Source organism: Myotis yumanensis, unplaced genomic scaffold, assembly GCF_028538775.1.
Source record: "Myotis yumanensis isolate MYYU_CA2020_CCGP unplaced genomic scaffold, mMyoYum1.0.hap1 SCAF_1, whole genome shotgun sequence".
In the NCBI taxonomy this organism is placed as follows: domain Eukaryota; kingdom Metazoa; phylum Chordata; class Mammalia; order Chiroptera; family Vespertilionidae; genus Myotis; species Myotis yumanensis.
This window is the reverse complement of record NW_027223752.1, coordinates 8499166-8758782: the sequence shown is the minus strand read 5'-3', so window position 1 is coordinate 8758782 and position 259617 is coordinate 8499166. Positions and strand designations below refer to the sequence as shown.

Genomic DNA, 259617 nt, shown 5'->3' with positions numbered 1-259617 from the left:
TAAACGAACCAACCAGCAGGTGGGCCAGCCCTGGGCAGAGGCACACAGCAGACGGGGCCCTTCCCCCAGGCAAGGGAGCAAAGGGCGCCTCCTGTCAGTGTCTGGAGGCAAAGGCCACACACAGCCCTGTGCATCGAGCACCCAGGAGCGTGCACGGGCGTTTCAGGTGCTTACACGACCACATACGCATCCAGATCTCAGGCCGCGGAGTGGATGGGCTGAAATATACACTTGGTCCATTCCTCTCCATGGCAAACAATTTCCATTCCGAAGGCCCGTTCCCCTTGGAGGATATGGGATTTATGACAGGAGACTGGATTTATGGTTTCTCGTCGACTTAAATGATTTCTTATTAACTCAAACTCAGGAGAATTCAGGATGCCTTTACACTCACGTGGAATATTCCACCTGGAAATAAATCTCAGTGAATACATGGTTCCCTGGCGTCAGGCCAAGGTTCTGGGGGTCTGACCTGGTGCTGAGGACAGGATCTGTCCCAGGCTGTCTCCCAGCTACTCTGGCACCTGCTGGACTGTGTGTCTCCAGCTGGGCCAGTCCCTCTGGCCATTGTGGCTGGGCTGCCCCTCAGGGTTAACTCTAGCTCAGCCCCTCTCAGATCCTGTATCATGGTGGGGGTAGGAGAGAAGGGCGGAGAGGGTCTGTTCGATTCTCTTTGCCGTTTGGGGATTTTCCTCGGCAGTAAGAAGTTCTAGGGCTCCCTGGACTGCATCCCCGGGGTCCTGCTGCTTCTATGCGCTCCCCGCTGGAGGCAGGACACAGGTCCCTCTGCTCTCTGTCACAGACGCCTCCCCAGATTTGGCCTTCGGGAGGTGGTCCTCTGCCTTGCCTCTCCCTCCCAGTCCAGACAAACCTCTTAAAATCGAAAGAACTGGGGAAACCCACTCTCCCAATCCTGTTGATTTGTGCCTGGACTCAGCTTCTGCAAACCAAGAGCCCATATTGTGGGCGAAGGATCACAGGGAACACAGAGTGAGCTGGGGGTGGACAGCAGAGGTGGGGGCTGGCCAGGCACACTGTGACTAGTAAGTGACAACACCGTCCTGCTGCCTTCACAGCCTTCCCAGCAAGTGCTATCATCACCCCATTTCACAGATAAGGAAACTGAGGCTCAGAGAGGTTGGGGAGTGTATCCATAGCCCACAATGTACAAGTGATGGTGACACAAAACCAATGCTTTCTCTGCAACTCTGTCCCCTACGTAACGGGAAATCCAAAAATGTTGGGGCAGGACAAGGGGCCCCACAAGATACAAATACAAGTTGGTGACTAAATGCTTTTCCTTGGCCCTTACCTCGCCCAGCTGGGAGGCTTGATGCTGCAGGCGCAGGTCCACGGAGCCTTTAGCTAGGATAGGCTGGCCCCTCGGTTGACATCACAGGTTACTCACCTCCACAGTGAACAGGTTGGGCGAATTTGGCGGTTCCCAGCCCTGACTGTATATTAAAACACCTGCCTCTACCCAGAGATTCTGACTTCATTCATCTGGAGTCAAGGCCTGAACAATACTGACTATTTAAAACTTTTTATTGACAGAAAATATACCCCCACCCACAGAAAAGTGCACATATCTATGCGTACAGCTCAATCCGTTTTCACAGACTGAGCATGCCCAGCATCTAACTCTAACAAAATATTACCAGCACCACAGTACCCTCCCTATAGCTCCTGCCCTCGTCTCTACCCCACCACCCAGCACTTCCTGCCAGGGTGGTGGCTCTGAGCAACACAGGTTGTTCCGAACTTCATATGAATGGAACTGTACCTGTGTCTCCTTTCATTCGACAGCACATTGTGACATTCATGCGTACTGTTCCAAGTAGCTATGGAGTGCTCCTTCTCATTGCTGAGTCGTATTCCACGTCATTTATTCTACTGTTGGTGGGCATTTGGGTAGTTCCCAGTTTGGGCAATTGCGAACATTCAGTACATGTCTTCTGTTGGGTAAACACCTGAGACAGGCCTTGCTGGGGCATAGGACAGGTTTGCTCAACTTTAGTTAAACTGCTGGGCATTTTCCAAAGTTACCATAAACTTACATGCCCATCAGCCACGTGTAAGAGTTCCAGGTGCTCCATGTCCCACCAACACTTGGTGTCTTCCATCTTTTCTCCTATTGTCCATCCTGGGGGACATCAGTGGTAGCTCCCTAATGACATGTCCCGGATGACAAATTACGTCGAGCACCTGAGAAGCCCTGGCCTCAGTGATCTCTGGGGCCTTTCCGGGGTCCCCAACTTTGTACTGGCCCCGGAGGTAGTCCCGTGGAACAGGCCTCTAGGGAGGGTTTTTAGGGGGACAGACAAGGGTAAATGAGAGGTTGGTGCAGAGGCAGAAACCAAACAACTGGTCGACCTGCTAGGGAGCAAGAAGAACGATGTGACCCCCAAGGGAAAGCCCCCAGGATTCGCACGTGGCCCCAGGAGGGATCTCTCTCCCATCCTAATGGAACCTTCCCCACCCCCCCACTCTCTAGCCCCTTTACCTGTTACATATTTACCTGTCATGAGCTTATTGTCTGTGTCTCCCATCTGTGCACTGCTGTCTCTCCGTACCTACAACAGTGCCTGGCACATAGTAGGTGCTCATCAACTATCTGTTGGATGGATGTGTTCACATTCAAGCCACACAGATCCTGGGTCTGAGTTGGGAGGGCTGTGGCCCTGATTGCCAGCCTCAGCTTGGCTCCTGGCCACACACACACACACACACACACACACACACACACACACCAGGCTTCCCTTCAGGTTTAATTTCATATGAATTCCTACGAATAACGGTGTGTGTGTGTGCCTGTGTGTGTGTGCCTGTGTGTGTGTGTGTGTGTTTCTGCGCATGCGCTGGGAGGCAGTTCGCTGAGCCCCACACCTAGTAGGCCCAGAAAGGGAGCCAGACCCTGCACATTTTCCTCATGACAGTGACACCTTTTCCAGTGACAGGGGGTGGAGTGGGGTGGAGGGAGCTGGCATGGGGGCCAGTGCCAAGTGCCGGGACCTTTGTGACCCAGAAACGGAATATCACCTGCTAAAATAAGCCGGCCTGCAGCCTTGGCATCCTGGCCCCCATCCTTGGCTGCCTCTTGATATCAGTTTATTTTGGTCTCAAGAGATGAAGGGGAACAGACAAAATACTGATCCTCACGCTGGCAGTGTGGGGGAAGGACAGACGGTGGATGGTGGGGGTGGGGAGGGCAGTCAAAGGCCCCATCCCCCTTCCTTTCTTTAAAATGGGCCCTGTGCCTTTTGGGGTGTGGTCAACTGACATCGTCTTTCCTCTGGAACATTCAGAAACCACCCGCTCACCCTCCCAGCTCAGGGGCCACGGCAAATTCCAGAGAGAGGAGAATGTTTCCGTATCCAGAGAGCAGAGTGAGGGGTGGCCTTCACCCTCTGGTGGGAGAGGCAGGCCAGTCTCATGCCTTATGACACCCTAGGTGTGGGGTCACACCACTGGGATGAGGGGTCACCACCAGGGCCCCTGGGGACTGGCCAAGGCTCCCTGACCCTGGCCCCATTCTCTTAACACCCCACACGCCTGGAAAGGGGGGAACAGTGGATCTTATCAGGGTTTCCATCCTCATTAGCAGATCCAAGGTGCAAATTCCACCGTGGGACCTGGGCTCTTTGCAGCTGGCCGGGCCCTTCCTGGCTCGTGACTGACGCTTCAGACAAGAGTGGCCAGGACGGAGCAGCCGGACAGAAGGACATCGCCGAGCCTCAGCCAACATCTCAGTCTCATGCTCTAAATGCCACACCCCCTCGTGGGAATCTCCAACCATCCTTGACTGGCAGCGCTGAGATATCCCGCCCCAGGCACTGTCTGTCTGTGAGCCCCGAGTTTCTCCAACTAGGGTCTTGCCCATGGAGGTGTCCTGGGCCTGGTGGGGAGGTGCTGGGGACCAGCGCGTACAGACGACATCTTCCTTGCTGGGAGCTGCCACCCACAAGCATCAGTTAGCACCACCTCGTCCTGCTCCCAGCACGGGCACTGCCGTCAGATAACCCCAGTCGTGCCCTGCTTGTGGCGAACCCTGGCCATAGCCCTGCCCCCCTGAATCTCCGTTTCATCCTCTGAGATGGGGGAGTGACGTCTCTCCCATGGCTGTTAAGGGGTTCCATGAGACCCCAGGATTCCAACAGTCCACACAGGGCCCAGCACTCGGGAGACACACATCCGTAGGACCACTTCCTGCCCACCCACCCCCTCCAGGGGCCATAGAGCAGAGGCGGCACCTCCTGTGGGTCAGGCAGGTCAGGCGTCCAGTGGCCTGGGCTGACTGCTGGCTCTGGGGGCCGGCAGGCTCACTTGGCCCCTCTGTGGCTTGATCTTACCACACCTGAGTCACCCTTAGGGACATGAGAGCAAAGCTACACCCTGAGTGGCCCACATGCCCGCATTAGCTGCTGGGAGCAGGCTTTGCATGAACATAGACACGTTGAGAGCAGAGCTGTGGGAAGGTCCTCTCTCACGCAAGACCCACCCTCCTTCCCGGGGATCAGCCACCGGCCATGGGGATGCTGCGCATCTTGCCGGGAGCCCCTCGCCATCAGACAGAGCCGGGGGCAGGGGGAGAAGAAGGCAGAGGCCTCCCTCGGAAATGCAGTCCCGGGCCCAGCCACTCTGGAGACTGGGCGCCCGGAGAGCGAAGGCGCTGCTCCAGATACCCAGCTGTCACCCATTTGGCACCCGGGAGGCAGCTGCGCTGAAGGGCATCTGGCTGCTCTCAGGCTCCGGCTTCCACCTCGGCCTTGCTCCTCGGGGAATCCAAAGCAGCCAGTGGCGTGGCATGGCACAGGTGTCGGCCAGGCCTGGCACTCCGGCAAGGCCCTGGCTTGCTCTGGTGGGGAGGGCCAGGGTCTGGATGTGGGGCCGCGCTGGGCATGCAGGGGGTGGAGCAGGGGTCCTGACATCTGGGGTGGGAAGGGTGGGCAGACGCCTGGTTTACCAGCCCCCCTGGGCCCCGGGCACGTGCACGGCCACCCTGTGAGGGAGGCGTCCTCTCCTGGTGGAGGAGCCCAGGCCCTTCGGGGACCTGCCTGAACGCAGTGGCGGCCACACCTCCACCCACACAGCCTCTGTCCCACCCAGAACTGGAGGGGCCGAGAACAACGTCAGGCCTGGAAGGTCCCCGGGTCTTCTGCTCCAGCGAGCTGCTGCGGGAAGGGGAACGGAGCCCGGGCAGCTCGGCAAGGCTTCGCGGAGCCACGGCTTCCGGAAATCCAGTCGGTGCTTTTCCAAAGCCCCCGCCCAGCTTACAGTGTGATCTTAGTGGCTGATCATCACCTCATGCCCTAGCCTCTAAATCCCAACGTGTCTGGGCAGTTGGCAGGAACCCCACTGCAGCCCGGAAAGCAGGCTGGACTTCCTCATGGGCACGTTTAAGATGCCCGCTGCCCCTGGAGACTTCCAGAAATGCTTGGGGCTGGAGAGATTGTGGTTTGCAATAGGTCATCGCCCTAATGAACAGCTTGAGACTATAAGCCTGGGCATTTGGGAGTCAATGTCATCGTGCCTCCCCCATTCCGATAGGTTAAGCTGGGGTCACTCCCAGCACAGACTCGCTGGTAAGGTGACTGCCCCCAGATGTCCCTCCAGAGCCCAGTGGCTAAGAGCACAGACCGGAGTCATCGGCCAGCTCTACCACTTGATAGCTGTGTGGCCTTGGACAACTTACTTAACCTCTCTGAGCCTTGAGGTGCAGGGAAGAAATGACAGTACCCATGTCTCACAGGAAGCTTGCAATGATTAATGTATATTATATAAATACTAGAGGCCTGGTGCACTCGGGGGCAGTCCCTCAGCCCGGCCTGCACCCTCTCACAGTCCGGGACCCCTCGGGGGATGTCCAATGATGGCTTCGTACCGCTCAGCCTAAGCTGGCAGTCGCAGTTGGACATCCTTAGCGCTGCTGCGGAGGCTGGAGAGGCTCCCGCCACCACCGCTGCACTCACCAGCCATGAGTCCCGGCTTCTGGCTGAGCAGTGCTCCCGCTGTGGGACCGCACTGACCACCAGGGGGCAGCTCCTGCATTGAGAGTCTGCCCCCTGGTGGTCAGTGTGCGTCATAGCCACCAGTCGTTCCGCCATCCGGTCAATTTGCAGATTAGCCTTTTATATAGGATTAGTATATATATTAGAGTGAAGACTTATAAATGTTAGAGGTCGTTATTATCTTAAACTTCCTGATGGAGATGAAGGGGCTGGTGGCTGGTTGGAAACAATGATTCTTAACTGAGGACCATTTCCCCAGGAGACAGTTGACAATTCTTGGAGACATTTTTTCGATAGCCACACCTGAGGGCAGGGTAGTGCTCCTGGCATCTAGTAGGTAGAGGGCAGGGATGCTTCTAAATGTCCTTCGATACACAAGACACCCCCTCAACAAAGAATTAACGTCTAAATGTCCATGGTGCCACCGTGGAGAAAGCCTGGCTGGCGGGGTGGTATGCAGGGGGAGGAAGCCTGTGGGAGTAGAGGGAGGTCTGCACTGAGCAGAGGAAAGAAGGGGAAAGGGGGGGGAGGGGCGGAGCTCTCCTTCTATCCCAGAGGGTGGCTGTGGATTTCAGGAATAGCTGCTGTCCGGAGGGCCAGGTGTTAGGATTTCAATGCCTGTGACTGTTACAGGGATGGCTCATTGAACAGGGCTGGTAAACCAGCCCTGAAGGTCACAGGCAGAGGAAGAAACAGCCATGATTTGAGCAAAGCGGGGGAACAGCCTCGGTGGTCACCATGAAGGTTGGAATTTCTCCATTAAGCAGGAAAGGGGTGGGGGAGCCTGGTGGGTCTCAGCCCTGCTAGGGCCCAGCCCCTGCTGTAAGCTGGAGCATTCAGACCTGCACACGCGTGCATGTGCACACACACAGGCACACGCACACCGGTGATGCTCAGATCACATGCACTCTGAACGCGCATAGCTTACCTTCTTTAAGTAAGGAAAAGAGGGGATTATAATCTAACTAGAGGCCCAGTGCATGAAATTCGTGCATGGGGGCTGGGCTCACTCCAGCCTGCACCCTCTTGCAATCCGGGACCTTTCGGGGGATGTCCGACTGCAGGTTTAGGCCCGATCCCGCTCGCCTGCCTGCCTGAACACCCCTAACCTCTCTGCCTGCCTGCCTGATTTTGCCCCTAAAACTCAAGTTTCTTCTTTTTTTATTTTTAATATTTATATTTCTCCTTTGTTTTTTATTTTAAAATTCAAGCTTCTTGAGAACATGAGGTGTTTGACATTATTCCATATTCCTTACAGAGAGCTAAGCCTGGTAAACACAGCAAATACTTAATACTTATGGGCTTCTACACAAACACTTTCCAACCCGGGATGTTTTAATAGGCCGTCTCCAAGCACTTGAACTGGAAAACCTAAAAGCAGAGTGCTCACACTTCAGGCATCAGGAGCTATTAGCAGGAGTTCTGTCCCAATTAAACTCTAATTCTGAGCTCTCAACAGTCTGGATAAACTGCCCTTCACTGTCTCCAAAGTTTCTTATTCGTCACTATCCCATTTTCCTTCACTTCAAACCAAGGTAACAAACAAAACCTTTAATTCTGATCTTCTTCGCCCCAAGGGAACAGCAAACCTCAATCCGAATAATTTCCCGCCAGAAGTCACGTCCAAATACTGCGAGACTGAGGCCTATAGGGCTGACTATGTACATGCGCAATAACAGGCTCACGTTCTAGCGATGGGCGCCCAGGCGTCCTCCACAATCCCACAATCTTCTGGACGCCTACTTCGGTTTTTCTAGCTCCTTATGTGGTGTTTCCTTCAGTCACCTTGCAATGTCCATGGCCTCTAGCTGGAGAGGGTTTTTCTGTTCTTTGACGTTGATAGCTGTTTCCTATTTGGAATCAGTGAAGTTCCGGGAGTCCAGCCACTGCCGTGAACATGTCGGTCCCAATCACACTGATGAGACAACCACCCATTCAGTCCCCGGCTGGCGGTCCTGGTTCACAATGAGAAAGGTACTGTGCTGGGCCGTTTTCCAATCAGATCTTCCTCTTCCTTCCCCAGCACACTCCAAACCTACTCCGGCCGACCACCCCAGCCCCACAGACCCTTAAGAACGTCCCCCCTATTTCTTTGACTTTCCCCCATCAAACTTACACCCTATCGCATTGCCTAGGGGCGCCCCTAACCGCTCCCTGGGGGGCGGGGCCAGCCTGGGCAAGGGACCCAGTGTTCTAATCTCTGGTCATTCCGGTGTTACGGTGGCTGGCTTTTTATATATATAGACAGTTGGCAAATAAATGAGTTATAAAATATTAAGTAACTGTTGAAATCTAAAAAGGCCTCCATTTCTTTTTGGTGCATGTGTGTGCACATGTGGGGTGAGGGGCACCTGACACATTAACAAGAGCGTGGGCCTCGCCACCCAGATGCCTGCCTTGGCCCTTCTGGAAAGTTCTATGCAAATCGTTTCCCAAGAAGGAAGGGTCTGTGTTGTGGAGCTGTAAAGAATATAGACCCTCCATGCTCAGAGTCCCTCGGAAGCCAGACTGAGCAGCAATACATGGCTGCATCCACATATCTTGGTTCTCGGAGATTACAAACTCTAATTGTAAATCAACTGGAATTCAAAGCAAACCTACCTAAACATTTTCAAAACCAGAAATTTAAAAATGGGGTAATAATGATTTTGGAAGAGTGTCTGAATCCTGGTGTTCAACCTCCCATCACAGGTCATTTACAAGTAACGGGCTATTGGGCAGAATTCAGTTAACATGTGTTTACTGCTGATCTTGGTGCATGTGGACACTCTCACACATGCACACACGTGGCTTGTACAGCCGTGAGGCTGACCCTCTGGGAGCCCCTCGGGGACACCTGGTGCGAGGTGTCCCTGGGGCGAGGCAGGTGAGGGCATGTGGTGTCTCACACCCTCCTGAGGGCGGATGTGGCCACCTCTGTTTCACAGCTAAGGTGACGGAGGCTCAGAGATCATAAGATATATTTCCAAGTTCGATCTGTTAATACAGGGCTTAGATTTTACATTTCTCTCTCTCTCTCTCTCTCCCTCTCTGTCTCCTCTTTCCTTTCCTTCCTTCCTTCCCAATTTTTCTGGTGCCATCGAAGCTCACCGGCATCAGCTCCAAACTGCACTGTCATAGCGCCTGGCCTGGCCTGCCAAGCGTGTGACCCGGGCACACACAGGGCCTGCCAGCAGCCAGGGCTGTGCCTGGGGGTGGTGCCCTGCAGCTCTGGGCACTGCCAGCCCCTGGGCTCCTGGGATCAGAGATGACTTTTCTGGTTGATGTTGGTCTCTTTTATGGGCCTTCTTGGCTGGCCGGCTGGCCCCTCTGGGCCTATAATTAGCAGCAACGCCTGGCCCTGGCCCTGGCCCGGGGATCAGGTGTCTGTTGGTCCACAGGTCCCAGAGCAGGACTGTTGGGGCCTGGCGATTACCTCCGGGCTGCAGTGCCCAGTGGACTGGTTTCTGACCCAGGAAGTCTCTTGCCCGATGGGCGAGGGTATCTGTGTCCCCCTGGGAATACTGTGTTTTTCTTTCTAAATCTGCTACGCCCTGCAGGTCCCTGGAATGGTGCACGAATGTGTCCCCAGCCACCCCTGACTAGAGGACACGGTGGGTCTGAAGACACTATCAGGCGCCACACAGAGCTGGAGCAAGGCGCTGCTTTCTTCTCCTGTCAGGACAGCAGAGGCTTCCTGGGGACAGGGACACAGCCTGAAGATGAGATGAGATTGACTGAGACATCGCCCCAGTTGCCAGGCCCTGCCCAGTTTCGCTCAGTGCATAGAGCATCAGCCTGAGGACTGAAGGGTCCCAGGTTCGAGTCCAGTCAAGGGCACATGCCCACATTGCGGGCTCGATCCCCAGCGGGGGGCGTGCAGGAGGCAGCCAATCAATGATTCTCTCTCATCATTGATGTTTCTCTCTCTCTCCCTCTCCCTTCCTCTTTGAAATCAATAAACATGTGTTTTTTTTAAATAGTAATAATAAAAAATGCCCCCCAGGTCGTGGGCAGAGGCATCCCAGACCCCTGCTCTCATGCAAAGGCCTGGCTATTGGCAGGGATGTGGGAGGATCCTCAGCATCAACTTTGAGGTCCCATGAGGGGTGGGCAACCAGGACCAGGACGTTTGGAGAGAGGGCTTAGGAGGGCCTGGAGCCTCCTGCGAGCCGTGAACGGGGTTTGGAGTCAGATTGAATTCCTGTCTGCCGCCTCCTAGCCATGTGACTCTGGGCCTCGGCTTCTTCATCCATAAAACAGGAACAGTCATTCCTCTAGGGAGGTCTACAGTGAGATTAACAGGAGCTGCTCATGGACACAGACACCAAGGAACAGGGTCGGGACTGCCCTCCTCAGAGGCCCGGCCTCTTGCCTTCAGAATTAGCAAGGATCTGCTGCTGTGACAAATCTCAAAGCAGCAATGGCTCAAACACAGCCATTTCTTTCTCTCTCTTGAAAATGCACACACCGCCAGTATTCTTCACTGGCCAGTGGCTCTCCCCACAGTGATGGTTCAAGGACCCAGGCTGCTTCCGTGGGCGGCTCTGCCATCTTATAATTGTGCAGCTTCCGAGGTCACCGTGTCCATCTGCGTTGTGGTAGGAGAGGAAACAGCATGGACGGGGCACACGGAGGAGTCCTGTCGGCCAGGCTTGGAGGCAGTAGACATTCTGACTTCAGGCCGCGGAGCAGTGTCGCCCAGCTCTGCCTCAGAAAGCAGAGCCTTCTGCCTGGAAACAGCAGCACTCTGGAAGGTTCTGGAGGAGGCCCCAGGAGAAGGGAACTGTTGGGAGCCCAAAGAAATGAGGCCCTGATTCTTGGTTCGGGTTCCTGGCCCAGGAGCAGACGCTGAGACAAGGATGGGGGTGCCCGATGCGGGTTGGGGAGACCCCGCCATTCGTGGCAGAGGAGAAGGGCGGGGAGGCAGCAGAGGGAAGTCAGCTCACCAAGGGCGTTTCTCAGGCCAGCTACACGGGGGCAGCTGGAGCCTAAACCTCAGGGCCCTGGGAGCCAGGGTGGCATGGAGCCTCAGAGACATCCCGTGAAAGGAGTGGGGAGCTGGGTATTGTACCCCCATCTGTCGGTGGTTGAGGGCTGCTCCTGGGGGTGTTATTCCCTGGCCCTGTGGTCTCTCCTGTGGCAAAGGGAGCCTGGGCCGGACAAGCAGGTGCCAGCAGGTGGGAGCTGGAGTTGTGCTCCGAGTGGTCAGGGTGGGGGACCTGAGCAGGCACTCACAGTGTCTGCTACACGCAGCAAATGTGCAGGGACCTCAGTTCCCTCTCTCAGTTGGTCCCCTGAAGGGATAGGGTAGGGGTCCACTCCCAGCCTGCAGCCCTGAAGCAGGGTCACCGGCCTGGAGACAGCTGCACGGCCAGGGGTGGGCACTGGCTCGGAGTCCGCGGACCTGAGCTCAGGTCTGGAGCTTCTTGACTAGAGACCTTGAGCAAGAAAGCCATCTCCTCTCCCAGGCCCAGTCTACTCTCTGCTCGCTTAGCGCCACTCCCTGGGTGCCCACTAAATCCGTGGCCTGACACCGCGCTGGGCCCTGAGGGCACAGCTGAGATAGGATCACTGCCCAGCCCTCCCAGGGCCCCCGGGGAGGGACACTTGGTGCCAGGGCTGCTTTGTGGGAAAACAGGAGGGGCGGGTTCTGAAAATCAGAGAGGACTCCCCCCGACCCCCAGCCTCAGAAGGCAAAGTCAGTTCCCTCGTAGCTGTATTTACTGAGCATCTCACCAGGCCCCGTGCTGGTGCAGGAGCCTCTACCCTGGAGACCCCCCGGGTTCTTGTGTGTAAAGCGGGGATGCTCACTGGCCCCTGGAAAATAAGACCAAGATCGCCTGACAATGTGCGGGGCCCGGTGCGACATGAAAATACAAGCTCCTTGTTCAAATCAGCGAAGTTTCAGGACAGTAACAGCAGAGCATGGAAACAGGACGGGGTGTGCCTGCTCCCCCAGGAGATCCCACTGCAAACAGATTTGGTGAACTGCCAAGTGCAGGGTCCACGTGAGAGGTGGTGGCTAGCCAAGGGCGCAGGGAGTCCAGATGGGCCCAGGGGGGAATGGCACCCACTGGGGAAGCCAGGCCCCATGGAGAGGCACTCGGAGTCTTGACAGCTGTTGCACACCTTGGGAGTCAGACAGGCTGTCCTCAAAAAGGGACAGCCAGTCCCCTGACCTTGGCCGAGGCCAGACACCCTGCTCCCAGGTCAGAGGGCTTGGCAGCCTCAGGCACAGACTGGAAGCACAGACTGTACGTACATGAGAATTGACTCATGATGACACCCAGTACAGGGCAGCTGGTCAAGGTTACGGTCCCAGCTGCCCAGGCCCATGCCTCCCCCCACCCATGGCAAATGCTGCTCAGTGTGGGGTGCTGCCATGTAGCCAGGAGCTGCGGGTGCCTCAGCACGCTCAGCTGGGCCCACGGCTGGCCCTCCAAGGAAGCCCTTGGGATTTCATCTGGATGCAAACGTTCTCCTGGCTCTGGGATACTTGGACTTGGGACGGGTCTGTCAGCGGGAGGCACCTGAATCTCTGAAAACACTAGGTTTCTTCTTGGGGCCAATCTGAGGACTACAGCCCCAGAGCAGAGCTTCACGCGACCTGGCAGCCATGCTTGGCTTTGGGGAAGTGAGGGGCTTACGGAGGCCGAAGAGCGAGCAAAGGTACACGTGGTCCAGCAGAAGTTACCACAAGGAGGCATACCCTCCTTCCACGATTAACAGTTTTACATCAAATGGAAAAAACGTACAAGATAAGGTTGGGTCTGGAAACAATCAAGTGGCCTTGAACGTCTTTGAGATGCATTTGATCTGGATGAGGGAAGTGCAGGCCCCGTTTTCTGAAACCACTGACCTTTAGATGAGATGTTGTGGGTTGTACATATGTGAGCGTCCCCCACGGCTGCCTGAGGAGGAGGTGAGAGAGGCTCTCTCTTCTCCCCCGGTTACTGATTATTCAGAGGAGCCACGTGCCCTTACCTTTCCTCAGGCCCAATGATGCCCTTGAAATGCACATTGACCTGCTCCTCACGCCAACTGGGCCCCTAGAGCCCCACGATCCAGCTCCCAATTCTTAGCTCGTCTCGTAAGGTGCTTCCTGCCCCAGCCCAGGTGCTCCGTAGGTCAGGAGTCGGGGAGGGCTCAGCTGGCTTCTCTTCTCAGGGTCTCCTGAGGCTGAAGCCGGACCCGCCTCTCATCGGGAGCCTCCGGGAGCTTGTTCAGGTTGTTGGCGGAGGTCAGTTCCTGCAGCCGCAGGACGGAGGTCCCGTCTTCTTGCTGACTATTGGCCGGAAACCATTCTCAGAGATCTCTCCGGTCTTTGCCTCATGAGCCTCCACCCCAGCCTCCCTCACCTGAATCCCGCTCACACTCGAATCTCTCAGACTTGTTCTGCTACCGGCCAGAGAAGATGCTTTGCCTCCAGGGGTCCTGGGAGTAGATCAGACCACGTGGGAGGTCTCCGTGTCTCACCGTCCATGGATCGGAACCTTAATTACATCTGCAGAATCCCTTTTGCCCTGAGAGGTGGCATCCTCACAGGTATGATGCTACCCATAGTCACAGGCCTGGCAGGAGGCCTTGGGGCCGGGCTAGGAATTGGTCCACCCCTGACCCCGCTTCCTGGCTCTCAGGACACCACGCCCTCCTGGTTCTCTCCTTCCCTCACTGCTGCTTCTGCTGGTCCTTGGCTGCATTCACCCCCCAACTGCCAGCATTTTTTAAGAACGTCAGGACTCCCTAAACAAGTGATAATAAAGAGAGGACTGGGCCCAGGCCACCCAGGGAGCTGGCAGAAGTCACCCCAGCTGGGAACTCTCAGCCCCTGCTCCGGCAGCTAATGTCCCAGGGTTGGGGGCCTTGCCCACCAAGCTCAATGGATGAAGTTGTGGAGAGCAGCTACAGTGTTTGGACAGATTCAAGCCTCAGACTAATGAGAGGGCACGATCCTCTTGTGGCAAAGCCACGTGTAAATCCCTGCACAATTATAGCCAAAGGCTATCGTTGTAAGCTTGACCTTATGGTCCGAACCTGTGATCCCACGTGGCTGAGTGATGTGGGCTTGATAGAGCTCAGGTGCATGTAATTGAGTAAGATTCGAAACCCACCAGAACATTGTAAACATTTACCACGACCTTACTTTGCCTCGTGGAATCTGGCTATGAAATAAAGACTCGGCTTGCAGCCCGTGGCAATGTCTCTCCATCAGAGAGGGCAGCATCCCACCCAGCCCCAGCTTTATTCTCTTGTCTGTCTTTTCTAATCCTTCACTCCCTCCCCGCCTCAGGCTCACCCATGGCTGTGCTGGCGCAGCACATGAAGTGACCACCAGGGTCAGGTAATTCCCCAGGCAGTGGTCGGCAAACTGCGGCTCGGCAAACCATGGCTCACGAGCCACATGTGGCTCTTTGGCCCCTTGAGTGTGGCTCTCCCACAAAATACCGGCTCTTCCACAAAATACCGACTGCGCATGGGCCACGAAGTTTCAATCGCACTGTACATGCGTGCCCGCACGTAGTATTTTGTGGAAGAGCCACACTGAAGGGGCCACAGAGCCTCATGTGGCTCGCGAGCCGCGGTTTGCTGACCACGGCCCCAGAGACTTTGGAAAGTGCTGAGTTACCCTCTGAGCACTGGGGGTGAATGTGGGTTGGTGACCCAGACAGACTGGCCCTTTTTCCAGCTCGGCCTAAGGGTGTTCAAGACAGGGCCTGGCCTTGAAGAGAAACAACTGGGGACCCGAAAATGGCACAAAGGTTGGGCCCGGGAGTGGACCTGCACCAGGCAGAATAATAGGAATAATAGGAACTTTTTCAAGCACTTAAGATGAGGGAAGTGCCAGGTGCTAAGGGTATGTGTAAATATTAGCTAATTTAGTCCATGACTATTTATGAGGCAGGTACACTGTTAACCCCATTTCACAGAGCAAGAAACTGAGGCTCAGTGAGTGAGGTTAAGGGACTCACCCCAGGCCAGACAGCTCATGATGGGAGGAGCTGCTGAGGGAGGTTCCCTGCCTTCAGTATCGCTGCCATGCTGGAATATGACTCTATCCATCTAGCATGAATAAGGAGGTATACCAGCAAGAGGCTCCGTGTGGGGTAGCAGTTGAACTAGGACTAAAAGAGGAACACTACAAGGAGACATATGTGGACTCAACATAAGGAAGGGCAGATGTCCCAGCCGTCAGAGTGTCCAGGGGTGAGCAATGGCTGTCGTGGGAGGGAATGAGCTGCCTGTCGCTGAGTAGATGCAAGTTTGCTTTTTCTGGGGCCCTTAATAATAGACACTGTACTGAGCACTTACATATGTCATCTTTAGGTCCTTGATCACCTGGGCACTATTGTCCCCAGCTTACAGATGAGGAAACTGAGGCTCAAAGAGATTGACTTATTGGTGGTTATGCAGATGGTGAATGGGGGAGCCATGACTCAAACCCAAAGCTCTGCCTGTGTCCGTACATCTGCTGAGTGCCTGCTGTGTGTCCAGCAGGGACGGACCGTTTAGTCCCAGGCCTCCCCCTCATGGAGATCGATCCCAGTAGGAATGAGACAACCTGGAGGAATGAGTGCTGACATAGAATCGACCAGGACAGGTGAAACCAAGAGTAAGCTGGAGTCAGGGAGATCCGGGGTGGTCAGGGAGGCCACTCTGAGGTGGTGGCATCTGAGCTGAGACCTGGGGGGCGAGAAAGCTTGGAGAGCGTTATGAAGAGCTGGGAGAACAATGCTCTGAGCAGAGGGAACCACAGGTGCAAAGGCCCTGAGGTGGGGCAGGGGAAGACCAGTGTGGGAGGAAAGGCCAAGGTGGGGGCCAGATCATTCAAGGCCTGGTCAGCCAGGGTTTGGCCTTCATTTGAAATTATTGGAGGATTTTACACCAGCAGTGCACTGCAGACAACTCATACCAGCCCCTAAAAACCACCTCTTAAATCTTTGCAAGCAGGTTAACTATTAGTAGCTTGAAATCAGCCACAGTGGGAGCATTTACACCATGGAAAATGGCATGCGCCACAAATCATGGCTCTGTGCTCTGGGCAGTAAGGTGGTTATTTTTCTGCATTGCACTGGCTTTAGGCAGGGAAATGGGGAGATTGGGCTGCACTTTAAGGAGAACTCTGGCTGCTGGGTGGAGAATGGCGAGCAGGAGGGGAGGGTGTTGCCCTGGTGCATGCAGGAGAGATGGGGCTTTGGACCAGGGTGGGCCAGTGGATGGATTGGAGCGATTTTGGAAGCAGAACCAGTGGGCCTTGCTGAGGCTCTCCCTGGTGCAGAGCAGGGAGGAGGGTGTAGGAGCCCGGCTGGGGGTCTCACAGAAGGAGCAGCCACCGCACCGCATCCTGGGCCCTGGGACTTGCCTCCTCCTGCACCCAGGCTGGGAGGGAGCGGAAGGGACAGATCTCGGAGAGTCTGTCTCCATGGAGGGTTGAGGGGACCTAAGCATTGTCTGGTCTTAGCAAACTCCCAGCAGAATAAAGAGGCCATGCTTGTCTTCCCCGCACCCACTCGGCCCCCAGCCCCCAGCCCCCAGGCTGCACACACTCCCCACCCTTCCCCAAGCCGCCTTTGGCAGCCAACCCCAGCAACAGGGCTCCTGGGCTTCAGCCCCTCCCGCTGTCAGAACGCTCTCTCAGGAAAGGGTCCTTGCTAGCCGGTCACTGCCACGTGACCTTCTGGAGGGAGAGAGAAGGGAGGACAGAGAACAGAACGAAGGCTGACTGAGTGCCTGCTGCTCACCTCAAAGGGGTGCGATCATAGATGTTTCCCCTCATGCCCTGCCCCTAGGATAAGGCCTGCAAAGTTTACTCACCCCCTTCGAGACTGTCTTCTGCACACGCGCACTCATTAATTTCTTAAAATGAGGCGATGCTAAACGTTCCGTGTGGATCATCTCGTTTAATCCTGGGTGCTTTTACCTTGCCGTTGTCCTTTCAGAAACTGAGGCTCAGAGTGGTTGTGCACGTTCCCTAAGGTCACACAGCCAGCCGGCTTGCCTGGCTCCACAGACTCACTCTGCATCCTCAGCATCACTTACTGCTGGGGAAGGTTGGCCATGTCCTCGTGGGGGCATTTGGGGCTGCAGGGCAGTCGGGGTTGGAATTCTGGGCCGCGGGCCTGATCTGGCCCATCCTTCTGCTGTGCCGTGAGACTCAAGCTCTGGGGTCAAAAATTCCAGCCCCAGGAGTCCTTGTTAAGGCTTTAAAGAGGGTGGAGGGGGGATTCTACTGCCATGTGACTGGGGCTCTGCCCTTGAAGCGGGCTCCCAGCTCCCAGGGTTCCCAGCCGTCTGGAACGGATGGCCTTGCCTTGGGTCTCTCTCCCAAAGCCCAGGGGACAGAGCCAGGCTGGGAGGTCTGGGACCCGGGCCCCTCACCAGCTGTGTAACCTTGGCAGTTCCCGCCTCTCCCTCAGCCTTGGTCTTCTCTCTTCTGAGTTCCTTTGAGCTCCAGTGTAAGCCCCGAATTCTTCCCCTGGACAGGGAGGGTGGGGTCTGCAACTTGCTGGTGGAGGGGTGGGGAGGGGGTGGGGGGAGATAGAGTGGGGAGGGAGAGGAGGGGGAGGAGGAGGAAAGGGTGTGGGGAAGGGGAGGAGGGGGAGGTGGGGGAGGAGGAGGAAGAACCAGAGCATGAAGAGGGCTCTGAGGCAGGTAGTTAGGGAGGGAGTGGGTGTGGCTAAAGAACAGGTTCAGGAGTCCGTAGACCTGGGTTCAGAGCCCAGCACAGGACATGTGCAGGGCGCCTGTGCTCAGGACAGCCCGTATTTGGACTTATGTTCTGCTGTTGCTGACATGAAATCCTCAATTTTCTGAATGGGAACCCAGCATTTTCATGTTGCACTGGGCCAGCCCTGCGACCCGTTCATTAGCCACGTGTCCTTGTCAAGTTACTTCCCCTCCTGGACCCTCAGTTTTCTCACCTGCAAAATGGAGCAGGGCGTCCACCACCTTGAAGATTGTTTGGAGAAGTACATGGGCGACTTCAGGCAAAGGGCCAGGCAGGGTGAACCCATGATCCGTGTCAATCCCTGGTCATTGGACAGTCGCTCCTTAGGGCCTGACAGGGAGAACTCTCACAGGAGCAGCCGCAGTCCCTCTCCCAGCCTTGTCCCCTGCGCCCTGGACACTGCCCAGGACACCTCGGGCCAGAGATACAGTCCTTCCTGGGAAGCAGATCGCTCCACCATCCCTACACCCCCTGCCTGCGGTGGCGCCGTGTCAAGCGGTTTAGGGCCCTGCAACTCCACCTCCCAGGGGGTCCTGGAGTTCCGACAGAAGGGTTAACATCTCAGCTCAGTGCCCGGCCGCAGGGCTCAGTGGTTGAGCATCAACCTATGAACCAGGAGGTCACGGTTCGATTTCTGGTCAGGGCACATGCCCATGTTGTGGGCTCGATCGGCAGGAGGCAGCCAATCAATGATTCTCTCTCATTATTGATGTTCCTATCCTTCTCTCCCTCTCCCTTCCTCTCTGAAATCAATAATTTGTGCGTTACTGAACCTCAGGGGCCTCAGTCTCCCCACCTGTGAAGTGAGGGCTCTGCCAGGTGGTGTGTTGCATTAGGGTGAGCCCTGCGGGAAGGTGCTCAGCACTGTGCCCACAGAGGTCAGCCACCGCCACCGCGGGCCGCCTGCCTCGTGTCCACCCTGAGCGGGCGCACCCTCTGCAGCCAGGCTGACCAGGCCACGCCCTCAGCAGAAACCCTCCAGCTGCCGCTGCCTCCTCGCCTGGCTCATCTGAGCCTCCGTGTGCTGAGCTCAGCATCCCTTTCTCCTTCTCCAGCCCAAGGCTCAGAATTGCTCTGGGAAACCTGGTGTCCCCATTGTGACAGGACGGTCCACGGGTGGATCTGCAACAGGCAGGTCACAGCACAGAAGGCAGCAGTGTGACGTCATGGCCCACGGGCAGATCTGCAATAGGCAGGTCACAGGACAGAAGGCAGCATTGTGATGTCACAGCCCATGGGCGGACCTGCAACAGGCAGGTCACAGGACAGAAGGCAGCATTGTGACGTCACGGCCGGCTGTGGCTTGTGCTCCTGGATGGTGAGTCAGCAAGGCCGCTTCCTCCTCCCGAGCTCAGGTACGCATGTCTGATCTGAGGGTGGAGACGCTGAGCCTGTGGCCCCTCACCTCCTCTCCAGGCCCCTCCCCTGTGCGGGGGCTGGGCCAGGAGGCACCCAATGCATGGCGCCCCTGGGAGACTTTCTTCTCCTTTTGGTCATAACTGGGGGCCAGACTTAGGCGAGGGGCCCAGGAACTCTTTGCAAGGCGGGTGGAAGCTCCCTGGTAACTAGACCAGCTTCCCAGCCAACCACAAGCTTATTCAATGGTCTGTCTCCACTCCAACTCGGTCAGCTCTGTGTAAGCTCCGAGTTTGTGGTGTCGGCTGAGTGCGTGCCTGGGCGGAGGGATGGGCCGGGAGAGAGACGACAAAAGCGCCTCTCCCTCTGGGGCAGCTGCTGAGCCAGCCCAGCTCTGACCCTGGCCATCCTCGTGCCACGGAAACCAGCACCTGTTGGGAGTCTGGCATGTTGGTGCCCTCAGGACCTGGTGGTGATGGGGCCACCCAGTTATGGGGTGACAGGGCCATAGGCTGCTACAGAACGGCACGTTTGGTCCTTCCAGAGCTGGGGTGCAGCTCCAAGACCCCAGATTTTGGATGTAATGAACCCCGAGTCCAAATCCAGTCCTACTGTGTGTCCTTGAGCTGGTCACCTGACCCCCTCTGAGCCTGTTTCCCTTTCTGTGAAGTGGGAGTGTATCCTGGCCACCGAGGACTGTCGGGACCACCAGAGACCAAGGCTGCTGCCCTGCGTGTGGCCATCACCTTCCTGCCTGGCCCCCATGACCCTCGTCCTCCAGAGCGGCCTGGCGTGGTGAGGGGCAATGCCAGGGGCCATGGACACGGGCCAGGCGTCCGGCCCGAGCAGTACTGGCCATGACGACAAGGACAGATACCTGCAGGTGCTGTTACAGGAACTCTGCCAGCTCCAGGCCAAGTATGAGTTTTCCAGGCCCCGCCAGGCCCCCAACCTCATCCCCAGAGCCGCCTGCCGTGGGCTGAGTGGCTGGGACTGAGCTAAAATGCCAGGCCAGAAAATGGAGGAGCAGAGTGAGGCCTGGAAGTAAAGGGGAGGGGCAGCTGAGGCGAGGGGGGTGGAGGAGTTGGCTACATCCTTTGACCTGAGACCTTGGAAAAGTCTCAGCCCTCCACAGGCAGGGTCCCCCATCATGGAGGCAGGATCCCCATCATGGAGGCAGAGTCCCCCATCACGGAGGCAGGGTCCCCCATCACGGAGGCAGGATCCCCATCACGGAGGCAGGGACCCCCATCACGGAGGCAGGATCCCCATCACGGAGGCAGGGCCCCCATCACGGAGGCAGGATCCCCATCACGGAGGCAGGGACCCCCATCACGGAGGCAGGGCCCCCATCACGGAGGCAGGACCCCCATCATGGAGGCAGGGCCCCCATCACGGAGGCAGGGCCCCCATCACGGAGGCAGGGTCCCCATCATGGAGGCAGGGCTATGGGTGCCATCCTGTGCACCTGTTGGCCCAGCCCCTCTAAAATCAGCCTGCGAGGTTGCCGCCTGGCTCTGAGTGGAGACCCTGGGCCCTCGCCTCCCAGGGGGCCCTTGGATTTCAGGCCGCCCACAAAGGCCTGGATTAGAGGCAAATGGCTGTGTCTGAGCAATTTTTAGGGAAGAAAGGTCCAACCCCTTCATCAGGTTCTAGAAGGGCTTCCCGGCCCCAGGAGGTTTAGCACCGTGGCTCATAGGGCCCCGCGTGCTAGTTGCAGGAAAAGACAAATTTTTCCTGCATTTTCTAGGACTGTGTGGATGAGAACATGGGGCCTGAGAGGCAGAGAGGCCTGCCATGGATCACTCTACTGTCACTCAGAGATACTCCCCCCGCCCCCCGTCGGCTCAGCCCGCTGGCCGGGCAGGCCCTACTCTGCCCTCTGCCCTCTGCCCTTGACTGTTGACCTTGACTAGGCCCAGAGTGGAGACTCATCTTGCTTCGGGATCCCCTGAGAGTCAGACACAGCTGGGCGGCAGCGTGTGTCCCTCTCCCCTCCAGGGGGTGCTGGGTTCCTGACCTCAGACTGGGTGCTTATGAGGTGCTAGGATCCCCAGGCACAGTCCCGGCCAGCCTGTGGGGGAGGGTCTCTCACGACCCCATTGCAGGTGGGCACAGACAGGTATAACACCTGCCAGGTCTCCGGCTCATAGGGGCTTAAGCCACCCAGCACCTGCTCAGCCTCCCGGAGAGGCACCGTATACCCCCAAGCCGGAATATCCTGGCTTCGCTCCCCGGGGCCCTACCTCACCTACCTCAGGCGTCTCTCTGACCTCTTTGTGGCTCGGTTGGCCCAGCAGTAAAATGGAGTGGACAGACTGAAGTTAGTGGCCCACTGATGGGGGACGGGGGGAGTGCTCTGAGCAGGGGACCACAGAGGGTGGCCCTGCAAGGGGTCAGGATCTGCGAGCCTCCCAACCACAGCCTCCTGTCTGGCTCACACCGTCCCTGCAATGTCCCCACAGGCAGAGGAAGCTGAAGAGAAAGGTGGAGAAGTACAAGCTTTTTGAAGACTATCTCATTAAGGTCCTTGAGAAAATCCCCAAGGGTACGTATGTAGCTTCCTGTGTGTGGCCACTTCCTAGGCTCAGGAGTGGAGCACAGTGTGTGGCCTCACTGAGCCTCTAGCTCAGTGGTTCTCAACCTTCGGCCCTTGAAATACAGCTCCTCATGTTGTGACCCAACCATAGAATTATTTTCGTTGCTACTTCATAACGGTAATGTTGCTACTGTTATGAATCGTCATGTAAATATCTGATATGCAGGAGGGTCTCAGGCGACCCCTGTGAAAGGGTCATTCGACCGCCAAAGGGGTCGCGACCCACAGGTTGAGAACCGCTGCACGTCTAGCTCATCTCGGGAGAGTGATCCATGGAGACCGATGCCCCGGTGTTTGAGGAGGGCCCGGGTGCGGAGCCAGCCTGCCTGAGGGCCCAGGCCTGCCAGCACCGACCATGTGGCCGGTGGTAAGCTCTCAAGGTCTTGGTTTCGGAACCTGTCCGATGGGAACAGCAGCAGTTGTGTGGACTAGAGGAACACCTCTTTTCTAAGCATGTCCCCGGGGCCCGGCATTTAGCTAGCACCCAGTCAACGTGAGCTACTGTTCCTAGTCTTTTGTTTGTCTTTGGTTTGTGTTTGTGTTTTGCTATTATCAACTAAAATTACGCAGACAGCTGAATGGGTTTTTGTATCTTGTTTTGTTTTATCCTGATTTATACCAAAATCCACTGTTACGGTGCTGAAAACTTGTTAGGAAAGGCAAGGGAAGACAAACACGTTTTTGTTTTTATTTTTATTTTTTTCAGAGAAGAAGGGAGAGGGAGAGAGAGAGAGAGAGAGAGAGAGAAACATCAATGATGAGAGTCATGGATTGGCTGCCTCCTGCAGGCCCCCTATTGGGGATTGAGCCCAGCTGGAGTTCTGGGGCGGCAGCAGAAGCCCCATCTACCTTATTGGCATCGCCCACTGAAGGGGCGGGTGAGGGCCAGCTCTCCTGCCCACCCACCCCGCACAGCACTGTCTCCATAGGTTACAATGAAGGGCAGGAGACGGAGGAGGCCCAGGAGGAGGCCCTGGTGGAGGCCCTGGTGGAGCATTATGGGAAGCTCTTCACCGTCAGCCAGGACATCCAGCAGCACCTGGCGGCCTTCTCCAAGATGAGCCAGGCCGTCCACCAGAGCCTGGAGTCCCTGGAGGAAAGCCATCGAGCTCTTATTCCGGTAACAGCTGCCTGCAGCCTGGCCCGTCCCCACTGGCCCAGAGAGCGGGGGTCCTAGGGCCCCCTTCCCTCCCCACCCCGGAAGCAGGGGTGGGGCTGTCACTCCAGAGACCTGCTCTGTATCCCTTCCTCTGCCCTTCCGCTGGCTGGCTTGGGGTTTCTCCTGAGGCTCGGCTTATGCTCCCAAGGTGCTCTTTGTGGTAGAAAAGCCACAAGTTCTGGACTCAGACAGCCTGGGGTTCAAATCCCAGCTCAGCCTTTCTAGATGCGTGACCCTGGGCAAGTCTGCACCCACACTGAGCCTCAGTTCCTTCATCTGTCAAGTGGGGGCCATGCAACTTAGCCACTTCAGTGGTCGGCAAACTGCGGCTCGGCAAACCGCAGCTCGCAAGCCACATGCGGCTCTTTGGCCCCTTCAGTGTGGCTCTTCCACAAAATACCGACTTCTGCGCATGGGCCACGAAGTTTCAATTGCGCTGTACGTGCACGCCCGCACGTGGTATTTTGTGGAAGAGCCACACTGAAGGGGCCAAAGAGCCGCATGTGGCTCGTGAGCCGCGGTTTGCCGACCACAGCACTAGGTTGTTGAGAGACACCAAACTCAACCTGTCTCAAAGGAAGTGCCCCCAAGAAGTCCTCTCTCTGTGCGTTCTTCTTGGTTAGTCTTGCAATAAACAGAACTTCCGCCAGGAAGGATGGGCATTCCAGGCAGCAGGAACTGCCCGATCAAAGGCGGCTGCAGCCAGGGAGGGGAAGGGGACACCAGACGGAGAGGAAGGCTGACAGGTTGACTGCCTCTTGCAAAGGACCATTGGTGACGTTTGCAGCGAGTCCTCCCCCTGGTGGCAGCACTGAACACCTACACCACTTTGCACCTTCCTTCCTTCCTTTGGAGAACCAGGGCCCTTTATGGGTGGCGTCACCACAATCAGCGTTTTACATGCTTTATCTCCTTTAATCTCACCCAGCACCTCCAGGCAGGTGCTCTGTCCCAAGGGCTGAGCAAGGGCAGGTGAGTGAGAGGGAACCCAGCACTGCAGGGTGTTACTGCAGGGTTGGCTCCCATCTTTTTAAAAAATGGTAATATTTTGTTCATCATGAACTTTTTTGCATTAACTTTGATTTTTTTAAAATATATTTTTATTGATTTCAGAGAGGAAGGAAGAGGGGGAGAGAGAGAAACATCCATGATGAGAGAGAGTCATGGATCAGCTGCCTCCTGCACGCCCCACTGGGGATCAAGCCCACAACCCAGGCATGTGCCCTTGACTGGAATCGAACCTGGGACCCTTCAGTCCGCAGGCCAACGCTCTATCCACTGAGCCAAACCAGCCAGGGCATCTTTGATTTTTTTTTAATTGCATTAAAATATTTATCCTGTTTGTTTGCTGAGGGTTTTTTAATGCCCTCTTGAGTTTAACACCTTAGTTGCCGTCATGCTGTCCTTCCCATTTTCTAGGTGAGAAGTGAGGACACTGCGAGGTCCTGTGTCCTCCAAACTCAACGGGGCCTGGAGGCGGGACTGTGCTCAGCACGGCGCGGTGGCCGCAGCCTGGCTCCCCACTGTCCTCCCAGCAGCCCCTCGAGGCCAGGAGGGCACAGACCAATGGCTCTGGGTCTGACGGGGAAAACGGGGTTCTGGGGGCTGAGTGGGGATTCTGTCCCCAGGCGGCCTGGACGTGGCCTCTGCGGCATCTCCTGGTGCTTTCAGTGGCCCCCCCTCCCACCCCATCATCACTCAGACCGCCCTGGGCAGTGGGCTTCTCGGGCCTGGGCGGGCTCGCTGCCCCGAAGTGACCCAGCCCTTCTGCCCACAGACCCTCAAGATCCGGCTGTGCCAGCTGCAGAAGAGGTGTCACCGCAGGCAGGAGCAGTGGCAGTCGGGACATGGTGTCGCCTTCCAGAAAGACACGGGCAGCCATAATGTGAGTCCAGTCTGCTGGCCCAGGGGCAGGGCAGGGGCGAAGGCTGCTGTCTCCTCACCCCCAACACACACACACACACACACACACACACACACACACCACTTACCCACTTGCACCATGGTGACTGCTAGCTTTCGAAAGGCTTCTTTAAGATGGGGCATATGTCACTTTACCAGCGGGAAAAACTGCAGCCACAGACCCAGCTCTACCAAGAACCGGAGCTGGGATCCCCGGCCCAGGCCCAGGGCCCGGCATATGCTGGCTGCTTGATCAGTCCTTCTGTCATGCCTGTGATGAATAATAATGACATGGAAATGAGTGGTTGCTGTGCACTATCTTTGATCATTACCAGGGAGGGCTTAGCCCAAGGCCTGACCCAGAATAGGCACTCCGAACTATTGCTTGGTTTTACCCATACCCATTTCACAGATGAGAAAAGTGGTGCTCAGGAGAGCAAGTCATGGTCGAAGTTCATGACCAGGGCCAGGACTTCTGAGCTTAGGCTGTTGAGCTGCTTCTTATTGGCCTTCGGAATGTGAATTCCTGACCCCCGCCCCCAGTCCTCACCCACGAAAAATGCTCAGAACTGTGGCCTCCCAGCCTCAGGGGCTGGGCTGCTGGAAGGGCACAGGGATTGAGGCCTGGGGCACAGGGCTGCTCTGGGCACACTCCTCCTGGGCAGGGTGTGGTCATCGGAAGTAGGACCTTCCCAGGCCCCGTAGGACCCTAATTTGGAAGACATGAAAGTTGGGGTCTGTGGGCTGCTGGCCTCCAACCAAGGAGCTTGGAGAGGGAGTAGGCTGGCACAGGTAAGAGCCCCTTCTGGGTCTTTTTAAGGTGGGAAGCAAGGCTGCCGCAGCTGATCGCCACCCCGGAGGCCTGAAGTCCAGGACGCAGGCGCTGCCCGGAGTGAGGAGCGCTGGGTGCCTCCAGGCCCCTGCCCAGCCCCTGCCCCAGGTGTGGACCACCGACATCTCCAACCGGGAGGACCCTCAGACCCTGCGGGCGGGAGGGACTGGATAAAGCCTTTGGGGAGTGGGGCACAGACCAGGATGAGCAGGTGGCTCCTGGCCCCCGATCGCTTCTCTGACCTGAGAGAGCTGGGGCCAGGGGGCAGGGGGCCAGGGGGCCAGGGGGCCAGGGGGCCAGGGGGCAGGGGGCCAGGGGGCCAGGGGGCAGGGGGCAGGGGGCCAGGGGGTCAGGGAGTCAGGGGGCCAGAGGGCCAGGGGGCAGGGGGCCAGGGGGCCAGGGGGCCAGGGGGCCAGGGGATTCTGGGAAAGGGCTGAGCCGCTGCGTCCCCCTCCTCTTCCTGCTCCTCTGCAGAGCCAGCTGCTCAACTATATGCAAATGGCCATCGACAACATGGCCCAGCAGTGCTGCTCCTCTGACTGTGTGGAGCCCAAGAGCATGGGCCTCTTCTCCAAGCTCGACCTGATTCAGGTGAGACTCCATGCTTCCCAGGCTGGCCCAACCTCAGCCGATTCGGGGTACATTTGGTTAGCCCCCCATTAGCCCCTCCCTCCACGGCTGCATGGGCTCCTGGTGCCCATGAGGTCTCAGGGTCTCCATTCGTCTCTCAACAAAATTATGACGAGCACCTAAGAGGTGCAAGGTCAGAGGTGGGTGTCAAGGAACTCCTGCCCTGCTGGCCTTTATGTGAAGCCCCCCCGCCTGCCGGCACACCACACACACACACACACACACACACACTCACACACACGCTCACACACACACACCACACACACACACACACACTCACACACACGCTCACACACACACACCACACACACACACACACACGCTCACACACACACCACACACACACACACACACACTCACACACACACTCACACACACACACACACGCTCACACACACACACCACACACACACTCACACACACACGCATACACACACACACACACACACACCACACACACACACTCACACACTCACACACACTCACACACACACTCACACACACACTCACACACACCACACACACACACACTCACACACACACACACACCACACACACCACACACTCACACACACACCACACACACACACACTCACACACACACCACACACACCACACACTCACACACACACCACACACACACACACTCACACACACACACTCACACACTCACACACACACACGCCGTGTACACACTCATACAGACATTCACAGGTGCTCTCTGCACACCTAACATACACACGAAACACACACTGACACCTGCAAACACACACACCAAAGTGCACACACATGAGGTCCCACATTTACACGCGTGTATGCTGGGAGGGGCATTTCGGTGAGTAAGGGAGCTGTGTGACGAGACCTCAATTTAAACTTAAGACCCTCAGTCAAGTCCAGGGCAGTGTCCCTTCTCACTGCCCCGTAGGCCCAAACCCCCGTCATCATAACGCTGATGCTCAGTGACAGGGAACATGTGACCACATTGGCTTCCACTGACAGCAGAGCATATATATTTATTTTTTATTTTTAATCACAATATTGTTGTGATGTAATTCAGATATCATCACATTTCCCGTTTAAAGCGCCCACTTCAGTGTTTTCAGTATAGAATTGCCCGACCGTCATTAGTATCTAATTCCTGACCGTCTTCATCGCCCCCCACAATGCATGTTGCATCTGGCTTCTTGCACTTCACGTACTGTCCTCGAGTTTCATCCGTTCAGGAGCATGAATCAATACTTCCTTCCTTTAAGTGGCTGAAAATAGCCCATTGTTTGGCTAACCCTCAATTGGTTTAGCCATTCATCAGTTGGTGGGCATTTGGGATATTTCCATTTTTTTTTACTATTATAAATAATGCTGCTATCAACATTCATGAACATGTTTTCGTGTGGACATGTCTTTTCAATTACTTTGGGTATACACGCAGGAGTGGAATTTGAGTCATGTGGTGACTATGTTTGAGGAACTGCCATACTGTTTTGCAAAGTGGCTGCATAATTTTACAACCCTAGGGACCATGTATGCAGCTTCCACTTTCCCCATTTCCTCCGCAGCACTTGGTATTATCTGTCTTTTGCAACTTAGCGATCCTAGGGGACGTGAAGTGGTATCTCATTGTGGTTTTGATTTGCATTTTCTGGATGACTAAGATGAATGTTGAGCATCTTTTCATAAGGAGTTATTGGCTGTTTGTATATCTTCTTTGGAGAAATATCTATTCAGATCCTTTGCACATTTTTAAATTGGATTGTTTGTCTTTATTGTTGAGTTGTAAGAATTCCTTACCTCGTCTGGCTACAAGTCCCTTCTACAATATATGATTTGAAAACATTTTCTCTCATTCTATGGATTGTCTTTTCATGTCGATAGTATCCATTGAAGCACAAACGTTAATTTTTATGAATCCAATCTAGCTATTTTTTCTTTGGTTATTATGCTTTAGGCATCATATCTTAAAAAAGAAAGAAAGAAAGGGAGAAAGGAAGAAAGAAAAACATTGCCTACCTAATCCAAAGTTACAAAGATTTATACCTAAGTTTTTTGTAAGAAGTTTGTAGCTTTTGCTCTATTATCAGATTTATTATCCATTTTTAATTAATTTGTATATGATATAAGGATCCAATTTCACTCTTTTGCATAAGGATATTTATTTGTCCTGATACAATTTGTTGAAAAAATGATTCTTCCCCCATTGAATTGTCTCCTCGCCCTTGCCAAAAACCAATTGCCCATAAAGGAGAAGTGTTGCCCTAACCAGCCGTGGGCAAACTACGGCCCGTTTGAAATGAATAAAACTAAAAAAAAAAAAAGACCGTACCCTTTTATGTAATGATGTTTACTTTGAATTTATATTAGTTCACACAAACACTCCATCCATGCTTTTGTTCCGGCCCTCCGGTCCAGTTTAAGAACCCATTGTGGCCCTCGAGTCAAAAAGTTTGCCCACCCCTGCACTAGCCTGTCTGGCTCAGTGGATAGAGCGTCGGTCTGCAGACTGAAGGGTCGCAGGTTCGATTCCGGTCAAGGGCATGTACTTTGGTTGCGGGCACATACCCAGTAGGGGTGTGCAGGAGGCAGCTGATCAATGTTTCTCTCTCATCGATGTTTCTATCCCTCTCCCTTCCTCTCTGTAAAAAATCAATAAAATATTTTTTTTTAAAAAAAAGGAGAAGTGTTAGTTCTGGACCCCTTTCTATTCCATTGATCCATTTGTCTGCCCTTATGCCAGTACCACCCTGCCTTGACTCTGTAACTTTGTAGTAAGCTTTGAAATCCGTAGGTGTGAGTCACACAACCGCGTTCTTGGGTGAGGTTGTTGGACTCTTGTAACAGGCATGTCTCGCATCTCGAGCAGGTGTTTGGTGGCTGGGTTTCAGGCATGGTGTGACCAGAGGCCCAGTAGCACCATCCAGGACCTGGCCTTCCCACCCTCCCCTGTCTGCCACCTTCAGTACTGGCTTCATCCTAGCTCAGGACTTGCTTTCCTCACTTGAGGTAGGTTCAGTGGAGACATTCAAACAGGATCCTTCGCTTCTCTGGAACCCAGAGAGGCAAGTCCCTTCCCCGGTGTTGTCCAGTAGCAGCAGTCAGCGGTGAGCAAGCCTGCATCCTAGTCGAGAAGCACTTCTTTTAAGAACGTCACAGGCAGTAGCAGGGCCCCTCTGTGGCATCGCTCAGAGGCGCCATCCATGTTGAAGGCCACATAACTGGCATCCCCTGGGGCTTAACTCCTTCCGGTTGCAAAATGAATGACGTGATTTTGAAGAAGGGTACATTTGTCTAAATAGTTACGGTATATTCATTCCATCTTCCCCTAAAAAAGTAATGTCAAGGGGTCCCAGGGGTCGCCTGTACTAGTCACCCAACCTAGTTTTGAGACACACACCTGCATGTGCTCAGCTTTGTGCTAGGTAGAGCTGGGGGTCGGGGGAGATAAAGGGCTACCTGGTCCCCAAGAACTGAATGTCTCTCAGGGAGGGAGGCGAGGGCAGCCAGGGTATGTTTTATGGAGGAAGCAGTGGTAAGAGGCAGGCAACCACCTTCAAGAAGCCACACAAGATCTGGACTCTGAGTCCTCCAGCTCGGCCACCACTGGGCTGTGCAGCTTCAGGCCAGTCACTTAACCTCTCTGAACCTAGGTTTGCTCATTCACCAATCGTCACTGATACCACACCATTGCTAGGGTTCTTGTGAAAGCGAAAGGAGATGTAGGCAGATTTTAATGGTGCTTTGGTCCCTGGGGAATGGTGTCAAGAATAAAGAATGAGAGGTTTGTTTTTCCTCCTAGAAATTTATATTGGACAAAATGGAGACCGTGAAATTTATCGTACTGCTCATGGAACCCAGTGTGTGCTGGACAGGCGGTAGACACAAGGACCAGGGATTCAGAAGTCACCCCAGACCCTTCAGGAAATGTCCGACGAGGCAAGATATCATCCCAAGGGCCCCCGTTCCCACCACCGAGCCTTCAGAGTGCTCCTACCTGCGCTGACCCGCCGACGGCCACCCGGCCGGCCAGCATCACGACCATCTCCTGACCTGTTTGGCCTCCTTGTCTCACCACCAGCGCCCTTGAGTGGGTGGGAGCCAGCCTGGGGGCAGCGAGCGAATGGGTGGGGTCCTGGGGCCAGCTGGGAGGGGGCGCTGTTCTCTGTGATGGGGGGTTGACAGGGATCAAGATGAGGTCTGCCTGGGACCATGGGGAAGAGAGGGGGGTTCCTGAGTCAGAGGCAGCAGCCAGGTGGGAAGTCCCAGGCTGGAGACCAGCCGCCAGGAGCCAGGACTGCCTGTGTCACCGGTGGGTTCACCTGAGGCCCTGGAGCTCTGCCCGGCTGTCGGGATGCCTGAGTCACAGACACTCTTGTAAAGAGCCACCCAGGGCTGCAGGATGCAGGAGAGCCCGCCTTGCACACAGCAGCCTGGGGAGCACAGTAGACTGGGGTACTGAATTGGGGGGGCATTTCATTGCTGGTCCCAGAATCTGAATTCCAAGTCAGTGCCTTCTGCCCACCCCTGAGGGTCCCGGAGAGGCCAGAAAGGAGTGCTAGTCTTCGGGAGGCCTTGGCACGGCCAAGCCCCTCTCCGGCCGGTTTTCCCACCTGTCATATTGGGCGAGAGGGTTTCAGGGGGCCCCTCCCCAGATTCACGTTCTAGGTCAAGGCTGGAAAAGCTTGGTCTGCACGGAGGGCGCTCATTTGGTTTTATTGTGTCGCTGGGGTCAACTCATCCCAGCAACCAGCGTGGCTGTGAAAAGAATTCTCCGCTGGAGGTCTGCCTGCCGGTGAGAACTGGTGTAGGTAACAGTTGAAAGAGCATCCCTTGAGTGGCGAACTGGGGCGTTTCAGAAAAGATGCTGCTACTCCCTCCACAGATGCGGAGGGCTGCTGTATTCCAGGTGCTGCTGGGGGAGGGGGATGGGAGGCTGGGGGGGGGGGGGGGCGGGGGCGGGAGGACTTGGCCACCGAGGTCATTAGAGGAGCTAAACATGACGGGCGGCCGAGTGTGGTCAGGTCTGAAGAGCAGTTTAAACAGAGGGGGTGTGAGGAGGGAGCATCCTTTTGAGTTTCTGATCTCAGGGGCCTTTGGGGCTCAGAGAACCTCTCCGGTCGGGCTGGAGGCAGGTTTCAGGAGGAGGAGGTTGGGGGCGGGGGGGGGGGGGGGGGGGGCAGGGACTGAAGGAAGTGAAGGAAACACAGGGTGGGGACTTCCAGGTTGGCTACGGGTGGAGGAACGTCCGAGCAGGTGGGCTGGGAACCCGTCGTGGGCCCTGGGCCAGGCTGCGAACTCGGGCTTTGGTCCAGAGGTCACACGTGAGGATGTCTGGTCCATCCTGCCGCTGTAACAGAAGACCGTGGCCCGCGCGGCCTCACAGCAGACATTGGTTTCTCCCAGTTCTGGAGGCTGGGAGTCCAAGATGAAGGCAGCGGCAGGACTGCCCCGTTCACTGGACTGTCCTCTCGCTGTCCTCCCATCGCGGCCGGTGGGGCGGGCGGGGGGCGGGGCGCGGGGGAGTGGAGAGAAGGGAGCTCTCTGCGGCCCCTTTGTAAGGGCACTAATCCCATTCGTGAGAGAAGAGCCCTCACGACCTACTCACCTCCCAAGACCCCACAGTTACATGGGGGGTAGGATTTCACCATATGAATGGGAGTGGGGAGGCATGAACGCTCAGTCCATGGCAGGGACCCCCTCACGTTCATGCTCACAATTCCCTTTCTCTCCCCACAACCACTTTCCAGACCTGAAGCATCCCATTAACCTCCCTGTTATATGGGCACACGTTAGGTCAGTGATTCGCAGACATGCACACGCATCAGGAAGGCTTGTTACACAGGGCGTGGCCCCACCCAAGGGCTTCTGGCCCAGCAGGTCTGGGCTAGGGAGGCCTTAGAATTTGCATTTCTAACACGATGCCCGGTGATGCCGATGCTGGGGGTCCCAGGGCCACACTTTGAGAACCACTGCCTTAGAGTCATGGCCAATCCTAAATGCCTAAGCTGGGGTCTGACCCACCTGGAGCACATCCCCCCCTGCCAGGACTCTGGGTCCCCATCTGCATGATGGGGTGCACCTGGCATTCTGTGAGGGCCGCCCCCCACTCCATCTCACCTGCATGCCCTCCTGCCAGGTGCAGGACATAGCACCCCCTTATGGGCCCAGGCATGGCTGGCTGGCTTTGTAGCTTCGCCTGCCAGGGCTCTGCGGAGAGCTGGTCCCCGTCCTGTCCCTGCCGTCTGCCTGCTGTGCACCTGGTGTGCATTCATAGGTCAAGTTCAGATGCTTTGTCACACTCCTTGCGAAGCAGGATGATCAGAGCAGACACCTGGTGTGGCCGTGACCTGGCCATCAATCTACAATCTAGCAAGCCCCCAGGGCAGTGGTCGACAAACTGCGGCTCAGCAAACCACGGCTCGGGAGCCACATGCAGCTCTTTGGCCCCTTGAGTGTGGCTCTTCCACAAAATACTGACTTCTGCACATGGGCCACGAAGTTTCAATTGCACTGTACGTGCGCACCCACACGTGGTATTTTGTGGAAGAGCCACACTCAAGGGGCCAAAGAGCCGCATGTGGCTCTCGAGCCACGGTTTGCCGACCACGGCCCCAGGGGGTTCTGATGCAGACAGAGCTCCAAACACAGGCAAGAAATACTAGGTGTTGGAATGTCAAAAAGGAGAAAACTTGGTCCACATTAGCCTGGTCTTCAGCTGGGAAGGATGTTGGAAGCATGAAAGCAACAGAGTGACACCTGAAAATAATTTGATCACAAAAAAATTAAAAATACATCTACTGCCCGGCCAGCCTGGCTCCGTGGTTGAGCCTCAACCTCTAAACCAGGAGGTTACAGTTTGATTCCTGGTCAGGGCACATGCCTGGGTTTCGGGTTCGATCCCCAGTGTGAGGTATGCAGGAGGCAGCTGATCAATGATTCTCATCATTGATGTTTCTCTCTCCCTTCCTTTCTGAAATTAATAAAAATGTTTTTAAAAAACTACATCTACCTCAGAACACATCAAAATATTTAAAGACAAACTGGGGGGAAATGTTGAGAAAGGTGAAAAAGGAACAATTTTTGATATTTTAAAAACTCTTACGAAGAAAAAGATTGACACCAATTGTTCCTATTTAACAAATCACAGAATAGGTAAAAATGGCCTATAAACATGAAACATATTTCAGGTCACTAAAAATAAAAACCATATCATTTCTTCCCCCCTAAAATGCTTAAGCTAGTGCGCTACTGCTTGTAATTTAGGCTCACGGACACTGCGATGCTCTCTGCAGAATAAACTCTGGAAAGCAACTTGATAGGTCTCAAGAGGCTTAAAATGTTTATGTCCTTTGGCTCAGTAATTCTAGGTCAAGAAATTTAAAGTTAATAAAGCCAGAGCTAGTTGGTTCCAAATGGCAGCAAGTCCAACTCAACTGGGCTTAAGCCAAAAAGAGAATGTGTTGAATTTTAACATGGAAAGGCTAGGATTCCAGCGTGAGGCACAGGCTCATCAGGGGCTCGTTGTCCGCAGAATCCAGTCCGCCTTTGTCTCTGGCCTCTGCTCTCTGCATGTGGGCTTCATTCTCACGCCTGGAAGTCAGAGGAAAAGAGAGAATGTCTCTTCCCGCTAGGTCCGGGGGCAAGTCCCAGGTTCATTCTGATTGGATCACCTTGGGTCATGTGGCTCCCTTTAAACAAATTCCTGATTGGCCAGGCCTAGGCTACTGAGTCCATTCTAACCGATCTCTATAATTAGGGGGGATTCCATGCTCTGATTGTCCAGGCCTGGGTCAAATTTTTATTTGAGTTTTATGGAGGTGGCTAGAAGCTAGTCCCCTGGAGCTGGTGGTGGGTGCCGCATGACTGAAAGAAGGGGACAGGTGTGGTTCCCCAAAGGGAAATCAAGCTACTGTCATCAGAGGAGCCCACAAATGGGCAGCTGGCTGGGAAACTGGCCCATCCTGGACCCTCGAGGGGCTGTGGGTCTGGTTTCCACCGAAAAGTGAGCAGTGACATGGTGTAGCTGAGCCTTGTGAGATGATTTCTCTTCCAGCTTTTCTTGTCTCACATTTGAAAAGCTGGACCAGCCTGGCATGTGGAGGGACCTTCTCTGAGGGTACAAGAAATACCGCATTCCTTTTGGTTTCCCCGCTAACATTACCTCTCACTGCGTGTCCCATCTCCCTGGGCTGGTGGAAAATTAAAGCTTCATCATCTGGGGGCTCCCTCCCCGTCCTCCCTCACCCTGTTGGGGTGTGAGGCCCTGGGCAGCTGATCCAGGGAGAGCCCTGGAGGTTACGTCCTCACTGGACAGAAGCTGAGTGGGGGCAGCGGTGTTTGTCATTTTGTGCACAGATGTGCACGGTCAGTGCCCGTCACACGGCCATGTGCATAAGTCTCTGTCGAATGAGCCATCTTTGGTCCTGTCACTGCACCACTGTACACAGCAAGAGCAGCGTGGGCTTTTGGGGCAACGTGGGCAACCCAGTGTGGAGTCATGGTCAGCCACGACAGTCGTGTCAAGTGCTATGTCAAGACTGAGGTGATGGGGTGCAACGGGAACGCCCATAGGAGGGGTCCGGAAGGCCCCAAACCAGAAGTCTGGACTCTCAGATAAGGACTCCACTGAGCACCGACCTGAGTGGGACCTCCCCCACCCCCCTACCCCGGGGCTGTAAGAACTCGAGCTCCGACCACCTGAGGCTCGCGCTGGGCTGTACCCCGGGTCACACTCAGAGTCCAGCCGGGCTTCCACTCCCCTGGACTCGATCGCCACTGCAGGCACCTGGCTTGAGACCAATGCCTGTCTCTCCACCTACAGACGCCACCAGTGTCCCGCTCTGCTAGGCTCCCCCTCTGTGTGTAAGTGCATGTGCCTGGATTGGCTAATGGGGGAGTCTCCCTAATAAACCAGGCATTGTGGGAAGACACCTGAGAGTGACTCCTTCCGGACGCTCCCTCGCTCACGACAACCACTCACCCAAACATCCCCGTGGCTGGAAGGGAGGGGCAACGGGTCTTCCATGGGGCTAGGTGCTGACTTCCCTGGGGCAGCGCAGGCCTTTTTCCTCCTGGTCCTATGGTGCCTGGGGAGTGAGGAGAGAGCTGGGAGTGCCCCTGTCCCAGGACACCTGCTTTCACCCCTTCCCCAATTCCAGGAAGTTCTTCCTATTCAGCCAGACCCATCTCCCCTGTTCTCCAGTCCCCAAGTTCCATTGTTCTTCCCAGAAAGATCTTTTCTCAAAAATAAAAGCCTCTTTTGCAACCTTGCCCCTGTGGGGTGGGAGCCAGGGCAGCCCACCAGCCTCAGGGCTGGTTCCTAGCTCTGCTCCCTGAGGGCGTGCGTGTGTGTGTGTGTGTGTGTGTGTGTGTGTGCTAACAATAGCTCTGGTTCTTTCTGACCTTCCCCAGCAGTGAAGCAACACACAAATTTGTATCTCAAGGAGTTTCCAGCTCACAGTGGCAGGCTCTGATGGGAGGGGAAGGGAGGGGTGGCCAGCGCACAGGGTTCACTTGTGCACAGGGGAGGGTGCACTGGGTCCTGGTCTCCCTGCAGAGCACCTGCCTGCAGGCAGGGGAAGCCAAGTGCACAGAAAAGCACCGTGTAAAGATGCCAGGAAGATGGGCCTGTACTGAACAGCTCCTGCCGGTGGGGATGGCTGCCTGCGGTCCCTCCTGCAGAGCTTCATTCATGATCCAAGAAGAAGGCAGGTGACCTCCTTCCAGACGCTGATGCTAAAGTCCTCGGGGCTCCTCCTGCCGGGAGCAAATCCCTACCAGCGCCCTTTAGCGTTAGTCACACAAGGATGTCCACGGGTCAGGCCCCAATAACCACCATACAAGGCCCACTTACCGGACACCAAGTACAGCAGGGGCGGGAAAGGTCAGGGCAGTATGAGGCCCTCGAAACCATGTGGTCTGGCCCTGCCAAGGCATCAGGGGTGAGTTAATGAAATGTTTGACCACATACAGCAGGCTCATTCTTAAGGTGGTAATTTTGTATGGCCCTGGAATGAGGCTATAAATATCCAATGGCCCTGGGCAGGGAAAACGTTCCCCACCCCTTCTATCACATCCGCTCCCCCTCTCTGTGTGTAACCCGCGTGTGACTGTATTGGCCACTGAGTGTCAGTTGCCTTTCATGGTCATCTCAAGTAGCCTTCCCACCTGCCCTCTGTGATAGGCATGAATACCCCCACTTCACAGATGAGGAAGCTGAGGCCCAGAGAGGTCTGACTTGCTCAAGGAGAAATGCCATGGGAATCATGACACTGCCCATACTGGTAATTACCATGTTCTACTGCCCGCTCCGAATCACAGTTGCAAGGGGTCAGCATCAGAGAAGGACAGACAGGGGGTGGTGGAAACACGGAAGAATTCGTGACCAGCTCGGCAATCTGGGCAGGCGTCAGGGGGGAGGGGCCAGACCTTGAAGGCCGGGTGGGATCTGACATGTGGAGCCTGTGACGTGGGCATTTAGGAAGAGCAAATGCTCAGGGCGGGGAGAGCAAGGGGAAGGTTCGGAGCGCTTGAAGCCATCCTCTGAGGCTCATGTGCTGGGCACCTGGGGAAGTGAGGGGGAGAGGGGACGAGAAAGGTGGGTTGGGGCCACACTGTAGAGAGTGAGGTGGGGAAGGCCAGGCCATGGGCCCAGGGCCCAGCCCCGGGTGCTGGGGTGTCCTTTGCTGGAGGACAAGACTTACGGGGCGCGGTTACGGTGTTTTGGCCAGGTTCAAGCCTCGGACTAATGAAAGGACAGGGTCCTCTCATTGCCACGTGCAAGTCCCAGCTGGAGGGCAGGGCCCACCCAGCACAATTATAGCCAACGGCTGTGGTTGTAAGCTTGAATCTATGGTCCGAACACGTAGCCCCACGTGCCTTGTGCTAGAGTTCAGGTGCATGTAGTTGAGTGAGGTTGGAACTCACGAGAATGCTGTAAACAACGTGATCACGCCCCTACTTTGCCTCGTGGCATCTGCTATAAAATAAAGACACGGCTTGTGGGCGCTGTCTCCTCATCAGGGAGCAGGGCCCCACCGAGGCCCAGCTATTATTCTCTTGTCTGTCTTTCCTTAATCCTTTCACACACACATACCCGCCCCCCCCCCCCCGCCCCCGACTTGGGATCACCCTTGGTTGTGCTGGTGTGGCACAAAGACTCTCTTTTCCAAACCTGTGAGGCCATAGCAGCCATCCCCCGACCCCTCCCCCAGACGCCTGGACACCAGGTAAAACAGGTGCAGGGAGACAAAGCCAAGTCATTTCAGACAGAACTTGTTCACCCCCAGCTCTGAGGTGGCCCCCGAAAGGCCTGCTCACACTTTAACTAGGACCCAGCTTGAAAGCAGCTGGACTCTACACGTTTTCTCTTCTAATGGGGTTTTAGAGAAAGAGCTCAGGAAGGAGCCTGATTGGTAATAGATTAAAGAGATAACATGTCCCCTGCTTATTGGAGCTGGAGTTGAGGAAAGATTCCATTCCGAATACACTGAGGTTCTGGATAAGATTGTGTGTTGTTTAAAAGCTTCACTACTAAAAACGGTTTTTAAAAATCTTTTTTAAATCCCCCAGATGGTCCAGCCCTCTCATTGAGTGAGGAATCACAGGCCCAGAGATGGCTTGGAAGTCACTTGAGGCCACACAGCATAGAGTGACAGAGTCGATCCAGCCGGGGGCCCAGGGTTGCTGCAAACCAGCCCAGTGCCCTTCCACACCGCAAGGTTGACTCAGTTTGGAGCTGCCGTGGCTGGAGCAGGGAGGAGAGTGGGTCAGGGGCTCAGGGCTTAGTGCGATCCAACACGAGGGTTCCTAGAAGCCCCAGCTCACTCAGGGTCCTCCTCCTGGGGACCCCAAATGCCTTGGATGTGGGCTCAACCAGGGCTAAGCCTGAGACCAGTCCCCAGGCAATGGCCCCGCCAGCCCTTTCCTCCTCACCTGCACCCATGTGACCGCTCTGACTCAGTCATTCCTCCACTGAGTGAAGCCTAACAGCCTGGAATGAGCACCAGCTGAGGAGTCAGGAGTCTGCGGATCCAGCCCAGCCGGGCTTCTTCCTCGCTGAGCCCCATGGACTGCTCTGTCACCTCTCTGGCTTCCTAGGCTGTAAAAAACAAAGAGCAGAAACTCTCCAAAAATAGGGGCGAGGGGTGTGCAATGGCCCCCCTGCAGTCACATGCACGGTGCATTCAAAACCAGCTCTGGATTTGACTCAGGCTGCCTGGGATTGACTCCCCCTGCGTGCTGTGAGTTTACCTCCCTACGCTAGATGTCAGAAAGTTAAGAAAGATAATGAAGGCTGAGAGGTTAGGGCAGTGCCCGATACACAGTAAGTGCTCAGTAAAAATTAGCTCTTAGTGTGATTGCTGCCTGAGCTCCATTGACCCCCACACTCCCCACCTAGTCAACAGATGCACTCGGAAGACACAGACCTGTGTTTGCCCGGGAGCCACGCATGGTGCCCGAGACAGGGGCGTGGGAGGGGGGTGGGGAGTAGCTTACGGCCTGCTCCTGGAGGTGTTAATACCGGCAGAAAGGGCACATGCAGTGCACTGAGCCCCCTTCCCCACGCACATCTCCCCTGCCTAATGCACCTCCTCCAGGGGCCAAGGGCGGGTGACTACATCTTTGAATGAAACACAGTCCTGTTTGATGTTTAGTCATAATGAGCTTGTATGCCCGCTGAGTCACCAGCCCTGGTTCGCGCTCCCTGCCTCATCTGTGACCATACAATTCCCGAGGCCCAGACTCAACAATCCCGGAAGTTCATTTCTTCAACAAACATTAATGGTGCCTGGCAACCTACTGATTCGTGAGTTGGAAGGGGATGAAATATCACTTAGAAGCCACACAAGGGCAGGCAGTTGATGTGTTGGACACACGTTCCCTACGTGCCTGTTCTCTGATCTCAGTCAAGTGCACTTCTATGGCGCTGCTGATGAATGAATGGGGACCAGCTAATCTCCCAGAAGGCCTCGATTTGCAGTTCTGGTTACAAACGAAGCCTTTACAAAGGAAAACCTCTCTTTCCGGAGGGTGCGCCTTCCTTACTTAAAAGCTTTCTGTGTCTTTAAAAGGGGGCGGTACCCTGTCAGATGGACCCTAGCGCATAGGCTGAAGGCGCGTGAAGGCCCACCCACTTTCTGTGACGTTTTGTGCGCCGGCCTCTGATTGCCCGCCTCAGACGTCAATCGCGGGGCGTGTGTCTCGCTGGGACACAGCGTAGGTCTGGCCTCTGGTTTGCGGAGCGGTCGGGTGTATTCTCCTCCCTCTCCCCCCAGCCCTCGAGGCCCCTGCCGCCCGAACCAACGGCGTAGCCAGCCGGTGGCTCCGCGGCGCCCTCCCGCACCGATCGCTCCTCGCTGGGGCGGGACCTGGCCCGACAGCTCCGGTCACTATGGTCAGTGGTCGTGGGGGGAGGCGGGGGAGGGGGAGCGGGGAGTGGGCACGGGAGGCGGGGTCGCCGCCCTGGCGCATGTGCACTCGCGGGACTGGGGTCGGGGGCGAGGCTCAGGTCCCAGCGCGGACCCGTGGCGTTCGGACCCCGGGAGTACTGAGTCGGGGCGGGTGCTAGGGGCCCCCGTCCTTCCTCGGAAGGCCCTGCGGGGCCCGGGACGCACCCCGCCACCCCCCGCGGACGCACAGCGAAGGGGACCCAGCCTGGCCCCCATGGCCCCCGCCCAGGCGCGCTAGTCCCAGGTGTCCCCGAGGTAGGTGCCCTCACGGGAGCCAGGTTGGGCGGGGGGGCCTCCAGGGCTAAGCATTGCCGCCTCTTTGTTAAGTAACCCCAGTCGGCTGCTCAGCCATCGGACACCCCTCCCGAGGCCCACGCGTGGACCTGGGGGTGCGCGGTGGCCGGGCCACAGAATCCCGTCTGGGCCGCACATCAAGCGCAGGTGCTCGGAGTGAGGACTCGCACGGGGAGGAGGGAGGGCGAAGCCAAGACTGGAGGAGCCCCTGGTTCAGAGCCCCGTCTGAGCTGAGAAACCGGGGGCTTGAGCGCGTGGGGTAACGAGGCCCAGACAGGAAGGGGACTGGGACGGTTTGGGGGAGTCTGGACTTGAACCTGAGCCTCTGGACTCGCCCCAGTGCTCTTGTTACATCAGGGCACCTTCCTGGGTTGGGGAGGGGCCAGGCAGCCAGGGGGATGCTGTGCTGACGGCCTGAACCCTCCCCTGTGGGTCCCCTGTCTCCCACCCACCCCCCTGTCCTGTGGAGTGGAAAGGTGGGTGGCCCTGGGAGTCACAGCACTGCGTTCAAATCTCACCTCCACCCCTTGGGAAGCCCAGAGGCTTTGGCTGGCCCAGTCCCCTCCCTTGCACCGTTTTGCTCATCTGTAAAATGGGCTGCCGAGAGGACCACCTGAGGGGCGGGGGGGGGGGTGGGGGGGGGCTTTTCCTGTGATCAGAGTCCTGGCAATAGGTGTGCACAGGTGCCTGGTTCTTTTTGCTCGGTCTCCTTCCCCCATGTCTGGGCATGGAAATGGGTCACTACTGCCGGATCCTGCTGGGCAGGGTCAGGGGTCAAAGCCGGGTCATGGCCCGGCACGTTCTGGGTGTGGCGTGGGCAGCCAGGTCACCTGAGCCCCAGCGTCCTGGACAAACCAGCTCGCTGCTGAGGCGTGGCACCCGCTTCCTGCTTCTACCCAGGGCCCAAGGGCTTGCCTGGCTCTGCTGCCCTGAAAGGGGCCCCGGTGTTTGTGCGTCACCCACCAGGGAGCAGCCTGAGGTGGGGTAATAATGGGTTTAGCCAACCTGGAGCTGGAGGCTGGATGCCTCCTGGTCACCACTGGGTAGCTGAGAAACAGCAGGGACAGTGGGGCCTGGGACCTCAGCTTCCGCCCTTGGTGCTGTACAGTGAGACCTCTGACCCCGCCGCTCTGCCTGCCCTAGACTCATGAGACTGGAAGTTAGAGGGCAGGTGGGGTCAAAAGCATCACACCTTCACCTGGTCACCATCACTGGGAGGCTTGGGTGCCTCCAAGAGGAAGTGATCAACCCACTTGGACATCTCCAAGGCACCCAGCCTCCCTAATAATGAAGAGGGGGCGGGCGAAGAGAGAGACAGGCTACGTGGGTCTGTTCTCTTCTATTCACTCAGCATTTATTGAGCACCTGCTGTTTGCCAGGCACCGTGGTGGACCCTGGGCTGTGTGGTGTGAGTGGTGGTGAGTGTGCGTGGTGGGCAGAGGAGAATGTCTTTGGAAAATGCAGTGTCTTCTCTCCTTTCCCGTTTCAAAGTCATGGGCTGCGCTTGAGGAAGGTCCCAGCTAGAAGACACAGAACCCCGTGGGGAGACAGGGCAAGGATGAGGACCAGACCTGGGGCTGCCACGGGGGGGTGGGAGGGGCTGTAGATGGTGAGGGTCCCATGCTCACTCCAAGTGCATTTAACGTTGGGTGAATGCATGGGTGTCAGTAGTGAACAGAAAACCACAGGGCCCTTCTGTGACTTGGTGCTTTTACTTGTCAGACAAGACCCCAGTGGGCATTCTAGTCATGCTGGGCACTGAGGACAAAGGCCAGGGCCTGCCCGCTCTTAGTGCCTGTTGGTCAAGACCTAGCCGGACACAAGCACTTCCGGAGCCCCTGGTCCTGGCCTGAGGTCTGACCAGGGCTTTGGGAGCACAGCGGGAAGCCAGCACCCTCTGAGGGAGGGGGAGTGCTGGCAGGGCTTCACCAGGAGGGCTTGGCAACGGGGTGTTGAAGGATGTTCCTTCAGGAGGGATCATGGGAGGAATGCATCCCAGGCAGGAGGGCACAGTATGCTCGGGGGCCTGGAAATATGGTTAAGAATGGAATGTTCTAGGGAAAGATAGTGGTCGGTGTGGGTGCAGGGAGCTGGGGGGAGAGCTGAGTCTAGAAAAGTAGGTGGGGCTCGGCCGGTGTGGCTCAGTGGTTGAGCACCAACCTATGAACCAGAGGTCATGGTTTGACTCCCGGTCAGGGCACATGCCTGGGTTGCGGGCTTGATTCCCCAGTGTGGGGTGTGTAGGAGGCAGCCGATTAATGATTCTCTCTCTGTCTCCCTCTTCCTTCCTCTCTGAAATCAATAAAAATATGTTTTAAAAAAGAAAAGAAAAGCAGGCGGGGTCAGAACATGTTGCGCCGTGGGTTGGGTTTTACTCTGCTAGTGGGAAGAACCATAGCATATTTTTGAGCAGGAAGAGCTGGTTGACTTTGATGATCGCTCTGGCAGTGCAGTGGACACGGGGCTGGGAGTGGCCCGGCCGGAGTCTGAGACGGGCTCATCCACTCGCTGTCATCCACTCAGCATGCAGTTTTGGAGCATTTCTGGGTGCCAGGCACTGGGGCTCTAGTCCTGGAAGGCAGAGTCCTTGCTCTTATGGAGTTGACATCCTATTGGAGGGAGACAGTGTGCAAATAAACGAGGGAACCTGCATGTCAGAGGAATGAAATGAAACTGGGTGGTCCTGTCCCAGGCGGTGATGTCACCGAGTCACGTGAGGAGGCAGCAGAGCATTGCAGTCAGCAGGAACAGCAGGTGTGGATGCTCTGAGGTAGGAACCTGTGTGTCTTGCTGGAGGAACACCCTGAGTGTCACTGTGGCTGGGGCTCAGCCAGAGGGAGGGGAGCAAGGCCAGATGGTAGAGGGTGGGAGCTGTCCTCTCAGTCTTCTCCCAAGGGAGGGAAGCCATTGGGGTGTTGAGGAAGGACATGCCATCACCTGGTATACATGATGAGCCGCCAGCCCTGGGGGCTGCGTCGGATGGTCGGGATGGGGGTGGGGTTGGAAGCCAGGAGTCCATTAGGGACCCTGTTGCAGCCTCTTGGGGCTGGGGGAGATGGTGGCAGCTCAGGTTGGACCCAGGAGCAGGGTTGATGGGGGAGGAGAAGAGGCAAAGAGGACTCCTGGGTCTTCGGTGTGAGCTCTGCTGGCTGGAGGGGCTTTTAGGGGAGCTGGGGACACCTGAGAGGGGAGGCCGAGGTGGAGTGAGAGAGCAGGTAGGGGCACAGTGATTTGGGGGTGCTGGTCAGACATGCCAGTGGCTGGTGACTATTTGAGGCCAGATCTCCAGGAAGAGGTCAGAGCCGGAGACCAGTTCTGAGGATATTGTACAAGTTCAGGCATCAAATGAGAGGGGGGGCCAGTCTCTAGTTCCGGGTCTCTGCAAGGCCAGCCAATAACTGTGACCCAAGACATATGGGAGCCCAAGCACAGGGTCTTCCCTATTTGCTGAGCTAAACAGCAGAGAAGGGGCATTGGGATGGTGGGCTGAGTCATAGCCCCCCAACGACACCCACAGCCTAATCCCAGAACCCCTGAACAGATACCGCACACGGCAACAACAGGTGTGATGAAGGTGAGGCTCTCGAGAAGGGGAGATACCCTGAGTTACCAGGGGGGCCCATGTGTCATCGCAAGGGTCCTTAGAAGGGGGAAGGCAGGCGGGTCAGAGTGAGAAGGAGCCGGGAGGATGGAAGGAAGGGATCATGAGCAAGGAGTGCGGCAGCCGGTAGAAAAGGAAAAACCTAAGGAAATGGGTTCTCCCCTGAGCCTCCAGGAAACACAGGTAACGGTAAGTCCATGCTGTTTCAGTTCCCGAGTTTGTGCTACTTTGTGAGACAGCGATAGGAAACGCATTCAGGGCTCTAGGCCTTTCCTAAGTCTTTGGCCTCCAAGTATTTTTGATTACTCACCTGAGTAAAACTGTTTTGATCATTCCACATATTTGTATATTACACATCGCTCCTACAGTAGACATTTAAAAGGGCATTTCCTTACAGCCCCTGAGCCAGCCCACTCTGGAGACCTAGCCCCAGGCAGTCAAAACCAGGCTTGAGCCCCCGGGAGCCTCTGGAAGTGATGGTACCTTCTAGGAGGGAGGTGGACCAGGTTCTGGGCCTGCCCTGCTGCTGGGCGAGCCTGGAGGCTCTGGCCTCTAGGAGTCGGGAGCTGGAAGCTGTGGCCACGCCATGAGTTGTGGCTTCGGGGCGGCTGGGCCTGGTTAACAAGGCTGACTCAGCCCAGGATGGCCCTGCAGAGTGGCCTCTGAGGGAGGCTGGGCTGGCCGCTGGGGCCCAGGGTGGACCCATGAGAGGCCCACCAGCACCTCAGAGCCTGGCTGGAGGGTGCTCACAGATGCAGTAACGGGTAGTTGGCGGGGGTCCACAGGGCGGCAGGGGGTACAGGTAGAGGCGTGAGCCTGAGGCCTGGCTGTTCAGGAGCCGTGGGGTAGTAACGAAAGGCACCTGCAAGGACCAGGGGATTCTCTTCCTGGAGGGGAGAGGGTGCAGACAGGGGGGTGAAATCTATTCAACAAACATCTCATTCGTTCCTCTGTCCAAGGCCTGGGATGGGCCCTGGGAATCAGCCGGGTGAACAAAAGGTCTCAGAGGGTCTGACAAGCTGTCCTGTGCCAAGGAAGGCCCGTGTGGCTTGGGACACATTGACGGGTCGGGGCATCCAGGCCCCCCCCCCAAAATGCTTCTTAGTCGTAGCACCTCTCCTCTGCCCTGGATGCTGGGTACAGGAATCGGGGCTGAGAGGCCGCCCCAGAAAGGCTCATGTGGGTGGAGGCACTCGTCAAAAACAATGGCAATAAATTGATGGAAAACTGGCTTTCCGTTGACAAAACTCCCCATTAACGCCAACCTCTCAGCTGTGAACTGTTGCGTAAGAACTGTCCCCTTGGGTTGTGCTCAGGTACCAGGGCCACGGGTTTTAAACTGAACCCCCAGTGGCTTTAACACCAGATTCCCCTCACGTTATTTTTGTGCTGAAATCAGAGCTGTTCCCGGGTGCGTTGGAGGCAGGGGTGCCGCTCCCCACTCATCTGAGCCCTGAGTCTGGCAGGAAAAGCATAAGGCAGAGACCTGGCCTGAGGGGAGTGGCTGTTAGGACAGTCTCCTGCACTTTCCCTGGCACTGAGCTTCCCGCCGCCATCCCCTGCTCCCTGCCAGGTGACTTCTCAGCCACCCTGAGGCCCCAGGCAGGGACTCTGGGTCAGGAGGTTTCTCTCTGGGTTGGAATTGACGTGGACTCAGAGCTGGGCTGCAATATGAGCTCTCACCAGTAGGTGGTGCGTCCGGCCAGATGCTACCACCTCTGCATTTCTAGCACTACTTGGTGCTTGGTACCTCCAAGGGGGTAGAAATTAAGCCACCTGGTGTTTGGGAATTGTTGGATGACTGCAAGAAGGAATGAATGAGGGAGTGAGATGGGAAGGACAGAGGCAGCAAGGGAACATATCGTGCTCCAGCATGAAGGTTCGCTAGGTTTGAGGCATTATATTCTAGAAGATGAACCAGTCCGGCGGGTCCCAGATGGTACCTTCCATGGGGGGGCGACCTGACTCCCTCTGCAGGGAACAGGGCATGCAGGACCCTGGTAACGTCTCACACATGTCTTTTGGGGGAAGGTGACAGTCGCGATGTCAGGTAACTCGCAGTTCAGAGGCTTTGAACTTGGTGAGGGCCCATCAGTTGCTTTTGAAAGTGTCCCACTTTGCTTTTTTTGCTTTCAGACTGAAACATCTTTCCACCTAATATCAGAGAAATGTGACATTCTCTCAATTCTCCGGGATCATCCTGAAAACAGGATTTACCAGAGGAAAATCCAGGTGAGGCAGGGGGTCGGGGGAGAGGATCGTAGATGAGATGGATGGGAGTTGGGAGACTGAAGGGGCGGGCAGTCTGAGGGGAGGGAGCGTGTTCTTGGGGGAGGTCGGGCCCGCCCTGACAGCAGATGACAGCAGGGGTGTTGCTGCAGATGTCCACATTGCCCTGTCTCCCACAGGAACTCAGCAAAAGGTTCATCGCCATCCGCAAGACCAAGGGGGACGGGAACTGCTTCTACCGGGCTCTGGGCTATTCCTACCTGGAGTCGCTGCTGGGGAAGGGCAGAGAGGTCCTCAAGTGAGTGGGACGGGGTGGGCTCCTGCTACGTCGGTGCTGAATTTCATCGAGGGTTTTTCCTCGGCACAGCCCACTTAACCCAGGGAGGGAGCCGGAGGGCTGCCTGGCAGCGGCATTGATGTTCAGGGATGCCCAGCTGCCTGCTGTGTTGGAGGTGGGGGCAGCCAAGTGGCCGGGGATGGAGCCAAGGACCGAACAGTCACAGAGCACTCAGGGCTGACCTGTGGACCCCGGTGTCCGAACCCCTGGCTAAGCAGGCTTCTCAGTGGTGGCACTGCTGACATTTCGGGCAGGATCGCTCTGCTGTGGGGCTGGCCTCTGTCCCGTGCTCTGTGGGATGTTCATAGCATCCCTCGCCTCCACCCAATCCATGTCAGGAGCACCCTCCTCAAGCCAGGACAATCAAAAATGTCTCCAGACATTGCCAGTATCTCCTGGGGCGGAGTGGGGGGGGCGGGGGGCGGGTGTGGTAGGAGAGGCACCCTGGTTGAGAACTGCCAGGTTAAGGCCATCATCTCCTGTTCCAAAGATAGATCCTCTCCAAGGGGGTAGAAATTAAGCCACCTGGTCCTTCTTTTGAATGAGTCATTCATAGCATTGTGTTCCTACCATATGTACACAACCGACAGAGAACCTTAAGAGCATATAATAGTAAAATAATCAGAAAATGATGTTTTGAGTATTATCTTTATTTTTAGCATAACTTAATTATAAGTGCACATAACTTGATTTTTAAATAATGGCTGTGTTTAACACCTGATTGGCAAAATTCTTAAAAATTTAACAATTAGCTCTTGTGAATGAGAACAAACTGTCGCTAGCACACTACTGAGAAGAGCATCCCTGGCTGAGGGGACAGGGGGACTAAGGGGTGAGAGGTACATGGGGAATGGCTGTGGGACTGGATTAGAGATGAGGTTGGTGAACTAGGCCAGACACCGGTGCTGAGGGTGAAGGCTGTGGAGGTCACTCGGAGGTCCCTGTGGAGAAAGGGAGCAAAGAAAGGCCAGGCATGGCCCAGGCCAGAGATGGTGATGAACCCTGGGGACAGGAGGAGGGACGGAGCCAAGAGGCCTTTGTCTGGGAGCAGGTGGTGACTACCTCACCTTCCTCATCTGAGAAATGGGTATAATACCCACCTCCTTGGATTGTACACAGTGAGAACAGAACAAGTCAGTGTGTGGTCCATGAGGCAGTGCTCTGAGAGGCAGAGAGGTGCTTCACCTGTTAGTGACATGCCTTCTCATTGTATTGGGGGACAGCTGATGAGAGGGGATGACAGCTACAGTGACAGCAGCGCTCCCTGTACTTCCCTGTAAGCATCCATCTACCCCTTTAGGTTCAAAGAGCGTGTACTGCAGACCCCAAATGACCTTCTGACTGCCGGCTTTGAGGAGCACAAGTTCCGAAACTTCTTTAATGCTGTGAGTTAACCTGCGGCGACGCTGAGCACCGGGGCCTTCCACGCTGACCCAGCAGACAGGATGGGCTCCGGCCCGAGCCGCTTCCCAGCCCACGGCTCTGTGGTTGTGCCTCACTTGCTCCTCCCAGCTGGGAAGGCCTGAGGGGTGCTTCCTGCTGATGGGGATGTGGGGCGACAGGGAGCTCAGAGCCCTGCCCTCCCCCTGGGAGGAGGCACCTCATTAGAGTAGCTCTCAGACTGGAACCTCCCCCTCAATCTCTTCCCCCTACTTCCTCTCCACCCCACTCCCTGACCCCATTCCTGAAGGGGGGTGCTCAGTTCTGAATCTCTTAAGTAACAATCCCAGCGAGTGATGGAGGGAGACCCCCACTGCTGTGCGCTAGACCTGACTCCGGGCTGAGTCACTCATTACTTAGCTTTGGCGCGGTCTTGACTTGAGGATTTAAAAGTGAACATGTGGTGGCGGGCGTCCCGCGGGCGGAGGGCGGCGGGGCGGGTCTGGCTGTGCCACCTGACCCGCGGGCCCAGTTTTACAGTGTGGTGGAGCTGGTGGAGAAGGACGGCTCGGTGGCCAGCCTGCTGAAGGTGTTCAACGACCAGAGCGCCTCCGACAGAATCGTGCAGTTCCTGCGCCTGCTCACCTCCGCCTTCATCAGGAACCGCGCAGACTTCTTCCGGCACTTCATCGACGAGGAGATGGACATCAAAGACTTCTGCACTCACGTAGGTCCTCCGGGTCTCGGCTGTGGGGACGCATCCCCGGCCCTGGGCTCTGCTCTCCACCCTCCCTCCCAAGGGGACTTGAGCACCAGCCTCCCTGGTCAGCCAGCAGCATCCTCCGTGAGCTGCCTGAACTGTGTGGCTCTGGGCCTCAGACTTCCCATCTGAGAAATAGGGCTTCGGACTGGACTGTGGACATAATTAATTAAGGAATAGCAGCCCCGAAGTCACATTTGCCCCAAGTTGTGTTTTGTTTATGATGCATAGCATGAACCTGAAAGAGCTGCCAACATTTAAACACTGGGCAGTTTTCAGAGGCAAATCTGGATTTCTCCAGATGTAGCTCCTAGGCCTTACTCCTGCGTGGCCACAACCAGCAGGGGCTCAGCGAGCGGCAGGCACGCTCTGACCCAGGAACACAAGAGCCAGGCTTCCTTCCTAAATTGGGGTTTTCCGTTTTGGCCTTTGCAGGAAGTGGAGCCCATGGCCATGGAGTGTGACCACATCCAGATCACGGCCCTGTCCCAGGCGCTGAGCATTGCCCTGCAGGTGGAGTACGTGGACGAGATGGACACGGCCCTGAACCACCACGTGTTCCCCGAGGCTGCCATCCCTTCCGTTTACCTGCTCTATAAAACTTCCCACTACAACATCCTCTATGCAGCCGATAAACGTGATTAATTTTAGGCCATGAAGTGGAGCCTGTCACCTAACGGGACTGCCTTCTGAATGGAACATTATGGCTTTTCAATTTTTTAAGCGATTTAGACTGTAGTTAGAAAACAGAAAACACAGCCTTTTGGGCAAAGTCACTGGGAATGAGGCTTACCAATATGGGCTGTGGTAACTTGGCAATATTTTTAGTATTTATTTTCATGGAAAGTCAAATGCTTTTTAACTCAGGGCTAAGAAGCCAGGAGCCCTGGCTCTGCCCCAGTTCCCGAGACCTTGGGTAGGTCACCTCCTCTCTCTGGGCCTGGGCCTTCCTCTGGAGGCATTTCTGCCAGTGTCCACATTCCATTGTCTAACAGCCAGGGCCCTTGCTTTCTCTCCACCAGGGGCAGTGCCTCTCTGGTGGGGAGGAAGAGCTCAAGGCCAGCTGACTCCCAGTTCTGTACAAAAGGATCAAGTCCACTCAGCTGTCGGACTGGACTTGGGTGAATGACTTCAGGAAGCATGGGCCACTGAGGCCAATGTGAATGTGAGGCTTCATCCCAAACATTCATGATAGGAGTGTTTTCTTACCCCTAACTTAAGAAGGAAGCGGAGACTTTTATGCCAAAGTCTAGAAGGGGATCTTCAGCATGAAGTGCAAGTTGTCGGGGCCCCTCTACCTCTCTCAGGGCCGGGACTGCCTGCCTGGCCCGCCTGCCTGGCCCTTCTGGGTTCTGCCGCCAGCCCCACTTGGACCGCCGCTGGAGAAAAATTAGGGTCTGGGACCTGGAAGCTGTCTGTTTGTCCCCAACATATCCTGGAGGTAGACTCTAGCTACCCAGTCAGGTGGACACAGCACACGCAGCCGTGGACTCCAGCCGAGCAGAGCGGACAAGTTTTGTAAGGTTCTCTGTGTCCCTCCTTCGCTCGGTATATGGGCTGGCGAGAGGTGAGGTGGGGAAGAACAAGGCGAGCCAAAGGACTTGGCAGTGGGGAGACTTCTGTTTGGAAACTGCCTGAGAGACAAGAGCCCTGGTGGGCAGCCGCCTCCTCTTTCTACCTGGACATGCCCCTCAAGACCCTCACCTGCTGCCTCAGGACCTCGAAGAGCCCTGGCTGGCCAGGGCACTGCTAGCAAGTTCTAGTTCTCTTGCTCTGCGGGAGGAAATGGAGAACTCAGGGTGTGGAACTGCCCGAGTTACTTCCTTCTTCTCACAGGCTCCATTCTGCAGGGAGTTGTTAGAAACCACTGGTGCTGCAGTGTGAGTCGGCTGGTGTGACGACGCACAATGCACAGGGGCTGGAGCAGACTGCTCCCAGTCCTGGTACACAAGCGTCACACCTGACTCATCCATCTGCCTCGGCGAAGACAGACGTCAGGGTGCTTTCATTCCGGCAGGGACCACATTCCCATCAGCCGCTGGCTGGAATTTGAACCCAAGGGCTAAGTGATCATGCCACTGTCCACAGGAATATAAATCTTACCCTCATCTCTGAATTGGTTCAGTGTCTCACCCGGTTCTGGGTAGGAGTGCTGGGCTGGGAGTGCACTGGACAAGTGGGGGGACGTGTTACATGGTTTGTGAATGTCAGCATCCCGTGGCCACTCTGCGGGTGTGAGGTGGGTCCTGCGCCCCGGCCAGGCTCTCAAGCACGGCATCAGTAGCCCTGGCCGCCACTTTTCTGCCGCCGTGGCTTGTGTAGTGTCCACAACAGCAGTTTTCCCTTTGGCAGACCGGCTGGAGAAATGCCCTCTGAGACTTGCCCCATGGTGTGCTTCTAGGCCCCAGGGCCCGCCAGCGCTCACGGGGACAGCCTACCACTTTAGAATCAATGCCCGGGAGAGGCGGGCTGAGCTGCTTTCTCTAAGGGAAGCACTGTGGAGAGAAAGGAACGGCACTCTAAGTACAGATGCTACTCGGCTTAGGATGGGTTCCGTCCCCAAAAAACCATCATAATTTGAAAATATTTTAAGTCAAAAATGCAGTTACCACCTAACCTACCGGACATCAGAGTTTAGCCGCCCACCTTACATGTGCTCAGCCTCCAGTTGGGCATTTATCTTGAGTTTCATCTCAAGAATTGCCTTCCTCTTCTCACCAGAAGCAGGAGACATAGATGGGCGTTTGGTAGGCATGCTGGGATGAGAAGACAAACCAGTGCTGGGGGCAGTAAACTACAGAGCATCGGTGGTTTGCCCTCGTGCGCTCGTGGCTGACCTGGAGCTGCGGCCACCCAGCGTCAGCAGGGTATCCCACGTCAATTGGGAATCCCACCATGTGGCTAGCCTCGGAAAAGATCAAAATTCAAAGTGCCGTTTCTACGAAATGCATGTAGCACGTGTGCACTATCATACAGTCAAAAAGTCCTAAGCCGGGACAGAGTGTGATTTGCTCAGATCCAGTCGCGTGGTCTAGAGCACCCAGCCATGCTAACAGTCACTCTTCCTGGGCAATTCTCCACCCACCCCATACAGCCATCTCTTTCCAGACCAAAAGCTTTGAGTTTGCTTTATAATTGTATATTTATTACTTTCTTTCCAAAGGAAACTTTGTAAATCAATGGAAATATTTAGCAACAAAAAGAAGAGTATCCTTGCTTTGACCTAGCTCCTGTTTTAGGCACAAAGAGGCTCGGGAGGCAGCCTGGGTTTGAATCTCACTTTGTCACTGACTCCCTGTGACCTTGGTCAAAACACGTCCCCTCCCTGAGCCCTAACTCCCACCTTAGTGAGATGGAGACAGGACGACTCAAGTAGAATGCAATTGTGTGAAAACTACTACAAGGCTCAGCTATAGGGAGTGGTCTATGGATGGGGATGTTCTCAACTCCCCCTTCCCAGAGGCAGCAACAGGACATGCAGGATGGGGGAACGCTGTGACTTCCCAGACCATGGTCTAAGAACCAAACACACATTCCCACACTGGGTGGAAATGGGAGTGGGGGCCGGAGCTCTGGGTGGCTGTCCAGGGGCCCTAGGTCCCATGGGATGTGGGTCAGGCCTTACAACTTCCCGGGCAGTTGGTGAAAACATTTCCTACCATTAAAATGGTTTCCATAACAACTTTTGTCCTGGCTACTTAGTATTTGGTGCCCGTGGGGCTTAAGTGTGTGAGTGGATTTGGTGGTGGTTCAGGCTGCTTGCTCGGTGGAAGATCCAGACACTCAGGAAGTCCTGCCCTTGGGCTGGAGGCATCAATACGAACCAAAGGCCTCAGCAGAGCTTCCCCTCATGCGGTCAGAGAGCAGACCTGCCTGGGAGGCTGCCTCATCTTTTAAAACCTCCCTTACATGTTATCCCACCAAAATCCTATATAATAAAAGGCTAACATGCAAATTGTCCCCTCGACCAGGGGGTGGGGCTGGCCGCCCAAATGCCCACAGCCCCTCCCCCTGGCCGGCCCCATCCCTGATCACACCACCCCACCCTGATTGGGGGGCAGGGCCAGCTGGCCAACCTCCTGTGTCCAGCCATCACCACCCAGCTGGATTTGCCCATGGGTGGGCCTGCCGGACCGGACCCATGCACAAATTTGGGCACCGAGCCTCTAGTAAAAATAATTAAAAAAATGAATTTGCCATTAGGAGGTATGGGCAGGATGTCAGTGGACATTGGTGGCTCTGGTCTGTGACAAGTGGCCCCAGGCCTCTCATGGCTCAGGTGCTGCTAAGGGACCTTGAATCTCCATGTATCATTTGGACAGGGGTCACTCAGGCGCTCACGGACTACAGTGACACTGGGGAGACTCTATTTGGCAACACTGCCGTCTTTAACGCACTATGTTTAACCTGCTCTGAGCCCACAAGGAAATACCCAGGGTTCCAAACCCAGCTCCGCCACCTGCTGCTGTGTGAGCCTGAGCAAGGCTTAACCGGTCTTCTCCACTGCAAGAGGGACATAAGAATGTCTCAGGGACCTGACAAGTAATGGAGTAGCTAGCAGTGCCTACCAGTCCTGGTACTTGGTCCACACGCAATGACACCTGAGTCTGAGTTTAGACCAACTATCCTGTTGTAGTTATCCAAAGGGGCTGAGGAAATACTGCTGCCATCCTGCCAACCTTGCCAACCATGAGGCCGAGGGAAACTTGTTTAGAAGCCTAGCCTTAGCTGTACAGAAATTGGTGCGTCTCCTACAACTGCAGCAATATTGGCTCCTCATCCAGACTGACCGGAGAAAGCCGGGTGGCACAGGGAGGTCGCTGGTTACCTCCGCACATTTACACACCATCTGCAGCTGCAGAGGCCATAGGCAGCAGCCTCTGCTCTGAGGAGCTCAGCAAAGGTGATGTGAGTGGCAAGCACTGTGCAGAGGCCGGGCCTGGGTACTCGGGGGCCCACAGCAGGAGCACTTCACCCTTTTGGGGGCTCAGGGATCTAGAGACAGGAAGCAGGGCTCAAGGATGGGGAAGGCAATCAGGCCAAGGGAAAAGCATATGCAAAGGCTCAGGACAAAAGAAGGGGCGCATGGAATCATGGGAAGCAGCCAGTTCTGTCACAAAGGGGCTGGAGAGAGAGATGAGGAGAGAAACTGGCTAGGGCAGGTCTGAGTGCTCACACACTGGTCAGCGTACTAGTCTTGGCTTCCCCACAAGTGATCTGATGTTCAGGAAGCCTGTGTTGTCCTGGAGCCCAAGGACGGCGACCTCTTCCTACCTACACCTGGGCTGGCTCAGACCAAACTACAGCGGTGAGCAAAGCGAGTGGTAGGGCCCGAGCTAAGGGTTCTGCTGTGGGGAAAAGCGGGAACACGTGCTGAGGACCCAGACAGAAATGATTTCACATAGATCTGCAGAGCACTGGCCTCCTGCTCCATCCACACTGCCCAGTGGGGAGAGACACCCCCATGTGCATCCTACAGCCGAGGACTAGGACAGAACCCCCCATATTCTGGCTAAAAATACAGGATGACATGCTGGTTCTGTTGTTTTTAATTAAGGAAATCAAGTTGAACATACAAGCCTGTAAACACTGAAATACAGAAACATGTAAGCTGCTGCACAGAATTCTTACTTTAAAACAACACAATCTGAATGAGGTCCCTCCCGCTACGGGGCGGTGTGGGAGAGAGATTTCTGTAACCGGCTGACAGTGGAGTGAAAGGAAAGGTGTAAGTGTCCCACATAACCAGAGAGCACGGACCATGTGTGGTCACAGCAGGCTGCCTCAGGGCAGTTAATTTGCACTTGTGCTTGGCTGGGGCTCCTGCTGCTGCTGCTCTTTTGTTTTGGGCTTTGGCTTTCTCTTCTTCTGTTTGGAGAGGCAGCTCAAAGCGGACTCACCGTTCCTCGGAGCAGGCCTGAGCACGGGCGGCTGGCCAGACTGAGTGGGATACTTGGTTTTCAGGTCATCTTTAAACAGCGGTTGCGAGAGTAAATGGCGCAGCTCCTTCTTCAGGATCTTCATCTGCTTCTGTCTCCGTCGCTCTTCATGCTGGTCAGCTTTTCCTCCTTGAAACACAGTATGAAAAAGATCACATTTACCTGAAGACTTTCCCCTGATGGGGATGTCGTGAGGAGAAATGTTTTCTGGAGAGGCAGGCTCAGAAGTTCTCTGCAGAGGCTGGTGTTGTCTGACTTCTAACAGTTTAGGAGGGCCACTCAGGGCCACTCTGTCCTTTACCTGTCACAAAAACCCTCTAAGACAGAAATTATCTTAATTTTACAGTCCAGGAAATTCAGAGGTCACTTGCTGAAAGTCACAGAGCTAGCTGTCAAACAGATTAGAACCCAAATCTCCAGACGTGTTATCAGTTTTCTTTCTACACCCCCTACCCACTTGCAGCCCGGGGTTTGACAACTCAAAGCTACATACAAACCCCTCAGGAGACAGGACACGTCTATGCAGCCCAGCTCCCCTGCGTCTCCCCCGCAGCACTGTGACTACCCTGCAGGGGCGGGCACAGCCCAAGGGCTCACACCGGCCTGTCCTCGGGAAGGGAAGCAGAACCTCATGTATCTATAGCCCAGGCCCCAAGCCCGAGCTACCAGGAGGACTAGTTCACTGTCATCAAGCCCAGTGGTTTGGTTCCTGCTTCTATGCTGAGCACACAGTAGTATGTCTGCCTCTGACCCTTAGTTTTGGCACTGAGATGCCAACACCCCAGCTGAGCTACTCACTTGTGGGCTGGAAAGAGCAATGGGCCTAACTCGGTGTTGTTGGTTCCAGATATGGTTCTGCCACTCCCGAGACTCGGGAACTTTCTAGAGCAGGGACCACACAGACACATCTCTGAATCCTGAGCCTCGGGCCCAGGTTCGGAGTTAGGGGCTCAGGAAACACTTGGTGGTGGGGCTGTTTTCCTGCACAAATGACTTCTCTTCTGTTCCCTAGTTCCCTATTTACAGGGTAACTATCCTGCGGTTTATGTCAGGAGACCATGCAGATCAGGTGAGCTGATGACCAAGTGCTTCGTTAGCTTGGAAGACAGGCAGAGTAGTAATGACAATAACTCGAAATGTATCAAATACTTTCTGCTTGCCAGTCACTGTTGTAAGCACTCTAAATCCGTAAGTCAAGCCATCTTCCCAACAACCCCATGAGGTAGGTACTTTATAACCCGGATTTTATAAATGAGGACACCCAGGCACAGGGAGATTAAGATACCTGACCTGGTAACATCCAGTTAAGGGAATGGGGCAGCACTCAAACATGGGCAGTCTGGCCACAGGTGGGTAGTAATGGAAGGCCCCAGACAAAGAAGACAGAGGCAAGCAAGGCCGAGGGCTTTAGGCTCATCCGGGACAAGGGCCCGTCACAAAGAAGGAAAAGGCATCTTGCTGACAGTGACAGGACCCGTGGTAGTGGGGAGGTTCCAACAAAGCAAAGTTGAAGGGAAAACAAGCTGAACTCGCCCTTGCTCAAGGTCCGTCCAGCCCACTTACCCTTGTACATTTCCTCGTCCAGCTCAATCTCAAGGGCAGCAGCAGCCTGCTCAATCCAGGAGTTGTGCAGACAAGCCTGGAAGTTCCGATACTCGGCTTTCTCAACCTGCCGAGCTAACTGGACTCGCTCCTGGGGGAAAGGAACAGAAAGTGCTCATCTGACAAAGGGTTCAGGCCTCTGGGAAGCAAAGTCTGTTTAAGTTTGTTTAAAAATGCTCTTGAGCCCAGCTGGCATGGCTCAGTGGTTGAGCGTCGACCTATGAACCAGGTGGTCACGTTCAATTCCCGGTCAGGGCACATGCCCAGGATGCGGGCTCAATCCCGTGTGGGATGTGCAGGGGTAGCTGATCAATGATTCTCTCTCATCATTGATGTTTCTAGCTCTCTTTTCCTCTCCCTTCCTCTCTGAAATCAATAAAAATATATATATTTTTTAAATGCTCTTGCAATCAGTGGTTCCCAATGAAAAGGCAGAGGGCACGCGTGACATGTGGCACACACAGGACATCACAAGGGCCGGCATCCGAACGACCCTGAACTGCCCCCCTTGGAGCCTCCTCAGGCGGACTGCCAGCTACAGGCGTCCAAAGGACACCCTTCCCCAGGCACCACAGCTGCTTCCACGGCTGAGCTGAGACCCTGAAACACCCCAACAGCCCCGAGTTAGGGCCCAGCTCTCAACCGCAACAATAGCAAACTCACAGAACTGCCTTCCCTCTCTTTCAAGCTGTCCTTTGAGAAAAGCATTTCAAGTCTCCCTCTTATGGGTGTTGTGGTCAGACTGCAGTGACAGCGGAAGACGGAGAGATCTTGCGTGTGAGGGAAAGGAGTCACAAAAAGTCAGGGCGGCTCATATTCCCCCTTACTCAAGGTTATCCTCTGCGCCTCCACCTTCCATCTGCATCTCCACCTTCAACCTGCGTCTCCATCGTTCCATCTGCGCCTCCCATCAGACTTCCCCACATGGCTAACATGCCGTTTGAGCCAAAGGAGCCAACTGCTCTGCTCCCTCAGTTCCTGGAATTTCATCTCTTCACATCTCTATCTTTAGGAGGCTTGGAGAAAACCTCATCTCCTACCAATTCAACCACGTGCCCACTGGTACCACAGTGCTCCATCTGTCCTGAATTTTAGCACTTGGTCGGCCTCACAAGCCAGTGGACCTCCACAGAGAATGCACCCGCTTTGCTATTTGATGCACTCTGGCCCAGAGTAAGCAGTACCCACTCAGGGAATGCCTGCTAAGTTAAAATAAAACCCCAAATGTGGGAATTACTGGCATCTGTTTCAGGACTGTGACGAAGCCTGAGTGTCTGCCTCAGCAAGCCACGGACCTCCCTTCCCTGCAGCCACCCCAGGATATCCAGGCAGCAGGACTCACTGCGTCCAGAGGAGGTAGTGGAGGTTTCAGAGACAGACAGTGAAGGTTCATTTGTGGCCACTCAGTCTTTCGCCCTTATGCCAGGCACAGTGCCTCATTCCTTTTTTTTTTTTTTAAAGAGAGAGTGAAAGAAAGAGGCAAAGACAGAAACATCAATGTGAGAGGAACACATCAATTGGTTGCCTCCTGCAAGAGCCCTGACTGGGGCCAGGGCCGGGGAGGAGCCTGCAACCGAGGTACATGCCATTGACCAGGATCAAACCCGGGACCCTTCAGTCCGCAGCTCTATCCACTGAGCCAAACTGGCTAGAGCCTCGTTCCATTTTTTTTAATGAATCCCTTTGTTTAGCTCTTGGAAGAACCATTACTTAGTTTCCAAGGGTTATACTTCCAAGGTGAGGGAGCATCACCCTCCCCTCACTAGCGCTGGCTTTTCACTTTTTACCTTGACTGCGTCCATGTACTTTGTCTCCACAGGGAACAATGGGATGTCCTCATCTTTCTTGAGGGTTTTGTAAATCTTCTTAAAATTGATCACATCCTCAGGCCCAATCAGCATCAGGCTGAGGCCTTCGTTGGTGGCACGAGCAGTTCGACCACTTCGGTGGACATAAATTTCCGAGGTGCGAGGGACCTGCCAAGGGAGGAACTGGGAGGTCACCATGTGGCCAGCACCAAGCACTGCTCCTCCCCTCAGGACCAGCAGCCCAATGCTGGAGCCTCCTCCATCTCAGCCAGGCAGCACCGTGGACTGATCCAGCCCTTCCCAGCCCCACATTCAAACTGTCCCCAGGTTTACTACCCGTTCACTGTGCAGGCTCTGCCCTCCCATGCCCTGCCCTGGTTCAGGCCCTCAGACTATCAAGTGGAAAATGGCAATCACTCTTCACTTTCCTTTCCCAACATTCCTGCCTCTTCTCACTCAGCTAACTGCCCACTTCCCTGTGTTCTTTCCTACTTCCTTTCCTACCTCTACATGCTCACATCCTTTCTACCTTTACATGCCAAGCATCTTTTAGAAAGTACTTCAACCTCCCAAACTAGAAGCTACCTCTCCCTCCCATTATATTATCTATATATACATACATACATATGAGTATGTGTATATATATGTAAAACAGCATATCGGGACAACGCTCCAACCAACTGGGCCGCCCAGCCAGGGCTCTCTCCCATTATATTTTGAAACTTTCTAATATCCTCTGCCTTAAATTATGGCTGCAGTCACTTCATCTCTAGTGGATCTGCTACTTCTTAGGGGCTAGAACTGTATAATGTTCACCGGATATCTTTTACAAAGACCGACCCAGCCTCTTCCCCAAAAAGAAGATTTGCTGAATTGAACTGGCTCCCTAAATTTGTTTTTTAAAGCGTGAAGGACTAAAAAGGAGAAATGATGCCAGAATAGCTATCTTTTATTGAGCGCTTTCCCTGTGCTGGGTGCTTCATCAGCATTAGCTCATTTAATTTTAGTAATAACTCTATGGGGTAAGGAGCATTTAGTCCCAGTTTACAAACAATGACAGTGAAACCAGAGATGCTAAGTAACATGCCCCAAAGTAACCAATTATGAGGCAGCCAACACACATCAAACCGTGATATTCACTAGGGGTATACACAAATATTAACATCAGTATCAAGAGCTGCTAAAATTTAAGTGCTTATGCTGTGCTACATAGTCTTATAAGCTCTTCACATGTAATAACTTATTTTACCTTAAGAACTTAAGAATTAGATACTATAATAACTGCCACTTAACAAATGTAAAAACTGCGTACAAAGAGACTAAACACCTTGCTCAAGCTGGGATTTAAGTTCAAGCAGGTCTTAACTTACACACTTTTCTACTTCTCTACACCAGCGGTTCTCAACCTGTGGGTCGCCAACCTGTGGGTCGCGACCCCTTTGGGGGTTGAACGATCCTTTCACAGGGGTCGCCTAAGACCATCAGAAAACACATATATAATTACATATTGTTTTTGTGACTAATCACTATGCTTTCATTATGTTCAATTTGTAACAATGAAAATACATCCTGCATATCAGATATTAACATTACGATTCATAACAGTAGCAAAATTACAGTTATGAAGTAGCAACAAAAATAATTTTATGGTTGGAGGTCACCACCACATGAGGAATGTATTAAAGGGTCGTGGCATTAGGAAGGTTGAGAACCACTGCTCTACACCAAAGTAACCACTCTATATGCTAAACTGATTATCCCCACGTCGTGGAAGAAACTAAGACTTTAATCTCATGTAGCTTGCCCAAGTAAAAGAGAGGGGCTCTTTGTATCAGACAAAGACAAGAAGTTTGAGAATAAAGCTCACCACAGTGTTCCCACAGTGGCAACAGCTGTTGTTCACTAGGTGCCAGTGGTATTCTCTGTGGCATGAGGCCTTGGGACCAACAATTCCTCCTCCCTCTCCTTCTCTCCCAACCTTTGCTTTAAAAACTCCCCATTTGATACTGGGAACTACAAGTTCCCTGATGCCCCTACCTGGTAATGGATGACATGCTGGACTTTAGGAATATCCAGGCCCCGAGCTGCTACATCTGTTGCCAGGAGAACACAACTGTGGTAGAAAAAGGAAACTCATTAATAATACCTAATAGCTATCACTAATCAAATCTAAACACTATAAACCCTTACAAACACCCTATGAGATATTATGTACGTATCTCCTTTTCACAGATTCAGGAACTTAGGCTCAGAGAGATGAACTTCCCGAGGTACATACATGGCCGTAATCAACGAGCCACACTCTGCAATACCGAAGACCACCTCAAGTGACTTCCGTGAAGCCACACATATTCCAGGTTGGTGACCTCATCCCCTATCACCCTCCCGCCTACCTCCCTCCAGTCACATAGATGTCCTTGCTCTTCCTCAAACATGCCAAATATGTTTACTGTCAAGCCTTTGCACTTGCTATACCTAAGGTCCTAAAAGGTCTTCCTCAGATACTCACATTTCCTTACTTCTGCTCTGCTCAAACCTCACCTTATCAGAGAAGCCTCCCTGGCCACACACTCACACAGTCTGCACAACTCCCCACACAACTTGACTGTTTAGCACTTAGTACCACCTGACAAACCATATACTTACTTTTCTTCTTTTATTTATATACTTACTTTTCAACTTATTATTTCCTTCCACTGTAAACTCCAGGAGACTGCATTGTTCACTTTGCTATTACCAGCCCCTAGAACAGCACCTGGTTCATAGTAAGCACTTGATAATATGTGTGGAGTGATGTTTCTTAATATCTGTACAGTTCGAGGAAAGTCAAAAACACTTGAGGTCTTAAAAACAAGATTTTGGGCCCTTCAGGGTCCAAACTCCCTGTATCTCTGAGGTAGGGATGGGGAATATGATGCAAATTAAAGGCTGTCAAACATTAAACCATTGCCCTAAGTCAGTGATGGCAAACCTTTTGAGCTCGGCGTGTCAGCATTTTGAAAAACCCTACCTTAACTCTGGTGCCGTGTCACATATAGAAATTTTTTGATATTTGCAACCATAGTAAAACAAAGACTTATATTTTTGATATTTATTTTATATATTTAAATGCCATTTAACAAAGAAAAATCAACCAAAAAAAATGAGTTCGCGTGTCACCTCTGACACGTATGTCATAGGTTCGCCATCACTGCTCTAAGTCAAGGTCAACAAACTCTTTCTATAAAAGGCCAGGTAAGTAAATTATTTTTGGTTTTGTGGATGATAGTCTCTGTTGAAACTACTCAACTCTGCTGTTATGGTGCAAAAGCAGGCACAGAGAAACATAAATAAGCCTTGCTGTGTTCCAATAAAAAGTTACTAATAAAAACAGGCAGCCCTGGCCAGTGTGGCTCCGTGGTTGAGTAATGATCTATGAACCAGGAGGACACCAGTTCAATTCCTGGTCAGGGCACATGCCTGGGTTGTGGGCTTGATCCCCAGTAGGGGGCATGTAGGAGGCAGCCAATCAATGATTCTCTCTCATCAATGTTTCTCTCTCTCTCTCTCTCTCCCTCTCCCTTCCTCTCTGAAATCAATAAAAATATATATATTTTTTAAAAAGCAATGAAAACATATTTTAAAAAGTTAAAATAAAAACTGGCAGTGAGCCCTGACTGGATAGCTCAATTGGTTAGAGCATTGTCCCCATATGCTAAGGTTGCGAGTTCAATACCCGGTCAGGTCACATAAAAGAATCAAGCAATGAATACATAAATGAATGCATGAAAATGTGAAACAAGAAATTGGTATTTCTCTAAGAAAATCAATTAAAAAAACAAAACAAAAAAGCAGGCAGTAAGCCAGATTTGGCCTGTGGGCCAGTTTGCCAACTCCTGATCCAGTAAAGCAGTAACTCTACCTACCAACATTCAAAGGGAGTTAAACCAGACACTTGTTCTAGAAACTAATCACCCTGTAACCTGACAAAAAACACTGTGGGCAAATGCCAATTCAGAGTCAGCCTCAACCAGCCCAGGCCCTCAGCTTGATATCTCACCCTGCTGCCTGAGCATCCGTCTGGCCCTGAAGCAGATGGTCAATGACAAGATAGCACGTAAGGCACGGCATGAGCTCTGGGGGCTGACAGGCTGGCCGGAGGCCCAGCTCTGTCAGGCTGAGAAACCTCGGGCAAGCTAACTAGCTTTTCTAGACCTTACTGTTTCTCACCTATAAATGAGAATAACGGTAACAAATGATAGTAAAGCTAACATTTAGCAAGTATATACTACATGCCCGGCATTGTTCTAAACACTTTATATGCACAAATCTACTTAATCTTAACAGCCCTCTGAGGTGGCTTCTATTACTACACTAATTATGAGAAAACTGAAACAGAACTTGACCAGCTAGAAGGGTACAGCCAGGATTTGATATCAGGCCATCTGTTCCAATCTGTTCTCTTACCATCAGTCTATTCTGCTACTTCTCAAGAATGTTAGAAGTGAACGAATGTAGTAATGTATCTAAAATGCATCATAGTACTTACTCTATTCTTATGGTAGGTACTACTGTCACCACTGTTCATTATTAAGGAAGTTTCTGTTGGGCATTACCAGCAACCAAATGTACTAGACAGGGTAAGCCTGCCTCATACTGTTGAAAACAAGAGCACTTTATACTGATAAGGCCCCATAACAGAAGGTAGCTTCCCACCATCTCCCCACCATCCTGCAACCTTGATCCAATGGCTAGAGGCCGGGCTCTGGGGACAGGCCTGACTTACTCTTCCAGGCGAGCAAACTGCTCCAGGTTTCTGAGCCTCTGCTTCTGGTGCATGCAGGCGTGGAGGGTCAGCGGCATGATGTCTAAGACTTTGAGGAGTCCCGAGAGGCGTTTGATGCAGGAGATACTGTTGGCAAACACTAAGGTGCGGCCTGGATACTGCATCAGGAAGTAGTACAGATATAAGTCTTTCTCATCATTCTCACAATGGATCTTGGTCTCGGTCAGTGTCTCCACTGTGGCCTCATTTCTTGTGAGGTCAATGACCTTGGGCTTGCCCCTCATGCCAATCTTCTGCATGAGGATGTCCAGTTTGGCAGTTTTGTCAATTTTCTTGGTATGTTTCTTGTGAAGGACTCGAGCAGGAGCTTGATGTACCAGGGTCAGTGTGGCAGAAAAAACAAGTGTCTGTCTCTTTGGGTTGTATTGGGAGTCATTGAGCATCTCTAGCAGCTGTGAGAGCTCAGCAAAGTGGCCTTTCTCAACCATCCGGTCAGCCTCATCAATCACCAGGCACCTGCAGATCCAGACAGCCCCACATTCGCTGGTTAATAGCAGGTAAGAGGAATCGTCTAGAACATCCTACTACCACCCCACCCTCAAAACACACACACACACACACACACACACACACACATACCCCGCGAGGGCCTCAACAAATCTCCCTCATGCATGTTTGGTTTTCTGAAGGCCAAGGTTTAGCTGGTACCACATCAGGACACTTGTGACAGAGAGAAGGCACTGCACACACTACCAGGTCACTGCAGGCCCACTTCAGAACAGGGGGTGAGGGAGCTCCTGTCTCTCACCTGAGCTGCCGAAGGTTGCTCAAATGAGGGTGCTTTTCTTTAACGAGCTCCCACAGTCGGCCCGGAGTGGCGATCACAATCTCAGGCTGGCGGTTCAGCATTCTCTGCTGTTTCTGCGTGGACATTCCACCAACCAAAATAGCCGTTTTAATTCCTATGGTACACAAACATAAGGGACACCGTTATTCAGTCTAGTTGCTTTTCTTCCACAGCTGACACAGGCACCCCAGATTAGCAGAGGCAGTTACCAGCACAGCTCCTCTCTGCAGGGGGTGCTGAAAGAGCTGGCAAGGCCTGACTGCTGGTGCCACTCCTAGAAGCCTTTCCAAGTCTGGGATCTGGGCCTTGCCTACTTCCCCAACCTCCTTTCTTTCTACTCCCTTCTCTCCAACCACAACAGCTCCAGAAAAACTGAGCAATGCTGTACCACAACTGGGAATAATATTACCTGTGGCTGTGACACACCTCCCCTGGGAAGCCTGCCCATGCCCCTCAATTAGAATTCATCTGAATCTCCGCCAGTGCCTGGTATTCTCTCCTCCCTCGTGGAGGACTTCTCAAGGTATCCAGTGTGAAAGAAACACACAGAAGCAGGCAGTCAAAGCGCTCGGCAAAGTACCTCACACGCAGTGAGAGTTGGTAAGTAACTGTTGCTTTTACTATAAAATACACACTCCCACTGTGCACACCCCACCCCCACCCAAAAGGAATTCCATGAGAAAATTAAGTTCTAATGCCCTAAGGCAGAGATCGGCAAAGTTTTCCCTAAAGTGGCAATCATAAACATTTTTGGCTTCGTGGGCTAAATGATCTGTCACAACTACTGCCCAGCCAGTATTGCTCAGAGATTGAGCATTGACCCATGAACCAAGAGGTCATGGGTTCGATTTCCGGCCAGGGGACATGCCCAGGTTGTGGGCTCAATCCCCAGTACGGGGCGTGCAGGAGGCAGGTGATCTATGTTTCTCTCTCATCAATGTTTCTATCCCTCTCCCTTCTCTCTCTATAAAAATCAATAAAAACGTTTTTTAAAAAAACTACTACTAACTCTATTTCACTCTGCCTTGGTGGGCTGCACTTTATTTACAAAATCAGGTAGTTAGTCAAATCCTGCCCTAAGTATCCACTATATCCAACAAATTAATTTCCTGTGCATCTAGAATGGCATTAACTATGTCTTTCTTAGGACAACTGAGAAAGTAGCATTCAATTTTCTGTAGAGCGTAATTCTCTGGCAGACGAGAAGTTTCCCTAGAGGGCAATAGCCACAGCTCGCTCACCTCTGCTACGCCAGCACCTAGGACCCTCTCAGGAAATACTACATGGAACTAAACCTCACCTGTGAACCTGGCCACAGCATCGATGTGCTGTTTGACCTGGACAGCTAGCTCTCGAGTGGGAGTCAGAACCAGCCCAAGTAGAGGACGCTTTGGATGTGATTTACAGGTGACGGATTTGACATCAAACTCCTGTTGTAGCGTGCCAGTCTGTTCTTCATCAAGCTTTTCCTCTCTGTCCTCATCCTGTTTGGGGATGGACTTCTCCCTGATTAGGGAAGAAGGTCCTTCACCAGCATCATCATCCCAGAAGGGCAGCACCTGGTCTGAGACAGCAGCTCCAGTCTCACTGGGCAGTGCTTCACCCTCTATCCCCATCTCATCACACACGGATCCAGACTCAGTTCCAGCCTTGCTTGGTGACCCAGTCTCAGCTCCAGTCTCACCAGGTGGCGCTGCTGTGTTACTCAGAGCTGGGGTAGGCTTCTTCACCTGCCACTGCAGCACTGAATGAATCATTGGAATGGCAAAGGCCAGCGTTTTCCCACTGCCTTAGAAGTAAAGCAAACAGACAAAACAAGCAAAAACAGTGTGAATCAACAGATGCACATATTTTTGTCTGAGGTTCTTTCTTTACACAGAATAAGGAACCCTTGAAATAGCAAAGTACCACCCAGACCAACCCAAAAACCCCCCACCGTACATAGGCTCCCCTACAGCACTGCACCTATAATTAGGAGCCTGAGGAAAATCTGGCAAACTGACATTGCAATACGTCACCAATGATTAACTAAGGACAAATGTCCAAGCAATGAAACCCTAAAGAGATGGGCAAGCCGAAACCGGTTTGGCTCAGTGGATAGAGCGTCAGCCTGCGGACTAAAGGGTCCCGGGTTCGATTCCAGTCAAGGGCATGTACCTGGGTTGTGGGCACATCCCCAGTGGGGGACGTGCAGGAGGCAGCTGATCGATGTTTCTCTCTCATCGATGTTTCTGGCTCTCTATCTCTCTCCCTTCCTCTCTGTAAAAAATCAATAAAATATATTAAAAAAAAAAAGAGATGGGCAAGTTGTATGTGTGTTTTGTTGTTGTTGTTGTTATTGTTAAGGAAAAACACATGGGGGGGGGGGGGAATGGACATCTGTAATAGTTCTTTCCCAAAACCTTTCTTTGGTGAAGAAGGAGGAAGTAAGAAAAATAAAATCTTAGTTTCTGAGAAAATTTTAAATTGGCATACTCTTGTCTATGCTTAGACAAGAATGAATGGCCTCTGAATGTATATGGAGTCGCAATTCCTATCATGTGGGTGGTCAAAACAACCAAACAAAACACCTGGAGTTGAGAACTTAAAGTAGCTCCAAAGTCATAAAGCCCAAGCAGAAACAAGTAAATGAGCTGGGGATGAAGAAACCTTTATCATAGCCTCAAGAACTCTCCCAAATAATTTTCAGAGGAAAACGAACAGCTCTCAGTATTAAAAATGCACAAAGAACGAGGTGCTATAGCAGAAACAAGAAGAATAAAAGAGCAAAAAACAGACCCACAAAACTTCAAAGAAAAACAGCACTTTCCAACAGAAACAATGAAAGCTAGAAGACAGTGTAACAATATTTGTATTTGAAGATCTGAAAAAATAACTGAGAATCTACAACTCTACACACTCAGCAAAAATTTCTTTCAAAGCAAATACAAGATAAGGACTTTTTTAGGCATACAGAAGTTGAAACAATTTATCATCAGTAGAGCTGAACTAAAAAAAACATTAAAAGAAGTCTTTCATGCAGAAGAAAATCTGGATCAACAAAAGGAATGATGAGCACCAGAAATGGTAACATGAATCAATATAAAAGATGCCTTTTTTCTTATTTAAACTTCTCTTAAAAATAATTGACCATCTAAAGCAAAAATAACATAAATGTATTTGGGGATTCCTAACGCATTGTAAAGTATAAAATGAAAAGCACAAAGAAGAGGAAAAATGGAAATATAAGAGACTGCCTGGGGATGAAAAGGAGGGAGGCCAGGGAAGGAGATTACAAAGGGGTCCAAAGCATCTTGTGGGGTGGTGGGTATATTCATTATCTACATGGGCAGCAGTTGTCCACTGCCCCAAGCTTTTTGAATCTTGGACCTGCAGATTCACAACATGCCATGCGATGGCCTGATAGGAGCCGAGGTATAACTGCCAAAGTCAGGCTTTAGCCACAGTGGCTCACAGAACCTTGTCTACCTGCCTTCCAGAAACCCATTGCCACGCCTCTGCACATATCAAAGCAGTGTTGCCAAATGCGTAACAGCACAAAGATCCAGTCTAGAATCCAGGCACCCCAGATTTCAACTGTGCAGGTTTAGGGACTCCGTCTATCCTCTGTGATGCCAAGTTTCCACATCAATAAGATGGGAACAATGGAACTTACCTCAGGGTGGTTGTGAGAGCTTAACACAGGGCAAGACACATTTTAAATGCTAAGTAAATATTCTAACTCATTATTACCTTCATTCCCCTTTCTTGAGGTCTCCTCGCTCTTCCATCTACTACATGACTGTTCTACAGGAACTCATCCCAGGTTTCCTGACCACTTTCAGAAGGCACTAAGTGTCTACATGGTCTAGTCCTATCTGTACCACAGAGTACTCACTAAGGCTACTGAGCACTTAAAATGTGGTTACTCTAAATTGAGATGTGCTGCAAGTTCAAAATACACACAGATTTTTAAAAGTTAGTATAAAAAGGAATGCAAAGTAGCTCATTAACAATTCTACATATATTACATACTGACATGTTTTTTTATAAAATTGGTTAAATATATTGTTAAAATTAATTTCACCTCTTCTTTTTTACATTTTTAACATGGCTCCTTAGAAACTTGAAATTATATATGTGGCTCATATTTATTTACGTGTGTGTGTGTGTGTGTGTAATAAAAAAAAGGGGTGATATGCTAATTAGACCAGATGTCCTTTCAGACAAACTTCAGGATGAAGCCGGGGCTTCGGGGCCAAGGCAAGCCACCACAGTGGCAAGGGCTGAACCCCTTGCATGAATTTCATGCATCGGGCCTAGAGGCAATTGAGAAGCATGGATTCTGAGGCAACAAATATTTGCTAAGCAGCCTATAGAATACTAGGCCCGGCAAAGAAGTGAGGACACAAAGGTGTCTCTAACACTGATGCTCCCAGCTAGAGAACACCAAGGAAGGAAATACACCCATAAAGCAGGCAGTCTGGCTGCAACAGAGAGGACACAGAAGACAGAGCCAAGTATCCCAGATCCAATACTTACTGCTCATGAGCCCTTGGAAAGAAAGCCCTGCTTCATCCTCTCTGAACCTGTTTTCTCATATATACTAGAGGCCCGATGCACAAAATTTGTGCAAGGGGCATATATACAGGAGGCCCAATGCACGAATTTTGTGCAAGGGGCTTGGCCCCCCGGCCACCATGGCTTTGTCCAGAAGGTCTTCCAGAAGGATGTCCGGTCTAATTAGCATATTATGCTTTTATTATAGGTGTGTGTATGAGTGTAGAGGGTGTCCCCCAAAAAATGTATTCACACACACACACACACACACACACACACAACCAATGGTCTAGTTGGACTAACAGTTCCAGGAAGTATAAGCTCCTCCCCCCATGCAGTTTAGTCCACCCAGGGAAAGTCAACCTGTCATTGCTTCACAAAGTTGTAAGTGACTTGGGGAATGCGGGAACTTTAAACAATGCCTAGTCCCAACAGGCAGCTCATGCCAAATCTGCCTACAAAATCCACCTAATAAACATAAACCACACTCAGAACCACCAACTCCCAAAGCAGCACTTTTTATCTTTGGACAATTGAGAACTGGACACTCCTTCCTTACACGGATGAAGATCCACCTCTCCAGAGGGCTGATCCTAGCCCTGCTCTACTCCTCTGAGCCACTTAGAAAAGGCTCAGGAACAGGAAAAAACTACCATTTGCACATCACTTACAATGACTTCAATTTTACTTTACTGTGGCATTTACATTTCACCCACACACAAAAGAAATAGGCTGCTGTTATCCTCATTTTATAATGGGCATACACTGCTCAGGAGATCAGGCGACTTACTTAGGCTACTGATCAGGAACAGGCAGAGTACAACTCCGAGCTGGCGGACTTCTAAACACCTTCACTAACAGTGCTTTCATGGTTCTGTTCCCAACACCCCCTCTCTCCCGGTGACCCAGCCTTGGCAGCCAACGGCTCCGTCCAGATGAGGTGCCCTACCTGTCTCAGCCGCCCCGAGGATGTCCAGTTTGTCTCGGATGGCAGGAGCCAAGGTCAGAGCTTGGATTGGCGTGGGCGCAGAGAAGCCGAGAGCGCTGAGTGCGCGGAGAACTGGCCTGGGTACAAACAGATCCTTCCAAGCGGACACATCTGCCTTCTGGTCACGCACTTCAGGCAGCCATGTCTTGGCTTTTTTGGGCACCTGTGGAGTAGCTCCCTGGGAAGGCTCCGATTTTCTTTTCTCTTTCTTTTTCTTCTTTTTTGGAACAGTCAGGGCCGGGCTTCCTGGTGCCATCTCCCCTCCCTGTGGATCAGGACGGACTGCGCCATCTCCCTGGGGCTCTGGCTCTGCCTCTTTGACCTCACACTCTGTCTGAGCACTGGTTCCTTCAGGTTCCGCATCTTTGCTCTTCTTCAACTTCATCTTCTTCTTTGCAGAGCTACACTCTCCTTCCTCCTCGCCTTCTGGGACAGCGTGGGCCTTTCTCTTCTTGGGCTCCCCCTTTGAGAAGAGACTGGAGGAATTCTTGGCAGGGGAGACCAGCCGGTAATCCGTCAGTTCCTCAAAGCATACCAGGTCATCCATCTGTCCATCTGCAAACATGTTTGGGTCAATCTTCACCTGCTTCCACTTTCCCACAACCTTGATTCCCTTCCTCTGAAACTTGCCATGGCTTGGTGACTTTGGCCTTGAGTTTGTGTCCTTCAACTTCATGGTGGCTGAAAGGGAGAGAGGAACGTTCCATTACATTGGCAGCTGAGAAGCATGGCTTCTGAGGCAACGAACATTTTCTAAGCAGCCGACAGAATGTCAGGCCCTGCGAAGAAGTGAGGACGCAGAGGTGTCTCCAGCACGGACGCTCCCAGAGGACCCCACGGAAGGAAGGAAATGCACCCACGAAGCAGGCAGCCTGGCTGCGACGGAGGGGGAGCCAAGTACTCCAGACCCAATACTTACTGCTCGTGAGCCCTGGAAAGAAAGCCCTGCTCAATCCTCTCCCAACCTGTGCTCTCACCTTTTTACAAGGAAGAAGGGCCTAATCATGTTCAAGTCACAAAATGGAGGACGAAGCCAGCCACACTCAAGCCATTTTGAAGGCAGAAAATGGTGGGTTTTTTTAGGGGGGACTAAGAGGGGGGATAGCTGAAGGGGCCGGCTTCAATACAAGTGCAGGGCTTTGCCCTGGCTGGTTTGGCTCAGTGGATAGAGCATCGGCTGCGGACTGAAGGGTCCCGGGTTCCATTCCGGTCGGGGGCACATGCCCGGGTTGCGGGCTGGATCCCCAGTAGGGGGCGTGCAGGAGGCAGCCAATCAATGATTCTCTCTCATCACTGATGCTTCTCTCTCTCTTTCCCTCTCCCTTCCTCTCTGAAATCAATAAAAGTACATTTTTAAAAAAGTGTACAGCTTTCTTCCTTTTCAAGTCTTGCCCCGAGCGGGCAAATAAATGCCGTTCCCCGTGCTGGCCTTGGCCCAATGCCCCAAAGCATCCAGGCTTTTCCCCACCTGTGAGGTGGTTTAAGAACCATTAAACACCTATCGTCTGAGCGGAACTCGCTCCACGCTTTCCCTTTCAAGAAAGGCTAAGAAAAACACCCTGTCGACAAGACAAACGCGAGCCCCGGTGCCAAGCCGGACCACCACCGGCAGCTGAGTCCGGGCTGGACGTACGGGTGGCCTTCGGGGGCCTCCTTTTCCTCGTCAGGAAAACAGGGGTGCTGTGGCTATTCGTTCTACTGGGTCCTCAAACCCTCAACACAAAACGGTGACGCACGTCAAAAACCGCCCGGCATGGCGCCTCCGAGGGGCGCGCACCTGCCGCAGGACGGCCCGCCCGCCCACCGACGCTGCCCTCCAGGCCCACGAACACGGAGCCCCAGGACCCCAGGCGTGGGCGACGCTCACGCTCACACACAGGCGCGCAGACCGCGGCCGGCCGAGCAGGCGGGGCCCCTCCGCGCGGCGCCGGCCCCCTCATCCGCGCTCGCGCCTCGTCTCACGCACGAACCGCGGCACGAAGCGGAGACGCCGAGGCCGCCGGGCCCTGACGCCCACAGAAGGGGCACCGACGAGACCCGCAGGCTGCTTGGCGGCCGCCCCCTCTGCACCCAAGAATCGCCACCCGGAGAGACCCTCGAGGGGCGCCCGGGAGCGCACCCCCAGCTCCTCTCCCGCCCGCACGCACCGTGTGGACACGCCGCGCGGCTCCCTCAGACGCCACCGGCCCTCCGCCTCAGAAGACGCCGCGGGAAGCTGTGGCGCCGTCCGCAGTTCCGGGGCGGGGCTTACACTCACGCACGTGGGACCTCTGCGGCAGGAAGTCCCGCCCCCATGGAGGACGCCGCCGTTTGATTCGCTGCCGCACGTGCAGTGTGAGAGTGGAGAGCGTGGATTAATGCAGCAGCAGCTTGTCCTGTGTATTCTACTACTACCGAGGATCGGGGGCCACCACCAGCATTCCCAACCAGTGAAAGATTAGCAAATTGATTATATCAGCTCCCTCCCTTCCAGGGAGGGTTCCAGATTTGCTTTGGTTTATGTGGACATTGCTTCAGTGACAGATTAGCAAATTGATTATATTGCCTCCCTCCCTTCCAGGGAGGGTTCCAGATTTGCTTTGGTTTATGTGGACATTGCTCCTGATTTAAGACAAACTTTCCCCTGTTGCCCTGCAAACCAGGCAGCCACCACCAGGTGATTAGAGAAGCTGAGTATCAGGCCTGGGACACTGTGATGTGTTGGAATTAGATTATCCTGAGGACCAGCCCACACTCCCCACATCTTCTCATTAGCAAGGCAAAGGTTAGGTCTACCTGGCTCTAAGATAAGAATGAGTCATCTGGTTCATTTGTCTCGCGAGGTTTTAAGTCATCCAGGAAGGTGACTATATTTAGTCTGTGAGAGTCCTCAAAAGCCTCAGTACACACAGGACTTCCACCTCTGCTCTGCCTTCGCAGGCAATTACTTCCCAAGGTAGGCAGGGTCTGGGAAGTGGGGAAGAGGAGGGAGCAACAGGCTCTTTGCTGCCATCCAGGGCTGCTGTGGCTGTGCTCAGAGGTGACTGTGCTGGGAAGGGGTTTGAGCCCACATTTACCCTGAGACTTTGGGAGCAACTGGTCATGTTCCAATCCAGGTTACTCTCAAGCCCTAAGAATTAGACTGGGTAGGGGCAGTGGTTAGTGGACAATGATGAATAGAACCCTGGCGATCAGGGAGCCAGGCAAGGTCATTAACTTAAAAAGCTGAGGTCTGTGCAGATTTGAGGGATGTGCTGGAAGTGGCCCATAGACTGCAATAGAACAGAGGGCAGGGCTCAGGGCAATAGAGAGGTGCCCACATCCACACCCCAGTCCATTACAAGTCAGGCACAGCACTTGGGGTCTCACACTCTGTTTCTGTGCGACAGTAGGCTGTGCATCTTGTGTTCCCACACTGCAACCAAGATGTCAGATAAAGCCATAGAGAACGGAGAAGCGTTTGTGGCTGACGCCCTCCTGCAGGAGTCTCAGTGGGATGGTGAGTGCCCTGGGGAGGCTCTGGAGGGTGAGGTGACCCAGGGCTTGGGGTACATGGCCCAGAGCAGAGGGGGTGTGAGCAAGTCTCTTCCCTCCGGGGCCCCAGCCTGCCCCTCTGTGAAGTGAGAGACCTGCCAGCTCTCAGTTGGTGGCCAGGTCTCCCTCTTGTTACAGAAAACCGGAGAAGAACCAAGCAACACTTAGAGAGATGGAGTTCCATTTATTATTATTATTATTATTATTATTATTATTGTGCGTGGGCCCAGAGGAAAATGTCTCTCAAATTCTGGGCGAAATTACACAGGAAGTTTCCTGTATTTATACCATTTTACCCTCTTTGTCTCCCAAATATGGGGTTTTTCGGTCCCCTTTGCAAGTTCTTAAAGAGCCCCTACGTGCTGGGGCTTTGAGACCTCAACCAAAGGCTTGGCCTGGTGCCAGCACTGATGACTTCGTCTGGGGAAGGTTTAATGGCCTCTCTGGAATGGGAGTAGTCTTATTTTCCCTATTATTTAAGCCAGCAAGCATTACAGAAGCCAAAATGCAGGGTTAAAATGTCAAACAGCAGTTTTTATATAAGATGGATGCTTCACTCTGGCTCCTCCTTGGGCTCATCTCCAAGCATTCCCATCACCTGTCAGCACAGCTGCCACAGAGAACCCCTCCCCACATTGGAGTTGTTGGGAAATGGCGGAGGGTGCTGTGTGGGGTGTCTGGGCCTCATGCCCTCCTCGGGGGCCTGGGACAGCAGCCTTTGGTCCCACATCTGCCGCCTTCAGTTTGCTCTTTTTCTGCTTCTTTTCCAGAGGAGGAAGAGGAAGAACCCTCCCAGCCATCCTCTGCTGGTTCTACTCCTGGGGACCACCACCAGGACCCCCATCAGGACGCCCAGTGTGGCCCAGAACTGATTCCACAGACCAGCCCAAAAACAAAGAAAAGAATTTCTCTACGGCAGGTAACTGGTCCCTGGGCACTGAGGCCTCACTCCACCTCAGCTGTCAGCATTGAGGCCCACATCCCTGGTGGGAAGCTCTACTACACCCAGATTGCCAGAAAAGGGTCACAGTGTAGGTGGGCAATGAAGCCAGCGATGCTCTGGAGTCAGGAGGCCTGCACTGCAGGTCCTGGCTCTGTGACTGACTTGTTCCTTGACCCCAGGCCATATACATGCCGTCTGTAAACCTTGGTCAGTTTGTTTCTAAGTGCGGGGGTAGGATTTTGTCATTGGCTCGTCACAAAGGTCTGCTGCCCAGCTTCTAATCAGCCTGGTACATGCTCAGGCCTGGCTCTTTGCCGGTTAAAGTCCACTGCCAGTGGACCTATTGGTCCCACCACACCAGGGCCTGGGTAAGTTTCATTTCTCCTCTGTGCTCCTCCCTGAGTGTAACAGTTTTTCAGGTTCTTTTGTGCATTTGAAATTAAGGAGGGGATATAAGGAAGATTGAAGAAAGCCAGACAGGGATTGGGTTACAGGAAAGTTAACAGGATTATGTGCTCTCTTATGGATTAAAACCCCTTCCAGGGGTATTCTGGTATTTCAAAGGTGTTTTAACCTAGATGCACCACAACACTGGACAGGACTGGCATAAAACCTTTCACTAAAGAAGTTATAGGCCTGGGGTGCGACTGTCCACCATGACCTGCCCAGTTAGGAATGTATGTTCAGATCACCCTATGAGGTTACTTCCCATAGAACCCCTTTTATTCGTCCACAGTGGAATCATACAGTATTTGTCTTTTTGTGATTCACTTATTTCCCTTAGCATAATGTCCAAGGTTCATCCATGTGTCAGAATTTCCTTCTTTTCTAAGACTGAACAATATTCCATGGTATGTAGATACCACATTTTGTTTATCCATTCATCAACCTTTGGATATTTGGATTGCTTTCACCTCGTGGATATTGTAAATAACGCTGCTATGAACATGGGGTGCAGGTATCTCTTCTAGACCCTGTTTTCAGGTCCTTAGGCAAATACCCAGAAGTGGGACTGCTGGATCATATGGAATGCTATTTTAGTTGTTTGAGGAGCCTCCATACTGTTTTCCATAGGTGAGGGAAACATCGATTGGCGGCCTCTGTGCAGTGCCAGCACGGCCAAGGGTGAACCTGAGGAGGGGCGGTGAAGGATTAAAGAAGACAGACAAAGAGAATATAGCTGGGGCTTGGCGGATCTCCCATGCCTGGATGAGGACACAGAAAAGATCCAGCCGGCAAGCTGAGGTTTTATTTTATAGTCAGAGATAAACAAGGTAGTGGTCACCATAGTTACAATGTTCTTGTGAATTTCACTAGTTTTGGCAGCACTTGCTGCATCTCCCTCAGCCCATTAGCTACCTAGGAAGGATCTAGGGCAGTGATGGGGAACCTTTTGAGCTCAGTGTGTCAGCATTTTGAAAAACCCTAACTTAACTCTGGTGCTGTGTCACATATAGAAATTTTTTGATATTTGCAACCATAGTAAAACAAGGACTTATATTTTTGATATTTATTTTATATATTTAAATGTCATTTAACAAAAAAAAAATCAACCAAAAAAATGAGTTTGCGTGTCACCTCTGACACGCGTGTCATAAGTTCGCCATCACTGATCTAGGGAGCGCTATAAGGTCAAGCTTAATTATGCTAGGAGAGCTCTGCCCTCTAAGGTGGGACTTGTTTGTGGCTCTGCCACAGGTCAATCCGAGGCTTAACCCTATAGCCACTCCCTATAGGCCTCCCATATATGCCCCAACTGGGGATTGAACCCAAAATCTAGGTACATGCCCTGACCTGGAATCGAATCCGCAGGATGGTGTACAGGAGGACACTCAACCAGCTGAGCCACCCAGCTGGACTCTTTGCCTATTTTTTTTAATTAGGTTATTTGTGTATTTTGTTTTCATAGGAATTCATTATATATTCTGAATATGAACTCCTTATCAGATATATGATTTGGGAATATTTCCTCCCATTCTGTAGATTGCCTTTCCACTCTGTTGGTTGTGTGCTGTCATAGTCACTTAGGGCTGCTATAACAAAATGCCTCTGACTGCTGGCTCATAAACAACACAGACTTAGTTCTCACAGTTCTGGAGGGTGGGACGCCCAAGGTCAAGGTACCGGCAGATGAGTGTCTGGGGAGGGCCCACTTCCTAGACAACCAGATTTTGCTGTAACTTCACATGGAGAAAGGAATGGAGGGGCTCTCTGGGGCCTCTTCTATAAGGGACCCAACCATGAGGGCTCTGGGAGTAGGTCTGTGCTAGACATATCAATTTGTATGCCATCAGAATGCCAGTGGTCTTGAAAGGCATGGGCTGGGTGAGGCACCCAAGGGCTGGAGCCAAAGCAGAGAAGAGGTCTCAGGACTGAGCCCTGGACATGCCACTGTCAGAGATGAGGGAGAGGAGAGGGGAGGGGAAGGAAGGGGAGGCAGGTGTGGTAGGAAGAGAAGTGAGAAAGGATGATTCCTGAAGGCCAGGTGAGGAAATGCTCCTAGCCAATCATAAACACACCAAGTGGCTTAAAACAACAGAAATGTACTCTCCCATAGTTCTGGAGGCTGGAAGTCCCAAATCAGGGTGTCCACAGGGTCATGCTTCTTCTAAAGGCTCGAGGGGAGGACCTATCCCATGCCTCTTCTCGCTTCTGGTGGCTGCCAGAAATCCTGGATGCATCACCCCAGTTTGTCTCCATCTTCACATGGCCTTATGTCCAGGTGCCTAACACTGTGCAACTGCCTCCCTCTCAATGTAGAACATGATTTCAAGCAGCTTTGCTATAAGGAGTGCATCAAAGTGAGGTGGCAACTAGAAGATGTGGTACAGAGGGAGAGGATGCCTTTGTTTCTCAGGTGGCGGGTGGTAGAGCCTGGTTGGATGCTCTTGGGAATGGTCCTGGACAGAGGGAGACGCTGATGGTGCAGGAGCACGGGAGAACACTGTAGGAGCACGTCCTAGAATTGGAGAGAGCAGGGCCCAGGGCCCAGGTGGCCAGGAGCCTGCGCTGCTCAGCACAGAAGCAGGAGGGCAAGAGGAGTGAGGGGCAGACTTGGTGAAGGAAGGGAGTCTACGGAAACTCTCTTCTGGTTGCCTTTGTTTTCTGAGTTAAATAGGAAATAGGGAACCAGGCAATCTACAGGTTTGAAGATTGGGGAGAAGTTGTAAATTCTGGGTGTTCTCAGAGTGGGGCGAGTGAAGAGAACAGGAAACTTGGTGGAGTGCAGCCCAAGAGAGGAAGAGGAGGGGAGAGAGTTCAGGGTCTGCAAGGGGCACGTGTGATGGGTACGTGTGGAATCTACATGGGTGAGGAGGGCACGGAAGACATGGGATGAATGAGGGACAGCGATGGGGGTTATATTGTGTCCCTCCCAAGATCGGGTAGAGTCTTTTCAAGGTGTTGCCCTTCCTAGTCTGGAGCCCCTCAGAGCTCCGGGCATCCTCCCCCCTCCACATGCTCAGTAACTCCGACCTCTGTGGGAGCACAAACAGGGGCTGCTCTCTCCTCTGATCCCGGCTCCAGGGCCCCCTTCCCACTGTGGGCGGCAGCGGGAAGGGCAGGAGGAGGCCAGCGTGCTGCACTCACATGCATTTTTTTTGTTTCCGGTCAAGGTTGGTGGAGCCGTGGCTGGAGGAGGTGAGTCTGTCTGGGAAGGAGGTCAAGCCCCCTCTGGCCCTGGGCCTCTGGGAGCAACCTCCCGTGACCCAGCCCAGGGTGCCCTGGAGCCCCATGGTGTGGGTGGGCAAGGGTGAGTGGGCAGGGGACAGAGGTGGAGTACCAGAGGTGAACCTTAGAATGCAGGAACCAAAGGGAAGCCATGAACACACCCAAGTCCAAGCTCAGCTTCTCCCGGGTGTAAACCTGTGGTCCTGGGCGAGCCACTCCATCTGTCTGAGCCCAGGCTTCCTCCCAGAAGGCAGGGCTGTCGGGAATGTGGGAGCGGAGCTGGGTCTGGCTCCCAGGAGCTGCTTTGGGCACCCTGGTAGCTCCTCCAGTGAGCCCAGGGGTTAGCTATGCTGTAGAGCAGCGTCCTCCAATACAGTGGCCAGAATTAAAGAAAATAACGTTTGTCACACTTGCCACACCTCAATACTCAATAGCCATGTGGCTACAGTACTGGACGGAGCAGATACAGAACATGTTCATTGTTGAATGTTCTGTGACTGCACTGCTCTGGAGATATAAGACGGGGGGGGGGGGGGACACCCCCCACACTGCTGCAGGGCCCTGAGTGGCAGAGGGCAGGAGCCCCCACCCCATCACCTCTTCAGAAGAGCAGCTCTGATGTCATCTTCTGCTGACCCTGTGCTGGGGGGAGGGGCGGAGGGAGGAACACTTTTTCCTGCCAAAGGGGAAGCTTGAAGGCCACTGCTTATTTTGATTTAATTTAGTTTCCACAAGGACAACTCGGGCCCAGGAGGGCTGTGAGCCTCCCAGGTGTCACAGCGAAACAGAGGCCTAAGAGTCCTGGGATCCAGTCCACTAGCTGTGTCACACCTACAGCCTTCCCTTGTGTTGGGTCCCTGTCCCTGCCCTGTGACTCTCACAAGAGCAAAGCAGACCCCAAGGTCATGCCCCAGGAAGACGACAGGGAGACCTGAAGGAGCCTGTCCCATGGGGCCAACCTCAAACGCTTCTTCCCCGCAGTGTTGCTCGTGGGTGGTGCGCCCGTGGTGCTGGGCGCCATGGGCTTCACCAGCGCAGGCATCGCTGCCTCCTCCATAGCTGCCAAGATGATGTCAGCAGCTGCCATTGCCAATGGGGGCGGAGTTGCTGCCGGTGGCCTGGTGGCCACTCTACAGTCAGCGGGTAGGTGTCCTGAGCAAGAGTGAGGGATGAAGGGGAGGATCGGGGCCAGGATGGGATTCAGCCCAGGCCTAAGCCCGAGGGAGGGCCTGTCCTCTCCCTCCAGTTACCTTGTCCTCAGTCCCTGGTCCTATGTCTCCCCTCTGCTGTCCCCTCTTTTGGTTTGGGGTGGGTGGGTTCAGGGGTACAACCCAGCAGATATGCATTCCCACCCAACCCTACAAAACCTGGGCAGGTCCCCCCTCCCGCCCACCAACTTCTAGACTCCAGCCTCGTCTAGAAGGTGCGGTGCCTGCTGTTTCTCACAAGGTCTGCCCTGTCTGTCACTGGTGGACTCACCACCAGAGTTCATGCCTCCTCTTTGGGCAGCCGCTCCCCAGAGCAGACATCCTAAGGTTTTAGGAAGTAGAGGAGGGAGCAGGAGTGGGATGCTGGGGCCTCTGGCCACCCGAGGTTCCCTGGGATCTCTGACCCTCCTCCCTGGCTGCTAGGGCACCCTGTGCCCCTGTGGTTTCACCCTCTCTTCTTCCGCAGGGGCAGCTGGACTCTCCCTGTCATCCAACATCCTCCTGGGCTTGACTGGGTCATCTATTGGGGCCTGGCTGGGGTCTAAAAAAGAGGAACCCTCTTCCTCCGAGAATGGTTCAGATAAGGATGGGAAATAAAGAGGAGATGCTGTGACCTTCCCCTGGTGCCCATGCTGCGTTTCGTGGACAGGGTGGGGCGAGCTAGCGGGAACTCTGTAGGAATGAGCACCAATACCTCCGCCACTGGAAGCCAGGTCAGTACTGTCACTCACTTGTGAGCCTGAGCAGCTCAGGTCTCCCCTCTGAGCCTCAGTTTGCTGCTCTTCAGATGGGGACATGGACCAAGTGTCTTCGAAGATCTCAGCCAGAGCCAGCGTAGTAGGACGACCTGGCTCTGGGGTCTCTGTTTGTGCCACTGACCCTCAGCTATTAAGTCCTGTAGACTCAGGCATTATCGACCCCTCCCCTCCCTGCCCAGGACTCAGGGTCTGGCTCCATCATGACTCTAGAAGAGCGATTTTCAACCTTTTTCATCTCATGCACACATCAATGAGTTACTAAAATTCTGAGGCATACCAAAAAATATATTTTTTGCCAATCTGACCAAAAAAAAATAGGTATGACTTTGATTCATCCAATCCACTAGCTTGAGTTCACACCTACAGCCTTCCTTTGTGTTGGGTCCCTGTCCCTGCCCTGTGACTCTCACAAGAGCAAAGCAGACTCCAACGTTATGCCCCAGGAAGATGACAGGGAGACCTGAAGGAGCCTGTCCCATGGGGCCAACCTCAAACACTTCTTCCCCGCAGTGTTGGCCATGGGTGCTGCACCCCTGGTGCTGGGTGCCATGGGCTTCACCAGCGCAGGCATCGCTGCCTCCTCCATAGCTGCCAAGATGATGTCAGCAGCTGCCATTGCCAATGGGGCTGGAGTTGCTGCCGGTGGCCTGGTGGCTACTCTATTGCACAGCAGGTCCTGGCCCTGGGACCGACTTGCATGACTCCAAGCCCATCACATGACCTCTCCGGACCTTGATCAGTTTGTTTCTGAGTGCCCGGTCTCTACTTCCATCCTTCTGACCGTGGTCCCGTGCAGCCCCTCCCGTGGGTCCAGTGCAGGCGCAGGCATGGGCTCACTCTAACCCACACAGGCCCCTTCCTTTCAGCCCACACTACGAGGCAGTGCCCTTGCTGTGCTGGAGGCAGACTGTGCTGGCTTGTGAGAACCCATTGATCAGTGTTTCCAGGGACTTCACAAGCCATTTGTTAAACTCAGCCATGGCTTTAAGTTAACTTACGTGAACCTGTGATTAAATAATTGGTATTAAAAACAAAGGTAATACCCCGGCCAGTGTCGCTCAGTGGATTGGGCATTGTCCTGTGTACCAAAAGTTCACCGGTTCCATTCCCAGTCAGGGCACAAGCCCAGGTTGTGCGTTTGGTCCCTGGTAGAGGTGTGTTCTGGAGGCAACCAATCAATTTCTCTCTCACGTTGAGCTCTTTCCCCATTCCCCTTTCTAAAATAAGTAAAAACATATTTAAAAACAAACTTAATAAATACTCCAAACTTGCCCCTTGTTAAAAGTCAAGATTAAACTTAAAAGTATGTCTTGGGTGAATATTGTGATATGTACATTGTATCTCTGGTTTTTTAAACAATGTCTGTAGGCATTACAATAAAAAGACATTATAAGAATTTGAGGGACTTGGGCTGCCATTCAGAAAAGGACTACCTGATTGAGTGAGGTTCTCACAGACACCTCCAGCTCGCTTTACTTGCCAACATAAAAGAAAACAGCATCCAGCATTCACGTTGGAACCACTCATCTGTCAGTCGAGGGCAAGCATAGGTGGGCTATCAATACACCTGTTTGGAAAATCAATGAGAGCTTTCTAAGGGAATCGATGGGCTGTGTGCATACATGTGTATATACATGTATGTATGTGTGTGTGCATACAGATAAACATATTCCCTCCTCTCCCTCTGGTTGGTTGATAAACATTTGGCTGGATGCTTCCTTCCCAAGGTTTGTGCGACGTTTTCTAATTTTCTCACTTTGCTGTTCTCCCAGGGAGAGCCCCTCTGGTGCCACAGGTGCCCCACCCTCTCTGCAGGCAGACCTCGGCCCTGAGCTGTCACTTGGATGTTTCCCACCCCCCAGATCACACAGCTCCCAGGCCAGGGTAGAGGTGGGGCCCTGGAGGTCCACGGGCCATGGTTTGGATGCCCCCTCAGCAACGGGACCCCGTGGTATTGCCCAGGGGGGCCCACCACCTGGGTTGGCTGGGTATGTGAGCGAGACATCAGAGCTGGAAGCAGCTGAGGGAGTGATGGATAGGACTCGGGGAAGAGAGAGGGGGATGCCCAACATGGTCTGGGGGAGGGGACAGAGGTGATGAGAGGAGGCGCACAGAGGCTTTGGTGGGGAGGATGGTGAACCGTGTGCTGAGCATTTTGAGTTGAAGGTGTCTCGGGACATCCAAGCTGGGAACAGACCTGGAGGTTCCCAGGAGAGGCTGGGGCTAGAGGTGTTTGGAGCCTTCGGGAAGGTTGCAATGAAAGCTGTGGGTGTGTACGAGCTTGTCTCGGGCTGGAGGGGTGGGGGGTGATAGAGGGCTGGGTGCACCCTGAAGTGACCCATGGAGAAGCTAGACCGCAAAGAAATGCTGTAGCTAGTGTGGAGGCCGAGGCAGGGGAGGTTCAAAAAGGAAGGTCACCCAGGGTGAATGCCAAGAGGTGCCATGGGGCCGAGAAGTTGTGGGAGGCAGGCAGACCAGTTGGCAAGCCCCTGCCAAGACCCAGGGACAGGGGTGTCGGGGGGACCTGGGATGAGAACAGTCAGCTAAGATGGGCGGGCAGATTCCAGACCCATTCCCAGGTTCAGGGGAGCTATCACCTGTGGGAAGTGGAGAGAGGAGGCGTCCAGCCTGCACCACCAGCTTTTGGCTTCTGTGATTGACAGCTGGTGTCCTTGGGGAAGTAGGGAGCCCAGAGGAGCCAGGGAGAGTGGAGGAAGCCTGCAGCCCGGGCAGAAGGTCTAAGGCAGCCAACCTCAGGCCTGAAGCTCAGCAGTGGTCAGTGCTAGGGGAGCAGGTGGGTCAGCCCTGCACAGGGGCCTGGAGGGAGCTGCCTCCACGGTGGAACCCGGGAGTGAGCACACAGGAGCGTTCAGTGAGTGTTTGTGGAAGGAATGAGTGAGTGACAGAGCGACTGGCAAGTGTGAGCCCTGAAGAGCTGTCCCAGACGGGCGAGCATCAGGGGACAGAGGCTGAGAGCTCTGAGGGGTGACTGGCCAGTGTCAGATCCTGCAAAAGCCAAAGGCGCAGGGGAGGCCTGCAGGTGCCCCTGCTCAGTTTGGCTCCAGGCATTGGGGAGGGCAGCTCGCTGAGTGGGCGGCTCCCACCGCTGCAGGACCTCGGGAAAGAAGGGGAAAGGAGGCGAGAGGAGGCACCTTCCAGGAGAGGTTTGGTGAGGAAGGAAAGGGACACGCAGGCAGCAGCTGGACAGAACACCATTAGATCAGGTCAGGAGGGGATGGCTACTTGCCTCCTTCCCTCCCTCCTCCTCCTGACACTTCCTGGTTGAGTGGCCTTGGAAAAATCCAACGATCACTTTAAGCTGAGCTCCTGTTGTGATACAAATCCCATATCAAAATGGGATTCAACTAATAGCGTAAAATAAACACTTGCATGGTAAACAGGAAACCTCCCTTTCCCATGCTCTGACCTCGTGGCAAAGGGAGCTGGTGGATTCCAGGGGCTGGGGAGCCTCGGGGGCTGAGCAGGGAGCCTGAACACCATACACCCCAAAAACGCTGCCAGTGACAAAATGGTGAGAAAAACTAGAAATCAATTCTACAACATCTCATTTTATTACAAACCCGTCCTTGTGTTCCAGAATCAATGGCTATTTAATATACAACCCAAAGCCCTTTGACAATTGACCATGTTAACATTTCTCAGTACTTTAGCTCAAACAGAGAAAATCTTTATAAAACCCCAATCACCAGGTTTAGTACATCCCAAGATGAGCACCTTTAGTAGCAAGAGGAAACAAAATGTGTCAGGAACCCGGTCAAAACACACAGCAGCAGGTGAGGCTCCCGACGCAAACAACTGACTCCCTATAGAACACAAACATAGTGTCCCCCAAGAAAGGTACACAGCGGTCAGACTCCCGATAAATATGAATGACTCCCTATGGAATGTAAACATGGAGTGTCCCCCAAGAAAGGTACACAGCGGTCAGACTCCCGATAAATATGAATGACTCCCTATGGAATGTAAACATGGAGTGTCCCCCAAGGAAGGTACACAGATGTCAGACTCCCGATAAATATGAATGACTCCCTATAGAATGGAAACATGGAGTGTCCCCCAAGGAAGGTACACAGATGTCAGACTCCTGATAAATATGAATGACTCCCTATAGAATGGAAACATGGAGTGTCCCCCAAGGAAGGTACACAGATGTCAGACTCCCGATAAATATGAAGGACTCCCTATAGAATGGAAACATGGAGTGTCCCCCAAGGAAGGTACACAGATGTCAGACTCCCGATAAATATGAATGACTCCCTATAGAATGGAAACATGGAGTGTCCCCCAAGGAAGGTACACAGATGTCAGACTCCTGATAAATATGAATGACTCCCTATAGAATGGAAACATGGAGTGTCCCCCAAGGAAGGTACACAGATGTCAGACTCCCGATAAATATGAAGGACTCCCTATAGAATGGAAACATGGAGTGTCCCCCAAGGAAGGTACACAGATGTCAGACTCCCGATAAATATGAATGACTCCCTATAGAATGGAAACATGGAGTGTCCCCCAAGGAAGGTACACAGATGTCAGACTCCCGATAAATATGAATGACTCCCTATGGAATGTAAACATGGAGTGTCCCCCAAGAAAGGTACACAGCGGTCAGACTCCCGATAAATATGAATGACTCCCTATGGAATGTAAACATGGAGTGTCCCCCAAGGAAGGTACACAGCGGTCAGACTCCCGATAAATATGAATGACTCCCTATGGAATGTAAACATGGAGTGTCCCCCAAGGAAGGTACACAGCGGTCAGACTCCCGATAAATATGAATGACTCCCTATGGAATGTAAACATGGAGTGTCCCCCAAGGAAGGTACACAGATGTCAGACTCCCGATAAATATGACTCTCTATGGAATGTAAACATGGAGTGTCCCCCAAGGAAGGTACACAGATGTCAGACTCCCGATAAATATGACTCTCTATGGAATGTAAACATGGAGTGTCCCCCAAGGAAGGTACACAGAGGTCAGACTCCCGATAAATATGAATGACTCCCTATGGAATGTAAACATGGAGTGTCCCCCAAGGAAGGTACACAGCGGTCAGACTCCCGATAAATATGAATGACTCCCTATGGAATGTAAACATGGAGTGTCCCCCAAGGAAGGTACACAGATGTCAGACTCCCGATAAATATGACTCTCTATGGAATGTAAACATGGAGTGTCCCCCAAGGAAGGTACACAGATGTCAGACTCCCGATAAATATGAATGACTCCCTATAGAATGTAAACATGGAGTGTCCCCCAAGAAAGGTACACAGAGGTCAGACTCCCGATAAATATGAATGACTCCCTATAGAATGTAAACATGGAGTGTCCCCCAAGAAAGGTACACAGAGGTCAGACTCCCGATAAATATGACTCCCTATAGAATGTAAACATGGAGTGTCCCCCAAGAAAGGTACACAGAGGTCAGACTCCCGATAAATATGAATGACTCCCTATAGAATGTAAACATGGAGTGTCCCCCAAGAAAGGTACACAGCGGTCAGACTCCCGATAAATATGAATGACTCCCTATGGAATGTAAACATGGAGTGTCCCCCAAGAAAGGTACACAGAGGTCAGACTCCCGATAAATATGAAGGACTCCCTATAGAATGGAAACATGGAGTGTCCCCCAAGGAAGGTACACAGATGTCAGACTCCCGATAAATATGAATGACTCCCTATAGAATGTAAACATGGAGTGTCCCCCAAGGAAGGTACACAGCGGTCAGACTCCCGATAAATATGAATGACTCCCTATGGAATGTAAACATGGAGTGTCCCCCAAGGAAGGTACACAGATGTCAGACTCCCGATAAATATGACTCTCTATGGAATGTAAACATGGAGTGTCCCCCAAGGAAGGTACACAGATGTCAGACTCCCGATAAATATGAATGACTCCCTATAAAATGGAAACATGGAGTGTCCCCCAAGAAAGGTACACAGAGGTCAGACTCCCGATAAATATGACTCCCTATAGAATGTAAACATGGAGTGTCCCCCAAGAAAGGTACACAGAGGTCAGACTCCCGATAAATATGAATGACTCCCTATAGAATGTAAACATGGAGTGTCCCCCAAGAAAGGTACACAGCGGTCAGACTCCCGATAAATATGAATGACTCCCTATGGAATGTAAACATGGAGTGTCCCCCAAGAAAGGTACACAGAGGTCAGACTCCCGATAAATATGAATGACTCCCTATAGAATGGAAACATGGAGTGTCCCCCAAGGAAGGTACACAGATGTCAGACTCCCAATAAATATGAATGACTCCCTATAGAATGGAAACATGGAGTGTCCCCCAAGGAAGGTACACAGATGTCAGACTCCCGACAAACATGAATGACTCCCTACGGAATGTAAATATAGGGTGGTCCAAAAAATGTGCACACAGTGAAAAGAAATAATAAATCAACTCCTGAAGGAAAAGAATGGCTGCCTTTTGAATGTATAGGGTGTCCCCCCCCCCAAAATGTACATACAGGTGAGACTCTGGTGGAAGAGAATGACTCCCAATGGAACAGATTGTATAGTTCCAAAAAAATGTGCACACACTTTTAACACCTGACAATTCACTGAATCTTCACCTTTTCAAGTTTAACTGATTTGAAGAAATGGGTGAAGCCAGACTAAGCTTTAAATAAAGAAAATTTCTCCACTAGGCTTTTTATGGGGATACATAAAAGATAAAAGTCGACGGTAGACAACAGACAACGGTTGAGGAATCCAGGGCAGCTATGGAAAGAGATACGTACAAACACCCAACTGAAGGAACGATTCTTGGTGTTTGCGCCTCCATCGCTCGCCTTAGTTCTGGCGCTGCTGCTGAGGAAGCAATGGAATCGCAAACACCGAGAATCGCTGTGTTCTGTTTGTGCGCATCCTCTGTCCACAGCGGCCTCGATGCCTGGACTGTGGCCCGTTCTGTACCAGACACCTCATCCTTTGTGTGTCCCCAGAAGAAAGTCCAGAGAGTATATCTCCTTTGTTCAAAGCTTAGTCTGGCTTCACCCATTACGTCAAATCCGTTAACCCTGAAATGGAGTGAAAATTGAGTTATCAGCTATTAAAGTGTATTTACATTTGGGGGGACACCCTGTAGTATATATATTTGGGGGACACCTCAAAGCACATATATTTCACGAGGGGGAACACATGTATGTCATATATTAAATTTGGTTTCTACCCCAGGAAGTCACTCAAAAATAATAATTGAGAGTCTCATGCTCGTTGGCGGACACTGAGGCGCTGCAGCCACTTTCCAAATCAGGCTGCACCTGCCTCTCGAACACGCTCCCCTCTGCACACTGTGGACACTTGCTGGGAGGGGGCGGGCAGGGCTTTTCATGCCCCATCGCCCAGGCCGGGCAGACCAGTGTTTACAGAAAAGTGAGCAGGGTGGCCCAGGAGCCAGCTGGAGAGAGGCAAAGCCTGAGACCACCTGCCTGGAAGACCACCCTGGCCTGAAGGATGTGGGGCCCAGGCCTGACTTGGCAACACTCTGGGTTAACAGTGAGCCTGACACCAGGGTCCACCCAGGACCTCAAGTTTGGCTGGTCTGGGCTTCTCCTGGGACCACCAGGCTTCTGGGAGAGGGAGTCGAGTGTCCGAACCACGAGGGCCCAGCCCTGAGAGAGTGCGTGCCTGTGTGTATCTGCTCACCCGCACACGCACACACACGCTTAAATGGAGGTGAAGTAGCTAAGGGGTACGCTCACATAGCTCACATAATGACTGCCTCTGGGAAGTCGGTTCGTCATTGCATTGTGAGCATCCCCCAGGCCAAAGTGCATTTGTTCAAAAGATACCAGTGGCTGGAGGGTCAGACAGGAGTTCCACATATGGGTGTGTGACCCTTAGGGCTGGCGCAGCGTTGTCACTAACAGGATAAATGGAAGCAGCACGGGAACCCCTTTCCTTGTTCTACAGCCGCTCCAGGCACTGCAGGCAGACAGGAGAGGAGGCCGTTGTCCTCAGAGGCACGTTGGTAGTTTGAAGGCTCGGGAGCTGCTTTGGGGTCAGGAGGAGGGGCCACTATGGGTCCTCTGGCCTTTCGGTACGGGTCATTGGTGGTTTTCCTTTTTTTTTTCTTCTTCATAAATGAGGGAGGGTATTTGGTGAGGAACTGGTAAAGGGAAAGGAATCTCAAGTGTCTGGGGAAGGGAGAGCCTATTTAGAAGGGGGTGGGATGTCCGAGGATGACCAGCACTGAAGGCGCTTCAACAAAGCCGGGCGGGCCGCTGGTGACTTGTCTGTCTTCTTCCTTTTGTTCTTTTTGCGCCGAGCGGCTACATTGTTATCCACAGATAACCCAAGAGAAGAAGGAAAAAAGAAAACAACACAAAACAGCAAATAAATGAACTGAATAATAACAAACGATGCTACATTGGCTAACCGTACTTGGGAATCAGAATCCTGTCCAGCCCAGGAGAGATGGAAACAACACCCACAGCACAACCAGAATCAGGACTCAGTGAATCATTTAGGCTCCAACTCCATTTACTTAATTCAGTGGCACCCTGTGCCAATGCTTTACTTAGCACGTGAGAAGTCTATATTGCTCTAGGAGCTGATGTGTTAAACTATTTTTCAGTTTCAATGTGTTAAATTATTAAATAAGATGTTTATTAATTTAGGACCTGCCTTTTCTTACACATCCTTTTTTAAAAATACGTTTTTATTGATTTCAGAGAGAGGAAGGGAGAGAGAAATAGAAAGATCAATGCTGTTTCGATCATGGATCGGCTGCCTCCCGAAGGTCCCCTCCTGAGAATCAAGCCCGCAACCCAGGCACGTGCCCTGACCAGGAATCAAACCGTGACCTCCAGGTTCATGGGACGATGCTCAACCAACTGAGCTGCATCAGCTGGGCTTACTCAGCCCTTTTAATGACAGGCTTCCTGACACCTTGGTGACACACACTAACTCCTGCTCCTGTTCAAAGACCTTGGAACACTTAACGGTATGTTTCTGCAGTAAAACTGTCTACCTAACTATTCACTAATACTTTTTTCTTAAATCCTCACTGGAGGATATTTTTTCCATTGATCTTTAGAGAGAATGTGGAAATAGGGGAGGATACAGAGAGAGAGAGAGAGGATAAGTTTGAAAATAATGAGAGTACCTACCTCTGCCAAAATAGCTAGAGCTCTACCTCTTTTTGATGCCAAAACACCCTCAACATCAAGAATTATTCCTGTTTAGCCCTAGCTGGTTTCTCTCCGTGGATAGAGCATAGGCCTGTGGACTCAAGGGTCCTAGGTTTGATTTCGGCCAAGGGCACATGCCCAGGATGCGGCTCAATCCCCAGTAGGGGGCGTGCAGGAGGCAGCCAATCAATGATTCTTTCTCATTATTGATGTTTCTATCTACCTTATCCTTCCTCTCTGAAATCAATAAAAAATATATTTTGAAAAAATATTCCTGTTTAGATTCCTACATATCCTCTACTCTAAACCTACCCTCATGGCCTTTAAATTATAGTCTGACCAGAGCAGACAATTGGTCTAACTTTCTGAGCATGTCATGTACATGAACATAACTGATTCACCTGATTTCTGATTGAGGATTCAAGTCCATAGAGCAGCGGTTCTCAACCTGTGGGTCGTGACCCCTTTGGGGGTCGAACAACCTTTTCACAGGGGTCGCCTAAGACCATCAGAAAACACATATATAATTACATATTGTTTTTGTGATTAATCACTATGCTTTAATTATGTTCAATTTGTAACAATGAAAATACATCGTGCATATCAGATATTTACATTACGATTCATAACAGTAGCAAAATTACAGTTATGAAGTAGGAACGAAAATAATTTTATGGTTGGGGGTCACCACAACATGAGGAACTGTATTAAAGGGTCGCGGCATTAGGAAGGTTGAGAACCCCTGCGATAGAGGAACCTCGGTTACTTCTTTCCCCACAGCGCCACCTGCTGACCACAGCTCCCACCACAGGATAAGGACCCACTACTCACTGCTGGTGCCCCAGGCGGGTTCAGCATCTTCAGGGACCAAAGCAGCTTGAAGTGCAGGCAGTGCTCACAGGGGTTAAAGTTCAGGCCCCTTTTCCGTCAGACCCGGGTTCGGATCCCAGCTCCAACACTTACTCTCTGGGCCAGTGCTTAACCCTGGCAAACCTCACTTTCCCAGCTCTGAACAGGGACAGGAATGGTGCCGACCTCACCCGGCAGTTAGAACCAAAGGCGATAGATAGAGCAGGTCAACTACCTAAAGGGGCTGAGCCCAGGAAGCACCATTGCACGGCTGCCGTTACTCATATTTACCACTGACCTGCTCCTTCATGGACCCCAACGACAGTTTGGATCAGTCAAGCATTTTTTTCTCTGAAAGGTTTGCCAACTCCATTAGGCTGATTATAGTCATTAAGCCAGTTTAGACAATAACACAAGTTGAGGTGATAAATGTCACAACATGTAAGGAGCCAGTATGAAAGCTTCATTATCGTTTACCTGCACGTGAGCTTTGGACCTAATTCACCTGCTGTGAAGACTGGGGATGCAAGCACTAGTCCCCAGACAGTGGGCATGCGTGTGCACACCTCATTTTAGCCTCTCCAGGGACACACCGGGACTTGAAGTGGTGACTGCCACCCGGAGAGGCTTGTGCACACGTCACACTCAGAAGGCGGCTTGGCACAGGCCCTGGGCCCTGTCAGCTACTGTCACGCCAGCCGCTGAGAGCACACGAGTCTCAGGCATGGCCCTGGTCCTCAGAAAGCCCTAGTGTCCTTCATAAAATTTACTTTCTCAGGGGGCTTGTTGGGCAGGTTTATAGGTAAGTAATGTACACAGTGATATTTAAAAGTGAATTTGAAAATGAAACCACGTTTAAGACGATGGCTTTGTTTAATCGATTGTAAAATGCACATTTTCACCCCCAAACCTTACATCTCTGAAGTCAGGATGCAGCTTTGAGCATCTCTCGCATCACTGTCGGCTAGGTGGCAATTCTGACAAAATCGTCACTGCCACCACCCATTCATTTCCTTTCTATGAGCACACAGTCCTACAGCTTACAACTGCCAGCCTCTTAGATCCGATGAAACATATGCAGCACATCAACTAGAAACCCATTTCGGAACCTCTGGCTCACTCGGACCACAGCCCTAAATGTCCAGGTACAGCGCCCCCTGGTGGGAGGACTCAAGGCCAGGAAGGTAGGAGAAGAGAACCGCACCTGCTTTTCAGAGGGACCGAAAGCTCAGCCCCGAGGCCGTGCTGAAGACCTTGCACGTGTCCATTCCGTGTTAAATGCACCGGGATCTCCCTCTGGAAATGGCTTCTCCCAGGCCCGGCAGATACAAGGAAACCCCAAAACTTACCCTCTTGGGCTCTCTCTGCGGTAACTGTATGGAGATCCGCTCTGGACATTCCAGGACCCACCACCTATATGTGATGGGCGGGGCTTCTCGTGCTAAAGGAACTAAATTGTTCTCGGACGAAGCTGCCACAACACGGACGTGGGTTTATATTTTCTACTTGGCTGTTCACATACCTAATGGGGGAGCACACCCCCTTCAGGCGCCTACACACGTGTGCACACTCAGCACGCCATCTCGTTGGTGCTGCCCTGTCCACGAGGGAGACCTGAGGTCCTCCCCTTCATTTCCCGCCTGCATCCAGGTCACCCTCCTACCTTTTCCCACAGGCACACTGTGGGCGTCTCGCTCTTCCGTCCGGTATGAGCATGATGGCGTGGCCTCCGGGGGCCCGGGAGGGCTGTCTGGGGTTGGCTCCACTGGTTCTCCAGAACCGTTGTTTTTGCGTTTGAAGAATTTGATGAAGGTTCTGGCTCCAATCCAGCGCTTTTTCCTATTAGAAGTAGAGGCTTAGGACTCTGCCAACCCTCACTGTCCCTCCACCTGAGCAAGTGGCTGTTAATTTGGGGTTCAGAAGGATTGAGCGCTTCGCCAGCACCATGATCTTCGTATGTGGGGCTCAGGGGGTAGAACACAATTTGCAGTGAATTCACACAAACCCCACTCTGGACCTGCCATGGAGGGGAAGATGCGGACCCAACAAACTGGTCACTGCTCTAGATGCTACAGCTTTCCCCACTCGTGAAAGAGCAAGCTTTCTGTGCTTAAGTTACTACCATTAAATCAACTCACTTCCTGGGAGCAGTATCCTTGACTGTTTCCTCCTCTTCTTTTACTGTCAGTAAGTTTCCTTCTTCTCTGTAAATAGAGGAGAAAGAAAAGCAACCCGGTTTTTAAAATAAAACACGTAAATTGACTCAGCCCAGCCTGGGACCTGGCCCAGAAGGGCCAGCATTTTCCTGGGACTCAGACATCACGGTGCTCATGGCCTTATGATTGCCAAGTCGGGAACATGGGGATGAAAGCACGTGTCGTGGGTCCGGGATCCCTAACACGTGGAGGAGACCTGCTGAAGCACCAAGGATCAGGCTGAACGTCGTCTCCCGAGAGCAAGCCCCGAGCCATGAGAAACTCAGGGTCGGAAACCCGTGGGCCCTGACAGCTCAGACCCTGGTTTCCTTGCTGGAAAATGAGTCCCCTGGGTCGAGGCAGCTGCTCAGACTCCGTCAGTCATGAAGCTACCCAGGTCCCATCAACACAAGGAACTTTCCGTGAGTTCACCGTGAAGTAAGCATCCCGTGAAAAGTGATGGCTCTCACACCACTGGACCCCTAACCACCGATCCTGCTCTGCTCCCAGTGCCCTTGGCGCTGTTCCTCTAGTCTGTGTTGTTCTCTTCCCACAATCGTGCTGCTGGGCCTTATGCTAGAGCGCTTTCCTGTCTGGCTCTGACCAACCCTCCACTCCAGGCGCACAAACTCACGGAGGGCAGGCACCACAACCCTCCCAGGACTGGGGAAGACTCCGCTCGGAGCAGGATCAGCAAGCCTGCCATCTCCCTGGCCTCCTGCAGACCTGTCTAATGCAAAACCATCATCAGATCACCCCCTGGGTACCAGGCCCTGACCCTTCTAGTTGGCACCTGCCCAACCTCTGCTGGTAATTTTTACCCGCTGCGTTACAGAGAGCCAACTTCAGGCCACAGTCATTTCTACCCCAAAACTACAGTGTGGCTTTCCACGTGAACCATCCTGGGTAGGTGCAACCACCTGTAGACGAGCAGAAGAATCCAAGAGAACAGTAAAGCAGCCCCATTACCCAGGGAGCTGGGACAGTGCCCCCGGGTCACTGTGGCCATGTCCCTCTGTCCCACATGGCCAGCCATTCCTAACCACAAGGAAGGACAGTCTCGCAGCACAGCACCAAGGGGGGAAGACCACCCTCGACCCACAAGATGCACTCGGGTTACTTGACTTCCAACCACAAGGCTCCCAACACCAAGGCCCTTCCTCCCGCCCTCCTTTCTGGCAGCTCCTGGGCCTGTAGACCAGCTTCCCATAAACACTCACTTCCCAGTGAACCCGACTCCTTAGCCGGGCATGGACGCCTTCCACAGCTGAGCGCCGCCTGCTGCAGCCTTCCCTCCTGCCACTGCCTGCACCTTCCCTGCATCCAGACCACCCGTGCTCCACCGTCACGTCCCCCCACCGGCCAGCCCTGTCCCCATCCGGGTCAGCAGCAGCACCCCAACTCCCACCACCACGCTTCCTTCTAGGCCTCTATGAAGCTCCTCAATGCCTGTCTGCTGTGCACACAGCTCTGCTCACATCCCATCACGCCTACTAGCTCCTGGCCACCAGGTCACTGGTTCTGTGCACCTCGCAGGGCCTACGCCAAAGCCAGGAATCTGTCATGTCGGCAGAGGGAGGACAACCAGGGTGCACCAACGACCCTCTCTCCAGCCTGTTAAGGGAAAACACACAGAAAGGGCTCAGCCCGCAATCTCAATTCCTTCCCTAGGCATCACTCTACCGCCATCATATTTTTAAAATGGAACTGAATTCCAAAAGCAGATTAAGAACCATCTGGCAGTGGGCAGTATCTTTGAAAAGCCAACCACCCCTACTTGCAGAAATCTAGAACCGTTCCAGGAAAACGAGAGGAGGATGCGCTGGGAAGATGGTCTGACCCCTTGCCCTTGGGACACCAGTGCGCCAGGGGGCTCTCTGCCCAGAATGTCGAGGCCCAGGCGCGGGGCTGGAAGCCAGGGCCCCTTTGTGGACAGGGCAGCCACACCCCTTACATGCGCTGTGTCTTGTTCTCAATATCATTTAGAAGCCGACTGTTCCCGTTGGCCAATGTGTCAATCTGGCTCTTGAGGTGATCTTTTTCCTCTTCCAAATTCTCATTCACACTGGAGAGCACCTAAAACACAGGTCAGCAATGTCTCACATACCATGCGCCCCTGTGATTCCACTGCTGGGAATCTGTTCCCAAAAGAAGAAAAAGGCCACGTGCTCAAAGAGGGCCATTGTGGTATGATCTACACCAGTGGGAATGACCAACACAGCCAATGCCATGGGGATGGCCAAGTGCACCGTCCAATCAGGCAACCACGGCCCTCCTGTGGCCACCAAGCACTGAAAACACAGCCGGTCTGAGCTGAGATGTGCCACAAGTGCAAAATACACAACAGATTCTGAGGCCTTAATCGCAATCTTACAATGTAGAACGTGTTATTAATAAGCTTCCCAACCGGTGTGGCTCAGTTGGTTGAGTGTCCTTCCAGGCACCAAGAGGTCGCTGGTGAGATGCTCGGTCAAGCACCATGCCCAGGTTGTGGGGTCGATCCCCAGTAGGGGGCCTACAGGAGGCAGCCCATCAATGATTCTCTCTCATCATGGCTGCTTCCATCCATCTCTCCCTCTCCCTTCCTCTCGCTGGTATCAATAAAATTTTTAAAAAGTCATATTTAAAAAAATATTCTTGTTTCACAGACATAAAAACACACAGGGGGAGCGGCTGGATTTGAATTTCGGGCTGAGGTTGGTCTGCTCCTGCTCTAGAATATCATCCCAGTTGGTGTAGCAGGAAAGTTGCAACGTTGGCTTCACACAAACTGGGTTGCAACCCAGTACTTAAGAGGGACGAGGATGGGAACCCAGCTCACAACATCATTGTGAGAAATAAATGAGAGGACACGGTGAGCCCTGAGCTAAGTGCTCAGCAGAGGGTTTGGAAATGAAACAGGACTTGTCTGTTTCCATGCGCCGCCCTGACCTGCAAACAGCCAAGGTCTGGTGAAAGGTGTTTCTAACACATCCCCTCCCGTCATGGGGTTTGTCCCCTTCAAATGTCCCTGGCTTCCTCTCAGCCTCTGTGTGACACTCACACAAGTCTTTGAGCACAGATGCCAATGAGGACCCATTCCCACCTGGCTGAGCCAAGGCTGTCGCCCAGGGCACAGGCCCGGTGTCCTGAGCCACCAGCCCAGGCCTCACCTCGCACTGGCTGCTCAGCTTCTTCATCGAGATTTCCATGCTCTGCAGGTCCTCCTTCGCCCCTTCGTACTGGCCCTGCCAGAGCCTCACTTCCTGCTGCAGCTTCTCAAGAGATGTTTGCATGTCTTTGCTCTGGGTGCGCAGCTCCTCCTGCTCCCTCTTCACCAGCCGGTTCCAGAAGTTGGCTCTGGGGGTGGAGAGTCACATGGCCAAGGGCTGAGGGGCACTCCCAGCCTCCGACACAGGTGTGCACCTTACTCAAAACCACAACCTCGGAGAGAACCAAGATGGCGGCATAGGTTAACACCGGAGTTTGCTGCCTCGAACAACCACTTCAAAAATACAACTAAAAGACAGAACGGACATCACCCAGAACCACAGGAAGGCTGGCTGAGGAGAGATTCTACAACTAGAAGGAAAGAGAAATCCATAACGAGACTCAGAGGAGGCGCAGTGCGGAGGTGAAATACTAAGGTGCGGAGTGCATGTGGACCGGGCCAGCGGCGGAGGACGTGGTTGTTGTTTTCAATTGGGAGGGAGTTTCAGACTCTGAGCTCCAGATCCGGGCGAGTCTCTAGGGACCCAGACTCAAACAGGAGAAGCGGGAAGGCAGCTTTCTCTCCGAGGTTTGCAGCGGTTGCAGAGCCGCTGAGGACGGAACTGAGAGCAGCCATAACTGCTCGCCCCGCCCGCCCTGTAGATCCCCTGGGACCCGCCCCACCCAAGCCCTGCACAGAGGCATTTGCCGGATAGCCTCAGGCAAAGGCTAGATTAGCACTGCCATAGAGATTCAGCACAGAAGCTCTCCCACTGCAGACACAGCTGACTCTCATAGCCAGGTAGCCTGGAGGTCAATTCACCCCCAGTATTGCCGACAACAATTAAGGCTTAACTACAACAAGACTGCACACAAAGACCACAAGGGGGTGCACCAAGAAAGCATAAGAAATGCGGAGACACAAAAACATGACAGAAATGGAGGATATAGAGCTAAAAAACACACTTTTGAGGGCTTTCAATAATTTGCTAGAAACTGCTGATAAACTTGATGAGTGCCTCAAGAAATCTAATGAGACCCTCGATGTTGTGATAAAGAACCAACTAGAAATTAAGCATTCACTGACTGAAATAAAGAATATTATACAGACACCCAACAGCAGACCAGAGGAGCGCAAGAATCAAGTCAAAGATTTGAAATGCGAAGAAGCAAAAAACACCCAAGTGGAAAAGCAAAATGAAAAAAGAATCCGAAAATACGAAGATAGTGTAAGGAGCCTCTGGGACAGTTTCAAACGCACCAACCTCAGAATTACAGGGGTACCAGAAGATGAGAGAGAGCAAGATATTGAAAACCTATTTGAAGAAATAATGACAGAAAACTTCCCCCACCTGGTGAAAGAAATGGACTTACAGGTCCAAGAAGCGCAGAGAACCCCAAACAAAAGGAATCCAAAGAGGACCACACCAAGACACATCATCATTAAAATGCCAAGAGCAAAAGACAAAGAGAGAATCTTAAAAGCAGCAAGAGAAAGAGACTCAATTACCTACAAGGGAAGACCCATACGACTGTCAGCTGATTTCTCAACAGAAACTTTGCAGGCCAGAAGGGAATGGCAAGAAATATTCAAAGTGATGAATACCAAGAACCTACAACCAAGATTACTTTACCCAGCAAAGCTATCATTCAGAATTGAAGGTCAGATAAAGAGCTTCACAGATAAGGAAAAGCTAAAGGAGTTTATCACCACTAAACCAGTATTATACGAAATGCTGAAAGGTATCCTTTAAGAAGAAGAAGAAGAAGAAAAAGGTAAAGATACAAATTATGAACAACAAACATGCATCTATCAACAAGTGAATCTAAGAATCAAGTGAATAAATAATCTGATGTACAGAATGAACTGGCGATTATAATGAATCAGGGACATAGAAAGGGAATGGACTGACTGCTCTTGTGGGGGAAAGGGGAGTGGGAGATGCGGGAAGAGACTGGACAAAAATCGTGCACCTATGGATGAGGACAGTGGGTGGGGAGTGAGGGCGGAGGGTGGGGCGGGAACTGGGAGGAGGGGAGTGATGGGGGGGGGAAGAGGAACAAATGTAATCTGAATAATAAAGATTTAATTACAAAATTAAATTAAATTTTAAAAAAAACCCACAACCTCTCTGGGCCTCTGTTTTTCCTGTGAGTAAATGAGGGTTGAACAAAATCAGCGGTTTTCAAACTGTGTCCATTGGGGTTCTATGAGGTTAGCCCAGCTGCCCACTCTGGGCTGGGGGAGACAGGACAGGCAGGTCGGACACCTCTTCAGCAGAGCACCCTGTGAGAATCCTTCCCATGGAAGGACCTGTCGACTTGGAACAAAGGGCTCTTCGACTGAAATACTTTTGAAATACATGGAATCAGAACATTTTTGCTCTAAATCTGTATGTCTATGCCCAGCTCTTCTCCCCAATTCCAAGCCCCTTTCTAATTTCACTCCTGAGACAAACAAAATATGAGACTTGGGAGTATTAGGTAAATCCACTGAAATCATCATCATTGTCGTCATAACTGCCCGACTGGGTTTCAGGGGGAAGATTTAGACCAGAAAGCTCACATGACCAGAGGCTCATGGACTCAATTTGGACACAGATTTGCCCTGTTTGGCCCACATCATCTGTCTTTTTCAATTTAAATTAATTAGTTCATCAATATTTAAAAATTTTAAGTTTCACATTAATATTCAGGTATCTAGCTTCTCAGAGGGTGGGGAGAAAGCATAAACAAAAGGCCCTGGCAGGAGTGGCTCAGTAGTTATAGCATCAGCCCATGTACAGAAGGGTCATGGCTTCAAGTCTCAGTCAAGGGAACAGACCTGGATTGTGGGTTTGCTCCCCATTGTAGTTGGGGTGTGTGCTGTAGACATCCAAAAGATGTGACTCTCTCGCATCGATGTTTCTCTCTCTCTCCCCCTCTCCTTCCCCCCCTTTCACTCTCTCTAAAAGTCAATGGAAACATTGTCCTGGGGTAAGGATTAAAAAAAAAGATTAAAAAAGAATGACCTGGCAGCCCGGGCCTGCCTCCCAGCTGACAGCCCTCAGAGGGTGTGTATTCCCCACCAGGGTCTGATCTAACTCGGACACTCCTTCCCCACCGGCTGGACCTGCCTGGCCACTGGAGGCACCTGAGTTTGCAGCCCCCAATACTTATTAAAACAAGGCTGTGGGAAGGAAGGCTTCATATGGTTGTGCCTCTGGGCTGAGACAAGACCTGGATTTGAATCCTGACTGGGCCACTAACTAGGAGCATGAACTTGAGCAAGTTATTTAATCTCTCTCAGCCTCTTTCCTCATCTGTGTTTTTTTTAAAGCGGGATAATAATAATGCAGTTAATTCTCATGGTTCACGGTATAATGTCCTATAAAACCACCGAGAACACTCATTTAGTGGATACTAAAACTGTCCCCGCCGGTTCCTGTGAGTCTCAAATGCCGCTCCTTTATTCCCCATGAGGCTCAGCGCAGACTTGCCCTTGGGGACACTAGACAGCACTGCAGCACTCCACTTAGGGGCCATTTCAAACAGCGACATGGCCACCAAAAAGCACGAAAACAGAACTCCACGGCACTCAATGGGCCACAGAGGGACACTGGTTTGGAGTGTGACAGCTGAAACAAGGCAGCAGCCAAAGGTCTTGTTCAGCCTCCCCTGCAATGTGCCCATCGGCGACTCCAGTATCTCCCACTCTGGGCAGGCCCATGAAAGGCTACGGCTACCGATTTGGGGGTTCAAGTGCATTTCAGCCAGCAGGTGAATTCACCAGAAGGGAATGCGTGAATGCCGAGGACCGAGCGCCTCTCCCTCACGGGGTGGCTGGTGTCAGAGGATGAAGGGACCCTCACCCGATACAATCATCACCATCATCAAGGTGGGAGGGGAGGTCACCAAGCCTAGACAATGCAGCATCCCAGTGTCGCTAGTCCTCCCCTCCCAGCCACCAGCTGGCGTGCCTTTACCTTGTGACCGTCCAGCTGTGACCATGACAGGGTTGGTAAGAATACACCATCACCAGGAGACTCGCTTGAGCTTAGCTCAGTGGGTGCTGAGTGAGTTGCTCTGAATGAAACCTGGCAGAGGCCGCTGCAGGGGGCAGAGGCGGTTACCTGTCAAGCTCCTGCCGCAGCCTCTCCTTCTCCTGGGCGGCCAGGGTGTTCGCCTCCTGCTCCTGTTTCAGAGCCGCCCTCTGGGTGTTCAGGAGCTTCCTCAGCTCCTGCAGGGATTCCTCATGTTGGCGCTGGTCCTGCTCTCTGAGGAGGGAAACACACCCGCTAGGCACCCACACACAGGAGACTGCACAGCCTCCGTGAGCGGCTTCTCTCTGCAGAGCTGAGGGCGGCGGGGATGGACACGGGTCCCCTCCAGCCCCAGAGCCGAGTCCCTCCTCCCACCCGACCCTTCTCCAGGGTCCCTTCCAGTCCCTGCGTAAGCAGCCTCCTCCGTTAGCCCGCTGGGAACACCAACACTGTTTTCTGAACTCCTCGCCCTTCTCACAGAAACCAGCACATATTTAGGGAATTCCACCCACGGGACAGCTGACCCCCCTCACCGGGGCCAGGTGAGCCCTCCGCCAGCTCAGGAACAGAGTCTCCCTGTGCTGAGCCAGGCAGCCTGGGGCCAGAGGCCTGCCTGCTGGGGCCCAAGCAGCTGTCAGGGGCCAGGGGCCCACAGGCACGTGCACACCCACACGCCCTGCTCCTCCAGGCTCCCCCTCACTCAGGGCTTTTATTTTCTTCCCCTCTCAGTGTTTACAGGGTCCTGCACAGCCTCTCTGGAGGGCTGCAGAGAACAAGGGGGAGTCCCTGACCAGCCCCTGGCTGTCCCTCCGGCCTGTGGGAACCTCCCGTTCAGGTGACTCGGTAGCTCCTCGTGACTCATCCCCTTTCGCTCTTCCCCACGCAGGCAAATCCCTTTCCAGACCCCCTTCCTGACTTCTCCACGCCCAGAGACAGGCTGACAGAGACCACCCAGGGCTCCAGGGTTTGCAGCCTCCGTCTGCAGCCCTCCACCTCCACTCTACCACCCCCATCAGCTGTACTCGTACCGTCTGCCAGGAGCCAAGACTTGGGGGGACTCAGACTCAGAAACCTGCTGGGCGGCTGCTGAAAGACAAGCGTCCTGTGGCCGTCAGCCACGGGCGGAGGCTGTCCCGACGTGGGAAGCGGCCAGTGGGGGTGGGGACCTGCCTGGCTTTCAGGGCGGTGATCATTATCATCCAGGTAAACGATTCTGTGAAAAGCCATCCAGCTTTGACAAGTGGCCATGGAGCATTAGGGTTCCCAACTCCTGCTTCCCTGTTGTGTCTTGGAAAAGCATTTGGAGCAAGCACATTCCAACCGTTGGTAACCACCCTACTGCAGGGCAGAGACTGCGAGCCTCCCTCCCGAGGCTCCGGGACGAAGCTTGACACCCAGGAAACATGTGCCAGGGAACGAAGGAGTGAGGGTCCCAGTCAGGCGTCAAGTGAAATGAACACAGAACCACCAGCCTGTCTCCAAGCACCTCTACCTCCCACCCTGCAGCCCTGCTGCAGACAGACCAAGGGCTCCAGCTCTCGGTGCAACCAGTAAAACCACCGAGTGACACAGGAGGTCTATCAAGCAAGGAGCTACCGGCAGAGTGACAACGAACTCCTCCTTCAGAGCCAGTCAGATGCTACTTGCACAAACCTTCCCCATGTGAGCAGATATTAAGAATATCACGGCACTGTTATTATAAATCACTAAAGGCCAGGTGCACAAAATTTGTGCACGGGAGGGTGGGTCCCTCAGCCCGGCCTGCACCCTCTCCAATCCGGGCATCCCTCTCGCAATCTGGGACCACTAGCTCCTAACCACTCTCCTGCCTGCCTGCCTGATTGCCCCTAACCCTTTTGCCTGCCTGCCTGCCTGATTGCCCCTAACCACCTCTGCCTGCATGCCTGATCACCCCTAACCCCTCTGCCTGCCTGCCTGATCACCCCTAACTGCCTCTGCCTCAGCCCCTGCACCTGGGACCCGGGCTTCCCTCCCTCTGGCCAGCCATAGGCACCCAGGACCTCCAGCAGCTTTGCCTAGGCCGGCCGCGGATGCCCAAGTCCCGGCTTTATCAGAAAGGACATGTCCGGTCAGACTAATTAGCATATTACCCTTTTATTAGTATAGATAGGGCCTGAAGGATAAAGCTGGTAGGTGCTTGGTGAGGGGTGGGCACCACAGGAGTGTCCTATCGTTAGTCAGCTGGGTGCATTCCCACCACATCTAGACACAGCACCACACGCCCAGTAGATGCTCACTAAGCATCACGTGAATGTGGGATGGGTGCAGGAGGAGGCGGAGAGGGGGATGCCAAGAGGCAGAAGATGCTCATTCTGGCTGGAAGGAACAGAGTCTGATAGGAGCAGATGTCTCGGCACCCCTGAAGGATGGGGACCTGAGAGGATAAAGGGGGTGGAAGGCCACAGAGAGTGGACAGGAAGCACTGGGTGAGCATATAAACGAATGTGATGGCCCCCACGCTCACGGCAGCAGCAGGCGCCCTCAGCAGGCTCCGCTGGCTCAGTGTCCTCCCGGGACCCTGTGATGGGAACTCCCAGCACCTCAGCTGCTTCCACTACTGGAGACCCCCCATTTGTTCAGCGTCTTGTTGAGGAGGAATCAAGGGAAATACTGTGAGCAGGGATGTCTCACAAGCACAGGGAGTGGACGACAGACAGCTCTCTCCTGTGCTGCTCCAAGTGTGGAAGAGCCTCTTTAGCCACATCTCTCCCGTCTCTCGAGTTGGAATCCCGTGCACATCACACCTCCCCCAGGCTCTGGATGCCGCTGCACCTGTCCCGGACCTGGAGCAATCCAGGCTCTGCCGGAGCAGGAGCTCGGGCGACGTTGGCTGACTACACGCACACAAAACCCTGATCGGGCAGAAGCGCAAAGTTGAGATTTGTGCATTTCAATGTACATCGATTTTACCTTAAAAGATGGAGGTGGAGGGTCAGAGGTAAAGATGACATGAGATTGGCAGAGTATTCAAGTACTGACATCAGGGATGAGTACATGGGGCTCTCACTATACAATTCTGTACATTTCCATACATTCAAAAGTTTCCAAAATTAAAAGTTAAACACACACACACACACAGAGGCACAGACTTTGAGACTTTGACAGGGAAGAAAAGGCCTGGAAGCTGGCAAGACACGTCCCTGTACATCGGCAGCTGTGGTGAACGTCCCCTCCTTGTTCTTGGTTGGAGAGAAGAGGAAGAGGAAGAGGGGGCAGGAGTCCCCAGGGGAGCAGGGACCCCAATGCTGACACATGGTTTCCCTGAGCTGGGATCAGCTAGGCACACCCTTCTCCCCTCGGGGACCCTCCTGCCCCTCAGCCTCCAGCTGCACCAACCCCACATCGCTGAGGGGGACGTTCCATTCACTTCTCTTCCTGTGAAGCAGCAGATCCAGAGGAACCACAAGGGGCCAGAGCAAAGGGGGACTGAGCCTGGAGAGCTCACTAGTCACCCCGACAGTTGCCGGTACCCACCTAAGCCTGAACGCCTTGCTCTCCATTTCCAGGGAACCGCGCAGCAGGGTCTTGTGGCGGCTGTGCTCCTCCACGAGGGTCTGGTACTGCCCAGACAGCTGGTCATGGAGCGCCCCCAGGCATGCGTGGTCCTGCAGCAGGGCCTCGTGGACTTCAATCAGCTGCTCCAGCAGCTCATACAGCTCCTCCCACTCCCTCTCCTTGGCCGCCTGCTGGTTCTTGGAGGCCAGAATGGAAGAGTCCAGCTGTCGGGAGGGAAAAGGGGATGATGCCTCACCGGTGCAGGTCCCGGGAGTCACAGACTCTGCATCCCTGAACCCCAACATGCAGTGAGGGGCCAAGAGCAAGGCACCAAAATAGCAGGGACCCTCAGGGTAGGAAAACCCCAGCTGTGCTGAGGACAGTTCTACCAGCACTTAAGGAACTGCACTGGGAAGGGCCCACAGCATAGACGGACTATCACATGGTGCTACACATGTGACCTTTTTTGGGCAAATTATGCCCTTTCTCTGAATAAGCTCATTGGGTGCCCTCTTTGACTACTTTGAAAGGCCTATTGAAGAAAAGAGTAATAGAAAATTAGTAAGGATATAGAATATCTGAACAACATTACCAACCAATTTACCCTGATATTTACAGAACAATCATCCACCCAGCACAGCCAGGAGCACCTCCCCTCTCCTCCCACAAGTCCTGTCAATCAAAAACAAGATGGCCAGTGTCCCTGGGAGGCAACACCTATCCCTATCCCCTTGCCACAGTGAGAAATGCTGGTCTGAGCTGCAGCTGAGCCAGGAAACTGGTCACCCAGGAATCACTGGTCACCCAGGAATCACTGATCAATAACCAGGATACGGCTATGATCCTGGACGCCCTCCCTTGCAGGCAAGGGTGCTAGGGAAAGCATGCGCTCTGGGGGGCCTACCTGCGGGACCTCCGCCTTTACGGTGTCTACCTCATCAAGCACCTGCTTTAGGTCATTCAATAGCTCCTTATTGATGTTCTCTAAGTTCTGGTTGTTGTCCTTTTCTTTTTGGAGTTGCCTCTCCAACTCTAACATCTGCAGAGCCAAAGACCCAGCCCGTGTGAAAGTCCGTTTCACGGAGTGAACTTTACTTTAAAGCAAAGCCCAAACGTGTCACCCCACGAAACACTTGAACAGGCCTTTTCTCAAGGAAAAACCTTCCTGCCCACTTCCTGGGGAGGCACAACAGCCACTGCCAAGGCTGGCAGAGCGGGAAGAAGGAAGCCCGGCCTCTGGGTGGCATCACTGAGCCGCTGCCCCAGCGCTGGGCTGCCTTCCCTGGGACTTGCTGTAGTGCCAGGCGAATCCACCCTGGAGGTTTGCCAGGGTTCTCAGGGTGACGCTGGACATTTGGAGCGGGATCATTCTTTGTCCTGCGGGGCTGTCCCAGGGGCTGCAGGACACTGAGCAGCATCCCTGGCCTCACCACACCACAGCCAGGAGCACCTTCCCTCTCCTTCCCCAAGTCCTGTCAATCAAAAACAAGATGGCCAGTGTCCCTGGGAGGCAATACCTGTCCCCATCCCCCTGCTGCAGCTGAGGATTGCTGGTCTGAGCTGCAGGTGAACGAGGAAACTGGTCACCCAGGAATCACTGATCAACGACCCGGACACGGCTGTGATCCTGGACACTCCCCCTTGCAGGCAGGGGCACCAGGGAGGCCTGCGCTCTTGGGAGCCTACCTGCAGGGCTCTGTCTGCCTTCAGGGTGTCAACCTCATGGTGCAGCTGCTCTAGTTCTTTCACGAGCTCCTCAGTGAGGCTCTCCCACTCCTGGCTGTTGTCCTTTTCCTGCAAAAGCTGCAACCGCAACTCTTCCATCTGCAGAGCCAAAGACCCAGCCTTGAAGCGGCCCATCCGTGGTCCTACACACACGTGCGTGGCTTCCCTGACTGCTTCCCTCCCAGGCCCGCCCTGTGCTTTCTAACAGGGTGCTGCATTCCTTTCAGGAAGCACTTACTATGTGCTTGGACCCTTTACCTACACTAACTCATACGATCCTCACAACACCTACAGGGCACATCGTTACTCCCATCTCACAGAGGAAGATGAAGGCAAGGGGCACAGAGACGTCCATAGTGTCCACTCACGCTGCTGCAGGGACAGGTCATGCTGCCTCGGGACTCTGCTCCATGAGGACGCGTGTCCCGCTACCGTAACTGTGGCTGCCCTGCATCCCACATTTCTCCCAGCAGGGCATCCTCACCAACACCTGGGCGCTCCACCTGGCCACCTGCTTGCCTGTATGTTCAGGACACCACCCACCATTACCTGCATCTGGAGCTGCTGGTTCTCCTCTTTCAGCTCTGTGTACTTAAGGCTGCTTTCCTGCAGGGCGATGGAGGCACCCCGCAGCTCCTGTACCGTGCCCTTGTTTTCTCTTTTCAACTCTAGAATATGGCTGGAGGCTAAAGAGCAAAGTCAAGTCAGATCCCAGATTCCAGGGCCTGGGCTTCTGCTTTCTGCCCCTGGCCCCGAGACAACCATCACCCCAAGCCTTAGGTCTGAAGAGCCTGGGGTGGTCGGCTGGGTGCCCTCCGTTGTCCACAGGGTGCTGGTGCTGTCGGCACCTGAGGGCTCCTCAGGCGGTTACGGCCCCTCTGCTGCCTCACCTGGGGCCTGGTAGGGAAGCAACCCAGAGCGAAGAAGAAAGAAGGTGACGGTGGAGAGGCCAATGCAAAACCTCAAGATAGTAGAACTGCTGGAACCACTTTTTACCAAGTTCTAACCTGGCCATCAAGTCAGGAATTTCAGAGACTAACAGAGATGGCAAAGAGATGGCGTTTTCTGTGCCAGCCCTCAGAGTTGTGGGGGTCTGGGTGGCTCAGCTGAGGGTGTGTGTGTGGGGGTGATAATTGACCAGTGTGTCTGCAGGTGGTAGAGGCTCTGGGGCAAGTATGCCCAGTACTTACCATCCCTGGACAGGGCCTTCGGACAGAGATTTCATTTTGTGCTTTCACAATTGCATTGAAAAAGAATGAGACAGTACATCTAAATTGCTTGAGCAAGTCTAAGCGAGATCAACATAAGGTAAAGATAGAAGAAGGCAGATTTCCTCCTTTGCTTTTAAACACCTTGAACGCAGAACAGAAAAGGGAGCACAGACCGGAGAAGAACCGGAGTTCTCGGCCCCTTCCTGCCACAAGCAGGTGCGTGACTTTAGGTAAATGAACGTATGAGGGGTCAGGGTGCTCCCTCACCTGTCCCTCCAGGGCCACATCCTCACCCGGGAGCCTATCACACTGCACTGCTCCTAGGGCTGCACCCCACCTGCTTCCTGTTCACCCCCTCGGGGCTGGAAGGACCTAGAGGGGCGCCGGTTGTCACCGCAGCACCTCAAGCTGGACGTTCCCATTGCCCACCAAGGACAGCAGCACAGACCCAAGAAGCCAGAACAGACTGAAGACCCGAAGCAGCAGGCAGCTCAGCAGTGGAGCAAATGAACCTTCGTGGTCCAACTCCAGCTCAGCGCACCCCACAGACAAACACGCCTGCTGTCAACACACGGAAACACGCCATGGGCTTCATCCTGACAAGGCCACCAACGACACTAACAGCCGAAAACCCCACTAAGTGACCACCTGTGCTCGTTCAGATTTCGCTTTAAAAATAACAGTTTTAAAAATTGGGGTGAGCCCAGTCAGCGTAGCTCAGTGGTAGAGTGCCAACCTATGAACCAGGAGGTCATAGTTCAATTCCAGATCAGGACATATGCCCAGGTTACAGGCTCCATGCCTAGTATGGGGCGCGCAGGAGGCAGCCGATCAACGGTTCTCTTTCATCTTTGATGTTTCTCTCTCTCCCTCTCCCTTTCTCTCTGAAATCAGTAAAAAAAAAATACATGTTAACAAGATTGGGGTGAAATATCTATGACACTGGGTTCACCGTTTTAACTATTTTTCAGCGTATGATTCTGTGGCATTAGATGGTTCCCCACTGTCCTGCAACTCACCCCGCCCAACTCCTGTCTCACTCAGTGCCTCACACCCGGCTCTGTCTCCTGGGAAATGATCGTGAAGGATCTCCAAGTGCAGCAGTGGAGCTGATGACCAGCCTCATTTCCTCTTCCCTAAAGGCCAGCGCCTCAGAGGCTCTTGAGATGACACAACAGTTTATTGGGAAAACAACCCATGGTTCTCTACTGGGTACTGCGCTCACAAGTACCCCCAGAACCAGAGCAATGGGGATCTTTTCATTCAACAAGGGCGATGAGGACAGCCATCTTTTGTTGGTGCCCCGGGGGCCAGGCACAGCGTAAGGCTTCACCGTCTCCTCTCACGAGACACGCATAGCAATCCTGGGAGGCAGCTTCATTACCCCCATTTTGCAGATAAGAAAACGGAGGTTTAAAAGAGGTCACCTGGCTAACAGGTGGAGGAGACAGGACTTGAAGCCAGGCCTTTCTGACTCAAGAAGCCACCACACCATCCATGCAAAAGTCCATTCACGCTTTGTTCATGAGCTACCAGCTAAGCAGCAGGCGTGGGAACACCAAGAAGTAGTCACGGGCACTGACCTGAAAGGGCTCACACACTACACAGAGGGCCTGAGTCAGGGAGGCTTCCCAACCCAACAGCCTCCCTGGTCTCTAACAGAAACATCAGGTCTGAGAGGTCCCTGCCAGCCGGCACCACTCCTGCGTTCCACCAGGGGGCAGTGTCCTCCCCATGAACCTGAGCTCCCAGAGCAGAGATCCCTGTTGTGCCCACCCTTGGTCCCAGGAGTGCTGAGACTCCAAACCACAGAGAGAACCGACTCCTCACACAGATTCATAGTTCAATGAACTGATTTTAGGTTTGAAATGATGGGGACCCTTGAAGAGAAGGACTATCCAGCTGCTCTCAACAGCCTCTCCATGATGCTTAGGAATGTTGATCAGAATTGGAAAAGCAGCACCTCCCCCACCCCCCCAAACCAGCCCAAGGCCCTCCTGCGCGCTGCAGAGATCTAAGCGCACCTTCGCCTGCACCCTCAGGTGCACATGTGATGTTGTTGAGCACAGGGACTGGCTACTTGTTTGCCGGGTGCACTGCCTGCCCCTGGCCAACCCCACACCTCCTCTGGGGGCTGTGAGGGGGCAAACACAAGAGAAAGAGGAAGAGGCCTGGCTCTCCTGAGAAGCAGACACTTAGCAGGCCCTGCCCAGGGAGACAGAGAACAGACTGCACCCATCTGCCCGATGACATGAACGGAGGAAATCAGCCCAGGCCTCTGTTATAATGCAGGTTAGTGACCACTGGGGAAGGCTCCTGCCATCCAGAGCTTTCAATCCCCCACGAAAAGATCTAAGACATCCTCTGGGTGTCAGCATGCTGTCATCTGGAAGCTCCTGGGACTGTCCACATGGGAGCTGAGAAATCTGGCAACACTTTCTTTGTAGTTCATGTCCTGACTTCAAGGCTGCCAAACCCTTCATGTTCTTCTTGGGGAGAATTGCAATGAAACAGTTCCAAATGGCCCTTGAATAAAATCCTATTCACTTGGGGTGAGGATGGGCTGACACATGAGATTCAGAGCCAAGGGCTCAGCTCCCTGGATGAGGGAGAAACCGCAGCCAGCCTGGCTCCCAGGCAGCAGGGGCTGCTACCCACCTTCTGACTGCTGCTCCATCTCCCAGCTCAGGTGGGCGGGCTGGTTCATCCTCTGGACCTGTTCAGCCTCGAGATCCATGCTGTCCCCCAGCAGCTCCTTGAGGAGCTGCTGGGGGATGTGTCCACGATCCTAGTACAGGAAGAGGGGAGTGGTGAGGATGCCCCATTCCACCCTCTGGACAGGCCCCATGCATCCACCCTCATTCCCCCAGTATGAAGGGCCTCCATGCACCTGCTCACTTCCAAAAACACAGCTGCACAGAAGTGACACCAACACAGGGCCCGGATGGGAGACCTACAGCCACTAAAAGAAATGCTGACCCAGTGGCCTAGGTGATGAAGACACCTGATGTCTCTGAGTGGTGTCTGAACAAAGTGTCGTACAACATGGGGCTTTAAAGCAAGTACTATGATGACAGGCAGCTCTGTGGCCCCTTAGCACGTCTAACGTGTCTTGGAGAGGCTGTAGGGACTCCCAAATCACAGCTCAACCCACATCCTAAACACCAATAGAGACCCTTTTTGCAACAGTCACTCACATACATCCATTATTAGAGAAAAGCAACAGAGCAGTCAGGCCCTACCCTTTATATATTTATATATATATATACACACACACACACACACACACATACATACACACTAGAGGCCCGGTGCACAAAAATTTGTGCACTCGAGGGAGGGGGTCCCTCAGCCTGGCCTATGCCCTCTTGCAGTCTGGGACCCCTCAGAGGATGTCCACCTGCTGGCTTAGGCACACTCCCTGAAGGATCGGGTCCAAGCTCGCAGTCAGACATCCCTCTGGCAGCCCGGCAGCCCTCGGGGGATGTCCACTTACCAGCAGGGAACAGACCTAAGCTGCAGTTGGACATCCTTAGTGCTGCTGAGGAGGCAGGAGAGGCTCCTGCCACCACCGCTGTGCTGGCAGCCATCAGCCTGGCTTGTGGCTAAGCAGAGCTCCCCCTGTGGGAGCACAGTGACCACCAGGGGACAGCTCCTGCATTGAGCATCTGCCCCCTGGTGGTCAGTGTGTGTCATAGTGACCAGTCATTCCCAGTCGTTCTGCTGTTAGGGTCAATTTGCATATTACCCTTTTATTATATAGGATAGAGGCTTGGTGCACAGGTGGGGGCCGGCTGGTTTGCCGTGAAGGGTGTCCCGGATCAGGGTGAGGGTCCCGCTGGGGTGCCTGGCCAGCCTGGGTGAGGGGCTAATGAGGGTTTGCAGGCTGGTCACATCCCCTTCAGGGTGGGGGTCCCCACTGGAGTGACTGGCCAGCCTGGGTGAGGGGCTGATGGCTGTTTGCAGGCTGGTCACACACCCTTCAGGGTGGGGGTTCCCACTGGGGTGCCTGGCCAGCCTGGGTGAGGGGCTGATGGCTGTTTGCAGGCTGGTCAAGCCCCCTCCAGTGGGTACCCTCACCCCATGGAGGTTTGGCCAGCCTGGGTGAGGAGCTGATGGCTGTTTTCAGGCTGGCCACACCCCCTTTAGGGTGGGGGTTCCCCACTGGGGTGCCTGGCCAGTCTGGGTGAGGGGCTGAGGGCCGTTTTCAGGCTGGCCAAGCCCCCCGGCAACGGAAGCTCCCAGCCTCTCCTTTTTTTCTTTTTTTCTGGGATTTATTTACCTTCTATAATTGAAACTTTGTAGCCTTGAGTGGAGCTCAGAGCCAGCCAGGGAGGGCGGGAAGCTTGGCTTCCTCCATCGCCAGGGGCAACCCAAGCCTGCTGCTCGCTCCAGCTCTGTGGCCATGGCCGGCTGAAAGCAGGTATCTGGGGTTTATTTATCTTCTATAATTGAAACTGTGTTGCCTTGAGTGGAGCTCAGAGCCGGCCAGGGAGGGCGGGAAGCTTGGCTTCCTCCATCACTGGGGCAACCAAGCCTCCTGCCTGCTCCAGCTCCGTGGCTGCCGGCTGCCATCTTGGTTGGGTTAATTTGCATATAGTAGCTCTGATTGGTTGTTGGGCGTGGCTTAAGGCGTAGCGTAGGTATGGTCAATTTGCATGTTTCTCTTTTATTAGTGTAGATATATTAGAGTCCTGGGGCCCGAATTCGTGCACCAGTGGGGTCCCTCGACCTGGCCTATGGGATTGGGCTGAAACTGGCTCTCCGATATCCCCTGAGGGGTCCTGCATTTCGAGAGGGCACAGGCCAGACTGAGGAACCCCACTGGTGCATGATCAGGGCAGGTGAGAGATGTGGGAGCTTGGCCAAACGGGGAGGGATGGCGCGAGGGCTCCAGGATGTGTCCTGCCCATCTCGCTCAGTCCCAATCGGCCAGACCCCAGCAGCAAGCTCACCTATCAATTGGAGCGTCTTCCCTCTGGTGGTCAGTGCACGTCATTGTGAGCGGTTGAGCGGCTTTAGCATATCATTAGCATATTGCTTTGATTGGTTGAATGGATGACCGGACACTTAGCATATTAGGCTTTTATTATATAGGATTTAAATATATTTTTACTAGAGGACCAGTGCACAGATTCATGCACCAGTGGGGTCCCTCGGCCTGGTCTGTGGGGATTGGGTTGAAACCGGCTCTCCAACATCCCCTGAGGGGTCCCAGATTGTGAGAGTGTGGTTCTTGGGTGACACCCCAGAATTGGGCTCCCTCCTCTCTGGTTCCGGGTGCATCACCCAAGAACTACCACTGCCAAGTGACATCAGCTCAGCAGCTCCTGCATTGAGCATCTGCCCTCTGGGGGTCAGTGTGTGTCATAGCTACTGGCCAGTTGGCTGGTAGCTTTGGCTTTTATATATAGACTGATCTCAGAGAGGAAGGAAGAAGGAGAGATAGAAACAGCAATGATGAGAGAATCACTGATTGGCTGCCTCCCACAGGCCACCCCTGGGCATGGAGCCCACAACTGGGGCATTGGCCTTGGCCGGGAAGGCCCTGTTTGTTTTGAGGACCTTAAGTGTTGCCCACTCAAGCCGCTGAGCTTAGCAAGCAACTCTTCACCATCAGCAGGTCACTGCGTGGGCAGCAGCCCCAACCCAGTAGCAGAAAGTCAGAGAAGGGCACAACAGAAACCTAAAAGTGCCCCAATCCATTGTACACATGGTGCGAGCATGTCTGACATGGACATCCTTGTCTATTGGATGAGTGCACCTGCTGACAGGTATGGTGCCGGAAGCCGGTCCATCCTTGCTGCTTGATACAGTCGCTGCAGGGAAGAAACATCTGCACAGCATATGTTTCAAGGGACCTGGCGTATATGGCATACTGTTCTTAATATGTTTGCTCCCCTTTTTAGCGCTATGTGTTTTAACCAGGGTCACCTCTCCAAGAAAGGTTGTTTCCTCAGGTGGGAATTTTTCCCTGGAGTTGGGGATTAACAGGACTAAGGAAGGGAATAAATCAGTAAAACCCCTTAACTAAGTGCCAGGCAGGTAGTTAATCACCTTAACTATGAACAATCACGCTTAAACTACATAATCTTTACTTAGGATAATCTCCTTCAGTTACTTCCTTGTAGCTTAACAGAACAGTAGAGTAGTGACCTTGGAATGGAGATAACAAACGGTCTAACCTTTGGAATAGAATGGATAGGATTAAAATCAAATGGTATAAATACAGATGTAACAGGAGAATAAAGGGAGAACCTAGCGAGAGAACCTGGCTAGAGTACTGGGCTAGAACCTGGCTAGAGAACCTGGCAAGGCTGCTGATCAACTGAACGCTGTCTCCGTGTCATTCCTTCTTCACCGACTCCGTCCACACCTTTAGGAACCCCTGGACCTGTTGGGGCAGGACCCCAACAGTATGGGACTTTGCTGAACCATTTCCTTAACAAGGAAGGGGTGGGGCTAAGAGTCTATCCCGGGTTAGAGGGCTGAGTCTAGGCCTCTCAATCCCACAGTCACTTCACTGATCTGGGTCCTGGAAATAAATGGCTATGGGTGAGCTTTTGTTCAACACACAGTTCCTACCTGAACAGTTTACACACGTCCTCTTGGAAAACCAATAGCTTTCGGCAGTTTCCTGGAAACGAGGGCTAAGGCACAACAAACAATACTATGGGCCTCTGGGTGTCAGGCACATTCTGGGTGTGGGACGCCATGGCTGGGCCCTCACAGGCCCCCTCATGGGAGGAGTCTGCTGGACTTACTCCTGTCCCAGGGCCCAGCACACACGGGGGAGCCGTTCAGCTCTTTCCCCTCATCTCTGCTCCTGCCCCAGGAGCCTCCCAGAATCACTCGGTGTCTTAGGGGGCTGAGTCTCCCCCAAGTGCCTTCACAGTCTGGGAACACACATACACGGGATGTGACCGTTTCTCTCGGTGGGCAGTTTTCCAAGGCTGGCTCCACTCATGGGTTCTAACAACTGGGAGCGGGCGGTAGCTGCTGCTTTTCCATCTTGTGTTCATTTTTCCCACAGGGCCCAGAACCCAAGATTCTTGTAGAAGGGAAGCCGTGGACCTCCCATCAGTGGACACAGTTCTGACCAAAGCCTGGCGGTGGGAAGCGTTTGCTCACAGACTCTGGAGTCACCTGGGCACCGTCTCTCTGCCTATCCCCGGCCCTGCGCTAGGTGCCCTCTGCCCTTGCACATTCACTCTTCACAACAGCCCTGAGTGGGAGGCAGGCACAGTCCCTTCCTACACATGAAAAGGCTCTGCACTTACCGACTCCGCGCTCACCGACTCTACGTTCACCGACTCTACGTCCACCGACTCTTCACACACCGACTCCGCACCCACCGACTCCACACACAACCGACTCCGCACCCACCGACTCCACACACAACCGACTCCGCACCCACCGACTCCACGCCCACCGACTCTGCACCAAACATTCCACTGTTTCCATGCCACCCATTCCAAACGGCCCCATGGCCCGCATTCTAAATGGCTCTGCCAGCAGCTCATGCCCCATGCTAACTGCTTTGGAACACACAAAAATTAGAACACTCTCCCTATGAAACTTAACATCTATCTGGGCATATATACCCTATATCAATTAAAATTAACCACTTAATTCTAATTTGGTAACAACACATTCATTTTATTTTGTGGAGTCTTACCTAGAGGGCTCACCTCCGAAATTCTTCTCCCCATCAACTGTGAATAGTTCATACATTAGAACACCTGAACTCCACCAGTCAACTGCCTAACACAATTCGACAGACCATTCACTAATGTGTAGTTTATAAGAAAAATGAACAAAGTAAAGTTGTATATTTGGAAAATACTTTATTTACTTACTTTTAAAAATATATCTTTATTGAGTTCAGAGGGGAAAGGAGACGGAGGGAGAGATAGGAGCATCAATGATGAGAGAATCATCGATCGGCTACCTCCTGCATGCCCCATAATGGGAACCGAGCCCCCAACCCACACATGTGCCATGACAGGGAATGGAACCATGATCTCCTACTTCATAGTTTGACGCTCAATCATTGAGCTACGCCGGCCGGACTGGAAAATATTTTATCAATAAGATATTGTACATAACTTTCTGTGCAAGGAGTATTAAATTAGCACAAGCAAGAAAGACATTTAGAGAACAAATATGCAGGTGTCCTCGAAACAGAATTTAAACCTTTAGGCTGTCAATCAATGCACAAAGAGTGTTTTAATTATTTTCTAAACTAGTAATGGTTTTACTTGGGTTAATTAAAAAATTAATTCTTAATTTAAAAGAAATTTTAAAAATTTTAAGTAAATGCAATATTTGGACTTATGTTAGAAGAAAAAAAGTACTGATTGGCATTTTTATTAATTATCCAGTTCCAATAACTGTTATAAAATTACTTAAAGTGAAACCGGACAACCAATGGGTCCAGGCTGCTGGTTACTACTTGAACCAATGTAGCAGACACTGGGTTGACTCATATATGGCGTTTATTCCATTAATGTGAGCAGAATGGGAGAGCAGCAGGTCATCCACAAACATCTGCTCTACTCTCCCCATAAGCCAGCTGCTTATCTTGGGTAGAAAGACACAGATTCCATGGGAAAGTAGAAATTACACACATGGGAAAGTAGGCAAGGTACAGTGGTTACAGGTTACATGCAATTCGGGCGGGGGGTTGCATGACTCGGGGACCAGCTTACAGGCAACAAGGTTGTTAATCTAGGCCGTTGGGAGCTGCATTCCCATGTTAGCTCCCATGCCCCAGGGTGTACAACTCTCAAACAGATTAGAACGTGCTTTCTCTAATCAAAACAGAGCAATCATGGTTAATAGAGCACCATTACTAGTAATATTTCTTATAATTATAGCTAGTCCCTAATATTCTATTCCTGCCCCTAACAAAAGAACAAAAATGGAAAAAAAAAATCCCACCTAAAGGTGTTATTATTTCATAACTATCTCAATCAATTTCTCTTATAGAACCTATCTCATAAAATAGTCTTCATTTGTGGGAAGCATAATGAGATTTAAAATGATGTCAAACAAAATGTGATCTAAACTGGAAACAAATTTATAGATGTAGTTACCGGAACGGAGAACACAGCAAATAACATATAAATTTAAAGAATCTTCTCCTAGCAGGTTTGGCTCAGTTGATAGAGTGTCAACCAGCAGACTGAAGGGTCCCTGCTTCAGTTCCACTCAAGGGCATGTACTTTGGTTGCAGACTCCTCCCCAGCCCAGGCCCCGTTGGGGAGTGTGCTGGAGGCAACCAACTGATGTGTTTCTCTAACATCAATGTTTCTCTCTGTCTTTCCCTCTCTCTTCTACTCTCTCTAAAAATCAATGGGAAAATATCTTCCAGTAGGATTTAAAAAAAAAGAATCTTAATATATTGAAAATTACTTCTTTTATCATCCTTATGCAAATCAAGATTTCAATAATGGTTGAATTTATGAGCTTATGCCAATGAGATATTAAGTGGATGCTAAAGTTTTAAACTCTCTGCTCCCAATTTTTAGGGCCAACATTTCAGAGAAATGATGCAAAATTTATGAACCCAGAGCTATTTTAAGGAAAATACATAACAATGACACAGAAAACAGGATGAGGCCGACTGAAACTACAAAAGAGTGAGTGCCCGCCTGGCACAGAGATGAGCATGTTGCGTACATTATATCTCATTTAACCCAATCGAAGTCATCAAGGTGTTCCATGAAGACCCATTGACTTAGCTGTATTCTGGACCTTGGATATGCAGAAATCTAGGAGTAATATAAGGTTTTCTTTCCTAAAATTTGGTTCCATGACCATGCTGGGGTGGCTCAGTAGGTTTGGTCATCATTGTGTACATGGAAAGGCTGTGGGTTCAATTCCCAGTCAGGGCACATACCTAGGTTGGGCGTTCAGCCCCCAGTGGAGGTGCGTATGAGAGGCAACCAACTGATGCTTTTCTCTAACATCAACGATTCTCTCTCTCTCTCAAATCAGTAAGCATATCCCTGGGATAGGATTTAAAGAAATAATGGGTTCCATTAGATATTAGAAGGTAATTTTCAAATTTTAACTTCTATATTCTTACCAAATTTCTGAATAGTTTCAAAGAATGCCTTGAAGAGAACTAAACCGGCAATACATTTTTTTTTATTTATACAAGCATTTTTACTGGCACCTGAACCTAGTTGGCCTGGCTCAGTGGTTGAGCGTCAACCTATGAGCCAGGTGGTCATGGTTTGATTCCAGGTCAGGGCACATGCCCCAGTTGTGGGCTTAATCTCCAGTGTGGAGTATGCAGGAAGCAGCCAATCCATGATTCTCTTATTGATGTTTCTCTCTCTCTCCCCCCCTTCTCCCTTCCTCTCTGAAACCAATAAAAATATATATTAAAGCCCTACCCGGTTTGGCTCAGTGGACAGAGCGTCATCCTGTAGACCAGTGGTTCTCAACCTTCTGGCCCTTGAAATACAGTTCCTCATGTTGTGACCCAACCATAAAATTATTTTCGTTGCTACTTCACAACTGTAATGTTGCTACTGTTATGAATCGTGATGTAAATATCTGATATGCAGGATGGTCTTAGGTGACCCCTGTAAAAAGGTCGTTCGACCGCCAAAGGGGTCGAGACCCACAGGTTGAGAACCACTGCTGTAGACTGAAGGGTTCTGTGTTCGATTCCGGTCAAGGGCACATACCTCGGTGGCAGGCTCCAGGGCGAGTGCAGGAGGCAACCAATCGATGTTTCTCTCACATCAATATTTCTCTCTATCTTTCCCTCTCTCTTCCACTCTCTCTAAAATTCAATGGAAAATACCCTCGAATGAGGATTTTAAAAAAATGATGTTGAAAAACAAACAGATAAATAATTAAATTTATATATATGTGTGTTATATATATATTATATATATGTGATATATATATCACATATATTATATTGTGATATATATTATATATATTATATTATATATTATATTTTCCTTAAAATATATATATTATATATCACATATATAATATATATATTTTATTATATATTATATATAATATATATATTATATTATATATTATATTTTCCTTAAAATATATATATTATATATCACATATATATAATATACATATTTTATATATATGTGTGTGTGTGTGTGTGTGTGTATATATATATATATATATATATATATACAATGATTTTATTAAAAAATAAAAAAGGAAGTTACAGAGTACTCACCCTGACTGGAGAGGCAGTGGGTCTCAGCTGTGGCCCCACGTAAAAAACCTGTGGAGGTTAAAGAGACAAGTCCCCTCTCCTCCTAGGCTAACGCCTCTGGTCCTGATGGGAGCCTCTTCCAAAGTGATCAGAAGGTTCTCTGATGATTCTGCTGCACAGCCGAGTCCAGCACCACAGGCTAAGTGTGGGGAATGCTTAACTCACAGGAACTCCGCTGCACACTCACAGGGCCACTCACAGGGACTCACCACAGAAACGCAGTCGCCATTCAATCCCTCGGAACTCTTGCTGACCAGGCTGGGCACCTGACTCACAGCTCCAACTACCTTCCAGACTTCCACGGTGGGTTCACGCCCACAGGGAACTCAAAGCACTTAGGAGTAAAAGTGACTCACCAAAGCTCTTTGCAATTTCCTCAGTTTCTCTACAGGCTCAGGGTCAAAGCCCAGAATCCTCTGCATGTCATCGCTCTTCAGGACCAACATCATTTCCAGCATAAAGCGAATCCTAAAAATATAAACAAAAGAAAGAGAAAGCCATCATTTCAAATTGTCTATATAACCGACCTTCTATGTGGGAAGAAATAAACCAACTCTGCCCGTGGCCGTCACTGCTGGTAAACCTGATGGTCTCAGGCAGACCATCCCCACTCCAGCCTCTCCAGTAATTTAACATAAATCTGGCATCGGACCTCCACCAGGGCCTTGACCACTACCCACAGATCTCTGGTTCCCTCTCCTGCTCCCCCTCCCCAGCTCCTCCCACTGATCCCCCCACATGCGCTCCTCCCCCCCGACCCTGTGCTCTGAGTCACCCCTCCTCTCCACGACAGTTGCCATTCCTTCCCCCACTCCTGGCCTTTTCATTTAACTTTTAATCTGGAATAATGTCATACTGAGAGAAAAGTTGCAAGAATAGTACAGAGACTTCCCACATACCCCTTTCTGAGATTTCTCCAAATATTGACTTTTAATTGATATAATTCATGAACCATCAAACACCCATTCAAAGTGTATTTAAGGTTGTGCATCCATCTCCACAGTTTTAGAACGTTTTCATAGCTCACCAAAAAGAAGCTCCAAACACATATTGAAAGCCATGCCCTGATTCCCACAACCCACCAGCCCTAGGCAACCAGGAGAGTACTTCTAGTCTCTGCTGACTTCTGTTTTATTTATTTATTTATTTATTTATTTTAAAAAAACATATTTTTATTGCCCTAGCCCAGCCGTGGGCAAACTACAGCCCGCGGGCCGGATCCGGCCCATTTGAAATGAATAAAACTAAAAAAAAAAAAAAGACCGTACCCTTTTATGTAATGATGTTTACTTTGAATTTATATTAGTTCACACAAATACTCCATCCATGCTTTTGTTCCGGCCCTCCGGTCCAGTTTAAGAACCCATTGTGGCCCTCGAGTCATAAAGTTTGCCCACCCCTGCCCTAGCCGGTTTGGCTCGGTGGGTAGAGTGTCAGCCTGTGGACTGAAAGGTCCTGGGTTCAATTTCAGTCAAGGGGGTACCTAGGTTGCAGGCTCTTCCCTGGCCCAGGCCCTGGTCGGGGCATGTGCAAGAGGCAACCAATCGATGTGTGTCTCTCACACTGATGTTTCTCTCTATCTTTCCCTTTCCCTTCCACTCTCTCTAAAAAGTCAATGGAAAAATATACTTGGGTGAGGAGTAAAACAAAACAAAACAAACAAAATTATATATAAATATATATATATATATATATATATATGTGTGATTTCAGAGAGGAAAGAGGAAGGAGAGAAACATCAATGATGGGAGAGAATCATTGATCAGCTGCCTCTTGCACACCCCACACTGGGGATGGAGCCTGGAACCCAGGCATGTACCCTGACCAGGAATCAAACCATGACCTCCTGGTTCATAGATCCAGGCTCAACCATTGAGCCATGTTGGCCAGGCTGACTTCTGTGTTTTAAACCGGACCTCTGGGCATTCAATACAGGGGAAGCTTCTCTGGAACACTGTGGCCTGTCTCTGGTGACTTTCCTCTCGCTCTTCCTCTCAAATGTCTGAATGTCAGTGTTTCTAACCCTGAGGCTTCCCACCTCAGGGCCTCAGGACCTCCTCAGAGGGCTCAGATCAGGGGTCCTCAAACTAGGGCCCGCGGGCCACATGCGGCCCGCCGAAAACATTTATCCGGCCCGCCGGGTGTTTTTGCCGCCGCTGCCTGTCCTGCTTAGCAGCCGACTCGTCCCGGGCCCGCAGTGCGCATGTGTGGGATGTCTGAGGGACAGTGAACTGGCCCCCTGTTTAAAAAGTTTGACGACCTCTGGCTCAGATCATAACTCCTCCCAGTGAATATTACGGGATTTCAGAAAAGAGCCCAGCTTCCCTTTTGAGCCTGGGTCTCCTGCATGTACTCCTGTCCCCTGAAGGCCTAAGCTGAGAACATGGGCTGACCCTGGCCTTCCCTCCCACCCATACCCTACCTGGTCAGTCCTCACTCCCACACCCACACCCACTGCAACTGAACTAATCCTCCCACTGCCATCTCTGAACCCTGAAGGGGGGTATACCTGTCTGACCACCTCCACTACGTTATAGCCAAAGGGACCATGAGCACGAAGACTTCCCGTGCCATTTCCCCCCTCAGAACCCTTCAGGTGCCTCCAGGATAAAAGCCCAAGTCCTTGCAATGGCCCCTGCTCTGCTCCCCTGTGGGCCCCACATGAACCCTTTTCCTGTTTTTCACACATCCCTAGAGGCTTCCCCGCCCTCCCCTATCTCTGACCTGCAGAAAAGGAAACGAGGTCAGAGCCATGCCCAGCCCTGCTTTCTACAAGGGGAAACTGAGGCTTGGAAGACTCAGGTCACATTGCTGTCCAGGGGCTGAGCAGAAGTTCAGGCACGCTGACACCTGAGCCCCGAACCACATGGCCTTTCTCAGTAAACAGTTTTTGAATAGATGAGTGTTAAATAAATCAGTTCTTAAACTCACAAAATATCCTCGTTCTTAGTAATGAAACAAGGCTTGTTCACATCCTATATAATAAAAGCCCAGTGACTGAACTGTGGAATGACCAGAACGACGACAGGTCAACCAGTAGCTATGACACACATTGACCACCAGGGGGCAGACACTCAACGTAGGAACTGCTGCCTGGTGGTCAGTGCGCTCCCACAGTGGGAGCGCCGCTAGGCTGACCAGGATGAGCGGCGCTTCCACAGCAGACTGATGCCTGCAGGCCATGCCCCTAATCAGTACACGATCCCCCTGCACCAGGCCTCTAGTCTATATAATTAAAGCCTAATATGCTAATTGTCTCTCCAATCATTCGACCATTTAACCAGTTGCTATGATGCGCACTGACCACCAGGGGGCAGACGCTCTGACTGGTAGGTTAGTTTGCTGCTGGGGTCCAGCTGATCGGGACTAGGCGAGATGGACCAGACATGCCCTGGAGCCCTCCTACAGTCTCCTCCCAGCCTCGATCATGCACCGGTGAGGTCCCTCAGCCTGGCCTGCGCCCTCTCACAATCTAGGACCCCTCAGGGCAGTGGTTGGCAAACTGCGGATCGCAAGCCACATGCAGCTCTTTGGCCCCTTGAGTGTGGCTCTTCCACAAAATATTATGTGCGAGTGCCCACGTACAGTGCGATTTAAACTTCGTGGCCCATGTGCAGAAGTCGTTTTTCAGCCTGGGCAAGTCTATTTTGAAGAAGTGGCGTTAGAAGAAGTTGGGGGTGTTGGTCAGTCGGGCGACGGGAGACGTGGCGCAGGTGGACCGCGGGATATGCAGCGTGGGGGAGGCACGCGCGATTCATGCACAAGTTGAGTGAGCCAGTCAGCAGTTTCATTGTGCAGTGGTTAGTGCTAGTTGCGTCCGCAAATCGCGCGCGAGTGACAGAAGTACCTACTGGAAGCATAAAGTTACCTGTATTTTTCCAACCAGCTGCAAATCCTACAGGTATTTTTGTCATCAATTTAAGAATTGTAATTCTTTTGTGTTGGTGGCTTTATTATTATAAAATGAAACATTTTTTTAGGTGCCCTGTTTGAGATGGCTGCAAAGAAAAATGGAAGACGAAAACCATGAATTTAAAGTTGATTTTAAAGTTGAATGTACCTACCTATATAGTTTAAGTTTAAAAAATGTGGCTCTCAAAAGAAATTTCAATCGTTGTACTGTTGATATCTGGCTCTGTTGACTAATGAGTTTGCCGACCACTGCCTCAGGGGATGTCAGTGAGCCGAATCCGTGCACTGGGCCTCTAGTTTTAAAGATTAAAAAATCAAATCACAGAAGCAGAAGATAACAGGTTACTAGCAAGTGAAACATAGCATTTACCCCTATTTCTATGTGCTGGTCAGCTTCTGAGGGATTTGGCACTTAGGAGGCAGGTCGAGTGACCCATTGTACCTGGTCTTGTCCTGGAACTTGCCTCCTGCCCCGATGGCTTTGGCCTGGGTCTCTTTGATCACTTCCAGGGACAAAACATCATCTTTTCTCAATGAAAAGCCCACATTTCTCAGCATTAACAGGATCGGTTCCATATCTTTCTCTGTGAAATTCCCAGTAAGTTTTTCCAAAATGTCGAAAATGAGGAGAGACTGCCACGTGGAAGTCATACAAATGGGCAAGGATGGTGAACAGGTTGTCACACTCTTTGCCCTTAGCCTCCCCCACGCTGATGTCTTTCCATAGACATCATCAAACTTCCTCACCATGGCCTCCAGAAAGGGAGCTCCTACCTGCACGAATGAAACAGACCAAACGTCATCACAACACCTGACAATCGTGGCAGCAAGTTACTCTCAGGGATCCTTCTTTTCAACAAGCTGAAGTTTATGCTGAAAGAGTCAGTACTTTTAAAATCAACGCGTCAATATACACATGGTAGGATATACACGCCCATAGGACATACGCTTTAAAAACCAGTCTGAGTGTGCAGTATGATACAGGGCCATGCGGACTGGTGGGTGCAGCACAGAGCAATCCGCCACAGCACTGGGACCTGCCTGTAAGCACACCCTCTCGTCTTCTAGGTCAAGGTGGACTGCCTCGGCCAGCAGCCTTCTGGTTCCTTGGAAAAAGACCACCGCACATCTCTGTCTGCAATGCTGCACATCTAACAGCACTCATTCTGGAGAAGGAGGCAGGAGCAGGACGAGGTGGGGGCATGGAGCCGTGTGGAAGGTCCAGTTGGGAAGTGAGACCTGCCAAACTCAGTCCTGTGGGACCTGGGAAGGACGACCCCAAGACAGAACTAGCAGGTGTGACCAGCCACTTGGCCACTAGACGTAAAAGATTAAACTCTGAGGAATGAAAGCTGGAAGGGGAAACCTGGTGGGGAAGAGCAGGTTATGGGGGGCTGCTTCAACTGTGGGTGCAGGTGAGCTCAACCACACAGGTTAGAGTGTGATATACACGCGTCATTGCTGAAGGGCAAACACTAAATGCTAGAAGCCTCCAGAGAAAGGCGCAGATGGGCAGGAGGGAACAACTTCACAGAGGCCAGCCCCCACAGACAAGGGATATTCTGTAACAGATAATAAATGTAACCTGTAAACTCCCTCCTGGAGCCCCTTCACAAAAATCAACCTGAAGAGCATACTATGACCACACATTATGCTCAAATATAACTTTAAAAAGCGACATTAGCTCAGCCGGCATGACTCAGTGATTGAGAGTTGACCTTCGAACCAGGGACTCGAGGTTTGATTCCTGGTCAGGGCATGTGCCCAGGTTGCAGGCTCAGTTCCCAATGTGGGGCCTGCAGGAGGCAGCCGATCAATGATTCTCTCACCATTGATGCTTCTATCTCTCTCCCTCTCCCTTCTTCTCTGAAATCAATAGAAAGATATTTTTAAAAAGAGAAATTAGAATTCTGCAGACATAAAAATAATCCTATCTAATAAAAGAGAAACATGGTAATTAGCCGTACAGCCGCTACCCTTCCCATTGGCTAATCAGGGAGATATGCAAATTAACTGCCAACCAAGATGGCGGCCGGCAGCCAGGCAGCTGATGCGAACAGGGAGGCTTGCTTGCTTCAGTGATGGAGGAAGCCAAGCTTCCCTGCCTGCCTTGCCGGCCTCTCAGCTGCACTCTAAGCAACATTGTAACAAATATAGAAGCTAAACAAAACCCCGGGCTTCAGCCAGCAGGACTGCAACATTGTTTCAAATACAGAAGGTAAACAAAGGCCAGAAACCTGTTTTCAGCAGCGGAGGTCTCATAGCTGGAGCCGAGCCTCAGAGCTAAAGCTGGCCCAGAATTTAAAAAAAAGGAAAAAAGGACAGGTTGGGAGCTTCAGTCACCCGCCAGCCTAAAAACGGCCCTCAGCCCCTCACCCAGGCTGGCCAGGCACCCCAGTGGGGACCCCCACCCTAAAGGGAGTGTGACCAGATGCAAACAGCCATCATCCCCTCACCCAGGCTGGCCAGGCACCCAAGCGGGACCCCCACCCTGAAGGGGGTGTGACCAGATGCAAACAGCCATCATCCCCTCACCCAGGCTGGCCGGGCACCCAAGCGGGACCCCCACCCTGATCCAGGACACCCTTCAGGGCAAACTAGCCGGCCCCCACCCGTGCACCAGGCTTCTATCCTACATAGTAAAAGGGTAATATGCCTCCCAGCACCGGGATCAGCGTGACAGGGGGCAGCGACCAAACACCCTGATTGCCCTGCGGCTCTGTGTGACAGGGGGAGGGGCCACAACCTCCCTATCTGCCCTGCTCTGTGCGTGACAGGGGGGAGCTCCCCAACCCCCTGATTGCCCTGCAGCTCTGTGTGTGACAGGGTGCGGCGCCCCAACCCCTCCCCCATCGGCCCTGCCCTGAGTGTGACAGTGGCGGCGCCCCAACCCCCTGACCTGCCCTGCTCTGTGTGACAGGGGGCGGTGCCCCAACTCCCCTATCGGCCCTGCTCTGTGACAGGGGGGAGCACCCCAACCCCCTGATGGGCCCTGCTCTGTGTGTGACAGGTTACGGAGCCCCAACCCCCCTGATTGGCCCTGCTCTGTGAGTGACAGGGGGCAGCGCCCCAACCCCCTGATCGGCCCTGCCTTGAGTGTGACAGGGGGCGGTACCCCAACCCCCCAATCAGCCCTACCCTGAGCGTGACTAGGGGTGGCATCGCAACCTCCTGATCCGCCCTGCTCTGTGCATGACAGGGGGTGGCGCCCCAACTCTCCAATCGGCCTTGCTCTGAGCCCGACCAGGGGCTGCACCTAGAGATTGGGCCTGCCCTCTGCCACCCAGGAGCAGGCCTAAGCCAGCAGGTCATTATCTCCCGAGGGGTCCCAGACTGCGAGAGGGCACTGGCCGGGCTGAGAGACCCCCTCTCTCCCCCCCCCCAAGTGCACAAATTTTTGTGCACCAGGCCTCTAGTTTATGTATAAAATACTCAGGTTGAATGTTTTCAGCACACGATGGGAATTACTTTACTACATCAAATACCTGAAATTTTGAATGTATTTGATGTCTTCAATATAAACTATCATCAGTGGAGCATTTAAAACGAGCAATACCGTTCATGCTGCTGAAGTTAAGCTCGCACATTGGTTCCGATGGGACTTGCACACAGATCTGCAGAGACCTGGTGTCTGATGGATAAATGACTCGAGAGCAGCTCAGGGGCGCACCCCTGGGGCATGACCCACTCTGGGCCCCACGAGGACGCTGCTGTCACCACAGACCTGGAGCCTCCTGGACGCGCGAGCGGAGAGCTCCTCGCTCTGCGCCCGAGGCACCGTGATGAGGCCCCGCAGCGCGTCCTTACCGCCGCGTCCTTACCGCCACGGGTAAGGCTGACGGGGGAAGCGGACAACGACCTCCGGCGCCCCGTCAGTGGACACCTGACCTGCTGTCGGGGTCCGGGTCCGTGGCTTTTACTACAACTCTGGGACTTTCTGTCTGAGCCCAGCCCTGTGGCTGAGGAGGGTCCCGGTCCGACACCGGAGGACTTGGGCCGGGAAGCCCTGGAGCGGCGCCCCGAGCGGGGGCCACACAGGGTAGAGGCGGCGCGGGCTCCAGCGCCCTCTGCAGGGCGGGCGGGAGGGCGACCTGGGAGGGGGCGTCTTTCTCAGAAACAAACCCCGACTCGGAAGGCGCCTCCCGGAGCCGCTGGTGCAGGCAGAGCGGGGAGGCCGACGCCCGGAGGCCCCCGGGTCTGAGCGGGGCCGGTACCCTGCCCACGCCCCGCGCCCCGCGGCCCCCACGTCCCATCTTCCCCGCAGAAGCTGACCGACTCCCCGAATGAGCACGTGCCCCGCGGGACTGCCCTTCGAGGCCGCCGGCCGGGCTTCTTCCCGCAGGGTCAGCCGCCTCAGGGTCCCGCACGTCGCCTCAGGCCCAGGTCCCCCTGAGGCTTCCCGGCCCCGCACTGCCAGGAGCCACTCAGGCCAGACAGTCCTGCACCCGCGGACTCTGCTGTCTACTGGACAAACTTTGCTGACTTCCGGAAGAGGCGGGACTTCCGGGCGGTGCGGGGAGAGCAGAGCACTGCGAGGGGCGGCGGTTCGCCCCCTGGTGGCGGGAGGCTGCAATGCGTCCACTGTCAGAGCACTGCACTGAGTAGGTGAGTGCAGAGACGCTCTCACTTCACACAGGAGAGCCCTGCAGGTCCTGGTGCAGAGGCCTCTGCACGCCCTGCCACGGAAGGGGCCGTGCTCGTCGCAGGGCGTGCATCTTGTCACATGTGAGTGCACTGACGGGGAGAGAACATGCCCATAGGGAAATGTGTCCTTGTGCCTGGGCGTGCACTGACCAGTATTTATGGGAAATTTCTGCTCAGCTTGCTGTTCTGAGACTGGTGTTTCCACTCCACCCCGGGGCTCCGTGTGCCGTGTGATACCTCTTCTGAGGTGTGTTGTGTCCCCAAATCCATACGGATGGGACACAGTGACCGTGGTCTTGGTGGGAATAGGGCCTTTGCAGATGTAATCAAGTTCAGAGGAGGCCTTGGGTCTTGGATGGGTGGGCCCTCGCTGCAACGACAGGTGTCCTTGTGAGAGGGAAATTAGACTCACCCGCAGAGAGAAGTTCATGGGACTTGGATGCAGAGATGGGTGGGGAGGATGGGTCTCCCAGCCAAGGAACCGAGGACAGCTGGCACCACCAGAAGCTGGGAGAGGTTTTCCCTGTAGCCCCAGAAGGACCAGCCTTGCCCTCACCCTGATTCCGGGAGTGAGAGTCTCACAGGCAGTGTGGAGAGCTCCGGTCCCTGCCCACCTGCCCGGTCACTGTCTCCTGGGCTCCTGGCAAGAAGGCACAGGAGAGGAAGGGACTCCCTGCTGCAGACCCCAGCCTAGGGGTGAGGAGCAGGAGAAGGGGGTGCCTGAGGCACTGGCCCATCCCTGCCTCCCAGGGTACACAATGCTAATTGTCTCTCCAACCGTTCAACCATTTAACCAGTCGCTATGATGCGTGCCAGGGAGACTCAAGAGCAGGCTTGACAAAGTTTGTTGGAGTCCTGCCCCAGCAGGTCCAGGAGTTCCCAAAGGTGTGGATGGAGTCGGTGAAGAAGGAATGACACTGAGACAGCGTTCAGATGATCAGCATAGCCAGCTTCTTTAAAAAATATATTTTTTTAATTGATTTTTTACAGAGAGGAAGGGAGAGGGATAGAGAGTTAGAAACATCGATGAGAAACATTGATTGGCTGCCTCCTGCACGCCTCCCACTGGCAATCAAGCCTGCAACCAGGTATATGCCCTTGACTGGAATCGAACCTCCAGTCTGCCCTAACCAGTTTGGCTCAGTGGATAGAGTGTCGGCCTGCAGATTGAAAGGTCCCGGGTTCGATTTCGGTCAGGGGCATGTACCTTGGTTGCGGGCACATCCCCAGTGGGAGGTGTGCAGGAGGCAGCTGATCGATGTTTCTAACTATCTCTCTCCTTTCCTCTCTGTAAAAAAAAATAATAATAAAATACATTTTTTTAAAAAAAGAAGCTGGCTATACTGATCATCTGAATGCTGTCTCCATGTCATTCCTTCTTCGCCGACTCCATCCACACCTTTGGGAGCCCGTGGACCTGCTGGGGCTGGGCCCCAACACCATCTGTCCCACCTCCTCCAGTGCGCATATACTCAGCACCCTCACTACCCCCACCAGGTCTCTACAGGGTCTCCCTTCTGTCTTACACCCTGGACCCCATGCCTGTCTCTCATCCAGTGATTTCTCTGGTGCTAACTGGGAAGAGGGAGTCAGTTTCCCTTTTTGTCAGCACTTTTAACAAATGAAGTGAATCCGTTTATTCCCACGGAGTGCTTGGAAGGGGTCTGGCCCACAGTAGCTGCTCAGTGAATGAGTGTCAGCTCCCTCCCCAAGCATTCAGGGCAGTTGGTAGACAGGAAGTTCTGTTTCTCTGGACCTGGTGAAAGGGCTGGTTGCAAACATAAAAGATTCCATGAATGACACAGGGGCTGACGGGTGTGCAATAGGGCAAGTGGTAGAGCCAGAGTGCTGGTGTGCGCACATGTGTGCATGTGTGTGTGTGCGCGCTCCTAGGAGTGTCTGTGCATGCAAGAGATGAGCTGAAGATGTGGGCAGGGCCAGGTGTGAATGGTCTGCCGACTCATGCTAGGTTTTGTGTTTATCCTGGAGCACTGGGAACTGGTGAAGTGTTTTAAGTGGACAAGTGGGTAAGATTGTGGGGGGCAGCACCCTAAATCGATCAGCATTTGGAAAAGATCACCTTGCTGCGTGCAGGACTGACCCAGGCGGGTCAGAATTGAGGAGGTGACTGTGGGTTGGGGTTTTGCCTGATGTCTCTTTACAAATAATAACATGATTGATCTATTAAGAGTAATATAATATACAGTTTAAAGTATAACCTTTAACTCAGTGTCTTAGTCTGTTTGGGCTGCTGTAACAGACACCACAAACTGTGGGGCTTATTCATCTCACTGTCTGGAGGCTGAAACCCGAGATCAAGGCCCCGGCAGATTCCCTGTCTGGTGAGGACCCTCATCCTAGGTCACGGACAGCATTTTCTCGCTGTGTCCTCACAGGGTGGAAGGGGAGAGGGAGCTTTCTGAGGTCCTTTCTACAAGGGCAACTAACTATTCATGACGTAGTCACCTTCCAAAGACCCCGAGTCGTAACACCACCACCTTGGGGATTAAGATTCGACATATGAAATTGGGGGATACTGGCATGCATTTACCTTTTTTTTTTGTTTGTTTCCATGCATCAATTTATTTAAAAAATTCTGATACAAAAATAATTCTGTTGATCCAAAAAAAATGTCAATACTATAGTTACCCATGTCATGTAGAAAGGGGAAGTCCTCCATAAGCTCTTCCTTCCAGACGCCCAAAGGCCTTGGAATAGGTAATGCAGTCATTAACCTCCTCCCTGTTACTTTTTACCAAAATTGGGTACACTGTGTGCAGTTTCCCTTTTGCTCTGGGTGGTAGGGCTCAGGGCTGGTCAGACCTGGTGGTCTGGTCCTATGGCAGCTAGAGCAGAAATAGCTTAGGGAAAATGTATAAATCTATTTTTAAATGAACAGGTAATTCCAACCCACTTCTGTGCCAGCTCACACTCAAATGGAGAGTGAGGCCTGTTCCCCACACCCCTCCTTCATTGACTCCTTTCTGGGTCTTCATCTTTGCCCATCTGGTAGGTGAAAGGTCAGCATGGAGATGCCCTGTGAGAGAGGATGGGGGATGGGGGCCCCTAGGCTGCAAGGTCACCCAAACCCTCTTTTTCATCTCCCTTCACCAGCGGGCCACCGAGCCACAACTGAGCTGTCTTCCCTGGCATCCACCTCATTGACCCGGGTGCAGACTATTCGGGCAGACCCTGGGTGCTGCCTTGTGACCGTGGTCCCCTGCAGCCCCTCCCGTGGGTCCAGGGCTGTCCAAGGGCTCACTCTAACCCAGGCCTCTCCTCGCCATTCCCCTGCTTAAGACCTTTCGCGGCTCCCTGTACCCTGCAGACCAAGTTCGCAGCCTTGTCTGGGACGCAGGACCCCTTCACCTTCATATCGGCGGCCTGTCCCCTCCGCAGGACCCCGGGTTGGGCAGGAGGGACGGGTCTCACGCTCCCGGACTTCGCGCCCGCCCGTCCGCCTTCCGGCTGGAACACTCCGTGCTCTTCTGCTTGACCAGCCCCTGGACGTTGCTCAGACAGCTCCCCTGCGCCCCCGAGAAGTGTGCGACCACCCCCGTCTCCCACCCCGGCTGTGCATCTGCAAAGTCTGCAGGGGCTCCGCGTCCGTCGCTTGTTTCCTGCAGCCGTTTCGCGCACGCGCGGGAGGCGTCCCGGGGCGTCCGGGGCTTGGCGGTTGCCAGGGCGACAGGGACACAACATGGCGGCCGGGTCCTAACGCTCCGACCGGGACCGCCGCGGAGGTCCTAGTTCGAGACCCCGCCTCGGAGGCGTGGAAGCCGGGGCCCACCCTGCCGGCCCCTTTCCTCTCCGCCCAGTGTCGGCCCGGGGCTGTCGCCGGCCTCCGTCCAGGATGAAGAGTGAGTGGGCCGGGCAGGGGCGGAGCCGGAGGGGCCTGGGAGCGAGGGCGGCGGAGGGCCCCAGGGGACCGGGACCTTGAGGGGCCGGGCCTCGTCGCCTTGGCGTCACTCGGGGGCCCCCAGCCCCCCTGGGTTGGAAGAGCCGATGAGTCGAAGGTGCAAAAAAAATTCCGACCTCCTTTGCTGTGGAAAGATAAATTACGTTAGTGTAGTTGTAATGTTAAATTTGCATCCTATCCTAATTGTCAGTTGGTAGTGGTCTATGGCCTCAATTGTGCGGCAAAAATATTAAAAATAACTGACTTTTCTCACTCACCCTGTGCAAGCATTCTTATGTTCTCCTGTTGGATACTGTGTACTTGTCTGTCTCTTTCTCGAATGCACCCAAAGCTGTGGTTAGAGGGCAAGGTCTACAAAAGTGCAAAAGGTTTGCACGTTTACTTATAGTGTGAACTTATATACAGCACACGCATTTCTGTACCATATTCCTTTTTTCCTTTCCAACTATTTATTTTGCACAGTTTTGAAGCTACAGAAAAGTTGCAAGAAGAGTTCCTTGAGTGTTTATAAACCCTTCACCTAGATGCCCCACTGTGTTCTGGCATTTTCTCTCTAAGCGACGCATTTATTTTTGCCGAACCTTTGACAGTTAGTTGTAGACAGCATGATATTTCAGCACTAGCAATTCAGCAAGTGTGTGCTAAGAACAAGGACATAGTCCTACACAGTCACAGTACAACTAGCATGTTGGTACAGTACTACAATTCAGATTTTCCCAGTCATCCCAATAATGTTCATTATAGGTGTTTTTATTTTTTTCCAGGATCCAATCAAAAATCACAAATTGCATTTTGATTTCCTATTTCTTTGGTCTCCTTTAATTTGGCAGTGTCCTGCCTTTTGTGTCTTTTTTAAAAAATATATGTTTTTATTGCCTGGCTGGTGTTGCTCAGTGGTTGAGTGTAGACCTATGAACCAGGAGGTCATGGTTTGATTTCCGGTCAGGGCATATGCCCGGGTTGCAGGCTCGATCTTTGATGTGGGAGTGCAGGAGGCTGTGATCAGTGATTCTCTCTCATCATTGACGTTACTATCTCTCCCTCTCCCTTCCTCTATGAAATCAATAACAAAAATATATATAAAAAATATGTTTCTATTGATTTGAGAGAGAGAAGAGGGAGAGGGAGAGAGAAAACATTGATCGGCTGCCTCCTGCACATCTCCTACTGGGGATGGAGTCCACAGCCCCAGGCATGTGCCCTAACCAAGAATCAAACCCACAACTTTGTCATATCGGGAACAAAGCTCTAACCAACTGAGCTACCCAGCCAGGGCCAAAGGGTGCAATTTAAATTTTATTTTTTAATTTTGTTATTGTTGTTAATCCTCACTGGAAGATATATTTTTCATTGATTTTTTTTAGAGAGAGTGAGAGGGGTAGGGAGAGGGAGAGAGAGAGAAAAAAACATCGATGTGAGAGAGACGTGGATTGGTTGCCTCCCGCACGGGCCCTGACCAGGGCTGGGGATCAAACCTGCAATCCAGGTATGTGTCCTTGACGGGAAAATGAACCCGAGACCCTTTGGTGCTCTGACCGACACGAACCACTGAGCCTTGCCAGCCAGAGCAGGGTGCAATTGAAATGTAAGATGTTCGTGCAGTTAGGAATAATTTTCTGTCCCTTTGTGTTTTCAGGATGTTTGGTAATTCAGGTCACAGTTTTCCTCACCACACCGAGTAATTAATTGGGTGCGGACCTTTTCCTTGGAGGTTCCTGACCTTGTTTTCGTCATTTGGTTTGAATTCCTTAATCTCTTGAAAAGAGTAGACATTAGAAGTGGAATCTTCCGCCTGACAACTGTGGTCCAGGCACATGCCCCGAACATAGCGATTAACCTCCCCCAGTTCTTTCCATTCCTCCACTGGCTGGGCCCCACGGCTCTGCTGCACGTCACCTGCGTGATTCAGAGCTTCAGGAGCAGTGCTTGAATACAAATGTTTGCACTTGGGCATGACAACTTGCTCTTTTCACAAAAAGTGAACTTGACCTCCACTTTCACGGTTAAATAAGGTTTAGATTCCACTTAAACAAAAGAGCCTTGGTTTCATAAAAGTGAACAGTTGGTGGGGGGCAGGAAGGAGACATATGTACTACTATTTGTAATACTTTAAACAATAATAAAAATTAAAAAGTGAATAGAATCTTAATGAACACAAATGATCTCATTTATTTTCCTTTTTCCACCTTTTTTATTCGGTTATAGTAAGTCCTCTTTGTCCTTGAGTCTGGGTGGACAGTTGGTTTTGTTTTGGGTGACTATTTCTAGTCCCATTAATGTGGGGCAGGGACTGTCCCTAGCTCAGCTCTGCACCCTTCACAGCGTTGTGTGTACTAGTATCTTCATATTTCTTGTCTGACTCTCAAGGCCTGTGAACTACGTGGGTTCTGTTGGAGATGAGAGGGGGCCGTTCTCTACCTCACGCACCCCACCCCCCCTCCCCCCCGCCCCTTCATTCTTGTTTTGTAACCAGACCTTCTGTTGCTGACAGGGCCATGGAGGAAGCAGTGACCCTTTTCCCACCACAGACAGCCGCCTCCAGGGCTGCAGGTTCCATTTGTTGCCGACTGATTTCGATGGTCTGGAGGTGCCTGCAGTGTTGGCCCACACTTGGGGTTTGTACTGAACCCACTTTAAAGTGTACAGTTGGCCGTTTTTTAAATATTTTTTTATTGATTTCAGAGAGGAAGAGAGAGGGAGAGATAGAAACATTCATGATGAGAGAGAATCATTGATCATCTGCCTCCTGTATGCCCCCTACTAAGGATCGAGCCTGCAATGGGGCTTGTCCTGACCAGGAATCTACCATGAACTCCTGGTTCACAGGCCGACTGAGGAAGCTAGAAGTTAATTTTTAAAAATTAAAAATAAACAAGCAGTTCGTGCTTACTGTGGGATATTTATGCCATGCTGAATATTAGGCAGAAGGTGAGAGTCTACCGTCCCCCCTTCTCCCCCAGAGCCGTGCCATTGCCAGGGGTGGTGTGGGACGTCCTCGGTGGTCTTGCTGCACAGCCACGTTGGTTACCGCATCGGCTGTGCCACGTCACGTGGACCCTGCCGCACCACAACCTGCACCTGCATTGAGTCCTATGAAAGTTACTGACAGGAAAGGAAAGGAAGAGAACATTTTAGAACAACCAAATTTCAGAGTACTTGAATGGTAGTCTACAGTCAGAGCTTCTTATGAAAACAAACTAAGTAGGAAATTGACTGGAATAGGACTATTTTAAAATTAAATATCATTTCTAAAAAACTTTATTACTTCTTTTTAAAAGTACCTTTTTTTCTTGCTGGTATGTTCAGATCAGAATTCACACAGGTTTTTAAAATGTGCCACATCGCCCGGCTGGCGTGGCTCAGTGGTTGAGCGTTGACCTGAACCAGTAGGTCATGGTTCAATTCCTGGTCAGGGCACATGCCCAGGTTGCGGGCTCAATCCCCAGTTTGGGGCGTGCCGGAGGCCCCTGATCAATAATTCTCTCTCATCATTGATATTTCAATATCTCTCCCTCTCCCTTCCTCTCTGAAATCAATAAAAGTATATATTTTTTAAAATGTGCCATATCGAAGGGGTGTGGAAGAGGCTACCTCCTTGAGGCTGAAGTTTCACAGGCCTGCTCTGTGCTGATGCAGCTTTGGGATCTGAAGGTGATGGACATTTTTTTAAATATATTTATTGATTTTTTACAGAGAGGAAGGGAGAAGGGTAGAGCGTTAGAAACATTGATCAGCTGCCTCCTGCACACAGCCCACTGGGGATGTGCCCGCAACCAAGGTACATGCCCTTGACTGGAATCGAACCTGGGACCCTTCAGTCCGCAGGCCGATGCTCTATCCACTGAGCCAAACCAGTTAGGGCGTGACGGACATTTTTATTTAATAGGTTTCTGACCTATTTGCTTCCCGTGAGTTCTACACGTAAGGTTCGATTCTAATCCTCCTTCTCAAGCTGCCTTGTTTCTTTTTAGTCTTGCTCTTATTCTCTGTATCTCGTTCCACCGGAGCCTCCAAGAGTCCCTGAAACAACATCCTATCATTGTGACCCTTCCTCCCGCTCTCCCTGGGCCAAAGGGAAAAGGCCAGCAGCCCAGCAGACACTTGGTCTGGGGAAGGCAGCAGGATCTTGTCACCATTCACCAGGCTCTCCCTGGTTCAGCCTGCGCTCTCCAGTGCCTGCATTTTTCAGGTTTTTATTAGCAGCCACACCCCACTTTAAGATACTCATGTGTGAATCTGTCAGGGTTTGGTTTGTAAAGCAGAAACCAGGCATTCAAGCAGGAAGGGACCTCTGGTTGTAAAACCGTTATCTGTGCAGGGGGCAGTGGTGGTGGTGGCAGTGCAAGGCAGGGGCTGCTGCTGTCAGTTTCAGGAAATCAGGAATTGCAAGAATTGCAGGAAGCTTGGCGGCTCAGCTGGGCGTTGGTGGGACCAGAGAGGGTGGCCTTCAGGAAAATGCTCCAAGGCTGCTGGCACAGTGTCCCCTCTGCCGAATGCCCAGGCCCATGTGAGCGCTCCTGCCAGAACCACCCCAGGGGGCCACATCTCCTGGGCTCTGAGCCTCTCATCCCCCCAGGATGCTAATCACGTGGTTCCCTGCTGTGGGGGGGATGGCAGAGAGAAAACAAAGTGGGGGGAATGCTGAGCCTTAGAAAAAAGGAGAAACAGTCCTCAGCACATGCTGCCAATTATCTCTTTTTTGAAATATATTTTTATTGATTTCAGAGAAGAAGGGAGAGACAGAAACATCAGTGATGAGAGAGAATCATTGATTGGCTGCCTCCTGCACGCCCTCTGCTGGGGATCAAGCCCGCAACCCCGGCATGTGCCCTGACTGGGAATCGAACTATGACTTCCTGGTTCATAGGTCGACGCTCAACCACTGAGCAACACCGGCCAGGCAACTGCCGATATTCTTACAAGTAAAACTTTCGCTGTCTGGAACAAGTACAAAATATATGTATAAATAAAATCTATTTTCATAATTGTTTTTATTTATAGACTACAAAGCAATTGGCAAAATAGGCGAGGGAACGTTTTCTGAAGTTATGAAGATGCAGAGCTTGAGGGATGGAAACTACTACGCATGCAAACAAATGAAACAGCACTTTGAAAGGTAGGCGATGAGACGAGGTTAACACTGGAAGCAGACGTGGGTTTAAATCAACAGGGCAACTCAATATTCATGGGAAGGTTCTGTTCATGTGATATGTACAACACAGTCCAATTTCTTTAGGCATTCCCCCACGTGGGTGCAGAGCCTTCTGAAGTGTTTGGGGATATAAACGTTGATTCCAGACTCTCCGTGTGAAGCATTGTTTCTGAGAGCAGAAAGGAGTATAGGGCACTAGTGGTGTCCAAGAGTATGGAGAACAGTAATTTCATCCTCGAGATATCGCCACAGGGTCAAAGTCGTCTTCCCTGTTCTGTGCAGGAGGACAGTGCCGAGGCAGCTGACAGCTGTCACTCTAGGCCCCTAGGTGGGCAGAGCCAGATTTGAATCCAGATTCCTCGTCCTCACCGCCACAGTGTGTGGCCGTTGCCTGCTCTGCCGAGACTGCTGTTGCTGCTCTCCTACCTTCCTCTGTCACTTCTTCCTTTGTGCGACAAATTACTCTTTTTCTTTTAATCCTTGCCTGGGGATATTTTTTCCATTGGTTTTTTAGTGAGAGTGGGAGGGAAGGAAGAGGGAGAGAAAGAGAGAGAGGAACATTGATGTGAGGGAGACACATCGATTGCTTGCTTCCTGCTCTTGCTTCGACGGGGGCCAGGGATCTAACCTGCCACCCAGGTACGTGCCCTTGACTGGGAATCGAACCCAAGACCCTTCAGTCCAAGGGTCAATGTTCTAACCACTGAGCACCTGGCCAGGGCCGTCAAATTACTTGTGATAGAGAATTGGACACAGTGTACTGACGGCCCGGCATGTGGGAGCCGACTCACACAGCCACCTTGGCGAGACACAGCCAGGTGGCTGAGGACGGACTATTGTAGCAGCAGGTGCGAGACAATTGCCTCTCAGAAGAGAACCGGTCCTGTCAGGCTCAGGGGCAGATGTGCTTGCCGACAACAGGACTGCCAGCTGTTATTTTAGTGAAGAGATGCAAATAAAGAGTGGGCTGCAAATAGCCTCCGGACGCGGCGCTTCCTGAGGCTGCTGGAACAGAACCCTGCGCGGACACGCTCACTGCTCCACTGCACATGCCCCCGCAGGAAGGGAGCGCTATCTGGAACACGGCTTAGAAGTCAACCAAGATTAGACGCCTCGGGAGGCATATCTGTGAGGGGTGGCAGACACTCGTGTAACCCCCGCCCCTCCGGAGGAGGTAGCATCACCTAAGGACGTGGTTTCCTGCCGGTGACATGCCAGCTGTTCCTCCATCCACCAGGTCCCCGACACACCGAAAGTCCACCCTGGTGTTAGCAGGACAAGGTCTCAAGGTCCGAACCATTCTTACTGAATGCTGTTCTTGCTAATGGTAAAATACAGCACAGTAGTTTGCAGACCAGCTGTAAACAGGATGAACTTGACCGGAACTCAACCAGGATCAGTGTAGCCAACTGCAGAGAAGAAATGAGTAACTCTGGTGCACCTGAGCCGGGCTTCCTTGTCTGAGGGGCTTGAAGAGCAAGTGAGGGGAGGACTAGGAAGTAGCTAGCAAGGCGGGCGTGAGCCTCGTTGCCGAATGGGTCACCGCTTGATGTAGTTGAGAACAATTCTTGCTCTTTGCCTTAACTTTAAAAGCGGTTGATTAGAACACATTTTTCTTTAAAAAACCCATAATAAGTAAAGATTTTTAATAAAGGACCACGGGATTTGTGTTCCTTTGCTTTGCTGTCGAGTCTGGGTGCGTGGGGAGGTTCTGCAGTGTGAACCACACTGGAATGTTGCTTGCCTTGGAAGGGAGCGTGGCCCTGGGCCACTGGTGGCCGGTGGCTGACATTAGATGATGGTCACCTCAGGCTCATGGACAGGTGTCTGCAGCCGGGCAACAGACCCGAGGGGAATTGGACTCTGGGTTTATTCTTGTGAGCTCTTACCTGCTCTTGGTACATATGTTCAATGCAACGCTGTCCTTATTTACTTAATAAACAGTCCAGCTCTGGCCACCGGAGCTCCTTCAGGGTGGCTCTGTTTCTTCTGACGTGCCCACCCTTTTCTTATTCCGTCAGCACTACAAGGTTCTCTAGCTCATCTTGTATTTTCCCGGCCCCTAGAACCCCCCATTTCTCTAAGGAGCCTTGTCGCCTTTTTTTTTTTTTTAATATATTTTATTGATTTTTTACAGAGAGAAAGGGAGAGAGATAGAGAGTTAGAAACATCGATGAGAGAGAAACATCGACCAGCTGCCTCCTGCACATCTCCTACTGGGGATGTGCCCGCAACCCAGGTACATGCCCTTGACCGGAATCGAACCCGGGACCCTTGAGTCCGAAGGCCGACGCTCTATCCACTGAGCCAAACCGGTTTCGGCGCCTTGTCGCCTTTTACTGGAGAAAGATCCTTGGAAACAAGACTTCAGCACCAGGTGTTCTCATGGCTCCTGGAATGTCATCACCGCAGTAGATGAAGCCAGTGTGTATGTGCACGGACCCATTTAACCGCCCCCCACCTCTCCCTCTTCACCCATCTACCCAGCCGTCTGTCTATTCAAATCACCACAAGTACATACTGATATCAATAACTGACTTGCTTCTAAAGAACAGAAAATAAAGAGGAAAAGAGAGTAACTTTACAGTGAGAAACCTGGACCATCTACACCCTCATTGTGAAACAACTTACCCTTAGCCACTGGAAGAATAACTTTGGGTTCCTTTAAAAATCCATTTGCTCTACTTCTCATTGTCTAGTGGCCCTGCACCGTGTGTGGGTGGTGTGATAAATGAGTAGCAGTGACAGGAAATCACGCCAGGTGACTACAGCAGTCGCTCACCAAGCACCTGCCACCATGCCCAGTCCTGGCGAATCGCTGCCTGTCACTGGTGCTCGCTGCCACCCTCGGGGGACGGTGCCTGCGGCCTTCTATCAGGATGGGGAGCCGTGGGCTAGAGAGAGAAGGTTCCCAACTGTCCGGGTCACCCAGCTGGCAGGTGGTAGAGCCAAGTGGGACCCAGTCTTTGAGTCCCTGATTGTTGGCAGCTCATCTCTCTTCTTTTGTGAAATGTGCAAGAGTCTTTCTTTCTTAAATATTTGAAATAACTCGTCAGTGAAATCATCTGGGCCTAGAAGTCTTCTTTGCGGGGAGGGTTCACCCCCCACCCCCGTGATGTTGTTACAGCATCAGTCATAGCGGTAAAAAGCTGGCGACGCGATGAAGTAGTAGAACGGGTGATAACATCACGGTACAGCGTGGCACGGAATGCTGAGACTCAGATAGGGTGCCACCCGGACGTGGCACAGGTCGCCGGCACCATGAAGATCTGGTCTCCGGGGCACGCCTTGGACCAGCCCTGGGAAACTGTTCCAACAGCTGCAAAGCAGAAATACCCACACCCTGTGAGCCCGGTGAGCTGGGAGCTGGCGTATCGGACGGACGTCTGATCCCCTTCTGGAAAGCTGCACAGCCATCGACTTCTCAGCACAGAGTGGAGGGCCTTCCACTGTGAAGCTCTGACCGTGTGGCAGGAACCGTCCGTAGTTGACCCTGTGGAGAGACATGGAACTCCAACCCACTCAAAACTCATCTACAAATAGGATTTCAGTAGATGGGAGACATACACCAACCACATCCTCAGGACGCAGAAGAACTATGTCAACTCTAGAGGCCATCATCACTGTGAAAGGAGGCCTTCTCAGTGGTCATCTCCATGGGCTGATGGCAAGTTCGGATCTTCAAATGCTAACGGAGGCCGGGAAGCAATGGGCTGGGCCATACACAGAGTGAAAGCTGAGGCTGAGAACTGAGAGCTTCGGTGAGGGGAGCATGAGGACACCGTGGCGGCAGCAGCATTTGCAGAGACTGATGGGAGTTGGTATAGACCCCTTCTAGCTGGCATTATATTTATTTTGTTTTGGTTTTTGTTAACCCTCACCTGAGGATATTTTTCCAATGATTTTTTAGAGAGACTGGAAGGAAGAGAGAAAGAGAGAAACATTGATGTGAGAGAAACACATCGATTGGTTGCCTCCCACACGGGCCCAACCAGGGCTGGGGATTGAACCAGCAACCAAAGTACATGCCCTTGACCAGAATCGAACCAGAATCGAACCCGGGACCCTTCAGTCCAGTCCGACGCTCTATCCACTGAGCCAAACTGGCTAGGGCTATTTGTTACTTTTTTAAATGCAACTATATTTTAGGTGGAATTTTTTTAATAAGCCAAAGAAAGGCTATGTGACTTGATCAAAACAGAGAAGTTCAGGGTTTCTAAATAAAAGGGGAGATAAGATTTTTAAAAAGCTTTATTGAGATATAATTTGCATATCATAAAATCTACCCATGATGGGTGAGTTTAGGAAATTGGCCCAGTTCTGGAAGACTCCCCATCACGATTAGAAGAGTGGAAGCCGCCTGTCCTGGGTGGTGAGGAGCTGCTGTCCTGAGCCTCTGGGGTGCCGCCCTCCCTGCCCTGTGCTGGGCCCCTGCCCGGCACTCCCTAGGCCAGTGATGGCGAACCTTTTGAGCTCGAAGTGTCAGCATTTTGAAAAACCCTAACTTAACTCTGGTGCCGTGTCACATATAGAAATTTTTTGATCTTTGCAACCATAGTAAAACAAAGACTTATATTTTTGATATTTATTTTGTATATCTAAATGCCATTTAACAAAAAAGAATCAACCAAAAAAATGAGCTCGAGTGTCACCTCTGACACGCGTGTCATAGGTTCGCCATCACTGCCCTAGTCGGCCGTCTGCCAGCACCTAGTGGGCCCCCTTTTGGACCCTCTTCCCAAGTTGTGGGCTGTGTCCTTTCTGGTTGTTTGTTGACCATGGTGCACAAGCTGCTAACAGTTTGAATATCATCCTGGGTGTAAGGGGGAAACAGGGCAGTGATGAAAGAAGGGTCTGAACTTCTAGTTAAAAATATCCCACATGCAGACTATTGAGGCTCTTCTTACACAGCAGGCTCCCGTTGGTTGGCTGGCGTGAGATACTTCCGTTTGCAGCCACATTGATTTAAGTTAACAGTATATTATTGGATACATAACTAAACAGAATGCGGAGCTTCCCTCTCTCTGTTAACAGAATCTCACCAGTTCAAAGGGAGAAGATTCGCACAATCACTTCCTTTCAGAACCTCTGAGATGAAAGTCTCTGGTGCCTGAGTCCTCATTGCCTGTGAGCCCTTGGGCCCCGGCTCAGCAGGGAGACCAGGCTCCCCCAGGCTCTGCGTGGAGAGCGTGGCAGCCTCAGGCCCTGGGCCGCAGTGGCGCTTGCAGTGATGGATTTGGGGTGTCAACAGGGTGTCAAGGGTAGCTGTCTTCTTAAAGAAAAGCCTGCCTAGACACACCTGCTGAGAGAGCACCTGTGACCAGATGAAGGAAGTTGAAAAAATGACCGCCTTAAGTAGGAAGGAAGGGTGGGCCTGTTTGTGGAAATTTAAAATGCTTATTTTTACATGGCTTTTACATTGCTAGTTGGTTAGTTCCCATAAACTGATTAATAGGAAATTTTAACATCTCTGTTTATATTTATTAAAAGAAACTACCAAGGAGCTAGATGGGGATAAATTGAATTTATATCCAAAGCTAAAAGGACCTTGAGTTTTATAAGATAATGCACAAACATGATACGCCTAATTTCTACTGCTAATGGGAGAAATAAAACCTGATTGACTTGCTTGAAGTATTTGCGAGCTTGTCAGTTCTGATCATGGATGATAAGTAATGATTGAATAGCCCGAATTTTCAAGTTGACCTGAGTGATAAATTAGCTGTTTATTTTTGCCTATACAATAGTATTGAGCAAGTGAACAACCTCCGAGAGATACAAGCACTGAGGCGCCTGAACCCACACCCAAACATTCTTACGTTGCATGAAGTGGTTTTGTAAGTATACTCGGGCCTTTAAAAATTATCTACATTTGATGATAATGGTTAAATCTCTTTTTAAAAAAGAAAATCATGGTTGGCATTTAGAGATCTGTTTTGTAGCCCAGAGAGTCAGCTGTGCACCTGATTCGTAATGTGACTCTGGGCTCCTGAGGCCTCAGGTGTGAGCTCCGACCTGACCCGCTGGGTCTGGGTCGTACTGGGGGGGAGGTGGGGGAGATAGGCTTCCCTTCCCCACCATAGTCATCTGTTCATCTCTGCAGTTTCATGTAGCCTTTCCTGTAGCCTCTCTCGATACGGTTTCGGGGGATTGTTTATTCCTGGTCTAACTGTAGAACAGTTTTCATGAGGCTCACCACCCATCAGGAGGTCAGGGCACAGCTGGTTCCCAGGCACTGTCCCCAGAGTGGGGCTCAGCCGGGGTTCCAGACCCTGTCTTTCCCTGGGCCAGCGGTGCTGATCCCTGAGAAGGTGGCGTGCCCTTTAACACCTGCCAAGAAACCGCGGTCTCTGACAACTAAGGTGCGGCAGATGCCCGTCAGAGGACCGAACGGTTTTAAACTCCGTGTACACTGTCTTGTTGCAGCGTGCTGCCTCCCGGCCTGCGGTGTGCTGAGCCGTCAGTTTGGGCTGCGTGTAGACACTACAGTCTGCGTGTGACAGTCACGACTGCCTGCGGGGAAGGTGCTTTACGCCCGCTTTAAAGAGCGCCCTGTCCAGAGTGGCCTGGGCCTCCTGGCAGCCCTGAGAGACAGTGGGGGCCCCTCTGGAGGCCCCTGAGCAGCCTGCGGTGTCTCGGGCTGCCCTGCCGGGGTCAGAGGCCCCTTTTGGGGCTCCTTGAACCCAGGGGAAGCTGGCAGCTCAGCCAGAGGCCTCTGTCCCCACTCTGGGCAAGATGTCACTCGGGGCGATGCCACTCATCTTTCTCCCGCTTCCCCTGACTAGTTTTGGACTCTGTTCCCCACCCCACCCCACCCCACCCCGTGGTAATGAGTCACATGGAAGTGATTTAGGAAAATTAAAAGTAAGATTGCACTTGCAGGCATGAATTAAACCCTCCTCTCCTTGGTTATTCTGTTTGGCCCACCCCCCAACCTCATTTCTTCTCTCTCTCTCGAGTTAATTTTATATTGTCAGGACATATGTCTTTTAAAATGGGGAGGGAGGCTTTTAGAGTTTGCGCTTAAACCAGGGTTTTACTATTATTTTAAATGAATTTTACCTGAAATGTAACTTCTGGTTCAGTCTTGCCCTCCAGGCTTTGTCTGATGTGGGAGTGCTTTTTCTTTACAAGAAATGTTTACAGATGAATTAAATATTTGATTATATTTTCTGATTAAGACATGAGAAAACATTTCAAAAACCTGCTTTCTTCTTCAGTGACAGAAAATCTGGTTCTCTTGCGCTAATATGTGAGCTTATGGACATGAATGTTTATGAACTGATACGAGGTACGTAGACTCCTTTGAAAGCTAATGTAAGAACTGACTGTAAAGCCTGTAGTTCATACTTGCTGGTGCTCAAAGTCGGTGCACGGGAGGGCAGTCGTCAAGTGTAAACACACAGGGCTGACCATCCGGCGGTAAATGAAATGAGAAGGAAGGCCGCCAGCCACGAGCTGGCCGTGCAGGGGAGGATGGCGGACAGGACAGCCGGGGCCTCCGCACTGTGGTCCCCACCACGAGGGTCCCTCTTCCCCGGGCTCTGCTGCTGATCCACGTTCTGTTCTTGCCTCAGAGTAAGGTGGGGCTCGCCCCCCCAAAGAATCCCTCACATGAGAGGGAACCTCCTTATATCTGGATCCTTCCAAAGTCTCCCGAGTGACAGACAGGGTGCTCATTCATTGGCTTTGTTTTGAACAATGAAGCCCTGTTTAGGAGAGCATGGCGGGGGTGGGGGGTAGGGGGTGGGGGGTGACCAGGGCTGGCTGTGGAGGCGTACAGAGGTCACCTGAGGGGAATGGAGAGGAGGAGGCAGATGTTTGGCCCACATTTAACAACGGTCCCGGGGCCTGTGACCTCACTGTTGTGTTAGATGTCAGGACACGTGAGCCTTGTAAATGTCACTGAGAAAGCCCAGAGGAAGTGCTGCATTTCACAGGTCACTCCGTGCTTATGGGCCAAAGGAGAGAAGAACCTCCTCATGTCACGGGAGGGACTGGTGCTGGCTTGGGATGGAAGGTTTGTGGCAGCACCATAGATGCTTTCAAACCCGGCCCAGCCCAGACGGAAGCGGGTGTCTGCGGAACTGCAGGTCACGCTGCGCTGCCGTGGGGACACCCACGCTGAGCACGCCTGGGGGAGGGCACACACAGTTGTTTGATGAAGCGGGAGAGTGGGAAAAGCATTACGGCTCGTTAGTAGAGTTCACATGTGACTAAAAATACGTGGACACATTGTTCCACATGCATAAAAGTCGATGTAAGATGTTTGGATGCAAAAGCTTTTGGATCTTTTTGGGAAAATAGAAGATTTCTGTCCGGGACTCTAGGGTATTTCTTATCATTACAAAACGTGTGTATTTTATTCATAGGTTTAATCTTGTTTTAAATACAATTCTAATAGAGTTAGATCTGGTTTCTTGGTCTAACCCTATTTAAAATAGAGCTCTTAGAGCAGTGGTTCTCAACCTTCCTAATGCCGTGACCCTTTAATACAGTTCCTCATGTTGTGGTGGCCCCCAACCATAGAATTATTTTCGTTGCTACTTCATAGCTGTACTTTTGCTACTGTTATGAATTATAATGTAAATATCTGATATGCAGGATGTATTTTCATTGTTACAAATTGAACATAATTAAAGCATAGTGATTAATCACAAAAACAATATGTAATAATATATGTGTTTTCCCATGGTCTTAGGCGACCGCTGTGAAAGGGTCGTTCGACCCCCAGAGGGGTTGCGACCCACAGGTTGAGAACCGCTGTCTTAGAGGGAGCTTCTAGAACCTGGCACACCAGCGATAGCAGAAAGTGACAGGGGATAGTCCATCCTGGGGAGGCTGAGAATATGGAGCTTACACGTGCGTCTGAAAACAACAGCAGAGGTTGAGAGCCATCTGGGCAAACAGCTGCGAGTCTCCAGATTCCACAGGACAGTTAGAAAAGGCAGGCCACACGGTGGGTGGTGGCGGCCACCACTCCACTGCGCACAGGGAAAGGCAGGACAGTGAACCCAGTGCTTCTCAGAGTCCCGTTTAAAATAATTGCAGTAGAGAAGAGTTGAAGAAGTAAACTCGTTTACCTGGGAATCTCACGTGCCCCGCATGGGCCCGGGTAAATGAGGTGATACCGTGTGATTACATTTCCTAACACCTCCTGCCTGCCGCAGGCCCTTCACTTCATCCTCGGTGTGTGTAACTAAGAGAGTGCGGGCTGGCGCACATGCAGCCGAGACTCAACACTCGGCCTCGCCAGTTCCCTACAGTAATGTTGGTGCCAGGAAGCCCAGGTTTTACTCTGGACAAACCTACCTAACTGCCTCCTTGGCTCAGGGACAGTTCTCGGTGTGAGACAAGTGCTCACGTTAGAATTCTGAGTGTTGCTTCCTACAGTGGATAGTTCAGAACTCAAGGTCAGAGGGTCATTTGAGAAAGCTTTGTTCAGAAATAAGTGTGTAATTTTCAGCAGTAGGGGAACTGTATCATTGGGGAAACTGCACCCATTTCTTCCAGTACCTGCCTCCAGGGAGAGACTGTGGAACAGGCTGTGCAGTTGTGGGTGACTCGCTACACAAACACGGTGTCGTCCACAGGCCGGCCTGTGTCAGAGGGGTCAGAACCTGGGAAAGCAGCCAGCAGCGAGGGTCAGACACAGTGCTGGAACATGCATCCCGACTTCAGAGTTGTTAAGCTGAACACAAAAGGTCTCCCTTAGATCATTGCTGAAATGCGGTGACTGGTAGAAGCTACTAGTTCATGAATGCGAGCCACATGCCAGGCACTGTGCTTAGCACTTTAGAGGAGTTAACTCATGGTACCCTCACAACAGCCCTATCAGGCACATGCTGTCCTTATCCCCATTTTAAAGATGAAGAAGTTGAGGCACAGAGAGCTGGGTAACCTGTCCAAGGCTCTGCACCTAGGAAGCGGTTGACCTGGGGTCTGAACCTAGGCTGGCTCCCGAGTGAGTGTTCTTAGTCACCCCACACCCTGCCTCTTGGCAGCCCGCTGTGGTTGGCACTTTTATCACCATCCCCAGTTTACAGGTGAGGAAAGGGAGACCTGAAGGAGTAAGTAGTAACCCCAAGCTAAGTTGTTCATAAGTAACAGAGCCAGACCTTAAAGTCAAGCCTGACTCAGAAACTTCAACCGTGATGCCCTACGCCACCCTGGCCTTCCTATTCCTGGCCCTAGCTCAGTGCCTCAACTGCCTGGACACTTAGTCATTGTTTGCTCTTGCTATGACACTGACTTACTGAAAATCAAATCAATCACTAAAGCTTTTTCTAGTAGGATCAGAATTCGTTTCACTTACTCCCTTGGACGATGAGACTATTGAGCAGCACCGTTAAATACCGGGACCAGTCAATGAACCGAGAGAATGTCCCTGCAGCCTTTGCAGAGCTGTCTGCGGCGTGCACAGCAGTGTCGAGGGCCAGCAAAGCTAGAGAGGCAGCATGGAAGATGCATTTTTAAATGCAGAGAGTACAGTCCACCATAGAGATAAACTGTATGAAGGCAAAATCATGAGGGAGTGACTTGCTTGGTGCCGTTTTCTCTTCCTCCAGTAGATGTCAGATGAGGCAGAGGTGACCGTGGGCCCGAGCCGACCAGGCTCACCTGGAAAGTGGTAGCATTAGGCAGATGCAGGAGAGCGTCTCGTTCACCGTGACAGGCCAGGGGCTGTTCTCAAGGTGGGGACCCAGGGGAGCATGACAGACACAGCCCCCTCCCCCGTGGAGCTCATATCTGATGAGAGAGAGACAGCAAGCCAGTGAAGAAGAGACTCGGAACTCCAGACAGGGCCCGTGGTGTGAGAATGAAACAGGCCGCTGCGGTTCAGAGGCACAGCTGGTGCAAAAGCCCTGAGGCCCGTGAGGTGAGAGGCCACTGTGGCCCCAACAGAGGAGGAGGGCTGTAGGAAATGAGGTTTGCAGGGTCACCGGGCTGGGTAAGATTCAGATCATTGGGGGTTAAAGCAGGAGCTAGGCTTGGCTGCTGATTGAGCCTCGATCTATGAACCAGGAGGTCACAGTTTGATTCCCAGGCAGCACACATGCCCAGGTTTTGGGCTCCATCCCCAGTAGGGGGTGTGCAGGAGGCAGCCGATGGATGATTCTCTCTCATCATTGATGTATCCCTCTGTTTCTCCCTCTCCCTTCCTCCCTCTGAAATCAGTTTTTTTAAGAAGAAGAAAAAAAACATGTTTAAACCAGCGGGATGATGTACTTTGATGGGTGTTTAGACCAGTGTTTCTAAAACTATGGCAGAAAGCCAGATTTGTTTTTTACTGTCTGTTGTGGACCAAACCGTTTGTAAATGCAATAATTACCAGGAAACGGCCCTGTGCTGGGATGTCACCCAATATTGAACGGCTGCCACAGCTTCCAAGCAGGCGCTGCTCCTGTCATCCCCGCTCCGACTGGGAAGTCCCGAGGCGGCATCAGTGTGCGGCTGTGCTCTGCGGAGCACCGTGAAGGGGCTTGTCGGGCTGCAGTGTAGAGAAGAAAGGGACCATACATAGATGTAGGGGTCATCCCCTTTCGTTGCAGACAATAGCGTGCATTCCTGCTAGTTTAACCGAAGGATTTTATTATGTGTGACGGAGCTGACAGAATCGTGGGGAGGGGGGTGCATGTGGGGGGAGGGGGCGGCTGAAGCAACAACCTCCAGGGTGAGCCTCTGGGAATTAGCTTCCCAAGCGATTGCCCTGGGCTGCCCGAGGCCCCAGCCCCTGCTGCAGGGTCGGGAGCTGCCTCCCCACGAGCCACACCCTCAGGGCCTCTGCCTTCCCCTCCTCTCCTCAGCCCGTGGCCGGGGCCTGAGGGTCTTTCACGAGTGGGTCAGACCACATCCTGAGCCCCACACGGAGGCATGTCATTTGGCTTTCTAGTCTGGCGTGCTACACGGTGGGTGGGATGGGTCTGTGGGGTGTGCCAGGGGGAGAGGGGTGAGGAGGGGGCACTTGGGAGGAATTTTTGGGGAGCTCCCATCAGAGTGAGTTAGTGACAGGGTGAGTGGAGACTTGGCTGGAACTCTGGTCTGTTCATTCAGTGCTCTCCGTGGTGGGAAAGGCTGTTCTGGAACATCTGGAGGCGGGAGGCACGGTGCTCACCTGATCACAGAGGCACCTGCTCTTTGCCTGCATTGCATGTGATCCTGCCTCCTGTTTCTTTCAGTGACTCCACTCTGAATGGCTGGTTAATTGTGCCCTCGCCCCTCGCCCTGGCTCCTTCACCTCCGCCCGTGCTCTGGTGGGTCCCCTGCTTGCCTGACACAGACCTGCTGCTCCACGGGGTGTCCGACTGCACTGGAGTGTTAGCTCTCTGGCCTCCAGGAAGTGGGGTCCTGGCGACTCCATCATTGGTGTCCCCAGATGTCCGTCATCCACCTGGATGATGTTTGGACATTGAGGGTCATAGTTAGACTGTTCCCACTGGAAGAAGTCGCGCTGTTCTGCTGGTTCACCTGCAGAAAAAGGAGTATATTGTAAAACCGCAGGTCTAGTGCAGAAAGCTGTCAGGCTCCATCCAGGGAGGTGGGACCAGCTAAGCTCTGGTTGCCGAGGCCGTACGGTTCCCGGGCCACATGGTCCCCTCCTCCTCTCTTGGCGGACATGGCCCCCAGACCCTGAGACCCTCCATTGTCAGCCGACGGGCCCGTGTGGAAATCCCAGTCACGGGCCGCCTTGTGGAGCGTGGGCTGTAGCAGGTCCAGCGGGCTGGCCTGGTCACCTTAGGATTATACCTTTAGAGGCTGTGGGTGGGGCGGGCATTCTGAAATAAATCCACGTTGCTGGGGAATGAACCAGGTGGGGAAAGGTAAAACCAGCTAGTTGTAACCGTGGCCGTAGCTACAGTTCATTTCCATGGGCAGCTCAGGCCGTGTGCTGGTTACCACGCAGCCGCTGACTGTTCTGCCTGGTGTGCCTGTGTCAGACTAGTTCGGTTGTGTGTTTCTGTTTCATCAAATCTGACCCACTGGTTGTACAATGCACTCCACTGTTTTTAATGTACCAAGAGGGAAAAAACATGCCAATTCAACTCTGACACGTAGCATTCTCATCACTTAGTGATGGGAGTTTTATCGCGGTTAGAAGAGAGCCCTTTGGGGTATATTAGACGGTTCCCGTGTCCCTGTGTGCAGGTACACACAGGAAAGTCGGGGTGAGGTTGGCCTGTCATGGGGCTCCTCACACTTCCCGAGAAGCAGCGTGATGGTGGCTTTGCTTTCCTTCATGTCAGTCTGCATTCAGAGTGTGAGTGGCGTCACTGTTTTGTCCCCGGAATTCTCTTCCAAGCCAGTGACACCTTCCTGGCGGTTTCAATGCTGGTGCCTCCAGGGGAGCGTCTGGCACTGATGCCGCAGCACGGACCTCCCACGTGGCGGAGCGGCACACCGGCCAGAGCCAGCGCCGTGCCGGGGTGACGAGAGGTCGGTCAGGCGCTTTAATGGGGGTGATCAGTTCCAACTCTGAGGGCTGCTGTGAGAGTCCAATAAAACACATGCTAAGAGCTAAGAGCAGTGCCTGACTCGCCGCCTTCAACAAACATCGACAGCTGTTATTATTATTTGACAGTTCACAGTGGAGCCAACTCCACTTTAGAGGCGAGGAAGTGGAATTTCAAAGAAGTGATACAGCACTTGGCTAAGATGAGCAGCTTCAAAGAGCAGAACTGGGAGGACCCCGTCCTTGAGTGTGGCCGTGGTTGCTGAGAGGGGTGCCGGTCACAGCTCAGGCTCCTCGCTGAGTCTGACATCTCACCTGCTCCCCTCTGCCGGTCCAGATCGCTAACCGCTCGCAGAACAGGGGCCATGATGCAAGGCCCTCCTGTGCAAAGCACCGCGTGGTGCCGTGGGACACGGCCTCTGGGCCATTTGGCTGTGCCATGGTGGACCCAGTGTGCACCTCCAAGACTGACCTGCAAAGCCAGGCACAGGCCTGGGGACTGGGCCCCCTGTGGGAAGGGGCAGTGTGATTGGCCTGTCACAGTGCAGGCTGCACTGGCAAACACATTTCCTCAGTGAGGCCTGACAGCAAAGCCATAGTTCAGCATTGTGTTCGCATTACCAGTGCCGTACGTGACATTCTTTAGACTCTTCTTAATGAGAAAAGTAGTAAACATTAACTTAGAAAAACTCACCTGGTCAGGATAGCTGAAACAGACAAGGCGCCCATCTCCATCAGCAGCTTTGATCCATCGGGCAGGGATTCTCCAGGGAGGGGAGGCGCCAGGGCTGTGCGTGGATGGGGTCCCCAGGATGAAAGGGAGGGGGCCCCTGAAAGGGGCTCCTCCACTGGGACTGCAGGCAGCGGAGAATTCAGGGCCAGAAAGGTCTCCCTGGACTGAAACAGCTGCACTTCCGTCAGCCTGTGATCTCGCCCCTTTGAAGTGGAAAGCTCCATCCAGCAGGTCCCAGGGAAACTCCGGGTTCACTGGTGACTCCTGCTGGCCCCCCCCCCCCGCCCCTGGCAGCAGTGGGAAGGAGGGTCCTGGAGGAAGGTTTGTGATTCTCACCTGATGCGGTTCCCGCCACGGTCGGAACGCCTGTGAGCTCGTCCCCGTGGGTGGAATTCTGAACGGCTCCTTTTGTAGGTACTCTCTGTGTTTCCTGTAAAATGACTCCAGGTCATTTCTCATAGGAAGTTCGGTTTTCACATACTATTAAGTAAAAAGAAATTCTGCTTTTTATTTCAAAAAAGGGTCCCAGGATCATTAGTAACCATATGTGGCTGTTTCCTTGGTTGTACAGGGAGAAGACATCCATTATCAGAAAAAAAAGTTGTGCACTATATGTACCAGCTATGCAGGGCCCTCGATCATATGCACAGGTACGCTCCGGAGACGCAGCAGCTCCAGGGTAATGGGGTGTATTAAGGGTCATTAGGAATGCAATGTACAGGCATGTGAATGAATGAGGTACAATTAATTCTATCCTTCCTTTTATATTGAATGCAGAAATGGAATATTTCACAGAGATGTAAAACCAGAAAATATATTAATAAAGGTAAGGGCTTTTATACAAAAAGTTAATATCAGAATAAAGGTAGAATGTAAAACTTTTTTAAAAATATATTTTTATTGATTTCAGAGAGGAAGGGAGAGGGAGAGAGAGATAGAAACATCAATAATGAGAGAGAATCATTGAGCCAGCAACCTGAGCATGTGCCCTTGACCAGAATTGAACCCGGGACCCTTCAGCCCCCAGGCTGATGCTCTATCCATGAGCCACACTGGCCAGGGCTAGAATGTAAGATTTTTCACTGGTGCTTTTAGTCCCAGTAACTAGAGACCAGGCTTGCAATAGGTTTTTTCTCCTCATGCAGCTTGGAAAAGTGGTTTATTTAATAAATGTCATCAATATAGCTGTACATCTGGAAGGAAATAATTGTAGGCGCTCTCCTCAGACTATGTACGAAAACAAACTCCATTCCCATGATCACCGCAAACACTCGAAATAGAAAAGTAGAAGAATCAGGATTCGGGCAGGTCTGTCTCCCTCCAAAGCCACTAAACCAATGATGGCGAACCTTTTGAGCTCGGCGGGTCAGCATTTTGAAAAACCCTAACTTAACTCTGGTGCCGTGTCACATATTAGAAATTTTTTGATATTTGCAACCATAGTAAAACAAAGACTTATATTTTTGATATTTATTTTATATATTTAAATGCCATTTAACAAAGAAAAATCAACCAAAAAAATGAGTTCGCGTGTTACCTCTGACACGCGTGTCATAGGTTCGCCATCACTGCTAATCCGTCCTCACAAATCCAGTTGATGGACAAGCCCATCACCCGGACAGTGTCCTCCTGCCCTGTCTTCCGGCAGAGTGAAGGACTTTCTGTTATTATATAATTAGTTTGCGTTTTCTAGAATGTTCTAGAAATGGAGTTAGATAGCATGTACTCTTTGGTCTGGCTTATTTCACTTTGAAATTGTCCCACAGTTGTTAGGTGTTCTCTTCTGTTTTTCCGTTCTTTTTTCTCTGCCTTCAGTTTGGGTTGTTTCTGTTGGCCTGTCCCCCAGCTCCCTGAGTCTCTCCCTGGCTGTGTTTGGTCTATTGATGAGCCCAGCAAAGACACTTTTTATTTCTGCTAATTTTATTAAATTTCTAGTGTTTCCTTGTGATTTGTTCTTAGAGCTTCCATCTCTCTGCTGACATGTCCCACCTGAACTTGCATGTTGTCTACTTTTTCCATTAGAGCCCTTCACAGGTGAATCACGGTTATTTTATTTTTTAAATATCTTTTTATTGATTTCAGAGAGGAAGGGAGAGGAAGAGAGATATAGAAACATCAATGATGAGAAAAAATAATTGATCGGCTGCCTCCTGCATGCCCCCCACGGGGGGTAGAGCCCGCAACCTGGGCATGCCCGAGGCTGCAGTCATCGGCAGCATGTATTTTGTTACCTGAATGTGAGGGGTGAAGAAAATGGAAGGAATATCCCGAAACCCGTCTCCCTGGCCTGTCTGACTTGCCCGAGTGGTGCTGGGGCGTCTGACTGTGGTGTGTGACTCGCTCATAGACTCACACTGGGACTTAGCTTTTCCCAGGATCTGCAGACACTGGGAAACCGTTGTGAAACGTGTTCCCCTGAATAGAAGCACCACTTCCTCACCTGTCAGGGTCAGGGTTGGGGTAACTGGTATTTTACAAGCCAGGTTAGACGCTAGTCGTTTTCCCGTTAGTGCATAAACATTTGAGATGGCTTATATTACAACGGCGACCCCATGAGACGTCATTTGTCCCCGCTTTTCTCCCCCTGCAGCAGGATGTCCTGAAATTAGGGGACTTCGGGTCCTGCCGGAGTGTCTATTCTAAGCAGCCGTACACGGAATACATCTCCACCCGCTGGTACCGGGCCCCCGAGTGCCTCCTCACCGACGGCTTCTACAGCCACAAGATGGACCTGTGGAGCGCGGGCTGTGTCTTCTACGAGATCACCAGGTAGAGCCGCGCAGGCTCGTGTCCGCAGGCCGCTCGGGCCAGTGCGTGTCTGTGTGCACGTGCTGACGCGGTCACACGGCAGGCCTCACGCCAGGCCCTTCCTTCACAGCACGATTTCTCAGTCATCCTGAGGCTGTGACTGCTTTGAACTTAACAGAATGTGTTTTGTCAACACTTTTCCTTACTTGCTGGTGATGGGGAACAGAACACTCGCAGCCCAGCCGTGGGCCTCTGCTTTCAGCTTCATCAGTGAAATGATCGATCACCAAGCTAGGAACCGAGTGGAAACGTGCTTACTGCCACCTGTGGGGCCCGCCGGCAGGGGAGAGGGGCGTGGGGTGGGGTGGGGGTGAGCATGGCCCGGCCCTGCCCTGGAGGTGCAGGTATATCCAGCAGCATTCTCTGGCCACCTGGCAGCGCCCCAGTCCTCACCATCCTCCAGCCCATGCCCCGCCTTCGGGCTTCACCGCTGGAGGCGGCGTGGCCTGGGAAGAAGGGAGAAAGTGAGGAAGGTGTGGGGGGAAGCAGCCCTCGCAGAGGGTGGGCACCCCCAGGCTCACAGGGCGTTGTTAAGGACCTGGGTGCATTTAATGTCTGGGTGATGCATCAGACGGAGAGCCCAGCATAGGCAGGGACCCAGGTCTGCTCCCACCTGCTCAGCTGATGGCTTCATGAATCCAGGCATGTGTTCACACCTTTCTAGATCATTCATATTAATAATTGTTAGTTTTTGAAAGCTGAGTTGTGATTTCACTGACGCTAAAAGTGCCAGCAGGCCGCGCTTTCTCTTGTGCTAATGAAATGCCATGAATTAATTTGGAAGGATGTTGCAGGACTTCGGTGTCGAGAACGGCCAGGACGAAGGGGACTGTCCTAACCACAGCCCCTGTCACCTTCTTCCAGTCTGCAGCCCCTCTTCCCTGGAGCCAATGAGCTGGACCAGATCTCAAAAATCCACGACATCATGGGCACACCTGCTGCGAAGACCCTCACCAAGTTCAAACAGTAAGTGCCCCGTGCTCCCAAGGGCCCCGTGTGGACTTGTCCCCCTGCCAGGGCTGGCAGCACGGGGGGACTGAGGGTGGCGCCAGGCTGCCCTCTGTTGCCGGTGCAGCCCTCAGTCCTTGGGGGCCCCCCGGGGGTCCGAGAGGGATGCTCTCCCTCCAGCATCACACAACAGTTCCTCCCGTCTTGCCGAGGCCTGGCAGTGAGGTTCTGTCGCTGAATATTTACACTCTTCACAGCACGTGGAGGCCTTTGGGTGAACGAGGTTCCCCGGCACCGGCTCCGTGCGGGGAGGACGTGGAGCAGCCGCCCCAGCACTGCCCCACACGGACACCCGACCGTTAGGATTGTGTGCTGGTCAAAGATGAAGCTCAGCGGGGCCGTGGGCTCCCAGGGAGGCCCCGTGGGCTGAGGGTGGCAGCACCCAGCAGCTGCAGGACCTGGGAAGGCGAGGCGACAACTGTTTGGGATTCTTCTTTTTTAAACTTTACTCCCTTCTTCTCAGCTCAAATGTGACGTCAGTCTCTGACGAAGAGCACTTTTCTCCCTTTATAGCGTAACAGGTTTCACCACCACCACCCTTTCTTTAAATCTAAGACTTGAGAGCAGTTTGCGGGTCACAGCACAGCTGAGGGGAAAGGACAGAGGTTCCCATATAGCGCTGGCCCTGCACGCACAGCCTCCCCGCTGTCGGCACCAGAGGGGCGCGTCTGTTAGAATGACGAGCCGCATTGACCTGACCCGGCATTGTCCCCCAAGGTCCACAGTTCCCACGAGGGGCCACTCTTGGGTGGCACCATCTGTGGGTTTGGACCCTGTGTATTCTGCCCCTGTAAGTCACAGACTGTTCCCCCAGTGCAGGTCCCTGTAGAGTCGTGACAATGGCATGATTGTTTATTATCATTGGGCTTTTAATACAGGTCGAGAGCTATGAGTTTTGATTTTCCTTTTAAAAAGGGATCAGGAATACCTCTACAGACAGCCAATCTGTCCCCGCAATGCCTCTCCCTCCTGCACGCCATGGTGGCCTATGATCCTGACGAGAGAATCACTGCCCACCAGGCCCTGCAGCACCCCTATTTCCAAGAACAGAGGTGGGTGGTCTGGATGACTGGGGGCAGGTGCTGGCTGCTGAGACGGGGGTGGGGGGGTGCGGTGGGCCACCCAGCGGGGTCCCTGGACAGCTCTCTCTGTCCTTTTCTGGAATATCCAGAAGGGGCTGTTAGCGGCGCCATGGCAGGGCATGGGAGGGCTCTGTTAAGACTGCAGGAGCCCGCCCGCACCATTGTGAACGCTGAGCTCGCTGTAAGGTCTGAGCACGTGGGCGTACCTGATTTGGAAGTACATCCTCTGAGCTGTCCAACTCCACACCTCTGTCCACTCCTGTGTGTGACCGTGGAGATGACATCTGACCCAAACCTTGAAGCTGGGGCAGGGGTGGGGGCCTGGGGCAGGGGAAAAAAAGGAAAAAAGTCCTCAGATAGTTCACGTGGAAAGTAGAGCGGTGACCGCGCCATGACGAGCACCTCTGGAGACAGGGACAGCAGCTGTGCACAGGTTCTCAGTGGGGCGCCCGTCTTCCCCCTGCAGGGCCGCGGAGAAGCAGGCTCGGGGCAGCCACAGAAAAGCGGCACCAGAACTGCTCAGTAACAAGTGGCAGATTTCCAAGGAGGGCAGCAAGCAGGTACAGTGGGAGCAGTGAGCAGCGGGGTGGGGGGTGGTGTGGGGGGTTGGCTTGCAGCAGACTGCACACCCCAGGTGGCTGGTGTCTGAGGGGAACCCCACCTGCGAGGGCTCCGTTGCCCCACCCTTCCTGCCCCTCTAGCTAAGGGTCAAGGACATCATCTGTGAGCAGGCCAGATGAGGGCGCTGGGGTTCCTCCAGCCCAGGGGTCACTCCTTGTGCCCTCAGACCCACCCAGCGGGGGGCACAGAAAGCTAAACCAGCCCAAGTGACCCAGCTTGCCAGTGATCGCCCAGAGCATGCCATCTGCTCGGCCAGAGCCATGAGCCCCTCGGGTGCCAGACGAGCTCTGCCCCGTCCACCCCATCACAGAGATAGTCTCACACAGCGGCTTAGAAACGACAGCCTCACTTGGCAGCACCTTCATCTTCTGTCCATGTGTCATGCGCTCGGCTCCAGTGTTGCCAGTCATTCAGCGTCATGTCCACTTGTCCCTGCTTTTACTGCGTGTCACTACGAGCTGGGGTGGGGACACATGTGCACCTGTAGCCAGGCTGCTTTCCAGACTCTGGGTTCCCCGTCCCACCTCCCAGTCTGCCCGGCCCACACGTGTCTGTGAGGCCACAGAGCAAGTGCTGTAGGCTTTGCAACCATAAGGTCTCGTCACAGCTGCCCGCACGGACGATGCTTAAAGGAACGGTGGGGCTGTGTTCCCATAAAACTGTGGACGTTGAAATTTGAATTCCACATAATTTTCACATGCCACGAAAGCATTGTCAACTATGAAAGAGGTAAAAACCATTCTTAGTTCCCAGCCGCACAAAAGCAGGAGGCAGCAGGCATGGCTGACCTGGGGAGCCGGCAGTAGGCACCCCCACGGCCTTGGCTCAGCCCCAGCGCGGGCCGGCCAGCCCCGGGGCTGCACCAGGGCCCAGACCCACACGCACCCACACGCACCAGCCTGAGGTGCAGACCCCTTGCCTCCGGGTGTGGGGCCACCTCACTTTGGGGTGGCCAGGTCACCTGTTGTCTAGTCGCACCTCGTGGTCAAGAAGTTCTTTAGGCAGAAGTGGCACCAGAGAGCCTTCTGTTTCTCCTGATTTCTGTGGAGACACCATCCGTGTGCTCAGCTGACCTGTGTTTTGTTTCAAGAAACAGCCCCTGAAGCAGGAGGCGAGCCGGCCCCGGAGACAGGGCCCGGCCTACCTGATGGAGCTGCCGCAGCTGAAGCTGTCCGGGGCCACCAAGCTCTCGTACTCCAGCCCCGGGCTGCACTCGGTGTTCAGACCTGGAGTGAGCGGGAAGGTGCCGGTGCTGAGACCCCTGAAGTGTGGGGGTGCAAACCAGAAGGTAGCGCCTTATTAGCTCCCCTCAGCGCTGCTCCTGCCGCCATCCTGGCCTCCACTGAACGCCTGTCATTTTCTTTTCAGACAGATGCACAGAAGGACCTCAAGCCTAACCTGAAGCAGTACCACCTGCCCACGATAGAAAGGAAAGGCGGGGGATACTGAGCAGCGCATCCAGCTCACCTCGGAGCGTCAGTGCGGCTCCGTGCTCCGAGCCCCGGCGTCCAGCGAGCGCAGCCCGCAGGCCAGTGGCACGACGGCCTGGGGGCCACCAGCCCCGCTGCTCGCATCCTGAAGGCGCCGAGCTGTATGTTCCGCTCTAATACACGTGTAAACCAGCTCCCTCGAAGGTGCCATTTCACTTTTGTAACCAAGACTTTGGGACAGGAAATCTTTTGTATTTTTATATGAATCCAAACAGAAGTTAGAGTTTATATTTGTTACTTAGGCTTGGCTTCCCCGCGGGCTCTGCGTGGGCTTCCAGCACATCGCCAAGAGCATGCAGCACGTGACTGCGTGAGGATACGTGACTTTCATTAAAGAATAGCCCTCGTCACAGTATTTCCTTGTGATACCATTTGCGCTGAACGTGTCACCACCCAGTCCTTTGTTTTAGCTTTTGTGAACAGATGGGGGATTGATCTTGGGAAGACTTGGGTGCGGCTTGATTTTGTTTCACTGGGGAAGCCGTGAGAGGAAGCCCAGGGCTGTGCCCGGTGCCCTGGTACAGCCCAGGGAGCCGCAGCTGGCGTGGTGGTGCTGGGCACAAGGGTAAACCAAAGCACCAGGCTCTCCCATGGCCACAGCGTCTGAGCTCCTGAGGCCCAGCTGGCTCCCGTGAGAGAGAACGCCACTTCCTGATGGGTTGGGGGCACTGAGCTTAGTGTCTGGGGCACCAACAACAAGCTGGGCACCGAAGAACCTGTTCCTGTGGAGGGGGTGCTGCAGAGACGCCCTGGTGCTGGAGGGCAGGGTGTGGGCCCGGCCGCAGGCAGAACAAAGACCCTGTGGAGCCCCCGTTTTGGTCATTGTAACCTAATCATTGAGTGTTCCTTCTTCTCATCTTCTCCAACTCAAATTTAAAGCCAATTTCTTGAGCTCATTTTTCATCTTCCTGTTCCCTCTTTTAAGACAGATCTGACACCCCTCTGAGCTCCCCTGTGGCTACCAACTCACAGCTTATGAAGCAGAACCAGTGACAGCACAGCTGGGCTGTGGAGGGTGGACTTGGCAGCCACAGGAGGGGCAGGTTAGAATCAGTATTTTACAGGCTCGTGGCAGAGGAAGGGCATGAGCATGGACACAGGTGGGGCCATGTGAGGCAGAGATGCCCACCCAGGGAGGACTGGTTTAAGGCTTAACAGTGACATTCAGAGCTGGGTGACATTCACTTGGGAAGGTTTGGAAAGAGCTTCTTTTTAGACCACTGGAGACCACAGTGGCTTCAGGGACGGCGTGGTGGGCGTGGCCCTGGGCAGAAGGGCGGAGTTCTGGGTCATGTGGGAGCAGACAGTTTCACGACAGGCAGGAGGCCAGAAACAGGAGGTGCTGGGCCCAGCGAGGAAGGGCCAGGGAGATGTGCCAGAGGCGTGAGCAGGTGCTAGGGCTGAAGAGGGAGGGACCTGCAAGGTGGGCCGGCCCACACTGAGTCCCAAAGAGGCTGTCAGCACACATTTAAGGACTAACAGGTATTTGGGTTTAGGAAAACTGTTACCCCCTTTAAGTATATCCAATTTGAAAAGGTTTTCTGCGTACCTTTCTGAGAGCAAACTCTGTGGATACTGCTTCTCGGGAAACCCACAGCCCTGACTCTGGAACAGTGCTGCCCAGGCAGGGACAGTGGGCTGGGGGCGCTCCGGGCAGGCCAGGCCCAAGAAGGATGAGAGCTGTCCACCAAATAAGGCCCTTTAGGTTCCCTTTGGCCTCTTGAATAAACAAGCTCTGAAGCCCCCCAGGCCCCAAGGGGCACGTCCCCACAAGTCTGCCTCCACGGAGGGGCAGTGTGGCTCCCTGGCCCACGGAACATCAGTGCACAAGGAAACTTCCACGTTCCCGCAGACTGGAGAGCTGGGCTTCCTGCGTGGTGGGCGCGCGCACCCACCTGCTCTTGGCTGGGCAGCCAGTCTCCGGGCAGCTGAAGTGGCTCCGGCGTTGTGCCTGTCTGCGGGCCCCGCGTGAGCAGGTGCTGGCCAGGGCTTAGGGCACAGGAGGCCCCCTCGGCTGCCACCAGAGCCCTGGCAAAGTCTGCCCTCCAAACTGGAAAGCTTGTGGACGGCGAGGCCATTGAAGCCTTTCTGGGCAAAGCTGTTAAATGGCTCCCAAAGCACTTGACTTGTCACCACAGAACTCTAGAAGGGGAGAAGTCTCACATGTCCTCGACCCCCATCCTGTCGAACTTGCTCACTCCACACGTCTGCTGAGCACCTGCCGAGTGCAGGGGCCTCCTGAGCTCAGCCGGAGGGGACAGCTGGGGCCGAAGCAGACAGCCCGACTGCTGCTGACTGCAAAAGGAGACAAGTACCAGTTGTAACAGTTGGGTTTTTATACTGTGTGTACATGTATATATTTCACATATACGTGAGATTTTAATTACATTGAATCTTAAAGTAAAAAGCAGGAAAACTTCACTTACTATTTATTTTTTTGGTTAATCTTCACCTGAGGATATTTTATCCATTGATTTTTAGAAAGAGTGGAAGGGATGGGGGCATTTGGGGGGGGGGGGGGGACATGGACCGTGGGGGGTGGAGAGAGAAACATCCATGTGAGACACACACATTGCTTTGTGCCCCGACCTGGGCTGGGGATCCAACCTGTGACCCAGGTATGTACCCTTGACCGGGAATCAAACCTGTGACCCTTGGGTGCTGGAGCCAACTCTCTAACCACTGGGATACACTGGCCAGGGCTCATTTCTCATTTTTTACCCAACCCCCAAAGAATGATTTAAAATAGAAAGCACCTCCTCGGATGCGCAGCGAGCACCCTGCTGAGAGCCCTGCTCTGAGTGACTGTTCCCCTCATGATTTGGGTGACATCCGCCTCCCACGCGTGGCTGAAGTGCAGCTCGTAGCTCCTGCATCATCATACTCCCTCGAGACCCGGTCTGGGTGAGAGTTTCTGAGCAGTAGTAGGTCGCTACACTACAGTTCCACCTGGGGAAGTGGCCTGATTTGGGGATGACGATAAACCCTGCAAACAAAGCAGGTTACATTAATCCAGCAAACAGGGCCCTCGGAGGGTCCCAGCCACTCACCTCTCCGCAGTCTGACGCCACTGGAGCAGACTCCTGCTGGTTAGGAGCCAGTGTTGTAACAGATCCTCCACGTTCGCCTATTGAATTCTGTCCAGATCCTTCCTGACATTCCTGCCTGGTTGGAACCAGAACCCACGGAACCCAGCTCTGCCTGGATTTTGGGCCAGTTGGCTGGGGGACAATGTGGGCTCTCAGGGCCTGGGTTCCTTGGGACATCACTGGCCTTAAGGTGAGGGGCACCTGCCAGGGGGGCCCTTCCACACCTTTCCCCAAGGGCCACAGCTCAGGGCCCCAGAGTACTGCACGCCCCGCCCCGCCCCTCAGAGGCAGGCCCCTCCATTGACAGAGTTTAGCAGCACTTATTTTTATGTCTGTATTTATTTAAAAATGTTTTTACTGATTTTTAGAGAGGGAGAGGGAGAGATGGAAACATTGAAGATGAGAATCATTGATGGGCTGCCTCCTGCAAACCCCGTACTGGGGATTGAGCCCACAGCCCGGGTACGTGCCTTAACTGGGAATTGAACCAAGACCTCTTGGTTCATGGGTCTACGCTCAACCACTGAGCCACACCGGCCGGGCTCATTCAAATTCTTTGTACCCTCTGAGAACCGTGTAGCCAAGTATGGCTCTGAAACCTCTCTGCTCAGCGGGCAGGAGGGATGAACCCCTCCTGGGTCCTCCAAAAGCCTTCCTAGATTGAGGCCCTCCCGGAGTCCCAGGCTGGCCTCCACCCGAAACCACGGAGAGGCTGGTTTCGAGGCCGACAATAAGGGCCTCTTTCAGGAGATGCACAGGTCCAAAGCCAGCTGTTTTATCGACAGGCAGCCACACATGGGAGAATGGGCTTATATTTTTCTAGTTATATAACTAGTACAAACTATTTTTAAGGATAGAAAGTGTGTGTCCTTCTGAACTTGCTGCAGACCTAGCAGTGTGAAGGGCTCACAACCGACTCCGTGCCAAGGAACGGTACCTGCTCCTGTGGTAGGGGGTCCGCACAGGGCACTCCGAGGGCGCAATGTCTGGCTGTGCCTGGCGGCTTAGAGTTGAAGGCAGGAGCGCTGAAGGCCCGGAGGATGGTGGCAGGAAGCCTCTGGAGCCACTGAGAGGAGGCCGCCCACCTGGAGGGGAGGCAGACAGCAGGGAGCTCCCTGCCAGCAGCCTTGCCAGCTGTGCTCCAGGCCCAGGCATCTCAGGACACAGCAGGGACTTGACAGGAAAATGGGGGCACCAGGCCCTGCCCAGGGGCCATCTCACCTTTACCTCCCCCGCCCTCTGGGGACCAGCAGTCTAGCCTGGGCCTCTTGCCTTGAAGCGCTCAGAGACAGAGGTGCCAGGGTGCTGCTCAGATCACCTGACCGGAGGGACATTTCACAGCAGCACACCACAAACGGCTTCTTCTTCCCCTACAGGAAGCTCTTCCTGTGCTGCAGCCTCAGGCAGGACAACTCCAGCATTTGGTTCCAGAGCCTTGAGGGAACTGCACTCTCCCAGGAAAAGCGCTCCTGCAGCAGCAGCCAGGTTCCCCCACTCTCCCCGGGCTGCTGGTGGAGGGGGCTGCTGGCGGAGGGGGCGAGGGGGCGCTGAATAGAGTGCTGGGGGCCGACCTCTGTGCTCAGCACAGCGCTGGCGGCCCAGGACAACCTGTGTCCTGAAGTGGGCCTGCTCCACAGCTGGCTGAGGTCAGTCCACCGTCCTTCCCCACATAGGACACCCACGACCTCTGATACTCGGAACAAAGTTTCTAGTCATGAGAAACAGCAGCAGTGACAAGAGGTAGCCATTCCTGTGTCCGCTTGGTCCACAAACATTACCGAGGCCCTTACTTTTACAGCATGGTCATTGAGGTTTTATAAAGCTTAGCTGTCAAAGTGACAGTGAAAATTATCTACATTTATAATTCATTCACACATTTATTCAACGTCAGTCCAAAAGGCAACCCCGCAGTCCTTCCGAACGTCCAGTGCGTCAGTCTCTCGCTGTCACGGTGAGATGGGGACAGCGAAAACCAAGGCAGGGACACGAACATGGTTTTCTTAAAATGATAAAGTGACAACACTGATTCTAAAGCGCCATTCATTACTGCAACAGTGAAGAACTGAATTTACCAGCATTTCATGTTAGGAAGGCTCTTTGTGAAATTTATTCAAGTTGTCAAGAAATTAGATGAAAATATAAAAAAAGGAAATACAAACAAATTTTACTTTTGATTTTCACTAAAAATAAATATTCATACAATTTTATACAGTGTCACCTAACATAATCTTTAATAAACTTAGGTATACAGAAATAAAATATGCAAAAACTTTCACACTTTTCAATGGAGAGACAGCAATTTATGACACAAACATCATGTAACAGATGCAGCGACGGATGAAGTCAATGCCTGTGGACGGGCTTCCTCCACAAGGGGCGTGTTCCCACGTGGGAGCTGGGCTCTGGGTTCGGAGGGGAACAGCTGAATACAAGTGCTTTTCTCTGCAGTCCTGGCCTCCACTTCCCAGACTGCTGAGCCCATGATGGCAGGCGTGCCGCTCGGCCCCAGGTCACACCCGGGCACACAGAGGCTCCGGGATGAGGAAGGAAACCCCCACTGTGGACACAAGGCCCGCTGCTTCCGCTGGTCCACCCACACACCGGTCCCCATGGCCAAGCTCTCCCGCATCTTTCCTGCAAAACCCCAAGTCGAACTCTGCTTTTAGCGCTTTCTCAGTCAGAAACACAACATGGGGCACCCGGCTCCCACGCCCTCCCTGACCCTGTGGCTGCCCCCTCACCCCTTGAGCTTCCTTAACAAACAGATCACATCTCCCTCCCAGGCAAGAGGTGACGTGACCCTTGTACACAGGCACAGCCACCTGATAAAGCAGTATGAATTCGAAACTTGACAATTTCTTACAAATTCAAGATGCAACCCTGGAAGTGGAGGAATGAGGGAGAAATGGCTTCCTGGCTACCAGCCATCTGGGACTTGGCCGGAGCCGAGCCCGGGTCCCCTGGGAGGGACACCCACACGTGCCTGCAGGACCTGGGAAGTGCCATGGGGCTCCTTGTGGTTTCTGAATGTCTGAGACAATAATCTCTGCTGTGACTTATTGGTCTTTCCACTCGTCCATCCTGCCATCCTAAGGCATTTCCTCTTCTTAGTCCCAAGCCAATGGCTCACAGGAGAACACTAAAAAATGCCAGAAGGTTCACTTGGCACAAAAGACAAAATTAAGATTCTTAACCACTATTTAAGTAAATTTAGAACCTAAAGTTACTGGTTATTTAAAAGTGGCTGCCTATTCCTTCTTACACACTTGCTTTTAAAACAAGGCAAGGCTTTCCTTAGGCTGTGTCTCTAGCCCTCGGGGGATTTTGAATCATCCTGCCCTGCCCCATCAGTAGGGCCAGAGCTGCCTCAGCAAGGCTGGCCGGCCACTTAGCCAGGAGGGAGCCAGCTGGAGCCTCTGGGCCTCACTTGTGTCCCTGCTCTCCAGAGGAGCTTGCTGACAGAGTGGGAACGCCTCCTCTTGCCCATGGCTTTTATTGCAGAGGGCAGGTTGAGAAAGGACTTTCCTGCTCAAGACAATGTTTAAGCTGGAAATTGACAAATTTCACTGAGGAAGTTCAAATTTGGGAGAGAAAACTATGAAAAACTCCCCAGATTTCTCTTAGTGCCTCATCCACCCGGTCAGGACCCACCACTCCAGTCCCCTCCCCTCCTGCCCCTCTTGTCCCACCCAGGTCCACAGGAGCCAGTACCGGCCGGTCTGAGGGGAATGGGAGGAACTGCTTGCCCTGTGCAGCACCCTCTTCTCCTCAAGCTGGTCCTCCCGCCTGCAGGAGAGGGGCTCTGCTGGCTGTCAAAGAGGGGGCAGGTGTAGGAGGAGCGGAAGCCTGCGCCTCCCCAGCACCTGACACCCAGCAGGGGCCCCAGGCAGCCTCCCAGACAGGCAGATAGGATCCCCACACCAGCAGAAACTGGAAGAACGAGAAATGGACAGGAGCCTGGCAGGGTGAGGGGTGGAAGAGACAGGCACCACTGGCTCCTGTGAGCACATTTTAGAGTTTTTAAAAGGAACAATATCCTCCTCTTACCCTCACCCAAGTGTCTCTTAGGTAGGTCACCTGTCAGTGCACCAGCAGCCCCTCCTTTACTGCAGCCGGTGCAGCTGAGGATGCTGAAGGGCAGGAAGAACCAGAAAGCACCCAGTGTCAAGTGTGAGTCATGCAGTGAGCAGTGCAAGAGAACTGCAAGGGCATCGTAACCTTCCCCATAAAGGCCACTCACCTGGGAGCAGCCACTCTCCACTTAGGCAAAGTCCTGGGTTTTGAAACTTCTCAATGCCTCAGAAGCCTTTGAAACGGAATTTCTAAAACTAGGTAGGAACATAAAACTGCACATGGAGTGTTGGGTCCTAATCTCTCCATCTGGCAGACTCCAAAGTTGATGGTTCATGGGCCGCTACCTTAGAACATGAACATTTAGGAACAAAGGGCCATGTCTAACAGTCGGTAGAGAGCATGTCATCATTCTCACGGGCTGTAATGCATCAATGGAGGAGGTGCCCCTTGAAGGCCACCCTGGACCTCCTGTAGCAGAACTCGGCCACTGCGACCACAAGTGACAGACACCACTCGCATTACGGAGCATGACGGTTGGTGTGGGTGGGCCTTCCGGGGAGGGCACACTGAGAGCGCACAGAGCCTCACACATCAGAGAGCTGAACATCCAGATCTTCACTTTGCTGAATGGCATTCACTACTCAAACCAGCATATGTTATCAGCATCGCTATATTTAATTACAAAAGTGTGCAAAATAGAACAAACCTAAATGACCAAAATAAGTTAACAAACCAGATAATCGTCATCTTGACATAAAACACAGAGTTCAAAGAACCTTCGCATCGTGTGAAAGCTGGGATTTGAAACTCCTACACAGCTGAGAAGGGTCATAGGGACTCAGAATCAAACACTGCAATTTCCCACGGGAGCAGCAGGTCCATCCAGTGGGCACCTGGGCCCAGGGTGAGGTGCTGGGATGGAAGCCTGCGGGCCAGGCTAGTATCAGCATCCCAAGAATGACCCTGGAAGGACCACCATCCGACAATAAGGGGCACTCTGTAGTTGGACTTCCCCTCTAGGTGAAAACCAAACCCGGACCACGGGGGGTGGGGGTGTGTGAATGGGATGGGGAGGGTCTGTCAGTTTGTACAAAACAAAGCTAAAGAGGCTGCCCAGGGCCTACAATCGTGAGCCTTCGTGACCAAAAAAAAAATCCCCCAAGAAATAAAAACAAAACAAAACCCGCCCCAAAACAAAAGAAAATGAAACCTCTTTTTTCTTGTTGGGAAAAAAACAAGCAAAAGCGCACTGGACAGAAAAGGTCTTGGCTTCCGTGGCAAGAGGCACTTCTGACACGTGCGGTGGGCAACCTCGGCCCGCAGTTCACAGGAACCGCCCAGGCTTGAGGAATGTGGGTATTTTATTTAGTGCACAGAATCTCAATCAAAGTGGTACAAACTGCTTCTTTGAAAAAAGATGTTTATTAAACAATTTTAATTGTCATAAAATGACTAAAATGGGTTTTAAAAATTAAGGCTCTTCTCTTTCTGTGGATTGCCAGAACAATGTAAAAATAATATCAATCAACCCTGCTGAACGCTTTGTTCCTAAAGTTAAATTTCATAGATTCCTAAACATTTTATGATTAAGATAAAAAACTGGACTATAAATGACAGTCAGTGGCCGTCCGTGCTGAACACGCTCTGATCAGGTGTACAATTTTCTAATTGAGTAGTTAAGCAAAAATATTCCAGTTAAAGCAGAAATTTTAATTTTAGCTTTTTAATTCATTGTTTCCCCACACTGTCATGATTTTCCTAAAATCGAAATAGTCTAAGACAGGAGCGCTCACCTTGGGACTCTATATACTCCCAGGAGGGTGACGGACTTGGCTGGCAATTAGTTTGATTATATTTTTTAAACGTTCTAAGGTGAATTATCAAATGATTCAGAATTACATGGCATGCAGTATCCAAAAGTATGGCTCTGATGCATTTAGATTTACATTAAGAAGTGTCATTCATTCATTGTACACCCACCCCTCCCACAAGGAAAAAAATCACTACCTACTCAAGTTCTCAGTCTGGTGCAGCGTTAAGGATTCAAACTTACCACTTTCCCAGGCCTTCCCCATGTGCAAACAAACCCCTCCTGACAAGCAGTGACTACACAGTCTTCAAGAAAAATCAACACAGTCAGCCTTTCGTGTGCTATCTTTTTACAGATGAGCGGCTCTAACAAGGGAACGTCTTCCATTCGAGGACACAGGGGCGTGCCCAGAGTTTTAGCTGGGTCCGTTTTGGTTTTGGTAACTAGGTTCAGTTTGTCACTGCTCTTGCTAGAAATGTGTCCCATGCTATGGTTTCGCTTGTGATCTTTCTCGTGGTGCCGGTCCTTCCGATCGTGTAGGGAGAGTGTTGCGAATTTGCTGACCCCAGACGCGATGGCCCCATCGGCGACGTTGCTCTTGCTGCCGGCGTTGGAGACAGTGGAATGTGGGAGGCTATTGGACCGCGGTAGAGGGGGGGGCGCAGAGCTGCCAGGCGTCGAGACGCTGTTCCCAGTGCTCCCAGCTGGAGGGCTTGTGGCATTCATAACATTTGTGTGTGTCCGTGCCCTAGAGAGGGGCTGGTGAGGGAAAAGGATATCTTCCGTGAGGTCCCACAAGCAGAGCTGCGTGTCCTGGCCCACAGAGCCAAACCGATACGTGACACTGACGGGGCGGCTCTCCGTGGAATTCCGCTTGGACAGCCTGGACTGGGTACTGTTTGCTCGGTCTCTGCCAAAGTGGAGCAGGTCCTGGAAGTCCTCGTCACTGCCACTGAACTCCATAGGGTCGCTTTCTTCTACACTCGTGGTGTAGGGGTCAAACGCCACCACGCTGACCCAGGACTTGTGCCCGTGGCCTCGAGCTATCACTCGGCCGTCTACAAAAGACCAGACTGTCACCAGATCATCCTCGCCCCCCGTGACGATGTACTTGCCGTCCGGGCTCCAGCACACGCACAGCAAGCCTCCAAAGTAGCTTTTCATGGTGCCGTGCAGCTCCACAGAGTCAAAGTTGAACACCCGCAGAAACCCGTCCTGGCTCACGCACGCCAAGAACTTGCCATCTGGGGAGAAAGCAAACTCGTTGAGGGCCCCCTCGCCCACCGTCCACTTGAGGAGAGGGTTCCTCGTGGATTTGCTCTTGCAAGTGTGCACGGCGAAGCTCTCGCCCTGCTTCAGGAGCTGGTAGTGGGGGGCTGTGGTGCCACAAGAGTGCTCCACATTATACAGGTACATGTTCCCACTCGAATGGGCTACTAGGAAAAGGCTTTCCGAACCGGGAACCCATTTGACACAGGTTACTCGTGACTTGTCTATTAGTCTCTGTGAAGACAAAGGAGAACACGTTATCACAATGGGGAGCTTAACGGTCTATGTTCCAGCAAGAAAGCTGTCTGCTGCTTGGTGACAAGGGACAAGTCACCCGGGCATGTCACACTCTCCCGTGGCCGACCAGGCCCGTGAAGAGCATTCTGGCCGCTTGAACAATGACTTTCTAGAACTGCACTTGGGTGTGAGGCCACTGGCCTTCACAGAGGGAGCTGGTTATTCAGCAGTCACTGTGCCAGGCGCTGGGACACACCGGAGAGGGACAGCCCCTGAGCACTTGACATTTCTCCCACTAGGAGAGTCTGATCTATGAGTCACTGCACCTACACAGCGTCCTCTGTGAGGACCCAGGGAACCTCGCAGTGCTGGCCTCGAGTTTTAGCTCACCGTCAGTCATGAGCGGACTACACCTGCCCCTGCTTGAGCTGTTCCCAGGTGGGGAGGCCCCTGCCAGCAGCACACAGGATTTCAACACACACACCCCGGCTCCACCGCGGCCCTGGAGCAGAGATTTCCTCCTTGGGGCCGCTGTCCTGTGAGTCCCTTTACAGGCAATCCTTCCACATCTCCTCTGGAACACGGTTGTGTTTAAGAAACAGGTAATAAAGAATTTAAAGGAAAAAAAAAAGGACAGGTAGGTGACTAGTTCAAGAGTATGGGCCCGATCAAGGCCCCTCTATTCTCTGCTTACTACTGGTCCACTAACCAACCATTCCTTTAACAGGCACAGATTAGGAGAGTCTTGCCTCTCAAACCAAGAAAAGGCCAAAAGTAAAATCCACCCGAAGGCACAGTACCTTCCCTGCCTGCAGACCTGAGGCCACAGGCCCAGCAGCCCCCACAGGGTGGCTCTGCCCCAAATCACATCAGCAGCAACAATCCGGAAGTCCCCAAGTTCTCAGACTCCTATTGCCAAACACCCTCTGAAGCCACCCCTCTAGCAACTGGTGCCTTCACCTCGCTGGCTGGGACCCCTGAACCCCGCCAAGAGCAGGGCACCTTCTCCCTCATCAGCCTGCTGTGTGTGCTGCACTTTTACAGAAAATTAAAAACCTAAGGTTTTCAAGGAGATTAATGAACCATGCGGCCTAAGAGCCAGTGCTGCTCCGGCAGGGCTCCCACTAGCCTGTCACCATTTCATCCACACGAGGTCACAGAGAACTTGCAAGGCCAGGCCAGACCTTGCTGTTCCCATCAGGCCCAGGCTGCTCCAGCATTCCTGACCCCATAAAGGTGACTGGCCTGCTAGCCCAAAGTCTAAGGGTGGCCACTTCTCACCCCCATGGGTGGCTCGGTCAGGTGGCCCAGCACCTCCCACGTCACCACAACCAAGTCAAACCTGTTTTCCCACGATCACGCTACCGTCCCTCCATCACAAGTGCAACTTTTTTTTTAATCCTCACCCAAGCATATTTTGTCCATTGATTTCTAGAGAGAGTGGAGGGGAGGGAAGAGAGGGAGAGAGGAGGAGGAGAAGGGAAGGAGGAGAGAGAGAGAGAGAGGTAGAGAGAGAGAGAGAGAGAGACTGACAGCCTCATACACGTGCACCTACTGGGGCTGGGGAACTTGCATGCAACCCAGGTACATGCCTTTAACCTGGAATGGAACCCTCCACCTTCAATCTGGGGCCCATACTCTAACCAATGAGCCAAACCAGCCAGGGCTAAGGACAGACATAACAACTTCTAGCACTATGGTTAGGAGAAGATTTTACTCTTGTTTTAAACAAACACAACATAATTCCATTAGAACTCTAAATTACAATACTATCAAGTAAGAACCGTGCTGCTGCTCTGCAACTCTGAGGTATGAAGGGTAGCTACAGCCCCATCATAAACTAGGTGCTATTGGGATGACAAGCATAGTGAAGGGCTTCGTTCCATATTAAGGAGCTCACTGCGACTACTGTACATGGACATGTCACTGTACCTCACGGACAAAAACCGGAGCCCACATTCCGTGTCCTGTGGGCACCTGTGCACACTCCAGCACTTGTGCATCAGGCATGCCAGTTTAAGCAACTGCAAACCAAAACGGTAAAATGACCACGGGTCCAACTCTGCCTGTTTGTGTGCTCAAGCACAGGGACAAGTATGGAGAACCTACTGTGCATGCCAGGCCCAGGCCCGCGCTCTGTACATGCTCTTTAGTCCTTACAATAGCCTGCAAGGCTAGCTTTCATTGCTTTATTAGATAATACATTCATAATTCATATAAAACATACAGTAGGAGCCTCAATCACATCGGCCTGTCACTCCTAGCAGCTTCTTGCTTCTCTGTCCAGTGCCCTCATGCATGGACAAGGATATGAACCCACGCACCCTCGTTTTTCATGCCAGAACACACCATGCACGGTCTGCACCCTTCCTTCTCATCCAGAGACTTCCGCACATCTGTCTGCATGGGCACAAAAACAGCTTTTTCACGCTGCAGAGTATGCAATTACATGAGTATACTATAGTTTAAGAGTCCCTGGCTGACAGGCATTTATCCTGCTAACATATATAAAGAGCTAAGTGCTGTCATGACCGAACGGGCAACCCAGTCACCATGGAGTGCATGGAGCACCTCTCGGTTCCCCCTGTCCCTGGCCCCTGAGCCACTCCCCACGAGGGGGGGCAGGCGGTGGGACAGGACTGGGGATTGTTGAGCGGGCAGTGGCAGGCTGCTTCGCGGGGTGGCTTAGCGGAGCAGTTTCTCAAAGTAGTTACGGGGCGGGGAATTTCGCAGAATAGTCGCAGGGTGGGCGGAGCCTCACGGAGCAGTGACGGGGCAGGGGGAGTTTCATGGAGCATCCAGCGGCAAGCTTCTCCGGGCAGCAGCAAGCTTCCAGCTTCCCGGAGCAGTTGAGGGGTGGGGAGAGCCTCGCAGAGCGGTTGAGGGGCAGCGAGCATTGCAGAGCATCCCGGGGCAGGGAGCTTCACATAGCATCGCAGGGCAGCAGAGGCCATGCAAAGGAGGACAGGCTAGGCCTAGGGACCTTAACCGTGCACGATTTCATGCACACTGGGCCTCTAGTATATAATAAAAACCTAATATGCTAAGTGTCCAGTCGTCCGTTCAACCAATCAAAGCATAATATGCTAATGATATGCTAAGGCCACTCAACTGCTCACTATGACGTGCACTGACCACCAGGAGGCTGACAGTCAACCGGTCGACCAGTCGCTATGATGTGCACTGTCCACCAGGGGGCAGACGCTCCAACCGATAGGTTAGCTTGTTGCTGGGGTCCAGCCAATCAGGACTGAACGTGACTGGCCGGACTCACCCTGGAGCCCTCCCGCGGTCCCTCCCTGGCTGGTCAACCTCCTGCGTCCCGCCCGGCCCAAATCGTGCACCGGTGGGGTCCCTCAGCCTGGCCTGTGGTTTCTCACATTCCGGGACCCTTCAGAGGGATGTCAGAGAGCCGGTTTCGGCCCGATCCCTCAGGCCAGGCCGAGGGACCCCACTTGTGCATGAATTCATGCACCGTCCTGTAGTGTAGCAATAACACCCTGTACATAGGGCAGTTTTCACATGTACCAGGTGTACCGGTTAATAATGTGGATTTTTTTCAATAGATGGAGTTACACATATGTTGATTTATATGCGATTTGATATGTATGCTATTTTGTTGTATTGATAATAAGCTTCAAAACTTCATATGTAAAATTTTCTGAAGGTGTTAACATCATAGATATTTTTATGCTTAAAAATGTCAAATTTTGTGCCAAAAAAAGAGCATTTGTGGGAAGTTTTAATTCATTAATTTATTTTGAAGAAAAGTGCTGCTGAAAGTTACTGTATACTTCGGGAAGCTTATGGTGAACATGCTCCATTTCAAGATACTTGTGTATGCTGGTTTAAATGCTTTAAAAGTGATGATTTCTATGTGAAAGACAAAGAACGTCCAGGTCAACTAAAAAAGTTTGAAGACCAACAATTACAAGCATTATTGGATGAAGATGTGTGTCAAACTCAAAAACAACCTGCAGAAAGATTAAACATTGCTCAGCAAACAATTTATGATCGTTTACAAGCAATGGGAAAGATTTTGAAGGAAGGAAAATGAGTGCCACGTCAATTGAACGAAAGACAAATGGAAAACCAAAAAGTCATCAGTAAAATGTTATTCAGCGGCACTAAAGAAAGTATTTTTGCATCCAAAAATTGACTGGCGATGAAAAATGGATTTATTGTGAGAATCCCAAATGCACAAAATCATGGGTTGATCCAGGTCAACCATCAACATCGACTGCAAAGCCAAAATCGCTTCGGATAGAAAACAATGCTCTGCGTTTGGTGGGATCAGGAAGGTGTGGTGTATTATGAGCTTCTAAAACCAGGTGACACTGTTAATACTGATCGCTACAGACAACAAATAATCAATTTGAACCATGCTTTGATCGTGAAACGACCAGAATGGGGCAGAAGATACAGCAAAGTAATTTTGCTTCATGATGACGCACCATCACACACTTCAAAACCAGTTAAAGACACATTAAAAGATCTTGCCTGGGAAGTATTAACCCACCCGCTGTATTCAGCAGACCTTGCTCCTTCCGATTACCACTTGTTCCCATCAATGGCACACGCACTTTCTGAGCAGCACTACAAAACATACGAAGAAGTGGAAAATTGGGTCTCTGAATGGTTTGCCTCAAAACAAGAAAAGTTCAATTGGGGCGGTATCCACAAATTACCTGAAAGATGGGGGAAATGTGTAGCTAGCGATAGACATTACTTTGAATAAAGCACTTTTGATGTTTCTCTTGAAATTATCGTGTTTTCTTTGATTATAAAATCCGCATTATTAACCGGTACACCTGATATGAATATACCTGCAGGGTAAAGTCCCAGTGGAATAGCTGGGTCAAAAGGTATATGCGTTTATAATTTTTATAGATATCGCCAAATTACCTCCCATGGAAGACAATTCTATTCCCATCAGCAGTGTAAGTAGGAGCATCCATTTCCCCATAGGAAGGTAGGTATCACTGCTGTATTATCCACACTGACTAAACAGACAGACACCCCTTCTGGCATGGAATTTATCTTCAAGTGGGATAAGAAGATAGTGAAATACACAAGACCTGATGGTAATGAGTGCTGTGCAGAATAAGCCACGGGGGGGGGGGGGGGGGGGGGCAATAAAGTGAGGGCAGGGAGGAACTCTAGTGATTTCAATCTCAAACTGAAGAGCCCATAAAAGCCTTTCGGTGGCAGTGAGGGCAGCTGTACGTGGACAGAGAGGATGGCAGACAGCAGGCTGAGAGGATACAGGGAACAGCATCCTTGCACAGGGAACAGCACCTACAAGGATGCTGAGGCGGGATCAAGGCAGGCACTGGCCATCCCAGAGAGAGAAGAGAAGAGTGGGGGGGTGGGGGGGGGAGACTGGGAGAAAGGAAAGCGCAGCACCTGTTCTGGCTGGAGCACCCGGGCAGGGGCAGGAAATTCGGCCTAAAATCATGAACTGGGACTCAGGGCCATCAGGTCCCAGGCTAAGGGGCTCAGACGGAGACCTTGAAGCGCTGCGCTGTCCAAGCACTTTAAATGTGAACGGTCTGAGTGAACTGTGCCGTGAGTGTAAATACACAATGGATTCTTAAGACTAGAAATTATGGAAACTAGAGTATTCATATCTTTATACTGATTACACTACATGTTGAAATAATATTTTGGATATACTGGATAAAATAAAATCTTACTCTCACATACTTTCTACTGATTTACTGTGCTGTGGCCATTAGAAAAGTTTAAATTGCCTAAGTGGCTGACGCCCTACTCTGCAGGCAGTGCTGCTGCAGACAGTGGGGCACCAAGGTTTCAGAAAGGGAAATGCCAGAATAATGTGAAATCCGGCAGTTGCACAGAATAGAAGATGGGCTGGGTTGGGGAGGAACCAGTTAGGAGGCCATGACAATTGTCTGAGGACATTAAACTTGACCAGTCTGGGTGGCAGGCATGGATTAGGCTGGGTGGAGTATAAGGTGGGGGATGAAGTGGGCATGTGAGAAGTGATTGGTTCTGAGCCTGAGTAACGGGGAAGGTGGTGAGAGAAAAGGATGAAGAGGAGGGGAGACTAAGCTGGGAGAAATCCAAGTGCTCTCACCTAGTAGGCAGCTAATGAAAATGAGTGGAAGGCAAGGAACAGTGAGAGCCAGGTCTGTGACATCCTAGAGCTCCAAGGAAGAAAAGGAGTGTGAAACTATAAAATCCTACTTACAAGGAAAAAAATTAGGGAAGCAGAAGAAAAGCAGAGAAAGGACCCAGAAGGTCCATGAGGAGAGGGTGGGGCTGAGAGGCAGATGCTCTGCTCTGGGCATGAAAATCTTCCTAGGTCAGGGGACAGGACTTGAGGCTCAGAGAGAAAGTGCTCTGGGCAGGCAGGACAGGGCAACAAGTCTGGAGATCAGGAAGACACCAAAGAGGGATCAGAAGAGAGAAGTGGAGGGAAGACATTGATGGGAAGGAGCAGAGAGAACAGGGAGGGGCTGGAGGAACAGCAGGGGAGGCTGAGCAGTTAAGGTTGCTGTGAGGAAACGGCTTTCTAATAAAGAGAGTCAAATTCCAAAATGCTGCAAGGCCTATTTTTGTAATCACTTTCATAAAAAAACAAAATCAAAATTCTGGATTCTTCAGAATCTCTTCCCTGGGTTCCCGCACCCAAAACTCTCCCAGGTCTTCACTAAAGGCCCCCCATGCTCCCTATCTGAATGGCAGCAAAACTGTCCCACTTCCTATATTAATCCAGTGAAAACCAAACACACACCCGAACTACCATTCTGAAAGGCATTAACAGATAAGATTTTCTAACTGTACTAAACTAGTAAAAAGGAAGCAAGAATAAATATCATTCTGTTGCCAGATTCAAGCATCGCTGCTAAATGACGCTTCCAAAGCACTTAATCTTTTATTTCACTACCATCAATATGACAAGCAGGAAAAAGTTATTTTGAGGGAGTGGGTGTGCATTTTAAAATGCAGATATTAATTTATAACAAAAATACTAAAACAAGCAGTTCAAAAACCACAGCAGCTGCTGGAAAAGCCATAATGCAGCCACAATAAGAGCGGCTGCAGGCGTGGCTCCCTCAGGAGACACTAGGAAAGGCTACTTCAAAGCCAAGGAGAAGAGGGTCAGATGTCATTTTTATCAATGTTAAAACTCTGAGATCGTTATGTGTTCATTTCCTTCCTTTGATTAAAAAAAGCAACAACAAAAACAAAACTAAGGAATGCGCAGAACCGCTCTTTTGTGACAGAACTGGACAGAAGGTTGCAAGGCCAAGGCCAGACCTGGCCCCCTTCCCCCTCTACGGGCACAGGCGCAGGAGGAGCCTGAAGCTGGGGGAGTGAGTGAATTCACAGCCTTGGGCTGCCAACAGGGCCCAGGAGTCAGGGCCTCCTCCGTGCCCTTCAACTGGACTTGATCTAAAGAGCCTACTCAACATGCCGGCCCTGTGACAAGGAGAAAATCAAGAACAGAGGGTCTTATTACAGGTCAGTTGAGAAAGAAGCCAAGATGACAAGTTTTTTTTAGATTTTACATCTTATCCAATAATGAATATATACTTCAAAATCCTTTGAAGTACTATTCTATGGCTACAATCCTGAAATAATTAGAATTTTTGTAAAGATGAACAAGGCTAAGTGTATCATCATATAGAAACTGTGCCTGTAATTCCTCCTCCCCAATACATCATAACCACTAGTAATAAAAAGTAAACCCCTTATCCCTCAGGGTGCTCCACACAAGGCTGAATGCTCTTATTATGAAGGGAGGCTCCATGTTCTGGGAGTTTATTGGAAGTGCCAAAACAGTCTCAAAGGAGGCTCATCAGACACTTTCCAGGGCACGACATATACAAGTGCTACAAACAGAAACTTAAAATCCACTCAGGGGCCCACTGATCTGAGGCCAACACTCCTGAGGGAGGCCAGAAAGGACCAGATACTTCCTTCCTCCAGATTAGCCCTGGTCCAGCAGCCAGGGTCTCCAGTGTGACCGCAATGGCCTGGGAGCAGCCAGCACTCACCTCTGCAAATTGAACTGAACTGAACAGGTCAGAGGCCAGACTGGGAGGTGAAGGCACTGGCATCTGGACAGTGTGACTCTTAGTCTTACAAAGAAATGAAGTTAACAGTGAGCACTGGGAGTGACAGGTGATGTTCTCCCTCTTCTTGGTACTTCTCTGGGCCCCAATGTTTCTAGAGGCATTTATCATTTTTTTTAATTCATAGAGGAAAAACTCACATTTTAAGATCTACTTGATTGCTACATAGAACTTTTCATCTACCTTTAATCTCAGGTGGATTTATGGAACTTACAATTCCATGCCATCCACCCTACCCAAGTGTGTAGTGTATTTGCATGTACCAGGCACCTCCAGAAAGGAGGCAACATCAGAATAATCAGAATCATCACCACTGGGGCATGTGTGCACCATGCGTGTGGAGCAGTGGCTGAAAATGCTCTGGAGAATGGGCACTTGTGGTGACAGATATCGCAGTTGTGATAAGCAGCTCCATCCTCAGTCTCCCGCACGTGGATTCTCTGCCTGGCTGCCCTGCTCTGACCTTCTCATTCTGGAAATTGCTATTTCTCCTTCAAAAATGCCAGTATCTCACCTCCCAAGAAGCTGTTCCTTCCATTCCCTGGGGAATGGAACGCTCTGAGTTTCCTCTCTACCTGGAATTGACTGAGTACCCACCAGGGCTCGCTCTCCAGGCCCTCTGCTAAATCTCACCTGCACCCCTCTCTCAGGCGGGCACTGTCCTTACCCTTTTCCAGCTGAGAGGAGCTGCAGTGACAGGCCCACAGCAGCAAGCAGTCAGCGAAGGGCTGGTGTCTGAACCCAAGGCCTCGGCCTCAGGCTCCACATTCTGAGCCACTGGGCTGAGTCTGCAAATTCGCAGTAATAAACTGATTGTGCTAAAAGCTCCTTTGGAGACAGGATGATGTGATGACCAGAATCTCAGAGTACAATCAGGACCTGGTCCAGGCACTGTTGTTGCTCTTACTAAACTTTCTTCACAGACCTTTCTTCTAATCTCAAGGATGTGATTACTATTTATATGCTGACAACTCCCAAATTTTTGCCTCTAGTTTTGAGCTTTAGATGATGTATGCAACCACCTACTGGCCTCTCAGGTTTAGTAAGTACAGAATGGAACTGGATCTCTCCTTCCATTCCCCAACACCGACTCCTTCCTTTTATCCAGGATCTCCAGGAACCCACAATTTGTTCATCCCTCCCACCCCCCCACCCCCCCGCGATTTGGTTTCCAAGAAGCAGCCAGGGTCATTTTCAAAATCGCCATCTGACTGCCTCGTGCTCCTGCTCCCTTCTATGGGACCCCACGGCTCAGGTGAAGACGAAGACCTGGGCCAGACCCCGAGGGGGCCCTCAGTTGGCACCACCCTTCCCAGGTATACCATCCTCTCTCAGTTCTCTGGGCCCCAAGTTCTTCCCCACTCCCGGGCCTTCACCTGCTCTTCTTTCTGCAGGAGCACTCTACCTCCAGTTCCTTACCTGACTGGCCTCCTTTTCACGTGAGGCCGAGATGAAAACACATGTCCTCTGCCTCCCCGTTTACAGTGGCCTCCATTTTCTCTCTCTCAGGCCCACTGTCTCCTCTTACATCACAAGTCACCATTTGCTGTGTGTTTGTGTCTGTGTGTGTGTATGAGAGAGAAATCTGCCAATGTAGGCCCAGTGCCAGGCACATAGTAGGTAATCAAGGTCTGTCGAATGAATGAAAAAATGGCCACAACTCTAGTTCAAGCCCTCAGCTCTCACCTGGACAGTTACTAGAGCCTCCTCACTGGTCTTGCTACCTTCATTCTCTCTTTCTTCATTCCAATCCACCTTCCACAAGTGCTGACAAGAGCTCTAAAAAAACACATTTGATCCTGTCACTCCCTTGAGTAAAAGCCCAAAGCTTCCCCCACAGCCTCCAGTGTCATATTTAGATTGGTTAGCATGTCACAAAAGGGCTTTTTCAGTCTGGCTGCAGTTTATCGGCCTGGCTCGGACTCCTGCCACTGAGGCCCACACACTGGGGCCTGGCCACACTGGGCTCGGCGCTGTTCCTCCATATGCCAAGTTGTTTAATCCAGCTCTGAAGGCCTTTCTCACCTCCTCTGCGTCTGTCAAGACCCAGATATCCAATGTCACGTCTAGAAGCCTTCTTGGCCCTCTTCCACCGAGCTAACTTTTGATTTGATTTTATGATATTTGATACACACTGGAGAATTCAGTTAACACATATCCCGGTACTATGTTCCTAACACTGGGATAACACATGGCGCAGTACACTGTCTGCCCATCTTACTAAATTGAGCGCTCCTGAGAGGACAAGGGCCTGCCCATCCTGCAACCATATGTGGTGGGGCTAACTGTCCATGACCAGTACAAGCTTGTGGAATTAAGTTATAGTTCTATCCCTAACACCAACATGTACCTGGCCTGGACAATTCACTTACCTTCCCTTTGACAAGTTCCTCATCTGAAACATTGGGACAATGGCCCATGCCCCTGAACAGAAAGGCCATCTAAAACGCTCTAAACCAGTGATGGCGAACCTTTTGAGCTCGGCGTGTCAGCATTTTGAAAAACCCTAACTTAACTCTGGTGCCATGTCACATATAGAAATTTTTTGATATTTGCAACCATAGTAAAACAAAGATTTATATTTTTGATATTTATTTTATATATTTAAATGCCATTTAACAAAGAAAAATCAACCAAAAAAATGAGTTCAAGTGTCACCTCTGACACGCGTGTCATAGGTTCGCCATCACTGCTATATACCCTCTGACTGTCATCCCCCTGCAAAGCATGACGACTGCGCCAGCCCATACCTGGGCTCTCTGAGACACACACCTCTGACGACCCTTGCTCTTAGACAGCCCGACCAAAACCTGATGAAAATGTCACCCGCACAGCCAGAGAGCTTCCTCACTGTGAAGGACAATCAAGCTCAGCTTCGAGGTGAAGTGCCAAGTTGGCATTAATCACACATAGTTCATGCCTTTGAATAGCCATTTTTCAAACAAAATGCAAAAAGAGTGTGAGGAGAAACTATGCAGGCCAGAAGGGAGTGGCAAGAAATATTCAAAGTGATGAATAGCAAGAACCTACAACCAAGATTACTCTACCCAGCAAAGCTATCATTTAGAATTGAAGGTCAGATAAAGAGCTTCACAGACAAGAAAAAGCTAAAGGAGTTCATCATCACCAAACCAATATTATACGAAATGCTGAAGGGTATTCTTTAAGAAGAGGAAGAAGAAGAAAAAGGTAAAGATAATAACTATGAACAACGAAGTGACAACAAATATGTATTTATCAACAATTGAATCTAAAAATCAAATGAATAAAAAATTTGATGAACAGAATAACTGGTGAATGGAATAGAATCAGGAGCATGGAAATGGAACAGACTGATGATTCTCAGAGGGAAGGGGATGTGTGGGGGTGCGGGAAGAGATTAGACAAACATCTTATATGCATATGTATGTATTACCTATGGACACAGACAATAGGGTGGCGAGGGCCTGGGGTGGTGTGGGGTGGGAACCAGTGGAGGGAAGCTAATGGGGGGGGGGGGGGGGGGTGGACATCTGTAATAATCTCAACAATAAAGATTAATTTAAAAAAAAAAGTGTGAGGTGCCCGGCCAGTGTAGCTCAGTGGTTGAGCGTTGACCTATGAACCAGGAGGTCAGTGTTCGATTCCCAGTCAGGCAGGGCACATGCCCAGGTTTGCAGATTCAATCCCTAGTGGGTGGTAGGGAGGGGGGGTGCAGGAGGCAGCTGATCAACGATTCTCTTTCATCACTGATGTTTCTATCTCTCTCTCCCTCTGGTTTCCTCTCTGAAATAAAAATTTAAAAGAAAAAGAACAAAGGGGACATCTGTAATACTTTCAACAATAAAGATAAATTTAGAAAAGAGTATAAGGTAACTCATGCCTAGATCACTAAGAGCAAGAAGGTGCTTTCTAACCTGCAACTTCCAGGTGTCCAGAGTGAGGGGCAGGCCTGGCTGATGTCTGCGTGCTCTCAGGGCCCTGAGACTCCAGAGACCCGTGGTCTCTGGCTCCACCCTCCATTGATGACACACAAACCCTTGTCCTCTAAGTGGCATTTCATGCCATCCTTGGCCAGAGCAGCCTCCTGACCGTGTTTACCACAGCACTTTACATGGTCCCAATCCCCTCCCCATCAGTAACACGCTCCTACCTCCACGCAAACAAATCCTCACAATTTCTACCAACAGTGCAGAGAAGGATGGTTTTGTGTCCACTCTCCCCCACCAAAAAAGTTAAGCATCATCAACTAATTTAGAAATCACTTCCTCAGATGATATTAGTAAAATATCTAGGTAAATTGAATAATTTTCTGCTTAAGTTTTGTTAGTGGAAAATGGACTTAAATACTTTTCCTCTACAATCTGTCAATCCAGATGGCAACTTTTGTTTCCAGTCAACCCAGATGAAACTAGAAGAGGAGATGGCATGATTCAAATCAGTTCACCAAGTCCACTGGCAAAGCCACCCAGGAGCAACTTGTACCATAATGACTGCAAAAGAATCAGAATTTTAACTGCAATGTGTTAAGTTGAATATTCTCCCCCAAACAAAATTATTTCTTAAAAACCAGAATCTATAATGTGCTTCTGTTCCAAATTAATGGCGTTAAGATCATGCATCAGTGCCTGGCCAGTGTGGCTCAGTGGTTGAGCGTTGACCCATGCATCAAAAGGTCACTGGTTCGATTCCCAGTCAGGTCAGGGCACATGCCCGGGTTGTGGGCAGCCAATCAATATTTCTCTCTCATCGATGTTTCCATATCTCTATCCCTTTCCTTCCCCCTCTCTCAAATCAATAAAAATACATATTTTTTTAAAAATCTTGTGACAGTGGGAGACCACATGTCCTTCCTGAGAAGAGGAATCCCACTCAACCTGACCCTGTCAGATCAGCGCTGAGGTCACACACAGAGGAGAACCCAGGACTTGTAAATTGGCCAACCTACGCTATCTTTCCCACGGGCTAGGAGAGTCATAGAAAATACCGGAAGGAGAACATCGCAATTCTTAGGGCCAAAAAGCCACTCCAACAGTTTTCACAAACATAACCTATTTGGCAACTTCTACCTGCCATGTTTCACAGTCTTGATATGTTCCTGAACAGACAGCTCAGATATCTCGGCTCCTTCCAGAATGAAACTGAAGATACTAGAAACCCCAGTACATACTACAACACTGGCAAAAGCTCTGTCGTGTGATCCAATTTTAAGTGCCAGGATTTCTAACTGTGTCAAAGGTGATTTAGCAGCAAATATTTTCAAGAGCAAGAGAATTGCTCCTTAGCCAAAGGACTGTCAGACATACATACCAAAGCTTTAGTACCATGTAAGCTGCCTAGCTAAATATCAAGCTCCTTGGTCTGCATGAAAATTTCTGGTCAAGCGAACAAGGTCTGGAATTCTACATTTTCTTATTTAATTTATAAAAATCAAGTCACAGTCTTACCCCTATCTCCATTATAATGGAGTTTTAAAATACCTGCTACAGACACCTGAGCATGCTCCACAAAAAACACACACAAAACCGTTATCCCAGGGAAGAACAGGCAAAAGTCAACAAGTTCATTCACCACATTTAAACTGGGTGAGACTAGGTAGGACTGAGAGAAAGAGAAATGGGCTTAGCTCAAAAGTGTAAAATAAGGCCCACTCCCCTTGGTAAGGACATATACATTCTTAAAGGGATTCTTAACAGCTAAGACAGGGTACTACTTACTTCCTCATTAAATAGTTTGCTAGTTTCTTTTTTGATTGGGTCTATAAGCTGGACTTGGCCTGCAGAAAAGCCCACTAGGAGAGAGACACTTTCTGCTGTGGCTGTTAGGTGGTTGAAGTCATGACAAGTAGGCTGTGTTCCTTTGTATATCCTTTTATCTATTGGTTTACTCAAGTCAGCAGCCTGGAGGAGAAAGAGAAAAACACATACGGTAAACAGCACATTGAGATGAGAAATCTAAGTTATACTATTTTATACTCCACTATGATGTTCAATCTTAAAAACAAAGGTATTTAAAATAATTTTTCAGATTTTAGCATTTTATCAAAGCACTTTCACATACCTTAGCCAATTTGACATTATTAGACTACTCATAAAATGCTTATAACTGTTACTTTCACAACTTATTCTTCTTCAAATATATTTAACTAAGACTCCTGGTCTTCAGGAAAAATCCTTGAGATACTAAATTCAGTATTTGCAAAATGCATTCAAGCATTTTCTAACAGAGAGCCTCTAACCACATGAAAGCTCAGCCCCTCCATGCTCATGGGTGAGTCACCTGCAGCCCCATGTTCTCACAGTGTGGTCCCCAGACCAGAGAGCAGCAGCAGCACCTGAACACTCAAAATGCCAGTTTTCAAGCCCACCCAGACCAAATGATCAGAACTGCATTTAAAGGCTCTGGGTGATCCCAACGTGCTCCACTCTGGTTTGAGAACCACTGCTGTAAGCAGGCATTCCTTACTAGGTCCCATCCTTCCCCCACCTTCACTCTCAGGTAACTTTCACCCATGGAGCCCATACTCACTCAAGTGCAGAACATGCATCATCTTTCATCCTAACAATAATCCTTCTAAGTAGACAATATTCCCCCGCTTTACAGATGAGAAAACAAGTTTTGGGAAGTTAAATAACTCAGCCAAGGTCACCATACCTACCTAGAACGTGGCAGGACTGGATTTGGAACCCAGGTCTGTTGACCATAAAGGAGACAGGGAGAAAACAGTCACACACCCTAAAGGTAAAGGCAAATGACTCTGACTTGGGCTAAATGTGACTTTCCAATGTGCCTCCCACCTTTTAAGTCAGGTTCTCTTCTTCGTGAGCAATGTCCTGTGCAACCCAATGTGCAGGGCTGTTATGGCTGACATAGAGGAAACCCACCCCTCCCACTCTTGTTCGAAAACCACCGGTGGAGACAACTACGCTGCTGACTGCGACCTTTAAATACCACTGGGGCCTGTGCGTTGCTCTTGGGCACACAGCTCTCTACCAATCACCCCTGCCCTGTGTAGCTTCTGAAGATAACCTCTTTCCAAAGAGGCCTGTGCACTCTACCGAGCATTCTTGAGTTTGACTTTTCAGATAACAAATAAAATACTGAGAAATAAGAGAGGACCTCAAAATCACAGGCATCTTTGAGCAAACTCAAAACCTGAGCATTTAGAAGCCTAGTCCTGAGTGGTAAGAGTACTCTGGGAGGTCAGGTAGCTAGAGCCAAAACTCAAATTCAAAATATGAACAAATTAAATTATTACAGGATCTCTATGTCAGCATATATAACTCTGGAAATTTGTAAATAAATGTTTGCTTAGGGAATCTTTCCCCTAAAAGAATATATCTAACATTATATGCTAAAATATAAAAATCAAATCAAAGGCAATACAAAAATTAATAAACATACTAACAAATGAAATGAGCAAAAGAATGTACAATGGCTCTCAGAAACAACAGAGCAAGTAAAAGCACCTATTTTTACAAGTATTGCAACTAGTGTAAACCTATGGATCCTTTATAATCGCCACACTAGCTTCAGTTCTTTGGCTCACAGGGGTTGGCAAAAGTAGGTTTACAGTTGTGAGTACACAAAAGTTTAGTCTATTATTTATTAACTAGAGGCCTGGTGCACGGGGGTTCCCCTCAGCCCAGCCTGCACCCTCTTCAATCCAGGATCGCTCAGGGGATGTCCAACTGCCGGGTTAGGCCCCATCCCACAGGGACTAAACCGGCAGTCAGACATCCCTCTCACAATCCGGGACTGCTGGCTCCCAACCGCTTGCCTGCCTGCCTGCCTGCCTGATCAACCCTAACCGCTCCCCTGCCAGCCTGATTGAAGCCTAACTGCTCCCCTGCCGGCCCAATCGCCCCCAACTGCCCTCCCCTGCCAGCCTGGGTGCTCCCAACTGCCCTCCCCTGCTGGCCCTGTCGTCCCAACTGCCCTCTTGTGCCGGCCCGGTTGCCCTCAACTGCCCTCCCTGCCGGCCTGGTTGCCCCTAACCGCCCTCCCCTGCAGGCCCAGTCCCCCCCAACTGCCCTCCCCTGCCAGACTGGTCACCCCTAACTGCCCTCCCCTGCAGGCCTGGTCCCTCCCAATTGCCCTCCCCTGCCAGACCAGTCACCCCTAACTGCCATCCCCTGCAGGCCTGGTCCCCCCAACTGCCCTCCTCTGCTGACCTGGTCACCCACAACTGCCCTCCCCTGCCAGCCATCTTGTGGCGGCCATCTTGTGCGAGGGTGTGACAGTCAATTTGCATATTATCTCTTTGTTATATAGGACTAGGGGCGCAGTGCACGAAATTCGTGCACTCGGGAGGGGGGGGAATCCCTCAGCCCAGCCTGTGCTCTCTTGCAGTCCATGAGCCTCGGGGGATGTCCCCTGGGAGCAGGCCTAAGCCGTCAGTCAGACATTCTTAGCGCTGCCACAGAGGTGGGAGAGGCTCTCACCACCACAGCTGCGCTCACCAGCCGTGACCCCGGCTTCTGGCTAAGCGGTGCTCCCCCTGTGGGAGCGCACTGATCACCAGGGGGCAGCTCCTGCATTGAGCATCTGCCCCTGGTGGTCAGTGTGCGTCATAGCGACCAGTCTTTCCAGTTGTTCTGCCGTTTGGTCGATTTGCATATTAGGGTTTTATTATATAGGATTATGTATCATTTTCCATACAATGTAAACCTATTTTTGCCGACCCCATATTTATTCTACATCCCTATCTTTAATGTGGAACTTACTGAAAAGATGTCACTGTAATTAGATCATCTGTGAATAAACACCTCAAGTATTTTAAATGTCAACTGAAAGGCACAAAGTCATGTAAATATTCCAAAAACATCCTGTTTACTAATTTGCTTAACAAACTCTTCCTAGATCACTGCTTTCAAAATGAATCAGGCTATGCATAGTTTAACAGTCTGCAATCAAAATTAAATTCAGAAGTTGCGAATAAGCTTTAGAAACTTTTACAGCAGTATGATAGAGTAATTTTGTATCTGTTGAATCTAATAATAAAAAATCAGAGTGTGCATTCTGTGTGTCTTTTTCAGTTAGTTTCTTTTCTTAGTAATCAATCCCTTTTTTATCTTATTTTTTTATATTTTTATTTATTTCAGAGAGGAAGGGAGAGGGGAGAAAGATAGAAACATCTATGATGAGAGAGAATCATTGATCAGCTGCCTCTTGCATGCCCCACACTGGGGATCGAGCCCACAACCCAGGCATATGCCCTGATCAGGAATCAAACCTTGACCTCCTGGTTCATAGGTTGATGCTCAACCACTGAGAAACACTGGCTGGGCAATCCCTTTTTTATTTTACAAAATTTTTTAATCTGTCCAGATAGACTGGAAATTTTAAAAATTGGTCCTTCAACACCAGTGCGAGAAGCAGTGTCCTAGAACAGCAGTCGCCAACCAGTGGTCTGTGGACCACTGGTGGTCCATGAGATCAGAAAGGTTGGCGACCACTGGTTTAAGGAAACCTTTGGAGCAGCGGTCGCCAACTGGTGGTCCACGGACCACTGGTGGTCCGTGAGGTCCGAAAGGTTGGCGACCACTGTCCTAGAAGCCACAAAAGTAGACTCAGCCCTGACCGATTTGAGTCAGTGGTTGGAGCATCGGCCACAGACTGAGGGTTGCAGGTTCAATTCAAGTCAAGAGCACGTACCTCAGTTGCAGGCTCGATCTCTGGCTTAGGTGGGGCACATGTGGGAGGCAGCCGGTCATGTGTCTCTCTCACATTTATGTTTCTCTCTGTCTCTTCCCTGCCCTTCCACTCTCTCTAAAAATTAATGGGGGAAAAATACATCCTCGGGTGATACATTTAACAAACAAACAAAAAAAAGTAGACCCAGACCAAAGGAGCCCTCAGGACACCTCTTCTATGAGGTGACTCCTCCCCGCCCAAGCCCAATGGTATTCACTGCTGTACTGCACAGCAGGAGTCTGGCCAGGCAGAAGGCACCTGCAGCAGGAATTCCTGTGAAGCCCGAGTAACGGCTAGGTGTGTGCCTAAAGAAATTATACTTTGAAGACTCCCACAGGCTCTGCCACTGGTGCCTGAGTTTTCTGGAGCCCAAGCCCAGCACAATGGTCTCTGACACCTGTGGTCCTAGGCTTTGTCTCTTTTTCCACTCATGTGTTGCTGCCCTATTTCCTCTTCCTCCTCCATTTTTGGGGCTGGGGATGTGTCCACATCTACTCTGAACTCACATGCCTTTTTAGTAGCAGTAATAACTACCTGAGCCAGCCACTGCTCTTTCGCACGGGGCCAGCAGCCCACGGTGGCTTCCCAGGTGGAGGCAGCATGGAAGGACAGAGCCCAGACTCTGGAACCAGGCAGGCCTGACCTGAAGCCTTGTCTTCCCTCTTGGTAGCAAGGTGACCTAGTGCAACATGCTCTTTCCTCCCCCTGAGCCTCAGAGCACAACCTGCCCTCCCCACCCCACCCCCCAGCATCCCTGCAGGGTGGTGATGAGGCCAGCAGATAATGGATATAAAGCACAGAGTACACAGAATCACTCAAATGATAACTACCATTATTAATTCATCCTGGTCACATCCTACTTAGGGTCAAATGGCTTCCTAATTCCCATCACATCAGAGTAAGATGCCATACTTAGCAGTCCTGCCCTCCATGGTTTGGCCCCTCCTTCCTCTCTAACAGCAACACTACCTTCCATCTATGGGCCACTTGCTATGCATCAGGAACTCTGCACTTACCATCTCATTTAATCTCACAGCATCCTTCCAACTGCCGTGATATCACCTATATTTTATAGCTGAGGAACCTGTGGGGAGCAGTGCAAGGGTCTTGCCGCACCCTCCACCTGCCCACACCACATGGCCTGAGTTTGGTGCAGGCAGGCAGCCCTCTCGGTTGGGATAGTCTCCTTCACCCCTGTTTCCAGTAACCTTACCTATCTGGTTCAAGTCCCACCACCTCCAGCAAGCACTTTGCCAACCACCATTTTTTGTGCTGGCTCCTTATCTCAATTCCCAAGTACTTAATTTGTTCCACAAAATTTAGTATTTGATCACTTATGTGATTACAGTACTGTTATATGTCTATTATCATCAATTACACTACAATTATGGTAAAAATTCCAATACAAACTCCTGTTAAGGAGCAGAATGCCTTTATTAAACAGTTATCATTGTATTGTTCCACAAACTTAGCTTTTGTTTTTCAGCTTTCTGGTGGATTCTGCATAAACGGGTTTCACACACTTTGGAATTTTTGTAATGCTTCTGCATCCTAATTATTGCCAACTATCAAAATTCGTAAGTATGGATTTTACCAAAACCAATTTATTAAAATGTCTTAACAATTTTAAGAATTAGATCACATTTGCTTATTCAGTCCCAGTAGAGTATTCATATTCAGTATGTCATAAATGTTCAATATCTGTTAATGAATGAAACTGTAATTGTTTTTAATTTTTTTCAACAGTAAGATTAAATTTTATCATTATACTCATTAGTTTCTGCATAAGGAGTTAATAATTACAAATAATTTGTTAGTATCTTATTCACAACTCAGAAAAAAATTTTTTTAATATGTATTTTATTGATTTTTTTAGAGGAAGGGAGAGGGATAGAGAGTTAAAAACATCAATGAGAGAGAAGCATCGATCAGCTGCCTCCTGCACACCCCTTACTGGGAATGTGCCTGCAACCAAGGTACATGCCCTTGACCGGAATCGAACCTGGGACCCTTCAGTCCCCAGGCTGACACTCTATCCAGTGAGCCAAACCGGTCAGGGCAAGAAAATTTTTAAATGATGGTTTAAAACTCCTACTACAGAGCTGAGTATCAAAATCCTTGATCAATAAGTACAAACTTTAAAATGTCATGTTTCTCGCCCTAGGCCTAGCCGGTTTGGCTCAGTGGATAGAATGTTGGCCTGCAGACTAAAGGGTCCCAGGTTCGATTCCAGACAAGGGCACGTACATCAGTTGCAGGCTCGATCCCTGGCCCTGGTCAGGGCCCATTCAGGAGGCAATGTGACGTGTCTCTCTCACACATTGATGTTTCCCTTTCTCTATCTCTCCCCTCCATTCCACTCTCTCTAAAAATCAATGGAAAAATATCCTCCAGTAAGAAAAGTAAGACAACAAAAAAATGTCTTGCTTTTCTTTTCCTTGGAGGTTTATTTTATTTATTTATTTTTTTTTTTAAAGAGACGGGGTCTCGCTATGTTGCCCAGGCTGGAGTGCAGTGGCTATTCACAGGCGCGATCCCACTACTGATCAGCACGGGAGCTTTGACCTGCTCCGTCTCCGACCTGGGCCAGTTCACCCCTCCTTAGGCAACCTGGTGGCCCCCCGCTCCCAGGAGATCACCATATTGATACCGAACTTAGTGCAGACACCCGATCGGCATAGTGCACTATGGCCCAGAATTCCTGGGCTCAAGCGATCCTCCAGCCTCAGCCTCCCGAGTAGCTGGGACTACAGGCGCGCGCCACCGCGCCCGGCTTATTATTTTTTTAATATGCTTTTATTGATTTCTGAGAGGAAGGGAGAAGGAAAAAGAGATAGCAACATCAATGATGAGAAAGAATCATTTATCAGCTGCCTCCTGCACACCCCCTCCCAACAACTTGGGCATGTGCCCTAACTGGGTATCGAGCTGCAGCCTTCTGGTTCATAGGTCGACACTTAATCACTGGACCACATGGCCCAGCTCCTTGGACTCTTATTCCTTAAAATCCCTGGAATTCATTTTATAACAGATACTGTTGCAATACAGAGTCAGCTTAGTTGGTTTAGCACCATACTACTGGGCATCTATCTTTCCAGCACCATAAAGGTCTGCAAAAGACACTCTCCTGTTCCAGCTCACACCTTCATCCCAGACCCCACCTAAGCTGCTGGCCAGCTGCCGAGCCAACAGGAACACAGAGAGGGCCTGTGCTGAGCCCTCTGCGTGGGAACCTACCTGAGGACCCAGAAGCATTTGATGTGATATGGAAATATCTCAGAAAGACTTCTTTTGAAAAGTATACGTAAGATTATTATGGGGGCAATGTAGGTAATAAAGATGGGCTTTATTTTCCCAAAATTTCACATTCTCCTTCCTCATCCGAGAATCACCTCAGAGAGAACCAATCCCACAAAACTTGCCAGAAACAAGTCCTTTTACTGGCATATCTAACAGCTGCCAAATACCCACCCAGACCAGAAGCTCACCCCGTCTATACGAGACACCACTCTCTTTCCTCCTAAGCCCCTCTCTCAAGCATAAAGGCCTGTTGCCTGAGTTGGGCCCCCTGTACGGCACCCCTACCAAATCACGGCTGCAGAGCCTCACCAAGAAGTCTTCCCCAGACCCCACCCAGCCTAGGTCGGCCTCCTTGGCTGAGCACCAGGCTCTTTCCACCCATTTCTGCCCACAACCAATTCAACCAAACACCTCACTGCCCACACATTTCGTCAGGTTAATCTTCATGAAGCCTTAGGTCACTCTCCCACTCAAATCCTCCTAGGCCCTGCCAGGCATGACATAACATCGGCCAGCTCCCTCGCATGGTATCTACAGGCCTTTCTAAAGTGGGCCCCTCCACACACTTCACCCCTAGGGGCTGCCTGTGCTCTGCACACCTCCTGGCCTTTCCTCACATCCTGCTCTCACTTAGAGCACCTACCCCACCCTGACATCCACACGCTTCTGCTTATGCAGCACCAGTGTCACTTCCTCCTGATCTCACCACCAGAGGCATTCTTCACCTTTGAGAGTGCTGATCACTACTTAGCCGCAGCATATTAACTGTATTCCATATACTGTGAAAGTCCAGCTCCTTTTAAAAACAATGAAAAAGTCAGGAGCCTGCTGAGTCACTGACAGCCTGAATGGATAAGTCAAAAATAGCTGGAGCAACCCCACTGCATCGAAGCTCCAAAGTGCCCATCTGAAACCCAGGAGACGAGGTCGTGCTTTCCACTGTTACTCTGCCCTCATCCCAGGCAACCAGGACTGGGGCCCAGAGTAAACAAGGGATCACTCCCCAGGGCCATGAGGGCTCCCCTCCTCAGAAAGAAGGAGACCTGTGGAGTCCTGCCTAAGACTCAGGATCCCAAAGCAGGGCTGCTCCATAGCCTTTCTTGGGGAGACCGGGCTTCCTAGTGCCTGCGAGGGGTGAGTCCACAATCTGGGCTGGACCATGCACATTTAACTGGTCATCGGGGGGGTGGGGGGACTGGGAAAACGCCAGCACCTTCCAAATCACAGACTGAATGAAATGAGGCTCTGAACACTCAGAGCTGAGATGTTCACTTTGTGAACAAGGCTCAATGCACTATTTAAGAGAAGTTTTCTTCAACATAGTGGAAAATAACCTGGCTCCCATGACAAAAATACCAAACAGCGATTCACACTCAGGTCAACAATTTAACACTCAGGTAACAATCAGCTGTAAGGCATGGCACAGGCTCTGGTGTCCAACCCACCTGTCTAATCCAACATAATTTTCCCTTTAATTAGAAACAAAACCAGTCTAGCCCTGGCTGGTGTTTCTCAGTAGTTAGAGCATTAGCCTGTGCACTGAAGGGTCTCAGGATCGAGTCCTGGTCAAGGGCACATACCTGAGTTGCAGGTAAGATCCCAGGCTCTGGTCAGTATGCGTGTGGGAGGCAACCAAGCAATGTGTGTGTGTGTGTATGTGTGTGTGTGTGTGTGTGTGTGTCTCTCTCTCTCTCTCTCTCTCGCTCTCGCTCTCCCTTCCTCCCTTCCACTCTATCTAAAATCAGTGGGAAAATAACCTCAGGTGAGAATTAACAACAACAAAAACCCAGTCTAATCTGTGAGACACCCATATGCACAACCCATCCTTCTGTATCTTCAGTTCAACAGTTATATCGCAAAACCCTGCAAAATTGGCACAAATGATATTTAAAGAGTCCAACCTTTATCAGAGCAGGGGTGTTAAGAAGTCAGTTGGGTTTGGGATCACTAATCCCAGTAGAAAACAATGTCAATCAATTGTACAGTTTCCGTGTTTGAAAGGGCAGAAACTTATGTCTTAACCTGGCACATAGGTCTCATTAAATATCTACTGTAGAAATGAAGCAATTCTGAAAATGGAGGGAAAGAAAAGTAAAGTGTTAGAATCCAGAAGAGACAAGCAGCCAGACAGATATAAAAGCAAACATATGATCCTCTTGCTGACCAAAATCCTACCTAACAACGAATGCCTTTGTGGGTGCCCTTAGCAGACAGAGGGAAGTCACATCCTGGTGACAAAGCTCCTCTGCATCAGCTCCTCTGGTGCTGTCACAAACCAGGGCCCTAAGTTCCCCTGCCAGGCCCATCTTACAGGTGGGGACAGGGACAGGATCAGCTGTGAGGAAGCTCTGCTGGAGTCCCTGCACCTGTACTCTGCCTCTGGCTCCTCCAACTGCACCACGTTGCTGTTGCCTCCTCCGATTCCATCACTGTGTGACTCCATGTCCCCATGCCTGGTGAGGTGGGAACCAAATATTCCAGCCCTGCTCCATGTGGCCCGGAATCCAGCCCTACCTTCACAATGCATTTACCTCAAAGGGTGTTTTTATTAAAATGGAGTAAAATACAAAAGTCCCAAGTATGATGCCTGCCACTTGAGAAAAGTTAGCTCCCCTTTTCAACTTATACGTCTTCTTCTGAAAGCATAAGGATTTTTTGCTTATCATAGAGGCTTTGAAAATTCTCCTCATTCATTAATGCCTACAAAGAAATAGAAATAGGAGAAACAGAAATATTTCTTTCTGCCCTAAATTTCCTGCAGACAACAGCAGAACCCCGGTGTAGAGCATGTTTTCCTTCCAACATAATTTTCCCAAACAGGACAGCAGCTTCCCTCTCTGCTTTCCTCCTCTGAAACACACCAGGCCCACCCTCACTGACAACAGCCGTCCCACGTCCCTTACTAGCATGCTCTGAAGGCTCGGAGCCCGGAAGGAGCACCCGCCACTCACATTCCAGGCCATGAGGAGAGGGACGGGACTCCATGAGGAAGATGGAAGGGCAAAGTGAGACCATCTCAGAACCCAGAGAGATGATGAGATGTGACGTGCAGGGGCCATCTTCCTGCCACCATCCCACAATGGGAAGAGGTGCCTGGGTACAAAATAGGCAAAATGCATTCGGTGAGGTCTTCAGAACAACCATCTGTGGGACTGCCTGCTGTTCACCACAGAAAGATCCCCTGCAGACCTGCAGGGGGCAGGTGGTGCCGGAGGAAGCACCTTCCCCCCACCCAGTGCTGTCACTCAAATGTCTGCTGAAATAGCAGGCTTCTGTTGTTATCACGCATCATTTTTTCCCAAGGCAGCTGTCACTTAAAACTGTTAGCTATGCAAAATCTACTCCTCTTCCCTCTAAGTAGTTTTGTAAAATGAACTTAAACAGCTGCTAAGCTGCAGCACCTTCGCCCTCTCTTCATTTTCATATATTGCACTCCACTTTCAGGGTAAGTCTATCAAGGCAAAAGGCCACCAGGCTGTCGTGGTGCTTTGTCCAGGCGAATGAAATACTGATTTCTTCATTAAAGAAAAACTATGAATAAACGCCAGATAAATTCAATTTGCACGTGTCCTAAAACCAGATCTCATCTCATTAAAATGCTGATATATTCAAATAACCTATTTTTTATTAAACCCCATTAAAGATGCATAGAAATATGCATTCCCATTCTTACGGGAACACGAACATTTCAAATGGACGAAAAGGCAAGATACTTTCATTTCTGCAAAAAACACTCATTTGATGTTCTTAGAGAATAATTTTTAAAAGTTTCCATGAAAGGCGTGGGGTGGGGAATTCTACAACTTTCTAAAAGTGGTGTGACAGCACCGGGCAACTAAGGCCACTCAAGGCAGAGAGCAGTGCCCAGAAGCTGCTTAAGGACTATACTCTTGTGTTCCTACATTTACTAGTGGGCAGTTCATGCGCTTACAGTGTTTGGCACAGCACATAGCTGATTTAAAAATTTTTCTGATTCAAGTAGCTCAGTAATATAAGCTCCTCAGCAGAGGAGCTCCCATTTGAAGTGAGAGCGGCCCTAAATCCCTAACTGTGTAGAAGCACTGCCATTTCCATGCCCCCATTTTCTCATCCTACAGAGAAACTGAGGCCCAGGGAGAGGTGGTGATCTGCCTAAGGCTTCACTGAGCCTAGGACTGTTCTTTTAACCAGAGCAAGCTGAGGCTACCTTTTTTTCAAGCACCCAACTTCAGTTGGGACAACGAACTACTAAATCTGTAACGTACAAAGTTTCAGAAAATGACACCGATGTGTACCAGTAATTTTACATTAAAGACGGCATTTTGGAGCCTGTACGTTGCTGTATTTTCAAACAGGAAGCAAGAGAGGTAGCGAGAACATTGAACTTGTCTTATACAATGAAGAGAGATCAGCCACTAAAACAGTGACCTAAGCACTGACTGTGGCTTCTGTAATTCAAATAGTCTGGTCCAGCCAGGCCTCAGCTGAAGAAAGTAGCCTCAAATCAATGAGAGTCACAGAGAGCTGACCCATCCCAAGTACTACTACGATGAAAGCTTTGATTTCTCCTTCATCTTATAGCATCACTGGAACTACTCAGCATTTTTTAGGGCATAACTGCTTTATAGGCCGCCACAGGAAGAGCCACTTAAATATTTCTGTTTTTCCCCAGGAAATTTAAAAAGCTCTTTTAGGCATCTGAAATGTATTAGGCACTAGTATAGCCCTAGTAACACAATAGCACCAGTTTCAAAATGTGGACCAGTAAGACGGGCACATACAGGAATGTGGAGGAGCAGGCCTCACCTAACTCCCATGGAGTGTAAACTGGCACAGCCTTTATGCAGGACAATTTGGCAACATGCAGCAAAAGCCTCCTTTCCTCAGACATAAATCCAACTCCTCGCTTAGAACAGTGGTTCTCAACCTTGGCTGCACATTAGAATCACCTGGGAATCTTTTTAAAATCCTGATTTCTGGGCCTCATCCCCTGGAAATTCTGTTTCTTTGTTACTAATGTTGTGGCCCCACCCCATAACAAAGAAACAGAATTTCCGGAGGATGAGGCCCAGAAATCAGGATTTTAAAAAGATTCCCAGGTGATTCTAATGTGCAGCCAAGGCTGAGAACCACTGCTTTAGAAGGTATTTCTCACATGTATGAACTATTTGTATTAGCTAAAAACTGGCCCAACACAAACGTCCATCTACAGCAGGCTAAATACACGGTGGGCTATCCAGGGACTACTACTCATGGGGTAAGGCACTAAGAACAGAACACAGAAGGATCTCAAACACAATCTTGAGAAGCATTTACTAAATAATGCTAGTTAAATAGAGTTCGAAATCAGGAAAACTAATCTGCGATGCTGGAAGTGAAGACAGTGGTCACCCTTGAGGAGTGTGAGGAAGGAGCCACAGGGGAGGCTCTGGGTGGCCAGGAATGCTGTTTCTTAATCTGGGGTTGATTCTACTTTGTGAAAAATTAATAGAGCTTTAAACTTAGAAACATTCTTGTTTGTTTCCTATCTTAAATGTTAAATACTTTTTTAAAAATATATTTTTATTGACTTCGGAGAGAAAGGGGGAGAGATAGAAACATCAATGGTGAGAGAGAATCATTTGGCTGCCTCCTGCACACCCCCTACTGGGGATTGAACCCACAACCCGGGCATGTGCCCTGACCCGGAATCAAACTGTGACCTCCTGGTTCATAGGTTGACGCTCAACCACTGAGCCATGCCAGCCAGGCAATGTTAAACACTTTTAATGAGCAAACACACATACAAAGACAGTCAACTCAGCTCTGTTTGTAACAAAACATCCTATGTGTTCCAAGAAGGAAATGGGTGAATATATCATGTAGCCATTTAAATGAAGGTAGTAATTTATTTATTTTACTATATCATTTACTATATCATTAAATGAAAAATGCAACAATAAAAATGGGATTCTATGCCCTAGCTGGTCTGGCTCAATGGATAGAGCATCGGCCTGCGGACTGAGTGAGGGGTGCCGGGTTCGATTTCGGCCAAGGGCACATGCCTGGGTTGCGGGCTCGATCCCCAGTGGGGAGTGTGCAGGAGGCAGCCAATCAATGATTCTCTCTTGTCACTGATGTTTCTCTCTCCCCCGCTCCTTTCCTCTCTAAAATCAATAAAATATATTTTTTAAAATGGGATTCTACAAAAAGAATCTCAAAGAAATATAAAAACTACTCATACTGTAATCATATTTTTTAATATATATTTTTATTTATTTCAGAGAGGAAGGGAGAGGAAGAGAGAGAAACATCAATGATGAGAGGGAATCTTTGATTGGCTGCCTCCTGCACAATGGACTGAGCCCACAACCCAGGCACGTGCCCTTGACCAGAATCGAACCTGGGACCCTTTGGTCCGCAGGCCGACCCTCTATCCACTGAGCCAAACTGGCCAGACCTGTAATCAAATTATTAAAAATAACAGTATATTGTTATTTTCAATGTCTTGTAGAAAAAAGCAAAACAAGTTAATAAAAAGACCCTTATAAATCAAGAGACCAACTATAAAGAATATTTATGAATCTGTCAAAAAACAGACTGTTCAAATGTAAAATTTTTACATATGAAAATGTAGTGGTTTTTTCCAAAACCAGTTCATGCACATAGAAAAAATACAGAAGATATATGATGTTTGGGATTTGCTCCACTGTAAGGGTGAGATAATAGTGGACATGAGACAAATGGCAACGTTGGGAGACAGGTATGTGGAAGTTCGTTATACCATTCTTAATGTGTGCTTATCTTAATTTCTAACTTTTTGTCAATAATCACATATTACTTGTGTAATATTTTTAAATAGAAAAGGAGAAAAAAACAAACAGTCCAAAAACACTACTGAAACTATTTCAAAATTATTCTAGTAGTTTTAAACCATGTCATGGCCTAGCACAGGGTCACAGGAAAACATGTGGCTTGTGAGCAGCAAAATTCACCATAAAAGGGGCTTACTGTTACATCAAGTCAATGGGTGAGGGGATGGTGATGCTTTATTCCATCATAAGTTCACATGAGTTAGGACCACTGGAGTTGGTTATTAACATTTCTGTGGCACCAATGATGTCACTCAATGAGACGAGAAAGGACAGACAGATAAGACCATGGCTGGTTCTATTGTTTCACGCTTCAAATAGTACTCCAGTGTGAGAAGGGTTCACCATGTGCTCCTAATGTGCTACAGTGGCAAATAAAGGTAACTTTTCCCAGAGCCCTCTGAGAAATCCAATCCGTTTCAAGTTTGCCTCCCAATCTGCCTCTAATGTAGGTCTAAAATTGAATCCACATCTTTCTCACAAGAATTGAACTGAGAATTTATCATCTATCCCATGCTTTTCTAGAAATCCTAAGAAAACTTAATCTTAAATTATCCTGTTCCGAAAAAAACAGCTAAAAGGATTACACAGAAGAATTTGTTTTTCTGCATTTAGTAATATTTTAGCATTTAAATGTTAAAATCTTAAGGCCTGAAATAAAAATATTGAGCTCAATAGGGATGGAATTATATTTATAGCCTCAGCTGGGACAAACTGTATTTTAAATGTAGGTTAGCAGGCCACCAGCTTGGCACTGAATGAGAAGCTCCACAGTGAGGGCTGAAATCAACCATAACCCGACAGTTAACTCTTGGCAACAAGTGCTTCACTCTAAGCACTTATCACTCATTATCTCATGTAATAAAACACACATAATTAAAAACTTGCAACTGCTAACTTAAACAGTTAAATATAAAGCTATTTACAAAGAAGTGGACGGAAGAAGCAACTATTTCCCAGTGTGAGTAATTGTGTGATATATCTCTATATACAATGGTCTACATTCATGGAATCAGAAGACAAACAGAGCTGGAGAGGAACTTAAAAAAACAACAAAAAAAAAAACAACAAGCACATTTGCTCTCAAGATGCTGCAATTTAAGACCAAAGAAGTTAATTGCCCCAAATCAGCCAATCAATTCACACTGCAACTGAACTTGGAGCTCTAGTCTTACTTCCTATTATGTGTACTACACCCAGTAAACTCAGGAAAAGCACTAGTAAACTGAACCCAAAGCCCTCATTTCTATCTCCTTTCCTTTTGCCTGTGGTCTTCTTGGTTCTACATCAGACAACAACAACAACCAATTCTCAGAACTTGAAATTATATTAAAAGTATAGAAATCCTTGCAAAGCTCATTAAGCTTAGCATAAACCAAACGACACTCATGTAGTTGGTGCAAAGTTCACAGGTGTGTTCCAGCTGCTGGCAGCTACTCTAGGTTGAGGTTGCAGGCAGAACAGTAGGGAGAAGGGAGGTGTTTGCTTCCTGATAATTCAAAGTTCCTGAGCAACTAAGGCCAAAGCCCATTCCCACAACTCTTTCAGCCTGAGTCCCTGGCAAACAACTCAATTGTTTAACATTTTTAAAGAACCTGAATTATTTCTGTGCGAACTCACATGTCAATCCCATCCGCCACGCAGGCCCTAATCCAGGAAAACAAAAACATTGACTAGTGTACCATTTCAAAAGTGTAAGACTCTAGAGAAAACTCTAGTTGAAAACTTACATGACACTTTGAAGTGTGGTTGGGAGACCAATCATTCCGTTTCTGCCATTCCTAGCCCCGTGAGCTTAGACGAGCTTCTTGCCATTCCACACCACCGTTTCCACAAAATGGGAAAATAAGAATATAGTATCATCTCCCTCCCCTTATTGGTAGCTTTGCTTTTGCAGTTACCCACATTCAACCATAGTCCAAAAATATCAAATGGGAACTTTCAGAAATAAATAATTCACAAGTTTTAAAATGCGTGCCATTCTGAGGAGTGTGATGAAATTTCACGCCATCCTGTGCCGTCCCACCTGGGACATAATTCATCCCTTTGTCCAGCATATCTACACCACATTTACGTAAGTTTTACTTTAGCATATTGTTATAATTGTTCTATTTTATTATTAGTTATTGTGGTTAATCTCTTATTGTGCCTAATTTATAAATGAAAGTATCGTGTGTATGTACAGGAACAAACACAGTATATGTAGGGTTTGGTACTATCTGCAGTTTCAGGCATCCACTGAGGGCCTGGGAACGTAACCCCCACAGATAAGGGGCACTACATTAATAAACAGTTCTAACAAACAATGTTTAAAGATTAAGGAGTTAAATGTGTAAGGTGATTTGAACACAAAGTGCTATGCATTAAACATTATCACAAGTCAATAAGATCAATTTACATTTGTTAAATGCACTCAAACCAAGAAGTACAGTGTGTGAGCATGAAAACAAATATTTGATTCCTCGCAGGCACTTAAAAAAAGTGTATTTTTCTATCTAGTTGCCTGTCCAAAAATCTGTGTACTTAAATATATGGGGTGACATCTGAAAGTGAGAAGGGAGTAAGGTCAAAAGAGAGGAAGCACCTGTAGCCTAAACGACAGCCCTCTCTCCTCGTCAGAAATGACCCTGTCCCCGGGGTTGAAGAAGGGTGCAATCGGCTGATATTGTCCCCTTCACTCTCACCACTCAGCTGGACTCAGGCAAAGCCAGCAAAATAACTTTTTCCAACCACTTAAGATTTTACTAAATTCAATGTAGTATAATTTCTTAAGTTGTAAAAATAAGTTTAGAGGCCAGATCTGTCTAGTATACCAATGTACATCTTGACGGAAATACAAGTTAATTTCTGAGACAAATACACTGAGTAGAACATGATGGCTATGTGAAAATGTGGAAGCTGGACTATGATATCAAAGCCTCCTTTACCCCCCACTTCTCTGACATACTGTAAATAAATGAATATTAAGAAAAAGAAATAAAATAGCCTGTGTTTTTATTTCTAAAAAAGCTGAAAGGTTGCTACTCAGTGGATGGGGTTAAGACTATGATGGGAGAAATCGGAAATGTGGGTATTGCAACCATTTGTTCTATGACCACATGACAGTCACATACTCACATGTACTCTTGGGAACAAGGATCCACACGAAAGGCAGAGTGGAATGCTAGAGAGGATGCTGCCACTTGCCAGCTGTGCAGCCCTGGCAAGCCCTTCATCCCTCAGAGCCTCCCCTCGCTCACCTGTATAGAAAGTGGGAACCACCACTACCCAGTCTGCACAGGGTTTGTGAGGATGAGACGGTCTATGTGAAAGCACCTAGTTTAGTACCCCACACAGAGTAGGTGTTGAATAAATGGTAGCTGTGATGATATACAAATTAATCAATAGCTATTAATATAATCTACGAATTAAATAGCTAATACGCTTTTACTGCAAGTTTCCTGTGAGGAGAGCCTTGAATTGGATCTGATAAGCATTGGTTCTCAAAGGTTAGCACATCAGAATCACCTGGCCGGCAAGGTGAACACACTGCTGTGCCCCACCCCAGAGTTTCTGATTCAGCAGATCAGTAGTGGGCCCCAGAATCTGCATTTTCACAAATGCTGAGCAGATGCTGCTGCTGCTGCTGCTGCTGCTGCTGCAGGGCCACACTTAAGACAACCACTGCTGTAAAGGAAGAGAGAAGAGGAGCTCGATGGTTTCAGTAAATGTAGGAAGTCAAATATTTAGGCAACAGTAGAGGCGAGGATGTGGGATGGCACTTGAGAGCCCGAGTCAAGCAGACACACAAAACAAGTGTGCAGGGGCAACAAGGTCTGAGCTTGGCCATCTTGTTCACCACAGAAATGGGGACAGAGAGATTTTGAAGAGGCCACTGGTTGGCTAGCATGCTTACTATGCTCAGCTTGGGTTTGATAGTTTTAGTAGAGTGAGACTTACAAATCCTGGGAAACTTAGCCACATGGTAAAAATGGCATTGCAGCAGAAATGGGACCATAGGTAAAGCCAGACTGAGTGGCATGGAAATGGGGAAAAAAAGAGCAAAAGCAGTAAAAGACCATCTTTATTCTGATGCAGGTGATCCCAAAACTCCCTCTATCACTATAGCCAAAAGCTTTCTTCCTGCAACATGATGGCCCACACAGAGAGTCTACTAGAAAGGAGAAACACGGCCACCTGAGACTCAAGCCCTCACTAAACTCTCCTCTTTATGAACTGGTATTACTAGGCATTAATCAAGGGAGCTAAGAGGCCTCAAACATGAGTCATTCAAATGAGAGAGAAAAATCATTTCTTTAGTTTTATATAATGTATTAAACATGTTCCTTAAGTTAACTAGCTAGCATTGCCTCTTTTATTACTAATCTTATCAATCTTTATCAAATAAAAATTCTACAAAATCTGTTTCAAAACAATGTTTACCAGTAGATTGCATTTCACCCACTCTTTTTAAGTCAACATTGATAAGACAAACATAACCACAACTTACACTGAAAAATATACTGGTCATGGCCCCACTGTTCTCCATCACTCGGAGTTCAGCAGAAAACTGCAGACAAATTATCCCTCATATAAGACATAGAGATCAAGAAATAGCAAGAAATCCTAATTGTTTGCTCGCCCCAAAAAGGGGAGAAGAGCCCTGGCTGGTGTGTCTCAATGGTTAGAGTGTCAGCCCATGCACCAAAGAGTCTTGGGTTCAATTCCCAGTATCTAGGCTGCAGGTTCTATCCCTGGCCCTAGTTGGGGTGCGGCCCTGGTCGGGGTGCGGCCCTGGTCAGGGTGCGTGCAGGAGGCAACCAATCAATGTGTCTCTCTCACATCAATGTTCTCCTCCCTTCCTCTACCCCTCCTTCCCTTTCTCCTTCTCTCTTCCATTCTCTCTAAAAATCAATGGAAAAAATATCCTCAGGAGAGGATAACAAAACAAAAAGTGTGTGTGTGTGTGTGTGTGTGGTTTGAAACCTCATCTTACATCTTATACCAGAATAAATAAATCTCAGCAGTACCAAGGAGATATCAAATGTAAACAATGAAACTCAGAAGTACAAGAAGAAACCATTAAGATGTTTTAAAATATAGTTAGGAGATTTAAGTATGACTCAAAACCCATAGCCATGAGAAAAAATTAATACATTTTCCTATAAAAAATAAAACAAAATTTCTACTTAGAATAAACACCGCAAGCAAAACCAGAAGTCAACTGACAAATGGAACCAAATGTCTGCATGTCTGCAACTCAGACGATAGATTAAGGGCTAATCTGCATAAAAGAGAACTCCTACAAGTCAATAGAAAAACACACACCAAAATCCTAGTAGAAAATGGTACAGGACTGGACAACTCACAGGAAAGAGAATACAAATGGCTCTTAAGTATATGAAATGATGCTTAACTCATAGAATGAGAAACACAAACGATGGTGTTATATCATGTCTCATCTGTCAGTCTGGCAAAGATTAAATAACAGCACACTGTGCCAGAAGTATAGATTGGTACAAGCTGTGGAAGGCAATCTGTGTCTATCAAAACCACAAATGCACATGCTCTTTAACCCAGCAATCCCACTCATAGGAATTTAATCCTCAGATATACTAGCAACATGGCAAAATGATACTTGTATAAGGCTATTTATTGCAGCATAGTTTGTAGAACTACCCACTGGACTGGAGACAACTTCAATGTCCATCAAAGAGGGACTATGGTACATTTGTACAATGGGACATTGTGCTGCCATCAACCAAATAAAGAAGCTCTTTACACACTGACAAAGAATAATCTCCAAAATACATTTTAGGAAACAAACCAAAAAAAGGTATGAAAAAATACAGATGCTAAAATTTGCATTTTTTAATGGAGAGGACTGTATCTGTGATTTTGTAAAGCCACAGGCCATGTCTGGAAATACACACAAGACTTAACACTAGTTACTTCTGAGGAGGACAGGGAGCTAGGGGACAGGATGAGAGAAATCACCGCATGACCTTTGAATTTTGAACCAGGTGGATTACCTATTTAAGAAATCAAATATACCTCTGACAAGTCATAATACCTATGTCCTAAATGAAGATTTTTCACTAAGTTAATCGAGATAAATTCCTTTCACTATTCACTTAACAGTATTTACTGAGCTCCACTACATGTTCGAAGCATTGTGTAGGCACTGGGGTCTCAGCAATGCAGACAGAGCCCCCTCCTGCCATGGACTGTAGGAGGGTAATCGAGTAATCAGTGTGTATTGGAGAGTGATGAGGACTACGAAGAAATGCCCGTCAGGAAGGGAGTTGAGGGGCTTAGGCGGTGGGGGATGGTAAAGCTTTCCTGGGTTGGGCAATAGAAAGCTTCTTTGGCAGGCTCACACTTGGGCAGAGATGTGAAGAAGTGAGGGAGCCAGCCTGTGGCAAGGATTCTAGTCAGAGGCAAGAGCACACACAATGGCTCAGAGGGCTGAATGTGCTCACAGTGTGGTAGCAAATCACTCCAGGCATTTGGGGAGAAAGAAGGTGCCGGATCATAATAAGGAAATTAGATCTCATTCTCAGTGATGTGAACAAGCATCCAAAAGTTTTAAGCGGTGGACAAACACGATCTGACCTGTACTGTTTAAAAGATCACCACTGCCATCAGAAAACTGTTAGAGGCAAGGGGAGAAGCAGGAGCCCATCTGGAGACCACTGAGATGATCCAAGTGAGAGACGATGCTTCCTTAAACTGAGGAGGTGAAGGTGGAGGTAGAGGTGATCAGGTTCTGGAGATATATACATAATATATATAGAGAGAGTTGTTTTTTTTAAAATGTATTTTATTGATTTCAGAGAGGAAGGAAGAGGGAGAGGCAGAAACATCGATGAGAGAGAATCATTGATCAGCTGCCTCCTGCACGCCCCCTACTGGGGATTGAGCCCACAACCTGGGCATGTGTCCTTGATCGGAATTGAACCTGGGACCCTTGAGTCTGCAGGCCGACGCTCTATCCACTGAGCCAAACCGGCTAGAGCATGGTTCTGGATATATTTTAAGGCAAACCCAACAGACTTTACTGAAGAATTGGAAGTAGACTAGGAAAAAGAAAGAACTCACAAGTAACTCCAAAATATTTAGCCCAAGGAACTTTCTACAATGATCTAATAGGTTCATTAAAACAAAACAAAAAATCACACCTTCATGTAAAGCTCAACTACTCTAAAATAGGTTATGAACACCATCAGCAAAAGCAATGCTTATTTAGATACTAAATTAGGAAGCTGCAGAAGATCTTAAAGTTGAAAAAGAACACATACCTGGGTTTATTCTCTAAATACTCATGAGCATCTACATGGTACCAGACACAATATTAGAGACTGGGAACCTAAATTATTTTAAAATACATAACTAAGCACCAAAAAGGTTTGGCAGAAAAAACACCAAAACACAAACAGCTGTGGGAGATGAGAATTTTTTTTCCTTACTTGAAGTTTCCAGAGTTTCTATCATAAACATACCCTTAACTTTTAACTTTAATCGGGGAAGGGGGAGCGGGGGGGATTATTCCCTTTCACTGCCACCAGTGAAAGAAAAACTCCCACACACCAAACTTATTAGTGATTTGAATGATTACAAGACTTTCCTTCTAAGACAACCGATTTCTTAGCTTTCTTCCATGTACCTCCCTGTTGCCAGTGCTAAGGTAAGATGTATATGTGGTAGATATGTATGGGGAAGGGGGGAAGAGAGGAGTAAGGTACAGATGAATGGAGTTCACATACAGCTTTTGTTCTTTCAGTACATTATCTCAAGACAGAGATGAGAAAGATCAGAGACTGATTCTTTGAAATATTTCATCAAATACCAAGTATATTCAAGACAATATGCTTATCATAGTAATCTAACCACATCAATAAACAAGTGACAAAGTCACTTATACATTTATCCATTCATTCAAATATTTATAGAATGCCTATAATACATTAAAGGCGCTGAGTGAGACATAAGGAATTCAGCAAAGATCAGATAAAACCAGCTCTCCTGTGTTTGCAATCTAGTTTAGGGGGTGGGGAGAAAAGGGACATTAAATTTCAAATTCAAATTATTTTATTATTGTCATGACATGTGCTAGAGAGATGACCTGGTAGAAGCTAACAGGAGATGTGACCTAGCCTAGGGGTCAGGATAAGAGGCTTGGACAAAAATGACATGAACTAAGATTTAAAGAAGTAGGAATTAAACAGGTGAAGGGATAGGGAGTGGAAGTACTAGGTGTACCAGTTAATAATGGCGGATTTTGTAATCAAAGAAAACATGATAATTTCAAGAGAAACATCAAAAGTGCTTTACTCAAAGTAATGTCTATCGCTAGCTACACATTTCCCCCATCTTTCAGGTAATTTGTGGATACCGCCCCAATTGAACTTTTCTTGTTTTGAGGCAAACCATTCAGAGACCCAATTTTCCACTTCTTCGTATGTTTTGTAGTGCTGCTCAGAAAGTGCGTGTGCCATTGATGGGAACAAGTGGTAATCGGAAGGAGCAAGGTCTGGTGAATACAGCGGGTGGGTTAATACTTCCCAGGCAAGATCTTTTAACGTGTCTTTAACTGGTTTTGAAGTGTGTGATGGTGCGTCATCATGAAGCAAAATTACTTTGCTGTATCTTCTGCCCCATTCTGGTCGTTTCACGATCAAAGCATGGTTCAAATTGATTATTTGTTGTCTGTAGCGATCAGTATTAATGGTTTCACCTGGTTTTAGAAGCTCATAATACACCACACCTTCCTGATCCCACCAAACGCGGAGCATTGTTTTCTTTCCAATGTGATTTGGGCTTGCAGTCGATGTTGATGGTTGACCTGGATCAACCCATGATTTTGTGCATTTGGGATTCTCAAAATAAATCCACTTTTCATCACCAGTCACAATTGGATGCAAAAAAGACTTTCTTTAGTGCCAATGAATAACATTTTACTGATGACTTTTTGGTTTTCCATTTGTCTTTCGTTCAGTTGTTGTGGCACCCATTTTCCTTACTTTAAAATCTTTCCCATTGCTTGTAAATGATCGGAAATTGTTTGCTGAGCAATGTTTAATCCTTCTGCAGGTTGCTTTTGAGTTTGACACGTATCTTCTTCCAATAATGCCTGTAATTATTGGTCCTCAAACTTTTTCAGTGGACCTGGACATTCCTTGTCTTTCGCATCAAAATCATCACTTTTAAAGCATTTAAACCAGTGTTCACAAGTATCTTGAGATGGAGCATGTTTACCATAAGCTTCCCGAAGTATATGATAATTTTCTTTTCAAAATAAAGTAATGAATTAAAACTTCCCGCAAATGCTTTTTTGGCACGAAATTCAACATTTTCAAGCAAGAAAAAAAATCTATGATGTTAACACCTTCAGCAAATTTGACATATGAAGTTTTGAAGCTTGCTGTCAATACAACAAAGTAGCATACATATCAAATTGCATATATATCAACATGTGTAACTCCATCTATTGAAAAACATCTTCATTATTAACTGGTACACCTAGTACATTCCAGGCAAAGGAAACAGCACATAAGAAAAATCGGTGGCAAGAAGGGTAAGGTTTGTTAGAAGAATTAAAAGGAAGCCAGTGAGAAAGATACAGTAAAGGGGAAAAAGGATAATAAGGTAATTAGTGCCAGCTCATGCAGGGCCTAGTTGTCCATGTTAATATTTTTGTTTTTAATACTAAACACAACAAGAACCATTGAAAGATGTTCAGCCTGGGAGTGACAACCAGATTCCCATTTTTAAAGATCACTCTGGCCACTAAATAGAGAATAAATTAGAGGGCAGCAAAAGCAAAGCGGACCAGTCAGAAGGCTGTGTGGTGTCCAGGCAACATGAGTGAGAACAGTGAATACAAAAGTAGATGTATTCAATATCTACTTTGGAGGAATTTCTGATGGAGTGAAAGTAGGTAGAGGAGGGAGGGAAAAAGAGCGTGTCATGAATAACAATGAAATAGAAAACATTTAAGAGGACCAGAAAGACACATTGAAAACAAAATTGCATAAATACGTTGAAAATAAGGGATAGAAAGACATTTCATGCAAATGATAACAAAAATAAGCTGATTTTCCAATCTTCAAAGTAAAATTTGGGGCAAAAGAAGAGATAATAAAAAAATACAGTATACCAACATGAAGAACAATCTACAAAAAGTAACGATTCTGAATTTAATATAAAGCAAAAGTGACAAAGAAATGGACAAGTCCAGAATCAGTGAGTACTGAACAGACGTATGCAGAACTGATAGATAAAGCAGCCACAAACACTGTAAGGCTATGGACAATGTGAAGGGCATTCAAAACTTGATCAAACACACATACACAGATGTCACCCTGAGCCTGGGTGCATATATTCTTTTAAAAATACATGGAACATTTCACCCAGCCAGTGTGGCGCATTGGTTGAGGGTCGACCTCTGAACCAGGAGGTCACGGTTTCTGGCTCAGTTGCCAGTGGGGGGCATGCAGGAGGCAGCCAATCGATGATTGTCTCTCATTATTGATGTTTCTATCTCCCTCTCCCTTCCTCTCTGAAGAAATCAATAAAAATATATTTTTCAAAAAAACATTCTATGATCATATTATGCAAATAAGTTAATCAAGAACAAAATTAAATAACATAAACAGAAACTAAAAAAAAAAATGCCTGCTTAGAAAAAGAAAAACAAACAAACAAAAAAACCTGGTTAGAGATTCAAGGGAATAAAAGTGTAAATAAAATATTTAGATTTTAGTGACAATGATATTACCACATATCTAACAGGGAGACTGTTAAAGCAATATTTAGAGGGACTTCTACAGCCTGGAGCACATCATTAAAAAGAAAGGCTGAAACCTGTTTTCCATTCAGAGAGCTAGAAAAGGAACAAAGGAAATCTAAAAAAAAAAAGAAAAGAAAAGAAAAAGAAAAAGAAAGAAAGAAAAACCCTGACCAGATAGTTCAGTTAGTTAGAGTATGGTCAGGGTTGTAGATTCAATCCCTGCTCAGAACATATACAAGAATCAACCAATGAATGCATAATTGGAACAAGTCAATGTTTCTCACTCTCTCTCAAGTCAATGTTAAAAAAAGAAAAGAAATAAAGACAGCAAATATGAACAAAACAAAAAGATAGTAGTTGACTCTCTGAAACAAAATTTCAATTGACAAACTCTAGCAAGTTTGTTAAAAAAAAACACAAAAAAACTATGAATGAAGGACTGAAGCTCAAGCTGACAACTGAGCCCTGCATCTGAGAGTGGCAGCAACCTGAGTGTTCCAGTGACTTCGGAGCAGGTCCCAGCTCTGCATAGGACAGTCACGGTTCCAACCAAGTGATGCCCATTACCTATGATCCCAGACAGATGGTCCAGAAAATAAAAGCCAGCAGAAGCAGAAGAAACTGGCCAAAGTCACTATCAAGAAGATGGTGACAGAACTTCGCTAGAGCACATGTAGTATCAGTTTTAATTGCCCTAATAATGGATTCCTGTTCTCAATGAAATACCCACTGGATTAATTTATTGCAATAATATCTTTCTCTCTCTTTTTTTGGGGGGGGGAGGTCATAAACAGTTTAGGAACAAAAGATACAGATACAGTAGAGACTTATAATAGGAGTGACAAAGGGAAACAGGGCTGTTTTAAGGAAATCCAGAAAAGACTAGGGAGAGAAAAAGAACTGGCAAAGGCAGAAGTAGTGAATTGCCAGAAAGATGTGGACCAGATCCCCGGCCAGTGTGGCGTAGTGGTTGAGCATCGACCTATGAACCATGAGGTCGAGGTTCGATTCCCGATCAAGCCTGGGTTGTAGGCTTGATCCCCAGTGTGGGGTGTGCAGGAGGCAGCTGATCAGTGATTCTCTCACATCATTGAAGTTTCTATCTCTCCCTCCCTCTTCCTTCCTCTCTGAAATCAATAAAAATATATTTTAAAAAAATAAAGATGTGGACAACAAAAGGTAAAAGTTGAGATTAAGTGTCACGACAAGGAATGTTTCAATAAAGAGAAGAGTATTAGCGGTGTCAAGGAAGTTGGGCTGCAGAGTGGCCAACGGATTTGGCAGCATGAAGCTGAGCAGCCAGTACCCTGGAGAAATAGAGCGGTGGGAGCCAAGGTCACACTGAGCAGAAGGACAACTGTTTCTATCTGAATTAGCAATTCTGGGGCTGAAGCCACTTCAGCTGATAATAAGAGTAACGCCACAGGAGAGAGCCAGAGGTGGACTAGAAGAGACCACGGACAAAAGCCAGGTGCTTGACGGGTTGTATGGTGGACATGAAACTATTCAGGAAGACAGCAGAACTCCAGTGGAAAGAAAGGCTGTGAGGCAGATACCAGAGTCTTCAATGAGCAGAGGAGGCCAGAAGTCAGTATACAGTCACGAGGAAGGAAGAAAAGCAGCATGAGTCTATGGGCAGAGGCTCCAAAGGACGCCAGGGGAGTGGCAATGGACCTGGGCCTGGTCCAGGGCTGCACTTGCACTCCGGCGGCGGGACTCTGTGAAGCTTTTCCAGCTCAACCTGTACCCCACTCCCTGAACTCAATGGGAAATCCAACTGCCACATCAGGGAAAGCCCTGAGCATAACACCCCCCATTTATTAATTAGCCGAGCTAATAATGCCCTTAGTTTTGCTAGCTAAGCGTACACCTATTCCAAAATCCAGAGCGGGGAAAAGAGCACTGTAAGGTGTGCAATTCCTATATTTAATGGGAAGAAGGGACACTTTTTTCCCAGGACATCAGGATAAGGATGAACATAGCTTCCAAACAATGCCAGCACCAGGCGATCAAAACACTATACACAGCCTTCTCCTGGGACAGCCCACAACTCTAAATAGCACAAGACCTGAGGCTGTGAAGAATGTCTCAGAGCCTCTCAAGCAATGCAAAAGGCACTGGCAAGGCTATCTGTGAGCTTTGATAACTAACACTGACCATATGTGGCCTGTGACAGGGATTTTAAAGATTAAATTACTCAAGTAAGTGCTTAGAGGACTCTAATCTCAACCGATTCATTCATGTAAAATCAAATACAATGTGCTGCCTACTATGCACAGGCACCACAATGGGCATGGACGAATAAGATGGTTTCCACTCTCAAGATTCACAGGGTATGCCTAGCCGGTTTGGCTCAATGGATAGAGCGTTGACCTGCAGACTGAAGGGTCCTGTGTTCGATTCCAGTCAAGGACACATGCCTGGTTTGCAGGCTCAATCCTCAGTTTAGGAGGCAGCCAATCAACGATTCTCTCTCATCATTGATGTTTTTATCTCTCTCTCCCTCTCTGAAATCAATAAAAATATATTTTAAAAATGATTCACATGGTAATGGGGAAGACAGAGTCAAACAAAAAATTCCAAAACTGAAAAGTTGGAAGGGCACTGATAATAGTCAAACAGCAAGAGCAAAGAAAAGAGGTTTACAAATGCAGCCTAGGCCAGGCTCAACTTGCCAACTCGAATGCGCTCTATTTCCCTTCTTTACTGCTGCATCTCACTATGAGCTCCCCTTAATGAAAGAACTGTGTCTATTATGTCTGAGTCCCCCGTACCTAACCTAGTGTGAGACCCTCAGTGTAGTCTGCAACTCTTGGTTTCCTACCCAGTGTCTATCGATAGCAGCGGTTCTCACCCTGTGGGTCGCGACCCCTTTGGGGGCCGAACGACCCTTTCACAGGGGTCGCCTAAGACCATCAGAAAACACATATATAATTACATATTGTTTTTGTGATTAATCACTATGCTTTAATTATGTTCAATTTGTAACAATGAAATTGGGGTCACCACAACATGAGGAACTGTATTAAAGGGTCGCGACATTAGGAAGGTTGAGAACCACTGATCTATAGATTTATTCTCCTGTCTGGTATCTACTCACCGCTCCAGAGAGGGCTCCAGACCAATCAGGGTACTAGATAATCTAATCCCACTTGCTAAAGGTGTGGGTTGGTCAACCAGTGCACCATAGCATTTCCTTGGCCACAGGAATGGGCGGGTAATCCAATTTGGGCAATGCATCAAAGGAGGTTTGCTGGGGGCTTCTGTGCAACAATCCTCCTTATTCTTCTGAGAAAGTGACAAGAAACACTGTTCACTCTCATCCTAGATACTGGCTTTCATTCTGCTCCATGCCTACCACCATTCTGCCAACAAACAGTGGAAAACAAAACCAAGCAAATCTCAGCAAACAGAGCTGGAACCCCAATCAAACCACGCCTGAAGCCCATAATACCTCTGGAACTTTCAATGACATAAGCCAATGCATACCCCTTAAAGTGTAAACCAGTTTGAGTTGGGTTTCCTGTTATATGCAAACCAAAACATCCCTAACATAATATATTTGAGGTATGCTAAACCATGAAGAGTACTAGTGAATCACTGTCCACCAGCTTTTTCACGGCACATGCTAATGTTCATCTCTTGCTTCCAAAAAAAAGTCCGTTAAATCAAATTCTCAAATATTAAAATGTAATTCTTTTCTGTTACTTAGACTCTGGAGAATATCAAGTGGTAAACACCTAAATAATAAAACTATGGGTCAAAATTATCTATAAATCTATATATATAAAAACCTAAGCGACCGTCCAACCGTTCGACTGGTAGCTATGATGCACACTGACCACCAGGGGGTAGATGCTCAACGCACAGGCATGGAAACATGGAACAGACTGATGAATCTCAGAGGGAAGGGGGGGAGGGGAGAGCAGGAAGAGATTAACCAAAGATCTTATAGGCATACTAGAGGCCCGGTGCATGGATTTGTGCACTGGTGGGGTCCCTCGGCCTGGCCTGCAGGAATCAGGCCAAAACCAGTAGTTCGACATCCCCCAAGTGGTCCCAGATTGTGAGAGGGTGCAAGCCAGGACGAGCGACCCCACCAGCCAGGCCTCTAGTTTTATAAAAGAAAACTTGTAAATTTAACTACAAAAAATAAGAAAATTCTTGATGGCAAAAAAACATATACATACACACACACACCCCTAAGCACAGTTACAAGACAGAACACAAACTGGGAAGAAAAAATCTGTAATTCATATCTCAAAGAGCTAATCTCCCTAATACATAAAGAGCTCCTTTTTAAAAATCAGGATATCAAACAATCCAACAGGAAAATGGGCAAGGGCTATAAAAGAGAGTTCACATAAGAAGAAATACATTTCACTCTTAATATATAGAAAGATGCTCAATCTCTTTTGTTACAAGGGAAAAACAAGCAAAAACTACACTAATTTCTCACCCATCAGATCAAATGCAAAAGTCTGACAACACCCTGTTGGTGAGGCTGTGGTGACACAGGTGCTCTGTCCAAATATACACTAGCACAGCCCCTCTCCATGGAGAGTAATGTGATGATGTCTATCAAAAATACACATGACCTAGCAGTACCCTCTAACCCAGCAGCACCTCAACCTCCTCTAGAAATGTATCCTATAGGAAAAAAAAGAAATGCATCCTATAGATATACCTGCCTCTGTGCACATTACTACACATGCAATGTTACTCTCTGTAGCACCATTTGTATTTAAAAAATTAACAATTAAGAGTCATCTGGTTAAATAGCATGACACATCCACAGTATGGATTATAAAGCAAGTGTGTAGAAGCTCCTCACTTACTAATATGGAAATATCTCCAATCTATATCAAGCAGAAAAAAATACGGTGCAAAATACCTTTCACAGTATGCTCCTTCAGTGCCTTCTATTGTGTTACAATTATCAGTACAAAAACACAAGCTCCTTACAGACCTGAAATCACCTTCAAGTTATCCACAACAGACAGCAGTACCTTATACACAACTTGATGAATGTACATAACTCCAATGTACATAACTTGATGAATGAGGTGTTTTTTTAAAAAAACAAGACATACCTTATCTATTATTGAAAACAGATGCCATATGTTTACAGGATAAGATAACTTGTCACTGACTGTCTCAGACCACTTAAAATGTTCTGAAAGTTAAAACTGAAAATGTCTACCAATTAAAGTTATTTCCATTTTTGATGTCCACTCCTAAATAACCAAATAGGACCACATTTCATATTTCTGCACAAACTAACCTCATTAAATATAAATAAAACCAGTGTGGCTTAGTTGGTTGTGCATCATCCTGTACACCAAAAGATTTCAGGTTCAATCCCAAGTTGGAGTTCGTACGGGAGGCACCTGATAGATATTTCTCTCTCACATCAATGTTTCTCTCTCTCTTTCAAGTCAATAAAAACATTATCCCGGCCGGCATGCTCAGTGGTTGAGCATTGACCTATGAAGCAGGAGGTCACGGTTCAATTCCCAGACAGGGCACATGCCGGGGTTGCGGGTTCAATCCCAGCGTGGGGCATGCAGGAGGCAGCCGATCAATGATTCTCTCTCATCACTAATGTTTCCATCTCTCTCTCTCTCCTTCTCACTTCCTCTCTGAAATCAATAAAAATATATATTTAAAAACATATTAAATATAAATATGTAAATAAGATATCAAATACCAGACTACAAAAATCTCCACATTTATTTTTAAAACAAGATTCTTTAGGCATTTGGCCAAACTAGTCAGTGGCAAAATCCACTAACTATATTTTAATTCTTGCTCAAGTTTTCTACCAGAGCACAATAAACATTAGATGAACTCAATGGTAACAACATAGGTGACAAGTTTTTTGAGGGTGGAGACTCTGTCTACACCCAGCATCTAGAACAGTAATTCATATCAGGTAAGCATGCCCCATAAATATTTGCTTAAGGAATGGCATTTATGACTATCTCATGGATTTCACTGACATATTTGGGAGGTCCTTGCCATTGCCGATATCCACCCATGGAGTCTTTCAAAATCTCATCATTCTCTGTTTCAAGGTCAAGAAAACCAAGGTACATGAGTTTCTCAAACCTGCTGTAAGTGATCAATTAAGATGCTTTCCCCTCAGTATATGAGATTCTACAAACAACTAAATCTTTACTATTTCAGAAGTCATTGAGTAGCCCTTAATGGAAAAAAATTCTACATTTCCACTCAATTCCACATGTGCCCTACTAAGTACAAAATGTCTCCAAGTAAATTTGCTATAAGAAGTTCGAGACTTCTAAGCCTCTTTCAAACTATGAATGGTGAGCACAGAGAAATAAAAATTACAAACGGGGAGAAAAGTGTGAAGAACATGACCTTCTCTGGAGCAATCCCGTGTCTAAAAGTAGTCAAGGGAGGGGAGGGGGGCTCTAAAAGGCATCCAGTTCACCCTCCCACACAAAGCATTAATTCCTCAGTCACCAACAGGTGGTCCTGCAGTCTTTGCCAAAGAGAATATTTTCCATACAGAATGATCATTTTCTCCCAACTCAACCCATCACCATCCTGGGTAAACTCTGGCTCTAAAAATATTTTAACTGTTACTAATGGACTCTTTAGACCCTCGCTCCATCTCAGCATGGTGAAGACAAAGCTTTTTCCAGCATAAAGACCTAGAACAGTGATGGCGAACCTATGACACATGTGTCAGAGGTGACACGCGAACTCATTTTTTTGGTTGATTTTTCTTTGTTAAATGGCATTTAAATATATAAAATAAATATCAAAAATATAAGTCTTTGTTTTACTATGGTTGCAAATATCAAAAAATTTCTATATGTGACACGGCACCAGAGTTAAGTTAGGATTTTTCAAAATGCTGACACGCCGAGCTCAAAAGGTTCGCCATCACGGACCTAGAATCACAATGTATTCAACTTGCCTTCACTATACTCCACACTTCCCAATTCTCATTCAAGAAGTAGGCAATGAATCCATGAAGATATCTTCCCAATAGAAAGATGAATTTATTTTCATTTAAAAATGACTGCCCAGGTAACTCAGTTGGTTAGAGCTAGCCCTAGGTTCTGGGTTTGATCCCAGGTCAGGGCACATATAAGAAGCTACTAATGAATGCATAAATAAATGGAACAATTAATCAAGATCTCAAATCAATAAATATTTTAAAGTGTAAACAAATTATTGAGCATAGAATCATACAATTTTAAGAGTTGAAAAGGCCTTGCAAGTCATCTAATTCTGTGTCCTATCTATTGTAAAAATTGTTTCAATAACATCTCTGGGCAGCACATTTGTGACCTGGAATCTAAGATGGGGGGTGGGGAGAAAGGCTCTTTGACTTGAATGCCAAGTAATTCTGAGTATGTATCGCTTTAAAGAGGTGTTTGTTAGTACATAGATCTGGTAGGTAACACTGTTTGACAGAAGTAGATCAAAAGTAATCTGTGCCATTACTTCACCATCACTTGCAACACAATTCCCAGTTGTAAGAAAGCTAATTTGTAACCTATTAACAATAATTTCCAATGCCTTTAAAAAGATATGAGCTACTAAAAATACCTATTACTTTTGGGCTCAAATTGAATAGGTTTTTCAGCTTTTAAAGACCTTTTTAAAGTATGACATAGATGGACATGGACGTTTTATTGTCATTTACTCAACAAGTACAAACAGTAAGGGCCTACTCTATGCTGGTCACTCTGCAGGGCCCTAGGAGGACAGAGAAGGCAGAAAAGACATGTTTATGGAAAAGACAGGTTTATGGAAAAGACAGGTTATCACCCAAAGAATTACAAATTTTAAGAAGTGCTATAAAGGCAAAGTACAAGATGCTCTGAGAACACGTAATAGGGAAAACAACTGATCTAGCCTGCGACTGAAAGGATTTGCAGGGGGAGTGATGCTTCCTTCAGCTGGGAACTAAATGGTGGCCATTCACATTTATGTAAAAACAAGTCTCCATAAAATGAAAGGGTTGGTTCAATAAGCCCAACTACCTTTGGCATCTGTATCCTAAAACAACCTTTTTAAAAAAAAAAAAAAAAGGAAAGCAAAGTATGCTATAAAAAGGCTTGAAAGCTAGTAGTTGAAAGTTCTTTGGGAGAGGGACACAGGCTTACTCATCCTTGGATACCCGACATCACCTAGTACAGAGGTTCTCAACCTGTGGGTCGCGACCCCTTTGGCGGTCGAATGACCCTTTCACAGGGGTCGCCTAAGACCATCCTGCATATCAGATATTTACATTACAATTCATAACAGTAGCAACATTACAGTTATGAAGTAGCAACGAAAATAATTTTATAGTTGGGTCACAACATGAGGAACTGTATTTAAAGGACCAGAAGGTTGAGAACCACTGACCTAGTATAATTACTATCATGTTAGTCACTCAATCTTTGTTGAAATTATTAATATCAGTATTAAACCAATGTTTAAATTACCTTTAGTTAAGCAACATAAATTCATAAAACTACATCTCCTCACACAAGGAACCCCATTTCAAACCACTTCGATTGTGAGATGATGCTTTCATCTACCTCAGAGGATTGCTTTCAAGATTCAATGAGATGCCCTGACCGGTTCGGCTCAGTGGATAGAGCGTTGGCCTTCGGACTGAAGGGTCCCAGGTTCGATTCTGGTCAAGGGCATGTACCTTGGTTGCGGGCACATCCCCAGTGGGGGGTGTGCAGGAGGCAGCTGATCGATGTTTCTCTCTCATCGATGTTTCTAACTCTCTATTCCTCTCTGTAAAAAAATCAATAAAATATATTTTTTTTTAAAAAGATTCAATGAGATAATATACGCCAAAATGCTGGGGTAAATTCTGAAATGCTCAGAGTATATGGCATCCTTGTGACTAAAAAGCTTGATCAGTCTCTTCTCATTAGGACAGTGTTTTAGATTCAGCTGTTTCCTTTTCCTTACCATAAGAAAGCCCTAACACAGACCTGCACATGCTCTAGCCTTGGTTTTCTCTGAGGTGGTGAGGCTGCACAACCTCTGAGGTCCTTTCTAGCTCTAGAACCTGACCTGTCAATGTTTTAAAAGGGCCAAAATTACAGCTCTCAGCTTAGATGTTTGACTACCTCCTCATCGACTCCATACTTCCTTTCAGCAAGTTTTTTAAAGAGTCCTATTTTTACTTATCTTATAAGCAGATTTAAGTTGAATGTATTCATCCAAATCAGAACTTCTGAATGATCTGAAAAATTGTTGTGAAACTTTATACACCCCAAAGAAAAAAAATTTTTTAAAAATGGTCAAAATCACCAACTGTCAAAAACAGATTTACAACTCCTAACCCCCAAGAGTAAATTTTGGCCCCCGCCAGTGTGGCTCAGTGGTTGATTGTCGACTTATGAACCAGGAGGTTATTGTTCGGGTTCCATCTCCAGTAGGAGGTGTGCAGGAGGCAGCCAATCGATGATTCTCTCATCGTTAATGTTTCTATCTCCCTCTTCCTTCCTCTATGAAGTCAATAAAAAAAATATTTTTAAAAAAGTAAATTTTGGTTTCTGATTAAGGAACACTATCTGCCCTATTTTAAAATCAGAAAACAGTCACAAAAACAATCACTTGTACTCAGAAATAATAAATGCAAACTCATTCATGAGAAAAAATTTAATTATAATGGCTAGACAAGAATTGAAATGTCTACCAAATAATGTAAATGTATTACAAGATATTACCACATGAAAATGAAATTTTACAAAAAAATTAAAGTGCCCAAATAAATTATGGCGCTAACAGCAAATTTACATGTTCAAGATTTTGTCTTGTTTAAAATAATGTTTTGGTGTAGTTTTGAAAAGCTCTCCTAGTTTTACCCTTCACTGAGTAGTATCCCACTAAGAGAGAACGCTGTTTCCATACTTCCGGGCAAGAGACCTGTTTTTACGATGCAAACAGGGGCTACCTGATCCAGATAAGGTTTCCCACTAGAATGCTTCAGAAATAATATATGTTCAAAGAAAACTTTAACAAAACAAAAAAAGGTAACACCCTTTTTTACACTAGTAATTGCTAGAAAACTGAGTTTTTAAGCACTTGCTTATTTTTATATAAGTGTTAACTTAAAATTCTAAACTTATCTCCGGAGAAAAGGCTGACTTGTTCAGTCCTATCAATGTCAAGAGAGCAGCTTTCTGTTTGACAGTTACTCTTACTGCTTATTTTAACTCTATTTTACATCTACTGAGTGTTTCAGGGCTTTAAAGTTCATTCCAGTCATGACACTATAAGTTAAATGTGTGTATTACACCATTCTCTTTTTAAAGAGGTGCAGACGGAGAAGTAAAATAACTCGTCCAAGGTCAGTGACAAAGCTGGGATTAGGACTAAAACTTCTGTTCCTAGACTACCAATGACTTCACACTCTCCCAATTCCAAGAGAGAAAAAACACAGTCAAGCCACTTACTGTCAGTCACTTGTCACCGCATACCTCAAACACAGTGGTACACTTATAAACTCTCAACAAAAGAGATTCACCTTGAACAAGTAACACAACTTGCTCCATTTGGATACAGTACTGTCATCCCTACTGTTCTGGATGCATCAGAGTCCATCCACTCTTCAAGATGCACCATTTACTTGCACACGAACCGCACGTTGATAAGTTAACCGGCCACCGCCTCTCCCCACGCCCGGGCGCGGTGGGTGCGCTCATTTCCTCCGTCTTCCGAGAGTCCAGCCAAAGACCACCCACCTCTAAAGCAGTTCTCCAAGAGGACCAGGTTACGTTGCTAATGAAAGAAAAGCTCCTACACTAAGTTGCTTCTTTTAAAGAGGTATTTTTAAAGGATGATGACATGCTTCGCGGAATGACGGCGAAGTCGCCCGCCAAGAATGGTTCCTGTCAAGTCGCTTCTAAGGCACGGCCAGCCCTCCCTGCGTGGGACACAGGCTGACTTGCTGGGCGCGGCTGATCCGGGCACGCTCTCCCCGAACCCTTGCGGACCAGCCCGGCTCGCTGCAAACGTCACCTGGACCTCGCCCTGGGCTCGCTGGCCACCCCACACGACCAGGCACAAGCGGACCCCCTGCAGCATCCTCTCCTCCGAGGAAGGCTCCGCCGGCGGAGACCGTGACAGCGGCCCTCCTCGGGGGCTCTGCAGGGAGCGAGTGTTGACACCAGAAGGAGAGGCTCCGAGGAAGTGTCAGTGCCGCGGCAGGTGAAGCGGCCCGTCGCGCCGGGCGGGTCCCTTCGGACCCGGGACTCCGGTCCTCCGTTCCCGGCCCCAGCCGCCCGTTCTCTCACCCCGAGCGAGACTCGAGCGCTGCCGGGAGGCGAGGCCGTCTCAGCCAGCGGACGGCCACCCCACCTCTTCCGGGGACTCCGCAGGCCCGCTCCCGGGCCGTGTCAGAGCCTGGCGGCGCCGGCCGGACCCTGCCCGACGGGAGGCAGCGGCCCCGGGGCCTCCCGGACGGGACCCTGCACCCCCGGCCCGGCCACCGCCCCCACCCTGCTCTCCAGAACCCCCCGTCCTCAGGAGCACCCCAGTGGAGTTGCCGGCCCACTCAAAAGTAAGCGCGACGGTCACCCTGGCCCCCGCGGTCACCGCCCTGCTCCCGGCATCTGCCCACGCCGCCGGCGGCCCCGGTGACGCCCGGGTCGGTACCTTGCGGACCCCCTTGTAGATATAGAAGTAGAGCTCCCGGCCCACATTGAAGCAGAGGCGGTCACCGTTGCCAGACTGATCGTTGAGGTTTACGAAGGAGACGCGGACAGGGTTGGATCCCTGCGAGTTGAAGGGCACCCGGTTGGGCCGGCTGTACTCCGAGTTCGGCAGCAGCTTGTACAGACCTTCCCGGGTGGTGAATTGGGTCTTAATCTCGTTCATCTCCTTCCCTCCTCCCTCCGTCGCCATCTTGGAAAGCAGCGTTCATCCTGCCCTAAGTGCCCGGATCACGCCCACCGCGCAGGCGCCGTCCGGGCCTCCCGCGCTCCCCCCCGCCCCTTCCTCCTGGCCCCGCCCACCCGCGAGCCGGTCCCGGCGGAGGCAGGCCGAGGGGCAGGGGCGGGCTTGTTTACGGCCCGACTGCGCAGGCGTGCTCACCTGGCTCGCTCCACGCGGTGGGGGGCGCAGGCTCCGCCCCTGGGCGCGGCCTGGGTCGGCCCCTGAGCGGCGCAGGTGAGGCCGGCTCCGCCCGCATCCTCCGCCCGGGCAGGTCCGGAGACTCCTACGGTAACGGGGCTGCGGTGGGCAGCGCGGAGGTGAGCTCGGGGCGGCTGGGACCCGAGACACCCCGGGACCCGGAGGCGCTGAGGAAGAAAGCTGCCTCGGCTGCCGCCTCCTTCTGCCGCGAGGGGAGCCGGAGCCCCAATGTTGTGCCTCGGGAGGGGCCGGGGGCGGTCCTCCTCCCTTGGGACCTGCCCTCCGGCCACCCGCTCCCCCTCCCACCCCCCGCCACCCCCCCGCGACCGTCGGGATCCCCTCTGCACCTCCGGGCACCCGAGGACCCGAGCTTTGCGCATCGCTATCCTGTTTAGACGGATGGAGGGAGAGTGGTGTATATATACACCCAGCACGTGAGCTTGCAAGTCAGATACCTGAATACCTGTTATGGGTGAGCGATGGCTGATTTTAAGAAAAGTAGGTTGTGTCGGCACTTGTGTTAAGTGTGTCTTCACCAGGTTTTTAGAGAAAAGCGGGGAGGTGACGGGAATCAGAGACTAAATATGATTCACTTGTCTTCCCCAGTTATTAATAGCCCTTTGCTTAGAGTCTAAGCCTTAGAGTCTTAGACGGTTGATTTTTTTTTTTTTAAGAGGCTCAAGTGGAAGCTGCGAAATAGTTTCCCAGGCATAGTTTTGTGCATATACTGTGCTGCGTCTAGATATGTAAGGACAGGCACACGTGTTGAAGGCGAAGCAGTCAGCATTTTCTACCCGAGCCTCTGAGCATGTTGCACTAGAACAAGAACGTTTCTGAGGTGACAAGCATTCTGGCAGAATTCCGGGAGGGGCGGAGACATTTGGTACAGAAAGAATGAACGATTCCTTTAAGTTCACATTGCAGCTGGAGGGTCACAAAAGAAGTGGCGGGAGGTAAGTTCTAAAGCGAGAGGAGTCTAAATCATAAACATCTTGTGTATCACAAAGCAAGTAGATGCCAGTGGAAACTGTGCCAATGATGTAATAATGCATTTGACACTAACATCTTGTATCTTTTGTTGGCAAAAAAAAACACACAAAAAACACAACAACACTAACATTCTGCTTAATTAATAGGTCCTTAAAGTACTTTAAAATTTTCTTGTTATATTGTTTTGATGTTATCTGTGTTTACCTAAAAGTCTAATAAATATCAGAATGCTTTTAAAATACCAGGATGTCTTCTGTGGTCACCATGGATGTATCCCAATTTTCTGTAACTGTTATTTTACATTAAAAATATCCTATATAGTAAAAGGCTAATATGCAAATTGTCCCCTTGACCGGGAGTTCTACAAGGGGGCGGGGCTGGCGGGCCAACTGCCCACAGTCCCTCCCCCCGGCTGGCCAACCAGTCCTGATCGGGACTGAGCAAGATGGCCCCGATGGCCAGCCAGGCCAAGGGACCTCACCCGTGAATGAATTCATGCACTGGGTCTCTAGTATATTTATAATGATCACCTTGAGGGATAGTGACATCCTGAATCATCTATAATAATAAAAGCATAATATGATAATTCGACCAGATGTCCTTCTGGACGAAGTCAGGGCTATGAAGAAAGCCTGGATGCCTGCTGGTGGCCTGAGGGAAGCCTGGGTCCTGGGTGCCAGAGGAAAGCCAGTGCCAGCAGCCAGGGGAAGGGAGGCCTACTCTTGCACAAATTTCATGCATCGGGCCTCTAGTCTAAAAATAATTCAGTTGTATTCCCGTTATCAAGGGGGATAAAAGCATAATAATACTTTTTGGAAAAAAACTCAGCAAGCAAAAATGAAAACAAAAATATTTTGTTTAGCCCTCAACCACAGCTTTCAATTACCCATAATACATGTATGCCTCAAGCATTCTATTAGGGTTTTATTCTGTATGAATTTAACATATTTTATTGTGATCATAATTATAATAGGCTGTTCACTTTGTCCCATCCAATGCCTTTGAATAATCTCTATTCTTAGTTTTTCTCCCCACACACTTAAGGATGCAGTAAATAATACCTGAACGTATATAACTGGGCCTGACCTGAAATTCATTTCTGATTTTCAGTTTCATACTGGAATTTCTTATTGGATTTGTGCCTCCAATTCATCAGTTTCTAAACCTTAGCAGTTCCCTTTCCTTTTCTTCAAACTTGAATTATTATGTAACTAGAGGCCCGGTACACAAATTCATACACGGATGGGGTTGGGCCAGCAGGGGGGAGGGGCCACAGGCAGTTGGCCAGCCAGCCCCACCCCTGATCAGGGTGTTGGGGGCCGATCGGGGCCCGGATCAGGCTGGTTGGCTGCCACAGTGCGTGTTTTAGCTACTAGTCATTCCAGTCATTCTGGTTGTTCCACCGTTCCGGTTGCTGGGCTTTTACATATATAGATAGCTTTATGAATGATTTCCTTAATTTCACTTTTTCTCTCAACTTTGCTCCTATAAACAACTTCCAAATTAATTTCCTTAAAACATTACTTTAGATATTGCATTATTTCCCAGAAACTTTCAGTGACTTACAACAGCCATATTATTTAAGTCATGCACCCAGTAATTCTCAGCCTGTTGTTACATATTGCAGAAAGCCTACATTCCAGTGAGACTGTTCTGCATCACCCTTAGCTCTTTCTCTTGCTGGAAAAGAACCTTCTTTCCTCTGCTTTCCCCTTCATAGCCTGTTCTTAGGCATAGTCTAAGTCCCATCCTCACCAAGCCTTTACCCAGCCCCTGGTGATAAAACCATACTTGAAACCAAGCATTCCCTATTCAGGATACATGGCTGGCTTCAGGAAGTGTTTGAACTCTTTGTAATTGTATTCAAAATGTTGTGTACATGTTTATTATGTTATTGGAGTCTGTAGCCTTCATCAGATTTTCAAAGAGGTGTGACCATCCCCCTCCCCAATTTAAAAATTACCTCTCTAAACTTCTGTGGCACTTTGCCAAGCCTTCATTTTTCTTTTTCTTTTTTAATATATTTTTATTGACTTCAGAGAGGAAGGGAGAGGGAGAGAGAGATAGAAACATCAATGATGAGAGAATATCATTGATCACCTCCTGGGGATTGAGCCCGCAACCCAGGCATGTGCCCTTGACTGGAATCGAACTGGGACATTCCAGTCCGCAGTCCGATGCTCTATCCACTGAGCCAAACCAGCCAGGGCTAAGCTTTCATTTTTCATGTGTAATATCCTAAACCATTATCTTCTTTTGGTATTAGAATATGCTAATTGTCTTGTATTGGTATTTATCTTTTAGTATGTACAGTACATGCTGCCTTTCAACCAGGTTGTATGCACAAAGATATGAGGGGCCTCATTCAAATTATTTTTTTAATGTTTTTATTGATTTCAGAGAGAGAAAAGGAGAGGAAGAGAGAGAGAGAAACATCAATGAGAGAGAATCATGGATAGGCTCCCTCCTTCATATCCCCTACTGGGGATTGAGCCTACAACCTGGGCATGTGCCCTGACCAGGAATCCAACTGTGACTTCCTGGTTCATAGGTCGACACTCAACCATTGAGTCACACCAGCCAGACTCATTAAGATTCTTTTTTTCTTTTTTCTTTTTTCAGTTGATCAGCAGCCTAGCCAGGTTCTAGCCAGGTTCTCTAGCCAGGTTCGGTCTTTAAAGATTCTTTGTATCCTCAGATATTTGAGTGCTCAGGTGTGCCACTAGGTTCTAGACTTTGGGAAGCATCAGTAAACAAAAATCCCTCACTTGTGGAGTTTATATTCTTGCACGGAGAAGACAGAGGATAAACAATAAACACAAATAAGTAAACCAAATAGTGATTGTGCTAGGAAAAGAAGTAGAGCAGGATAAGAGGGTTGGGAATGTGTTGGGTAGGTTACAGTTTAAAATATGGTAATCAAGATAAGCCTCATTGAGAAGGTGACATTTCAGCAAAGACTTGAAAGAGGTGAGGGCATGAGCCATGGCCTATCAAAGGAAAGTGCCAAGCATGCAGAGGAAAAAGCCATGGCAGAGCCTGCAGGGCACAGGTGTGTTTATGTAACTGGACAATCAATAGGTCCGTGCTGCCTGTCGCTACTTGAGCCAATTAAGCAGAGACAGGGTTGAGTCACATATAAGCATTTGTTCCAATACTGCCATCAGTATGGGAGAGCAACTGGTCAGCCACAAAACATCTGCTCTGCAGGCCCCCATAAACCAGCTGCTTATATAGGGTAGGACAAGGATTACATGGGGAAGTAGGGATTACAGGCATAGGGAAGTAGGAAGCTGGATTGGTACTCCATTGTTTGTGCAACAAAGTTGTCAGTCTTTCCATAATAATAGGCAGTTCTTGAATGAAAATGGACTGCATTCCAAGGTTGACTCCCAGGTCCCGGGGTGGGGCGTACAACTCCCAGCCAGGTTAGAATTTCCTTTCTTTAACCAGAACAAGGCAATCACAGTTAACAGAGCATAATTATATTTCCCATAAACATAGCTAGTTCCCAATATTCTACTTTTGCTCCTAACACAAAAGAGAACACAAGTCAGTCAGCCAGAGTGGTTAGAGCAGAGTGGGCAGGGAAGCCACTGCAGGCTTTAAAATCCATTTGCTGATTTGAAAGTAGAGTGTGGGAAGCAAGAGTGGAAGTTCCCATTGGGAGGCTAGTGTAGTAATCCAGGCCAAAGGAAGTGGAGGCTTGGACTAGGGGTGGTCGCAGTCCAGACTGAGAGAGGTTAGAGTATCCTAGATGTATTCTGTAGGTAAAGCCAATGGGACTTCCCAGCAGATTAGATACAATTTATGGGAGAAATGGAGGAGTCAAGAATAAATCCAGCCCTAGCTGGTTTGGCTCAGTGGATAGAGCGTTGGCCTGCGGACTGAAGGGTTCCGGGTTCGATTCCAGCCAAGGGCACATGCCTGGGTTGCAGACTTAATCCCCAGTAGGGGACCTGCTGGAGGCAGCCAATCAATGATTCTCATCATTGATGTTTCTCTCTCTCTCTCCCCTTCTTGATGTTTCTCTCTCTCTCTCCCCTTCTCCCTTTCTCTCTGAAATCAATAAAGAAATATATTTTAAAAAGAAAAAAGAATAAATCCAGAGTAGGTACAACAGCTGGAGAGTGGAAGTGTCATTAACTTAGATGAGAAGCCTGGGAAGGAGCAGATTTTGAAAGGAAGATCAGGAGTTCATCTTTTAACATGAGTGGGGGAGGTGGCTGTTAGGCACTTAGAGGAAACATCCAGGAGACCGTGACTAATCAAGGGCTACCTTAGACCGAGCTGCCAACATGTACTTGGCAGTCATGAGCTAAGAAATGGATTTAAAGCCTGGGTACCATCACCAAGGGAGTGAGTATGAGCAGTGGGACAATCCAGGAGGTTGGGGACTAAAGCATACCTTTTTTTTTTTTTTTGCAGTGTAATACATGTAGAGTATTCACTTTAGGTCAAACTTATTGTTTTTCAGATTCAGAGAATAATCCATTAGAAAAGCATGTTTGCCTGTTTGTTTTTAAATTTGAGGAGAACACGTGTTTGCCACAGTGACCTTCTAAAGAGAAATAGACATAGATGGGTATCTTTAGGAACCACATTTGAAATCTTTACTGACTCACTATATAAAGTAACCAACCTCAGATTTATCTTGTTGGATGAGCTTATTCTACTATTACATTACTAGAGGCCTGGTGCATGAAAACTCATGCACTGGATGGGGGGACCCTCAACCTGGCCTACTCCCTCTCACAGTCCAGGAGGCCTCAGGGGATGTCCCCCAGGGAGCAGGCCTAAGCCTGAGTCTGGCCTCCCTCTGCAGGAGGCAACCGGGCCAATCAGGGGAAGGCACCGCCTCCATCACCCCACCGCTGCTGCTGCCTCTGGACTGGACCTATCAGGGGAAGGCGCCGCCCCCATCACCCTGCTGCTGCTGCCACTGCCAGCTTCCGCGGCTGCTGGCCCTCCTCTGCCCTCACAGCCACTACAGCTTTTGTCCGAAGGATGTCTGGAAGACGTCCGGCCTATCCGGTCTAATTAGCATATTACCCTTTTATTAGTATCAGTGGTTCTCAACCTTCCTAATGCCGTGACCCTTTAATACAGTTCCTCATGTTGTGGTGACCCCCAACAATAAAATTATTTTCATTGCTACTTCATAACTAATTTTGCTACTGTTATGAATCGTAATGTAAATATCTGACATGCAGGATGTATTTTCAGGGGTCGCGACCCAGAGGTTGAGAACCGCTGGATAGATGATTCAGTACTTCTTTATAAGACCATTATGGGACTTGGAAACAAACTTGGAAAACAACCCATAACATAGTGTCCTTAAATACCACTTCTACTTCTGCCTCAGATCTGCAGAATGGTAAGTCTGACACACCATTAGGATTGCTAAATTGTGATTTATTTATTTTTAATCCTCATCTAAGTGTATGTTTTTCATTTATTCTAGAGAAAGAGGGAGAGAGAGTAACATCTATCGGTTGCCTCCTGTACACACCCTTGACTGGGGATCTAGCCTGCAACCTGGGTATGTGCCATGACTAGGAATCAAACCCACATCCCTTAGGTGCACAGGACAATGCTCAACCAACTGTGCCACATCGGCTAAATTATATGTTTTTAGATACAAATTGATCATGTACAAAGCATCTTATTTCTTTTTTTAAAAAATTATTTTTTGTTGATTTCAGAGAGAGGAAAGAAGAGAGAGAAACATTAATGATGAGAGAGAAACATTGATTGGCTGCATGCCCCCTACTGGGAATCAAGTGTACAACCCAGGTATATCCTGACCAGGAATCCAACTGTGACTTCCTGGTTCATAGGTCAATGCTCAACCACTGAACCACACTGGCTGGGCAGCATCTTATTCCTTTTTAAGTAATCATTAAGTGGATGCAGTACTTAATATTTCACACATATCTTGAAATATAAGTGCTTCTTAAAGATCTTTTAAGGTATTCAAATACAGCACATTTTGTGAGAGCCTACTAGGTAGGCATTAATGCTAAGTGCTTATACCTGCTCTTACTTCATGAACAACCTTATAAATAGGAACCATTATCTTTTTAGGTATGAGAAAACTTAGTGTCAGAAAAATTAAAATGACTTGTCTAAGTTACTGTCTAGTGCAGGGGTGGGGAACCTTTTGTCCTGCCAAGGGCCATTTGGATATTTATAACATCACTTGTGGCCCATACAAAATTATCAACTTAAAAATTAGTATTTGGTGAAACATTTAATTAACTCACCTCTAATGCCTTGGCAGGGCCAGACCCAATGACTTTTTGGGCCTTATATGGCTCATGGGCCAGATGTTCCCCACCCCTGATCTAGAGCTAGATATTAGCAGAGACAAAATTTGAATTCAGGTCTCAAAAGAGAAACATCTTAAAGTAAAATTTAAAAAAATATATTCATTTTAAAATTATACATTACCAAAAGGTGAAGAATAGCAATTTAAGTGAAGCAATTATATTTTTTTAATGCAAAGGATGTTTTTAAAAACTCAAAATTAGAAGAGAGAACTCACAGAATGGAATAAAATATTTGCAAATCATATCTCTGATAAAGTACTTGTATGTAGAATCTGTAAAGAACTCCTACACAAAACACAAATAACCTAACTTTAAAGTGGGCCAAAGACCCAAATAGACTTTTCTCCAAAGAAGATACACAAATGGCCAGTAAGCACATGAAAAGATGCTCAGCATCATTGCCATCAGGGAAATGCAAATCAAAACCACAATGAGATGCTACTTCATACCCATTAGGATGGCTATCATCAAAAAGACAGATAATAACAAGTGGTGAGTATGTGGAGAGATTCAAACCCTCATACACACGCTAGTAGGAATGTAAAACAGCGCAGCCACGTTGGCTAATAGTCTGGCATTCCTCAAAGGTTTGAACAGTTGCCCTGGCCCTGACCAGTATGAATCAGTGGTTAGATCATCGTCCGTGCACTGAAGGGTCCTGAGTTCAATTCCCAGTTGAGGGCCTGTACCTGGTTATAAGCTGGATTCCTGATCAGGGTACGTGCAAGAGGCAACCAATCAATGTCTCTCTCTCACATTGATTTTTCTCTCTCCCCTCCCCCTCCCTCCCCTCCTTCCCTTCCACTCTCTAAAAATCAATGGAGCAGAAAATATCCTTGGGAGAGGATTAACAACAGCAAAAAGCATCTGCCCTGCCCAGGTTGCTCAATTGGTTGAAGTGTCGTCCCGTACACCAAAAGGTTCAGGTTTGATCCCCGGTCAGGGCACATACCTAGGTTTCAGTCTCAATGCCCAGTCAGGGCGCATACAAGAGGTAACTGATCAGTGTTTTTTGTGTGTTTTTTTTCTTTCTCCCCCCTCCACACCCCTCCCCGCCCCCCGCTTTCCTCCCTCTCACCTTCCTTTTCTCCCTCCCTCCCTTCCTTTCTCTTTAAAAAAATCAAGTGATATCTCTGGTGAAGATTTTTTTAAAATATTTTTATCTGTTTAAACAGCTACCATATGACCCAGCAATTCCACTCTTAGTATATACCCAAGAGAAGTGAAAACAGGTCCACACAAAATCTTGTACGTGACTGCTCATAGCAGCATTAGTCATAATAGCCACAAAGTAGAAATAACCCAGATGTTCATTGACTGATGAATGGATACACAAAGTGTGGTCTATCCATACAATGGAGTATTATTCAGCCAGAAAAGGGAATGAAATACCGATACATACAACACGTGTAACCCTTGAGAACATTATGTAAATGAAAGGAGGCAGACACAAAAGGCCACATACTGTATGATTCCATTTATAGGAAATGTTTAGAACTGGCAAGTCTTTTGAGACAGAAAATAGGTGAGTGGTTGCCTAGAGGTGGTAGGGAAAGGGGGAGGGGTGACTGCTTGGGTACAAGGTCTCTTGGGTGATGAAAATGTTCTAATAGTGATTGTGTGAATAGTTGCACAATTCTGAATATACTAAAAACCACTGAATTATACACTGTAAATGGATGAATTATATGTGTTATTAAAACTAGAGCACACCCAGTATAGTGCCCAATTTATGTGTCAGACAGCTACTCAATTATGAGAAATGAATAATTGTTAGGTTTGTTGGCCTTACCTAGTAAATGGACCGTCTAGGGGTGACATGAAGAACTTACAGGACAATAAGGGTTCAGAGAACCAAACAGTCGGTAATCTCTACCATAAAACATGAACCTCCCAAGTTGTACCTGCATTTTTATCTCTACATGAACCCATTCTCACACTTTTCTTCTAGGATCAAAGGAAGAAATATCTCTTGGTGTGGAAACGATTTCTACACCATGCTCTTGTAATAAGTCCCTCTTGTCCCCTCTAGGACACCAGGCTCCAAAGTGACTTACCTACCATGTCTCCTGGGCAAACCCCCACCCTGCACTGCTCCCACCTCCTCCCATGCCCTATAAGCATGCCGAGCAAGGACAGTAGCTGCAAAGAGGAAACAGTGGGCAGTGTGCCCGAGAGTTTGGCCATGTTGTGGCAGTGGTCAACAGAATTGCTCTTTCTCCATTGAAAAACAAAACCTCTACCTATCGTGCCATCTCTTGGGTCCCGGCCTTAAAAAACTCAGAGCTGACTCCCACCCTCATATAAATATAGCTCCACATGTGCTGTTTTAATTCTCTTAGACTCCAGGGAGAAGACAGAAATGTGGGTTCCAGTCCACATAATGAAGGAAAAACATAGGAAGAAAATGAGAGAATCGGTTGTCACAAGGCTGTGACATCCTGTCACTCACAGACACGGAACCGGTTGAATTATTAGAGTATTCTTAGCACTGCACCCGGATGAGGACACCACTTTTTGTAGATAGAACCAGCTTTATTTTTCACTGTAAACCTCCCCCAGTTATCGGTTCAATGACAGCCTGTCCAAGCAGCCCAGTCAATAGTGTAGGTTTTATCTCTTCAGAGATTAGAGAAGGGCATTCAAGCTTGATAACCTCAATAACAGTTTCTAACTTACTCCCTCTGAGGACCTTAAACAGGAAAGAGAGGGAGAGTGAAGGGAAGAGTTGTCCGTTACCTGAGCTGGCCACACCGCTGGCTGCCCAGTGACCTACCACCATATGCTTCTGTGGACCTGTGTCAGGGGGCCTGTGACCCAAAGTAAGATGCATTTGTTAACTTAAAAATCCATTGTAGGCCTGGCCAATGTGGCTAAGTGGTTGAACATTGACCTATGAACCAAGAGAATCTAGGTTCGATTCCCAGTCAGGGCACATGCATGGGTTGTGGGCTCAATCCCCAGTAGGGTGCATGCAGGAGACAGCCAATCAATGTCTCTCTCTCTCTCATTGATGTTTCTGTTTTTCTATTCCCTCTCCTTTCCTCTCTCTCTCTCTCAAAAAAAAAATCAATAAAAACATTTTTTTATTTTTTAAATATATTTTTATTATTGATTTCAGAGAGGAAAAGAGAGGGAAGGAGAGAGAGAAACATCAATGATGAGAGAGAATAATTAATGGGCTGCCTCCTGCACGCCCCATACTGGGGATCGAGCCCACAACTGGGGCATGTGCCCTGACCTGGAATTGAACTGTGACCTCCTGGTTCATAGGTCGACGTCAACCGCTGAGCCATGCCAGCCTGGCCATTACTATTTTTTTTAATCCATTTGAGAAGTTCCTATTTAGAAAAGTAAAAATACAGTCTATCTGACTAACAAGACCTGGTCTAGGACGGGCAGGGGGTTCTCCCTGGAAGGTGACTGCAAAGGGCGGCTATTTCTGGTATTTACCTGGTGAGGCGCCGGTTCACTGGGGCAGGGACCACTCTCTCACTGCAAAGCGGGAGACCCCTCCTAGATCGTGAAGCATGAGGCAAACGTACACACGTACTGCATCTATATCTAGTTTTCTCCTTTTCCACCTTGCTCGTATTTTTATCTTTTTTTTTTCTTTCCCTTCCTGGTGTTTCCATTTCTGCATGCTCCATCACTGAGCTGTGATACCTGTGGTTCCTCATACCTGTCACACCTGGGCTTTCGTGCCTTGGCACCAGCTAGGTTCCCTTTCTGCTCCGGTCGCCAGAGGGGATAGAATTTGCCGCATCCTCTAAACCTTAACCCAAAAAATCCCTCTGCCTGTTCATCCCTCGGGTTTCAGCTTCAGGGCTGTGTCCTCACCTCTCCCTGATGCCCAAAATCTAAATGATGTACTTTCTTATTTTCTCAGCTTTGTTATTGCCTTTATAGCACTTACACAATTTCTAATGATGTACTCATTATATATATCCACGCGTTTTCACACGTTTCCCTAAGTAACACCCGCCTCCCCCCGTGGACTGTAGGCCCTTTTGAGAACAGGGACCTGTCTTTTTTGTTTGGTGTTTTGTATCCAGATGAGGCCTGACCTGCGATAGGCACTCAATATATATCTGACAAATGCATGACTTGCCTCCTCTGAGAAACATTCTCTAGCTTTGAGCACTTTGTGTTAATGCTTAACTGTACCGTGGATCTCATCTCCCTAGGCGGTCAGCTCCGCGTGATTGCAGCTCACGCACCGAACACCTGCCTGCTTCCTTCTCTCATACCTCACCCCAAGCTCTGCTCCGCCTGAGGCTCACACCCCGTGCCTTCAGATAGCTCTGCGTCTAGCTTGGCGGGGGGAGGGGGGGACTTATCTCCTTATTTATTTTATGTATTTGGCTTTGGAGTAAATATTTATCATCCCCATTGTTCAGTCCCTTCTTTAGTCCCTACTCATTCCAATTTCCTCTCCCCCAAAATAAAATAACTGTCCTAATTCTTTAGGGCCACATGTCAACTTAATAGGGTAGGACAGTGGTCGGCAAACCACGGCTGGCGAGCCACATGCAGCTCTTTGGCCCCTTGAATGTGGCTCTTCCACAAAATACCACGTGCGGGCGCACACGTACAGTGCGATTGAAACTTTGTGACCCATGCGCAGAAGTCGGTTTTCGGCCTGGTTGAGTCTATTTTGAAGAGGTGGCGTTAGAAAAAGTGGGGGGTGTTGGTCAGTCGGGCGACGGGAGACGCGGCACAGGTGGGCCAAGGGATATGCAGCGCGGGGGAGGCGCGTGTGATTCATGCACCAGTTGAGTGAGCCAGTCAGTCAGCAGTCTCATTGTGCAGTGGTTAGTGCTAGTTGCGTCCGCAAATCGCTCGAGGATGACAAAAGTACCTACTGGAAGCATAAAGTTACCTGTATTTTTTCAACCAGCCGCAAATCCTACAGGTATTTTTGTCATCAATTTAAGAATTGTAATTATTTTGTGTTGGTGGCTTTATTATTATATTGACATTGGCAACTTTGAAATGCAATTGCTGGATTTAAAAAACAAAGAACTGTGGAGCTTGAAATTTGAGCGTCTTTGTGCTGATATAGAAATATTGGAGAAAAACAAATGTGAACTTAGTTCACAGCACGAGTGGTCTGCTTTGAAAGACCTGGAGAAGGAAGATATGTTGATTTTTAACACCTGGAATAGTATTCCTGTCTCATATAATCAACTGAAAAAACTAGCGTTTGCTGTTCTTTCCTTATTCGGGTCTACATATTTATGCGAACAATCATTTTCAAGCATGAACCTTATCAAGAGTAAATTGAGAAGTCGTTCTATTGATGAGAACCTGGAATGGTGCCTAAAATTAAAAACAACAACATACAAACCTGACTTACCCAAACTGTCCAAGGAGATGCAAGGCCATTGTTCACATTAGTGTTTGTCAGTCATTGTCATGATTTAATTTTGTGGACATTGTAAGGTAAATTGTAAGGAATTTAATTTTATCAATAAATAATATCATTATTAAGTATGATATCAAGTTTTATTCAACGTACCTATAGTTTAACTAAGACTTAAAACTTTAAGTAAAGTTTATTAAGTTAATTTTAGGGAATGTTGTGGAGTGAAAGAAGATGTAGTGTCGAGGATTGAGAAAGGTATGTTGAGATGGTTTGGACATAGAGAGAGGATGAACGAAAGGAGATAGACGAAACAAGTATACAAGATGAGTGTGGATGGTAGAATTGGAAGGGGTCGACCTCAGCGAATGTACCTCAATCAGATTGAGGACGTTTTTAGCAAAGGCCAGTTTAGGAGTACCCTAATTAAGTTAATAACAATGTACCTACCTATATAGTTTAAGTTTAAAAAATTTGGCTCTCAAAAGAAATTTCAATCGTTGTACTGTTAATATTTGGCTCTGTTGACTAATGAGTTTGCCGACCACTGGGGTAGGATATTGAATTTGCTGGAGAGGTTTTAACAGCATAAGGATTATCAACAGGTTCTAGATCTGTTTACTGGGAAAGAAAAGATTACTAATTTGGACATAGAACAATTTATTTTTCTTTTTACCATGTCTTTCTCATATAGAACAATGCTTTATAGGTAACTGATGCTCAGGAATTGTTTAGTGGGTTGAGCACATACCCAAAAAGAGCACTGGACATAAGGTTAAAAGACATGACACAAGTTCTACTCATGATCCCATTATTTGATGATGTGTTGGAAGCACTGGCCAGCGCAGTAAGAAAAAGCTCGAAATGAAACTGTCGCTATTTATGACTGTACTAGAGGCCTGATACTCGAAATTCGTGCAAGAATAGGCCTTCCTTCCGCACCGGCTTCCCTCTGTCACCCAGGACCTGGGCTTCCCTCACTATGGGAAGTTTTCAAAAAGAAGAATAATGTTGGGGTAGGGGGGGACTTTTCTCTCAAATATTATGAAACCTCTTTAATTAAAACATCACTGGAATACAAGAGTACAGAATTAGACCCCAGTAAAAATGGACACATGATAAAAATGGCATGGTTAATTTAATGAAAGGTATTGAAACAGCTAGCCATTTATAACAAAATAAATATAGACTCCTACTTCTCTCCTTATTCCAAAATAAACTCCAGATGGAGCAGAGATTTAAATATAAAAATTAACCATAAGAGTCCACAAAGAAACTATTTAAATAAATATATTTATAGTCTTGAAATGGGAAAGGCTTTTCTAAAAATAGCCCAAAACTCAGAAGCCATGGGATATTTTTATTCTATGTCTTGCATGGCACAAAACACCATTTAAAAAGATGACAGACTTGGAAAACATATGTGTAACACATATGGCAAGAGGATAACATCCCTAAAAATAAAGATGCTTTTCAAAATCAATTACGAAGACAACCCAGTAGAAAAAAACAGGCAAAGGACTTAAACAAGCAATTTACTCAGGAAGCTCCCTGCTCCACTGCCCCCTCCCACCTTTATATAGATTCTCTGAATCACCTTTGCATGGAAAACAAAAGTCTTTGAGCCCAATGGTCAGTGAATAGAACGTCAGCCTGTGGACCCAAAGGTCCCAGGTTCGATTCTGGTCAACGGCACGTACCTTGGTTGCAGGTTCCTCCCTGGCCTGGGCCCTGGTCAGGGTGTGTGCAGGAGGCAACCAATTGATATGTTTCTCTCTAATCGATATTGCTCTCTGTCTTTCCCTCTCTCTTCTACTCTCCTTAAAAATCAATGGAAAAATATCCTCGGGTGAGGATTAACCAAAAATAAATAAATAAATAAGAAAATAAAAGTGTTTGCTTTGTTTTAAAAAATATTTTCTTTTCTGATAAACTATAAGCAAAAGCAACAAACAAGAAACTGGAAAAAGTAAAGAGCTTCTAGAAATCAATGAAATAAAGACTAACGGTCCAGTCGGCACAGGATGCCAGCAAACGCTTACAAGGACATGAAAGGAAACATGTCTCTCAGCCAGTAAAAGATGCTCACTCTCACACTTAAGAAAAATGTAAATTAAACAATAATAATTTTAAAATAAAAAAATGTAAATTAAAGTGGCAGATATGAAATGATCTTTTTTCCATAAAGAAGACCATCTTGAATTCATAGGTTATATACTATCAAAAGAAAAATAAAGACACAAGGAGCTTGATTGACTCATTAATTAAACTCAGTACCTTTTCCTAAGCTGGAAATTCCAACAAAACCATTCCTTTATGTTATAGGGTCCATAGATCTCAAAAAAAAAAAGACCTTTTTTCAAAGTCAGAAAGTTTGATAACTGTTTACAAGGTATGAGGAAACAGATACTCTCATATACTGCTGGTGATGGTGTCAATTGAGACAGGCTCCATAGAGAATAATTTGGCAATAACTAATACAAGTCTAGCCAGAACCGGTTTGGCTCAGTGGATAGAGCGTTGGCCTGCGGACTCAAGGGTCCCGGGTTCGATTCCGGTCAAGGGCATGTACCTGGGTTGCGGGCACATCCCCAGTGCGGTGGCGTGCAAGAGGCAGCTGATCAATGTTTCTCTCTCATCGATGTTTCTAACTCTCTATCCCTCTCCTTCCTCTCTGTAAAAAATCAATAAAATATATTTAAAAAAATAAAAAAATAAAAAATAAAAATAAAAAATAAAAAAAACTAATACAAGTCTAAAATGTACGTTTTGATCCAGCAATCCCACTTCTTAGAGTTTATTCGACATATATCCTTGCAAATCTAGATTCCCCATCCTAGCAGAAGACTGAAAGTTTATTCTTTGAAAGAAGCAAAACGAAGAGCTTCTGTATACAGGGGATGCTAAACTGCATTAAGGTCACAAGTAGTATCTTGGAAATAGGAATGGGCCCTGGCTGGGTAGCTCGGTTAGAGCAGAGTCCAGATGCACCAAGGTTTTGTGTTTGATCTCTGATCAGGGCACATACAAGAAGCAAACGATGCATTCATAAATGAATGGGACAACAAATCTCAATCTCTCACTCTCTCGCTCTCTCTCCTCCCCGCCCCCCCCCCCCCACCTTCCTCTAAAAAAAATAAATTAAAAAAAAAACAGTGACCTCCCGGTCCTCGGTCCTCACTGATTCCATTTCCAGTCAGGGCACATGCCTGGGTTGTGGGCTCACAATCCCCAGTTGGTAACGTGCAGGAGGAAGCTATCAATGTTGATGTTTCTCTCTCAATGTTCCCTTTTCTTTTTCTTTTTAGAGGACGTTTATTAAAGCTGGGACAGTGAAACAAGGAACGGCCTACGATAGAAGCAACGGGAGAGACACTATGCAAGGAAGTGAGCGTAGGCTGGGCTGCTGTGGCTCACTAAGGAGTCAGAGAAAAGGGGCCTTGGTGACAGGGGCAGGGGGTTAGCCTGGGGCCAGCTGCTGCTGCCCATGCTTATTTTCTGAAGTTTCTTACATAAATGTCATACTGTTTTTGCTTCATGGATGCCGTATCTACTCATCTGAGAATGTCAGCATTGGTTTTAAAATGTTCATCTCCTTGCATAGTCTTTTTCTCCAACGTTGCTTTTCTCCTGTTCATCGGTTTTGATCTCTAAAGCTCACATTTAGAGGCTTCTCTCAGATGTCTGTTTAACCCTTGGTTGTCTGCTTATGATTAAGAGCATATTTGCAAGCCTCGCTGCGGGAGGGGGCGGGGGGGAGTCCCTTAGAGCTTAGGAGATGCATACCTGTGGGGAAAGAGAGAGAAACTGCTGTGGGGGGCGGGGTGCTCCTGGGGCGGGGAGAGGGTCTCATTCATGTTTCTATCTCTCCCTCACTCTCCCTTCCTCTCTCTCTAAAATCAATAAAAACATATTTTTAAAAAGCAGACAAAACAGAAAATGAGATTGAGCTTATGATTACTGAATGCTGGGCTCCCATCCTTTTGTCCCCGCTAGGCTCCCAGGACACTGACTACCAAACGCTTACTTTCTGTGCAGAAATCTCAGGAGAATCTGACGGTTCCCAAGATATAAACGTAAGAGTTTTGACACATGCAGATTACCCTCCATTGAACCCCAAAGTCTAAAGGTCCTAAAAACCATGTGCTCAGATATCCAAACAGATTTTTAGCCCTAGACTTTTTTTTTTAATCCTCACCCAAGGATTTTTTTACCATTGTTTTGTTTTTTGTGGTTTTTATTTTTGAGAGAAAGAGTAGAAGGGAGGGAGGAGGGGGAAGAGAGAGAGAAACATTGATGTGGCGAAGACATATCCATTGGTTGCCTCCCACACATGCCCTGACCCTGACTGGGGATCAAGCCTACAACTGAGGTACATGCCCTTGACCGGGAATTGAACCCGAGCCCCTTCGGTCTGTGGGCTGACGTTCTAACCACTAGGCAAAACCAGCTAGGTCTAGCGCCCGACTCTTAATCGTAAGCAGACAACCAAGGATTACCCAGACATCTGAGAGAAGCCTCTAAATGTGAGCTTTAGAGATCAAAACCAATGAACAGGAGAAAAGCAACGTTGGAGAAAAAGACTATGCAAGGACATGAACATTTTAAAACCAATGCTGACATTCTCAGATGAGTAGATACGGCATCCATGAAGCAAAAACAGTATGACATTTATGTAAGAAATTTCAGAAAATAAAAAAGTTCTTGGATACTAAAAACATGCTAGCAGGAATGAAAGGACTAGAAAGGTTGGAAAAGAACATTGAGAAAATCTCCCAGAAGGAGCCACGAGACAAGGAGGAATCATAGGAGAATAAGAAAGGGGACCACCCCAGCAGGTCCGACCTCCAAGCAGGGAGGAGACGATCATCCACAGATATTCCAGAGAAACGTCCAGAACTGAAGGACGCGAGATCACAGAGTAAATGAACCCACTGAGTGCCCAGCAAAATGGATAAAAATAAACCCACACTAGACGCAACATTGTGAAATGCTAGAACACTCGGGAACCAGACAAGATCCTACCAGCCTGCAGGGAGGAAAGGTCATATGAAGGATCAGAAACCAGGATGGCTTCGGACTTGGCGGCAGCCACACCAAAGCCAGAAGGCAGGCTGGAATACAAGCTCTTTAACTGTCGTCTCCATGACCTTGGTCTTTCTTGTTCACGGATGAATCCAGGTACTTAGAGGCAGTGCCAGACATGTACAAGGTTCTCAATAAAAATTAGTTGAATGGCCCAGCTGGTTGAGCATTGACCTGTGAACCAGGAGGTCACAGTTAGATTCCGGGCCAGGGCACATGCCCGGGTTGTGGGCTCGATCCCCAGTGGGGGGCGTGGAGGAAGCAGCCAATCAATGATTCTCTCTCTCATCGTTGATGTTTCTATCTCTCTCTCCTCCTTCCTCTCTGAATTTAATAAAAATATATTTTTTTAAAATTGTTTAATGAAAGAGAACAATACCTTCAAAATGCTGAGGAAAAGTTTCTTGCCACCTATAACTAATCCCCGGGGAAATATCAGTCAAGTCTGGGGTAGAGGGCATGGTTGGACATCGAAGGACTCAAACACTCTACCCTCTGTGTACCGTTTCTCAGGAAGCTATGCTAGGATATGTTCCATCAAAACGAGAGACTACCAAAGAGAGGCCAGCAGCACAGGAAGCGGGAGCTCTAACGCTGGGGGCGGGGGGGGGGGGGGGCCACAAGGGGTCCTTGGGAAGATGTTGAAGAGACCCCAGGTACTCGTTCTGCATGAGAGGTAAAGCCGCCACACCCACCGCCATGCAGCACCGTTGAGCCTGAGAATAGACAGCCCAGGTGTCCTGGCCTCGCTTCTTACCTGCCTTAGTTTGCCTGGACTGTGTGCCTGTCTAGTGAGTTTCCTGCCTCCCTTCCATCCCCTGCCACCTGAATTCACAGACAGCGTTCACCTCACTCCAGAAGATGCTCTGCTCTGACCTGCTCCTGAGAGCAGGGGGTGGGGCAGGATGGACTAGGAAGGAGAACACAGCAAACACCAGGCATCCTGACCCCATTCCTGAGAGACAGCTGAACCGGACTGCCCTGCGCTGCAGCCAAGTGCTCCGCCCGCGGCGACCCATTTCCCATATCCCGTCACAGCCAGGCCGTCTCAGGTCCACGGGACCGCCCCAGGCTTGCTGACCCGCCGGGAGGGCTCACAGGACTCAGCAGACAGCTGTGCGCAAGGCTTGGCTTTGTTGCCACCAAAGGATGCACAGAAAGCCAGCTGAGGGAAAGGGTGATGGGCAACGCCTAGAGGAGCAGGCAGGAGCCAGGAGTGGAGCCACACGGGACACACGCAGTTCCTCCAGCATCTGTGACAGCGCATGTGGCCTGTGTCAGCCAGGGAGCTCCTTAGGCACTCAGCCCCCAGGGTTTTGATTGGAGGCCGGTCACATGGGCCCCTCTGCCTGGCACACACCGAGCTGCCAGACTCCCAGAAAGGAAGCAGGCGTTCGGCATAAACCACACTGTTTGCAGTTTATGCACAAAGGGCCGCTCGGCATTCAGGGGATGCTGGAGCCCTCCTGACACCGAGCTCCCAGATGCCAGCTAAGGGCCAGCCTGGCTAGCAGGCCTCTCGAAAGGTCCCCTGCTGGGCCTGCCCTGTGAACCGTCCGCCCAGTCACCGCTGATCTTAAAGGGGCTCCTGTAAACAATCGGAAGCTGAAGGCAGACTGTGACGGAGAACCTGCACTCAGTCTGTATTTTCCTGGAAACCTTCCATTGGCTGGTGGTCCACGGCCCTGTCCTTACACAGCGAGGGCTGTGCTTGCCATTTCACATTTGTATGTTTCATTCACTGAGAGAGACTGTTGAAAGGTGCACACCAAGGTGGTAAAACTGCAAACGAAAGCGAGGGAATGCTCATGGGTTTTGCCCCCCAAACCCCAACCTCCTTTCCCGGTGGTCACAGTGGTCACTAGGCACAGGGCTGTCCGCAGTCCTCGCCATCCCCTGCAGGTAAGTATGGCCATGTGACTGAGGTCTCGCTTATGGACCCGCAGCAGAAGCGATGGCAGCTCTGGGTCTGGGTCTGAGACTTCAGGGAGCCATTCCCATTCCTGCCAGCTGGCACCCAGCCATGCCATGACGCAGCTTCAACCACACAGCTGATGAGATGCCCAGTGACGGTGGAAAGCAAAGACACAGAAATCAGGTTCCCAAGTGACCCGGTGGAGCAAGAGCTGCCCCACCCACCTGCACTGCTCACATCAGACCAGCAGGTGAGAAAACGGCATTTCTTCCTTCAGTGTTGAATGCCTTTGAGTCCCTCCCGCCCTAATAATACAAAATGATAACAGATGACAGAGTGGGAGCCACTCAGAGAGGCCACAGGTGCTTCTAAGATCTGCAAATGTTCTGTTTCTTTTTTTTTTCTTTTTTTTTTTTTAAATATATTTTATTGATTTTTTACAGACAGGAAGGGAGAGAGATAGAGAGTCAGAAACATCGATGAGAGAGAAACATCGATCAGCTGCCTCCTGCACATCTCCTAGTGGGGATGTGCCCGCAACCCAGGTACATGCCCTTGACCGGAATCGAACCTGGGACCCTTCAGTCCGCAGGCCGACGCTCTATCCACTGAGCCAAACCGGTTTTGGCAAATGTTCTGTTTCTTAACCTGATGGGTACGCTGGTATTGGTTTTATCTCCCCACCCCTTTTTTTAAAATCCTCGCCTGAGGATATTTTTTCATTTTTTATATATTTTTCAGAGAGGAAGGGAAAGGAATGGAGAGATAGAAACATCAATGATAAGAATCATTGATCTGCTGCCTTCTGCATACCCCCTACTGGGGATCAAGCCCACAACCCAGGCATGTGCCCTTGGCCAGAATTGAACCTGGGACCCTTCAGTCTGCAGGCCGACGCTCTATCCGCTGAGCCAAACCAGCTAGGGCCAAGGATATTTTTTTCCCCATTGAATTTTGGAGAGAGTGAAAGGAAGAGGGAGAGGGAGAAACACTGATGTAAGAGAAACAACATCGATAGGTTGCCTCCTGAATGCTCCCGACTAGGGCTGGGAGCCTGCAACCAATGTACATGCCCTTGACCAGAACCAAACCCGGGACCCTTTGGTCCACAGGCCAACGCTCTATGCACTGAGCCAAACCAGCTAGGACTATTTCCATTCTTTTAATTATACACATATATATTTTACATAGTCTTTTGCATATGTATATGTGTGTGTATGAATCTTTCCACAATTTTAATTTTCTTAAATTGATTTTGGAGAGAGAAGAAGGGAGAGAAGAGAAAGAGAGATCAATTTGTTTTCCACTTATTCATGCATTCATAGGTTGATTCTTGTATGTACCTGACCAGGGATCAAACCCACAATCGTGGTACATCAGGATGACACTCTAATCAATTGAGCTACCCAGCAAGGGCCTGCATCCCTACACAATTTTTAAAAAAAAGTTAAAAATACAGTAATAAGCCCAGCCAGCATGGCTCAGTGGTTAAGCATTGACTTATGAACCCAGAGGTCACGGTTTGATTCCTAGTCAGGGCACATGCCTGGGCTGCAGGCTCAATCCCCAGTGTGGGGTATGCAGGAGGCAACTGATCGATGATCTCTCTCATCATGGATGTTTCTAGCTCTTTTTCCCTCTCCCTTCCTCTCTCTAAAATCAATTAGATAGAATATATATATATTCTAATAATCCTATCTAATAATCCTATCTAATAATCCTATCTAATAATCCTATCTAATAATCCTATCTAATAAAGACAAAAAGGGTAATTGACCGTACCTTTTTTACGCTTCCCATTGGCTAATCAGGGTGATATGCAAATTAACCACCAACCAAGATGGCAGCCGGCAGCCACGCAGCTGAAGCGAGCAGGAGGTTTGCTTGCTCCAGTGATGGAGGAAGCCAAGGTTCCCCACCTGCCACGGCCCGGCTCTGAGCTCTGTAAGCAACAAAGTTTCAATTATAGAAGGTAAACAAATCCCAGATACCTGCTTTCAGCCGGCGGTGGCCATGGAGCTGGAGCCGGCTCTCAGCTCCAGTGACAGCAATGAAGTTTCAATTATAGAAGGTAAATAAATCCCAGAATAAAAAAGAAAAAGAAAAAAAGGAGAGGCTGGGAGCTTCAGTCGCTGGCCAGCCTGAAAACGGCCCTCAGCCCCTTGCCCAGGCTGGCCAGGCACCCCAGCGGGACCCCTACCCTGATCCGGGACACCCTTCAGGGCAAACCAGCCAGTCCCCACTCATGCACCAGGCCTCTATCCTATATAGTAAAAGGGTAATATGCAAACTGACCCTAACAGCAGAAAGACTGGGAATGACTGGTCACTATGACACACACTGACCACCAGGGGGCAGACGCTCAATGCAGGAGCTACCCTCTGGTGTTCAGTGTGCTCCCACATGGGGGAGCTCTGCTCAGCCACAAGCCAGGCTGATGGCTGCCAGTACAGCAGTGGTGGTGGGAGCCTCTCCTGCCTCCTCAGCAGTGCTAAGAATGTCTGACTGCAGCTTAGGTCTGCTCCCCACTGGCAAGTGGACATCCCCCAAGGGCTGCCAGGCTGCCAGAGGGATGTCTGATTGCCATCTTAGGCCCAATCCCTCGGGGAGCAGGCCTCAGCCAGCAGGTGGTCATCCCCCAAGGGGTCCCAGACTGCGAGAGGGCACAGGCTGGGCCGAGGGGACCCCCCCCGCCCCGAGTGCACAAATTTTTGTGCACCAGGCCTCTAGTATATATTTTTTTTTTCTTTTTTAATACAGTAATAATGAAATACCTTTCATCCCTGCCATATTGGCAAATATTAAAAATTTTAGGCCCTGTCCAGTTTTTCTCAGTGGTTAGAGTGTTGGCCCTCAGACCGAAGGATCCAGGTTCGATTCCTGGTCAAGGACATGTATTTGGGTTGCAGGGCCAATTCCAGCCTGGGTCGGGGCTTGTGCAGGAGGCAATCTATTTATTTTTTTTTTAATTTGGTAATATCCAACATTGGAGAGTGTGTGGCAAAACTAGTAGCATCTTCATAAACTTTATAGGAATGTAAATTGATGTAAACTGTTTGGAATACAATTTTACATTATCTATAAAAAATGCACAGAGCAAAGAAAAAGACAATACAATTTTTTAAATGGGCAAAACTTAACACTTCACAAAAAGACAACATTCTCCTGGCCGATGATCATGTGGAAAGGTGTTCAATGTCAGCATTCACCAAGGAAATACAAATAAAAGCATAACCGTGCCCTTATACCCCCCTCCCACTGCAGCGGCTACAATGAAGAGGAGTGGAAAACAAAGTGTTGGTGAGGAAATGGAGCAACTGAAAGTGTAAATTGGTACGACCGCTGCGGAAAATGGTTCTGCAGTATCTAAAACTCAGCAAACATATGAGCTAAAGCACATACACCCTATGACCTACCAACTCTGCTCCTGGGTGTATAACTGAAATGCATGCTTTGATTACAAAAAAAAAAAAAAAAAAAAAAAAAGCATACAAAAGTGTTCTTTATAATAGCCCAACACTGGAAATAACACAATGTCTGTCAGCAGCTGTAACATGTTGCACAGGTTGTAGTATGTTCATACATTTTCGTGGAATACTACACAGCAATGAAAAATGACCACTGCCATGAAATAAAAATTAAAAGACAAAAAAAAAAAAAAAAGACCACTGCTACACACATCAACATAAGTGAATCCCACAGACTTAATGAGTAGAAGTAACCAGAACATAACAGACAATACTGCCCAACCAGCGTGGCTCAGTGCTTGAACGTTGACTTATGAACCCAGAGGTCACAGTTTGATTCAGGGCACATGCCCAGGCTGCAGGCTCAATCCCCAGTAAGGGGTGTGTAGGAGGCAGCTGATCAATGATTCTCTCTCATCATGGATGTTTCTATCTCTCTCCCCCTCTCCCTTCCTCTCTGAAATAAAAAAAATATATATCTTAAAAAAAAAACAGACACTACTAACTATTGGTGTCACAGTAGTGGTTATCTTTGAGGGAAACGATTGAGAGAGGACATGGGGAGCTTTCAGGGATGCTGGAAATGCTATATTTTAATTTGGGTGTGTACATATGGAAAACTTTATCAAGCACTACACTACACTTACGATTTTTGTATGTAACTTATACCTCAATAAAAAGTAAAAGAAATCCAATCTATAATAATAAAAGCATAATATGCTAATTAGACCTGACGTCCTTTCGGACGAAGCCAGGGCTGCAAGGGAAGCCCGGGTCCCCGGTGCCAGAGGGAAGCCAGTGTCAGCAGCCATGGAAAGGAAGGCCTACTCTTGCATGAATTTCATGCATCAGGCCTCTAGTTGTCTAATAAAAATTAAAATAAATGAAATGAAATGCCCTACCTAGCCCTACTAAAGTCAGGACAAGACTGTCCATTGTTCCTACTACCGTTTAACATTGTACTGAAGGTATTAACCAAAGCAACCAGACAAGAGGAAGAAATTACATACATAAACATCAGAATGGAGGAAGTAAAACTTTTACTATTTGTCGATGACCAAGTACTTAGTAAACCCAAGAGAATCGACTAGAACACTGCTATTAAGATAATGTATTGTGATGGGGAATAAAATTATGTACAGAAAGCCGAAGGCTTTGTGTGCACACATGCACAGGCGGCGTCACCGTGACCATCCTCACACCTGTCCTCTTAGGGGCCCATGCGAGCCTTTCCCTTGGACGTGTGCTCAGGAGCAGATCCTGGGCCCGAGGGCTCTGCATTTGACTGAAACTGCCAGGTGGTGCTCTGGAACAGCTGCACCCACAACGCTTCCTCCGCCACACACACACCCCCAGCACACCAGCCGGCGTTTGCCATGTGCCCTAGAGAATGTGCTTCTGCACGCCCCACACTGGGGATTGAGCCCACAACCCGGGCATGTGCCCTTATTGGGAGCTAGCAAACAGGGATTCCAGTGGAGGGGAGAGGTGGGAGGAAGTCCGGGGAGGGCAGCAGGCCTAAGACGGAGCAGGAAGCCAGGCGGGGGAGGGAGGATTCCAGGAGGTTAGTGGGTGACCGCTGCACTTCAGTGCCTTTTTGTTGTTGTTAATACTCATCTGAGGATATTTTTTTCCATTGCCTTTTTTAGAGAGAGTGGAAGGGAGGGAAGAGGGAGGTAGAGAGAGAAGCCTAGAAACATCGATGTGCCTCACATTGCTGGTTGCCTCCCAAACACGCCCGAGCAGAGCTGGGATGGAACCTGCAACCCAGGCACGTGCCCTTGACCAGGAATCGAACCCACGACCCTTCGGTGCCCAGGCTGACACTCTAACCTCTGAGCAACACAATCCAAGGTGCATTTCAGTGCTTTTTTAAAAAATATATTTTATTGATTTTTTTACAGAGAAGAAGGGAGAGGGATAGAGTTAGAAATATCGATGAGAGAGAAACATCGACCAGCTGCCTCCTACACACCCCGCACTGGGGATGTGCCCGCAACCCAGGTACATGCCCCTGACCGGAATCGAACCCGGGACCCTTGAGTCCGCAGGCCGACGCTCTATCCACTGAACCAAACCGGCCAGGGCCATTTCAGTGCTTTTGAAAATATTATATTGTTGGTATTTAAAGGATCTGATGGAGACTGTAGAAAAAAATTTATAAAGCATAAACAGTGCAAATAAATAAGTGCAGGGCAATTATTAATGGGTTAATTAAAGGTTATCAAAGGAGGCCATGTAATGGTTACAGTTCTTGGCTCATCATTGAGCAAGTCTTACATATCCTTAATAATGTAAACACTATTGATTTAACCAAAATTTATTGTAAACTATAGCGGGAGGATGGGGAGCACAAGCAGGGGTTGGTGTAGTACAGAGCTCCGTCTTCACATATCATAACAGGAAATCAGTCGTATGTACTGGACATTTTTTCAATAGCTGCATAGGCCTATTTGTAAACTGCTAAAGGGGTCGAAAGTGGCTGCCTGCCTGTCCCAGGCGGTGGGGGCGGGTGGCCAGCAAACTGCTGGTTTTCATTATAAGCCTTTTAGAAAAATTTTATTTTTAAACTATATATTACTTTGGAAAAAATCAATTTAGATTGTGATAATGTTACCGGGAAACCCCAGTTGGGCTTGGGCTGCCTGTCGCCGTGTTCAATAACGAAGGCAGGGTTGAATCATAGGCGTTTATTGAGGAGAAGGCTAGCCAGCCAAGAAGACAGGGTGCTTACCAGCATAAGCATCAAATTCTGTCTCCCCAGCAAGGTACAGGGGGCAGGATTATAAAGGGGAAGGGGCGAGGGTGAGGCAGCCCTGGAGGTCCGCAGACGTCAGCTATGGTCCTTAGTCCTCAGGCGATGAGATGATGTTGAGGAGATAATGTTGCTGAGATGATGTTTTGACTCCTGGTGGGTCTGTTTGACCCTGCTTATCCGTTCTGCTTGCTGGATTCACAGCTGAGCCAGCTCCTCAATCGCTTGGCACAGTCCTTGAAAAGGAAACTTAAGGAAAAACTTAACCCTCTATTCACACATAGGACACTTAACCCCCTATTCACATAAGTATATGTGCTCTAAGATTTAAAATATTATGATTGCTTTTTCAGATTAATCCAGGTGCCCCCTATCAGTAAGAACAATGAAAGCACTAGCAAGTTCTGAAAATCCTGCTCTATTCTAACAATCCTATACATTTGGAAAACGAGGATTCAAAATAGTGTTTGTGGTCCGTGCAGTAGGTTGGATTCAGGAAACTATCTCCTCGGGTTGCGTACTTCGATCAGCACAGCGCTCTGTAGTCAAACATGTCTCAGTAAATCCTGAAACAACTGTTTAACCACAATACAGACACACAGTGTATACACCGCCAAATTGTCAACCAGGTTTCAGTGAACTAAGAAGCATTACTTTTTTTAATTGACTTCAGAGAGAAAGGAAGAGGGAGAGAGAGAAACATCAATGATGAGAGAGAATCATTGATCGGCTGCCTCCTGCACATCCCACACTGGGGATTGAGCCCACAACCTGGGCATGTGCCCTTATTGGGAATCAAACCTTGACCTCCGGGTTCATAGGTCAACACTCAACCACTGAGCCATGCCGGCCGGGTGTTAGAAGCATTCTTGATCTTTCATGACATTGACAACAGAGGAGCATTAGATTTTGCCTTTGCGCACGCAGAAAACATTTTAGTCTGAATAATCTTCAGGACTGTCCCAGAAATATTCCCTTACCCAAGTATCCCTGCATGTGCCTTAAACCCCGAGAAAGCCTGGCCGGTGTGGCTCAGTGGTCTAGCATCGACCCATGAACCAGGAGGTCACACACAGTTTGATTCCCGGTGAGGGCACATACCTAGGATTTGGGCTCGATCCCAAGTAGGGGGACGTGCATGAGGCAGCTGACCGATGATTCTCTCTCATCATTGATGTTTCTTTTTTTTTTAAATATATTTTTATTGATTTCAGAGAGGAAGGGAGATGGAGAGGAAGATAGAAACATCAATGATGAGAGAGAATCACTAATCAGCTGCCTTCTGCACACCCCCCACTGGGGATCAAGCCCACAACCCGAGCATGTGCCCTGACCAGAATAGAACTCAGGACCCTTCAGTCCGCAGGCCGATGCTCCATCCACTGAGCCATACCAGCCAGGGCAATAATACAGAACTCTTGATTTTTGCCCCTAAACGTATTCTTCCCCAGTCCTTTGCATCCCAGAAATGACAGCACCCTCCCCCCAGCACTGCTCAGTCAAAATCCCAGGCTTAAAGAAGAGCTTTTAGAAATTGATGACTATCATTGCCAAACTTCAACATGACTGCTCATTGGAACAGGCCATCGTGAAAGATTTTTGGTATTTATTGAAGTCAATAAATCATCAACATTTGCTGCTGAGCTTCCTGACACTCTTCTGAATGGACAGACTTTTTCTTTATCATCTCATCTTTCCCCTATTGTTTTGGTTCCTGTCTGAGAGTGTCCTGAGTCTCATAATCTTCTGTCTCTCTTGTTTTCAATTTCATCATCTATTCTTCTTGGCTGCCATGATTCTTTTCCTCATCTTCATGATTTTGACCGTGAGAATTGTTAGTGTCCACTGGGATGTAATGGCAGTTTTTAAGGTTTTTACCTTTCCACCCATCTTCTTTCGCTTCGTGTGTCTCGCCTCCACTCGGTTACCTCCTTCTTATCAGATATGAATTTTGGTGTGATCAGAAATTTGGAAAGAATGTATAAAATTAACCTGAAATTAAGAAGACGTGCAGACATAACAATTAAGTGGGTTTTAGCCGCTACGGCGTATTGCGCCACGTTGTTGTAATCAGATTGTTTCTGCACTTTCACGCGGACTCGCCGGTGAAAACGTGTGGAGCTCTGTCACTTGTTCCTGAGGCTTCGCCACCTCTGGGTCGGTTTTGCATGGCAGACTTCATCAGGTAAGACACGCAAGGCAGGCATATTTGCGCTCCAGTACACGGGGACGGAGAAAGCCCGTGACTTCATACACGGGTGTCTTTGGCTATTTGCAGTATTGCTACTGGTTCTTGCACTGGACACGGGAATTCTGATCAAGTCGGTTTCACAGAATGCCTATTTAAAATGTGTGATGCGTTTAGCAGAGCATTCGCTGCACTACTGTGTGTGTCCCTAACAGAAGAGGCCTCCCCTTTGACCAGGCCTGGGTGAGAACTGTCTTCCATCCACGTCTCACACCTCTGCTAACTGGCAGGATTTTCCACCAGCTGCCTCCTGGTTTCATGTACTTCACAGCTGGCGTCTCCCCAGCGTGGCACAGTCTCCTGTTGCCGGGCCCAATAGGACACAATAGTTCACAAGCAAGCTGGGGGCACCGGGGCTGCACAGCGGCGGCACCCCTCAGCACAGCCCACTAACCCGGACCAAGTGTCGCTGGCCCCCAGGAGGAGGGTGACGGGTAAGCACAGCAGAAGCAGATGATGGTCTTAACCAGGGGTCCTCAAACTTTTTAAACAGGGGCCAGGTCACTGTCCCTCAGACCGTTGGAGGGCCGGACTATAGTTTAAAAAAAAAAAACTATGAACACATTCCTATGCACACTGCACATATCTTATTTTGAAGTAAAAAAGCAAAACGGGAACAAATACAATATTTGTTTTGCATGTGGCCCTCAGGCTGTAGTTTGAGGACCCCTGGTTAACCATGTGGTGGGAAATGGCTTATTTTTTCGAAAGTTACAGAAACGTGAACACATTGTAGGACTGTCCAGGGGGACCCCTCCAAGTGAGGGACCCTTCATGCTAGAGCCACCCCGTGAGTGGCAGCTGCCCCCAAAACACACCAGGCCCCCCCACTCCACTTCCAATCAAGAACGTGCTCCCCTTCCTTCCACTCTGCTCCTCTTCCTCACAGGCACCTGCAGGACGGCGCCTCTCTGAGGCCGATCCCGCCTCCAGGAGCCAGGCCGGCGAGGCGGCAGCGGAGGCTCCGAACACTCACCCACTAATAACTTTCCAGTCCACAGAGTACCTCTGTCTTTTATGAGATGACTTGGGGGTCTTGGGAGGGTTGTTAATATCCTCTTGCTTCCCTGCCTGAGTTCAGAACTACTTGAGACTCACAGGAGTCAGGCAGGTGGGGATTAAGCTATTAGCTTGATTACTGAGAAGCTGGTTAGGAAGAAGGGTTATACATCTGTGGCCAAAGGGACTTCCCTTTGAGTTCCAATTCCCTTAGGATTCCTTTCACCCTCCCGTCACAGCCTGGAGGGACGATGGCAGGCCCCCCCTTGGGGCAGAGAGCAGGCCAGGGTGCGTGCTTGTGCAGCTGGGCCATCAGAGAGGATGGCTTTGAGGGTGCTCAGTCCTCCTCCCAAACGTCAATCATCTCCTCCAAGAGACCAGTGTTAGGTCAGAGCCACAGGTCCTCGACTCCAGTCCTCGGCTTCCGAGGGTCTGTGAGTCCCTGACTCGTGTGTGTGTGTGTGTGTGTGTGTGTGTGTGTGTGAGAGAGAGAGAGAGAGAGAGAGAGGGAGGGAGTCTCCCGGAGAGTCTGAAGAAAATGTGGGTGTCTTGGCCGGATCCCTTTCATCCACCCAGGGCTGCTGAGAGTGTTGGCAGATAACTCCCAGCTGCCCCTTTAGTGATATTTCCTTGGCCAAAAGGGCATCCCTACCAGAAAGGCTGTGGCTGCCCCCCTCCAGGAGAAATTGACTGACTGGGGGTGCAAAAGTGGATACGGTGGGAACAACTCTATCATGCTCCAGGTGTCTCAGGAGGCCAGGCGGAGCTGGACGGTCTTGCCTTTCTCCCCGGCCCTAGCCTGCTCCCCTCGCCTTTCTCCTTGGGGCGCTCCCTCCATAAGTCACCTGATCAAGAAGCCCTGCCCAGGCTCTGCTTCCAATCCCGGTTCCCTAGCGCTCATCAGACTCTGAAAGTGGCTTATGACCCTGTACTGGGTTGAATGCTGGTCCCCAAAGGATAATTCACATCCTGATCCCCGAAACCTACGCACGTCAGCTTATTTGGAAAAAGGGCCTTTGAGGATGTAAATAAGTTAAGGATCTTGAGGTGCAACCATCCTGGTTTATCCAAGTGGACCCTACAGCCAATGACAAGTGTCTTTGAAGACACACAGAGGAGACACAGATGCAGGACGAGGCATGTGAACACGGAGGCAGTTGGGAGTGATGCAGCCACAGGCCAAGGAACGCCTGGGCCACCGGGAGCTGGAGGAGACCGGGGAGGGCCCTCCCCAGGGTCTTTGGAGGGAGCGGACACTTCGATGTTGGACTCCTGGCCTCCAGGCTGTGAGATAAGAAATCTCTCTTGCTTTAAGCCGCCCAGCTTGGGATCATTTGTTACAGTGGCCACAGGAAACTAATACCTCCAAAAGGTTAAGAATTCCTACAGCTCCAGCCCTAGCCGGTTTGGCTCAGTGGATAGAGCGTCGGCCTGTGAACTGAAAGGTCCCAGGTTCGATTCTGGTCAAGGGCACATACCCGGGTTGTGGGCTCCATCCCCAGGAGGGGGCGTGCAGGAGGCAGCCAATCCATGATTCTCTCTCATCATGGATGTTTCTATCTCTCTCTCCCTCTTCCTTCCTCTTTGAAATCAATAAAAATATATATTTTTTAAAAAAAGAATAATTCCTACAGCTCCTGAAGTCGAAGTCCTTCCACATGGAGAAAAAAGAGAGAGTGTCATGACTGGCCGTTCCCCTGTCCCCCTCTGCATCACTACGGTCTCCAGAGTCGCCATCCCCAGGCCGTCTTAAAGGTCTGCGCTTATCAGGAAACAGGCCTGTGCTTGCTGGAATCAGTGGCAAGGGCAGCCGCCCTGTGTGTGTGAAGGTGCAGCTGTGGCGCATTCACACCATGGAATACTGAGCAGCTGAAAAAGGAAGGACCTCCTACCCTTGGCGACAAAACGAATGGACCTGGAGATTATGCACATGAAATAAGCCAGTCAGAGAAAGACAAGTATCACATGACCTCACTCATATGTGGAATCTAATGAACAAAATAAACTGACGCACAAAATAGGACCAGAGGCATGGGTGCATGGAACAGACGGACGGATCTCAGAGGGGAGGGGGTGGGCAGATGGGAAGAGATTAACCAAAGAACATATATGTGTATATGCATAGACCATGGACACAGACAATCCTGTGGTGCCCTGGGGTGGGGCAGGGGTTGGGTGGGGAGGGCAAAGTGGAGGGGAGAGGGGGGACATCTGTAATATTGTCAACGATTTTTAAAAGGTGCATGTTCCTTTTTTTTTTTAAGTAGACTAGCTAGTTTTGCTTTTTATTTTTTAAAATATATTTTTATTGATTTAAGAGAGGAAGGGAGAGGGAGAGAGAGATAGAAACATCAATAATGAGAGAGAATCATGGATCGGCTGCCTCCTGCACACCCCACACTAGGGATGGAGCCCACAACCCGGGCATGTGCCCTGTCTGGGAATTGAACCGTGACCTCCTGGTTCATAGGTCGATGCTCAACAACTGAACCATGCCCGCTCTCAGCATCACTCCACTTCACCATCCCCTGAGCAGCACATCCATCCCTTCTTTGTTCTTCTGTCTCTGAGAATAGCTCTAAAGACCTTTCCGTTCTCCTTGGGTTTTCTGCAAACCTCAGCAGCCTTCCGACAGTGCTTGTCAGGGCTGTCATGTTGCAGGTGCACCTCCGCCTGCTCTTTCCTTCATCTCTATTCTGTCCCTCCTCTCACAGTGAGCTGCACGGGGAGCTGGGGCTGGCAGCGGGCCTCCACGGCTCCTGGCTCCCTTCAGCTGTGTCCTGACGCATCGTGACTGGATGCATAAGCAGGATTTCCTTTGGAAGGAGCCCCCTCCTCGGGACGAGCTGTAGAACAGAAGGTCCTTGATCAGAGGGTGGCTCGCTGCTGCTCGCTGAAAGTCCAAAGCTAACGAAATGCTCTGAGCGACATGAACGTGGATGTCCATTGCTGCGAGAACAGCAGGAACCCTCCAGGAGCCATTGCGTAGCTGTGTGGTTCCTTGTCCCGGAAGCCTCGCTTCTCTGCCTGGACCCGAGCCTTCCTAACTGCCTCCCCGTGCCCAGGCTGGTGGCCCTCAAATCCCAGCTCCACCGAGTCACCGACCTCCACCAAGAACACAGATTTGTGAATGGCTGTCCCTGCTGCCCACTGCCTCCTGCAGGACGGACACCTCGCTCCCAGTCCAGGCGCACAGCCTGCCCGCTGCCTCTCGCCTTACCCCTCGGCCAGGTCCCCTCCGCGGGCACGCCCCTCCTCCGCCCTGACCAGCTCCATCCTTGCCACTCACTCAGGTGGCATCTGCCCTCTGAAGCCTGCTCTGCCCTCACTGTGCTCCTCACACCCTGAGCCTCTTTTCATCATCACCTTGTCCGGGTGTAGAACTGCCTGTTCTTGTGTCCGTCTCCCCAGCGGTGAGCCCCCGAGAGCGGGGACGGGTCCTGTGGGTCTGAGCCCCGACCTCGGTCATTGCGTGCTGAGTGAAGGTCGAAAGAAACCTCTTGCCTCATAGAAGGAGCGACAGCAATGCCCGTTCTCTGTTTCTCCATCTACCTCATAAATTATTTTTGAATGGTTGAAATGCTTACTTATACTTAGTTTTATCCAGAACGAAAAGAAACTAGCAATTTCTGTGATAAAAAGTCCATTATTTAACTTATTAATTATTTTATACCTCTACCAACTTCTAAATATTATACGAGGCAACGGATAATAAAAAGAAAACAATCAAACCATTAAACCACACCTCACACACCACCCCAACCACCACCCTTAACGGCCTGTGCTTCTGTCTCCTTGGCCAGGACAGGGTCCCAGGCCCCCTGCTGAGAGGCGGGGGAGCCAGGACAGCGCTGCTCAGCTTTCCGGCCTCGCTGTGCTGCCCAGGGAGAGGCTGGGGGATGACTGAAGAGAAACCGAGTGTCTGCCGCTGAACGTAAGGAGCACGAACAGTCCCTCATTCCTTCCTTATCCGACCCAGGGGTCCTGCCTCGGCAGCAAAGGTTCCATCTCTTCGATTGGGAAGAAATGCATTACTCCTCTGAGGCCCCGCCCACCCAGGAAGAGCTTCCTGGGGATGCTGAGGGATGCTTCACCTCGGGCCACTCAGATCTCCTTTGGTTGCAGAACACAGGACCCCACCTCTCAGTAGCCTAATGACAAAGGGAGTATTGGCTCCAGAGCCAAGCGGGAGGGGCAGGAGAGGAGCGTGCTTCCATGCTGGCTGCTGAAAGCGCCTCACTGTCCCCCTCTCACCTCTGCTCCTGGAGGCCTCCACACACCAGAGCACACACCCTATAACCTTGAATCTGAAAGGGAACGTCAACTCTTCACCACCAGCTCTAGTTAGAACACTCCCATAAGGGAGGCATGATGGTGTCTGTCCTGAACCAGTCTCCATGTCCCGTGATGCAGTGCTGCAGATGACCTCCTGAGGCAGGCGCCCAACAGAGTGTGTGTGTGTGTGTGTGTACGTGTGTGTGTGTGTGTGTGTGCGCGCGCGCTATTGGTCACCCCACCAAGACGCAAGGGTACTGCTGGCATAAGAAGAGAAGGAGGAGCCAGTGCGGGGCCCACAGAAGCCTCACCACGCTGGGGGGTGGCCGCCCTCCACACTTTTGACCCACAGGCCTCGTTTCCCTTCTGCCTCACCACTGCCCCTGAAACCCTAACAGCTGTGGGGGGTGGGGGGGTGGGGGGGTGGGCCCATGTGCCCGAGCTATTGCATAGCGGACCAGCAGACTGCAGACTCTGGCTGAGTGGGGCTCTGTCCTCACAGCACTCCGAGCGGTGAGTCCTCAGGATGTGGCTAAGGCACCCCTCCCACAGACCTCGCTCCATGGGGGCCATTCACACCCCACCCCATCTCCCCAGTCCCAATGAGCCGCTCTGTTGGCCTATGCACAAGCCAGCCTTTCCCCAAGACGTGTCCCACGGCCACTGGCTGTGCCAAGAGCCAGTCCTTGCCCAGGATTCCCTCCTTGGACCCCTGACACAAACACACATATTTTTTAATATAAAAAATTGCTCCCTTCTGTTCTCGTACAAAGACAGCTTTGTTCCTACTCAGTGAAAGGCCGGAAGCTTTGCCACGAACGTTTCAGGGTGAGACACTAATGATGGTGATCTGGATCGGAGTTCACATAATTCTCTCCCCTGATTCCCCTGTTCACCTTGTGCCCCAAAGCCTCTTCCAGTTGGAGGCCCAAATACAACCAACCAACTGGCCACTAGATGGCGCCAAAGGTCCATCACTGCCTTTGGCTGAAGCGTTCCAACCTGCGCCTTCACATACAGCAGGTCCTTGATGGATCTTTTCCTTGAAGGTGGTTTCATTTTAACATGATCAGGGAAAAACACGTTTCCTATCCGGGACTGCTGTCCATGAAGTGTGCCGGTGTCCCCGTGGACTTCCTCCCACATCACAGAGCCGTGCACAGGAGGTGAATGGCCTGTCTACACCGTCCCGGTGTGAGTGTTAGTGGTTGTGAGGTCACCTGCGATGGGAGGGCGTCCAGGGTGGCCTCGTCCTGCGCCTTGAGCAGCCAGGAGAGGCTCCAGGCACCTGGGACACTGAACTGGAATCAGCGGGTTGGAAAATCATTATCGGACTTGTGTTTTTGTTTTGTTTGTTTTGTTTTTAATATATTTTATTGATTTTTTACAGAGAGGAAGGGAGAGGGATAGAGAGTTAGAAACATCAATGAGAGAGAAACATCGATCAGCTGCCTCCTGCACACCCCCTGCTGGAAATGTGCCTGCAGCCAAGGTACATGCTCTTGACCAGAATCGAACCTGGGACTCTTCAGTCCGCAGGCCGACGCTCTATCCACTGAGCCAAACCAGTTAGGGCTGACTTGTTTTTATTCATCATTCTTAGATGTCTGTATAGCTCAATTTATTTCAATATTTAATGTTAAAAATGTTTTGGGTCTTCGTTATAAGTTTGGTGATGTTTCTGTGGCCAAAAATATGCTGTAGGAACGTAACTCTTGTTTATATCAATTAGCCTAGGGTACAACTGGTTTTGTTATGCTGCGTGGTTTTGCTGAAAGTCGAAGTTTCCAAGAATCTACCATCAATGTTAAATGAGGGCTCATGTACTCATTCATGCCCCATGTTAGGTGGCCACCTGCCATGGGCCAGGTCCTGAGCTGGTCTTGGGCCAAAGAGGTAAGAAAGACAACGTCTAATTTCAGTGGGGCCCCCTGGGCTAAGAGCTGCGGAGGAGGCACCTGGGGCGAGTTTGGCCTCAGAGCCCCTCCCCCACACAGCCGGAGGAATCTCAGGCCGCAGCCCCAGGTGACTCCAAGTTGAGCTGAGCTTGGTAGACAAGTGTCAACCTGCAGAAGCGGTGAAGGGTGTTGGAGGTGGAGGAATTGCTCTGAGGTTCCAGGCACGTTTGGGGAGCAACTGAGAGCGGACAGATAAACGTCCTGAGAGAAGGTCAGGGCCAGCCATCAAGCCCTTGCATCGCTGCAATAATCAGGTGGGGGGTGGGGGTGGGGGGCTGAGAGGATGGAGGAGGGAGACCAGGAAACAATGCAGCAGCTTGTTCTTGGTGCTCACCCGCCAACACACACACACACACACACACACACACACACACACACACACTTTCATGTTCTATTCTTCCTCCCTTCCTATCAATTTCTCTGCTATATTCTTACATTTAAGGCCACCTGGTCAGGGCTGACAGTGGTTCCTCCTCCTCGGGAGGGGTTGTGAGCAGGGCCTGTGGGGCCTGGGTGACATGTGGGTGTCTGTAGCCGGAGTTCCAGATCTGAGAGCACCGAGGTCAGAGGTCAGGCATGCAGATGGGGAGGATGAGGCTGGAAGAACGAGGGGCCCAGGGGAAGGATGAGCTGGGCAGCTGGGCCCTGGGCTTTGCCACCTTGTGAGGGACTGCTAGTTTGGTGTCCTGGGAGTCCTGCTCTGGGAAGGGGCCAGATGAAAACAGGAACAGAGGATAAATCCTGAAAGAGCCAGATGAAGGTGGCCATTACTTGGGACTCTGAACATGAACAGACAGGACACTTTAAAGGAAAAATCCACCAGACTTGGCAGCTGGCAGAATGTGGAGGTTGAAGGATGAGTCAGATGACTCAGAAGGTTTGGAGGTGAGTCCAAGGGGAAATGATGGTGCTTCCAGGAAGTTCATGTTTGTGGCCAGGACTGCTGGTTCCTTTAGGATTGAAGAACTACCTGAACTGGGCTCATTCCCTGTTTGCATGTTTATTTTATTTTTAAACATATTTTATTTTTTTTTTACAGAGAGGATGGGAGAGGGATAGTTAGAAACATCGATGAGAGAGAAACATCGATCAGCTGCCTCCTGCACACCCTCTACTGGGGATGTGCCCGCAACCAAGGTACATGCCCTTGACCAGAATCGAACCTGGGACCCTTCAGTCTGCAGGCCCACACTCTATCCACTGAACCAAACCGGTTAGGGCTGTTTGCATGTTTATAGTTTGCACCAACCCGCCCTACACACACACACACACACACACACACACACACACACACACACACACACACACTGGAATGCAAGCTCCTGAGGCTGCTGCCTGAATTCCTCCAGCTGGGTGGGGAGGGGCTCAGTACACACCTGCCCACTGCCTGACTCAGAGCAGGCCCTACCGATGGGGCTTCCACCAGAGACTGGGGAGGCGGGAAAGGGACGGGGAGGGAGAGTCCTGCCACCCAGGTGTCCCCACCCTGCATCCCCCTCAAAGGCCAGCCTCCTGTTCCCAGTTCCCTCTCCCTCCCAGTCTCCAGCCCTTGGGCTCTACAGAGACCGCCGTCCTGCACCTGTCTAGGCACGCACAGGTCCCTTCCTTCCATCCGTCCCTCCCACCAGTTCTTGCTCACATCCCCAGACCCCTGTTTCCTGGGCACTCATCCACGTTTAGGCCCAACATGGATGACACTGAACAGTCACCTGCCGCACCACGGTGACCACAGCCCCGCCCGTGTAGGATCCTGCGGGCTCTACGGCCTCGCCCAGCCTGCTATCTCCTTGGTCTCTCCCAAGCCTACCCGCCTCCACACACCAGCTCTGCAGGTGCAGGCCTTCTCGGGTCTCACTGGTCCCAGCACCACCCGCACCCGGTCAGCGTGGCTGCGGGTCTGACTGGGCTCCGGGAAGGCCTCCAACGTCTCCTGTGACCCTCGGGCCACACGGCCAGCCCCTGGCCCAGCGCCTGGGGCTTTCACTGCTGCCACCTCCTCTGAGTCGATTGTGCCTCTTTCCAAAGTATGCACCACTGAATTTTCCTGTATGACTTGACTGAACACACCTCCCAGGTCTTTGCTAAACAACACCCATCTTTAAAGAACAGCTTTATGGGGTCTAATTGACACATGCTGCAAACTGGACGTGTTTGAAGTGCAGTTTGAAACGTGTCAGCACAGGCGGGCACCTGCGAACCATCACCTAGTGAGGAGCTTCATCTCCCACGGTGTCCTCTGCCCTGCCGCCCTCCCTCCTGGCCCCAGCAGCCCTGCCCCTGGCGTGTGTGCAGCACACACAGCCGCTGATCTGCCTTCTGACACTACAGATTAGTTTGCATTGTCTAAAATTTTATTTAAGTGACTGGCATCTTTCCCTCCGCATAATTAACTTGTGCACAGAACCTTTACCAAGATAACTCTCAATAAATTTGAAAGAATTTAAATCTTGCAAAGTGATCTCTGATCACAATGGGATCAAATACCAGAAACCAGTAAAAGTTGTCTTGAAAACCTCCACATATATGGACACTAATACATTTGTAAATTGCCCATGGGTCAGAGAAGAAGTCGAAAGGGAAGTTAGAAAGTTGTTTACTTTAATAGACATATACAGAGCAGTTACTGTATGCCAGACCCCGTCCTGGCCATTTTCAAAACCAGAAGTAGCTCATTTAAGCCTCGAAACAACCCTACGAGGAAGGTAATCTCATGCCCATTTTACAGATGCTGAGCCTGAGGCACTGAGTGACTTGCCTGGGTCACACAGAAAGGAAGTGGCCGAGCTGGGATTCAGGCACCTGGATCTAGAGTCTGTGCCTCCTGTCTCAGTTTAATGGAGGGACACTGAAGGTTTCCAATGGAGGAGGTTTCAAATGTCAGCTTCCCCTGACAGTAAGATCACTTTGGGGCAAGTTCAACAAAACGTAGGAGCTATGTCTGCAGGACTTGGCGAGGCGTTAGAAATACAGAGTTGAGGAGGCAGGAAGAGGCTGGCAGCAAAGGAAGTGAGGGGGGAGTGGACAAGTGGGGGCTGGAAGGTTCAGTGAAGTGGGTGAGCCATGTGGTGCATGCTGGGAAGGAGGCGCCCAAGTTCTGAGAAGCTTTTCATCTCAGGGCAAGGTGGGGGTGGGAAGGGGTCCCTAAGGAAATACTGAGCTGGAGGTCCATTAGGACATAATTAGAAGAAAAAGAGGGGGGATGGTGTTCCAGGCTGGAGGAGCATGCCGACAGTCCTGTGGGGTGATCATGGAGTGGGGCTTAGAAAAGAGTGAACTGAAGATAAAGGGGCAGGCGGGGTGCCCTGCTGGGCTCATGGGCCTGGTTAAGGAGCTGTCTTTCTCCCAGGAGTGATGGGGTGTCAGTGAGCGTTTGGGGAGTGTGTGGAGGAGGGAGTGACAGGGTTAGATCTGTGTTCTCAAAGCTCGCTCTGGCTACAGGGTGGAGACAGACCTGAGCAGATGCAAGGAGCAGTCAGGTGGCTATGAAGGTCTTCCAGGTGAGCTGATGCTTGTGTGGACAGTAGTGAGGGACCTAGGGAGGTGGCGGGGGGAGGGGGGACAGTGGAGAGAAGTGGGGAGATTCACGAGGTATTTAGGAGGCATAAATGGCAGCGCTCACCCAGTTCCCCTGTAGGGATGCTTGGGTTCTAAAAGCTGGGGGGTGGGGGAGGGGGACCATCACCTGGCTAGTGAGCCCTGGAAGAATGCCAGGTAGGTGGGGAAGTGGCCTCAGTGTCCAGGTCTGGAGTCCCGATCTGGGCTGTTCTGTGAATCACCTGCACAGGTACTGCTCCGGGAGCTCCAGCAATAGGCCAGGGAGAGAGTGAGTCTGCAGAGGAGACTGTGCGTGTGTGCGTGTGTGCGTGTGCGTGTGCGTGTGCGTGTGTGTGTGTGTGTGTAGGGGGGGAGGGGGCAACGGTGGTTACCCAGAGGTCAAAGAGGTCAGGCAGGGTGAGCTGGAAGGCAGCAGCATTTGGAAGGTGGAGCTTGCTGGGAAGCAAAGGTTCCCCGTGGCCTCGGGCGAGTTCCCCCGCAGGAGAGGGGAGGTGAAGGCTCCAGAACAGAGTTTCACCGCTGGGGTTTGGAGTGGCTCGTCCACAGGAAATCTTAAACCCCCTGGGCCCCTGCAGAAGTGGGCCAGGCTCCAAGTCAGGAGAGCAGGTGGAGGAGGAGGTGGAGGAGGCGCGTGGTGACCTGGCCCTGCTGACAGCGGCCACAGGGAAGTTGCCGCTTCAATTGCTTCTCCTTCCTCTTCCTCCTCCTCGCCCCGGCCGCTGGGAAAAGCCCGGCTGAGAGCATGAGGCGCAGCTGGGTCGGAAGTGCTTCTGCAGCGTTACCCCCAGATGCCCAACGACCACCACGTGGTGGGCCTGGCCACCCTGTTTCTTCTGTTTTAACGTGACTCAGGGCGCCCCGCGTTGACTTCACCCACTTCTAATGGGTCCCCAGCCCCAGTTTAAAAGCCCGACCTTGGAGAGACTGGGGAAGGCAGGGGAGGGGTGTGCGGCCAAGTTTGCTCACTTCCTAGGAAGATTCCAGACTGTCCCCGAAGGCCCGGGTGCGGGGAGGAGGAGGGCCGCCGGGGGAGGAGCTGGAAACAAAGAAGCGGAGTGTGGGCGGCTGGGGGAGGGCGGGGCGCTCAGGTTCCTCACCCCCAAACCCCCAAACCCCGCGTGGGGCCGGCCAGGGGACAGAACCCCTCTCCTGGCCTGGTTCACGGCGCTGTGAATGGCCATTTAGAAACTGGCTTTGGGCGCAGCTTACTCACCCCTAAAAGGATTCCTGGAATTATGTAAATTAATACTTTTTAAAGAAAACACGTGCTTTATCGATAGGTGTAGCTGGGGCGCAGCATTTTGTTCACCAAGAGCTGGGATTCCGCACCAAGGGGCCCGCAGGGTGTGGCTCCGGGAGACCACGGAGCTGTGCTAGGGTTTGGGGGTTCGGGGCTGTGCTAGGGTTTGGGGGCTCGGGGCTGTGCTAGGGTTTGGGGGTTCGGGGCGGTGCTATGGTTTGGGGGTACGGGGCTGTGCGCCCGCCCCCTTCCGCAGGTTCCCTGTGCACAGCCCCGAAACCGGGCATTGGCCTGCGCTCCCCGATTCTAGGGGGACAGGCGGACCCCCAGCATCACCTCGGGGCGCCGGGAGGGCGGGGGCAGCCTTCAGTGAAGGCAGAAACCAGGGGTCCATTGCCCCCCGGGCCACATGCCCTGGTCACCGCCCCGGCCGGGCCGCACCGGGAGGCTCTGCAGACACATGTCCGAATTCCAGGGGCCTGAACCCACACTCGCTGCCAAAGAGATGCGGTCCCGTCCCCCCACAAGCCTCTACACGTGCCCCGGATCCTCCAGTCAGTGCCCCGCACTCCTACCCACGGCCTCGAGGCCCTGAACCTGGCCCCGGGCCCCTGAGGCTGGGGTCCCGGTTCTGGGGCTGCGAGGACCGCCGGCAGGAACCTGGGGGCTGCCCCGCCTGTAGTGCACGCAGCTGACGCCATCGGGACACTCTAAAACCACAAGTTCACTTTCTCGGACACCACCGACGCGCGAGCGCGGACCCCGAACCCCCCACCCCCCGCCCCGGGCCTTCGGGGTACGGCCCGCCCGCGCGCGCGCAGAGTGGAGGGGGCGGGGCGGGGCTGGGCCGGCGGCGCCTCGGGCGCGAGACCTTCCCGAGAGTTCCGGGCCGCGCAGGCGCGCTGCGGCGGCGGTTGGGGGTGGCGCGGGCGGCGGCCAGGGCGCAGGCGCAGGCGCGCGGCCGCGGCAGCAGTTGGGGAGGGCTCTTCCGGAAGGTTCCGGAGGCTTCTGGAAAGGCGCCGCGCGCGCAGGGCGGGCCCGCGTCTATATAAGGAGGAGCGGGCGCCGTGCGCCACTTGATTCTGCGTCCTCGTGCGGTGTTGCTGCGGAGCCTTTGCGGACCCTTAAGCCAAGGTGAGGGGGCGCCTGGGGGCCTTTGGGGAGCGGGGGAGGTAGGGCTCAGGGGCGAGCAGGCGCGCGTGGGGCGGCGGGCGGCGGGGGCCCGGCCCGGAGCCCCTCGGCCCCGCGGGTGCAGGGCAGGCTTGGTGCGCGGCGGAGGCCTCGGCCTGCTGCGGGCCCGCACCCCCTTCGGGAAGGGCCGTGCGGCAGGGGCCCTGCGGGAGGGAGGACCTCCCCCCGCCCGGAAGGCCTCTCCCGGGGCCCGGCCCGCGGGTTGGAGCCGCAGCGAGGCGGCGCCCGTTGCCCGCGGCCTGCAAGCGAGTGGAGCTCGGGTGGCGCGCGCCCCTGTGAGCGGCGCGGCCCGGAATGAGGTCATCCCTTTGTCGGCAGCCTCCTGTCTGCGTGTCCCCCGCAGTCTCGCTTGTCCCTGAAATGAAGCCCTAAACACACGGGGCGGCCGCGGTTGGGGCCGCAGCGCTGCTGCGGACGTGCTGCTGCGCGCGGTCCCAACGGGCTGCCGGGGTCCTTTGCAGATGCCGGAGGAAACCCAGACCCACGACCAACCGATGGAGGAGGAGGAAGTGGAGACGTTCGCCTTCCAGGCAGAAATTGCCCAGTTGATGTCACTGATCATCAACACTTTCTACTCGAATAAAGAGATCTTCCTGAGGGAGCTTATTTCAAACTCATCCGATGTAAGTCGCCTTTCCCTGCAGAGGTGGGTTTTGGTTTCACCATCTGGGGCTCTTGTGTTTTAACAACGTGTATTTTTTTTTTTTTTTTTGATAGGCTCTGGACAAGATCAGATACGAAAGCTTGACAGATCCCAGTAAACTAGACTCCGGGAAAGAGCTGCACATCAATCTGATTCCCAACAAGCAAGACCGAACCCTCACTATTGTGGATACCGGAATCGGAATGACCAAGGCCGATTTGATCAATAACCTGGGTACCATCGCCAAGTCCGGGACCAAAGCGTTCATGGAAGCTTTGCAGGCTGGTGCAGATATCTCCATGATTGGCCAGTTTGGTGTCGGGTTCTATTCAGCCTATCTGGTTGCTGAGAAAGTGACTGTGATCACCAAACACAACGATGATGAGCAGTATGCCTGGGAGTCCTCTGCAGGAGGATCCTTCACGGTTAGGACTGACGTAGGTAGGCACCTGATGGCTTAATTTGCTGGGTAAGCCAATGGCTGGGAGGTAGGGTGCGTGGGCAGTGGACCCAAAGAGGCTGTGAAATTTGCCTGACGTTGGGGAGCGAGCTGGTGAGCAGGGATAGTGTAATAGCCTAACATGGAGGTTATCTTGGGCAGGCAGTTAACTGCTGTGAGACTGACTCCATCCAGGAACAGTAAAGCTTGCTTTGTAAATTGGCTTAAAAAGTGTTAGGTATGGCCGATGAGAGCTGAATAGATTGTAGTTTTTTACCCTAATTTGGCCATTGAGGTTGAAATTGAATTGTTTTCCCTGCTTCTCTTCCAGGGGAACCCATGGGGCGCGGAACAAAGGTTATCCTGCACTTGAAAGAGGACCAGACTGAGTACTTGGAGGAGAGAAGGATCAAAGAGATCGTGAAGAAACACTCTCAATTTATTGGCTACCCCATTACTCTCTTTGTAAGTTTCTATGTAGATAACCAAAGCGACTGAATTAAAATGTTTGGTCCTTTAAGATTTGTTAAGGCAAAGACCCAAACTTCCAGTAGTTATTGGACTAGTCTGAAGTTCTTAACTGCAAGGTACCCCAGGTCTCTCTATAATACTAAAAGGATAACATGCTAATTAGACGGGATGTCCTGCTATGAGGGAAGCCTGGGTCCAGGGTGCCAGAGGGAAGCTGGGTTTCCGCAGCCGCAGCCCCCGGGGGAAGGAAGGCCTACTCTTTTTTTTTCTTCTCATTAAACTTTCTTACTTTAATGGGTCTCAAAATTCTGTGACAGGTTTTTGGTCATGTTGTTTCCATTAAAAAGTGTTGATTTTAAAAACTAGTAACTTAAAACTGCCACACACAAAAGAGTCAAATGGTACACAAAACATTCTAAGAAGGCCTACTCTTGCATGAATTTCTTGCATCAGGCCTCTAGTATTTAGTTAAAAACATCAAGTATTCATGAGAAGTTTCTTGGTTAATGTTTCTTAGCTAATTTAGGCTTTGGTATAGTCTTTACCTTCATTTAGTTAATTTTTTCATTCTAGAATGTGACTGTCTTTTTTTTTGCAGGTGGAGAAGGAACG

The 259617-nt window shown here is 50.2% G+C and overlaps 9 protein-coding genes, 1 long non-coding RNA gene and 1 pseudogene across 24 annotated transcripts in view; 8 read left to right on the top strand and 3 right to left on the bottom strand.

The window, feature by feature from the left end:
• The first annotated feature begins 19888 nt into the window (after nucleotides 1-19888).
• Nucleotides 19889-30187, top strand: LOC139003021 (uncharacterized). The gene is made up of 6 exons (XM_070404819.1): nucleotides 19889-19989; nucleotides 21537-21627; nucleotides 22620-22790; nucleotides 24607-24714; nucleotides 26038-26154; nucleotides 29984-30187. Exons 1-6 carry the CDS (start codon nucleotides 19889-19891, stop codon nucleotides 30185-30187), a joined length of 792 nt encoding a protein of 263 aa, XP_070260920.1.
• Nucleotides 30188-39414: 9227 nt separating this feature from the next.
• LOC139009227 (ubiquitin thioesterase OTUB2) lies at nucleotides 39415-51918 on the top strand. The gene is made up of 6 exons (XM_070413372.1): nucleotides 39415-39580; nucleotides 45667-45762; nucleotides 45939-46057; nucleotides 47397-47481; nucleotides 48009-48203; nucleotides 48672-51918. The coding sequence occupies exons 1-6, from the start codon at nucleotides 39578-39580 to the stop codon at nucleotides 48879-48881; spliced, it is 708 nt and encodes a 235-aa protein (XP_070269473.1). The 5' UTR covers nucleotides 39415-39577; the 3' UTR covers nucleotides 48882-51918.
• Nucleotides 51919-53767: 1849 nt separating this feature from the next.
• On the bottom strand, nucleotides 53768-70957 carry LOC139009219 (ATP-dependent RNA helicase DDX24-like). Its single transcript, XM_070413359.1, has 9 exons — nucleotides 70872-70957; nucleotides 68686-69405; nucleotides 64498-64986; nucleotides 63159-63312; nucleotides 62351-62866; nucleotides 59623-59698; nucleotides 57565-57753; nucleotides 55739-55868; nucleotides 53768-54304 (listed from the first exon to the last, which is right to left on the bottom strand). Exons 2-9 carry the CDS (start codon nucleotides 69398-69400, stop codon nucleotides 54030-54032), a joined length of 2544 nt encoding a protein of 847 aa, XP_070269460.1. The 5' UTR covers nucleotides 69401-69405; nucleotides 70872-70957; the 3' UTR covers nucleotides 53768-54029.
• Nucleotides 70958-71574: 617 nt separating this feature from the next.
• LOC139001629 (interferon alpha-inducible protein 27-like protein 1) lies at nucleotides 71575-78675 on the top strand. Its single transcript, XM_070403143.1, has 6 exons — nucleotides 71575-71659; nucleotides 72096-72202; nucleotides 73008-73156; nucleotides 76795-76819; nucleotides 77831-77992; nucleotides 78524-78675. The coding sequence occupies exons 2-6, from the start codon at nucleotides 72130-72132 to the stop codon at nucleotides 78652-78654; spliced, it is 540 nt and encodes a 179-aa protein (XP_070259244.1). The 5' UTR covers nucleotides 71575-71659; nucleotides 72096-72129; the 3' UTR covers nucleotides 78655-78675.
• Nucleotides 78676-79333: 658 nt separating this feature from the next.
• Nucleotides 79334-79516, top strand: LOC139002182 (interferon alpha-inducible protein 27-like protein 2). Its single transcript, XM_070403742.1, has one exon. It carries the CDS (start codon nucleotides 79334-79336, stop codon nucleotides 79514-79516), a length of 183 nt encoding a protein of 60 aa, XP_070259843.1.
• Nucleotides 79517-86739: 7223 nt separating this feature from the next.
• On the bottom strand, nucleotides 86740-116418 carry LOC138999478 (protein Daple-like). Its single transcript, XM_070403072.1, has 12 exons — nucleotides 116329-116418; nucleotides 107362-107491; nucleotides 104042-104178; nucleotides 103454-103591; nucleotides 102672-102806; nucleotides 101747-101991; nucleotides 98342-98485; nucleotides 94193-94379; nucleotides 92995-93116; nucleotides 90984-91049; nucleotides 90509-90684; nucleotides 86740-87135 (listed from the first exon to the last, which is right to left on the bottom strand). The coding sequence occupies exons 1-12, from the start codon at nucleotides 116416-116418 to the stop codon at nucleotides 87017-87019; spliced, it is 1689 nt and encodes a 562-aa protein (XP_070259173.1). The 3' UTR covers nucleotides 86740-87016.
• An 11815-nt stretch (nucleotides 116419-128233) lies between these two features.
• Nucleotides 128234-155486, top strand: LOC139001577 (MAPK/MAK/MRK overlapping kinase-like). Of its 8 annotated transcripts, none has more exons than XM_070403095.1 (12): nucleotides 128234-128388; nucleotides 133449-133563; nucleotides 139347-139436; nucleotides 140820-140890; nucleotides 148354-148432; nucleotides 148560-148608; nucleotides 150373-150551; nucleotides 151455-151556; nucleotides 152477-152650; nucleotides 153147-153240; nucleotides 154398-154589; nucleotides 154670-155486. In XM_070403095.1, exons 1-12 carry the CDS (start codon nucleotides 128382-128384, stop codon nucleotides 154748-154750), a joined length of 1233 nt encoding a protein of 410 aa, XP_070259196.1. In that variant the 5' UTR covers nucleotides 128234-128381; the 3' UTR covers nucleotides 154751-155486. The 8 variants fall into 8 exon arrangements, with proteins under 8 accessions (XP_070259196.1, XP_070259188.1, XP_070259202.1 ...); XM_070403087.1 differs by having other exon boundaries at nucleotides 154392-154589; XM_070403101.1 differs by lacking the exon at nucleotides 139347-139436 and having other exon boundaries at nucleotides 154392-154589.
• On the top strand, nucleotides 136665-137352 carry LOC139007940 (PRELI domain containing protein 3B pseudogene; annotated as a pseudogene).
• An 8175-nt stretch (nucleotides 155487-163661) lies between the features above and the next one.
• Nucleotides 163662-216140, bottom strand: LOC139009182 (WD repeat-containing protein 20). Of its 8 annotated transcripts, none has more exons than XM_070413341.1 (4): nucleotides 215601-215891; nucleotides 179072-179254; nucleotides 175062-175154; nucleotides 163662-165267 (listed from the first exon to the last, which is right to left on the bottom strand). In XM_070413341.1, the coding sequence occupies exons 1-4, from the start codon at nucleotides 215847-215849 to the stop codon at nucleotides 163990-163992; spliced, it is 1803 nt and encodes a 600-aa protein (XP_070269442.1). In that variant the 5' UTR covers nucleotides 215850-215891; the 3' UTR covers nucleotides 163662-163989. The 8 variants fall into 8 exon arrangements, with proteins under 8 accessions (XP_070269442.1, XP_070269394.1, XP_070269376.1 ...); XM_070413303.1 differs by having other exon boundaries at nucleotides 164905-165008; nucleotides 215601-216007; XM_070413293.1 differs by lacking the exons at nucleotides 175062-175154; nucleotides 215601-215891 and adding an exon at nucleotides 216039-216140.
• Nucleotides 215900-232463, top strand: LOC139009212 (uncharacterized). The gene is made up of 3 exons (XR_011471288.1): nucleotides 215900-216150; nucleotides 222294-222444; nucleotides 232073-232463. It is a non-coding gene; the product is annotated as an uncharacterized lncRNA (long non-coding RNA).
• A 24826-nt stretch (nucleotides 232464-257289) lies between these two features.
• LOC139009179 (heat shock protein HSP 90-alpha) overlaps nucleotides 257290-259617 on the top strand; it is a 5769-nt gene continuing 3441 nt past the window's right edge. The window contains exons 1-5 of the mRNA XM_070413263.1: nucleotides 257290-257395; nucleotides 257914-258075; nucleotides 258170-258536; nucleotides 258866-258999; nucleotides 259604-259617. The exon at nucleotides 259604-259617 is cut by the window's right edge and continues 307 nt beyond it. Coding sequence (XP_070269364.1) covers nucleotides 257914-258075; nucleotides 258170-258536; nucleotides 258866-258999; nucleotides 259604-259617 — 677 coding nt within the window. The 5' untranslated portion in view covers nucleotides 257290-257395. The remainder of the gene's footprint in view (nucleotides 257396-257913; nucleotides 258076-258169; nucleotides 258537-258865; nucleotides 259000-259603) is intronic.

Bases quoted from the DNA above. Each gene is read 5' to 3' on its own strand.
- LOC139003021 (XM_070404819.1), top strand. From the start codon at position 19,889: ATGGACACGGGCCAGGCGTCCGGCCCGAGCAGTACTGGCCATGACGAC. The intron at 22,791-24,606 runs GTAACAGCTGCC...TTCTGCCCACAG, and splicing joins GCCATCGAGCTCTTATTCCG to ACCCTCAAGATCCGGCTGTG. The intron at 26,155-29,983 runs GTGAGACTCCAT...TTTTCCTCCTAG, and splicing joins CCAAGCTCGACCTGATTCAG to AAATTTATATTGGACAAAAT.
- LOC139009227 (XM_070413372.1), top strand. The intron at 45,763-45,938 runs GTGAGGCAGGGG...TGTCTCCCACAG, and splicing joins TTTACCAGAGGAAAATCCAG to GAACTCAGCAAAAGGTTCAT. The intron at 48,204-48,671 runs GTAGGTCCTCCG...TGGCCTTTGCAG, and splicing joins TCAAAGACTTCTGCACTCAC to GAAGTGGAGCCCATGGCCAT.
- LOC139009219 (XM_070413359.1), bottom strand. From the start codon at position 69,400: ATGAAGTTGAAGGACACAAACTCAAGGCCAAAGTCACCAAGCCATGGC. The intron at 64,987-68,685 runs GTAGGGCACCTC...TTTACTTCTAAG, and splicing joins CCTCGGGGCGGCTGAGACAG to GCAGTGGGAAAACGCTGGCC. The intron at 57,754-59,622 runs GTAGGGGCATCA...CTCCCTTGGCAG, and splicing joins AGCATGTCATCCATTACCAG to GTCCCTCGCACCTCGGAAAT.
- LOC139001629 (XM_070403143.1), top strand. From the start codon at position 72,130: ATGTCAGATAAAGCCATAGAGAACGGAGAAGCGTTTGTGGCTGACGCC. The intron at 76,820-77,830 runs GTGAGTCTGTCT...TCTTCCCCGCAG, and splicing joins TGGAGCCGTGGCTGGAGGAG to TGTTGCTCGTGGGTGGTGCG. The intron at 77,993-78,523 runs GTAGGTGTCCTG...CTTCTTCCGCAG, and splicing joins GGCCACTCTACAGTCAGCGG to GGGCAGCTGGACTCTCCCTG.
- LOC139002182 (XM_070403742.1), top strand. From the start codon at position 79,334: ATGGGTGCTGCACCCCTGGTGCTGGGTGCCATGGGCTTCACCAGCGCA.
- LOC138999478 (XM_070403072.1), bottom strand. From the start codon at position 116,418: ATGTTGGTCCTGAAGAGCGATGACATGCAGAGGATTCTGGGCTTTGAC. The intron at 107,492-116,328 runs GTGAGTCACTTT...TTCCTGTACTAG, and splicing joins GGAAATTGCAAAGAGCTTTG to GATCGTGGACACATCCCCCA. The intron at 94,380-98,341 runs GTAACCGCCTCT...CTCCACCCCCAG, and splicing joins CTGCGGCAGGAGCTTGACAG to AGCCAACTTCTGGAACCGGC.
- LOC139001577 (XM_070403087.1), top strand. The intron at 133,564-139,346 runs GTAGGCGATGAG...CCTATACAATAG, and splicing joins ATGAAACAGCACTTTGAAAG to TATTGAGCAAGTGAACAACC. The intron at 151,557-152,476 runs GTAAGTGCCCCG...CTTTTAATACAG, and splicing joins ACCCTCACCAAGTTCAAACA to GTCGAGAGCTATGAGTTTTG.
- LOC139009182 (XM_070413341.1), bottom strand. From the start codon at position 215,849: ATGGCGACGGAGGGAGGAGGGAAGGAGATGAACGAGATTAAGACCCAA. The intron at 175,155-179,071 runs GTAAGTAGTACC...GTGTTTTTTTAG, and splicing joins GCAAACTATTTAATGAGGAA to AGCTCTTGTCAGCACTTGTG. The intron at 165,268-175,061 runs GTGAGAGCTGAG...TTGTCTTCACAG, and splicing joins AGGCTCTAGTAACTGTCCAG to AGACTAATAGACAAGTCACG.